The sequence below is a fragment of the Homalodisca vitripennis genome, chromosome X, assembly GCF_021130785.1.
Source record: "Homalodisca vitripennis isolate AUS2020 chromosome X, UT_GWSS_2.1, whole genome shotgun sequence".
NCBI lineage: Eukaryota > Metazoa > Arthropoda > Insecta > Hemiptera > Cicadellidae > Homalodisca > Homalodisca vitripennis.
The window spans coordinates 154,732,501-155,008,747 of NC_060215.1; the positions used below are offsets into that span (position 1 = coordinate 154,732,501).

At 35.3% G+C, this 276,247-nt stretch overlaps 3 protein-coding genes across 7 annotated transcripts; 1 reads left to right on the forward strand and 2 right to left on the reverse strand.

Moving 5' to 3' along the window:
- Nucleotides 1-106,125: 106,125 nt before the first annotated feature.
- Nucleotides 106,126-176,407, reverse strand: LOC124370042 (ubiquitin carboxyl-terminal hydrolase 1). Of its 2 annotated transcripts, none has more exons than XM_046828357.1 (10): nucleotides 176,278-176,407; nucleotides 156,518-156,643; nucleotides 155,018-155,250; nucleotides 149,942-150,153; nucleotides 146,394-146,647; nucleotides 133,949-134,149; nucleotides 128,379-128,556; nucleotides 121,945-122,049; nucleotides 112,453-112,656; nucleotides 106,126-106,944 (listed from the first exon to the last, which is right to left on the reverse strand). In XM_046828357.1, the coding sequence occupies exons 2-10, from the start codon at nucleotides 156,630-156,632 to the stop codon at nucleotides 106,686-106,688; spliced, it is 1,761 nt and encodes a 586-aa protein (XP_046684313.1). In that variant the 5' UTR covers nucleotides 156,633-156,643; nucleotides 176,278-176,407; the 3' UTR covers nucleotides 106,126-106,685. The 2 variants fall into 2 exon arrangements, with proteins under 2 accessions (XP_046684313.1, XP_046684315.1); XM_046828359.1 differs by lacking the exon at nucleotides 176,278-176,407 and adding an exon at nucleotides 176,151-176,169.
- Nucleotides 176,408-184,604: 8,197 nt separating this feature from the next.
- LOC124368625 lies at nucleotides 184,605-207,520 on the forward strand. 2 transcript variants are annotated; one of them, XM_046825862.1, is made up of 9 exons: nucleotides 184,605-184,650; nucleotides 186,450-186,526; nucleotides 188,129-188,173; nucleotides 190,243-190,317; nucleotides 191,051-191,089; nucleotides 191,978-192,031; nucleotides 200,472-200,549; nucleotides 202,570-202,627; nucleotides 205,656-207,520. In XM_046825862.1, the coding sequence occupies exons 1-9, from the start codon at nucleotides 184,608-184,610 to the stop codon at nucleotides 205,673-205,675; spliced, it is 489 nt and encodes a 162-aa protein (XP_046681818.1). In that variant the 5' UTR covers nucleotides 184,605-184,607; the 3' UTR covers nucleotides 205,676-207,520. The 2 variants fall into 2 exon arrangements, with proteins under 2 accessions (XP_046681818.1, XP_046681819.1); XM_046825863.1 differs by having other exon boundaries at nucleotides 191,057-191,089.
- Nucleotides 207,521-213,159: 5,639 nt separating this feature from the next.
- Nucleotides 213,160-241,352, reverse strand: LOC124370043 (1,5-anhydro-D-fructose reductase-like). 3 transcript variants are annotated; one of them, XM_046828362.1, is made up of 6 exons: nucleotides 241,075-241,352; nucleotides 230,927-231,094; nucleotides 219,491-219,688; nucleotides 217,907-218,163; nucleotides 217,090-217,249; nucleotides 213,160-213,565 (listed from the first exon to the last, which is right to left on the reverse strand). In XM_046828362.1, exons 1-6 carry the CDS (start codon nucleotides 241,153-241,155, stop codon nucleotides 213,428-213,430), a joined length of 1,002 nt encoding a protein of 333 aa, XP_046684318.1. In that variant the 5' UTR covers nucleotides 241,156-241,352; the 3' UTR covers nucleotides 213,160-213,427. The 3 variants fall into 3 exon arrangements, with proteins under 3 accessions (XP_046684318.1, XP_046684316.1, XP_046684317.1); XM_046828360.1 differs by lacking the exon at nucleotides 241,075-241,352 and adding an exon at nucleotides 231,141-231,231 and having other exon boundaries at nucleotides 230,927-231,013; XM_046828361.1 differs by lacking the exon at nucleotides 230,927-231,094 and having other exon boundaries at nucleotides 241,075-241,350.
- Between the last annotated feature and the right edge of the window lie 34,895 nt (nucleotides 241,353-276,247).

Sequence of the window (276,247 nt, forward strand, 5' to 3'; positions counted from 1 at the left end):
CAATAAGCCAGTCATGCATGACTTTCTTAAATCGTTTTACACTGACATTCTGAGCACTTAAATGTAATTTATTAAAAAGCGATATACCAACAAACTCATAGGAAAACAAGATCTTACTCAATCTTGTGTATGGTCTATTAATTAAATCTCTATTTCTAGTAATATAATTATGTACATGCTTGTTAAGCGTGAAGCTGCTAAAATTTTTCTTAACATGCAACAAAGCAAAAAGTATGTAAAGATTTACCACTATTAATATTTTTAATTTTACAAATATAGGTCTGCAGTGAGCTCTGGGATCACTCCCATCCAAAATTCTCATGGCCCTCTTCTGCGTGATCAAAACACTGTTTATGCCACTGGAGTTGCCCCAAAAAAGCAAACCATAAGCTATCGTGCTATGAAAAGATGCAAAATAAACCATTCTTAAGCTATCATTTGGTATGCATAGTTTAAGGTGTCTTAGAAGGTAAATCACTCTATGCAACTTTTTACACACATAGTCAACATGAGGATTCCAGGATAGCTTTGGATCAAGTATAATTCCCAAAAGCTTCACCGTTTGGCTACTGTCATTATTTCCATGGTTACTAAAAGAGAAATAAATTTTTTTTGTTTTCTCTACATTCATCAGAAACATGTTGGCTCTGTACCAGTTATTCGCCTGTATAAGTAAACTATCCGTCTCTGTCTGCAAGGAAGCGATTGATAAGCGTGATGTGGCAAAAGTTGCATCATCAGCAAACATTACAGATTTCGAGCTTACACAAGAAACCAAGTCGTTTACCATAACTATGAATAGAAAAGGACCCAGCACCGACCCCTGTGGTACCCCGTACTTAACCTCTGAATATTCAGAAAACTTTCCATTTGAACAAACTGTTTGGTACCTTTCACTGAGGTATGACTTGAAAAGAGCTTGTTGACGGTCAATCACACCATACAATTCTAGTTTTTTCAGGAGTATGTCCCGATCGACACAGTCAAAGGCCTTTGATAGGTCACACAAGACGGCACCAGTGGATAATCAAACTCAAACTCAAACTCAAAAATCTTTATTTTTACAGTTTTTCAACCATACAATAGTGTCAACCAAAAATAAACGAAGTAATCCAGTACAACAGTAATTACATATGATTATCACATTGCACATTTCTATGGGTTACAATAAGAAAAGAGCTATCTACAACTAGCTCGTTCCCATACCTATTTACATTCAATTCGTCATCAGGACAAGAAATCCCCGATGCTGTAACAACACCGCTGTAATAGAATTTTCTTTACCCCGTTTCCGAAAGAATTGAAATTATTCTCTGACTTGAGCTCCCCCGGTAGTGCATTGTAAAGCCTGATCCCATTATATTTAAGGTGGTGTTCATAAAACGCAGTTTTATGCCTAGGAACAGAGATTTTTTCCCGATTCCCGGAGATCGTAGATGTGTGGAAGAGTGTCAGACTTGAACAAAGGTAAGTTTCTATGGACATACTTGACAACATGTAGAATGTAAATGGATGGAAAAGTTAATATGTTGTTGTCAGTAAAAAGAGGTTTGCAAGAAGAACGCCATGATTTCCCAAATATTATTCTAATTGCTTTCTTTTGAAGCTTGAATAATACTTTGGTCCTTGTGCACTCAAAGCCCCAAATTTCAATGGCATATGATAAAGAAGGATACACAATGCCATAATAAGCAGCTAGTAAGACATCGGTACCAGCGAAAGCAGACAGGCGCCTCAACACAAAGATTCCCGAGCTAATCCTTTTACAGACCGCATCAACTTGCTGAGCAAAATTAAGACCTCTGTCAACGATGATCCCAAGAAACTTAATGTTAAGACATGGTTCGATTGTATCATCACCAATTTGAAACATTCTGTTATCATCACCGACAGAACTCGCAATCTTAAAGTCAACGACTTTAGTTTTTTCACTGTTTAAGAGTAAGCGGTTCTCCTGAAACCACTGCATTAAAGCACCTGTCTCCTCATAAATAGCAACCTCAAGTTCATTGTGATGCCGAGCTGAAATTGAAAAGGTAGTGTCGTCTGCAAAAAGGCAGACTTTTCCTCTAGTGACCTGTTTGGGTAGCTCATTCACAAAGAGAAGGAAGAGAATGGGACCAAGCACTGACCCCTGGGGAACTCCCCTAGAGACCAATGCCCGTGATGACCGAACCGATGTTAGACAGCCACTGCTATCCACATAAGGTATTTGAACCAATTGACCTCTTCCACCAAGATAGCTAGAAATCCACGAATGAGCGACACCTCTTAGTCCAAGACAAGACAGCCTACGTAACAGGATGTCATGATCAATCATGTCAAATGCTTTTGACAAGTCGAAAAAGATCCCAGTACTTTTCAAGCCAGAATCCAGGGACTGAACCACAGAAGAAACCAAACAATGCATGGCATCAGATGTCGATCTATTCTTCATAAACCCAAACTGATTCAAAGAAAACACCTGGTTAGAATTCATGAATGACAGGAGTCTTGTTAGGAATATGCGCTCAAACACCTTAGACAATGTGGAAGTGAGCGAGATGGGCCTATAGTTGTTACAGTCGTCCTTCTGTCCCCTTTTATGAACTGGTCTTATAATTGCATTTTTTAGTGATGAAGGGAACTGACCCAGGTTGAATGACAGGTTTATAAGATACGTAAGAGGTTTGACTATTGCATCAGCGACATGCTTCAATAGCTTTGGAGAGATTTCATCAGGTCCAGCAGAACTTTTAGGCTTTAGAGATCTAATTTCCCTCATCACCTCTTCTTCTGAGGTAGGAAAAATGAAGAGTGTTTTACTGATCATTTCCGGCTGTACAACTCCGTGCGACGACCCAATACTACTGCCTGTAGACATTGGTTGACCGATACTGGAATAAAATGAACTAAACACTTCAGCCACCAGATTGGGTTCCACCATCCTGGATCCTTTCTCGTCAGACAGATGGATGAAATAAGTTCGCTCACTGTTGGATGATTTAAGGTCGTTGATGATTTCCCACGTTGTCTTTGTTTTGTTGGTAGACTTCTGGATCCTATTTAACACAGCATCAGACTTGTGCTTACGAATCTCCTTTTTGTACATCCTTCTCAGTTGCCGGTATTCAGATCGGAGAGGGTGAGCTGCTTCTAGATGATTCGAGTCAGAATAGAGAGAATGCAGCTGATCCTTCATAGATAACAGTTGTGGAGTAAGTTTAGGTTTCAAAGTTGAGTTTCTACCTTTCATAGACTTCCTGAGTAAAGGGAAAGAAATATCAAAATAATATTTCAACTTATTCATGAAGACATCAAACAATGTATCAAGACCACCCAATTCAAAAACTTCACTCCAAAGCTCCCTTTTGAGATGAAAGTGGAAACTACGAATATTTTGCGGTGTGAATTGACGTGATAACCTGTACAAAGGGCCAGAGTTCAAGTCAGCGACAGAGAGGTTAAAAGTAGCTAACTGACCATGATGATCAGATAATGCGGTTAACACAACCTCACTGTTTACCAGCCGATCATCTATGTTAGTAAAAATGTTATCAATCACAGTCTTAGAGTTTTTTACCTCTCTAGTGTAGGATGTGATTGTATGACGCAGATCAAACGAGGCCATTGTGTGGAGAAATCTTTTACACCATGATGACGCAGATGACAAGTCTATATTAAAATCGCCTACAACAACTAGGTGTTTTTCCTGATAAAAAACACTGTCTAAACAATCACTTATACTGCTCAGGAACTGTTCGCAATTATAGGTAGGAATCCTATAAACAGCTAAGACAAACATAGATTTGCCGCATGCCAGTCTCACCCTGGCACCAGCCATTTGGCAGAAGTCTTCAACGCAAAATCTAGACACATCAACAGCCTCCGACTCAATGTGGCATCCAGTCAATATGCAGACTCCACCTTTTAGCCGGGCCTCACGACAGTATGATGACACAACCTTGAAGTCAGGTAAACTAAAACAATTAAGCTGCTCGCTAGTCAAGTTATGTTCAGTCAAACATACTACGTCATGACTTTCACATTGAAGATGGATCTGAAGTAGATCGGCATTAGATTTAAGGCCACAAATGTTTTGGTGGAAAACAACAATTGGCCTCTCCCGGCCATCCCTGGCATGACCATTCGAAGCAAGGGAAGCGCCCGTTAGGTATTCAGCTCTCGGCCCCAGCTCTTCCATAAAAAATTATTTTGTACTGATGAATGGGTCCAGACTCCACTTCTCACCACCGGATAGCAGCTCGATCTAGGTTTTGATAAATTTGGCTTAAGATCATTACTGCTCGACGACCCGCTATAGAAGGGTTTTGAGGCACCAGACACCCGCAACTTTCCATCTCGTTTTAAGTTGGAATTATACCATGTTCTAGTCATGAATCGTTTGTCCATACTGTTTGAGGACGAATTTAAATGGTTTCTTTTATGAACAACAGGTTTGGTAGATAAAAGAGCTCCGCGACTTACCGCCCCCCGAGGCCCGAGCGCACCCAAAACGAGGTCCACGATTAAGCGTTTCCCTGCCATATTAAAGTGTAGCCCGCGCCCCGCGTAACAGCGCCTCGGAACACCTTCAAGAGATATAAAAGTTGCATGTCTATGTGAGTCCACTAAAGTTTTAAGCTTTCTATTTGTTTCGGAAATGAGGGGATTCACACTTGTATTATTATATCGTTTAGGTATGCCCAATATTACTGCATTTGTATGACTAAGATTATTCATAAGATATTCGAAAGAGTCTAACAGGTTATCACAGCAGTCGGGGATGTTATTAGTTCCAGCCATTACTACAGCATAGTCATTATTCGTCAAGGTTTTAACGACATGGGTGTTGCCATCAATTACATCTTCAAGTTTCCCCCTGGCTTTATCATAGCCGTTACTACGTACTCATCATTAGTGGCAGCGTTTAGACTGTGACCAACGGTGCGTCCATGAGAGTCACTTAAAATGAGCACCTTATGACTAGATTTTACATGCTTATCAAGTTCACTGGTAGACATACACTGTAGGATTGTCGTAGAGTCTTTTTTAGGATTAACAGCATTAACAGATTTCCTGGATGGCAGCACCTTCGTCAAATCCTTGGGGACCATAGTACCGTTTTTGATTTTAGGACAAAACGAATTATTCCGAATAGTCTTAGAAAAATAAGAGTTACTTTTTGACTCATCGGAATTCATGCTATTTGTGTTATGGCACAGTGTTTCCTCGCATTGGAGTGCAGAATAAGAGTTATAAAGTGTCACTCCTCCAGCTAACTCTGTCAAATTTTGAAGCTTGGAGCTCTTTTTTGGACTTCTTTTAGACTTTTTAGGTTTCTGAATTTCCCACCGACCACACTCAGAGCGAAATAGAGTGAGTTTAGGAATCAAACTCTCACTTTTGTTCGATTCTGTTGCTTGACTACAATGTGTAGAAGGAAAGGGTGTCTGAGTGTGCTCAGGGGAAGAGGCAGTGGTTGTTTCTATATCTGTAGATGGCTTGGAACTACTTGTTACAATAATAGGCTTTGATACAAAGCATTGACAGTACCATTCATAGAAACGCATTGCAACTTTAGGTATTACGTAAAAATTAAGGATCCCACTTCAAGGTTAGAATGGATGAAGGATATAAGCTCATCGACTGCATCGATCGTGGACTTCCCCGGCCTGAAACCAAACTGACTAGTGCTAAAAATATTGTTTTGTTCAAAGAAAGTACTCACCTGACTTTTTATAACTACTTCAAAAATTTTGGAGAAGACAGGGACCAGGGAGATCGGTCTATAACTGTCACATTCATTGTTGTTACCCTTCTTAAATATTGGAACAACCTTTGACACTTTAAGTTTGGCTGGAAAATTGCTTTCCACGAGACAATTATTTATACACATGGATAAGGGAACGGCAATTTCATGTATGACACTTTTTATAAGTACAGCGGACATATTGTAGATGTCGCAACTTTTGGTTGACTTGAGCCTGGCCACTACACTCACAATATCACTAGGGCTGACTGTATTCCATCGGAAACTCTCGGTTGGTACAGGAATTTGAGTCTGGATGAGGTCAATAGCAGAAGTGTTTGTCGGCTGGATACTCCTCCTCACCTCTTCGACACCGGCAGTGAAGAACTTATTGAGGTTGTCTGCATCAGGAGCTGCGTGTGTAGCAGATGAGGCACCGGACTCCATTTTGATGACCTGCCACGCTGCTTTACATTTATTGCTAGCAGTTGCAATAAAGTTCTCGTTGAATTTCTTCTTAGCTTGGCACAGGGCAATTTTGTAGTGTTTCTTGGCAATTTTATAGGAGTTTATATCACTCTCCAGGCCAGTTGTTTGGGAACGACGAAACAAGCTCATCACTATGTTTTTAAGATTGTCCAGTTCAGGTGTATACCACTTAGCTCTTTTAGCCGGTTTTTTTGAAGGCTTAATTTTCTTTTCTGGCAAATGAATGTCCAACCAGTAGACAAAAGTTTGATGGAACCTATTATATGAGGTTTCAGAGTCCACATCAGATAGCATGCTTACCCAATCGAGTGTATCCAGGCAGCGTTTGAAATCTGTAAGAGCACCTTGTGGTAATGGGCGGTGTTTAATAGACAAAACCTTTTGATTTTGTACATCATTGGTACACAGATTTGAATGTGAAAGAAGTTCGATACTCATGAACTTATGATCAGAAATAGGCCAATCCAAAACCTCAGTCAGGTAAGATGAGGGAGTCAAATTGGTAGCAATGTTATCAATACATGCTAGGCCTCTAGTAGGTTCATAGTTCGTGCAATACAAACCAGCAGAGCGAAGAATGTTATGCAGCACAGTAGTTTCCTTCGAATTTCCACAGAGCTCGATGTTAAAATCTGCACAAATTACAAGGTCACAATTTAATTTTGTCAGATATTCCAGTAGAGCCTCCAATTGATCAAAGAAAATTTTACTGTTACTTCCACTTGGTCTGTATATAGCTAATACGATTGTTTTAGGGTAAAATAGTCTAATAGCACAGGCTTCAAAGTTCATTTCTATACAGAACCTCTCAACATCAATCACACAGTATTTTATTGCATCACAGACAAACACAGCAGCACCACCATGAATCGAGTGACGCCTGCAATAAATCGAAGCTAATTTAAATCCCTTGAAATTATACAGAGTACAGTTGTCATGATTTAGCCAGTGTTCTGCAAAACAAATGACTGAGAACAGTTCAGTGGTCATCAAAGCTTCAATTTCCGGCACTTTGTTTGTTAGGCATTGTACATTGCCAAATAAGATTTTCCGATTAGCTCTACATCCTGAGTCAGAATTGACTTTAAACTCAGATTTAGGAGACACAGATCTCACACTGTTGTTTATGTTGGATTTAAAGAGGACACAACTTTTTCTAAAAAATCTATATCCGCAGAGTTGGTCTTAGCCTCCTGTTGACTATGAGGGTTACGAGGGGGGCGGAACATTCTTACCAGAGCTCCTTCAGGCCAATGCTCTGGATTTAGAGCATCTTTAACTTTGTGCTCAGGCAACCCAATTTTATAGGATTTGTAGGTGTTATATTTAGACGTCCACCCTTCAATAACCACTTCAGATCCTATGTTACATTTCACGTAATTTGAGAGTGTGTTTTCATCTACTTTAGTTGAAAGCCTAGAAATAAAAAGCCATTTATTTCTACTTACTGTGGGGATGTCAGCAGTCGATTTGGTACCAATAATTGCAGTAGGCCTAGGCCTAGGCTTGTTTTGGTTAAGACCAACTTGTCTTTGGGCTTGGTTACTTTGCATCTTCTTCCTCCTAGATGAGACTAGTTGAAATTCAGCAGATTTGTCTTGACTAATCTGCGAAGGAATTGGTGCAGTTTCCTTGGGAGGTGCAAGTACTTCAGAGTAAGTTTGCTTTTCAACAACAGGGGTTGGTTTAATTACATTTATCATATTAGGCTTGGTAGGCCTGTTGTTTATTGAGGTCTGGATTTGGTTGATAGATGTTAAATTTGTTTCAATTTGGTCACTATCAATAAGTGACGAGTCAGACTGATTTTGATGAGGTAAAGATGCATGTACACGCCTAATATAATCAGAATGAGAGTTTAATACTGTTCTAACCTCAATTTGCTCGTCACGCATATTGATCATATTACAGGACATTTCCTTGTAATTTTCGGATAATACTGAGATTTGATCTGTTAAGATCTTAATATAATCAAAACACTCGCAACAAACTGATTCATCCGCATTGGTAGGTTTTTCATAATCTTTACGGTAAGCAGATTTCATATAGGTTAACCAGGACCGGCATGATGCACATAACCACAAGCTCACTTCACCAATACTTTTCAAATTATTGTAATCCATGTCAGATATGTTTACACAAGACGTGTGATACATTTTCCCACACTTTCCCGAACAAGTAACAGCTTTACTTCGCGCGGTAACTTTTCTTTTACAGGAACCAAAACTGAACTCATCTTCACCGTTCGCCATTTTTTTTTATTACTCATTTTTAATGTGAAATTAAAATGCTATTCTTTATATAATAAATCACTAAAAACTCTAAATCAATAACAATAATAAATAAATATATGTATACATATAAAGTATGGATAGCAAGAAAACAATGAGAGTAAACTACAATCCCAAAACGTTAGACAATAAATCAAGATTAAAAATATTACAGGATTGCATGAGGTGTGTGTGTGTGTGTGTGTGTGTGTGTGTGTGTGTGTGTGTGTGTGTGTGTGTGTGTGTGTGTGTGTGTGTGTGTGTGTGTGTGTGTGTGTGTGTGTGTGTGTGTGTGTGTGTCCTTTAAACATGTTAAGATTTGGTGCAAAAAGTCTAAGTGAGGGGCAGCTTAATTTTTCAAGGCGTTTGATCCTATTCAGAGCACTATAAAATTCATAGTCCATGCTAGTAGATCTCCTACCAAAAACGTTCCCTTGATCTTGTTACAGAAGAACATCGGAAATCAATACGACAAATTGATAATGGGTCCACACTACACGACAATTCTCTAGAATAGGTCTCACATGAGCAGAATATAGAAATTTAAGGACCCTTAAGTTGCTTATAGTACTGGAGTTACGAACTATTAACTCCAGAGACCTTGACACCCTCAAACAAATGCTATTAACATTCTTGATTCCCCAAATAGTGCTCATATATAATCGGGTTCCTAGTGTGATGGAAAGTTATTACAGAACATTTATTCAGGTTGAGCTTCATGGTGTTCAGTCCACACCACTCCTCCATAGTTATCAAATCCTTCCGGAGTGATATACTCCGAGATCCAACCCCCTGAACTAACTCTACGTCGTCTGCCTAACAGAAACTGTTTCTCAGCCTCATTCCAATATCATTAATAAACATTTTGAAGAGCAGTGGACCCGAGTGAGACATCTGGAGAACTCCAGATATTGCCCAGAACTCTTGAGAAAGACATCCCATAAATTTAATAAATAAATAAGGACTTTATTTTGAAGCTGTTTTCAACAATAATTGCTGGTTTATAAAACGACTCATGTCTTATTATAGTTCTTAAAAAATTAAAAGCTTATTTTATAGTTATTAATAAATAAAACATAATATTAGACATACAGTTATATATGGCTATATCACTTTGTATTGTACATTAAATACTTGTATATATTTTCTTTGTATGTCGTTTCAGATACACCCTGGCCTGTTACACTGGAGGACAGTTCATTATATAATTTGAGAGCAAAGTACGCAAATCGCTCTCTTTCAAATTCACGGCGAACGCGAGGCATCTCCAACACTTGATCCTGTCTAGTACTGCGAGATCGGACTTGAGACCTGCTTTTTAGTTTTTCTCTCAGATATCCCGGCCTGCCAGTGGTCAGGATTCTGTAAACCAGGCATGAGGAGCGCAGGGTACAAGTATCAGCTACAGTCAACAAACCCAGTGATCGTCGAGCCTCCGAAACATGGTCAAACCTTCTTAAACCACATACATACCTTACACACATATTTTGGACCCTCTGTAATTTTTCTAAATCTCCTTTAGACACAATTTTGCCATAGACAGGGAGGCAATAATCGATCACAGAGAGCACAAGAGCCCGGACAAGGCGAAGCCTGGTCTCTCTAGGAAACATGTGCCTATGCTTGTATAGAATTCTCAGTCGACCAAGTGTTCTCCGACAAACAGCACTTACATGACCAAATAGTGTGAGGCCACTATCAAGCATGAGGCCCAAGAGCTTTGAGGATTCACACTACTTCAGTCTGACACTGCCAAGCAACACCTCACCCACTATCTCCGAACCCACATTGGAAGGAATCGACAACACACTACACTTTTCCTTGTTCAGTTTAATCCCATGCCTCTCAGACCAATCATGGACAATGCTTAAGTCAGCATTCAAAATGGAAACTGCTGAGTCAGCTCTTCCGGCTTCATATGAAACACACAGTTGAGCATCATCGGCGTATGAATACAAGCGACTATGTTGCAAGTCTTAACCCATAGTGGCGGAAAACAGGGTGAATAGAATGGGCCCAAGGCAACTTCCCTGTGGAACACCAGCAACTCTACTTAAAGATGAGGAGAAATCCATCCCAATTTTAACCTTTTGTCTCCTAGTCACCAAATAGGAATCAAACCAAGAAACCACCTCTGGTCGAAAACCATAAAAATGCATGACAGCCAACAACATCCTGTGGTCTATTGAGTCGAATGCATGTGAAAAGTCCAGCATTGCAAGAAGAGATGTTTCTTATCCGCCCTTGCGTGAAGCAACTCGTCACAAACGAGCAAAAGCGCAGTTGCAGTACTATGGTCCTTCCCGAACCCAGACTGTAAGGTTGGAAGGATATTCTCCGACTCCAGAAATTGTACCATTTGTGAAACAACCAGCTTCTTCATTATCTTCGACAGGGCAGGCAATACCGAAATTGGACGCAGCTCGGATACAGATGAAGATGCTTTGACTTTGGAGAGAGGCAGTACAATTGCCTCCTTCCATGCATCCGGAAAAGTGGAAGTGGCCAATGACTGGTTAGCTAAATGTGTTATAGCATCAATACAATACGGACTTATCATTTTAATCATTTTTATTGATATGCCATCAGCTCCAACTGCCTCTGATGTGATGCTATTCAAAGCCTCTTGCACTTCTCTCCTTGTAACACTCCTGAAATAGAAATCACAAGTGACACTCTCTGATTTGTTTCTTTCATAGAACTGTACGCAATCATCATGTGCCATGATACCTAAGCCCATACTAACGAAGTACTTATTGATTTCTTCCAAATCTTTTACAAAGTTGGGTATGGCTGGATCGAATGGATCAGTGACACCACTTGTCCTTATTTTAGTCCAAAAGTCTCTAGAGCTTTTACATTTCTCCATTTCCGTTCTAAAATAATTTTGTTTTGATCGTCTTATTTCATTGTTGAGCATATTTCTAACCTTACAATATGTTTTTTTACAAGTTTCATTTCCTGTAGATAGCATTTTCTTCTTATAATAATCTTTTTCTATGGTTAGTTGAATGATTTGTTTATTTCTCCATGGAGATTTCTTTCTGGTCACTCTCTTATGTACTAGAGGTGCATTTTCATTAAAAACTTGAATAATAGCAGAATTAATAAAATCTAGAATGTCATCTACATTGCTCATAGACATAGCATCTTCCCACCTAATACTGGACGTACAATGTATCATCTTGTCAATGTCAAATCGGGAGAAGTCACGATAAGTAACAAATCTAGGAGGCCTTCTTTTTTTTTGTTTTTATATCGACATATGTCATCTTGTGATCAGATACTCGAACACCTCTTGAGTCATAGATGGTTGACATATCCACGACGTCACACTGTACGTATTTAACATTGCTATTTACAATAATGTGATCAATCAAAGTTGCACAGGTTTTAGTAACCCTTGTAGCAACTTTAACCAACTGAGTCACCTCAAGGCTCTTAAAGAGTTTATTTGCAAAGCGGGTCTCTGGGGATGATAAATCTAACAAGTTAATATTCAAGTCACCCATTACAACAATATTATCTGCGTACTGGGCCATATCATAAAATACAAAGTGGAGAGCGGGCTCTAGACAAGTGTAAGGCATATCTCCTGGTCTGTAGATAATGCAAATACAGAAAGATTCACTTTTACACTTCAATATTCCACAAATATGCTCTGGAAAATTACAATCTTCAAATTGAAGTGATTTCAGCGAAAATTGTAGGCAGTTCTTCACATATAGTGCCACTCCACCACCTCTGGAGGCAACTGCATTTCCCTTTCTGTCGCTCCTAAACAATGAATATCCACTCATCGCAAACTCATCAGAAGATTTACTTTCATTCAGCCAAGTTTCCGAAACACCAAAAACATCCAGGTTTAAATCCTCTACCACGGCACGCATCTCTTAGAAGCCCGTGGAAAGAGAGTTCATATTTAGATGTGCTATCCTGATAAATTTATCAAGTTTACATATGCCTTTTTTGACTGCACCACATTCCCATCATCCACAAGTCTCGGCAAGCCAGATTTGTCACTGTCAACCGGAAGTTCAACATTCAATACGGCTTCAACACCGTCAAATACAGTTTCCAGCAACCCAACCTCAACATCATCCACCTCAAGCTCACCCCTCGTTACGGCGTCTACACCGTCAGCCACAGGTTTCAACAAGCAACCTCCGACAACATCAACTGGAAGCACACCACTCGTCACAGCGCTTTCAGCGCTAGACAAAAACCCCATCCGAGGCCACCTCACAGGATGTAAGCTGCTCGTAGACATTCAAAAGTGCTGCTCCAAACACAGACACCCCCTTTCTGTTAAGGTGTCTGCCATCCCGAGCAAGATGGTACCTTTGCACCAGCTGATTCCAGTTCAAGAAAACGACACCAAAGTTTCCAGGCATCAGCTCCAACTGCTCATTAAATTGTGCTAATGCAGTTCCACTTATGTCAGACCTTGGCAAAATGCTGTCAACTAAAACAACACTGTTTGGAAAACAGATTCGTGTTGTGTATAACAGGTCCGCCATACAGTGCAATGCCTCGCGCTTGCCGCATCCCCCATTGTACCCAGCACCACCGTTATATTTCAAAGGCAAGTTATTGGTTCCTACATGAAAATGGATTATTTTAGGTTGGTGCTGCAAGAAACCCATCAACTTATTTTTTGATCACCCATCCCATAAATTTGATCACAAGTTTTCGATTGTATAAATAGCTAGCAAACCAGATGAACAAAGGCCCAACTATACCATAGGCTTCAAGTTTAGTCAATAATTGTGACTCACTCTGTAAAATGCCTTAGAAAAATCCAAATATATAACGTCATGTTGTTTCTCACTACTATTTATACCTTCTTATTGAAGGATACAAGGTTGCTGACTGTAGATCTTTCACAAGTAAACCGATGTTGAGCAGGGCTCAGTTAAGTTCCTAAAGAGAGGGACTGATCTTGATTAGAATGAGTTTTTCAAATAACTTTGCCAATGCTGCTTGGATTATCACTAGTCTGAAGGTAACGTCCTTTTTATCCAGACTTGCGTATAGTAACCACATACCCAGTCTTCAGTACATCTGGAAAAATAAATGTTCTAAGGGATTCGTTGAAAAGAAAAGTCAAAGGACTAAATATCCTGAGGATCTGATTAGGAGTTTCCATCGTAAGTCATCATAGTTGGATTTTTTCCTGTCTATCGGCATTCCTAACATAGCTCTGGAATATTTTTGGATTACCTACTACACTCTCCTGCACATACTCAAAATATTTAGTTATTATAGCAGGCTTTAGACAGTAGGCGACAACGTCTTCTTATCCTATAAAACTGCAGATAAGTACAGTGATCAAGTGACTTGTGCAATCTCTTCTTCTCAATGACAATATTTATTAATTCGGTAGAAAACCAACAGGTAAATCTAGAACATCCGACTCTCTTACTAGGAATGTGAGAAAGAATTAACGATTTGAGAGATTTGCAAAATATTCCAAATAATGCATTAGTGTCTGAAACTGGTAGCTGCGATTCCATCTTAAAAATGTATGAGGGAAGAAGACTCGTAAATATACTTGCAAGATTGCATCGAGAAATATTGGAAAACTTTTTGTATCTGTGCAATGTTGAGTAATAGTTGTGAAGAGAGTAATATCTAATGCAGGATGATGTACATCTATCGGGACCAGTGGGAAAGTATCCTCATTGACTTTTGTTTTGGAAGAAGCAAATACGAGATCAAGAAGTACTCCTCTGGTGTTATAAATGGTGTTATACTGCTTTAAATCGAGAAGACCAGCAACTCCTGATAGCACTTGTGACTGAGGAGTGTTCATGGCCCAGTTTGCCTGAGGAATATTGTAGTCCCCAGCAAGTATGATTCCGTGATACTGATCCGTACTAAATATCTCTTCGATTACTTGACAATAAGCAGTATAGACTTGAACATGTCTATTAAGTGGAATATAAACACAATAATTAACCAGAAGACTTACATTGTGATACAATTTTATAGAAATTAAGATCGTTTCTAAGGTAGGATAATTGATGGTTGTTGCTAGTTTATAATTGAGTCTTTTGTTTACAGTGTCAATCACTCCACCACCACTCTCCTTTGTGCAAATGAGGCAATATCGATCGCACCTATACATTTTATGATGTATAAACCCCAAATCTGCATCACTATTTCGGAAAATATTAGTTTCAGTGAGCATTAAATATGTTGTACACAATTGTAGCTAAGGAAAATGTAAGTTCATTAAGCTTGGTCCTGAGACCATTCACATTTTGATAGTATACGTTTGACATTGATTTACCGTTGGCAATAATTAGTGCTTTTCCATTTGTTACTATTTTGGGAACTTCATTGAAAAACTGTATAGTTAAATCATTGTCTCCCCTGCCTGAACGTTCCTCCAGCTCATGTTTAAGATTTATAAGATATTTGCGCTCATGTTGGGTTTTATCACCTGAAAACTTTACGTTCAACAAAATAGTCTTTAGCAACAATCACCTTAGGATCAAACCCTTTCAGGAGTTTAATTGCAAGTTCCTTATGTTTTAAGATCAATTTGATGGGTGGAGAAGAGTTGTAACTTTTGACTAAGCGGAGGAAAGTAATAACATCGTCTGAAGTAAGGCCAGTTACAGACAGCATTAATTTAATCTTTGAAACATCACACAATTTTTGTGTGTGTAAAACTGCTTCCATCCGCTTCAGGAATCCCATACACAATAACATTCCTAGCTCGATGAGACCTTTCAATTATCTCAGATATGATCGTTTCTTGAGTAGTTTCACTCCAATTTGACAGCTTCTCACTAATCATACATAATGATTCCTCTAAAGTTGCAACATTAGCCTCAACTTGCTCAAGTCGTGGTTCAAACATATCAATTTGACTGGTTAGCTTTCCAATGTAGGTATTAATAGAACTCATTTCATGTTTAAATTCCTCCTTAGTTGTAAGCAAAGCCATTTTTGTAAGAAGTAATGCTGCATTTGATGATGGCTCTACAAGAGGATCCTTGGATGAAATCCGACAATCAGCTCTGCTGCAACTCCACAATCAACTCTGCTGCAACTCCACAATCAGCTCTGCTGCAAATCCATTTCTTGTTGTTATGTCTTGCGTAGGATTTATAATCTGCATTAGTGTTTTGAATACATACTGGGTGAAACCAGCGAGAACTCTCACTGTCGCATTGAATACCTTTATCAATCACAAACTTCATACAACCTCTGCAGACATCATTCTTATTGTCAGACATTTGTGGGTTGGTGATCAAACAGAATTTGAAGTAGGTGTATAAGTGCAGATGTACTGCTGCTCAAATGACCTTTTGCTTAACGAGAAAAAACTCTGCAGATGACTTATAGTATTCGTGAAAAGGAAAAATACACTGGACTACCTGAATTAAAGAAAGAAGATAGATGAGAATCTGACCTAGAGAACTGATATTGACCAACTTTGTAAAGAACCTCAGCTCAGGAACATATGTCATTAGGCGGACCAAACAAAGCAGTGAAATTAAAACAGCCAAATTGCATATTTGGAACTTCTTGAATCCCATCTAAGGTATGGTCTGGCAATATGGGGTGGAATAATGAGCTTAAATCTGGAAAGAGTGTTCGTACAGCAGAAAAGACCAGTTCGGTGCCTTGCAGAGTTAAATTACTAAGATAGGTGTCGAGAATCAATACAACAACAAATACTAACAGTAGTGGCTCTGTACTTCGGAGAAACCGTCTTGCATGCAGTAAGAGACAACCACGACAGGCATATAGGTCTACATGAACATAACACTGGAAACGCAATATATTTTTCACTGCCAATTCACCACTTATGTTTGTACGAAAAGAAGCCCAGCTACAAAGGAGCCTTGCTTTACAACAACGTGCCTGGACACCTCAAGAAGGAGACTGGACGACTGAGTAGACAGCTAACAGCATAGCTGGAAGCAGAGTCTTCTACTCAGAGAAAGAATTCTAGAAGAAAACTCTGAACTAATGAAGATAACATAACGCGAAGAATTTACAAATACTGACTATAACACCTTTTTGTAACATACATATTTTCCCTAGACATTTGTACTGTTCTCTAAGGATGTCTACAATAAAGAATCTGAATTTGAACCACCTTCAGACGAGCCGACCACCCAGTTCACCTCATACCCTCCACATGACTCCTAAGCAGTGACTACAACACTCACCAATACGTGGACTCCAAAGAACCTTCGACTTCATTTTAGATCTGGATCCTCCGGCTACCACACCAAAACATAACTGTTGATCATCCCTCCCCCTGATAAACCAACAAAATTTCAACAACTTAACAATTATATGACTAATTCACCAAAATGCTCAAATATCCAACAACATAAAAGACGAACACACTCTCCTTTATGTCGAATTGGCTCCGGAGGTTTTCATTATGAGCGAAAATGGCCACTGTAAAACCCCAGTCAATCATTTCCAAATTCCAAAATAGGTGAGCTCTCTCTTTAGCCAACACCTGAGGGTTGGAGGTTTACAAAACATTATCTGAATTCAGAACCTTTATAACTACTATTAGCAGTTAAAGGTGATTTTGAAATTTACACCATTAAATTAAAAAAACCTCTAATTCACTTACTGTTGTTATGAGAGAAAGGTTCAATTCAATTCAATTCAATGTTTTATTGCATAAAAACAATACAAATTGCATCGCAATCGTCATAACATTTTAAAAGCTAATATTTTGCACTCATCACTACAGTGGCTCTCATTCAGACTTACAGTTTTTCATTCACCCAAATTCTCATTCATTACACAATTTTCCCACTCTAATCACATGGCTAGCCAATTAGGTGGTCCCCCCAATCGTTTGCCATAAACTCGTCTGTACTATAAAAAGCTTTAGAGATTAGCGCGGTTTTCAGACGAGTTTTTAAATGCCTTAGGCATTGTGGCATTTTTTTATCGAATTTGGTAATTTGTTGACGAACTGAACTCCTGCCTGCGAAGGCAATCGTTCATAAGCCACCGTCCTGTGTCTTCCAGTACGGTAGTTAGTTATTCCTGCCTCTAGTGTCATAAGAGTGTACGTCACTACCTCTTATGACCTCGCATTTTGATTTGAAAAAAAGAGTTGTTTCCAGAATATAGAGGCAGGGAAGCGTCAACAGTTTTGAGATTTTTGAATACTGGTCTGCACGACTCTCTCTGTTGAAGTTTTGCAATTATTCTAACTGCTTTTTTCTGCAGGGTGAAAATTCTTTGAAAATGTGTGTTTGCTCAACCTCCCCACACAAGATCACTCCGTACGAGAGATGTGGGTAGATTATTCCATAATATGCAGTCATCAGTACCTGAATTGGGCAGTATTTGGAGAGCTGCCTCAGAACATTAAATGCCTGAAGACAGCTTTGAACAGACACTGTCAACGTGAGAATTCCATGTCAGCCCTCTATCTAGGTACATCCCCAAGGAATTTAGTCGAGAGTACGTGTTCGACTTCAGTTTCATCCAACATGACTGTTTGGATTCCAATTTGAGTCTGTATTTCGCAAACAAAATTTGATGAAAGTTGACTTTGATGGGTTTGTTTTGAGATTGAGCTCGTTGAAGTGCTGGATTGTATTGTTGAGCTCTGTGAATGTCTCAATTTCCAGTTCTGATATTGATTTTTGAGCTGAAACAGAGAGTCGTGTCATCTGCGTACTGGACAATTTGCCCCTTTATTAAGCGATGAGCCAGTGTCATTGACATACAATAAGAAGAGAAGCGGACCGAGTATGGAACCTTGAGGGAACTCCACAACTCAGGCACTCCTCCCCCGACTGCACGTTTGAAATTTTGACGAATTGTTTTCTATCACTAAGATACGATTTGAGCCAATCGAGAGGCACTCCCCGTATCCCGTAATATTCCAATTTGTTAGTCAATGGTGTAATGATCAACGCAGTCAAAAGCTTTCGATAAGTCTAGAAACACACTAAGTGTGTCTCTTTGACCTTCAAGTCCATCTACTATCAAGTCAAACTAGACGCACGACTGCGTCTAATGTTGACTTTCTACTTCGGAATCCGAACTGATTTATTGATAGCAGTTTGTGACTCTCCAAAAAATTCACGATCCGAATTAAAAAGACCTTTTCAAAAACTTTGCTGAAAGACGGCAAGATCGAAATCGTGGGGCGGTAATTTTGTACGGAATATGGGTCGCCTTTTTTGAATACTGGGGTGACTTTTGCCGTTTTGAGAGAGGAGGGAAAAAGTTCCAGAGCGAAAAGAGATATTAATTAGGTGTTCAAGTGGCTTCAACAAATGACTTGAGCACTGTTTTAGAAGCCACGTTGACACGTAATTCAAATCATTAGACTTTTTGGATGGAAAATTTCCCATCACTGTGGCAATTTTCCTCCTCTGTAACCGGAGACAAAACCATGGAGGCTAGTGGGCTCCGTACTAATGGGGGGGGAACGACTGGGTTTGACGCGGACTGAGTCCTTGGTCACCTCCAACCCGAAGCAAAATATTTGTTGAACTCATCAGCGACCCTAGTGGAATCACTGACTCGTTCATTTCCAATCTGTATTTCAATTCGTTTGTCGGAATGTGCATTTTTATTGTTAATTATGGCCCAAGTGGTTTTTGAAACATTTTTGGACGTGAGCAATGCTTTGGTGGTGTCATTGCTTTAGCAGCTCTGATCACCTTTCTGTAAATTCGTTTGTAATTTTGAAAAAATATTTTAAATTCTAGGTTTGCTGGAGTGCTTGGAGATTTCTGAGAGAAACAATAATTTCTCTCGTGAAATTAATATACCTTTGGTAATCCATAAGCACTTTCGTGTTCTCGGCCTTTGTTGTGTTATTTTTAAGGGACAGCTCACATTCAGGTAAAAGTTAAACGTTTCTTCGAAAAGATTCAAATTGCTGTTCTACGGGATCATAAAAATTTAGAAATTTCCAACTCTCTCGCGATAGCAGAGAGTTTAGAAGCGCGATGTTTGTGGGCCTCGTGTTTCTGATTGTCTTTTTGTTGATTGGATCCCGTGGTTAACTCGTGACCTTTGATTATGGCCTGTTGGCCGTAATGGTCCGAGATGGCTGTGTTGATCACTAACACCTTACAGTCAGTTATGTTGGTGACGATGTTATCAATAGCTGTCGCCGAAGTGGCGGTTACTCTTGTCGGTTCCTCTATTGACCAGGACGAGACCGAAAGACCCCAGCAAGTCAGCGAAGCGTTTTGTCATAGGGGCTTCCACATCTAAAATGTCGATATTGAAGTCGCCCATGACAATGAAATTTTGTTCTTTCCTTGTTACGTCTGTCAGTATATCTTCAAATTTTGAAAAAAAAATGTTCTTCGATTCCGTTTGGGGACCTGTATACTCCAATTATGAGCAATGGAGTGTTGTTTTGTTTGTACGTTTACCCCCAGTAATTTTCTAAGTGTTTGTCTGTTGTCTCGTGAAAGTTGTGAGGGGGTAAACGAAAAGTTATTCCGCACAAAAACTGCAACCCCTCCTCCTTTGGCTGAGGTTCGGCAGTAAAAATTTGCCAATTGATAATTTTGAATTTTGAAAATGGCAATATTGCTAGTGTTAAAACCATGTTCGGTAATAACTAGCATGTCAGGATTGAGTTCCTCGCACAAGAGAGTTAGTTCATCCACTTTGTTTGTAGCCATTTGTTGCATTCTGATGAAATAATGTCACTTTATTCTCAATTGTGTAATTCAATTTTGATTTTTTTAATTCTTCCGATTTTGTCAGTCAATTTTGATTTGTGGTTGAGAGTGGGTTCCCTAAAAAAACTGGTTTTATTGTCAGTGTTTGTAGAGTTCGTCTGTTGCACAGATGAGATCCGCTGCTGTCCAGAGTCCCTTACAGCATCGGCGTAGCTTTCATGAGGCAGTGTTTTTGGGGTTTTTGTACCGGGATCGCTGGGTTTGAGGCAGGAAGCATCGTGGTGTCTTCCGATGATCTGGTCACTGTGACAGGCCTGCGAGAGATTGAGTTGGACGTAGTGGAATACTCATCAAGCCTTTGACAATTTGACAGGAAAGCAGTCTCTTTCCGCTGTCAGTTAAGTGAAGGCCATGGGGTGTGAAGTGGTGTCGGTGTATGTCCGCTGATGTCAATCATGCTCGTTCCCTCGTGCCGGTCGCAGAGTTCTTGGATAAAGTTATTAACCAAGGCGACGGTGTCGTGAATGGGGCTGCTGGAGGGCAGGTCATGCCTTGGGAAGAAGTGGTGAGATCAGCACCTTGGAGTGTTTGCTGCAGTTTTTCTAGGACAGTTTCCATATGCTTGAAAATGATATGCTGACTCCCAGTTGCCACATCATTCGTCCCCCGCGAGAAGGACGTAGCAATGCCCGGCAGGAGGGACCGAGGTGGGCGCGACTTCTAGAAGACCAGCACCAGGTTTTACACAACCCCGTGACATTAGTCTTGTAGGAGATGGCTTTCTGCACATATGCTGTGCGAGTCCACGGGCATGACTATCACCTATTACAGCAATATTCTTGAACGGGAGAACGATGGTAGGCTGATCCAGGTTTCCTCTTTAGGTATTTTCCTGTTCTGATTTAATTTATTCGAAGACTTTTTTAATTGTTTCGTTTTACATGATCTTTTTCGCTTTTTATTTAGTACGGTCTTATAGTCGCCATAGTCATTTTCAGGATCTGAAAGAGGTTCAAAGCGATTATTCAGTAGAAACGTCGACACCATTTGTTGGGTGGATTTAATTTCGGAGTTACTGTTTTTGAGGGATTTAATTTCTTCTTCTAAACAGCGAATTGATAAAACCATTTTTTGTGTTTCTTCTTGTCAACAATTTACAATTATTACAGGTACTTGTAAGTGCATGTGTGGTTTTTAATTCATTTAATTCATCGTCACGTTCTGGTTTAGAAGTTTGAATACTTTTAGATGATGTTTCAATCATGGTTTGAGTTCCTTGATGGGTGAGAATTTTATTCGGGTTTATTCGCTGGTTTAATGTGATTTGTAGGAAACATTTTTTCGGTTGTATATTTAAGTAGACGCTGATCAGACTCTATGGAATGGTCTAGAATGATTTTTTTAACTGTTCTTGCAGTGACTTTATTTCTTCTTTTAATACTTCATTCTCCTTCATGATATTAGATCTGGACGGTGTTGTAGGCAGCGATGGTGTAGGTGTCGTCGGCAAGGGTGTCGGTGTCGAGTGAGGCCGAAGTGCGAAGTGCAGTGTGAAGGTGCGGTATCGGGGAAGAAGACAGCAATAATGCGGCAACCGGTGTGATAGGGTCGGGCGGCAGTGCAGTCTGGAGGTGCGGTGCTGGGGCAGCAGCCGGAGATGAGGAGGCGGACTCCGATCGCCGCGTATTTGTTGTCATAGGGCTAGAGTAGTGGGTTTTATGCTTGTGGTCGTGTTTCTCTTTTAAAATAACTGATATATTGCTGTCTGTTCTGACCAAACTATTGCAATCTTTTGCGCAGCACCGCCAGGATATATCTCCTTTGGCGAGAGTTCTGTACTCTCGAAATAATTTATATGATTTTATTCTAAGATATTGTTTACCTGAATTTTTTATTAATTCAAAAGTCATTTTGTGTGTTTTTTGTCAATATAAAAAATAAATTATTTATTTAAAATTTAATAAAGGATGTAATTTTATCTCTTCCAGATATTATAATGATAAAACAAAATTTACACAAATTAAATACCCAAGCAAAAAGTATTGAGCGTGGGCTGGGATCGAACTCAGGATCTTGTGATAGTAATTTCTTCCACTATGCCTTCTGAGCCACAAAGCGGCTATAATTGATAACGTGGCCGGCTGACTGATAAGCCTCGTCAAGATAACGCAAGAACGAATGGCCACCTGTGTGCTCTACAAGAATTATGTTGTAGGTTAATTGGCCCAGCCCAGTTAGTGAATGTTGTTGTGTTCTTACCACGTTAATGATCCTGACACTTATAGTTAATTTAAAGTCAAGAGTACTTATAAAACATCTTTATAATATTCTAAGAAATATATTATCGCATTAAATAATATAATAAATAACAATTACGGACACGATGTAAAAGCACGATTGTCTCTTGGCGCATGCGCACGCACGCCACCCCCAGGTGTATACTATTATGTTGATAAGTATATGACGTTTTACTATGTATCTGATAAGTACACGTAACCAATAGAACAATATTCTAACAAGATCCTCACTCTCGGTCCTTATCCTTAAGATCCCTTATTCTAACAATAATACACTCTCTTCGGCTCCTCACTAAATAAAGTCTGCAGTTTTAAGGACCTTGGGGTCGTTATGTCTCATGATCTCAGTCCGTGGAATCATATCTCACGCATATGCAGCAAGGCCAATTCACTAATGGGATTCCTATGCAGAACATCGAAAGACTTTCAATCCCCAACTACATTGACAACACTGTTCAAAACCTTAGTGCGTCCGAACCTAGAATTTTCATCTGTTGTTTGGTGTCCCTACCTGACAGGGCACATTGATACTCTAGAGCGGGTGCAGATCAGATTCTTGAGGCTCATCGGACTGCGTCTTGGCTATAAGTTCCTGGAGACACCTGTTGACTGTTTGAGGATCTCCCTTGGCCTTCCACATTTGGCGACTAGAAGAAGGATGGCGGACATCTTGATTCTTCATAAGATGGTTAACGGTGCTCTAGACTGCCCTCGTCTTCTCTCTCTTCTCGAGTTTCGAATTCCGACATCCACTCGTTCCGGGGACATCTTTTTCAAGAGGGCACTTCCTTCTCTTTACAGCTACCACAGCTGTATTCTCAGACTTATGAGAGAAGGTAATGAGGTTTCAGGTGGTGTGGAATTTTTTGGATCCTCTTATCAGTCATTTCGATCGTGCTTGGGGAAGCTACTATGACGGGCAACTGTGTTAGTTCTTAATTTGTTGTTGTTTAGCTGTTTACTGTTATTATTATTGTGTTCATATTATATACGTGTTATTATTGTTGTCCAGATTCTTATATACGTAACATAATACGTAATAGTGTTATGATATATATATCATAACACTATTGACCCTAAAGTAACCCACCATTATTATTTTTATTATATAATTTTTGTTGTTTAGCTGTTTCTGTTGTTATTATTATTGTGTTCAGATTTATGCGTGTTATTCCTGTTATTCAGATTATATAAATATCATCTCACTATCGACCATAATGTAACTCGCCATTATTATTATATAACTTTTGTTGTTAGCTGTTTCCGTTGTTATTATTATTGTGTTCAGATTCTATACGTGTATTATTGTTATATAATTTTTGTTATTTAGCTGCTACTTTTATTATTATATCGCCCAGACTCTTTACGTATTATTATTGTTGTTAACTTGCAATAATTATTGTTGTTCAGATTCCATGGATATCATTACACTCATTATAAACCTTATTTCAACTCACCATAATCCTTTATGTTATTATTGTTATTTTTCTCTGATTGTGTTTTGATTTTGTTGTTTTGATTAATATTAAGTAAAATGCTTGGTTATGGATAGCTGCCACCTTTGTTATAAGTTATGTTGTACAAAATGGTTTACCGTTGAAATAAATAAATAAATAAGATCCTAGTTAAACCTTACTATCTAGATTGTGTAGAAATTGTGTCTTAATTACATACTCTGCAAAACAACTAAAATACCTGCTAAAATGTGTAAGTATAAAGTAATTCCGCATCTCTGCTCGTTTAATTGTACATAACCGTTTCGAACAGGTTATAATTCAAACTTCTGAAAATTTACACAGTTACAACAAGTGTTTTAACTGTTAGATGTTCCTTTAAAATGTTATTGGACGTTATAAAATGAATATAGGAATAAAGTATATGAACCAACGGAAGGAGTAATTTATTCTTGTGAATGTTATTGAAATTCATCGTTGGCTCTCCAAGAATGAAACAAAATAGTGTATTGTAGCCATATTATTTCAAAAAAATTTATAATCCTGCTTAAGTCATACCGAACATGCAAATGTCCATTTCAATAGAACAAATTAAAAGTTATTTACATGACCACTCAAAAGAGCTGGGGTTTGTTTCAAAACGATATTTACAACAAGTTTGGTCTACTGTCAACATAGTATCTAATTGAAACAGGACAGGGATTTTGGAGGCTCGTTGTCAATATACGCTTCATTAACTACAACAATGCTCAGTCACCTTAATGTACACATTGCGGTATTATATGACAAGAGTGTTAATTTAGCTGGCTACAACATCTTCAGGAACGACCGTCTACACAAACGTGGTGGTGGAGTCGCAGTTTATGTCAAGTCTCAGTTTCCTACTTCCATCTTATTCTTATCTGATACATCTAGAGAGGGACGGCCTGAATTTATGTTTTTGGACGTCAGTGTTAATGGGACGCATGTTTTAGTCGGTGCATGTTACAGGTCCCCCAATACCGGCCATCTTGCCGAATTTGAACACACACTCATCGATCTTATGGCTCGTTACAGTCATGTCATTGTCATGGGCGATCTTAACTCCGATTTGTTACGGCCTACCACGTATGAAAAAACCTTTTTGACCACAATGTTTCAGTCATGTAACATGTCTCTGCTACCACTTCAGGCCACTCATCACACTGCTACAACCGACAAGTGGCTTGACATCATGGCTGTTTCTGACCCGACCCACGTTGCACACCACGGACAATTTCCCGCCCCTGGACTTTCAAAGCATGATCTCATTTTTTGTGCCTATAAACTCCATATCCCCAAAAATAAGCCCAATATAATCAAATATCGCAAATACAGAGACATAGATCATGCTTCACTTCTCACAGATGCTGCTGCTTTACCCTGGCATGAAGTAACTACTGCCAATAATGTAGACGAAATGGTTACCAAATTTAATGCTTTTCTTACTAATTTATTTGATAAACATGCCCCAATCATAACTAAAATAGTAACCAAAGCCCCCTCTCCATGGATGAATGATTTCATAAGAAATTTGCAAAAGCAAAGGGATTCCGCCTTCAGAAAAGCTAAACGTTCTAAATCCACTCAAGATTGGGAGGCCTATAAACGTCTTAGGAATCACACGCAGCAGCAAATCCGTAACGCCAAAGTTAGATTTTACCACACAGCACTTTCAGAACCTCAGTCCACTAAATCACTGTAGAGTAAAATTAAAGACCTTGTTGTGGGAAAATCCAATATCAGTCCACCTGCTCCATTTGACCTCAATATTATAAATGGTTACTTTATTAATATCCCTGTTAATATATCTGCAGCTAGCGATTAATTTGCTGAGCTGGAGGCTGCTCCTCATGAAGCTGCTGGCCGCCAGTTTTCTTTCACACCTGTGAGTGAGGCTGATGTGCTTGCTGCTTTTACGAGGATGACCAGTAACGCAGTTGGGGCTGACAACATACCTTTGCGCTTTCTAAAAGATACATTGCCAATCACCCTTCCTGTTTTAGTATTCATTTTCAATTATTCTTTAAATTCGTCTGTCTTTCCCTTAACCTGGAAGCATGCTTTAGTTCGTCCGTTGAGAAAAGTGTCTAATCCGCAATCCCCTTCTGACCTACGTCCAATCAGTATTCTCTCTTGTCTCTCCAAATGCCTTGAAAGAGTGGTACATCAAAAAATTTCATCTTATCTGAATACCTATAACATCTTATCTAAATGGCAGTCTGGATTCAGGCCTAATCACAGCACCACCACAACCCTATTTAAAATTACTGATGATATCAGATTGGCAATGGACAAGAGATTAATCACCATTTTACTGCTTTTTGACTTTTCCAAAGCCTTCGACTGTGTTTATTACCCCCTTCTCCTCATCAAATTGAAGAAGTATGGTTTCTCCGATGGGTGTGTTAACTGGGTCAAATCGTATCTTACTGGGCGACAGCAATGTGTCAAAGAAGGGGAAACAATATCGGAATGGAAAACCGTAACACGGAGTGTTCCACAGGGCTCTGTTCTTGGGCCCATATTGTTCTCACTTTACATTAATGAAGTCACATCTATTATAAGGCACTCTAAGTTTCATCTTTATGCCGATGATTTACAAATTTACGTACACTGTTCGCCTTATGAACTGAACACGTTTATGGTTCTACTCAATCACGACATTGAATCAATTTCTTGTTGGGCAAATAAACATAGGCTGAAATTAAATGAAGACAAAACACAGGCAATGGTATTGGGAAACCCAAGACTGATCGACCGTTTGGACTTCAACGTTGCACCAAAACTTAAACTCAATAACCACGTACTAAATTTTCAAAACAAACTGAAAAACCTTGGTCTTACTACGAGCTCAAGTCTTAAGTGGAATGACCAGGTTACGGTAACGTGTAATAGAATATTTGCTTGCATTCACAGTTTAAAGCCTTTTGCTTATATCTACCGTTCAGTGTCAAGGTTATGCTGGTTAAAACTCTCATACTGCCACACTTCAACTACTGTGACGCTGTGATCAGTGACATGACTGTTGAGCTTTCGGACAGGCTTCAACGTGCTCAAAACTATTGTATCAGATTTATTTTCAATCTCAGACGTTATGAGCATGTGACTCCATTTTTCAAACAGCTATCGCTTCTGAAACTTCAACAACTTCGCCAACTTCACATTCTTTCAACTATACATTCTGCTATCAAAAACAAGTCACCTGTTTACCTGTCCGAACATTTCAAATTTATTTCCGATATAAGTGAGCGACCTACGAGAAGGGGATCAACCTTACTGTCAATTTCCGTTTCATCGATCGAACTTCTTCAGTAGGTCGTTCACTGTTCAGGCATGTCGCCTCTGGAACTCTCTTCCTGATGATATCCGTATTATAGAAGGTGGAGCTCGTTTTGGGGCAAAGGTCAAGGACTTGTTGCTGGCCGGTCTGTAGGGGTGACGGGTGGCGGTGCTCGTGGCGTGCTTGTGGTCAGGCTGTGTGTTTGAGAGAATTAATGTAGTAATAACGAGAAATTCTTTAAAAAGTAATCTGTTAATTTAAGTTTTAATTTAACTTTGTTTGAATTTTTCTACATATTAAGCTGATAAATTTTGTTTTTAATTATTAAATAGTATGTATTTGGTTAATATTTAAGCAATAATTTTAATTTAAAATTTGTTATTAGTTAAGATCATTCACTGTACATATATCTGTATATTATGTGAGGTTGAATGGTAGAGAGGGCAAAATAGCCCTAACTCCGCCTCTTAAATAAAGGCATATTTCATTTCATATGGATAATAATCTGTTGAATATTTGTTTTACACAATATCAAATATAACGTTCCAGTTTATTAAATAAATCGATTAAAAATACAATATATTGTGTATGTTTCGTAGTTACAACATTTTTATAGTTGAAAATCTAAATTTTCAGGCATCGTTTCTATCTTAGAATCACCAGTGCACTTTGAAAATGTGTCCATGCACCAAAGTATACACACGTAATAACATAGCACAAAAATATAACATTTTGATTTCAGATAAAACGCTTTTGTACAACCACGATGCTGCACATATAAATCCCTGACAGTGCCGAAAAGGCGTAAAACAATCTAAAATAATTTGTACAACATTTTGTACCATAATTATATAATAAATAGTAACATATTAACCTCACTAACGCTGTTGCAATCCGTTCTGGGTTGTGTACATTTTTAACAACCTTAATAATCACAATCCTTTAAGGTACCTTCCCTGAGGACCGAAAGAAACAAAAATTATGATTTCATGAAGTAAACACCTGAAGTATCATTTTTGGCCACTTTAAAGTCAGGTCCAATGGAAAAAAGCTGAAGATAACGATGTGAAATTTAGTAGGCGTTTGAAATATGACCAGAAGGATTAAAATATTTCTTATGTAAAAACACGATTTAATTGTTTACACCAGTAATAAAATATTACAGAAAAAAGTAATTATTACATATTTTAAAATTAAAATATATAAATTCCACTTGGAGAATGATAACTAAAAATCCTTATTCGAAGATATTTTATATTATTTTTTGAAAAAACATCTCGTTCATTCGTCATATAATACTCATAATTGCAACATAAAAATAAACAAGTCATACTATCTAACGAATGATTGTAGAGAGAATGTTTTCAAGAGAGTAAAGAACACGTCCCTGCACTAAAAAGGCACCCTCTTCAGTATCTCTATAATTAGGTCTCTTGTAGGTGAATACTATGTCAAGTGTTGGATTATATTTCTTATGGGCTAATTGTTTTAAGAGTATTAATTAGAAGTTTAATTATTTTTAGTATAGCAGTTCTCCTAGTAGCATAAATGCTTAGTTCTGTTATACGTATTATTTAATGCCTTTACAACATAGTTAATTACCTAACGAATATCCTAAAAGATGAATGGGTTATAGAGATACAGACTTCCCTCACTGATCTCAGGCATATCCCTGAACATCTTAGCGTCCAGAAGAGAGTTTCTGAAGATACAGCTTTTGGAAGCCACCGCGTCCATCAATGGGCTCTTATATCTAGCCAATTATATCCAGAACGTAGGCAGATAACACAACTGCAGGTATTGGCAGCCAGTTGTATCCATAGAAGAGGAATCTCTCATTCACCCCTAATTCTCCACCGTCCATTATATTTATTTAACCGAGTAGAGCCTATTCATTGCTATTAGATGCTATTCAGTCCACCAATAATTGTGTTCAACCATTTGAAAACCATGCGTTCTCATTGAAGAAAAATCATCAATCGTACAAAGAATTGTGGGTTCATAGGACCACACTCTTATATCACAAAGTCGTACTGAGATCATGAGAACAATATATAAGTATATACATGTCTCATTAATACATTTTTATATAGTGCTGTCAACCTACCCTTGAGGTATTATTTGTATAATTGTGTTAATTAATATTTATTTTTATACTGCATTTATCAAAGTAAATTATTACTTATAACTGGGTTTAATTGTAGTGAAGGGCTTAATTTATTACAAATATGTTGCAATAAATTAACAAAGTAGCAATCACCTTAAGAAAACATAAAGATTTTTTTTTAGATAAATTTAGATCTAAATTAACTCCTCTCACCACTCCAAAATCCCCCATATGTATGGCCTTCCCAAAATCCACAAACCTACCATCCCTCTCCGGCCCATCATTAGTTCTCGTGATTCACCTTGCAGGGAATTGTCTAAAGTCCTCTTGGACATCTTAACGCCATTGGTAGGAAAAAACTGACTCTTTCATCAAAAATTCCAGGGATTTCGTAGAGAAGTCAAAATCCCTAAAGTTGACTGAAACTGACAAACTGGTAAGTTTTGATGTCGAAAGTCTATTTACAAATGTACCAGTTCCAGAAACTCTCGGAATTATTAAGTCACGTCTCAAAGAAGACCAAACATTAAAGGATAGAACTAAACTTCCCGTGCCAATAATTATGGAACTGTTAGAACTATGCACTCAATGCAATTATTTTGAGTTAGAGGGTAAAATTTACCGTCAAGATAAGGGGATGGCAATGGGTTCTCCACTGTCTCCTATTTTCGCCAATATCTTTATGGAGGAATTCGAGCGAAAAGCTTTGGCTTCAGCTCAGTTCAAACCGAAGATTTGGTGGAGGTATGTGGATGATACCTTTGTTATTTTTTCTCATGGAGACATTGAATTAAATAATTTTTTGAATCACATTAATAGTATTTCTCCTTCCATCTGCCTCACAATGGAAGTGGAAGTCCAAAACAAGCTTCCCTTTTTGGATGTGTGTGTATTAAGAGATAGGGATGTCCTTAAGACAACTGTTTTTCGAAAGATAACACACACAGGAAAATATTTAAATTATCAATCCAACCATCAAAAATCTGTCAAAGAAGGAGTAGCCTACTCGTTGTTTGATAGAGCAAAGAGCTTGTGCTCAGATAAAGATGGACTAAAAGAAGAATTTAAGAAAATTGAATCGGATCTCAGAAGCAATGGATACCCTCAATTAGTAATTAATAAGTGCAAACGAACCAGAAGAATCATTCCTGAGTCAGAAAAACAGAATTGTGATAAATTTGCGTTTATGTCAATCCCTTATGTGCCGGGATTATCGGAGAAAATTAGAAGAGTAGGTAGAAAGTACAACATTAGAACCGCGTTTAAAACACACAACACTCTTGGACAAAGTCTCGTAAAAACAAAACCAAAAAATGGCACACAGGATTCCAAAAACTGTGTTTACAGTATAAAATGTAGCTGCAATAGGGAATACATAGGCGAGACAAAAAGACCACTAAACGTAAGGATAAAAGAACACAAAGAAAACACGAGAAAGGGTTTCACAGAAAAGTCAAAAATTGCACACCATTGTTGGTCCGAAGACCATCATATGAATTGGGATGAAGCCCACATAATACATCGGGAACCACATTTCTTCAAAAGGAAATTAATTGAGGCAACATACATTAAATTTGCAGACCAACCAATCAGTCAACCATCAGTCGAGATTAGGCCGCTTTGGTTGCCAATTCTAAAAAATGAACTAAAGAGAAAACCAAAAGTATCAAACGGATCGGATATTTGTAATAAACCAATGCGGAGTCACAATATGGTTTTAAGAAGTTCATCTCGCATGAACCAATAATAACGAAAGGGCCCATTCCTGTTCCCCTTCCCTTGTATTTCCGCCATCTTGTTTTAGCCAGCCGTCACGATTACGAAAAGTGGTCATTTGTCAATGACCTACTAGACAAATTAACTGTAAAGGCCTTACAATTTGCTGACGACCTGAAGATTTTCATCGCTGTGTCTACACCAGAAGACTCTCAAGAAATTCAAAATAGCCTTTCCGGAATTGAGGATTGGTGTGTCAGGAATAACATGTCTGTAAATCCCAGTAAGTGCTCTTGTATAACTTATCACCGCATCAAATCTCCAGTCATATACGTATACTCCATTTCTGGTACATCCATTCCACGGTCCCAGTGTATAAAAGACCTAGGCGTTATATTTGCCAGCGACATGGGATTTTCTGGACATATAGACCACATCAGTAGCAAAGCAAACAAGATGCTTGGTTTCATAGCAAGATTCTCCAGAGGCATCGACAACCCATTCTGCTCTTCGCTCTCTGTATTGTTCCCTTGTGAGACAGCTTGTGGAATATGCAAGTCCCGTGTGGTCGCCTTACACTGTTGGCAATAGGACGAGACTGGAGGCTCTACAAAGGCGTTTTCTTCGCTTGATTGGTGTCCGGCTGGGTTTTGCCTATCTTGATGTGCCTGTGGAGGAACTGTCCAGCAATCTGAACTTGTCACCTCTTGCCCTGCGACGTGACGTGGCTGATGTTGTCCTTCTCTGGAAGATAGTGAATGGTCGCATGAACTGTCCAGATCTCCTAGCTGAAATCGACCTCAGAGTTCCGGCAAACACAAGATCTCGAGATCTGCTGGGTCGAAGATACCACTCAACCAACTTCGACTTCAACAGTCCTTTCGCAAGGTTTATTCGCCTGGGAAATCGGGTTGCGTCTGGGTGTGACCTGTTCTTCGATGGACTTCACCAGGTTCGCCGGCAGGCCTTCTCTCTTCTTTCTGCTGGGGTTGTACAGGCGCGGACCATCGCGCGGGGAGTGGAAGTTCTCACCAATTAAGCTACTGATTATACAGCAGTGGCCAGCTGTTCAGGAGGAAGGACACCTCACTTATCGCAGCTCAAGAGTGATTGGAAGCGCCTCTACGGAGTGTCGTGTACTGCAATTTTATATAATAATTTATTTCCTAGCTACTTATTAACTACTCATTTTTAATACTAATATATGGTATTCTTGTTATTGCTAAATTACATAGTTTATTAGCTGTTAATATTAGTTCTCATTGCTTTTATATATTTATTATATTTTGTTTATTCCTGTTATTGCACTTTTATATAGTTTATTATTGTTGGTATTTATTATTATATATATTGTATTGTTGTTAGTATCTGATTTTTGTTAATTAATTGCTGTATTTGCAGAACACATCTTGCAGTTTCATTGTTTATGTTTCAATAGTTTATATTTTTGTTTACATCTTTTTGTTTATAAGCTTCATAATGTTATTGTATCGCATTCTCTCGATTTATACACTTATTCTTTTTTTGTATTTTTATTGCCTTATCGCTTGTATCAGCTATTGTGTAATTTATTGTAAAATGGTTTGTCCGTTAATAAATAAATAATAAATAATAAATAAATTACCATTGGCTAGTCCTTCTGGTCAGTCGTAGGTGGTTAGTAGACGAGTGAAGACGTATTGTGACCTGTATTCCGTAGTTTAGTTAATGATTAGTGTTTTGTATAGTTTTGTATTAAGTGCATGTCTTTAGTGTTAGTGAAGTTGACAAACAACATGTAGGTTGTGTTTCCTGACTTAGGCGTGCCACAACGCTTTAGTAAGATTTGTTTATTTTAACCTAGTTTGTAATTATGTATTAGGTTAGTTCTTTACCTGAAGAAGAGATCAGATTGCAGATCTCGAAACGTAGTGTTACTGTTTTCTTGTTTCACTGAACGATGGCAAATGTCCGGAAAAATCCTGTTTCCTTCATTTATCATTACTTTCTTATCAATAAGTGTTACTTTTAATACTCGCTAGCATTTTTATAATCTTAAATCCTTTTTATAGAACAAAATATTAATAAGTTTCAAGAAGCCCTACTTTCCCAAGTTATTTATGTGTGATGTAATGAAGAGTGCCAAATGTTACTATTAAAATTAGCTAACCAAAGTTATCAAATGAAAGGAGCACTATTTAATACTGTATTAAGAATGAAATCGAGGCAATTAGTAGCTCCAGACCAGATCTTCTACGCCAACACAATCCTATAAGACATATTGTTAGCTAAAAACGTTTGAAGTCCAAACTTATTACTTTGCATATGCAACATACATTTATGGGTTTAATCTTAACAGTTGGGTGGCAGGAAAAGGTTTTTCAACCGATCCACTCCAATAACAGCACATAGACAGTTGTTCATCCATAAAGCTCTATTGCAACTAACCCACTCTAATAACAGCACACAGACAGTCGTTCAGCCATAAAGCTCTATTGCAACTAACCCACTCTAATAACAGCACACAGACAGTCGTTCAGCCATAAAGCTCTTTTGCAACTAACCCACTCTAATAACAGCACACAGACAGTCGTTCAGCCATAAAGCTCTATTGCAACTAACCCACTCCAATAACAGCACATATACAGTCGTTAAGCCATAAAACTTAGTGCAACTGAATTATTCCAATAACAGTACAAAGGCAGTCGTTCATCCATAAAGCTCTATTGTAACTAACTCACTCTAATAACAGCACATAGACAGTCGTTCATCCATAAAGCTCTGTTGCAACTAACCCACTCCAATAACAGCACATAGACAGTCGTTCATCCATAAAGCTCTATTGCAACTAACCCACTCTAATAACAGCACACAGTCAGTCGTTCAGCCATAAAGCTCAATTGCAACTAACCCACTCTAATAACAGCACACAGACAGTCGTTCAGCCATAAAGCTCTTTTGCAACTAACCCACTCCAATAACAGCACATATACAGTCGTTAAGCCATAAAGCTTAGTGCAACTGAATTATTCCAATAACAGTACAAAGGCAGTCGTTAAGCCATAAAGCTTAGTGCAACTGAATTATTCCAATAACAGTACAAAGGCAGTCGTTCATCCATAAAGCTCTAGTGTAACTAACCCACTCTAATAACAGCACATAGGCAGTCGTTCATCCATAAAGCTCTAGTGCAACTAACCCACTCTAATAACAGCACACAGACAGTCGTTCAGCCATAAAGCTATATAGCAACTAACCCACTCTAATAACAGCACATATACAGTCGTTCAGCCATAAAGCTCTTTTGCAACTAGCCCACTCTAATAACAGCACATATACAGTCGTTCAGCCATAAAGCTCTATTGCAACTAATTCACTCCAATAACAGCACATATACAGTCGTTCAGCCATAAAGCTCTATTGCAACTAACCCACTCCAATAACAGCACATATACAGTCGTTAAGCCATAAAACTTAGTGCAACTGAATTATTCCAATAACAGTACAAAGGCAGTCGTTAAGCCATAAAGCTTAGTGCAACTGAATTATTCCAATAACAGTACAAAAGGCAGTCGTTAAGCCATAAAGCTTAGTGTAACTGACATATTCCAATAACAGTACAAAGGCAGTCGTTAAGCCATAAAGCTTAGTGCAACTGAATTATTCCAATAACAGTACATAGGCAGTCGTTAAGCCATAAAGCTTACTGCAACTGAATTATTCCAATAACAGTACAAAGGCAGTCGTACAGCCATAAAGCTTAGTGCAACTGACTTATTCCAACGACAGGACAAAGGCAGTCGTTAAGCCATAAAGCTTAGTGCAACTGACTTATTCCAATAACAGTACAAAGGCAGTCGTTAAGCCATAAAGCTTAGTGCAACTGACTTATTCGAATAACAGCACAAAGGCAGTCGTACAGCCATAAAGCTTAGTGCAACTGACTTATTCCAATAACAGCACAAAGGCAGTCGTACAGCCATAAAGCTTAGTGCAACTTACCTATTCCAATAACAGTACAAAGGCAGTCGTTAAGCCATAAAGCTTAGTGCAACTGACTTATTCCAATAACAGGACAAAGGCAGTCGTACAGCCATAAAGCTTTATTGGAACTGACTCATTCCAATAACAACACAAAGACAACCCCAAATAAATGGAGAACCTTATACTTAGCAATAAATCTTTGATTCATGCCACTATTGTGTTCTTCCTATTCTCTTTTTTTATAATAAAATAAAAATACGTCACACGCGTGTTAACAGACAAATGCAAAATTCAAAATTTACATACGACACCGATCGAGAAATATGGTACACTTAGATTTCTGGGGTTCTTTATTCTACACGCATTAAATTGGGCTACGTGTATAATAAGTTTGCACACGTTTGTTTGGGCAGTTAGGTTATATACGTATTAATATGTGATATTTTGGACCTAGGGTTGTATTGAGTTTGTTTATAAATTCCTGTATTCATTTATTATTTATTTTTATATTCTCATTGTCATCATGGTTTCGATCTATTTTACTCCAATTTTTTTCACTCGAAATTTCAACTCAAAATTTCAAGACTAATTTGAACACTTAATCAACAAAACTGACATTAACTAGAAGCATTTTGTTTACATATTTATCTAAAACTCTTTCACTCAACAACTAAAATCATTCAAACTGCTGTAATACTGCTTATATTTCCCAATAACAAATCGGTATTGATGATGGAGAATAATATCAGTAAGTAATACCTTTATTAACTAAATAAAAATCGTTAAACCTTGCTTGAAAGAGGTCTGGCGGTACGATTGTAATTATACCTTGCAAAAGATTGTATCAAAATAGAATCAGGACTTCCAGAAGCTTATAAGAATTATTTATCAATTAAAAGGAAGGTTCTGCGTATCAAGAAAGGTTTCAGTTAGGAAGGAAACCGATTAAATATACAATTAAAGAGAATCAAGGGATTTGTTCGTTATTGTACAGGTAAATTTAAGTGGTAATACAGGATTATTCTACCTGTAGGATTATAAATATTCCAACCTTTATTATTAAACACAGGCTGTTATTTATCTCACGCAGTTTTGGATAAAACTCACTTAAATTCTGTTTTTATTCTCAACTATGAAATATTTTTACTCTAATGAGATAAGGGTGGGATGTTACATTGATTGCATATGTGTTTTAACTATAAAATTATAATTTTTAAGACTGAGGTAATCTCAATGTGGCTGGATTCTAGTATCAATCAATATCTCAAGAAAACGTCAATCCTAAAATAGGTCAAGCTATGAGTTTCAATATATTATATAGCAAATAGCACATGTAGTATAGTATTTTAGAGGGTATTTCCCGAACGAAGCTAAGAAAGAGAGACAAATTTGAACCAAAACAGAGAATCGAAAATAGTCATGTCATGTTCAAATCAAGTGCAATCAACTCGCAATCACATTAATTTATAGTAATTACGCACCCAATCCTTCATACTTATTCTCCCCTTAGGTAAGTCTAAAAGAGTAAAAGTGGTAGTCAATATACTGGCCCGTGTAATACGTCTGGTCGATTGACAACATATATATAGATTACAAGACTTGTTTCTAGATTCAGATTAATACAAAATAAGAGTATCGCGATATTACAAGAACTAATATATATACCTAGTTCTATTAACATGTTAATAGGACTAGGTATATGCAGTGTCATCCACTTCACTTACGTCCTTTTACGACATTGGCCCTCAGTTTAGTGTAACATGTCACACTCCAACATTATTACTGTTGGAATAAACAATCCATTAAACAATCGATGGAAAAACCTGTAACCTTGTTTAAAACACTATATAGTGTAATAAAGTAACGTTAACTATGCTGACCACAGTGTGGACGGGAAGGGATGACACTGAAAGCCCCAAATGAGCAAATGAGGTAGAAGATGTTGTCCAGCTCCGTTCGGTTCTTCTGATACGAGTGATTTATACCGAGCATACGTAGATATTTTAATTGAATGAAGGATGGATCCCAATAAGATTTTACCTCAGAAACTTGCCATCAACAATTGCCTTAACTCGCTATTAAGCGTAACTCTTCTGGAATCTAAACTTACTCAGGTCCTTGTGATCGCGAATCACCGCATTCATCTTTTATCGATGAGAGCTCCAACTGAAAAAGTCCAGTCTCAGTTTACATTTTTCTCGGGTATTTTATATATCAAAACTCGCTATGAAAGTTTAGGATATGATTGAGAGTAGATAGAGTTTAATTTGGGATGGAATCAGTAAGTGGAGGGATCGGAATCTTCTGAAAGGTCAAATTACAATTATTAATATTGTTTTTACTCTCCAGCTTATATTTCAACATTTCTATATGTGCTCTTATAATTAGGAAAATATTATCAACATTCAAAAGTTAAAGAATGTTATGATACAATAAAGGAAGCGTTCTCTTGGGAAAAGTAAAGTTGTGATTATATTCATGACTCGACACTGTAATACCGAAATTACAAAACACACGCATATTGCATTGGTTATTACAGCTCTTACAAACTTATCTCTTAAACTGTTTAGATATCTTTAGACCAGTATCTCTTTTACCAGCCTTTTCTTAAGTATTGGAGAGTGCAGTGTGCTCTAGCTAGATACACCATTGGTGTTTTTGCGACTTGTCTCAGGCGTTCGATTGTGTCAACCTTGATATTCTGGTCGGGAAGCTTAAGTGCTACGGTATTGGGAGAGTGGCCTTGAGGTGGTTTAAATCCTATCTTTTGATCGCGAGAAGTAAGTAGTATTGAATTCTGAGACGAGAAGTGGGTTCGGAAAGTGACTGTTGGTGTGTCACAATCAATCAATCAAATAAATTTATTTTCAAAAACAAATTTCCAACACTTGTACATGTTAATGCATGAAAATTGACAGCACATAGAACAAAGTCTGTGCGTGCTGTCCAGTTCAAATCTAGAATGTACAAAGTATAAATAATAAAATAATAAATGCTATATATTAATGAAAAATAAATAAATAAAAACAGAAATGAACTAAAGGAAACTTTAAATAAAAAATAAAAACTTGACAGTCTATACATAATTTAAAGTATAACATTTAATCAAAATCACACAAAAAATTCTAGAATATGCTGTCTTAGCACGCATTTAAATAAAACACGGTAAAAACAAATTAAGATGGACAAACAAAAAATACATTATCTCAGAGACGATGACGCACGGATGACAGTAATGAGTGGAAGTTAATGACTGTATCGGTAAAGTTAGTAATAGCAATGATTTCGTTGTTTTCATTGGTAACGGTAAGTGGGGATGAGGAGGGCCTCAGCACCGTCCGGACCGATCATACGAAGCCAGGCAGTGACCAGCCGCTTGAAGCCACTAACAGGCTCGTCCTGCAGGTCCCTTATCACAGAGGGCAAGTGTCTGTACAGTGTGTTGGCGATATAGTATGCGTTAGTGAGGTTAATAGACAGTTTAATTAAAGGGACCTGCAAGCCCACACTCACAGCGTTTCTTGTAGGGTAACTGTGAACAATAGGGGTGAGGACGGCATCTTTATGAGAGTAGGTGTAGACCAGTACAGTCCTAATAAATAACTGCCTAATTGTAAAAATATCAGTCTCCATAAATAACAGAGTAGATGAATATTGTCTTTGTTTATTAAAAGCTGCTTTTATTATTGATTTTTGAATAACATTTAATGGTTCTAATGTAGTTTTGTAGGCCCCTCCCCATGCGATGATACCGTATTGTAAAATGGACTGTACATACGCAAAGTAAACTGTTTTTAACTCATTATAATATATAGTTTGGCCTAATTGACGAAATATATAGATTAATTTCCTTAATTTGGACTTTATACAATTAACGTGAGGTGCCCACTTGAGTTTTGCATCAATAATTACACCGAGATACTTGTACTGGTCCACCCTCTCTATCAGCTGGCAATCACATGCAGTATTGAGAGTCACCGCACGAGTGCAGCAGCAGCCGCAGGTCCGCAGGTGGCCCGCTCGCAGCGCGTAGTGCGATCGGTAAACACTTTGTTTTACTGACATTCATAGTTAACATATTGTCAGAAAACCATTTATGTATTAAATTTAATTCTTGGGAAGCAGTTTCATATACTTCATGCCAAGTTTTTTCGCTATGAATTACCACTGTATCATCTGCAAACAGGAGTAGTTTTCCTGTGAGATTCAGTTTATCTAGGTTATTTATATACACTAAAAATAATAAAGGACCCAACGTGCTTCCCTGAACCACTCCATAATTTACTTCCTGAGGTTCACTGCTAATATTATTTATACACACAACTTGGTTTCGACCGCTTAAATAACTTATGAACCAATTAAGGCCATCCCTTGGACTCCAATACATTCAAGTTTACTAAATAACAAATTTCTATCTATAGAATCGAAAGCTTTGGCTAGATCAATAAAAAGAAGTAATGATTTATAATTTTCTTTTAAAGCGTCTATTATAAGTTTATTGATTTCAAAAAGGGCGTCAGAAGTATTTTTACCTGGCCTAAATCCAAATTGAGATTTTGATAAAATATTATTTATTTCAAGATAATTTTGAAACTGAGATTTTACGCACTTCTCCAGTACTTTACCGACCGCACTTAGCAGTGAAATCGGTCTGTAATTGTTCATATCGGATTTATCATTAGACTTATACAAAGGTATTACTTTGGCTAATTTTAATTTGTTTGGGAAAACTCCTGAGGTAAAACTGAGATTAATTAAATGTTTGATCGGTGGTAAAAGATTCTTAATATTATTTTTTTAAACAAATGTAGGAATTTCATCGACCCCGGGAGCAGAGCCACCGCGTAATCCGGCAACGCATCTCTCCACCTGGCTGTCTGTGATCGGTTCTATAGGCGGCATCATCCACGAGGGGCGGGTCGGCGGACTGCGGCAACTTCTTTGCTAAATGTGAACCTACATTAGAAAAGAAAATATTAAAAGAGTTTGCCACAGCCTTAACTTCAGCGCCCCCATGATCTGAAGCCTGCAGGAAGTTGTGAATGGGGAATGGGGTTTTGGATCGTGCCCCACCGCTAATTTCATTGATAACTTTCCAAAACATTTTTGGACAGTTCGATGAATTTGTAATTTTTTCTCTATAATAAGCTGCCTTTGTCTTTTTTATCTCTTTCGCCAAGTTATTCCTATAAGTTTTAAAATAATTTTTGAGCGTATCATTAAATGGTTGCCTTTTTAAAATTTTACTAAGTTTGCCTCGTTTTCTGATAGATTGAATTAGATTTACTGTTATCCACGGTTTAAGCTTTTTGTTGCGCGTACTGTTTCTTTTCGGTTTAAGAGATAAATTTTTTAGATCTTCAAGAGATTGTATAAATATGTCACAGCAGACGTTAACGTCTTCCTGCTGCAGCACGTGGTCCCATGACTGCTCCCCCAACAGTTTCTGTAGTAGCTCATGGTCCAGGTAAGTGTCAATGTCACTATTAAGACGGGTGCGGGGAGCTCTGCGCTCCACCCCGGCCAGCACCGCGTAGTGGTCAGTCAAGTCAGTAGTTAGAACTCCGGCAGTTACAGCATTACAGTCAGAGTGTTTTATAGAAATATGATCAATGCAAGTTGTAGACTGTTCTGTTACTCTTGTGGGTTTGTTAATGCATTCTATAAATCCTACTCCGCATAGGATATTTAAATATAAGTCTTTCTCATTTACATTTTTACTAGATGTTAAAGTGTCTATGTTTGTGTCGCCTGTAAAAATATAAGTCGTATTTTCGTTGATTTTAGAATAATACTGTTGTAAGTCGTCCAAAAACAAGTTGCAGTTCATCGACGGGCTGCGGTACACCGCCAGTACACTGTAAGGTCGACCGTCAGTTTCAAAGTTCAGTTGCAGTCCTGTCGCCTCCCCCAAAGTAATCTGTTGTACAACCCCGCGCAATTCAGTATTCAAGTAAATAACCACTCCATCATTTCTGTTCCAATTGTTTGTAGTGCTATAAATATCATAATTTTCTAGAGAAACTAAACTTTTATAATTGTCAATCCATGCTTCAGTAAGAATAATAATGTCAAATTTAATATTTAATACTTTCAATACAAATTAGTAAACTGTCTATATTTTTAAAGTAGCTGCGAATATTAAAATGGATCAGTTTTAAAACGTTAGTGTCAGTACTGAATTTATTAAAGTATTGCTTAACGTCATTGTGTGAGTCAAATTGTTCACAGTAAACACGTCGGTAACTGTCAAGTAAGTCAAGTGGCAGTACGTCACCGTTCATCCGCTACAACGTCCGCCGCCGCATCGCCAACCACGCTGATTATTTTAATGGTTTTGTTTCAGAAAAAAAAACAAATAAATTTAAAAAAAAATATTAAAAACAAAAGTTAGTTTACTGAGTGCAGTATTTAAACACGTGCCATTACAAACAGTACAAAATAAAATAAAATACAACTCAACACACAAAGTCATACTCAAAGTTACAAATTTAACATTTTTCTAGAAATTCAACCAGTATTAGATATAATACTTAGTATTAATATAAAACGAATTGCTTATGAGATAAAAAATCAATACAGTAATACTAAAATAGATAAAATTTAAAAAATTTAAGCGATTGCCTACATGTAGAAAAATTTCAACACAACTATGAAATATGAGCTTAAAATACTTCCTTTAGTGATAACAAGGGGGTTTCTCTTTTAAATTGTAACTAACTCAAATAACATTGAAGTACTAAATAAAACAACAGTTCAATTTGTGTAAGTTTAACTAATTAAAGTATACTATTATGTTTAATGTAATCAGGTTGAAAGTTAAAATTGCGAATGTGAGGAAATATAGAAAAAAACGTAAATTTTAAACATAGATACGTATATAAACTCATTTAAATCACTTTATTGTAAAAATAATATATTCAGCTACTTTCAAATTAATTAAAGTATACTGTTTACAAGCAATCTGTTACTAGTAATAACTAATGCTTAAATAAATGTAATATAAATAAAATGTCACTGTTATGGAATAATGTCTTTTAAATTGGAGTTAGCGTAAGATAAAATTGTTATAGAACAAAACTTAAATCCTCAAAACATAGCTACAATATAAAATAAAATTATAACTCTTCATATGATCAGAAACTGTTCTAAAATTATTTTAAAGAAATAAAATCTGCATAATATTTTAAACAGTCTCCTACGACTAACAAAATAATAAAATAACAATAAAACGTTAAATAAATATTGGCTGTATATTTTAAGGTACTGTATACTGTATTAAAAGAAAATAAATCATATCTTTGAATTATGAAGGGATGAAATATTACTATATGATTGTATTGGAATAATATGAATTGATAATTGTCTTGTTTTAATATTATAAATGATCAAGTAATAAAAATTACGAAAAATGCAGAGTATAAACTAAAAAATGTACTATTTCATTGATAAGCAAGAAAAAACCAAATTGTAAAGTTATTATTTATAATAAAACAGGTTTACCGTACCTTAATTTACCTCCTTACAATAAAAGTTGGTCTAGGTCCTCTGGGGTCCTGAGTAAGGTAGGAGGACAGTCCGGGTGTGCAGTCTTCCTGGCGAACACTCTGCAGTCACGGGTCCAGGCGAAGGCTAACCTTTTCTCCCTTACATATCTCTTGGCTCGGCCGAGTAACATCTTGAAGTGAGGTGTGAGATGGTCGTTAATGTAGATGGGTGTCGCAGGCCAAGAGTCGACAAGCGCCGCAGCATGAGGGAACCGTGTAACCAAAAAATCGAAAAATTGTCAATTTTCAGGTTATAATTTAAAATAATTCTACTCTTTTTCCTGTTTTAAAATGATGTATAAATTGTAAAAAATATTATAAGTATAAATGCTTGAAAAAATTATTTGAAGTTTGCTATACACGATAAACCAAGCCATGGGCTGTGTCCTAAAGGAGAATCATCATGGTGTAAATATCAGCAAAATAAAGAAAAATATGACCATACTTCACATTTTCATCTGCCTGATGCTATCATGGAGGTTGTAAAGCCTATATACAAGGATCTAGCTGCACCTGATTTACTAAAAAAATGCTTGCATGGAAAAAGCTAGAACCCCAATGAATCCTTCAACAATGTAGTATGGAACCGAATTCCGAAGAATACATTTGTTCAACTAAAAACACTTCAACTGGGAGCTTATGATGCAGTTAGTGCCTTCAACAAAGAAAAACATCAGTAAGTGCTTGGTTCTGAATAATTTGGGCCTTCAAGTTGGAAAAAAAACTCTGCAAAAGTATTTAAAACCTTTGATGACCAGCGCATATGGAGAGCGGATCAACTAAATGCAGAAATTAAAAAAAAAAGCCAGACAGTCAAAACAACTATCTAAAAAGAAACTGGAGGAGTTGTATGCTGAGGAAGAGGGGCCAGACCAACCATCATCTGCATCTGGATCGTATTAAATAAATAGGCAATGCCAAAAATTCTCTTTGTTTTCTTTATTTTGCGTTTTCCGAAAGTTTACTTTTTTATTATGCATGTACCTTTTTCTCAGCAACCATACAAGATATCAAGATACAGTTTTTGTTGTTGTGTTTGTCTTATAGCCTTCTACATTGTTATAACTTTTGGTTGTTGTAAATTTATACCTAAGCATTTTTTACAAAATTAAAACCTATTTTTTTTAAATAATTTTATTAACACTTACAAAAAAAATTAACAAAACTCCTACTATGAACCAATTATTACAAAAAGTTATAAATGTGTACAAAAAGGTGTATAGTACATAGGGTAAACATTTCAAGCACACATTTTTTTTTAGTTTTTGAGAAAAAGGTACATAAAGTTGGCAAAATTAACATGGGAAGGATAGAGGTTACGTGGTCCCCTTGAGTCTGTCACGGCCTTCCCTCGCTGCACGCATCCAGTCCATTTTGTCGTCTCGGGATATGAATTTTACGATTATAATCGAGGGATGAGTTTGCCCGTCCCTCGTAGGCAGTCTGTGGGCTACTGACACATCCCGTCTGTTAAAGTCCAGTTTTAAGACCTTTGCGAGCTCACTGAGGACACTATGAACATTCTCTCCTCGAGTTAGCGGAATTCCAACGATCTCGACATTTTCTCCTCTGGAATACTGTTCCATTTCCCGCACTTGCTTATGAAGTTCGGCCATCCCCTTGCTGAGCTCCTTATTTTCCTGTTCCAACTTGGCATACTCGGATTTTCTTACTTCGTTTTCGGATACAAGAGAAGTCAGGGTTGTCTGCATTGCTCCAATGGTGTTGTTAACCCCCTCCGACTCTCTCTGAACTCCGACAATGCAGGTCTTCAGTTCAGTGATTTGCGACCCTAGGTTTTTACCCAGACACTGAAAAGCATCCAGCAGCGTGGAGAGAGAAGGCTCCGGATCCCCGCGGCTGTCGTGGCTCACCGAAGATGCTGTCTCGGATCCGCACGCATCACACTTCCAAGCGGCCTTTTTACGCACAGATAACTTTTTAAAAGAATCCATAGAATCTATACGTGTACAACCCGGATGGAACAGTCCTTTGCACTCTGCACACGTCAAAGCTTGTGCAGCATCAATAATGTCGTTAGAGCACTTTGTACACACCGGCATAATTGTAAATTTAGAAATTGTAACTTAATGCTACTCGAAAAGAAAAATAATAAAAAATAGTAATAACACACGGTGACTGCACGCAAGACAGGCGGCGACACGGCGGAACAGGACTGGCCGTACTAGATAAGAGCGGGCAAAGAGCGATCCGCACTGGCTGACATCTAGATAAGAACTGGCTCGATACTTGGTCCCCTCCTCTTTTTAATCTATTGCAATGATCTGCCTGATGGTGTCAATAACATAAAAATGGCCCTCTACGCTGATGACCCATCAGTAGTTGCCTCAGATAAAAACAAAGATCAATTGATCGAGACATTCGTAGAGAACTTGAATTTAATGAAGGAATGAATGGTTTTCGGCAAATGGGATAAAGCTTAATCCAGAAAAATTCAAGTTCTTCATTTCCATATGAATTATTACCAAAATTCTCTCCATAGTGATTCCTCTTTTTTCCCAACTGATTTCAACTTAGTACCAGCAACAAAATTTCTATGAATCAAAATAGGCCCATGTCACCTTGGGTGGTAGTGTGTTACCATTCAAATGATTGTGTAATCGTTCAAATTACCGTTAGTAATGATAATTTGGAGAATCTAAAGTGGAGAATCGTATTCCACGAAGTAAATAATTAGATGACCAAATTGAGCAATTGAGCAATATAATCTAAGAAATACATTAAGCATTACAAAAAATACTAATAAGTGTTCTTTAAAACTATTAAACTGCATTATTTTGTATATTTAATACTTTAAAAAACTGAAACTTATTATGACTGCAAGTACTGTAACAAAGAATATAAGATTATCATGTTTTTTCCATTTTTAGAAGGAGAGGCCGGTTCTCGTTTAATCATTACTCTGTCTGTCCTCATGGGATGGTGGCCTGTGCGAGGATCTCATTAAACATAATAGGGGGGAGTCGATACAGTACATGGCTGATGGTAGATGGAACGTGGTAGATGGTAGAAGTCTACAACTGGATGGTAGATGACTGTCACCGACAGGATTTAAACCTGCGCTATGTCAAATTCAGACCCAATGTCCGGCGTCTTAGACCGCTCTGAAATCGGCTCTCTCCGTATATTTTCAAAATACAATCTGATAAAACTACTAAAATGTAAGTACTACACTTTTATATCATTACAAGACAATATTCATTTGTTATACAGTAACAAATCATTATTTAATAACTTTGACTAAAACATTATAAAATGCATTGCACCTAATACATAATTAATTGTTATGAAACAAATACGTTGAAATAAAAACCATGAATGCTGTGATAAACCTATTTCGAAACAATATATGTTTATAATATAAGTTGTGCTGACTTGCAATAATGACATGATTGTCTGTTGACAAATCACATGTATGTGTTACCAGTGTCTTCACTGATGGTCACATTGATGAGCTAAATGCTACAATAATAGTTCAGATGTGAAGAAGTTACCAAATCGACACGTATTATAATTTTGGACAAATCAAGTCGATTACCTTTTTACATCAGTTTGAACAGCTCATTTTACTCGTGCACAACAAACGTCATATTGTCTTTATTATGGTGAGATTGACATTTATAAAACTCAGTTTGTGTACAGAGAATTCCATGCTTCTGACAAGAAACGGATTTAATAGTACGTAAAGTAAATAACAATTAAGGCAATGAGCAATTCTGGAAAAAAAACAACTAGAGAAACGTATATTAGAGTCAGTATGAAAACACTTGGATGAAAAGGTTGTGATGATTCCTGGGAAAGGCGATATTACCAAATCCGTACCAGTTGATAAAGGGAATTCTGCTATTGCAACTGACTCAGAAGAGAATAAAGAAAAGGCCACGAACCTTTAAATACTGGTATAAATAAACAGTTTTAAATAAAAACACTATTGATGCCTTTGAGCGGAAAATAGCACTCGAACACTCTAATGAAATAAAAAGAAAATTACTTAGATAAATTAAATCTGAATTAACTTCGAAATTTAAAAATAATCCACATGTATGTCCTTCAAACATACACAACTCCAGCATTAGCTGGGGAGAGTATCTATCGTGATAATCTTATAGGGAACTGCCTACGTTCTTACTGGACATGTCAACACCACTGCTAGGAAACATTCGTTGCTTCCTTGAAAATTTTAAAGATTTTTAGAAAAGTATCCTCAGTTATCCGTGAGGATAACAGAAACCTATAGCCTAAGCTATTCCCTAATGTGCTGTTTCCAGAAACTCTCGGAACCATTTAATTACGTCTCAAAGAAGATAAACATAGAATAAAAGGGCTAAATTCCCCTTTACAGTAATTACTCTAGAGCTCAATTTAGTTATTTTGAATCAGAGGGAATTTATCGTCAGGATGAAAAAATGGTTATATATCTATTGCTGCCTATTTTCGCCACCATTTTCACGGAGGAAATATCTTAGATTTAACCTGGATTAAGGAACCTTCTAGTTAGGTTCGGTGTGATCTAGGAACCGCAGAATATAATATCCTCTGGATCAACATTATATGTTTAACTTATTCGTTTAACTTACTCATTGGTTAAGCAATAACTTTAATGCATTTTGTTTTGATGTAATAAAATTCCTAGCCGGTCATGGAACTGACAAATTTAAAAGGACATTAACTGTAATAAACATATCTAAAATACACACGTATACGTAACGAATAAGGCTTGCCAAACTGGTAAAACCGAGTATCGTTCTACAGTAACAATGTTATTATCTTCTACACTACATCTCGTGGTTTACATTTCTCTTACAAATGTATCATGTTTGAGACGAAATTACACAATACATTTACTATATCCGTACAGAGCAATTGATAGCTACTTCACTATAGAGAAATAGTTCATTAGAAGCCTACGCTTAGTTGGGATAAGTGGTTTCGAGTAACTGAAACGGTATAAATTGGCACTTAAACCACTTAATTATGATTTCAAAGCATTCAATAGTTTATAGCGTTGTATTAAAGTGCTCCTAGCGGTGAAGTATGTTATGTGATTCAGCAAACGAATGAGTGGAGTTAAGTTATCCGAGAGTGTAATTAAAATGTTTAACTACATGTAAATGTAATTTATAGTAATAATAATATTAATATGTCTATGTATACTTTTTACAGTGATAACTTTAGGTTATAAAACAACTCAAAAGTACATAATGTTTAAGGTATGCACTATCCCGACTGTCTAACTTATGATTTTTTCAAAGTAAAAATCATAAAAACTAAATAAAACGTTCTATTGAATATAAGATCATGAATCAAACTGTATATAATTAATAGTGTATAAGGAGAAAATAATAAGGTCTCTAGGGTGTATAGCCTGGTTGTGGTAACCATACAATAAACTACTATACAGAATAAAATACTCAGAAAGAACTTAATAAAACATTTTATTGAATATAGCTTAACGTCTCTCAAATTAAAATTCTTATCTTTGAAACTGGAATACATTGGTTGAGATTTAGGCTAAGAGATGTTTTAAAGGAATTATGACCTAAGCAAATTACATTTTTTAATTAAATAACATTTAAGAAAATACCTTATTTTTTCGAAAATATTCTATCCGGGTTTTCAGAATACAAACATACATGCCAACTTCGCCAGTCCTCTCTCACACACGTACTGTAAAAGATTTATATCCCTCACATAGTTGTTGTTGACGGTTACATGTACTGCTGTGGTCAGTGGACTAGGCTTACAAAACTGTAATTAATTATAATTTCTTTTTATAGTTTATCAACTGTTATACATTTTTTAATATACTAACACAGTTATAGGCCTTAAACGTTTTTCTTTTTTATTTGCAGTTTTGTTTAAACTGTTCGTAGTTATCACCTTTCTGGTGTTAAATATATATATAGCTCTGTTATTTAGTTTTAAGAGATTGTTTTATATTTATAGAGGCGTTTTTGATAATAACTCAAATTAAACATGGATACAGATTGGATGTTTGCTATTAAATATTTATTAAATACAACACATGATGTTTGGTTGGTGTATGACAAGCATATCATAGTTGAAATGGATCTAACAGGGTTAAAATATAACTAAAAACAGTAATACAAGCAGTGTATAGATCCCCCACCCACCTCATCTAGTGGTTTCTCTCTCCAGCAGGCCACACAAGAGATAAACATTGTTTTGACTGCACTTAAGAGATCCAAACATGTAGTATTGATAATTTATACAAGTATTAATATAACGACAACCAACGACTTAAACACTTTAGATTACGAGACAGTCTTAGAAGGTTTGGGCTTCGATAGAGGTATATGAGACTGCATGAGGGTAGAATTTAAATTAGGAAGTTTGGTAAATGCGTAGCATTGATCATAAATGTATTTTTTTTTTAAGACCATTGGAAGGAATGTATACCGGTGTAATAAGAATAATAGAATTGATCTTTGCCCTATAGTGGCTAGGATGGAACTGGCTGGAGGAAGAGAGGGGGAGGGGTGGAATAACTGAGTATATCAGAAGGCTAGATGAAAAACAATTCATTTACAAACTAAAAAAATAGCAATGGATATTGGAAAATTATAAAAATTTAAATTAGGGCTTTTGCACACGTGTTATAAATAATCAAATATGTACGAAAAAGTACAATAACAATACACAGCAAAGTTGGGAGGGGTAGAGGACACTGCCAAGCTTATACCAAATGACATGTAAACAAGTGGGTAAATCTAGAACTCCTAAATTTAATAAAGGAGAGAGATACAATATTCTGATTATTAAAGGGGGTTCATCAAACCATAGGCACTGGCATTTATATAAACTAATAAGAATTACATAGAACCTAGTTTAAAGGATAAATATGAGATTTTTAACGACTTTGCTAATACTTCGTTGTAGCTGCACCAGAAAATATATACAATATAGTAAATAAACTTAATTCAGATAAATCCCCAGGTACAGACATTTTAAGCATGAAGGATTTGAAATATAACTGCAGATAAAATAGCTGGATCCATAGCAACGCTTTCAATTTCTAGAGGTGGCTTTCCGAACTGCCTGAAAATTGTATAATCCGTCCAATTGGTAAGGCGAATCTAAGAAAAATGCAGTAATTATCGCCCTAACGATACACGTTATCAAAATATATATTGGATAACCTGAATAAATACTTATTAAAATAATATATTAGGTGACAGGAAATTTGGTTTCAGAAAACAGCGCAGTATTGTTAAAGCGCTGGATGAATTTGCTGATTTGATATAAATCATAGTACGGATAGATGTTATAGTTTGTGTTTTTATTCATAAATTGTCTCAAGCCATCTGAAAAACATAATTCAGTGAGATGTGAGAATATGACATGTGTGGTGAAAGCAGAGGGCGAACTCAGTGAAGAAAAACTACCAAATATAGTGTGCCTCATGGAAGTCAGTTTGGGCCGGCTCTGTTTGACATTTACATGAACGAAATTCTGAAAAAGTTAGTATTTGAGAAGTTTTTGTTGTTTTATAACTGCCTTGGTGTCGCAGCACAAATAGATAGACTTTAGTATAAGTATTATGTACCACGGCTATGAATGTTTGTATGGCAATGGTCCGTGTAAATTTGATGACATCGCTCTAGCTCGGACTACAATATACTTAAGTTTAATAGCGGTAGTAGGCATACAACACGAAACTTAATTTTCCTGTACTGCAGTGATGTACAAACTACGTAATATTCTTTGCGAGAGAGTCAAATCAACAATATACTTGGGAGATTGAGCTCGTAACAATTTACCTCGTGGTTAGCATGAACAAGAATTCCATCGTCAATAAATCACATTATTTTGAATTAAATCGACCCACGTAATTCTAATCTATTTCAAAATAATTTGAATGAAGTATTTCTAAAACCGTTGATCCCTTATGGATATATTAATCTTTATTGTCTTTATTTAATTAATAATTGTATTAAATTTGTGTGTTTATATTGTGAGCTATTTCTAAATTAACATATTGTCATTTCATTGATACGTAACATACACAAATCCATTTAAACAACAACTGTTTATTGGATAATGATTATTGGTAAAATGGTAAATTATAATGGATTATGGTATTATAAATGGATTATTGGTAAATGATAATGATTGGATGGTAAAATAATTATATTTTCGTTTAGAAATAGCCAACAATATAAACTCAACAAGTAACTACAATTGTGAATTAGTATGATATTATTATTACTCATTAATAAGTAACGAGTTGTACAGTGTTGCTAGTGAATCCAACGTTCCATGAAACAGGCAGCGTTAAAAACCGCCCCCCCCAAACCTTGTCGACTAAAATCGGCTACAAATAACAAATTGTCACTTAACGTTTTACAGTCTGTTGTAAAATATCCTGATGCCTCAACAAGAAATGTTTCGCAAATATTAAGTATATCTCAAATATCAGTTTTTACATTTCTACATTACAGTGGTTATAAAGCGTACACAATTCGTTTAGGTCATGAGCTAAGTGAGAACGATTTTGATAGTCGAGTATAATTTTGTGAAATAGTGATGCGGAACATTGATAATAATACAATTAGATTAACAAACATTGCTTTCTCAGATGAAGAAACTTTCATGTTAAACAGTAAGGTTAACAGACACAATGCTCGTTTTTATGCTGATATTAAACCTCAGTGGATGTGAGAGCAACATACCAAGTATCCTGATAAACAAAATGTTTGGCTTGGCATATTGAAGGATCAGTTTGTTGAGCTTAATGCATTGGTATTCCAGGAAATATTACAAAGTCAGGTTTATCCAGATATCCAAGTAGCAGCCAATAACTGCAATGAAGTTTGGGTTCAGCAGCATGGAGCACCTCCACACTATGGCCTGCATGTTCACCAGTATTTAAACAATATTTTCCAAATCGCTGGATAGGTAAAAGAGGAAGTTTATCGAGTGGCCACCAAGATCGCCAGATAATACAACGAATATTATATTAAATACAACGAAACCCCAGTGCATTAATGACCTTAGGGACAGAATAGAAGCGGAAATTCAAAAAACCCGTGTGAATCCATACAGCTTGCTGTTTCAAATTTCTATAATAGGATTGGACACGCAAACACGCATGGACACTGCAAACTGTCATTGGAGAGCAGTTTGAATATCTCATATAAAACACAGGTTAGTACGTTTTATTATTTAACGTAATTGTAATTACTAGTGCTGCTGTAATTACAATTAAACATTAAAACGGTTTAAACTGCCCCCCAAAAAGACCAATTTGGGTAAAGGTTCGCTTTTGTTTCTAAGAAGGGTGTCCTCAGTTTCATTTTTCTATCTTTGTCCTTTGAAATTTGAGCAGGATCCATTCGTGCTTTTAACTTAATTTCAATGAGCTGCCATTTTGTACTGGGTTTGGGATAGAACGCTCTGGTTTCCAGTGTTCTTCTTCTTTTATCAAAAAAGTTCACTTCTATTTCCTGGAAAGGTGTCCCAAATTCTACCCCTCCATCTTTATCCATCAAAAAATAAAAAAGTTTATCCATATTTTTAACTCACACTGTTTAAGAAAACTAACTTATGTATTTTTACTCAAAAACCCACCGACAAGTTTTGTCAAACTTTGTAAAACTATTGTTCAGTTAATGAATGAACAAATTAACCGTTATCATCCTTTGGGTCTAATTATAATATGTCCTAAAATAGTTTTAATCCTTAAAACTTCTCGTGGAATGAGTATATGAGATTCTTAAGGAATTATTACTGATAAAACACTATTTTTACAAACTGAACGTGGCTTTACAATTGAAGGGCCACGAGAAAGGACGATCAAAGATATTTAATCTACCAAATTTATGATTCCGGAATCTGGTAGATTACTACTGATAGTATTTAACTACCATATCATTCAGGCAAGAGAGGTCGTAGTCACTCAGTTACTACAGCTGAGAAAAGATTGGGGTTAACGGTCAAAAACAACCAAAGTTCACGTTCCAATGGGCAAGAGAGATCAATGTCTATTTTATTCCCTCCTCTCACATCACTGATTTATGTCAGCTGTTCTCTTTTTTGTACTGTTGTGTTGGACAGCCTGCCTACAACGCATAATCCTAACCTAACTTCTTTTAACTTTACACGAGTTATTGTTGAGTAATTTGGTGAAAAAGATTGCTCCATGTGATAAAAAGTAAGAGAACAGGTAGAATGAAGGACGTGATGAGAAAACTGCGAGCGTTAAGTAATGAGATAGGTGAGAATTTTAGCTGTTTTCGAAACAAATGTTTCAAGTAATTTCACCTGGGGAACAGCCACGTATAACGTCGAACTTTAATAAACTGGGTGATTGCAACAAACAGAATCAGTATTTGAGTGGATTGATCACCGCTGTTCCAGTTCAGGGATGACGCAACAGAAATGACGATGCAGAGACAAGTAATCATACGTCCTCTTATTGTTATCGTGTACGTGTACATGCTGATGGTAGCGATACATTGCAGGGTGTAAATGTTAGCCATAAGGCCTTTTTAGTCTTACATGGTTTTACTATTCGCCGTATGCGAACCTTAAAAAACAGCTGACTGAATTCGGTGAACCTTAGATAGATGGTAGAGATAAACGTAAAAGTAGACCAAATCAAATATCCAAGGAAACTAAATCGAAAGTTTTAGACGTCTTTAAATCTCTTAGAGGAAGGAAATCACATATTCACTAAAAGATATATCAAGGGTGTATTTGCCTGAAAAGTTAAATAAATCAAAATTACACAGAATGTACAATTAATCTAACATAGAGCACACTGGTGGTTTGACAACTTTTAGTGAAATATTTGTTGGAAACTTTAATGTTACATTTGGATACCCACGAAAGGATAAGTGCAGCTGATGTGATATTTTGATTTCAGTATTACAAGACAAAACTACTAAGGCTACTGACGAAGAAACTAAAGTATATTCCTAGTATAAGAACTACTTAAAAAGGAAAAGGAAAAAAGTACATTTGGCCAGAAGTGATAAGTTATATCCGATCAAAAGTAACTGTCGAAAATCCAAAATAAATGAAGAAGTTCAGGCAATTACTGTTGATTTTCAAAACAAACTACCAACACCAAACATAAAGATATATGATGATTATAATGGCCGTAAACTGGATTTCATTTCTTTTAACTTTCGCGTCAGGTGTTTAAAATTCATGTCAGGCTCAACCTTAGTATTTTATATGTATGATCAGAGTGTAGCTGTAAAAAGAAAGGGGCTGATAATTTTTGCTCGATACATCAGCAATAATTCGATTGAGAATATTCTGAGCCCAACGTTCGATTCTTTTCTACGACTCATACGCAGGCCAGAAAAAGAATTTCTACAGTTATGCGTTTTCTGTACTTAATCTTTAATAAACTGAAACTGTTTAAAACGGTAAAAGTAGTCTTCCATATAAGATATAACTCTTATATGATGAGGGTGATAAGGATATGAGCCTTACTTCCACCGAGACACCTGATGACTGAAAGGATGCCATTAAAAATAGCAGAACAAAACTTCACCTTTTACCGCCATTGGTTGTGCCGCCATTAAAAGTCAAATTTGAAAATTGGACAGACTATTTATATGGCATTTATGTTAAAAAGTGTATTTTTCCCACACGACCAATCAGAGTTTTAAAAGTTGACCAAAAGGAGTCAAGGTTTCTGCTACACAAAGCAAACTACTTTGGAGGCTATTTGAAAACTGTTTTTGGTGTGAATCAAGGCATAAATGAAAAGAACTCAAGAAGGACTATGAACCACAATGACTTAAAATAACTTAACAATGGAAAACTGCCTATATTAAACCACCAAAAATGAAAGATTTTAATTTAAAAACGTTCTGACACTGGCAAACTCTCAAGCATTTTATGATTCCCTGGTGGATCCTTGAAGTGGATGAAGAACAAGAAGATGCCGTTGAGTAAGCAAACGACCCACCAATTGATGAAGCTCAGTAACCGGCAAAAATGATCAAGATCCTTACATTATTTTGTTATGGAATTAATTTTTATTAAATGTATATTTTTATTTATGAATTTCTAAATTTATTTACAACAACAAAAAAGGTTTAAACAACTTTTTATTCCTATTTTTATATTACTCAATCGACTTCATACTTAGAAAACGTTGTGACACCTCGGTGTTAACGCCCCAAAGCTTCAACAAATAAATTAATTTAAACTAATATTAAACTGAGAATTCTGCGAAAATTTACATAACATTAATTTAGTGACTACTTCTAATCACTATTTAGAATGGAAGTCAAGACCTCCACAAGGTGTAATAATGCCACCGTACACATTAAGTGCCATCCGGAATAATATAGCGAAATATAGGCGCTGAGCCGACTCATAAGAAGGGGACAGGGAATTTTCCACAGCCTGCAGGTGCATTAAACTAAAGCTAACGACCTGGTGTTGCCGCAGACACGTGTAAGGAATCCGCTGACATCAGCGAAGAGCTGTGTTCAATGCAGGCCTCGAGCCGTCCAAAGTACCATGTAGTTTTGTTAATTACTGGGTGAATCGTTGGCGGCAGCACCTGATGGACAACCACCAGGGAAGAACTGGCGCTCTGATTGGTCGGGGGCCAAGAGAGAAGGGAAGGGGCATCACTGGAGGCGATCTTAGAGCAGAGAGTCGTAAAATTGTTTCGGGATGCGGTAGATCATAATTCGGCACCTCTCTCTACAATTCTCTAATTCTATTGTTCTAGAGCCAAATTCTAAATTTTCAATCATGTGTCAATTTTTAATTCAATTAGTTTTAATCTTTTGTTATCTTAATCTAAATCTCTAATCACAAACGTTCGAAATTAAACAAGTAAGATTTTATTCCGACTTCGCTGTTTTATTTCTAAAGTTCGACCTTTCCTCGCCGCGAACTCAAGAACGAAGATCCCTTCTTTTGTCTCCCACTGGGCAAACTACAGGTCGGCGGCAGATCACAACGTAATACTGTAAATGTTTGTCTGTTGGATTATGATCGTTCTTCCCCGATGACCTTCAAGTGCTCTTCATGCTCTTTACGGTCTGCAAATACACAAAATGTGTAGACGAGTTCACTGTTTCTCTGAGGTACCCGGTGGATTCATCGCATGCGCTATAGATATATAGACAATTTTAGATTATTCTTATATGATGAATTTTCGACTAACTGAAACATTTTAATATTTAGCTTGATAACGCTTATTTATTCTGTCACAATTAGTTATTGTTTAGAAAAAAACTTATTCTATAATATTGGTCATTAATTTGTGTTTCTACTATTAGTAAAATTTTGTATAAAATTGAATAAAAATCGCTATATCTATTCAACAATCTGCATCTGTAATAATTCGATTACATGTATGATATTAAAAAAGACGTCGGTTTTAAAAACGTATGTCTCTAATTTTCTACATGATTTCATTTTCAGAGAAAGTGTTTGGTTCAACGCAAAATGTTTTCTTTTCATTTGGACTCATCACAACTGTGGCTGGAATATATCTGAGATTCTGTAACCTTCCAATGTGTTCCTCTTATTCACAGTTCAACTAAAAGCTCACAGTTATCTCTAGAAATTTTCATTAACGTTAAATTTATAGGGATTCTACAATTATATATTTCGATCCGTGCAAATAAATAACATAAATTATTACAGTTATTAAACATTAGTAGAGTAAAGTATGTTCTTAGGTAGGCTTTGTTATTCAAATAAGGTATTTTTGACGTGTTATATAATATTCAATTTTCTTTTCAAAAGATCACCAGAAAATGTGTGGTCTAATTTCAAATAATGAACTCTATAGTTAGAAAGTTAAACAAATTGTTTTATTCATTTTTACTCAATCAATACTTTAAAGGCAGATTTTAGGGATTTCATCATTTATTAATGAGGTTAAGGGTCATGCAGGTGTTCATGAACATTATGTGATGTAGTGAGAGAACATATCGTAGTATCAGTTGTGAGAGGGGTGCCGAAAGTAGCCAGACTAACATGAGCTCGAGGCATGTTCCATGCGTCCTTTGTGTAACATGTTCTAAAGTGCATAGTATGTGCAGAAACTGTGATAACAGTGCCAATAGTACGGTAAACATGAGAGAAGGCATGGATTCCTTTACTTGAACGTTCCTCTCTAATGTGTCTAACTTTCAGGTCTCTAAAACACAATATGGACGAGTTTGCTTGTTTATGCGGAAATTTTTTTCAACTCTACCTCCATCTCCAGTATGTGTGTCTGTGCTTTAGTGTGGATTTTAAATGTCCTCAATTGATGTTATTATGATCAATCTATAATTATTTATGAGTACACGAAGAAGGCTTAAATTGACTATTACTGATACTTAAAAAAACTTATTAATATTATGAAATATATTTCATTTTGAACTTATGTAAAATCTCTATTAAAATAGACAACCGTGCCTTAGTACACTCTCTAAAATCTTCACTCTAATTTTGTAAGTGGTGGTAAATGCCCAAAACCACGAAGCTTTATCTCGTCCATCCTCAGAACTGTACTCTTAAAACTCTTAAATTAGCAGCCGCATGGAGTAATATTTATAATGTTCCCAGGACTGCCCTGGGAATTTCCGCATTATGATTCCCATCCATTTTCTTTCTCTCTTAGGACAAGAAGCTTAGAATTTGCACCTAGTCCTAAAAAGAGTTTTGCCCTGCTTCCGGAGTGACAGGACGCCTTTTTCTGAAGTTAGTGGGCAATCACAACAAAACAGACGATCCGCAACGCGATCCATGTATAAATCAAAGGCCTCTAGATCAAACTACCTTCATCTACATAAAGGCAAGGGCAACACTGATTACGTCATTACTAGTGACCAACTCACCGAAACTCAGAGCACCGATTCAGATGTGACGACACTAAATTGTGAGATGGAAGAGACCGAAACTGAAGTTAACAAGAATACAGGCGAGTTTGACTTGGATGATCTGAGTAGTGTTGCCCATCACTCTGCACCAAGTTAAATAAATGATGAATGGAAAGTAGTCAATCATGCAAAGAACTAGAGAAAAGATCGTACAGTGATTCTGCAGTCAAACGAAGACCTAGTTGGCAGTTGTGCAAGTTATCGTAAAACCATTGGACTTCAGCAGACGTGTTTTCATGTGTCAAATATGAGTTTGAAAACAAACATACATGACCTAAATCAAAGTGCCCAGAATAATAAATCTAAGAAAGTGAAATCATCCGAGATTAATCATGTTAATTTGGGTAGTGGTGACATTAATAAATTATTAATGGGTGAGAAACGTGAATGGTTTCACTTGGGGGAAGTGGATAGAAGAACGAGCGAGGATTGGCGAGGAATCGGTAAGATCTTTTCTTACTCGGGTTAATGTGTTTGGGGAAATGTTCCTCCTTTTATAATGTTATGCAAAATTTTATTACTGCCTAATTATGTAACGGTTAAATTTTACGCTTTTAAATTAGTGTTCAAATATTTCAAAATATTTAATATTATAAGTATAAGTAGTAAACTGTCCTTATTTAAAAAACAAGACTGCACGTGCGACTGACTAGTGAACCCTTGGCTGCAAATTTTGAAAGGGCTGCACATATACTGTTTAGTAACTTGCAGGATTAGCAAATATTGGAGTTACAGATTGTGTTACTGAAGATGTGCCCTAAAGCACGTTTTACTGCCTTGGTTCTTATTCATATCGCATCTCGAACAGCTGTCTTGGGCCGGTCCTTTTATGACGTGGCTTTGGGTAAAAGTTGTAGCCCATATTTTAAGGAATAGTTGTACAGTCAAAGTCTGTAAGAGATTCGGTTAATACATGTATTCAATATATAGAAGGAATTTAACTCTACACATTGCAATATACTAGTATACTGACGTTTACAAATAAAATGAAACATTTAAAAACAAACATTAACTACATTTATTGATTGATTTAATCAGTATGAAGAAAATAAAATGTTTGATTTGTAAAGTTGTTCATAAACTACTTCAACAACTGGATACAACTATTTTAATATAAACTATGTTACTGTGTTTACAGGTGTTTAATTTTGAAATTCATACATTGCACGTTACTTAGCCTAAGAATTGCGCCTGAAAAGTTCTACAATTATCAGATGATTGGCTTACACGTGTATTCTTATATCAAATTCCAGTGAATTAAATGTTTGCCATTAAAAATTATATTGAAATACAAATATGTCTATTTCAAACTTGCATATATTTTCAAGCCATTTATGAATCTGTATCCCTAACATTGAAGAAAGACATTCACTTCCGCTGGGTTTTTTTACATCGGAGTTGCTGATTTAAAATAAATAAAAATTATGGCACTTCAAGATTCCAATAGTTAAAAAGAGAATGCAAAGTTCAATATCAATTATGTTTAACTCAACAGAAATTACAAAAAAATATGAACCATTTATTTACTAGTAAACTATGTAAGGAATTTTTGCTATCAATGTTCATGAAAATGTTATAAATATTAGGTTGTAAGACTGTAAACAATTTTAATACTAAGTAAAATGAGGCTAAATTGATAAACCCTTGAGTAAATTCCCAGCATCTGCGGAACTTTTAGTGAAAAAAAGATTTATTTTAAATCTGAAAGGGGAGGCCTTATGTTCGTCTGAATAGATTCCAAAAAGTCCCAAAAATATAGGGTCTCTTCAGACGAAAATGATTCCAGATTCCAGGAGTCAAGTTGCTACTGATAACCCCGCATATTTTTAAATGTGGTTAGCGTAGTTCTGTAGTTATTCAATAATGTTTTAATTGTAGTTTAGTTTGGAAGTAAGTCATAATGACGCTAACCGCCAGGGGAGAATTCCTTACTTAAAAATAGCTGAAACAATTCTGTAACTGTCTGTATTAGGGTTCTTTATTTCCCTTATATCTGTTGGTCTGTGTTTTATTTAAAAATATAAAACTCATTCAATTTTGAGTTACAGTAATTTTATTTTGTATACTTATATGTGTTTATAAGATTTAACTAAAAATGGAGGAAATATTCCAATTAGTTATAAAATGGCTACTGATTTTTCGTTCAGTATAAAATCTTTTACGTTCGCACAAACAATTGCATAAAACTTGAAATATCGTTAATAAACTTATAAGACATAAAAATTATAATATAAAAAAGTGTGGTTTCTTATTTATAAAAATCGGATGGAAGATAATTGATAAAGTAAATGTTTACTGACATTGTACAAGTCCAATATGTGTGTTTGCTTAGGTTTATTTAAATATCAATTATTAATTTGTTTAGCATACTCATCTACGTTTAACTAGTGAGGATGATAAAGTTCTAAATTGTAGTTTCTTATATTCTCCGGTGGCTATTAACACTTAATAGTCACACCTAATCACACAAAATATTCTTCTCCGAGGAAGCTCCAGTAACTAAAACTAGTGAAGCCTTTCAAATTATTGGTACGTAGTTTAAGTACAATTGTGAACAGTTCGTTTCAGTTCCCTGTAATGCGGTAACACTTCCTTCAAATGAAGTAACTTTAAACGCCTTGTGCTCTCTGTGAGACTGCGAAATTAACCATTTAAACAGGACATAAAAACGAGTGTTACATATACGGACGTCCATAAATTACACTATCAAACTTTACCATTCGATATTTCAGAAATAACACAATAATTAAGAAATTCCAAATAAAGTAAAGTTCTATCTTTCTTAGTTTGCCACCTGTCTGTTCGAGTTCATTACGAAAAACATTATATATTTAAATTAAATTTAGGTACAAACTCTAAATCTTTCAAAATGTTTAGTCTACCCAGGACCTGTGTCTAGAAAATCTGTTTAGACATTATACAGGGTGATTCATGAAGTTCTCCCCCCACTTCTACAGCACATTGTACTAGTAAAAATAATGAAAAAATGTTATATAAACATAGGTCCGAAAACGCTTCGTTAGCGAGTTACAGCTAGCGAAAGATTTCGCCTGAATTCCTGGGTAAAGAGTAAAAATAAAGCCATACTGAACTTTTGGAAAGGTTAATTAAGTAAGAAATATCGTGGATTCTTATGTATTTTTACCTGATAAAGCTAATAAAATAGGTTTCAGAAACTGTACCGGTAGTAGTTTTTTGAGGGATTCAGGGTTAAATGCAAAAAATTGGGGGCACGAAACAATGTGTTTTTTTAAGTTTGATGTACAATAACTTTGTTTAAATTGGTAATAAATACATAAAATCAACAAACATTAATTGTAGAGAATTTAATTCTAAGAAAAATTGATATAATCAAAAGTCTAAAATAAAAACAGAAAATAAGTACCAAAAAATCGATTTTATTCAGTATAATACATTATAGTTTTAAGCAAAATTAATCAGGTTGGGCCAACCGTACGCACCTTTTTATAATAGATGTTCGAAAAATGAGGCCATCATTATCAATAAATTTTGCAGCACGTTTGTGTATTGCTTTTGTTGCTTTTCTTAATTTTTCATGACTTCCCTGTATCTGCACAGCCGAATCCATAATACGGGGCAATTAATTCATCACGAGAATTCACTTTTGTCTTGTATACAATGTCTTTCATCCATCCCCAGATGCAATAAATCCAATGGAGATAGATTGGTGATCTTGGTGGCCAAGGGTGAGGCCCTCCACGACCAATCCAGTGTCCAGGAAATTGATGATTTAAGTAAGCAGAAACGGCACGTGAAAAGTTTTGTCTGAGATGTAAAGAAACATTCTCCAACAGCTGCGGCAACTCTTCTTGAAGGAAATGCAAATAGAACTCAGGCATTTAGGCGTCCAGATAATATGAAAGGTCCAATCAGCCGATTGTGCAAAAGGCCACACCAGACATTGACGCTAAAATCGATGTTGAAAGTTCTGTTCCACTACCTCATGTGGATTTTCTTCTGCCATGAGTGTTCATTGTGCAAGTTATTGACACCATCCCGAGTGAATTGTGCCTCATCCGTAAACAAAATACGCTTGTAGAGTTGATTATTAATATTCAAAAAGTTGCAAAACTCCAAGCGAAGCGGACCATCCCCTACCCGTAGATGTTGAACCTTTTGTTTATGAAACGGATAAAATTTGTTTCGATTAAAGTGACCTCCACACCGTTGACTGCGAAACTCCTATCCGCCTAGAAATACGTCGTGTACTTACACCTGGACTGCGATGAACAGCATTAATAACAATATCATCATCAAGTTGGACAGCTCGTTCATAATTGGTTCTAGTACTTGGTAGTGATCCTGTTTCCCGAAGAGTACGAAAAGTTCCTGAAATTGTTTTGGTATCTGGAATCCTCCTATTAGGGTAACGTAGTTCATATTCTTCTACAGCAGCTCTAGCATTACCATTACAGTAACCCAAAAATAAAAAACCATATCAGCGTATTCCTCTGATGTAAATAAGTAAGGCATTTTTTCGCTGAATAAACAATCGAATTATAACTCACAGAAAAATTGCATTTAATAACACGATTCACAGAACCCGATCTCCTACTGTAGCTTGCAAAACACCACTAATACACAGTTCTAACGTAAACAGTACAGAATACCATTGTTGATCAGCTGTTATTCGTGCGTTACCAACTTAGAAATAAATTAATAAAAAACAAAAAACTGCATTTCGATGATTAGTAAACAATAATGGGAAAATGTTTGCTTCATTTATTTTCGAACACTTGATGTAAATTTTTATATAAAAAAAAAAAAATACAACGTAATAAAACATGATATTTTTATTTACAAAACAAATTTATTTAACAGTTAATCTTTGTTTTCTCAATTTATCTCATCGTTAAGGAACAAACATTTTGTTTTTGTTTTATTTTAACTAAATACCGTACGGTATTTCTTTACAGCTAGTAATGTATTATACTGAATAAAATCGATTTTTTGGTACTTATTTCTGTTTTATTTTAGACTTTGATTATATCAATTTTCTTAGAATTAAATTCTCTACAATTAATGTTTGTTGATTTTATGTATTTATTACCAATTTAACAAAGTTATTGTACATCAAAAACTTAAAAAAAACATTGTTTCGTGCCCCAATTTTTTGCATTTAACCCTGAATCCCTCAAAAAACTACTACCGGTACAGTTCTGAAACCTATTTTATTAGCTTTATCAGGTAAAAATACATAAGAATCCACGATATTTCTTACTTAATTAACCTTTCCAAAAGTTCAGTATGGCTTTATTTTACTCTTACCCAGGAATTCAGGCGAAATCTTTCGCTAGCTGTAGCTCGCTAACGAAGCGTTTTCGGACCTATGTTTATATAACATTTTTTCATTATTTTTACTAGTACAATGTGCTGTAGAAGTGGGGGGAGAACTTCATGAATCACCCTGTATATTTAAATTCAATTTAGGTACAAACTCTAAATCTTTCAAAAATGTTTAGTCCACCCAGGACCTGTGTCTAGAAAATCTGTTTTAGACATTATATATTTAAATTCAATTTAGGTACAAACTCTAAATCTTTCAAAATGTTTAGTCTACCCAGGACCTGTGTCTAGAAAATCTGTTTAGACATTATATATTTAAATTCAATTAAAATACAAATTCTAAATCTTTCAAAATGTTTAGTCTACCTAAGACCTGTTTCTAGAACATCTTTTTAGAAAATATCAAATTATGTTTCGAAATGACAGCCTTTCCGAAATTTCCAAACTGTAATTAGTAAAAGGACGGGAGAATTTATTAAACATGTACAAGGATAGTGAAAAGGGGTTTTTTTATGGACACTTTGGTGTTAAGTTTATTTCTCTAACAAATGATAACGGAATAGTAGTCATAACTACATTTTAACCATCCCTCACTTAAATACTCTAATTGAGATATTAATATTATTTAACTGCTGATTAATAATCAGCTGACAGTTTCAATTAACAACTGAAATTATTTGCTTATCGTTGTCATTTTTACACTTGGTATAATATTTGCTTGGATGCATTACGTGTTCTTTGTTAAAAGTGGGTTATGGACGACGGGTGGTTTGAAAAAAATAATAAGATTTCGATCATTTGCCATTTTTATATGTTCCAAAGTGTAAAACACTACGTTTTGAGGATTGAGATCTACCTTCTTCATCAGGTGTAACAATACTTTAAACATAAACACGCACTTAACCTAAAAAAATGCGGCTTGACTGTTGCTCAAAAAGTATATATCACGCCTGACAGATACCTCAACAGCTTGAAGTCCGGACCGCAGAGAATGGACCCAGGCGTTGTCATTGCACAGAAGTCAGGAGCACAAACAACACCTGAAACACTCGACAGTGATAGTGGATCACCGGACATTGCCGCTCTGTTTAAGTTAGATCCATATTCATGTATTAAGTAATTTTACATCTGAGGAATAAGAGGACAGATCTCAATCCTTAAAACGTTCTGTTATACATTTTGTTACATATAACGATGGCAAATGACCGAAATCTGTTTATCCTTTCATTATATGTTATTTTGGCTACCGTACCTTATCTGTGATCGTTGTTATATGGCTATACATAAATATTATCATACCGTTAAAGAACATTTCGATCTTTAAGTTTTTGTTTATGTTACAAGAGAAACGTAGCGGAATGATGATAAAGAAACATTAAGACCAATCGATGACTCAATAAAAACAATACAACTGTTTTTAGTGCATTTTCTTCATCTCTTTATCCTACAGATCTCCCCTGAAAGCTTTTAGTGAGACCCATTTGCACTTACTTTAATGCACTCGTGAAAGCAAAGGCCAAGTTTTCGCGTTATCTGTATTTTAGTGTCAATGAAACGTTTTGTTCTTTAATACTGTGACTACACAGTATGGCTATAAAGTAAGAATAGAAGCAGAATGTCACCTCGATACTTCAATTTGAAAAAAAGATACAAACATTTGTGAAATATTTCCTCACCTCTCTGTATTATACAGGTGTTCGGACTCTTTCTAGAAAGCTTTCAGTGAACCATCCATTGCACTTTACTGTAATGTTCACGTAAAAACGTAAGCTAAGCTGACTTTTCACGTAGTCCTTTTTAACAATAACTGAGGAAATGTTCGCTCAAACTATACAAGGTATATAAGTGTAATAAGTTCGAAAGATACATCCGAAACCTGAGTAACATTTTAACTTGTTTATATAATTAAGAAAAATAATTGGGACGAACAATTATGTAAAATACAGAAAGGTAAATGTGTAAATAGTGCAACTTGTTACTCTAGTTTAGAACTTTTATCAAATTACAAACCATGTAATGAATTAGTGTTTAAATGGGGACTTGGTGACATTTACGACAAAACCTCGGTTTTAATGAGTGTAAACAATTGGCTGGTGTATTTTTACACCTTAAGAAGTAACATAATTAAAATTATACAATCAGAGTCATACAGTGTTCATAATAGGAAACACGGTATATTGTAGAATTCTAGGACACAGACTTAAATTGCAGAATAAATATGAAAGACAATTTAAAATTATAGTGGTGGTGATATCTTATGGTAGGTATACTGTATAGTGCAGCTTACCAACGATTTAAGCAAAATAAAACGTTGCCATATCCAGGACTAAAAAGGAGTTTAATATAATGGAATTTCTACAGTTTACTCATAGGAAGATGGACAATTATTTTATCTTCCAGGAAATATTTTCCAGGATCGAATAACAATTTTTAAATGAAATCAATTATAAATTAATCCATAAATATCAAGTTATAAAACCAAGCCCCGAGTATTTGGTATTATTCTATTTTTATTACAAGAAATAATTTAAAAGAAATAAAATGAGATGGATGTCATGAATGAAGAGGAATATGGGGCTCAGGAAAATAGTTTAATATTATAATAGGCCTGATAATGGTGTGTTCCAATGAGATCAATATTTGTTTAGAGATAAAACTCCTACTGTGTTACAGATCCCAGTATATAATTCTTACAGTGTTGGTCATGTCGTGAATACCAATTGAATGCAAGTTATTGTTCATAATTAATATGAGGCAACTAAACCGTTGATTCCATGTATTTGTTTTTTAATTAATGTGAATGAAAGAAATGCCTATGTTGTCCTGTTTCATGTAAATAACAAATGTTAAGATTTTACATTTAGTGACCGATTGGAAACCACGATAAAGTATAATAGATTATTTGAAATATTTTGACTTGATTTAGAAATGTCGAATAAATTTTAAATTATTTTTATGAGAAACAAAATTATTTCAAAATCTTTGAGCCCTGGTCAGGCAATGAGTTACAAGAACTGTACGTTCCAGAACTCAGTCCCTTGGGTTAACTGTTTCATGTACGACGTACGAGATGTACGATGAACACACTTCACAACGCGATCACGACACGAGAAGGCGAGACGCGGTACAATATACAGCAGGACACAGAACACTGTCGGAGCACTCCCGACCGACGTCTGTAGACAGTACCTGCACCTTGGACAAATCAGCTGTACCAATAATCAGTGGACTAAGGTCAAGTGACATCGCTGCGAACAATTTAGTGGTTGAGATAGAATTGTTATATCGTAGGGATGTGGACAGTAAACCTCAGATTGCAAATCAGCTGTACCAATAATCAGTGGACTAAGGTCAAGTGACATCGCTGCGAACAATTTAGTGGTTGAGATAGAATTGTTATATCGTAGGGATGTGGACAGTAAACCTCAGATTGCAAATCAGCTGTACCAATAATCAGTGGACTAAGGTCAAGTGACATCGCTGCGAACAATTTAGTGGTTGAGATAGAATTGTTATATCGTAGGGATGTGGACAGTAAACCTCAGATTGCAAATCAGCTGTACCAATAATCAGTGGACTAAGGTCAAGTGACATCGCTGCGAACAATTTAGTGGTTGAGATAGAATTGTTATATCGTAGGGATGTGGACAGTAAACCTCAGATTGCAAATCAGCTGTACCAATAATCAGTGGACTAAGGTCAAGTGACATCGCTGCGAACAATTTAGTGGTTGAGATAGAATTGTTATATCGTAGGGATGTGGACAGTAAACCTCAGATTGCAAATCAGCTGTACCAATAATCAGTGGACTAAGGTCAAGTGACATCGCTGCGAACAATTTAGTGGTTGAGATAGAATTGTTATATCGTAGGGATGTGGACAGTAAACCTCAGATTGCAAATCAGCTGTACCAATAATCAGTGGACTAAGGTCAAGTGACATCGCTGCGAACAATTTAGTGGTTGAGATAGAATTGTTATATCGTAGGGATGTGGACAGTAAACCTCAGATTGCAAAGAAGAAACAAACACGATTACTCCCATTTTATTTTCTTAGTATTTGGATAAGGATTTGTTAAGGATAGGTTAGTAAATTGAGGTTTCTTTTCTAAATTATGTTATTAAATATCTAACTTAAAAAACAAAAGGGGGGAATGTGACATTTGCTACGTAGGCAATGTAAAATTTATTTATTAAATATTGATGGGAGAAATCATATGGGAAAATATTTTAGAAGTTTATTAGTGATCCCACTAACATTATAAATGCGAAAGTTTGAATGTTTGGATATTTGGATGTTTGGATGTTTGGAGGTTTGTCATCGAATCACGCTGAAACTGCTATACGGATTGTGCTGAAATTTGGAACAGGTATAGCCTTTGGTCTGAATATATATATATATATATATATATATATATATATATATATATATATTTCTTTTTCTTCGTCAGAACAACAAGGTAAACTCTACTATGGTACTGGAAATATATTAGACCTGAAATATATGACAAGGACAGGAAGTATACGCTTTTTGGCCAAAGTGAGTTTCCGAGACCTGTGTGATCCGAGATTTGTGTTTTCTTGATCGGGATTACAAGGCAGATTCAGCTGTGACGTTATGTATATAATTAATTAGAACCAGAAATGCTCCTACACGTGCCAAACATGATATAATAATTATGTTAAACTCTGGTACTATTTACAACGAACTTAAATAATATCTACCTGATGTATGCCTACTTACCTTTTAAAATCTTTATAGGACTACCATCATATTACATCATAATTGCTTTTACTAAGTAATATAAGGACTTTGGTTCTAAAATTGCGTGCGAAGCCGCGGGTAACAGCTAGTGTTAAAATATAGGTAAATTGAATTATGTAATTTCTCAAGAAAGGGTCTCCAGATGTATGTTGGATACAATTAGACAACAGGTTTTCTGGTAGTCTGCTTTGTTAACGGGTTCGCAATAACAGTTTACTTGTTCCCGCAGATCTGATTGGTTAGTGACAGGCTAATCACAGGGGTCGCTTAAAGTTAGCTGGTTTATTGGAAGGGGAGGTATAAATAGCTACGATACGCGCTTCTCGGGGTCTTTTGAGTGTTCTTTTGTGGTAATTAATATTTTCGGATTTATAGTTTTCCTGTACCCATCTGCGAGGGATTTTACGTAAGTAGCTCTTTTATAGTCGAATTACGATTTTCAGATGGAAGTTTTGCTGTTTACTAATGGTAACTTTCTTTTACAGGGATATTGTGTGAATATTTATACAAAAATGAATTAAGAAGATTTGAATTCATTAATAATTAACCCAAGTTAACAAGAGACTGAATGTCGATACCAGTATAGCCCAGAGTAAAGTTTTCCATTTTAATATTTTTTTAAAAGGTACTAGTAATTACCATTTAGTATTCAACAGTCAGAATAATTTTTATACATCAAGATATAAAGTTTTTAACAAAGATTTTTGAGTGAAACATAGTTAAATAACAGTTTGAACTTTGAGACTGTACCAACAGCAACAGGATGTGACACAAGTGGTAAATATAATTAATTCATTAATTATTGAACTGGATTAGTGCAGTTAAATATTAATCATTGAGTTATTAATTATTAGTGCAGTTGAACTAATCAAAAGATTATGTAAAGAGATTTTTTGGAACTTGCGGATCTCTCTACAATGATCGTACAGATATTCAAATAATTGGTAAGAAAAGATACACAGTTAATAAAGGCTACCGAAGCTAAGAGCTTGTTATTTAAAACTAATGTGTAATATCGCTATATTTTCATTATTAATACTGTCATTCGATATCTCTTTGATATTACAAGGTCGTTTTTCATTTATATCTATTGAGATCTGATTGAAATAGTATATTGACATATTTTATAAACCGCATTTTGCCTTTACCACAACACATCAGGCATTTCAAACACATCAAGACAGGTTTTTAAACATCTCAAGACACGTACCTAAATGAAATATGATAAGCATCCCTTACCGACATGAAGTCTCGCTTGGGCCAAAAACATTATGTCGGTTTGTTCATATCATTTACTCCATAGTAAATGTAAAGATAATAGTGTGATAGGGAGACAAATAATCACATTTTCTCAAGTAAAATCATGAGTTATGTATTTTTTTATTTAATCACAATCTGGACATCCAGTTTGTTTATATCGATTTACTATCGATTGTTTCCAAAATTTCAATAATATTTGTGCTAAAATATTATTCCAACTGTCAATTATATTTGCATTGTACTATAAATCCGACAGTCGGTTCCCGATAACAATAGAGCACTCCACTTCCACACTGTTGTACATAGCAATTGCGAAATGGTTTTACTTCTTTCTGTGCATTTTGAGATAAAACTCACTTAAGTATTTAAAATTATTTAATCAATATTATTATATATTATTAAAATAATTAAAAGTACAGTGTACACGAAATATTTAGGCAGAATGTTCAGTTATTAAATTTAAAGTTAATTAACCTGTGCTGTATTTGCTGTCCTCCATGTCACTCACGTAAATTTGATTAAATATATTTATCTTAATCACGGTGGACCTCCACTACACTTGAACAATATTGTTTTGTATTTCTGTAACACATACTTCACGAAGTTGTTTTAATTATGGGGTGTTAATTGATGTCAGTTGATATAGCCTAGTTGGTAAACTTTCTAATTAAATTAGATGTTCTGTTAGTCTATTAATCCAATTGTTCTTACTGTCTGTTCTTTATGAAGCATTTATCATCAGTATAATAAATTATATATCCTGTATCGCGGAGCCTTTTAAACTTCAACAGGAACGCAGATCTCAATTCCCTAACGACAACTGTATAGAATAATTCTATCAATCAAATCAATCAAATATTTTTTATTGCGAAGACAATATTTACATTGTATGGCAAACGTCATGGGGTTTTTTAAAATTTCTAACATTCATACAACAATACACACTCACACATACAATTTTGCAGTTACGCCTCTTTCATCCATCGCCAATGCTACCCACTTAGTACAGCAGAGTCAGTCTTCTAATTGGGCGGTCTCCCAGTCGAATGCCAAAAACTCACCTGCATTATAGAATGCTTGTGACACCAATAGGCGTTTAAGGCGAGTCTTTAACGCCTTAGGCGTTGGGGCATCTTTAATTGAATTGGGCAGTCTGTTGAGGAAATGAACACCCGCCTGCGAGGGCAGGCGCTCATAAACCACCGTTCTGTGTCTCCCAGTTCGGTAGTTAGCACTCCCACGTGTCTCATACATGTGTATGTCTCGGCCTCTGGTTAAGGCACATTTACTCATACAAAAAAAAGTTGTTTCCAAAATGTAGAGGCACGGCAGAGTCAACAGCTGCAATTTCTTGAAAGCTTCCCTGCACGACTCTCTAAATTTGATTTTGGCGATTATTCGAATTGCTTTTTTTTGAAGTCTGAATACTCTTTGAAACTGTGTGTTTGCGCAAGCTCCCCAAAGGACCACACCGTAAGACAGATGGGGGTAAATCAGTCCATAATACGCCGTAATCAGTACCTGACTCGGGCAGTATTTGGCTAAAGATCTCAGAACAAAAATTCCAGAGCAGACTTTGGCGCAAACATAGTCAATATGCTCATTCCAAGTCAGCCCTCGATCAAGGTGCATTCCTAGGAATTTTGAAGAGCTGACTTCTTCCAGTGTGGAGTCATCTAACAAAATGGCAGGCCCACACTGGTTGCCTGCGGTGCGCAAGGCAAAATTCAAAACGTTGGTTTTTGAAGAGTTTGTTGTAAGATTGAGGCTGTGAAAGTATTGAACACAGTTGTTGATATCAACATAAGCCTGTTGTTCCAACACTTCACTTGATGTTGCATTGAAAAAGAGAGTCGTATCATCGGCAAACTGCACTAATTTTCCATGCAGAAGCGATGATTTAAGATCATTGACGTAAAGCAGGAAAAGCACAGGACTGAGGATGGATCCCTGTGGGACTCCGTAACTCAGTTCTATTTGTTTTGGACGACTTGCTAGATATCTTTAACAGCAAATTTAATTAAATGAGTTTTGATCCACGTAATTGTCAAATTGTTAAGAATTCAGGAGGGAGTAAACTACCATTGATGTGTTAGATGCGGTCAACAAGACGGAATACAAAAATACCAACTAATTTTGGTCGTGATCATGAAGATAACTACACACATCGTATATCCTAGGCGCGATTTATTACGATAGAACATTAGTTACTTTACGATGGACAACATGAACGTCAATAAGGTGGCACAGCGAAAATACTTGCGTTTGCTCTGGAAATTATGTTTACGAAGTAGCATAGTCTTCTCATCTAGCATGATCGTTTTTCATGTTGGATCTCATTTCTGGACGTACGGAAATCTTCAACACAGGTCTCTGAAGAAACGATACGAACTTCACAAGGTGTAAAAGTTGACGACTATCTTTCCCCTCGTTATCATAACTACAATATCACCATGTTAACCCTGTTTTGACATTTACTTTTCTTTCAATGTATAAAACAGGCAAATATTGATATATTCGCTGCTTCTACTCGAGGAACAGAAGTACGCACTAATTTTGAACTTTCTATGGCTCGTTGGCGTGGTTTCAACAGGATTAAAAAACTGTATACAAGCCTTCCCATTATTCTAAGATTTAAAATACTATATAACCAGAGAATTAAAGTGTTGCAATATTGTTAATACTAATTACCTGCCCCTAATTGGGAATATTCAAAATTAGATAAAAGATTATTCCCAATTTCCCGTAAACGTTAAAATTACATATAATCATAGGTATAATCGTATGTAGAAACTACCTGTTGAACCCAATTGGATAGTGATATTTGAGCTTTAAAGCAGTTTATTTGATATATCCAAGATCGATGAAGATGGTATATCGAAATTGTATATTTTCATGGATTATAATGGTTAGAGATGTTTCTTCAAATAAAGTCCAAATGGAGTACACATGTGCCACCCTGTAACCTACGTCGATAACGGTCAACTGTAGCAAAACAGACCAACATCCACAATTACGGTATCGGAAAGTAAGGTACAACCTTTTGATTATTTTAAAAAGAATATATATGCCCTTAGCATTTTCAGCTTTAACTTTTATATTTACCTTTATTTTTTAAGATATGAAAGATATACAGTATAACATATAATAAGTCCAGCAGCAAAATATTTTGTAACCACCTCAGTAGAATAGAACGCCAATTCTAATTCAATCCAAATAAATTGAGGAGCATTATCAGTAGGCAATATTGAATGTTTCTTACTCAAAGTCATTTATATGGTTTAGCTCACATAAAATGTGTTTCAACAACCATATTTAAAACGGTTAAGACCTTTAGAAAGGTACCATTTGAACACAAAATATAACACCTAAGGAAACAATAGTCTAGTTTCAATAGCCTATATACATTTATATTGTACCACAATAGTAATTATAAAAATCAATTAATATGTAAGCACACTTTATAGCCAAAACTAAACTTAGTTAGTTAATACAGCTAAATTTATTCCAGAATGTCGATTCTGACTTACCTCTTCTCAAACATAGCGAAATGCTGAACATTCTCGGCAAGAAGAAGATGGATCCATTCCAAGACTTGTCGGTACTCGAGTGACCATAATCAGCACGTCCACACAATACGCTCCTATCCAGTTGAAGCATTCCACGATCCAGTTCAAACAGCCAACTTTTATCAGCCGGTACAGGTGAAAGAATTTCCGCAGCGCCCACGCAGGAAGATAGGCAATTTTGTAACCCCGATACCGTTAAGGAGCATCGAGCCACACCAGGCGCGCTCCTGAAGTATAAAAATCCTATTTTTCGTTGATCAGGCCAAAATCTCGATCGGTAGCCAAACAGATTACTTAAACGCTACACTCCTAACATAAAGAAGGACGTGACGAGTAGCGTGGATGACACTGAAGATACGAAGAATTCAGCACAGGAGGTTGCAGTGGTCCAACTAGTAGATCGATGTTATTTTTTCATTGTCCTATGGTATTAAATGTAATGAAAAATGTCTTTATTATAGATGTGAAGTTAGTACTTAAAGTGACCTCTTCCGTTTAACGTTATAGTAGCAGGATGAAATCGAATATTCAAAAATTAATTACGCTATAATTTATTCTGTTAGCCATCAGAAAGTAGAAGAATCTGTCTTTAGTAAGTAAGGATTTAATGTATATAAGTGTGGATTGTAGTTGTTATTCACTTTAAGTATTATAATATATTTTTATTGTTTTATCTATGTATATAAAAATATATGTTTGTCTGCCTTTATAGACTCAGAAACTATTTTACCGATCATTATGAAAGTTTGTTTTTTTATTTATTTTCCCACGTAGATTAACAAAAAGTTTATATGCTTGCCCATTGATGTAACTCACCACCAGGCGGCGCTGCAAAATATAAAAGTTTTCAAAGTGCCTGCACATTATAAACTGCAATTAGTAGACAGGTACTAAATAGCCAAGCACTATTTGAAGGCGCCTTTATTTTACATATATTTTTCTTTAAAATACATTTTTGGTTGAACTTCAGTGTTATAATAAAGTACATGTACGTGTACAATGGTTATAAACATACATTTTGACAGATTTTTTTGATCATAGCAACAAGGTAAACTCTATATCGGCGTTGGAAATATAATTCACTTGAACTAAAAGTGATCATACACGGGCAAAGCTTACGAAAAGAGCGCAAAGTCGCGGGAAACAGCTAGTTAAGATATATAAGATATTTTTCATAATAATTTGTTCGAAATGTTTGATGCTTGACATTTGCTTCACATTCTTGCTTCGTGAATTCTTACATCCTCACATTCTTAAAAATTCACATTAGCTATCAACTGCGGAATCTCTGAGATCTAAACTTACAAATGGCACATTATATGCGAATTGACAAACAACAACAATAAATATAACAGGTACGTACTTGGGTTGTCTCTCTCGTCCTTATAACTGTAAGCTTTACAAAGTGTCATTATAAGATGAGACACGAAAGTATCGTCTAATGTCAAAATGTAAAGTTTTTAAAAACAGATTTTACAAAACTATTGTGTTTCATAATATTGTCTGATGGTGACATTCCTATTATATTGACCTACAGACAACACGAGTACTCAACCTATTTTTTTATGAAATTTTATTCCTGAGGTATTACACAAAGAAAACGATTACATTTCACATAATACATACGTCTGTAGTTTCCTCAGAACTTCAATAGCTGTTTAAATCTTCAAAATACAAGAACAACGTACATTTAAAGAATAACACGTACATTTAAAGAATAACATGTACATTTAAAGAATAACACGTACATTTAAAGAATAACACGTACATTTAAAGAATAACACGTACATTTAAAGAATAACACGTACATTTAAAGAATAACACGTACATTTAAAGAATAACACGTACATTTAAAGAATAACACGTACATTTAAAGAATAACACGTACATTTAAAGAATAACACGTACATTTAAAGAATAACACGTACATTTAAAGAATAACACGTACATTTAAAGAAAAAGCGCTTTTGCTCGTAGCTCTAATTACGGATACCATAAGTGCTTAACTCGAGTAATCTTGTGTTTCCTCTCAGATTTACCTGTAATATTATGAACAAATCCCCGGTTCTCAGTAGAGGCATTTTTAATCGGTTTCCTTCCTAATTGAAGCTTTTCTTGATGCGTGGAGCCTTCCTTGTAATTGATAAATAATTCTCGTAAGCCGTTGGATTTCCTGATTTCATTTACGAAGATCTTTTCATGGGATGATTACAGTTCTCCTACCGTTATATTTCTTTACGGCGAGTCTTAACAATTTTCGATCTCATTAAACTTACAATCTTTCTAATGTTGAAAACTCGAAAACTCGTGCAGATTCCTTATATTTTATCATTTACATCGTTTTTAAAGATATTACTTAAATACTTACGGACATCCAAAAACTTGAATTATGTACCAGAATATATAAGTTACAATACATTTTAATTACTACCATTTAAGGACAAGGGATAAAATATAATTCTGTGTCAATATGCTTTCTCTTAATTTGATTATTTTTATTTTAACATACACAACATATAAATGGTTAAAATAATTTATTTTGAAATGAAAATATACTTGAATAATATTTCTTTTCATCAAATTTGTTTTTTTAATCAAAAACATTACAATTATACATTTAAAGGATAATAGGATTTCGGACATTTGCCATTGTTATATGTGAGAAAAAAAACCATTACGTTTCGAGGATTGAAATCTAAACTCTTCTCCAGGTGTGAAAAAGACCCTAAGACATTAAAAAAACTAAAAACATGGCAATGAACCTCCACTGAATCTTAAAATACTTAAGTGATAGCTGACAAACTGCATGAAGATTAGAAAGAATGACCCCAAGTGATGTCAGTACAAGGGAGATAAGAGCACAAACACGCCACTCCCCGACTAAATATGTTCCACTGCCACATTTTTAGTTTTGTTAATGTCTTAGGGTCTTTTTACACCTGAATAAGAACTTATATTTCAGTCATCGATACGTAGTGTTTTACTGTTTTGTAACATATAACGATGGGAAATGGCCTAAATCTTATTATCCTTTCAAACCTTCCATCGGCAATAACAAACTCTCGTAACATATATTGCTATATTGAGTAATTTCTCCTATCTTAGACTACAAAATAAGTAGATGCCCACAACCAGATTCCTAAACTATTTAGATATCTTAAAATTTTAGTAATAATTTAAGTCTTCACCTGTATATTAACCCCATCTATGGTATATGTCACAAAATATTTCTAATTGGCTCAACCTTGTTCCCATATACAAGTGAACAAGGGTATAGAATACAAATTTTCTAAAAGGAATTAAACATTAATTTTAATAGTCTCAAACAAAAATCAAATTTTCAATCCGTTTACAGCAATGAAAACACAATTTCATTGGCCATATCAGTCCTAAAATACTTTAACTATATAGAGAGAGAAACCTTATTTATAAATTCGAAATGCATATTGTTCATCAAATATACTATGCTCTCAAATTATGCTAGGTTAGCTGTGGTACAATACCAAATTATGCTAGGTTAGCTGTGGTACAATACCACATTATGTTAGATTAGCTGTGGTACAATGCCAAATTATGCTAGATTAGCTGTGGTACCGTCCCTAATTATGCTAGGATATCTGTGGTACAATACCTCATTATGCTAGGTTAGCTGTGGTACAATACCAAATTATGCTAGGATAGCTGTTGTACAATACCACATTATGCTAGATTAGCTGTAGTACTGTCCCTAATTATACTAGTTTAGCTGTGGTACCGTCCCAAATTATGCTAGTTCAGCTGTGGTACAATACCAAATTATGCTTGGTTAGCTGTGGTACAATACCAAATTATGCTAGGTTAGCTGTGGTACCGTCCCTAATTATTCTAGGATAGCTGTGGTACAATATCACATTATGCCATGTTAGCTGTTGTACCGTTCCAAATTATGCTTGGTTAGCTGTTGTACAATACCACAGTATGCTAGATTAGCTGTAGTACTGTCCCTAATTATACTAGTTTAGCTGTGGTACCGTCCCAAATTATGCTAGGTTAGCTGTGGTACAATTTCTCATTATGCTAGATTAGCTGTGGTACAATATCAAATTATGCTAGTTTAACTTTGGTACCGTTCGAAATTATGCTAGGATAGTAATTTTTGGCTTAGACTGTATATTTCTCGCTTATGTGAATCGTAGTGTCAAGACTATAAAAACATTACATCAGAAACCAAACCTCTTGACATTTTCTATTTTATTTCTTCAGTAAGTTACCTTATGTATATTAACTTGGTGAAGGTAATGAATAATACTCGTGAAGGACTTTTTTTATGGAAGCACTAGCTCTTACATATAGAATTATATTGTAAATTTGACTTAGCTTTAAAATCTCTGTTCATAAAAAGTGTAGCAAATTACACAGTTTGGCTATATAGGCAGAAGCTAGATTGAGTTTTTCTTGAGAATCCAGAAACAGATTGACTTTGCCACAAGCTACCGAGCTGCTTTATACCTGTGGTATTAGACAAAAAGAGGATTATCGAAAAATCGTACAAAGGGACTGTCAAGGGTTCGATTGGTTTTCTATTCGGGTGTAAATCTGACTCATATACAAGACAAATATCTTGTGCGCAGAAGATTAACAATAAGGTATTTTTAATGAATTGAGGGTGTTTAATTATAAAAAATGTCGAATTAATTTTCTTCCGTATAACAGTGTGTAAAATTAAATTACTGTGTTATTGTCATCTTAGTATGTTCTATAGCGGATACCAGAACTGATGTATTTAAAGTAAACTCTAGTTTTTATTATAATTACTACGTATCTTGTCAATAATACTTTTATCACGACAAAATATGTATTATAACCATAGTTTCGTTACTTAGGATTATTATGAAAACGTTGGTTATTTGGCTGGAGATTAACTAATTTCTAATCGAAATCATGAAGCTTGGTGTGGATTAAAGTCAAGACTTTCCAGGCTTGAAGATGAGAACTTGACGGTTCTTTATAATTTGTTTAACGACGTATTGTATTAAAAGTAAGTTACAAGAAATAATTCAAATAGGAATGCAATTCTCTGCAAACAGACAAATCGCGAAAGTACATAATAGATAACAAATTTAACCTTGAACTTTAACGTATGTGGAGTTTCCATCTTCGTTCACCAATATGTACTATTTTTTTAAATATTTGTCACCCACTATATAAGGACATAAAATTTATAGAGCCATAGAACGATTATAGAAACACTTTTTAAGCAGGTTTGTCTCAACTTTAACGTAATAGCAAATAAACTAATTTTAAAAAGGCGCAACCCAACCATAGGTAAAATATGCCATGAGTTGCTGGGCTCGAGTCATTTATTCTTACAGTTGAGAGATGGGGAGGGAACTTCTCACAGTGACCGTCAATGACTCTGGATACTTTAGGATGATCTCACCATCAATGACTCTGGATACTTTGGGATGATCTCACCATCAATGTAGGGTTGCATGATGATCCTGCTGTTGAAGCCGCAAGAAAATACTATAATGTTAGGTCCTGCTTGTATGTTACATAAATTCTCAATAATGCTACACAGACAAAGTTACAAACATCAATTAAAACACTTCCATTTGAAACTTCATAGATTGTACAGCATAACATCTAAACCAGGGGTTCTCAACCGGTGGGTCGCGACCCCCAGGGGGGGTCGCGGGACTGGTTTGGGGGGGTCGCGAGATAGGTGATAAATGAAAAAAAAAAACTAATAAAACTCAGGCCATATATACCATATGAGCGGCGAATATCAAATGAAGCGACCATGTACTTATTTAGAAAAACTGAGTTGAGTCCGCTTGTTAAATACAATACGTATATTTAATCAATTTACAAATAATTTAATCAATACTATTTAAAATACAACCATAATTAACAAAAAGGAACAAATGGAGCTCTAAATGGACTCAACATCGCTGCTAAAAATGATGGTGCCTTGCCGCGCCGCTTGTATCGTAACGTAGGCCTTATTGTTGTGAGACAAAAATTTGTTTATTCTAAAAAAAGGCACACTACACAAAAATACATTGCAAAAAATACATTTTTTTTTAAAAAGTCCAGCAGAATGACTTAATGAGAAACTTGAACTTGCTTTGAATTAACTAACTGTAGAATGTGGGGGTTTGATTTTTGTCAAACACAAAATAATATCATTTTCCAGTGCCAAACGATTTCTTGAGTTGTTTTTAAATTCACCATTGTGTAAAATCCTTTTTCACAATTGTAAGAAGTAGAAAAAGGTATCAAAATCTTCAATGCTACTTTGGTCAATTCTGGGTGTTCCTTCTTTATACTTAGCCAAAACTTGTCGGGACAAACATCGTCAAAAGTTAGTTTCATATGACTGATCACTTGATATATCTATCAGTTCATCGTGGAGGCCAGCATTCAATTCTGCTTTTTGAACAGCTTTTTCGGAAAATGGTGTTTTGTTATCCACACAGATCCACTTGTATCTTTAACAGGAATATAATCATTCAAACTGCTTTATCAAGGCTTCAAGGTGTGATGATATGAGTAATGAATAGAGATGATGTGTCAATGGATGTGTCACCAATACTTGAGGCATACTCCTTGAATTCTTGTGTAAGTTGGACATTTTCAAAAGTCTTCATCTTTTAATTCTTGTATTCCAAAGAGTAAGTTTTCTTACAAATGCATTTACTCGGTCTTGAGCATACAAAATAGCTGTTTCTGGTTCTTGTAGGGATGAGTTCAAAATGTTGAGATGAGAAAAAATATCAGCTAAGTAAGCAAGCTTTATTAACCATTTTTCATCGCTGAAAAAATGGGGAAAGTTCATGTTTAGTGTCCATTAAAAAAAGCAACATTTCTGATCTCAATGAAAACAGCGCTACTCAACACGTTGCCCCGGACAGCCATCTCACTTCGGTGTGGAATAGCAAATGTTTGTGAAGGGCTCCTACCTCTTCACACAAGTTTTCAAGTAATATACTCTGCAATGGTCGACTCTTGACGTAGTTAAAACAACTTTGATAGCCTCAGCCAAAACTTGACGCAAGTCATCCTTTAGCTGCTAAAGCTTGTCTATGTAAAAAACAATGCACCCAGTTTGCATTTGGCATTGACGTTTTCAACATGGCAATCAATCCGCTGTTTTTACCCGAAAGGGCTCTTGCACCATCACTACAAATTGAAACACATTTGTTCCAATCAATTTCAAATGGTTCAGTTGCCTCAATGAACACTTTAAAAAGACTTTCACCTGTGGCATGGTCTGGCAAAGATTTGCAAAAAAAAATACATTTTCCTTAATAGAGTGACCGCAATCATACCTAAATAAAACACAAAAGCTGAGCACAGTTAGCAATGTCAGTTGATTCGTCGCATTGAATCGAAAAAAACGTGCTTTCTTTTATTTGCATCTTTAGCTGGTTCTGAACATCTTTTTCACCATGTCTGATAGTCGTCGTGACACAGAGTCATTTGATTAGTGGATTTTTTTTAGCTTGTCAGCTTCTTGAAGATTAAACATATTTGAAACCATAGCGATTGTGGCAGGAAGAATTAATTCCTCAGCAATTGGTATGTGGCTTCCCCACTTTAGCAATCTTTAGCGCTACCTCGTACGAAGCTTTGAGGGCATTTTTTCTATCATCAGTATGACTTTTAATATTTACCTGTTGCTGCGAAGGGACAGCAGCAGTTTTCTCTGGGAAAAACTCGACTGGTTTGTTTTTTTTAGCGCAGAATGCTTAGTTTCAAGATGACGCTTCATTTTTGAAGGTTTCATGCTTTCAACTGATAAAACTTCACTACAAATAACACACTGAGGTTTGTTTTCAAGTTCAGTAAAACCAAACTGTAGATATGTATTATTATACTTTCGGCATTTTGGGTTTTGAGACTTCGGAACTACTTTTTGCTACATGAAGCTTTTCTTTTTAAAAAACTTATCCATTATTAATACTAAAACTTGAGTGTTCAATTTGAAGATCAAAGTACGCACTATTTCTCAAGACGACAGGCAGTCGACTGGCACACTGGCACAGTGGCTTGTCGGAGGACGAATTGCGCCGTGCGATGGCTGCGCGCGCAGCTCCATGTCAGGCTGTCATTCTGTAAATACACTGCGCACAGTCTTTGCCTGCTTTGATATTGAAGAATTGAAAATGATTAAAATTTACTTTCGTTACATTTATTACCGGATCGTTTATTAATTATTAAGAAATTAGTGCTCACTAACGTTTTTACATAGTTTTGAATAGTGTTTTTTTATGTTTTTTAAAACTAATTATTGCTGTCTTTTTGCATACAAAGGCTTACTTTACGATGTTACAAGAAGTGGGTCGCCAAAATTCTCAACCTAAAAAGGGGGTCGCAGCGTTGAAAAGGTTGAGAACCACTGATCTAAACTATATTATATCGCATAATATCAGCTTTGTACTAACATAGTACACAAGACCCGGCAGGGATCACTTCTGGCTGGTTTATACCTTACAGTTGAACCTACCACTGGACACACCAAAAACCGATGTGTCACTTAAATCTGGGCAACCTTATGGATGTCCAGCAGCGGCACATCACTAACCGCAAATGTCGAGATTCTGGGGTTCTGGGGCAATTCGATAGGTCTAGTCTACTGTGGGAGATGACTGTTGGAGTTGGTGGGGTTCGTTCCCTAACCTCAGAGGTTCTTGCTAGTCAACAAGGGTGTGCCACCTCCTGCCTGCTTTAACTGGAGAGGCTGGTTCAGAGCTGGCCTCTCCTTCTTTCGGGGAGACATGACTTTGAGACGTAGTGCCCTAAGTCTTCCTCATGAATCTCGATAGGAGGCGGCCCCTACCCCCTAACCTTACCCATCCTGAATATCCTGTCACTCCGGAAGCAGCGCTAAGGTTCTTATAGGACTAAGTGCAATTTATAAGCTTCTTGTCCTAAGAGAACAAAAAAACGTATTACACAGAAACTGACATGTCAAGTTTTTACATTGATCTTTTATATAAAATTCATGGATAAGGGATCAATAATATTTATTATTGTAGAAACAAAGAGAGTCTTTGTTTAAAATTTGTTATTGACGATGGAGTATTTTGAAAGACAAAAGGATTTCGATACTTACCATCGTTCATCGTTATTTTAAAAATTCAACACTTCGTTGCAAGGATTGAAATCTCCCCACTTCCTCAGGTGTCAAATAACCCTAAGGCACCCCCTGATGCCCCCCCCCTGATGTTTTTAACCTTCCCTGATGCGTGGTGAGTAATTCACCTAATTCTGCGCATTGATATCGCTTCGTTCATTCTCACCCGTCTGAAGTTTATGTTATGCGCCAATCAGGTATATTCTTTATTTTTTGACGTACAGCATACTGTTGCCCAACTTAATTTAGCGTGTGGCAGTCCAATACCACACTTTTTAGTTTTATGTTTTAAGATATTTTTGTCTTTATGACATCTCAAGAATATAGTGGATTTCCTCGAAACGTACTGTTATATTTTAAAAATATAATTATTGCAAATGTATGCTATCCTTCCAATAATACAATATTTTCAATACGCTTTGAAATTTTATATTGTCCTCAAATTGTTACTATCGATTACAGTTTCCGATATACGACCTTACAATTTCCACCGATAGCGAAGCATCCTCACCTTGCTGCCCAGCTTTGTCGCGTAACAATAAAACAGTTAGCTCTTATATTAGTAACACACACACTTTGCACGGCAGAAAACTAAAACTGTATAGAATTGTGAGCCGATTATCACGAATCATTTTAAAAACTATCTCTGAATTTTGTACTTTTTTACCTTTTTGTACCACAAAAATAAAACTTTGTACCAATCACTAAAACAAGTTGTTAACCATTTAGAAGTCGGTTCACAGGTAACAAAAAACTTTGTCGTAAATAAAAAAGACACTACACTATATTTTTGTACCAAATTTGTACCACCAATTTTTATTTTCGTATGAGTCAAACAACAGCTCAGGAAAAATATATAAGTTTTGCTTATCATGATGGAAGAGAACTGGACATGACGTTGCCGTGCACTGCTGGGTTGTAACTCATTAGTTGCAGGCGCGTCATGACTTACCTACCGCACTGACATTTGGTAGCCATAGCGAATGTTCATGTTTATTGTTACTGGTGATATTTTTTGCAGCTTAAGGTACTTTAGTTTAATTTTTGTACACGTGAATAATACTCTACCATGCTGCTTTGTGTAACATGAGGAAGTATTTAATTGGACCATTATAATTAAAAATGTTATACGATTTATTTTGAAAATTTTACAGAATACTGCTTTGTATTTTCCAGAGATGTTTCCAGGCAACCAACGTATTCAAGCAATGAAGTCTATAGATGAACTTAGAATACAAAAGAAAGAGACTCAAGAACTACAAAAAAGTGCCGTAAGCACCTTTCCATAGAAAAAAAAGACTGAAAGACACTTATGAAGAGATGGAACGCCCGGAAAATCCAACACATGGAGCTGGAATGCATTGAAGGTTAGCTATGTGATTTTGTTATTTATTCGCATTATTAAATCTGTTTTCCCGTAGAGTGGTATTTTTGTTTTTAGGTACATTTTTCTAAAAACTATAATAGGTATCAGGTAAATTTCCTTTTTATTTTGCTCATATATTTGAACTCTACATTTTAAGCAGAGGGATTTTCAATATAAGCTTATCAATTTTGTAACTGTTTTTAAACATTAAGGTTTTGACACGTATTTTTTACATTCTTCAAAAATTGTAATGATGACATTTTTTAAAACCCTTTGCTTAAAATATTGAAGATGGTGTGTGCTTTAAATACATATAAGAATATGATTCTATGTGCAATAGTTTACGAAATAAATGTTCCCAAATATGCATAAAATAACATGGACAGGATATGGCAGTCCAACCCCCTTTACCACAAAGCAGTCTTCTATTAGTTTGAATATAAATCTCAGGAACTTTCCAATAAAGATAGTCTAACCTCTTACACTAACTAGCCACTGTAGTATTTCACAATTTTCTAGAAACCTATAGTAATTTATATTACACAACTCGGCATGGTAGAGTATTGTTCACGAACAAAAAAATAAAATAAATCGCCTTAAACTGCAAGAGACACAACGGCTAGCAAAAGACAGTGCGGTAAGTCCGTCACGCGCCTGCAACTAATCAGCTGCAACCCAGCAGTACACGGCAACGGCACGGCACGTCTGTACCGATTTCCTGTATTTCTTGAGTTGCGATTCCTCCCAGCAATAATCACATCTCTCAGAAATACCTGGTATTCCATTTTAAAAATCTATAACACAGCGTACAACATCAGTCAACAGCGGTGTGTACGCAGTGAGGAGGATTATTATTTTTCAAACGGGGTTTATTTCAAAAATTTGCTTATCTGCTTATCTTGCTTATTTACTTATCTGTGTATTATTGCTTTTAGTTCTTGGGCTTACGCGGGCCGTGTAATAACTAACATCAAAGTCACACCGCGTCGAAACATTGCTTACATAAGTATCTTCTTGATATATTTATGCCCGCTGCTGTGGAGAATCATCTTCAATCTACATATATTGAACCGAAACTGCCAATAATAATCAGTCGTCTGTACAGTTGAGTTGAAGGGCTTTCTCGTAATTGGTTGAAGAAGCTTAACCAACCCAGTGGACCAGTTATGATTAATATGGCATCTTTATCGCCGGTTCTCCACTTTTAGGCAATTTCATGCAGTCTTCTTTGTTGAAGTCATTATCGTTCTCGAAGTTTCTCTTATTACTCTTGGATAATAGTAGGGGAGTTTTATGCAAATACTTTTGATTTGTGGGATTCTTTTGCATGTTTGGTCCTGAAACTGTGTTCTGCTATGGCTTATTTTCCGTATCTTTACGTTTCGTGTATCTAAAGTGTTCACTCACTCTTGTGTATGTTAAACTCTTTATCTCCCCAATGTGGACTGAGCCAGGCCTACATGGGATATCGTAGACTCTCGGCGTACACAGTGGAATCGTACCCTTCACTGGTCTGAAACAGTCATTCAACTTTTAGGTTGGCCTGATATAGTTCCAATATTGAGCCTCTTTAATGTCCTCCATATTTTATCGACCGTTCCTTGAATGTAAGTAATGTAGGGTTTTGGACGTTCTTTATTTTGTTTCGTAAATTGTTTTTTTAATGCCTTAGTTTGTCTTTTCAGTACTATACTCATTCTCGTGTAAGAGATTTTTATGATGTCTTCTTCTCTTTTTTCTAACTGTTTCAATCTGATCTGTTATCGGCAGTTATAGTGTAATATGGCTCTCTCAGGGGGGCCAAAACATATCAGGAAGATAATTGTGTAAGCAATGTTTCTGTGCTATGTGACCCGGAATACTTCCGTGTTATCTGTCATTCCTTTGCTGAAAGGTTTTATATAAATATATGCATACATGTATATTTCTTCATAGTATAGTGAAATAAAATTTCGAGTAGTAGAATCGAAAGTAAGATTTATATTAAATATTACATTAATCACTTTCCGAATAAAATTCTTCAAATACTAACACCATCGTCCCAAAGTTAAAAATTTCACAAAATATAAAAGCCCCGTAAATGATAAAAACGTTTAAACTAATAAAAATAAGTGCCTTATTATATGCAAGTAAAATATATTTTAGTACATTTTTATAGATAACTATTGATTACCTTTTGCCTGATTACATCTAAATTAATTCATTTAAACATAAAAATTAAGCAGATCTTGATAAAGCAAGGGATAATGAAAGTGATTATTAAAATACGTAATGTTTTCCTGTTCACGAACATAGCACTTCTTACTACAGATATAAATCTAAAAACATCCAACAAATAACAAGTTCAGTTTCAACGGAGGAACAATCTCGTTATACTACAGCAACTGATCTTGAAGAAAGTTGTGTAACGATGTTACTTGTTCTGGGACATTTCTCGCGCGCTGGACTGAAGGACATAGCTTCTTTCTTAACATATAAGAGAAATAATGTCTAAAAATGACAAATCATACAACATTTTGTTTTTATTAACTAAGAATTCATAGGTCAAGTTTATTGGTCTATATTTATTGTGCATAGAGCAGTAAACACAGATGATATTTAAATCAGTTATGAAAAATAATGAGAGCAGTAACCCAGAGAAAACCATTATACGGCATTGACAGTAATTGTTACGTCAAAACTATGCGCAATTTAAAGAAATAATTTTAGCCCAATTTAAAATGTTATTGCTATGTGAAATTCGGTAACTAAAACTGCTCGAGAAGTACACATTTTAACACAGCTTTTCCCATTTAAATTCACTTTTTATGATTTTATAGCCTAATAAAAGTTTTTGTAAAGGGGTTTGAGACCCTGCAACAGACTCGAGAATCTGTAATAATACACCCGTAAACGTATGGAAGTAGCTTTATGCAGATAACTGCTATTCTATGAAGTTTTAAAAACTAAACTGGATGTTACGTTCTCATGTTCACGCATTTAAACAGCGTACGACATGAGAAAATAAATACTCCCGTAGTAAGTAAAACCTTCCGGAGAGCAAAAGTGAACTTCTTTAACACCAGAACTCAACATCTTGAAAATCACATTATTGTGGAGATCATAGTGTAATTAATCCTCGCCGACATGCACTCTTAGAATCTTTACAACGTTATACGGAAATATTTCATAGCCACCAAGGAGAGAAACCTATTGGATCAAAGTTTGTCCTGTTGTTTATGTGGAAATCAATCATCTACATCTTGCTTTCGTTGGTAATCAGTCAGACCTCTAAAAGCTACTATAATAATAATTAATATTTATTGCAAAAAACATGTTGACATGTTATGGTAATCGTCATGTTTGTTGTAGCTAAAATTTTTCATTCATTCTGACATCGAAGTCCCCTTCACACTTAGGTTTATCCATTTATTCAGTTCTTATAAAGTCGAATAAATTTCACTTAAGCCTCAATGTCAGTCGGTATGTAATGCAATCTCCATTGACTTTAAATCATTCTCCCAGTGAGAACTATAAAATCGTCAATACTATAGTTATAGCATAGCATACACACTGAAGACGAGAACTCAATTCCTCATAGATCCTCCTTTCCATCAGCCGCAAATACCGTAAGTGATTTGTCATCCCTAAATAAACATACTTTTAATTATTTTATGCATACGGTAAATCGTTTATGAAGATCGAGAAGAGAGTAGGCCCGAGAACCGAACCATGAGGAACACCTCTCTCAATCCGTTTTGCCCTCGAACACGCACATCAATTACATTTCCAGCCATACATAAACGGCATATGAACAGTTTATGTTCTACTCTCCAATTATGATGCACTTCACAATTAGGAGATGCCACTCATTCCTATGGTCGAAGGCTCTATCATGTAAAAGGCTCTATCATACCAAAAAAGATACCCACAGCCGGCTTCACATAATCTAGAATCCTAACTATCACAGACACCAGATAATTTGATCACATCTACCGTTGATTTGCCCCTGGTAAATCCGAAGAGGCATGCTAATAACTCTTTCTATCAAAGAAGTCGATCAGCTTGCAGAGAAATGGTCTCTGTATCCTTGAAGGTCGGTAGTTGCTACAGTCATTACTACGTATATTTTTATGCATTGTTCTGTATCTGAACATACATAACAACTTACTCGTACTTTCAATATCACACTTCAGTCCACCACAAAGTTCCAAACTCAAATTAAAGGTTGATGGGTAAGTTAATAGCCACATGGGTTTAATTCCAACCTCTTCAGCAGGCGCCGTGATATACCGTCCGGTTCAAATGATGATTTAGACTTTTATTACCTCAGATACTATCTTCTGCTTAGTGCAGCGTCCGCAATCTGACTATTGGCTTGAATCAACCCTTCCCATCCTATGGAAGGGTTCTACATTATTTGCAGAAGGTTCGGTTACTCTGCCATGCTTTGAGATCATGTTGTAGTGCACTCAGTAGTACAACTGATAAGACAATGAGAATGCACCTTCATTTAGATTACATTGGGTAGCTGCTGGGTAACCAGACTGGGTTCCTGTATACCCTAGATATCTCTGATAGACCATGAGAATACATCTTCATTTAGATTACATTGGGTAGCTGCTGGGTAACCAGACTGAGTTCCTGTATACCCTAGATATCTCTGATAGACAATGAGATACATCTTCATTTAGATTACATTGGGTAGCTGCTGGGTAACCAGACTGAGTTCCTGTATAGCCTAGATGTCTCTGATAGACAATGAGAATACACCTTCATTTAGATTACACTGGGTAGCTGCTGGGTAACCAGACTAAGTTCCTGTATAGCCTAGATGTCTCTGATAGACAATGAGAATACACCTTCATTTAGATTACACTAGGTAGCTGCTGGGTAACCAGACTGAGTTCCTGTATAGCCTAGATGTCTCTGATAGATAATGAGAATACACCTTCATTTAGATTACACTATATAGCCGCTGGATATCCAGACTGAGCTTCTTTGTGCCAATGATGCAAATATTTCATAATCATTAAATATATTTCTGACTTTAACCGGATCATCAATAGTTTTACTCGCCCTGTCATGCAGGATGATTTGATTCTTTGTTTTTTGGAAATCTCCAATCACAGACCACTCGGTTGTTTTTATTTGTTTGACACCCTCTCCAAACTTTCCAATACAATATCTACATTGGATTTGTTGATTGCTTCCTTACAATGACGTTTGATTCGTATGATTTCCAAATGAAAAAGATGCATCAAATCTAAATTTAATGTTTTGTTTCCACGTAACGGTCACTGGCCCTTTCCTTGAGTATGAAGATTTCTGGGCTCGTTTTTTTATAAGGAACACAAACTTAAAGTCTCATCGAAATTGCTGAATTTGCACTTGGTCAGTTGGTTGAAATACATCCATACATGATTCATTCCGCAAACAACACCTGAAGGTTTCTATATTTGATGTGTTAGTTTGGCCACTTATCCGATGTTATCCCTGCGATGCATATTATAGAGTCGTCTATGGTCGCTTCCTTGCCGTGGTGATAGAATAATGAAATGTGAAATGTGGAGTGTGGTGGTTCTGACTCAATCAGAGAAAAATCTACAGTATATATAATTACAATATATTTGTAAAAATATTGTTTGATATATCTTTGAAGACTTTACTTCCACTGGTGTGGCACTGTCCCTTACCTCCAGCCGAGTCATGTCATCGCTGACACTGTGAAGTCCTCCGGATGTACGTCACCATTACAACAGACTGACTATCAGTAAACTAAGAAAGAATTTGCTCTCTTTTAGAAGGCCCACTTTCCAGCAAAGAGCCAAGTTTGCCAATTCAAATTAGGGTAAACTAACAAATTCAAAATTATACATTCATGATTCATTACGACTGCTTCATCAAAGTTCCCAATTTGCAACAAATAAAAAATGGAAGAAATTCAGCTCATGTATGAACATAGGATCTTATTGTTGAAGAGGAAATGAAGATATATTTTTCTCTAAATTTGAATCCTTACTAACAGACCCGTCCAAAAATAAAAAATAATGTACTGGTGGGAGATTTCAATGTGAACACATTGAACAGCAACCATCCACCTAGTAAACAATTAGTTGATTTCTTAAAGTCATTTCACCTTGAATTGTTTTAAAATCTCCAACACAGGTAACTGTTACAGAGATACACCACAATCTCTAGATGTCTCTGTTGTAGTATTGAGTAATCTACTATTGATCACACAATATTATTACCAACTTTTGAAATGTCACAGTATATGTGGTTAACACAGGAATCTCAGATCACTATGGCCAACAGGCTATTATCAGTGAAAAACAAATTGAAAGAAAACCAAAAATTACTAAAACAAAAAAAACAAGGTTCTCCTTGATGATTACCAAAGAAAAGTAATTTCTAAATTTGTTACAACCCATAGAGCAACAATTCAAATTGCATACATTATCACTTTAATTTTTACTGTCCTACTAAAACATTTAAAGCTGGCACCAAAATGACAAGCAAAATTTGGATCACAAATGAAATTCTATTTTCAAGAGAGAAACTTTCTCTCCTAAATTAAAAAAGAATTGTCTCTACAGACAATGAAGAATTCAAATCATTTTCTGTGTTTATATAAAACTTACAGAAAAATGATTCAGGCTGCAAAAGTGTACAATATATCAACTATCTGCAAAAAAATATTTCTAAACCCATTTAGGACATCATAAACAAAAAAAAACTCATTATAGTAAATCAACCAGTAGTATGTATGCTCCACTCTTCTGTATTTTCAACCTCGGGCATAGATCTGAAACTATTTTATGATCCGCAATGTGGAAGACGTGATATTGTTTACAACTCAGTTTGAGTTCGAATAATCAAATAAATATGGACCTCCAAGTTGAGCATGTATTTGTGGTGCAATTGTTTATAAGTCAGGTTGTGTTCTGATAATCAAATAATGTGTGGAACCTCCAAGTTGAGCATGTATTTGTGGTGCAATTGTTTATAAGTCAGGTTGTGTTCTGATAATCTAATAATGTATGGACCTCCAAGTTGAGCATGTATTTGTGGTGCAATTGTTTATAAGTCAGGTTGTGTTCTGATAATCAAATAATGTGTGGACCTCCAAGTTGAGCATGTATTTGTGGTGCAATTGTTTATAAGTCAGGTTGTGTTCTGATAATCAAATAATGTGTGGAACCTCCAAGTTGAGCATGTATTTGTGGTGCAATTGTTTATAAGTCAGGTTGTGTTCTGATAATCAAATAATGTGTGGAACCTCCAAGTTGAGCATGTATTTGTGGTGCAATTGTTTATAAGTCAGGTTGTGTTCTGATAATCAAATAATGTGTGGACCTCCAAGTTGAGCATGTATTTGTGGTGCAATTGTTTATAAGTCAGGTTGTGTTCTGATAATCAAATAATGTATGGAACCTCCAAGTTGAGCATGTATTTGTGGTGCTATTGTTTATAAGTCAGGTTGTGTTCTGATAATCAAATAATGTGTGGAACCTCCAAGTTGAGCATGAATTTGTGGTGCAATTGTTTATAAGTCAGGTTGTGTTCTGATAATCAAATAATGTATGGAACCTCCAAGTTGAGCATGTATTTGTGGTGCTATTGTTTATAAGTCAGGTTGTGTTCTGATAATCTAATAATGTGTGGAACCTCCAAGTTGAGCATGTATTTGTGGTGCAATTGTTTATAAGTCAGGTTGTGTTCTGATAATCAAATAATGTGTGGAACCTCCAAGTTGATCATGTATTTGTGGTGCAATTGTTTATAAGTCAGGTTGTGTTCTGATAATCAAATAATGTGTGGAATCTCCAAGTTGAGCATGTATTTGTGGTGCAATTGTTTATAAGTCAGGTTGTGTTCTGATAATCTAATAATGTGTGGAACCTCCAAGTTGAGCATGTATTTGTGGTGCTATTGTTTATAAGTCAGGTTGTGTTCTGATAATCAAATAATGTGTGGAACCTCCAAGTTGAGCATGTATTTGTGGTGCAATTGTTTATAAGTCAGGTTGTGTTCTGATAATCTAATAATGTGTGGAACCTCCAAGTTGAGCATGTACTTGTGGTGCTATTGTTTATAAGTCAGGTTGTGTTCTGATAATCAAATAATGTATGGACCTCCAAGTTGAGCATGTATTTGTGGTGCAATTGATTATAAGTCAGGTTGTGTTCTGATAATCAAATAATGTGTGGAACCTCCAAGTTGAGCATGTATTTGTGGTGCAATTGTTTATAAGTCAGGTTGTGTTCTGATAATCTAATAATGTATGGACCTCCAAGTTGAGCATGTATTTTGTGGTGCAATTGTTTATAAGTCAGGTTGTGTTCTGATAATCAAATAATGTGTGGAACCTCCAAATTGAGCATGTATTTGTGGTGCAATTGTTTATAAGTCAGGTTGTGTTCTGATAATCAAATAATGTGTGGAACCTCCAAGTTGAGCATGTATTTGTGGTGCAATTGTTTATAAGTCAGGTTGTGTTCTGATAATCAAATAATGTCTGGACTTTCAAGTTGAACATGGATTTGAAGAGAGATATTTCACTTTTTCATACTTAATTTTAGAACATTACACATAACATAACATTGTATTTTAATAGCTGATTGAATGTGTAGTGAACAATATTTTAAAAAGTATGTAAGAAAAATTACATAAGGATTTGACATATAAGTTTTGGTAATTATTACGAATTAAGGTTAAGGTATTAAATGCCCTTTACATTGCCTATTTGTTTTAGAATTACAATTTAGCTCTTAATTTTATCTTCATCTTGGGTGCTTCCATTTTTATAAGCTTTTTCTTTTTCTTTCTGATATATGTATTCCAAAATAATTGTTTTTTTTTTTCTTCCAAATATATTTAATATCTCCTCCTTGCATCTATAATATAACTGAATGTTATCTCCAACAAATGGAGACTTTAGGAGATCATAAAAGTCTGATAGCACTGCCACCACTCCTTCGGACAATAAGGCAAAATAGAATAAGGCTTTTCTGCTTTGTTTATGGAAAACCTGCTCTCTACACTTGTACTTCCATTTTAAAAAACAAGGTTTAGCTTGATTACTTTCTATAGTTCAGAAAATTTGTTTTTTCCAAATAATAGTGAAGAATTATACTATCCGATATTTCTGTATACAATGAGTTTTTGTCTAGAACTCACTAAAAGATGTATTGTGATGTTTGATATAATGCATGCATATTGCAAATATTGTTTCTTCTTCAATACTGTCTAAAATTCTATTGTTTACTTTGTTTACTTATTGTCTATTGTTTACTTATTTTCATTGTTGTTAAGCACAAATTACAGATCATGAGACAAAGTCAACAAATTATATACCGTAGTATATTATTTTTATAACATATAAGTCATTCCTTTAATAGAAGAGAAAAGATTAATAATCCAAATAAACACTAGTAGGAAAATGTTACAAAACAATAAAATGGACACGTTAAATTAAAAAATTATCTAAAAATAAATTAAAACTGGATTAAAAACTTAAAAGTAATAATGTCACAGGCCATGTAGTCATGTATGGAGTAAAAAGATTGGATTTTCAGCCACGTTTATAGGGCAACTTTAAATTTTCTTTATATAACATTCCATCATTTTTCTTGTAATTTATTGAAAAGTTTTACTTTTAAAAACACATGTCTGTTTTTAATTACATCTAATCTAATTGGTAGATCTAGCTAATAGTTCTTTCTTGTATAGTGCAAGACGTTTATGTTTTGTCTATTTGTAAAGTTGCCCAAATTTTTTTTTAAACTGGAGTAATAATAAATACAATAAATATATAAACTAAGCAAAGTCAAAATTTTAGTTTTATTTTTGATTTTGATGAGCAAGATTCTCACTTAGACACATTTTTATAACTCTCAAAGCCTTCTTCCACCAAATAAAGACTTTTTTTGGACTTGCACTAATCCTGCAGAGAGTAATACCATACTGTAAATGAGAAAAGAAAAACGTGTAACATGCTGTAATCAAAATTTCTTGACTGACTCAGTTTCTTAATTTACTTAAGAGATAAACAACTCTAGATAACTTTGTGCATAGGTAACTAATGTGATAGTCCAAGGTTAATTTATTTTATATATTTTCTCCTAATAATTTGTTGCTGAACTATTAATTAAACTTAGTTCCAAAGCTGACAACCCTTGAACAGCCTTTATTTTAGAGGCCTTTTTCAATGATCTTTTAATTCATTTTGTCCAGTATCTTGCCTGAATGTACATCTGCTTCTGTTGCTTTCGCAACTTTGAGAATTTATTTTGTTTGAAATCCAATGCCAAGATTTTTTAATTCACAAGTTTCTTGGTAATTAAGTGTTAGTGATCAAGTCTGCTTAGTGTGGGAGGCATTTTGGTCTGACATATCTTTCGATTAAGTTTCTCATGAGAATCTCTAGATCTTAGTGTATAAATAGAACTAGAGATTTTGGAGATTAAAATTTTTCAAGAAATGTGAACTGTTGAAATTAATTTGAAAAATGCAACTGTGAATATATTGTTTGGACATTTTTGGTTTGATCTGCAAAATGTTTTAATGATATTTCTGGCTCAATGAACTTTTATACATCATTAAAAACATTCAAGCTCTATTAATTGATATTACACTCTCCATTGATTGTATTGGTCTCCGTTGTACTGCCACACCCAGTTCTGCCTCATCTTTATGTTGAATTTCATGGACAGAGTTCTTGCATGTTAACACAACAGAATAGGTTATATGCATGACAACACTTTTCATACACGATTTAAGACTAGATAAATATGTTTATGTATTTTATTTGTTTTTTTTTTTGGAACCACCCAGATATAACTATTTATGGTAAAAGCATACATTGTGTGAGGTAAAGAAAACCGGCACTTGTTAAGTCTAGGGAAATTTTAAGATAGTCCTTGGTTTTGAATGAATAAAAAGAAAGCATTTGGTAGGGGCTATGTTTTTCCGGAAACCTATCAGTTGCTTACAAAACAGAGTGAATGAATGTCTTAATTCTAAAGCTAGAAACTGCTAGGTTTTGTTATCAGCTCCTGAGCAAGCTACGTTTCTGCTAGTAATTTTTTTAACATCAGACATGGCGGATTTTATGCAAACCCAAAACAACAAGAACGGTATGGTGCTCGGTGAGATGCACAACTGTCAAGATTTTAATCCGAAGGTGTTAATTTTTTGCCGCAGTTTTTAAATAAAACTGATACTCGTGGTGGAGGACTTTCTCCAAGAAAACAAAGTGCACTACTTTGCATGCCACTAAATCGTTCCTGATCAATGAGGTGTGCAAAACAACTTTTAGTGGATAGCAATACAGTGCATTGCGGATCATAGACGAGAATACAAGCGTGGACAAAGCTTGACAATATCATTATAGCTATATACGCCACAATCACTTACACTAGCCTCAATTGCCACTCTCTAATACTTAGCAGTGAACATCAGATGAATGTAAATGCCACTCTCTAATACTTAGCAGTGAACATCAGATGAATGTAAATGCCACTCTCTAATACTTAGCAGTGAACATCAGATGAATGTAAATGCCACTCTCTAATACTTAGCAGTGAACATCAGATGAATGTAAATGCCACTCTCTAATACTTAGCAGTGAACATCAGATGAATGTAAATGCCACTCTCTAATACTTAGCAGTGAACATCAGATGAATGTAAATGCCACTCTCTAATACTTAGCAGTGAACATCAGATGAATGTAAATGCCACTCTCTAATACTTAGCAGTGAACATCAGATGAATGTAAATGCCACTCTCTAATACTTAGCAGTGAACATCAGATGAATGTAAATGCCACTCTCTAATACTTAGCAGTGAACATCAGATGAATGTAAATGCCACTCTCTAATACTTAGCAGTGAACATCAGATGAATGTAAATGCCACTCTCTAATACTTAGCAGTGAACATCAGATGAATGTAAATGCCACTCTCTAATACTTAGCAGTGAACATCAGATGAATGTAAATGCCACTCTCTAATACTTAGCAGTGAACATCAGATGAATGTAAATGCCACTCTCTAATACTTAGCAGTGAACATCAGATGAATGTAAATGCCACTCTCTAATACTTAGCAGTGAACATCAGATGAATGTAAATGCCACTCTCTAATACTTAGCAGTAAGCATCAGATGAATGTAAATGACACTCCACAACTTTGAAACACCAGAAAAGTACCTAAACTGAATATCAAGCTGAATTACATCACTTCATATAATGTATTTATAGAAGGAAGGGTTAATTCAATGTGAATGTTGAGTTCAGCTCTCTTTCTATGTTATGTTTAAAAACTCGGTTTCTCTACTATGCTTTGGGATCTTATCTAAAACATCGTAGTAAACTCAATTGTGCATCTGATGAGACAATGAGAACACCTCCATCTGGATTATACTGGACAGCTGCTGAATAGCCCAGACAAACCTCTCTTGTACTCTGAGTGTCTCTGATGTTGAAAAGATGCAGCTTTGTGTTTTGAGCTTTTTTCGTTACTGACTTGTTTTGCTTTTCCAACGGATGCAGGTATTTTTACCTAAACGGATGCCAGGGACTAAAAGATTTTTTTTTAAGTGGATAAAAGACTAACATTTCAAGGTTACGTGACAAAATACGAGAAGAGATGAAATGAGCTCCTAAATGCTAATAATAAAAAATATTATTAAATTACAACAAATTGGCAAATTACTGCCAGTGTGATCTCACACGTAGCAATGAACCGACACGTATTTGAAGTATTGTTTGTTGTGGGAGAAGAGCATGTTGATTTATATGTTAATTAAGGAGATTCTTTTGCATCTTAATATCTTCCTAGGGATTATCTTTTTCTGGTGTGTTTTTTTGCATATACTTTCTGATTTCTCAGAAAGTAATAGCTACATCCCGTTAAAAGCTATGCAGGAAATGCAGATGAATATAAATTTGACAACTTTGCAAAAGTCTGACAACAGGGATCAAATAGGCCCATCACAACAAAACGCTACAAAAACTCACCCAAGGAATGGTAACAGTAGTGAACTCTAACTCAGCTCACAGCCACTCCAACAACAAACACACAATCTTATCCCTTTGTACGTGTTGTACATAGTGACAGAGACAGTTGTAATCTAGAATTCCAAAATAAACTAAATTTGAAGTGACATTAGATTGTTCAATAAACTTCAACTTTAGCTTCAATAAGCCTCAGTAAATGCCTGACTATGCAGTAATGCTGCGAAATATATAGTGTATTTCAATAAACAGACTAGAAGACTTACTGTTAAAGACCAGTAAACAGATAGTTATATGTCTTAAAACTGGAAATTACAAAGTCATTTTCAATTATACTTTAATAGTTTGATAAATTCCGCTTCAAAGTAAGCTTGACATTTCAGATTTATTGAATCTTTATTGAATCAAGGTGGCTTCATTTGTGAGTCTCTTTGGACGCCAGCATCCAGGAGGCCAGTACTACCTAACCCCGCCAAGGCCTACTTGTACACTTTTAAATGCTTTACGTTTCGCTGTACTTGTCTTAGTTTTTATGTAAATTGAATCATTTCTTTTTCATTTTGTAGCTTTTTAGATTGGCTAATGATCAGCGTAAATTAAACGTGCATTATTTAAATAACTAATTTTGAAATTACGTGGTAATTACTATTAAAAAATAAATTTACATAAAATAACCACTTTAAACCTAGAAGTTTGTACAAAAAATGTCTACCCCTCAAAAATATTTTTGATAGAATCATTTATTAGCCATATAAATATTTGGACTATATACTCAATCAAGACATTGAATCAATTGCTTGTTGGGCAAATAAACATGGGCTGAAATTAAATGAAGACAAAACGCAGGCAATGGTATTGGGAAACCCAAGATTGATCGACCGTTTGGACTTCAACGTTGCACCAAAACTTGAACTCAATAACCACGTACTAAATTTTCAAAACAAATTAAAAAAATCTTGGTCTTACTATGAGCTCAAGTCTTAAGTGGAATGACCAGGTTACGATAACGTGTAATAGAGTATTTGCTGGCATTAACAGTTTAAAGCGTTTTGCGTTTTGCTTTATATCTACCATTCAGTGTCAAGGTTATGCTGGTTTTTAAAACTCTCATACTGCCACACTTCAACTACTGTGACGCTGTGATCAGTGACATGACTGTTGAGCTTTCGGACAGGCTTCAACGTGCTCAAAACTATTGTATCAGATTTATTTTCAATCTCAGACGTTATGAGCATGTGACTCCATTTTTCAAACAGCTATCGCTTCTGAAACTTCAACAACTTCGCCAACTTCACATTCTTTCAACTCTACATTCAGTTATCAGAAACAAGTCACCTGTTTACCTGTCCGAAAATTTCAAATTTATTTCCGATATAAGTGAGCGACCTACGAGAAGGGGATCCACGTTACTCTCAATTCCTGTTCATCGATCGAACTTCTTCAGTAGGTCGTTCACTGTTCAGGCATGTCGCCTCTGGAACTCTCTTCCTGATGATATTCGTATTATAGAAGGTCGGGCTCGTTTTGGGGCGGGGGTCAGGGACTTGTTGCTGGGCGGTCTGTAGGGGTGGCGGATGGCGGTGCTCGTGGCGTGCTTGTGGTCAGGCTGTGTGTTTGAGAGAATGAATGTAGCAATAACAAGAAACTATTTAAAAAGTAAATTGTTAATTTAAGTTTTAATTTATCTTTGTTTGAAAATTTTTCTACATATTCAGCTGATAAATTTGATTTTTAATTATTACATAGTAGTATATATTTTGGTTAAATTTAAATTTAAAATGGAATTTGTTATAGTTTTAAGGTCATTAAATGTAAATATGTATATATATATATATATCTGTATATTATGTGAGGTTGAGTGGTAGAGAGGGCTAAATAGCCCTAACTCCGCCTCTTGAATAAAGGCATATTTCATTTCATTTCATTTCATTTCATATTTTATTCAAAAATACATACTCAAATCTTACATTTTGACACAACTTTAAATTCTTAGATATATCTTAAAAGTCTAAGAGTGTCCACTTTCTATTTATGAACTAGGTCGTTTCATGTCTAACCAACAAGGCACTCAACCCTACAATTTCAGATTTTGTTGAAACTTGTGTATTTATACTCTCTGTAATCCTGAGCTAAAGTATAACTTTAAAAAAATTCTATTCCTAATAGTTTGTTAGTAACAAATTTTCAAATATCACAAAATGCAGTGTTTTTTAAGTGCAGTTAAATCAAAATGCAGTGTTTTTTTATGAGCAGTTGAATCAAAGTGCAGTGTTTTTAAAATGTGCAGCTAAATCTTAAATCTACTACTATAACTACAGTTCTATTAGTGGTAGAAAGCTGAATACCTCATTATAAAGAGGGTTGTATAGGCTTTAATCTGATCAGGATCTCAGAGAGTATAAATAAACCAAGTTTCAGCCAAATCTGAAATGGTCAAGTTGAAAACTATTTTTTATTGATTGATTCAACGAGGAATGACTCAACTCCTGAGTAAAATGCATTTTTTAAACAGAAATTCCTCAACTCTTATCTTAAAACTAGTGTTGTTAAGCTGCCTTATAGAGATTTCCTCTAGAGAGAGGAATTTTATTAAGGCATTTACTAGACATAATCATCACTCTTGTGGAGTCTAGTTTGAGGCATGTCAACAAAATGCTTAATCTAGTTTCACATGTATGGATCTCACCTCTTTGTTGTTGAATCCTGTTTCCATTTTTTCCCTACATAAACAAACATTGGAGAATATACAACGAAAACAAGGTTAGAAGTCCAAGATCTTTAAATTTTAGTGTCCAAACCTAACAACTCCAGCTATAGTACGAATAGCTTTTTTCTGAACAAGAAATACATCCTGTGCATGGACAGAACCACCCCATCCATGCTAACAACCCATACATCATATGAGACTGGAACAGGCCACAGTAAGCTTGGAGGAGACCATCCTGGTCCAACTCGCCACACAGACACTTCAGACCATAAATATTGCTGCTGCTCAACTTCTTTTTGAGTCCAATTATATGTGTTGACCAGTTAAGCGTGGAATCTAAGGTGAATCCTAAAAATTTTGGAAGATCAACCAAGCCAGATTTCTCTTTAATTCCAAATAGAACTGTGAAATTAGCAGTCAACCAACCAACAAAATTTCTTGACTTGACTGCTTGACTGTTAATCTTCTGTGTGTTGATGGTGGTGGTATCATCTTCATACAGGATAACCTCAATTGTAACACATGCGCTAAGATCATTAACCATTACTAAAAAAAGGAAAGGCCCAAGTAGACTCCTGTGGCACTCCACAATTTACAGGCAAAAGACATGAACCCTTATTATTTAAGGAGATATATTGAACTTTCCTATGTAGGATTCAAAAAGCTTAAGTGATACATTTTTAACATTTAAATGTTTTAACTTATGAAGAAGAAGCTAATGTGAGACACAATCAAAGGCCTTGCTGAAATCACAGAACGTTACTGCAGCATAGGCCTTGTTTTCAAAGGACTCCAAAACTTTATCAACTAAAATATTTGAGGCGTGAGTGGTAGAGAGCCCTTTCCTAAAACCAAATTGAGAATTGATTCTAGCTGGTTTGATCAGCTGATTTGATTCTAGATCATTAGTTAGTTGCTTACCTATTATTATTTCCACTACATTAGATAGAACAGGAACAGTGCAATTGGTCTAAAGTTGCTTAATTGATCTGATTTCCTGTTTTAAAGATAGAAAGGATATTTATTTTTAAAACATTAGGAAAAGTACCTTGAGAGAAACATCTATTGATTAAAACTGTGAAAGGAGCTATAAAGTAAGCAATGGTTCCTTTAAACAGGGTGTTAGATAAGCCAAAGTGGTCTCTACTTTTTTCCACTTTAAGCTAAATCTAAAACACATTTTCAGTTACACATTTAAAACTAAAATCCTGTACATTGTCTGGAATCTTAAAATTAGTAAACAATTGGTTAAAACTTAATCCTCTATTTACATTACTTGATTTTTATTTGGCTTCATTTGCCACATTAAAAAAAAATATTTACGTCATCAGGAGTAACAACAATTAGGCACACATTACTAATACCTTTAGATTTATTATTATTTATAATATTCCACAAGGCTCGAAACCGATTACTAGATTCCTCAATATAGCTTCTGTTTGCTTTCTTTATAGCTTCTTTGATCAAGTAACGATACAGTGCTTTTTGCCTACTGTATATAAGTTTTGTAATTGTTAGTTCAATTTTGCTCTGATTTGGATAACGCATATAACATGTCTAGCCTATTTTAATATACTTCAGTTCATCAGTGTACCACTTTGTAATGTTACTTTGATATCTACATTTATAACTATCTACATGACCATTGATACAGGGGTTACATTTCATATTCGTAATGAATTACAGAACATTGTTTTGAAAAATAGATTGACAAAAGTTCCTATAATAAACGTGAACATAGACAAAAATGCAATATTTTGCATTATATAAGTTATGAAATATTTACATTTTACATTTACATTTAGTTTCATAATAATAGCAGTTTTACACTACCAAACGCTTCTAAATAAAGTTAAAAATAATTTTTACTAAGCAATTGATCAATCGGACATTGGCACCCAAAAGAGTTAAACAATTTTGAGAAATTCCAAATTTTAAAATATTGATATGTGATTGTTGAATTTAGTCTTGAATTAACATGAGAAGATGACTCGATTACTAATGTTGTAACCAGATTTTGGTTTTTGTTTTGTTTTTTATTGCAGTAAGGTCTTTTTTGACATTCATACGCCTGTCTGGTCATTAGATAGCAACATTGGGATCAAATGTATTTACATTTAAATTTGTTTCCACACTGTTACAAAAAACATTGCAACTGTTGGAAAAATAGTTTACCTTAATTTTTAATGCTTTTTTTCATAGAGAGCAGTATATTACCATCAAAATTAATATACTAAACATAATAGTTATAAAATTTATATTCCAAACTAAGTTTTAAAATCAAGTGTTATAAAAAGTTTGAGATAGACATTTTCAGTAGATTTCCACATTGTCTATAGACAGTACAAGAGGAAACTACAAACCAAATTGGTTAATTCAGACCTTTGTAAAGCTGTTTCAATGGTTTCATCCAATATTACAGTTGTTTAAAACATTTAGAAAATATTACTTCCTATCTCGTTACGTGACACAAGTGCAGGGGGTCGTGTTAAGAGACCTACTAATCTCTAAAACAAAGTAAATCCAGCAATGTGACTGAAAAGACTGCTACAAATAACAACCAGGTGCCAGCTGATTCTCACCAGCTGTTGTTGCTACTATTGTTCTGTGTAATTTTATTGTAATTAATACAAAGTACTATGCGAATTACATATGTTCCTATTGTAGGATAGTTAAAAAACATCATATCTTTAAAAACAATATGGGATGTAGAAAGAATTTGTGAAATTTACGATAACAATCGGCGACAGAGGGCACTTTCACACAGTTTAACATTGGCTTTTGTAATAAAAATTAATAAAGAAATGAACTCAAAGTGAAATCAACTTCAATATAAGAAACAAATGTATTACACAAAACAAAATAAAATTGATTAAATGTGAATGAGAAGCGGTCACAAATAAGTCCACAGTTAAAACAAAGCACAATCATTTATTGACATTAACAACACCATCAACAGAAACTTTACATTAGTGACAATAAAAATATTATATTATTTACACAACAGTAGATGACCTTATCACAATGTATTCCCTTAACTAACATTAATTTTGATTTACAATTAAAATAATTTATTTATTTATCAAGCGATTTCTACAGATAAGAAGCTTGTGCACATGCCAAATCTAAGCCCTAATGAGTGAACTAAGCCTAGGGAAGAGCTTCACTAGTGTCGTATCACAAGGTGGAATGTAACTTAGGTATAGATTACAAGTAATGGAAGATCTAGCTACTGGTAGGCTATTACTCTCGACCACTTTACGTCACTGTAGTCTTTGTTTTTGTTTATTTTCTAATGCCGAGGAGTTTCTACGTTATTATCAGTTCTATAAACATGTTCCATTTCGGTTGAAGTTCTGAAATAGAGTGGTTTTGTTTAACTTTTATTTTACTAACAATAAATAACGTACCACTTCTTGGACTGGCCATAACGGAACATCGGGCAAAACTATTCTGTACACTTTGTACAACCACCTAATATTCTAAAATTATAATTACAGTTATATTACTGACTAAACGCCAACTGCCAAAAGTCGTTTGGAAGTTCTTTGCGTAAATTAAAGTGACATTATCGTATTAATATTTGTTTGAATTTAGTATAAACCATAAATATTTTCTACAGAAAAGGTATACACTGTAAACCAATAATTCTGTAACATCTCGAAAGTTTGTAAACTCCAGAAAATAATAAAATAAAATAATCAAAATAGAATTAATTATGAAATCTCAAAAATTTTAATAATCAAGATAACTAAAGATTTAAAATTAAAAACTACACAAATAAGTATAACAAGTTTTTCAATAGTCACTAAAAAACTAGACTTTTTAATCAACAAATAAATCACAAAACAAACAATTTTAATCAACATGCATTATTTAGTGTTCAAAGGTAAAAATTAAGAATTCCTATAAAATTAACAATTAACCACCTGTACCTATGTTTCCTGAATCCTATTTTTAAGTGTGAAACAATAGAGCAATCATCTGACTACTGGCAAGACAGAAGTAAAAGGGCAAATAAAAATACAATAAATCATAACAAAATAATTCTTTGTTTTTTGAAATGAAAGGATTGTGAAGAAAACAGGATTTTTCTGGACATTTGCCATCATTCAGTGATACAAAAAAATCAGTTATACTACGTTTCGAGATCAGCAATCTGATCTCTTCTTCAGGTGGATAACTAACCTAACACATAACTACTAACTAGGTTAAAATAAACAAATCATACCAGAGTATTGTGACACACATAAATTAGGAAACACAATAAACATATTGTTCTGTCAACTACATGCACTCTATCTATAAAACATGGGCCACAATAGGTTTGCACTGAACGACCAACCACACAGAACTGATCAGAAGCCAATAGTAGTAAATGACGACCGTCACTGTAGAAACAATATGGTGGTAATAAAGGAAACAGGAGTGGGCCTTTTGGTTTATTCTAGATTGTGACTCCGCAGTGATTTATTAATCTCTAATCTGTTTGTTACTTTAGGTATCTTTGTTAATTCTTTTTTTAAGAATTAGCAACAAAAGCGGCCTAATTTCGACTGACAGTTGACTTGACTGACTGTGCTTGTAAGGCCTACTTTATATTCTTCTAATTTTTTCCGATAATCCCGGCACCTAAGGGATTTGCATAAACGCACATTTATCTCTATTTTGATTTACTGTCTCTGATTGATTCTTCTGGTTCGTTTGCACTTGTTTATAACTGATTGAGAGTATCCATTGTGTCCTAGACTCAATTCTTAAATTCTCTTTTGATCTATCTATATCTGAGCAAAGACTTCTTGCTCTATCAAATAATAAGTAATCATTCTTTTTTTGACAGATTTCTGACTGTTTGATTGATAATTTAAATATTTCCCTGTGTGTTTTCATTAGAAAAACCATTATTTTTTCCTTCCTGAGGGAAAAGGACAGTTTGTCCCCGCACTTAGTCCTAAAAGGACCTTTGCGCCTCCCTTACTTTAATTTTGTTCCCTCAAAGGCAGAGCGAGGCTTTTGCAAAAACCAATCAGATTTAAGGGCTCCTGTTCTCTAATGTCCTTGAGGCTGAGGAGATATGCTCCCAGGTATCTTTTCCGAGTCTCTACGATGGCAGGACAATCTAACCAAATGTGCTCCGCTAACTCCTCCTCCTCTCCACAGAGTCTACATTCTTTACTCTGACTAAGGCCTACCTTCATAAGGTGCTTCCTTAGAGGGCCATGTCCTGTCAACATGCCTAATATCAGTCTTATATCCTCCTTATTCTGGTCTATGAGAGCTGTCCACCCCTTAACGTAAGGAGAGATAAACAATTTGGATAGTCTTAATCCTGAGGCTCTACTCCAATTATTGTGTCTTGTCCTCTTTTCCCAATCTTTGGCCAGAGCTTTAATGTTGGAGAAGACTATCCCACAACCTGGCTCAGGCCCCACCAATGTGGATTCCGCTCCCTTTTTGGCGAGGATGTCTGCTTTTTTATTCCCATGAATAACTTCATGACCCGGTACCCAACCGAGTGTTACTCTGTTATTCATTGCCAGCTCTGCTAGAGCATTCCTGCATTCCCAGACCGCTTTTGAATCAAACGAACAGGTATCAAGTGGCTTCAGTGCAGCCTGACTATCAGAAAGTATTAGGTATGATAATCCTTTTGTCCTCATTTGTATGAGTCTTCTGGAACATGAGTCTACATGACCGCCTGAAAAACCGTGGCATGTCTTCCTAGGGGCACAGCCATGTCAACTCCAGGTCCGTGTATTCCGTATCCTGCCCTAGAGTCAAGGCGTGAACCATCAGAGAAAAACTTCAGGACTCCTTTTGTAGGGTAGGCCTCCTTTTTAATCCATTTCTCCCTACTTCCGATAGAGACCGTATATGATTTGCTTCGAAAAAAAAAACCATACTCTTATACACATACCTATCTCTTAATACACACACACATCCAAGAGAGAAGCTTGGTTTGGACTTTCACTTCCATTGAGAGTCATATGGAAGGAGTTATAATGTTTATGTTATCCCATAACTCACACTCAGCATGAGGAAAGTCAACGAAGGTATCACCCAGATATCTCTAACATGTTGGATACTTGTTTCATTGAAACAAAAGTATCCAATAAAATTAAGTGGAAAACAAAAAAACAGCCTAACCTTTACTAGGCAAAACAGTTTTATTCTTATAAAAAAGTAAAACTTAAATTCAAAATTAGTCTAATACTTTGGCAAGAAAAATAATGGTTTTCAGTCTACAAGATTAGATACAATTCTTGAACAAGTAATTTTCAATCTTCTTTCTACAAATATATACACTATCTACAAAAGTTTTTGAGTTGTTATGGTATTTCTCAAAACATCTTTCGAGGCATAGAGTTGGTGTTTCTGGACAAGCCTCACAGAAAAAATTTGAGTCTTTCCTCTCGCCATTTCTGTCACAAACTTGACATTGATTTTTACCTCTCTTTCCATTTGGTTGTAAATCTAGTTTTGTAGGTAAATGTCTTACATGATTTTCATGACTTCCTCACCATTATTTGCATCGCTGGATTCAGGGTAAGGTTGACGGGGTCAGATCTTTACCAGCTTTTCCAGTCAAAGAGGCAGGGGTGGAACACCCTTATGTCTAGGCTAGCAACAGTCCTTAACACTTAGGGAGCACAGTCATCTCCAGCAGTAGACTAGACAATCAATCTACCCTTGCACCCCAATATCTCGACAATTACGGTTAGTGTTGTGTCGCTTTTGGACATCGATATGGTTGCCCAGATTTAAGTGGCACATCGGTTTTTCTATACCCAGTGTAGGTTCAACTGGAAGGTATAAACCACCTAGAAGTGAACCCTCCAAGAGGTTTCTGTTATCTTTTCATTATTTGCTACTGAGTCAAGTATAAGAGTAGCTTTACCTTTATCGGCTGGAAAGATTTTGACTGTGTCGTCTTTGACATGGATCCACATGGCCTTTTTCTCCTCATTTGTCAAATCGGGCTATGTGGGAGGAATTTGCCTGAGTAAAAGACTGGCCTCGCAATGAAACCCGTCACTATGTTCCTCAGATAACTGTGCAACAGCCAACTCTATTCCAGGTACGAAATCCAGTCCCTTTACCGATTTTTGTGCCACAGAAAAGTTTAAACTCTTAGATAAAACTGATGATTCCCTTCATTGAGGAACTTTTTAGGAAAGGTTGATTACATTTTTATTATTGTCATCCCATATTCAAGTTGCAAACTTTAGGCCAATCAAATTCTTTAGACCTAATTTTCTCAAGGATAGAGATTTTCTTTTTCTTGTTTATTTTAGAAACTGTCTTACATATATTACGGATACTTTTGAGAAAGTTAATTACCTTTTCTTGCATTCAATACTATTTTTGAGGAGGCTTTTTTCATGATGATTATACACATTTTCTTCTTTAAGTAATGATTAAGATGGAAGACACAATTTTAAGGCTTTCCTACTTTGAAAAGGAATTTTTAGAGTTAACCACACAGACACAAGGTTTTCAACCTCATATTATGAAAACAAATTAAATGATTAGTGTGTTTAGTTAATAGAATGGTGAGTTCAGCTCCATTTCACTTTCCACTCTGAAATCTAACGCTGCCACAAACTTGACTCCTGGAATCTGGAGTTAAATATCCATATAAAGAGATCCAAAAATTTTGGTGACGAAGAAACTCAAAATGGAGCTGAATTCAACATCGTATTAAATCAACCCTATCCATCATAACTACGTTATGTGTGTTTAGTTAAATTAAGAGGCAAGTTCTTAAGATCTTTCATTTGTTAACTGGTTCCAGGTCCAAATCGTGAATCAACTCTTTGTTTGTTTTAGACGTTGGAAGGATTGTGAAGGAAACAAGATTTTTCAGGACATTTGCCATAGTTTAGTGATACAAAAAAATCACTATAATTCTTTACTAACTGTTTAACGAGGTTGTCGTTGATATTTGCTATTACCATTCTAAAGAGGAACACATAAAATTTATTGATAATTTAAAATAATTTAAAACATCGAATTTTAATTCCGGAGTCAAAAGACATTATTAATAGGCCATGTTAATATATACGCAGTTACTTTAACCTTATAATACAAAACTTAATAAAAACAACTGTGTCGGCACAACAACAGAGAGATATCATTATGTTAAGTATTCACTGGGACCTAAGGGATCCTACAGTAGAACAAGAGATAAGGGGTGAGAGCAGAATTCTTGACAGATTTAGGAGCCAGAATCTCCTCGAGTTGTTTGCGAGTGAGCGTCCGCACCGTCTCGTCATCGCACTCGAGCCACGTGGGTTCGTGAGCTGGGTCCAACTTGACGCCACAACAGTCTGCACTACGACAGGGTGAGAAGTACGGTCCACGCCCGTCCACGCCACTCAGCGTGTGTTGATACGACTGCTTTGAACTCTTGAAGAACCTGTATTGTAGGCAAATATTATAAACCTGATATATATAAAGCGTAATGATTTATATATACTAAATATGTTAATATAATGTTAAATATACTAAAGAAGTTACAATATATACTTCAAAACAATTGTTCAAACATTTCAATTTCAACATGCTACCTAAAAATATCCATATGGCAAGCGTTGTGCCAAATTTGGTCTGTAGAACCTTTCGGAAGTACTTCCTACAGTTGTTTGTAGATGGTGAATAAAAACATAAATGAATGATACACTGAATAAGCTATTATACTGATACAGAACTGTAAATCACTTTTCATAACGTGTGTGTTTGCATGCACACTTATATCTCTAACAAACAATGAATTTCCTTCTAAGGTGAAAATCCTGAATCGATTTCACAAAATATTAGTTTATGTACTTGTACCATTTACATTAGCTCTTCCTCCCAAACTGTACGAAGGCATTAAAGCTGCAGCTGTTGAAAAGGACTGTTGAAAAGATTGTTGAGCTGCATCAATAAGTAAAAATCACACATAGCAACAATGAGTCCATTTTGTAAATACCCTAAGAGAGGAATGTACAGACAGAGACTCCTGAAGAGTCAGTATAATGGGCAGGGACTCCTGGAGATCAGTATAATGAGCAGAGACTCCCGGGATTAGCATAACAGGCAGGGACTGCTGGGGAATCAGTATAACGGGCAGGGGTTCCTGGGAGTCAATATAATGGGCAGGGACCCATGGGGATCTGTATAATGAGCAGAGACTCCCGGGATTAACATAACAGGCAGGGACTGCTGGGGAATCAGTATAACGGGCAGGGACCCATGGGATCTGTATAATGAGCAGAGACTCCCGGGATTAGCATAACAGGCAGGGACTGCTGGGGAATCAGTATAACGGGCAGGGACCCATGGGATCTGTATAATGAGCAGAGACTCCCGGGATTAGCATAACAGGCAGGGACTGCTGGGGAATCAGTATAACGGGCAGGGGTTCCTGGGAGTCAATATAATGGGCAGGGACCCATGGGGATCTGTATAATGAGCAGAGACTCCCGGGATTAGCATAACAGGCAGGGACTGCTGGGGAATCAGTATAACGGGCAGGGGTTCCTGGGAGTCAATATAATGGGCAGGGACCCATGGGGATCTGTATAATGAGCAGTGACTCCCGGGATTAGCATAACAGGCAGGGACTGCTGGGGAATCAGTATAACGGGCAGGGGTTCCTGGGAGTCAATATAATGGGCAGGGACCCATGGGGATCTGTATAATGAGCAGAGACTCCCGGGATTAGCATAACAGGCAGGGACTGCTGGGGAATCAGTATAAACGGGCAGGGACCCATGGGATCTGTATAATGAGCAGAGACTCCCAGGATTAGCATAACAGGCAGGGACTGCTGGGGAATCAGTATAACGGGCAGGGACCCATGGGATCTGTATAATGAGCAGAGACTCCCGGGATTAGCATAACAGGCAGGGACTGCTGGGGAATCAGTATAACGGGCAGGGGTTCCTGGGAGTCAATATAATGGGCAGGGACCCATGGGGATCTGTATAATGGACAGGGATTCCTATGGATCAGTATAACAGACAGGCTCCTGGAGATGAGTGCGAAGAGCTCGTTCCTCATAAGATGCAGACAATATGAAAGTTCACAATCCTACTCCCATCAAATTGTTTGAGGCTCATGTTCTAGGAGTCCCTTGACAACAGAAAATGTCCAGGATGTGACAATGTTCCAGAAAGTCTTAGAGGTAACTAACTCCCAGATGTTGTCCCAATCAAAATTTTAAACTGTTTCCTACGGGGATCGTATATGTAGCTATCAGGAATATAACTTGCACTGATCAGTATGGGGTAGGGTAGTTGTTCTGGACTCCACTGTCATACTAGGCACAAATATTGCAGTTGGCCACCTCTTCAGCTAGGGACTTGTTGGTTAGTCACTATGGTTTCTACAATAGTCATTCCTACATGAGTCTTTCTCAAGAATCAAGAATGATTTATTGTTGTTCCACATGTCAATATATACGCTAGGCACATTTTAAATTTCCGTATAAAAAAAAAAAAGGAAGACCATCCCAATTGCAAGACATTTCCCGACTAAATGGGAAACTTCATCTACCATATCCTCTTGAAGGTAGAAAAGTGAAGAATTACGTCGTGTGTAGCAGCAGAGCACAAGGCGGCACCAGGAAAAGAGTGAAGTTTCATTGCAAAACTTGTGAAAATGAGCCCGGTCTTCACATCGGTGTTTGTTTTGAATAGTACCATTCAGCTCAGATATTTCAACAACAAGATGACAACTAGCCTGCAGTAAAATTTGTATTCGGAACAATAATAAGCAGTTAAATTTTATTTTTTATCATGTTACAATTATTTACTGTCACATTATTAATACTCATTGTAACTCATGTTAGTTTATAGAAATATAACATTTCCATTGTAATACTTTTCGACTACATTATTATTTACCTTTGGACCTTTAAATCCATTTAACTTTTTAAAAGGCACAGTATCAAGGACGCAGCGAAATAAGTCCGAGCTGGTGGGGACGCAACAATGAAATGGCTGCTGTGTGCACGAAGGTGCCATAGTGGACAGCACCGCTGCCCATCCGATCTGAGTGGACAGTACGCGCTAAAATAATACGAGCCTACGAGAAGCCATATTTGGTCAGCACTGCTGCCCATCCGAGCGGAAAGGGTTAATACAAATTGTTCCAATATTGTAGGGTAACTTATTAAACTTAATAAACCTAAGGCTGCTTGCCTGTATATTTTATTCTGCCATTTAAAGTTTTCAGACACACTTCTAGGAATGATATAGTTTAATAATTCACCAATCTTATGTCATTAAATTAATCTTTATCTTTATCGTGATATACTTTGGGTTGTGTAGACACTTTGGAAATATAAGTAGATTTTGCCTAGCAATTTTATTTAGACTCTCTGATCACCAGGTTGTCATGGTGAGGAATTCTTGTAAGAAGAATGCTGCTGTATGAGCTAATGGTGGATCATGTATACTGAGGTGGATGCCCCAACCTATGCGGCTATACGAGTGTATCACCACAGGTGATGTATTGAGTGAGTAGCAACAAGGCTTGACACTGACCTGTAAAAGTCATTGATGCCTGCAGATGCCGATAGATGGATATTCTTGGTTGGGCATGTTGGTGAAGTTATCACAGACCAGAATATTGAACTTGTACATTGAGGATGGTTCACTTGAGTTTAAAATTATTCTCTGCAAGTGAAATTCAAAGTAGTTCAGAGAAAGCAAGGGGCCTTGAAGTTGGGGTTATGATGAACTATTAGGCACTTATTTTGGAAGCAAATTAGTGAGGTAAGTGACAAAGGTGTCGAAATTATTGTTAAAGATACAATTATTTATGTCTAAGATCATCAAACTGAAAGTGTAAACTCACTGTCCTTATGCAACTGAAATCTGTGATCCACCAGAACAGTAAAATTTGGCTCATGTTATTTCTGTTGATATACTTGTGAATAACTTGGAATCACTCATTTGGGAAGAATAGAAGCTACATCACAGGCTTGTGGTTGTGGTAGTAGTGTTGGTAACAAGTCATCTAAGGCTCTTTTATAGCTAGACCAGTTTCAAAATTCATCCTTTTAAATATTACAATTTGGAAGCCCTTTTGAAACCTTAATGTGATGAAGGTTACCAAACTGTATTAGCAATATTTTTATTTTCTTCTACCTTGAATTTTTTAAGTTGCTACACATTTTAAACCCATTCTCTGTCCAATCAGTGGCTGAACACTCTGCGTTATTTTGTTTTTCTAGTTTCTAATGAAAAAAACATTGCCTTTTCTTGTAAAAGTGGTCCAGTTATCGAAGTTCCTCTTCGCCGCTCCTGCATAAACCAAAGCCATAACGCATCGTCAACCATCTCATTTGTTAGTTTTTTTATGTTCGTCGATTCGTCAAGACCTTTTCTGTTTCGATACTAGTGCAAAAATCCTGTAAGGATTTACGATTACGTCGCCAATCGTTGACAGTACTTTTCCCTACATTAAGTTCGTCACATATATTTTTCACTGATTCGCCTTTGTCAATTCGCTCGATCCCTTCGAGCTTTTCTTTTACATTTAAAACATTTCTTTTACGTTTTCTTTCACTCATTTTTTAAACTAAATAAAAGTATATAATCATTCAAACTGTTAGTTCATTTAACCCTCCATCAGGCGCTTAAAATTAGAAACACCATCACGGAGGCTCACGGAGGTTTCCTCCAGGTTAGCGAATAATGGATATCATAGTCGTTTTAAACTGTTTTTATTTGTTTAAATATTCATACTGATTTAATTACAATGTAATATATTCATTTTTAAAAATTAAATAAAAATTACTCTCTTATGTAATGAATTTTCCAAATAAGAAATTCAAAATCTTAAAAAATGTTATTGTATAGTAACATGATTTATTTTAAGGAATAATGCAATTAATTGTAAAAATGTTTAACCTACTGTAATAATATACGGAAATTAACTTAGTTTTTAACTTCTTACAAAAGCAACTTACTTCAATTCTTGAGATATTATACAATTGTAATGTCAATTATTACTCTAAAATAAAAATTTATTCTTTACTAAAAATTTTTTTAAACACTGCACAAAGTTTCAAAAACATTTTCCTTCTGGTTCTTATAACGACAATGTTCACTCCATAAACAGTACTGAAATGTTCTGGTACCTAGCACACGGATACTGTACTGACAAGTCTCTCGTCTTCATTCTTCATTTCACAAAATTCAAATAAAATATATTGTAAAACTTAAAAAGAAACCATCACAGGTCACACATTTAGGCGCACACGGATTATTACTCCATAAAAACTAAACACTATAAGGCTCTCACGGAGATTTCGTCCAAGCACTACAAACACAACATCGGGCGCTCACGGAGGAATCGTCCAGTCTCGCACAGAAGTAGACCTCATACTGACAGATTTTGACAAAGATAAGCGGGAGGCTATTGTTTCGCTTCCCCGAAAGATGCTCGTGAAGTACACTGCGGGAAACGACTGCCAACATCAGAAAAGTAGTACTATTTTTAATAATAAAAAATACACGGAGGAAAACTCCGTTTAGCGCCCGATGTAGGGTTAATAAAAACTGCACTCCTAAACACACTACAACACAACACTAAACTGCACAACTTAAAACTGTCAACTAACTCTATGTATGTACTGTATGTATCACGTTTGGAACCACCTGCTCAACTGAACAGGCATTGTCTAAACCGTTCCAAAAATAGCCGTTCGAGTTGTAACCGAAGTGTCCATGACTCATCGTTTGCTTTGTAGCCGGTTAAAGCGGCGGTCCGTTGAACCGAGGAAATGATCCACGGATTTGAAGTGTTGCATACAATCCCAACGAAGCCTGTTACGGACACACGGTGTGGTGTACAGCTACCTCAAAAAATACTTTGAAAATATCGGTATCGGATGATGCTACGGTCTCCCTAGTTTGAACTCATCAATCACCTGAGCAGCCCTCCTCCAGAATGTTTCTCAGATACGTTGTTGCTGGCTTGTTTCCCTGCGCCACCCGACAGTGATGCAGTTTTCCGCTTGTCTCGAGTGCAAGTGGCACAGTCGATGGCAGTGTCACGGCCGCAAACGTAAGCTACGTAGTGCCCGCTGGCCATGGTGGCACCCAGATGCATTATGACTCCGTACAGTTGGTACCTGCACACAAAACAGCTGTACATGGAACGTTCTACACCAGGAAATTTAATACAAACTGAAAGGAAACCAATGACCTTGATAGTTTGAATTTTACAAACCTGAATTATTTTACATTTCTCTAGATCCTAATAAGTAACATATTTAAAGTTAATATTAACTGTAAAAAATATTTTTTCCAAAATGTTATGATTTCAGTGAAAGAGAATTTTATTACATGTGCATTTACAGTTTTTAAGTTAAGCCTAATACAAGTAATGGTGACAATGTGCATAGTTATCAAATAGATTTTGATAGATCTTTAAGGTTCAGTATTACAGGATGTACCTGTATCATTTTAGGTAAATTAAGCATGATCAAATTCGTTAATTGGTCTAATAATGTGAGGGATGGAATGTGATTTATCTGTTATTTTCAATTCAATAATACATTGATTTATAATAACTTGTTTGTTTTTGTTTTGTGAAAACTCACAATTACTTAGGTAAATTCAAATATTAAAAGAGTATTTTTAATTTGATCCTAAAATTGTTTGTTAGTTTTACTAGTCAATTTCTGTAAAAATTATATGTCTACTTGTAACCACTCTCCAAAAGAAAAAATATAGAAAACAACAATAAGTCAAAATATTCCACTGGTGTTCTGCAATATATGCTAAGAATGAGAACAAACTTCATAAGCAAAATAAGATTAACGTCACAAATGAAATGACTGATGATAAATATCAGTCATGAACTGATTCCATTATTAAAATTGTGGTCTCAAATCAAATTTCTAATTTATTTGTTACTAAAAAATAAGAATATTATTATGTATCTATTACTTAAATATACAAAGAACCCTAATCTTACAAAAGAAGTGCACAAGTCTACTGGCTGGGTTACAGCCTAGAGACAGTTGTAGAGCTGCTTTTGTTTAACACTCAATTCTAACTGTAGTGTCACTGCAGACTTCTGTGCTGCAGACTTCACTCTTCCTCAACACCATTCTCCTCAGTAGAAAAGCCATCTTATATGGGAGCAAAGCTGTTCAACTGCCTGCCCGCTGATATAAAGTCTCAAGAAAATATTAAGACAACAATGAAGAACTTGCTTTTAAACACCCATTTTATTCAACAAATGAATTTTTATCTTGGAGAACTGTTGACATAAACCTAATGTGATAACTGAAACAACTAATTTGATTTTTTCTAATTATTTAATATTGTATCTTTGACGCTAATGTTATTCTCTATAAATTGTGCAAATAAAGTGTATTGTCTATTGCCAATCAGCTGTCATGTGAAAATAGAATTATTTGAAGATTCAGTGGATTTTAAATTCATCTTCAACATACCACTACTCGTTATATTGTGACTTTCCAAGCATATTGTTAGCACTTCTGTTGGTTTTAGTCATTATTTTGTAGTAAAACTACAACTATATCGGATTAGAATAAAAGGACCCGCAGTATTGAGAATCTTCGATACCTTAATACCACTAAACATTGAGGTAATGAGGCATTGATTGTGTATCGGAACTAACCCATCCTTAGTAAGTATCCACAACCTGAAATCTAGATCATCTATTTTTATATTTGCATAGTAAGAATAAGAATCAAACCCAAATTAAAAGACCTTACAATTTTCCCAGTTGTATGTGCTAGGCTTGTTTCTTTAACAAAAAAGCATTTAATAGTTGGATTCCTGATGCACATTGATTGAAATGACATGGTATTAAACTCACTCATTAGCCAACACATAAGAGATATACATATTGGCTACGTAGTTTCTAGCAGTATAATAAATGTCTATTGAAATTGCAAACTGAGTGAATACCGTTTCCAGTATCGTGATAAATACAACTACTTTATAAAAATTACAAAAACTGCTTTCAACACCTAATAAAATTATTTCTAAAAATTTAAGACACAATTGAAACTATAATTTCAGATTACAGAAAATATTATATCATATAAATGTGGTATTTTCCCACTTATAACGTTAAGCAATAATAATAATAAGTAATGATATCATGAATAACAACAGTTAATGAAAACAGGTAAAATGTCATGTATTTGAATTTTTAAAAAGAAAAGAAAACATTTGTGTTTGAAATAGTTACAATGATTAAACTGCGGCTTTATTACAACATTGCTTTCAAATTTATATTTGTAATGTTAAGGACTGTTTGTATGTGATATAATGGTGATTGTGTCATTAATGTAATCGGGATTGATTGACAACTTAGGGTTTTGTTAACAAAAACAGATACCACTAAAAACATATATAGGTTTTGTTAGGTCAGATAACATAAGCATGACGTTGAACATTCACGAGTTGAATAGCTTTAATTGTTTTTTTGTCTCTTGGTGTTTTTAATTCAAACCTTACACTGCCAATGAGCCAGAATAGGATAACAATGGGAATTGTTTACTCGATGGATATCAACTGTAGATAGTTGGTTTAAACAATAAACACAAGCAGGAGGATTTACTACCCGGGTAATTGTAACTGGAATTTTTAAGAACAGTATTGTTCTGTTGGAAACATTTTAATGTACTAATGTTTTTGTCAATTACACTTTATAGATATTAAGTATATAAGATGTATAGTATATAGATATACAGCGTGAGTTAAAAGTATGGATACACTTTGTTTAGTTTTTGATGGATTAAGATGGAGGGATGGAACTCGGGACACTTTTCTAGGAAATAGAAATGAACTTTTTAGTCACTGTTACAAATTTACCCATTTCCCCAAAATGAGATTTTGGTGAGGTGGCTCAAAATTTTTACATATAAAGACCCATTAAGTGACACCTCATTTGAAATGTCTTGATAAAACAGCAGTAGAAACTAGAGCTTCCAATCTCAACCCAGTAAAAAATTGCAGCTCATTGAAATTAATTAAAAATTAATGGAGGCAAAACATGAACATCCAGGTTGGTAGAATCTGATTGGTAGAATAAAAAAAACAGGTGATTTATTGTAGCTTGCACAGCTGGTGCAGTACACAAGAATGTAAGACATAGTTGAGTGGAGAGAGCCAGTAACATACTAAAGTAGGGACTGGGAATATATTATATACAGTATACATTTTATTGTAGCTTGCACAGCTGGTGCAATACACAAGAATGTAAGACATAGTTGAGTGGAGAGAGCCAGTAACATACTAAAGTAGGGACTGGGAATATATTATATACAGTATACATTTTATTGTAGCTTGCACAGCTGGTGCAGTACACAAGAATGTAAGACATAGCTGAGTGGAGAGAGCCAGTAACATACTAAAGTAGGGACTGGGAATATATTATATACAGTATACATTTTATTGTAGCTTGCACAGCTGGTGCAGTACACAAGAATGTAAGACATAGTTGAGTGGAGAGAGCCAGTAACATACTAAAGTAGGGACTGGGAATATATTATATACAGTATACATTTTATTGTAGCTTGCACAGCTGGTGCAGTACACAAGAATGTAAGACATAGTTGAGTGGAGAGAGCCAGTAACATACTAAAGTAGGGACTGGGAATATATTATATACAGTATACATTTTATTGTAGCTTGCACAGCTGGTGCAGTACACAAGAATATAAGACATAGTTGAGTGGAGAGAGCCAGTAACATACTAAAGTAGGGACTGGGAATATATTATATACAGTATACATTTTATTGTAGCTTGCACAGCTGGTGCAGTACACAAGAATGTAAGACATAGTTGAGTGGAGAGAGCCAGTAACATACTAAAGTAGGGACTGGGAATATATTATATACAGTATACATTTTATTGTAGCTTGCACAGCTGGTGCAGTACACAAGAATGTAAGACATAGTTGAGTGGAGAGAGCCAGTAACATACTAAAGTAGGGACTGGGAATATATTATATACAGTATACATTTTATTGTAGCTTGCACAGCTGGTGCAGTACACAAGAATGTAAGACATAGTTGAGTGGAGAGAGCCAGTAACATACTAAAGTAGGGACTGGGAATATATTATATACAGTATACATTTTATTGTAGCTTGCACAGCTGGTGCAGTACACAAGAATGTAAGACATAGTTGAGTGGAGAGAGCCAGTAACATACTAAAGTAGGGACTGGGAATATATTATATACAGTATACATTTTATTGTAGCTTGCACAGCTGGTGCAATACACAAGAATGTAAGACATAGTTGAGTGGAGAGAGCCAGTAACATACTAAAGTAGGGACTGGGAATATATTATATACAGTATACATTTTATTGTAGCTTGCACAGCTGGTGCAGTACACAAGAATGTAAGACATAGTTGAGTGGAGAGAGCCAGTAACATACTAAAGTAGGGACTGGGAATATATTATATACAGTATACATTTTATTGTAGCTTGCACAGCTGGTGCAGTACACAAGAATGTAAGACATAGTTGAGTGGAGAGAGCCAGTAACATACTAAAGTAGGGACTGGGAATATATTATATACAGTATACATTTTATTGTAGCTTGCACAGCTGGTGCAGTACACAAGAATGTAAGACATAGTTGAGTGGAGAGAGCCAGTAACATACTAAAGTAGGGACTGGGAATATATTATATACAGTATACATTTTATTGTAGCTTGCACAGCTGGTGCAGTACACAAGAATGTAAGACATAGTTGAGTGGAGAGAGCCAGTAACATACTAAAGTAGGGACTGGGAATATATTATATACAGTATACATTTTATTGTAGCTTGCACAGCTGGTGCAAGTACACAAGAATGTAAGACATAGTTGAGTGGAGAGAGCCAGTAACATACTAAAGTAGGGACTGGGAATATATTATATACAGTATACATTTTATTGTAGCTTGCACAGCTGGTGCAGTACACAAGAATGTAAGACATAGTTGAGTGGAGAGAGCCAGTAACATACTAAAGTAGGGACTGGGAATATATTATATACAGTATACATTTTATTGTAGCTTGCACAGCTGGTGCAATACACAAGAATGTAAGACATAGTTGAGTGGAGAGAGCCAGTAACATACTAAAGTAGGGACTGGGAATATATTATATACAGTATACATTTTATTGTAGCTTGCACAGCTGGTGCAGTACACAAGAATGTAAGACATAGTTGAGTGGAGAGAGCCAGTAACATACTAAAGTAGGGACTGGGAATATATTATATACAGTATACATTTTATTGTAGCTTGCACAGCTGGTGCAGTACACAAGAATGTAAGACATAGTTGAGTGGAGAGAGCCAGTAACATACTAAAGTAGGGACTGGGAATATATTATATACAGTATACATTTTATTGTAGCTTGCACAGCTGGTGCAGTACACAAGAATGTAAGACATAGTTGAGTGGAGAGAGCCAGTAACATACTAAAGTAGGGACTGGGAATATATTATATACAGTATACATTTTATTGTAGCTTGCACAGCTGGTGCAGTACACAAGAATGTAAGACATAGTTGAGTGGAGAGAGCCAGTAACATACTAAAGTAGGGACTGGGAATATATTATATACAGTATACATTTTATTGTAGCTTGCACAGCTGGTGCAGTACACAAGAATGTAAGACATAGTTGAGTGGAGAGAGCCAGTAACATACTAAAGTAGGGACTGGGAATATATTATATACAGTATACATTTTATTGTAGCTTGCACAGCTGGTGCAGTACACAAGAATGTAAGACATAGTTGAGTGGAGAGAGCCAGTAACATACTAAAGTAGGGACTGGGAATATATTATATACAGTATACATTTTATTGTAGCTTGCACAGCTGGTGCAGTACACAAGAATGTAAGACATAGTTGAGTGGAGAGAGCCAGTAACATACTAAAGTAGGGACTGGGAATATATTATATACAGTATACATTTTATTGTAGCTTGCACAGCTGGTGCAGTACACAAGAATGTAAGACATAGTTGAGTGGAGAGAGCCAGTAACATACTAAAGTAGGGACTGGGAATATATTATATACAGTATACATTTTATTGTAGCTTGCACAGCTGGTGCAATACACAAGAATGTAAGACATAGTTGAGTGGAGAGAGCCAGTAACATACTAAAGTAGGGACTGGGAATATATTATATACAGTATACATTTTATTGTAGCTTGCACAGCTGGTGCAGTACACAAGAATGTAAGACATAGTTGAGTGGAGAGAGCCAGTAACATACTAAAGTAGGGACTGGGAATATATTATATACAGTATACATTTTATTGTAGCTTGCACAGCTGGTGCAGTACACAAGAATGTAAGACATAGTTGAGTGGAGAGAGCCAGTAACATACTAAAGTAGGGACTGGGAATATATTATATACAGTATACATTTTATTGTAGCTTGCACAGCTGGTGCAGTACACAAGAATGTAAGACATAGTTGAGTGGAGAGAGCCAGTAACATACTAAAGTAGGGACTGGGAATATATTATATACAGTATACATTTTATTGTAGCTTGCACAGCTGGTGCAGTACACAAGAATGTAAGACATAGTTGAGTGGAGAGAGCCAGTAACATACTAAAGTAGGGACTGGGAATATATTATATACAGTATACATTTTATTGTAGCTTGCACAGCTGGTGCAGTACACAAGAATGTAAGACATAGTTGAGTGGAGAGAGCCAGTAACATACTAAAGTAGGGACTGGGAATATATTATATACAGTATACATTTTATTGTAGCTTGCACAGCTGGTGCAGTACACAAGAATGTAAGACATAGTTGAGTGGAGAGAGCCAGTAACATACTAAAGTAGGGACTGGGAATATATTATATACAGTATACATTTTATTGTAGCTTGCACAGCTGGTGCAGTACACAAGAATGTAAGACATAGTTGAGTGGAGAGAGCCAGTAACATACTAAAGTAGGGACTGGGAATATATTATATACAGTATACATTTTATTGTAGCTTGCACAGCTGGTGCAGTACACAAGAATGTAAGACATAGTTGAGTGGAGAGAGCCAGTAACATACTAAAGTAGGGACTGGGAATATATTATATACAGTATACATTTTATTGTAGCTTGCACAGCTGGTGCAGTACACAAGAATGTAAGACATAGTTGAGTGGAGAGAGCCAGTAACATACTAAAGTAGGGACTGGGAATATATTATATACAGTATACATTTTATTGTAGCTTGCACAGCTGGTGCAGTACACAAGAATGTAAGACATAGTTGAGTGGAGAGAGCCAGTAACATACTAAAGTAGGGACTGGGAATATATTATATACAGTATACATTTTATTGTAGCTTGCACAGCTGGTGCAGTACACAAGAATGTAAGACATAGTTGAGTGGAGAGAGCCAGTAACATACTAAAGTAGGGACTGGGAATATATTATATACAGTATACATTTTATTGTAGCTTGCACAGCTGGTGCAGTACACAAGAATGTAAGACATAGTTGAGTGGAGAGAGCCAGTAACATACTAAAGTAGGGACTGGGAATATATTATATACAGTATACATTTTATTGTAGCTTGCACAGCTGGTGCAGTACACAAGAATGTAAGACATAGTTGAGTGGAGAGAGCCAGTAACATACTAAAGTAGGGACTGGGAATATATTATATACAGTATACATTTTATTGTAGCTTGCACAGCTGGTGCAGTACACAAGAATGTAAGACATAGTTGAGTGGAGAGAGCCAGTAACATACTAAAGTAGGGACTGGGAATATATTATATACAGTATACATTTTATTGTAGCTTGCACAGCTGGTGCAGTACACAAGAATGTAAGACATAGTTGAGTGGAGAGAGCCAGTAACATACTAAAGTAGGGACTGGGAATATATTATATACAGTATACATTTTATTGTAGCTTGCACAGCTGGTGCAGTACACAAGAATGTAAGACATAGTTGAGTGGAGAGAGCCAGTAACATACTAAAGTAGGGACTGGGAATATATTATATACAGTATACATTTTATTGTAGCTTGCACAGCTGGTGCAGTACACAAGAATGTAAGACATAGTTGAGTGGAGAGAGCCAGTAACATACTAAAGTAGGGACTGGGAATATATTATATACAGTATACATTTTATTGTAGCTTGCACAGCTGGTGCAGTACACAAGAATGTAAGACATAGTTGAGTGGAGAGAGCCAGTAACATACTAAAGTAGGGACTGGGAAATATATTATATACAGTATACATTTTATTGTAGCTTGCACAGCTGGTGCAGTACACAAGAATGTAAGACATAGTTGAGTGGAGAGAGCCAGTAACATACTAAAGTAGGGACTGGGAATATATTATATACAGTATACATTTTATTGTAGCTTGCACAGCTGGTGCAGTACACAAGAATGTAAGACATAGTTGAGTGGAGAGAGCCAGTAACATACTAAAGTAGGGACTGGGAATATATTGTATACAGTATACATTTTAGAAACTGGCTGTTTTACATAAAATACCTACCTTTGGAGATAGTTCAACAATACAACACAGGAATCTAAAACTTTTTAAAAACCGAGATAAGAACTTATTAAACAGAAATCTACTTATATGCGTACAATATTTTTTAACAAAAATTCCACAGGGAATAAAACTTATTAAAAGACCAAATAAAATTTAAAAAGCACTAAAGCAAAAATTACCTGACAAAACCTTTATTCTGTAAAGGAGTTTTTTTTAATACAATGGTAAGATATTTATTTAAATCATATGTGTAGTGTAACACTGTAGCAAGTGGTATTCAAAATGGTGTTCAGAGTTAACATATTTATATTTTGTACTGCTATTTAATTATTTGATATTTACTAAATGTGACAATATTCTGGATATTGCACAATATGAATAAAGGATTCTTTAATTTGATTTGATTAGTTCAGAAATTACAAGACATACAGATATGTAACGGAACACGACAATGATCAGAAAGTTTATTATTTCAGTACTTGTACATTCCTCTTTCTATTAGTATCAATACTGATACATTTTGAACACATTATAAGGATGTAATAACAAAAATGGTAGGCCAAATCTAAAAATCATCTAAAAAGCCTGATATTGGGTTTTTTCCAGTTGCAGGTTACAAAATAGAACAGTTGCTGTTAACAAACAATACTACTCCAAAATTAATTGAGAACTAAAATTCAGAAAACAGAGCTAGTAAAAGGTTGACAAAATTTTGCAAACCAGCAGTACTCATCAATAAGTAGTTCTGTGATGCAGACTTTTGGATTGTCCAATCCGCCAGATAGCACCAATGGATCGAATCTAACTTTTTATAAATTTAAGGTATATGAAAGAAAAACTTTGTTTTCCCAAAGCTAATAACTCAGTGAGGATAGAATATCCAACTTACGCATGATGCACTTTCTTGTTCTCCTCCACATCTTTACACTTGAGGCAGAAACAGCTGAGAGTCAGGGGAGTGGGCATGTACTCGTTCACTTTGGACACCACTGATCTGAAAACACAGTATTACACTGAATATACACTCACTTACATGTTCTGTAGCACTTATAATAATGTTCCATGCTGACCCTTATAATATATTGTTAGAGAATAGATTTATCACGGCATCAGATATTTTACAAAACACACTACTTTAACTTCAGAATGAAAAGTTTTATTTTAACCCTTTTGCATGGTTGTTTTGACGTGTGCAGTGAGCGCTAGTGGGACTTGCCAGTACGAATACGCAGAGGCTTAGTAAAGTCTCAACGTATTACTTACATCATTTTGCCAGTCCATGACGATTTTTTCACTCATAAAACTTACGATGAATCTCATATGATAATTCGATTATGTAATTATTTTTGTAGGCTTCAATCTTATTTATCACCGTCAGACAAAAAAAAATCCACTACAGTGATCAATTTCACGATCCTGAATTGTCATCTTAATAACTTTTCATAGCTGAGATACAAAACATCACAAGATAATCACTTCAATAAAAAAATCAACTTTACTGACAAAGAATCCATAAATACGGTAGGAAAGAATCACCGCCATAGTAACTACAATCAGCTGACAGAGGCTTGTTAAACATTGTTGATATTCAGTCAAATAAAACAACCAGAATAAAAAACAATATGAACATATTTTCCACCATTTTGCCTACAATGTTCTCTTATAGTCACATAGAATATTTCAAGAATTGTCTAAAATATAATACCACACGATGGGCTCATCGCTGTGCGTTATATGGACATCAAACCACATAATGGGGTTCTTAGTTAGTGCGTGTATATAACATCAAACCACACTCAAGTGTTGAGGTTCCCTATTGCAAAGTTCAGACCCTGAAAATATAAAATTTACTTCAGTCAATATAAATATTGCAAAAATGAAATTCTCATCCCACTAGCAAATTTAATTAACAAATCTCTTTCCCAAGGAATATTTCCAAATTGTTTAAAAACTTCAAAAATATATCCTAAATATAAAGACAGTCATGCGAATGAAACAAGCAACTACCGCCCCATTTCACTACTATCCACCTTCTCAAAGGTTCTAGAACATGTCATCCTGAAAAGACTTCTAGGCCACCTGAATAAAAATGAACTTCTTACTCCAAGACAGCATGGCTTCAAGAAGAATAAATCAACAACCACAGCAATAACTCAGCTAGTTGAATCTATCATCGACAAACTAGAAGAATGTTGTATAGCCATAAGTATCTTCCTAGACTTCAGTAAGGCCTTTGACTGCCTAGAGCATGGCTTAGTAATTAAAAAACTCAGATCATTAGGAATTGAAGACAAAGAGACAGACTGGTTCAAAAGCTACTTGAGCAACAGGAAACAGCTCGTAGAGCTTACATCATCAAGCAACGGAATAATTCACAAAATAAAGTCGGAACTGTTACCAGTAACAAGAGGCGTACCTCAGGGATCTGTGCTTGGTCCAGTGCTTTACACTCTTTTGACAAATGACTTCCCACAATATTAATCGACCATATTATCGTGGACAAGTCGACTGAAGTCAAGAGAACCGGTTGTAGTAGACACTGCAAGCATTAAAGATCATCGTGGGCAGGTTATGACAGATCACAAAACTTGTTTTTTGGTGAGATTTTTGTGCCTAAAGTAAGGCCAAGCTCAAAACTGATCACATACCGAGATTACTCCAAAATTTGACCCCGAAAAAGGCAGTAGAAACTACTTCAAATGTTAATTGGAATATTGCTCTAGGCATGGAAGGAGTGAATGAAATTGAGCAGTTTTATTACTAGTAATATTAAGAAAATATTTGATGAACATGCACCAGTTGTCTGCAAACGGGTAACAAAGAAGAAGAAAGCCCCTTGGAGAAGTGATCAACTCAAAGAACTCACTAAGACTAAGAATAAACTTAGAAATCAATATTGGAGAACCAGACAGAGAAGTGACTGGAATCAATACAGAATTGTTAGAAAACAGGTTAAACCAGTTAATTTGGAAAGCTAAAAAAGACTATTTCTCTGATAACCTTACTTGTACTAAGTCTTCTAAGGAATTCTGGAGATGCTTCGAAAGTGTGATATTGTTCCTGATAAAACGAATAAAACTCTTCAAAACAGCTTAGAGGTTAATGAAATGAATAAATATTTTGTTGAGATGGGCTCAGGGTTGGAGGTAGGATAAGGATTTAGTTAGATTCTTGGAAGCTAATAGAAGGGGTAATGGGAGAAACATTTTAAATTCAAGACTATTACCGATGATAACGTCAGATGGGCTATTGACGCAATAAAAATCTCACGCTACTGGAAACGGACGAGATCTCCATCCAAATGATAAAAGCTGTTAGCCCATATGCAATTAAAGCAATCACCCATCTTTTGAATGAAAGCTTTAGATCAGGTACTTTTCCCAATGCTTGGAAATTTAGTGTTATTCAACCATTGCCCAAAAATACCAACCCTACATCTGTACAACACTTGAGGCCAATTTCTATCTTGCCAGCAATGTCAAAGGTGTTAGAAAAAATAGTTATCGCTCAAATGAATGAATACATTGCAGATAATAAGTTGCTTCCTAAATTGCAGTCAGGGTTTCGCAAAAACTACAGTACCTGTTCAGCGCTGACAAATTTGTTCAGTGACATGTTTCAAGCCAAAGATCGTGGACTGCAAAACTCACTTGTAACTTCTAGACTACTCCCAGGCCTTTGACTCGATCAACCATGAGATGATGGCTGGCCAAAATGTGCTATATGGCGCTTCGACGATAATACTGTGAGATGGGTCAAATCATACTTGGGTAGTAGGCAACAAGTCACTAAGCTGGGAAGTGACACTTCTTCGCCACTCTTCAAGCAGCGAGGTGTCCCTCAAGGATCCTGTCTGGGTCCACTTCTCTTCAATCTGTACACTTCCGATATGACAGACAGTATACAAAGCTGCTGCACGGCTCATTTATATGCAGATGACTGTCAACTGCACTTGGCTTACGAACCCAGCAGGATATATTTAGCTGTCAAACAACATAAACACTGACCTTCAGCAAATCTCCGTATGGTCAGCGAAAAATGGGTTGAAGCTGAACGTAGGCAAGTGTAATGTTCTGCATGTGGCACCACAAACTGTTACTGACTTGATGGGAATGACCAAGGTTTAGTTGTCAGGCTTAACGGAGAAAGCCTGGCTGTATGTAACACTGTAAAGACCCTGGGTGTTGTGCTAGACAGTGAGCTCACCTTTACCCATCATGTCACTTACGCCATTCAAACGAGCGCTTGGTCGTTTAAGAGGTTTATATAGGTTTCAGAGATCTTTTACCTGACCTACAAAACTTCGTCTCATGCAGTCGTTGGTTTTGTCAGTATTTCAGTACTGCTATCCTGCATACGGTAATAGTATTTCAAGGGAAAAATGTCACTAGAATACAAAAGATGCAAAACACTGCAATCCGCTTCATTTTCCAACTGAAGCGTCGTGATCACGTGACCCCTTTCAGAACTGCTATTAACATGCTCCCATGGAGGACGTGTGCGGGATACTCACCGGCTGCATGATACACAAAACTCTGAAGCTCAAAGAACCGGAGTACCTCTGCGAAAAGCTCGTTTACCGGGATGAGGTCTCTCAGCGTGCAACTCGACAAAACAGGACCCTCCACCTTGCCTAGGGTGAGGCTTGAAGTAAGTAGGGAGGAGAGGATTTTCGTACTTCGGTCCGAAGTTGTACAATGGTTCTCCCCGGTAACGTCAAAGTTTTAAACTCAGTTACCAGTTTTAAAAAAACGACTAAAGAGCTCTTTCTGTGGATTTGTAAATTCATGTTTTTTTTTTTGTAATTATGTTCTATGTGCATGTAAGTTATTGTCAGTATAAGTTATCTATTTAATTAGCTTAGGGACATATTTATTGTACTTGACTTGAGTTGTACTGAAAAACAGTGTAAACTGAGTATCGCTTGTAAATAAAGGCATTTTTTATTTATTTATTTATTTATATTGGAGAAATACTGCAAGGTTGTGATGTATGTTGATGACACTGCCCTTATTATTACTGAGAAAGACAAAGAACAACTTGACATCAATTCATATATAGCTTTTGATATGGCAAAGCAATACTGCCATATCAATGATCTGGTACTAAATGAGAAGAAAACACAGCAGCTAATTTTCATTGCCTCCCAAAACCATCACAGGGGTCTCCCAGAGCTAGAGGTAACAACATCAACAAAATACCTAGGTCTGACTCTAGACAACAAACTATCCTGGGAGCCTCATGTGGATAAACTCTGCAAAAAACTTAGCTCCTGTCTTTATGTAGTACGACGAATTAAACAAATTAGCAATATAGATATGGGTAAATCAGCCTACCATTCTCTGAGTCCCATCTTAGATATGGATTAATTGTATGCAGGGAAGCCTTCAGAGGACTGAGGATTTTAACAGTAGTAGCTCTTTATATAATTGATACTATTTTGCACTCCGTAACAACTGGACAGACTAGAACTGGAGACCATTACTGCTACAACACAAGAAATAGACACCACTTTGCTCTTGAAACACACCACCTAAGTTTATATGAGAGGAAACCATCATACAAAGGAGCAATCTATTTCAACATTCTACCAGACTCTCTGAAGAAAACACCAGTCAAACACCTGAAGAACTCACTCAAAAGTTGGTTTCTCCAGCGACCCTTCTACACTATTCAAGAGTTCATAAACTGGAAATCAATTGCATCATGAACTGATATTTTAAATTTTCTGTTCTGTATGTCCTTTATTGAATTGACAAAAATTCTAAACTCAACGTTTATGAATAAAGAATATTGTCTATTGTCTATAGTTAAAGAAAACTGGTTTTACTATATAAGCGAAAATACCGACAATTAATGCTGAGTTTCTAACATCTACTGTCAGGACTGTGATGAGGTTTTCAAGCTAATCCGCACAGTTAACTGAATATATATATATGTAATGTATTACACTTTGTTAATTGTGATGTACTGATTATTTATTTTCAACATATGTTTGCAAGACTACCAAAAACGTGTAGCACATGAGTGAAAACACAGCGCAGTTGGAGGGTTAATGTTAGTAAACCAAACAATTAGCCAAATACTGGTGTTGTGACAACTGTTTCCTTTCTACAGTGAAGAGATGGCATTTTACTAATTAACACTACTTGATTGAGACCGGTTTTTATCCAATGAATTGTTCACATCAATACACCCACTGTACTGTACTGGGTAATTGGTTTTGGTTGTTATTCAAGTATACAATAGTCTGAGTACTGTATACTGTATACTCCCTTGCACTGCCGTGCTATAGGGAGATCGTAAGTACTCCTAATTGAGACATTTTCCAATAAGGGGGGAGGGGAAGAACTGACTTGTAGCTGGTTGTTATTCAGACATATCACTGAGAAATGGCACAATCAAAATCTGATACATGTAGAAATCAGAGGATCAAGATTGAGAGAAAAACATTTGAGACACATCACATTGTAATTACAACTCAGTAACAAGCAACTCCAGTGACCTACTGGAGGAACTCATGCTTCAGCACTCACTCACACCTTACCCGTAGCTACACAGTACATTGTAATTACAACTCAGGAACAAGCAACTCCAGTGACCTACTGGAGGAACTCATGCTTCAGCACTCACTCACACCTTACCCGTAGCTACACAGCACATTGTAATTACAACTCAGTAACAAGCAACTCCAGTGACCTACTGGAGGAACTCATGCTTCAGCACTCACTCACACCTTACCCGTAGCTACACAGTACATTGTAATTACAACTCAGGAACAAGCAACTCCAGTGACCTACTGGAGGAACTCATGCTTCAGCACTCACTCACACCTTACCCGTAGCTACACAGCACATTGTAATTACAACTCAGTAACAAGCAACTCCAGTGACCTACTGGAGGAACTCATGCTTCAGCACTCACTCACACCTTACCCGTAGCTACACAGCACATTGTAATTACAACTCAGTAACAAGCAACTCCAGTGACCTACTGGAGGAACTCATGCTTCAGCACTCACTCACACCTTACCCGTAGCTACACAGCACATTGTAATTACAACTCAGTAACAAGCAACTCCAGTGACCTACTGGAGGAACTCATGCTTCAGCACTCACTCACACCTTACCCGTAGTTACACAGCACATTGTAATTACAACTCAGGAACAAGCAACTCCAGTGACCTACTGGAGGAACTCATGCTTCAGCACTCACTCACACCTTACCCGTAGCTACACAGCACATTGTAATTACAACTCAGTAACAAGCAACTCCAGTGACCTACTGGAGGAACTCATGCTTCAGCACTCACTCACACCTTACCCGTAGCTGGAACTGAACCTCTTCAGCTGCAGTACCAGCAGCCGAGGCAGGCTCTCGAATCGTACGCAGCGCCGAGCCTCGTTGTATCGCAAACACTGCTCGCACCAGTACTTGTTAGTGTCTTGGAGCAGCTCCTCTGTCACCATGGCCGAGTGGTACAGCGAGCTGTTGTTCTCCTCTGTGCCAACATGTCAGTTATACATACGGAAAGTTCACTTTAACTTTTAAACAAAATTTTTCACATGACTTTTATTCCCTGTTTTATGTCCACTAGACTGTTTTTCTAATGGCAAGCGCACAGGGTGTCCAGTTAGCTTTAATCTTGAAATTCCTGTACAATTCCCGCATTTTTCAAGTACCTATCTTTAAAAATCAAGGACGATAGAACCGAAAAAACCGCAAGTCTATTCCAAGGCTAGATAATGTTTAGTTACTGCCTTTAAAATATATCTGGTACATTAATATGTATTCTTTTTTTCAATTTGTGTGAATTTAAATTTATTTTAAATAAGAGAGGGATTTGAAGAAGTTAATTGACTGTCCTGTAACACTTTTTAAAAGCAAAAAACCAAAATAGCAAATGTATTACACTTCATAAATTAAAATAGAAGAGCTATCTATAGTACTAAAAAAAACACATGAGTATAATGTTTCTTTCAAGGCTAGTAACAAAGTATGCCAACCATTGACAGCCATACACCACCGTATACTAGACTAAACAAGTTGTTGTATTGAAGAAATTCCTTTACTAAAGTTAGTTTTAATTATAAATAATATGAGTGTCAAAAGTATGGTCACAAATACTGATCAAAATACAACAGTAAATTTAAAAGTTAGTGAAAAGCTAATATTTATTTGGACAAAGTTACAAGCAGATCAGTCAAAGTTAATATAATGATAGGCTGTATATGCAGTATATTTCGGTGTTTGGAATAATTTACAATCCGACCCCAGAAAGTTTCAGAAGGTCTATAAAACTTGTCTTTCATCTTCTGAATCCTCAAAGAAATATAAAATGTTGACAATTACAAGTGGGTGTCTACTGCTGAAGAGTGACTTTTGGTGACCTTCGGCGACATTTGAGGCAAACAATCGGTGACCTGTTTTTACAACCATTACAAAAGTAATGTAAAAAAGCAACATCTTTACAAAGTAATATTTTAGGGCATATTCCGCTTATTAAATGCATAGATAAAAAAACCCTTTAAAAACAATACTATTACCTTACTTTGTGTTTTTTTGTAGTATTCTGTAACCCAAGCAATTTTAATACATAGCATTTTAGTACTTAAAAAAAAATCAAGACAATTTTACCTGGCAAAATCAAGAAAAACACGAACTGAAAAAAAATATTATTGACAAATATTAAAATTTGGTAATCTATCTACGCTTTTTTATACACAAAGTACGACAACATGTTTTATCGATTGGTATACTGCCCGTCGGCTGCAGTACACGAATATGCGCAGCATACTTGAAGATACATATCATATAAACAGGAACTGCAAGGATAACTTGTTGATTAGAATATCTATGTACGGATTTTCATACACAAGGTACAACAATAAGCAAGTTTTAGTGATAGGTAACTCGTGTACTGCCGATTGCTGTTGCCCGCGAATATACAAGCAGACTTGCGGCAATATATATACATAAATACAGATCTACAAGCACAATATGGTTTACAAAACTAGGATAATTTGTTAATTAGTTTATCTATCTATTGTTATCCATGCATAAAGTACAACAAAATCATGTTTTTCACGAGCGGTAATTTACGTAATGCCGATCGCTGTCGCCCGCGAATATACAAGCAGACTCGCGGCAATATATATACATAAATACAGATCTACAAGCACAATATGGTTTACAAAACTAGGATAATTTGTTAATTAGTTTATCTATCTATTGTTATCCATGCATAAAGTACAACAAAATCATGTTTTCACGAGCGGTAATTTACGTAATGCCGATCGCTGTCGCCCGCGAATATACAAGCAGACTAGCGGCAATATATATACATAAATACAGATCTACAAGCACAATATGGTTTACAAAACTAGGATAATTTGTTAATTAGTTTATCTATCTATTGTTATCCATGCATAAAGTACAACAAAATCATGTTTTCACGAGCGGTAATTTACGTAATGCCGATCAGCTGTCGTCCGGTAAGATACAGAGCAGACTCGCGGCAATATATATACATAAATACAGATCTACAAGCACAATATGGTTTACAAAACTAGGATAATTTGTTAATTAGTTTATCTAGCTATTGTTATCCATGCATAAAGTACAACAAAATCATGTTTTCACGAGCGGTAATTTACGTAATGCCGATCGCTGTCGCCCGCGAATATACAAGCAGACTCGCAGCAATATATATACATAAATACAGATCTACAAGCACAATATGGTTTACAAAACTAGGATAATTTGTTAATTAGTTTATCTATCTATTGTTATCCATGCATAAAGTACAACAAAATCATGTTTTCACGAGCGGTAATTTACGTAATGCCGATCGCTGTCGCCCGCGAATATACAAGCAGACTTGCGGCAATATATATACATAAATACAGATCTACAAGCACAATATGGTTTACAAAACTAGGATAATTTGTTAATTAGTTTATCTATCTATTGTTATCCATGCATAAAGTACAACAAAATCATGTTTTCACGAGCGGTAATTTACGTACTGCCGATCGCTGTCGCCCGCGAATATACAAGCAGACTCGCGGCAATATATATACATAAATACAGATCTACAAGCACAATATGGTTTACAAAACTAGGATAATTTGTTAATTAGTTTATCTATCTATTGTTATCCATGCATAAAGTACAACAAAATCATGTTTTCACGAGCGGTAATTTACGTAATGCCGATCGCTGTCGCCCGCGTAATATACGGAGCAGACTCGCGGCAATATATATACATAAATACAGATCTACAAGCACAATATGGTTTACAAAACTAGGATAATTTGTTAATTAGTTTATCTATCTATTGTTATCCATGCATAAAGTACAACAAAATCATGTTTTCACGAGCGGTAATTTACGTACTGCCGATCGCTGTCGCCCGCGAATATACGGAGCAGACTCGCGGCAATATATATACATAAATACAGATCTACAAGCACAATATGGTTTACAAAACTAGGATAATTTGTTAATTAGTTTATCTAGCTATTGTTATCCATGCATAAAGTACAACAAAATCATGTTTTCACGAGCGGTAATTTACGTAATGCCGATCAGCTGTCGTCCGCGAATATACGGAGCAGACTCGCAGCAATATATATACATAAATACAGATCTACAAGCACAATATGGTTTACAAAACTAGGATAATTTGTTAATTAGTTTATCTATCTATTGTTATCCATGCATAAAGTACAACAAAATCATGTTTTCACGAGCGGTAATTTACGTAATGCCGATCGCTGTCGCCCGCGAATATACAAGCAGACTCGCGGCAATATATATACATAAATACAGATCTACAAGCACAATATGGTTTACAAAACTAGGATAATTTGTTAATTAGTTTATCTATCTATTGTTATCCATGCATAAAGTACAACAAAATCATGTTTTCACGAGCGGTAATTTACGTAATGCCGATCAGCTGTCGTCCGGTAAGCTACGGAGCAGACTCGCGGCAATATATATACATAAATACAGATCTACAAGCACAATATGGTTTACAAAACTAGGATAATTTGTTAATTAGTTTATCTATCTATTGTTATCCATGCATAAAGTACAACAAAATCATGTTTTCACGAGCGGTAATTTACGTAATGCCGATCAGCTGTCGTCCGGTAAGATACGGAGCAGACTTGCGGCGTCTTACATACATAAATCTAATACTAACTGCAAGCAAAATACTATTTTAAAAACTCAGATTACTCATTTAGACTACGATTTTTCAAACACAAAATATGACAAAAACGTACTTGTAATAGGTAATTTGTATACTGACAATAATGACACAGCGAATCTCCCTAGAATCTAATTTCGACTCCTATCAATCAATTTTCAAACCTGATCTTTCTTAAAGATTCTATATTTGATTTCGACACATCACTGGTTATTACCACAATGCCATGAAACATATTTTAAACAGAAAATTTCTGTCATAGTACATGATTTTTGGCGATTTTCGTGAAAATCACTCACAATCTTTAAAATTCATAACGTCCATCGTGAAATTCCCTGACTTTACCATGACTTCTCAATTTTGTTAAAACTTCCTGAATATTTTTTTTTTTTTTTTTTTTTTAACTGATCGGTCGGCGAATGGCCTTAAACTGTCAACTCACCTCACTCACCCTCTCTTTCACAAAGAAGATGCTGTCCAATATCCTTGAACTTGATCACAAAAAATTAGACGTGTTTCGTTTATTGTTAACTTTTTACGCATTTTGCTCAAAATTCCTGTACATATCCCGCATTTTTCTCGTACACAGTAAATTTAAGTACGATTCCCACACATCCTGCACATTCAATTCAATTCAATTCGTTTATTGCCGTTAAATAACATATGTTACAATAGGCTTTGTCACATTAGTCAATTAAATGGTAGCACAATGATATAAATAAAATAGTAGACATTTGACTTCAGTGCAAATTTGATGTAAGAAAGCTTGTTGTTTATCAATGTGTCTTAATCTAAATATAACAATTAACAATATATAACAATGAAAAAATATAACAATTAACAAACATAACAATTAATAAAATTAACAATCAATAAATACAACAAATAATAAAAAGATTACAAAATATGAGAATAAATTATTATATATAAATATTACACCTAAAATATTATGTCATCTAATGAAACATTGTAGAATTTGTCTAAACTATAAAAAGCTTTTTTTAAAAACCATTTCTTAAGAACTAATTTAAAACTATTTACAGACAAAGACTTTACATTTAGAGGTAATTTGTTAAAAAGCTTTATGCCAATATGTATGTAATTACTTTTCGTCTTACTTAGACGTACAAATTTTTCATCAATAAGGTTTTTATTTCTGGTGTTATATACATGTTTACTGCTTCGTAAATTAAATTCTGCATAATGGTCTTTAACATACATAATTGATTGAAACATGAACACACAGGGTAACGTTAGAATACTCAGATCAATAAAATGCGGTCTACATGATTCAGACATTGGACACCCTGCCGCACCACCCTACTTCGATGAATTCATTAACATATAATTTACAATCACACCACAAGATAGGAAGACAGTTTTCTCTTCTATAACCTTCTAAAAGCCTTAACTAAAAGCAGATGACTTTTCTTATGAAGATATAACAAAAACACAGATATAGTCAGAAAATATAAAAGTTAGAGTGAACAGAAAACATGGAATAAAAACTGCCGTGACTGAGCAACATCTTAAGTTACTGTGCTGGTAAACTTGTAGACCAAATTTGATTATTGTTATGATGAGAGAAAAATTAAAACCACATCAATATCAGCAATGATATATTCTGATAGAGTGCAAGTTTAGCAACCTGGAAAATGCTTCGAGGTTTACTTACCATAGTTGCCCGAAGGAGAAGTGATGGGGACACAAATGTCACAGAAAGTCTCTTTGCGCTCTGTGACCTGCTCACACTCTAGGCAGGTGGTACGCAGCAGCGTCACGCCCTGGAAGTCCTCAGAGATAAAGTTGTGACCGACTCTTGGAGCTTCCTCCTCATTCATTATCAGGTTTGTCTCACCGTTTATTAGCGGCCCATCTGAAAGTTTATTGTAAAACAAATTAATATTATTTTAACTCAAATAAGTAATGAAATGACTTTCAATCTATTATTGCAGCTGGTGTTGAATTTATTATACCAATTAACTCTTTTGGATGAACATAGTTAATTAGTTGAAGTACTCTATTCTGGGGGTGATAAAAACAGAGTTGGCTTTTTTTTTAATACATCATCACAAGAGTACCACTCTCTGCCACCAGAATAACACCTACATCCCAATCTTCAATAGATTGCATATGTTCTAACCTGGAGGACGGTCGAGAGCTAATGGTTGAAGTGTTGCATGCTGGTATATCCGATCATTCTGCTCAGCTCTGTAGCCTCAAGAGTTTACTAAATGAATCATCCCCATCTTATGTGAAGAAACACCATTTTACTGATAGAAATATACTGGATATTAAAGCCAGATTGACACAAGAAACATGGTAAGAATTGCAAGACACTACATCCACGGACTGCGCTTATAACTTTTTCAGCAGAACAGTTAGTGTGGTAATTGATCTTTCTTGTCCCTGTAAAAGAACAAGACTGAAAGGAAAAAAAAGGAACAGAGTATCAGATGCTGAAGCAGATAGTTTGAGGAAAGATTTTTTGAGACCACAGACACAATACACACTTACAGGTCTGCTGGAACATAAGCAAGACGCTGCTCTCAAAAAGAAAAACTATGACATCAAATTAAAGGCATTAATATGCCAGGCAACTGCCAATCAAATTGCTTGCTCTGATAATAAAACAAAAGATGTAGTAAACAAGGAGAGGAAACATCGAATTTCGAAAGGTTCTCAACTACTGATTGGCCCAAGAGGTGAAAAATTGGCTGATCCCAAAAAAATTGCTAACTTCCTCAATAACACTTTCACACTAGCTGACAATGCTAATCAGCCAATCTAAAACAAATCTAGTGTTAGCAACTCCAAACTTCACAGGCCCTAACTTGTTCCTATTCCCTGCTACAGTCCAAGAAGTAAAGAAAATTATATCCTCTCTCAAAAGCAAAACATCAGCTGGAATGGACCAAGTATCATCTAAGCTTCTAAAAGCGTGCTGTAATTAGCTTGCTTATCCACTGACCCTTCTAATCAATATATCTTTCAAAGAAGGAAAGTTTCCATCTCGGCTCAAGTGGGCCAAAGTCATACCCATTCTTAAGCAGGGTAATGCAGTCGAAGTGGGTAACTACTGTCCAATATTATTGATATCGACGTTCTCCAAAGTAATTGAGAAAGTAGCATTGTCCCGGCTCATGAACCATCTCTCTGAGCATGATATAATCACCAAGCATCAGCATGGCTTTATAAAAGGACGATCTACAACTACTGCTGTGATTAGCCTAGTGGAGTTTGTAATCGATCAGTTGGAGGCGGGCAACACAACTACTTCCATCCTTCTAGATTTCAGCAAAGCATTCGATTGCCTTGACCATACTCAGCTGTTGAAGAAGTTAGAAGGCATTGGTATCATAGATGTTGCAGGAAGATGGTTTGAGAGTTATCTGTCAGACAGACATCAGGTGGTTGAACTAACACACACAGAGAAGAGATGTACTCAATCAGTGAGATCCAAACCGCTTCCAGTTTTAAGAGGTGTACCACAGGGATCTGTCTGGGGCCAGTTCTTTTTATTTTATTTACAAATGACCTCCCCAGTTATTTGGAAGAATACACAACAACCATAATGTATGCAGATGATACAGTTCTCCTCCTCAATGATAGCACACCTCAAACCCTGTAAGTCTCAGCTCACATTGCTACAGAGATGGCTGTTCAGTGCTGTTATAACAACAATCTCATTGTGAATGAGACTAAATCCAAGCAGCTAGTCATGGGACGAAAGGAAGATGAGGTGGGATTGCTGCCAAACATCGAAGCTGTGGATGAAGCCAGATACCTAGGTGTTACAATTAATAACGGTCTAAAATGGACCACACATGTTGACAACCTCTGTAAGAAGCTGGCTTCAGGAATCTATGTAGTCAAGAGGATTAAGGCCATTAGTGATAAACAAACTGCAATTGTGGCTTACTATGCAGTCTTTGACTCTCATCTTAGATATTGTCTTCCAGTTTGGGGGTATTCCAGTATAATAAATATACAAAGACCTCTTATTCTACAAAAAGAGTGTATCCGAATTCTTGCAGGTTTACAGCCCAGAGATACTTGTCGAATACTTGTTTCATTGAGCTTAATATATTAACTGTAGTATCTCTGTACATACTACAAGTAATAATGTATGCAAACAATAACAACCGCATTTGCTGATGATGTTGCATTTTTATTTTGGAATAGGGACAGCCAGGGACTATGTAGCAGTGTAGATGAAGCACTTTCGTTCTTAAATAAATGGTGCTTGGAAAATAAGATGTGTGTTAATGTCTCCAAAACAAAAGTTTTACATTTTAGAATGAACAGGCCCCCATATGAAGAGAACCAATTTTAGGTATCATTCATCAGGCTGCCAAGGTATGCGTGATTGTAATTGTCAGGTCATAGAAAATGTGAATTCGTTTAAATATCTGGGGGTTATAATAGACAGAGATTTATCATGAAAGGATCACATTGAAGAGCTAACAAAGGGTTTAAAAGGGAGTATTCGGAAATTTTATTTTTTGAGAAATATATGTGATCAAGCGCTTTTAAAGACACTTTATTTTGCTCTAATAAATTCTAAATTACAATATGGTATTCATTGTTGGGGAGGAACTTTCAAAAATTTGATCGCTAAAATAAGAACAGTACAGAATCATTATATTAGAATTATATTGTTTAGGAAGAAAAGGGAATCATCTTTTAATCTATTTAGACAACTCAATATATTACCTTTACAGCATTTATATATTTTTAAAGTTCTACAGATTTTCTTTATTCATAGTGGTAATAATGAAACCGAGTATATAATGCACGATCATGACACACGCAGTAAAGTAGCCAATTTATTGAGAAAGCCGAAAGTTTCAAAATCATTAATGACAAGATCTTTTATTTTTTTAGGTGCAAAAATATTTAATGAAATACCAGCCAATTTTAAATTGTGTAGATTAATATTTAAGTTAAAAAATAAAGTAAAACAATGGCTTTTTAATTATGAGGACACATCACAGTTAATAAAAATTATGAAGTAGGCTGACTAGTATGTTTTGGAAATTCCATATTGAATGTTAAAGTAGTAATTTTAAGTAATATTGGAAGTATACAGTTTGCAGTTAGAATAAGGATAGAGATATATGCTATATATAATTTAGATGATATAATTATGTTACTTTTTGGTTTTCAGATGTTTGGTGAAGTTTAATTGTTGGTTATTGCTGTTATATTGTTTGTCACAATTTTGTCAAAATGTTACTAAGATGGAAATTTTTGCTGTTCATGCAAACTTTCTTACGACTTTTGTGTATTGTCAGTTTATTAGCATTTTTTATGAATAAAATTTAGCCTTCTTTTGTTTAATAATATAATATATATTCTTTAGTATTTTATATTAACTTAAGAAATGTATACAATGTTTTGTACAAGACTGTACAAGATGTTTTGTACAAGATGCTGCACAGGCTCGCACGCACTATTTACTATATTATTAAGGTAGACTCTAAGATCTGTACTTTTTATGTATTGCTAAACCATCGCAACTGGATAAAGATGGATTAGTATTTTCAAATAAGTAGTTTATAATTTCAGTGTAATTATTTATTGAAAATAAATCATTATTTCATTATTTCACTTGACAAGAGGAAGAGACCTGCACACATACAACACCCACCGGGCTGCAAATTTCACTTTCCCAGCACATAGAACCGCATTGTATTCGGAGAAACCATCATACATGGGTGCCAAGATCTTCAACATCCTACCCGAATTCATCAAGCCACAAGAAGAGAGCAATGCCATCAAGAGGGAGCTGAGAAGATGGTTACTGAATCACCCCTCTTATACAATTGACGAATTCTTAAACTGGAGGACCCAGAGGAACTTTGAAGCTTAAAAGCCACATTTGCAAGATTGACTCACACAAAATAAATAAATTTAAACCATACTCACTATATATTTTGTAAAATTATGACGCTATTGTAATTATTGAAGAATGTACAAATAAAGGTTATTGTCTATTGTCTATCATACTTCAACAATACAACAGTTTAATAAAAACAATTATACAGACAATACAAAATTAGGAAAATCTTTAAGATCACATCTTGATTTTTATTACCTACAAGATCAACCTTTTTTTTTGTAACACATACTGTAGAACATTTCCAAAACCATACACTCCTTTCCAACTACAAGATTCGCGCACTCCTCTTATTATTCTCCTGAAGTAAAATGTTCACTGACTGGTATTTATAAGAGCTTGTATCAAACAATGTATCCAGACTGTATACTTACTGAACAACAAGGTTTTTACTACACCCAAAGAGTCTATTAACACATTCACTGCGGGTGACGAGCATGCTCGTCATGCGAAAATGGCGCACTGGGCGGTGGACAGCGAGCTCGGCATACGGCAGCTACTTTCATATTGCCTCAGTGTGAGCTGAGCAGTTGCCCGGGAAGGCTGTAACACTCATAGCGAGGTGTGCTTGTTTCGTTGAGTCAGTTGGTGCGATTCGTCGCCGGGTCACCATTTTCATTTGTTGTGTATGCTTTGCGATATTGTGTGAGTGGATTATAGTGTCTGTTGACTGTGTAAGTGTATGTATTCATAATGGAGGAAGACGATGTTATTGACAATAATTTTTCATCTGATGAAGATAATGAGTCGCAATGAAATGCACTTTTTCCAGGTTGTTGTAGTAAATTCTTTTTACCTGTACAACATGTACAACTCAGATAGACTGTCCCTGTATGACTTCCGAGTTCGTGTTCTTGAAGACCTGCTCCCTCCAAAGGAAGCCCCACTGCTCATCACATCGCAGCACAACAGCATGCATCGTCTCTCCAAACTAACGAAGCGTAAAGGACACGGCAAATCAGTTACCTGGAGGTGCCGCGTTTGCTACCAAGAAGGCAAGTGTAAGGAAACAGTGTACTATTGTGCAGTGTGCCCTGACAAACCAGGTCTGTGTGAACTCAGTTGCTTTGATAAGTATCAAGAGGACAAATAAGTAGTTTTTAGTCTTTGGCGGTGGGTGGGGATGTATATAGTTTTTTTTCTAATTTTTACTCGGGGAGGGGGGAGTATTAACTGTTTTTGATGTTGTATATTTTTCAAACTAATATGTAATATATACGTGTAATTGATGTACTACGTGTCATTCATGTACTATATACGTGTCATTCGCGAGTGTTTATGCCGAAACCTAGTACGCTGCGAGCACATACAACACGGGGACCGGCACCCAGTGCGGATGACAAGCAGACTCGACACGGACATGACGTCACCCGTTCCGGCCAACGAAGTTTCCGGGATACCTTGGACAACCCTTTCGGCTATCCTGACTTCGGTTTGGGTAAGTAAAAAGCAAAAAATTGTCCCGCATTTTCTGTCGCCAGTAATTTTGTCATCCGCAGTGAATGTGTTAAGAGGTTTTAGTGATATTTCATCAAAATTTGTGCTCTAAAGAGAAAAAAACAAGTGCTAAGTTTATTCACAGAATTTTTACTACTTTTAATCATGTTGACTTACTTTACTTTAGAAGTAAAATTCATACAATAATATGATAATCAACCCTTTGGGTCTCGTGACATGGCCACATCAGACACAGTAACAACCTTAGAAATTGCCATTGTCACTTGCAGCGCCAATCCGTATTTAAGCGATATTTAGTATTAATACGAAGTTGAAATATACGAGTAACCATATAGCTGCATTTGATATGTTTTCATGTATCAATTAACGCCATTTTTTTTCTTCCTCATCTTTGGAATGATAAATTAACTATGTTTTTATGGTCTGCAAAAACAATAAAAACCATCTCTTACAGCTTTTAGACAAGAGCTCAACATTTTTCAGAAACGTAGCCATGATGGGAGAGGTTGATGCAATGTGATGAATGTTCAGTTTAGCTCCAGTTCACCTTCCTCTTAATGCAGAGTCTGGAATCTGACGCTGTCACACACTTGACTCCTGGAAGAATCTGGAGTCATGTCCGTCAAAAGCCAGCAACGAAGAAACTCAAAATGAACTCTACATTGTTTTGACGTAATATTAAATTAGTAGATTAAAATTGTTTGTAGTCTGGGTGAAGAGGTATACTCATTGTCTCATCATCATCAATTGTGCACCTGATGAGACAATGGGAATACCTCTTCACTTAGATTACACTATTATTTTTAGTCTAAGTGTCTCTAATGTCCAAAACATGTAGAGTTCATTTTGAGCTTCTTCGTCACAGACTTTTTTGGATTCAGACGAACATGACTTCAGACTCCAGGAGACTGTGACAGCATCAGATTTAAGATGCTGCACTAAAAGGAAGGTGAACTGAAGCTAAACTCAACATTCACATTTCCCAGTGGTAGAATGGGTAGTGCTGGTGATCTAGCAGTAGTGTTTTTATAAATTGCTTATCATGTTTGTTTTTATTGGTAAAAATATAATAATATACATGAATTTTGTTCATAATTTCAAGGCCTTTCATGTGGTATAGTTAAAATAATCTAAACATATAATACATATAACAATTTTTTTAATAAAACTCAAAATATTATATTTTTTTGCAATTACACTCATAGTAAAAATACATCGTATTTTATTTTTGCCAGAAAAATATATATTAAATTCATTTTATTGCAAAAAGACAAAAAAAATATGAAAATCTGTCAGGTGGTTATTGAAAGATTTTTTTCCAAAAAGCTTGTAAATATACAAACATCAGGCCATTCATTTAAGGGGGTAAATGAATATCAAAATAGCTACAGCGCTACAGCACTCAAAGGGTTAAAGAAATCATAAATAAGACCCTTGTACACAAAATTATTTAATACACAGTTCAGTCTATTGTGACAAATGTATAGAAAACTTTCTGACTGTTTTTAATTTAGTAAGAAACCATTGCAGTATGTACTAATAATAATAATATTTATTGTCATATTAAGTTTTGCACTCATCGACAAAGTCACTTTACAGCCAGTAGCCAAGTCAATAAATAAATACATGTTTACATACTAAAATATAAACAATTATCCTTAGTTAGCTTTAGATATAATTATAAATCAATATGGGATACAGCAAAAAATTCATCTACAGAATAAAAAGGATTGTTTTGAAGCCAATTATAACATTTATTGCAAAACACTTTTTTAGGGTATATATTTATTAAATTACGTAATTTGTTGTAAATTTTTAGTGAAACAACCTGGTGACTATTAATGGTTTTATTTAGTCTGCAGAAATTGATTGTAGTAAGCCTACTTGCCTTACTCCTAGTATTGTAGCTATGATCAGCATACTTAATATTGTTAGGGTATTGAAAAGAATACAAAACTAAGTCATATATGTATAAGTTGAAAATAATTTGAATTTTTAAGTTTATAAATAAAGGTTTACAATGTTCTAAAAAACTAACACCACACATGATCCTGATTGCTCTTTTTTGTAAAATTAATATTTCATCTATCCTGCTGCAGTTTCCATAAAATATTAAACCATATCTAAAAATTGATTGGAAATAAGAAAAATAAGCGGATCTAATATAATTTGTTTCAATACAATTAGTAAGCTTTTTAATTAGAAAAATAACCCTAGATAATTTTGAGCTAATGTAATCAATATGAGAACCCCATGTTAAATTTTTATCAAAACAAACTCCTAGAAATTTTACTTGATTTGAATATTTATCTAAATTATTATCAATACCAATAGCTCTTAAAGTAAAAATTATGTTTTAGGTTTTATCTTCATTTAAAAGAAAACCGTTTGCTTTAAACCAATCCGATACCTTATCCAGAGCACTTTGTGCCAAGATATTAAGCTCATCAATGTTTGAATTAATGTTGAGGAAAGTGGTATCATCTACATACAATATTGATTTACAGTCAATAAAAGCAGGAAAGTCATTTATACTAATTAAAAAGAGAAGAGGACCTAAAACCGATCCCTGGGGGACACCATATTTAATTGTAACTACCTGTGACCAATCACTATTCACTAGAACCTTCTGCTTCCGCTCAAAAAGATAAGATTTAAAAAATTCAAGTTGCAAATTTTGAATACCATAGTATTTAAGTTTTAACAATAATTCCGAGTGATTTACACAATCAAAGGCTTTGCTCAGGTCACAAAAGGTAGCCTGAGCAAAAACCTTATTTTCAAATGCTAGTAGCACTTCGTGCACCAGCTTATCTATTGCATCTACTGTGGATTTACCTTTTCTAAATCCAAATTGAGAAATACTTAAAAGATTATTTTTCTCAAAATAGGCACTTAGCTGATCAAAAACTAAAAGCTCAAATATTTTTGATATTACAGGAATAACTGAAATGGGTCTGTAACTTTCAGGTTTGTCTTTAGATCCCTTTTTAAAAATTGGACTAATTCTTGCAATTTTGAATTCATCAGGAAAGATTCCTTCTAACAGGCAAAGATTAAAGCAGCAGGATAGTGGCAAAGATATGTTATCAATGATTTGTTTTAGAAGATTATTGGACATTTGATAAACATCATTACAATTAGAGTTTTTTAAACGCTTAGTTGCATTGATTACATCCAGTGGTGTTATTATATTCCAGGTAAAATGTACATTTGGAACAGGTTTCTCAGCAGACGCAAGCAGCTGCTCTGATTTAGAAGGGGCAGTGCCTATTTTGTTCTTAATAGTCTCCACTGAATCCAAAAAGTAATTATTAAAAGTGTCTGGGGATATTACTGAATTTTTTAAACTTACGGTACTAACATTATTATTACTTTTAATGATATTCCATGCCGCTCTGCATTTGTTACTACTATTTTCTATTATATTTGTATTAAATTTGATTTTAGCTTCTTTAATACTTTTTCTGTAATGATTCTTCAAGTAATTGTATGTTTGTTTAATTTCATGGAAATTTCTCATATTATTCTTAACTAAGACGTCTAAGAAAATTAATCTACTTTTCATAGCAGCTAACTCATTGTTGAACCAGGCATTATTCCTTTTTTTACCACTGTTGGAATTAACTCTTACTGGTTTACAGAAATGGTTAATATTGTTTGTCAATATATAAAGAATGACAGAACAGACATTCCGAGCACCGACAACATCAGAGCTAAAAATATTATTCCAATCATAGAATCCCAATCTATCTGTTAACGTGGAGACTTTTTGTTTAGGTAAAATAACTTTAAGAAAATGCATACTATTGGGTATGTTTGTGTGGTTTTGTGAAGTAAAATCATTGATATTCAAATTCAGTGTGAGACCACAATGGTCCGAATATGGAAAATTAAAAATACTACAATTTAGTACATTATTTCTATGGCAATTTACAAAAATATTGTCAAGACAGTTATTTTTTCGAGTAGGTTTAGTATTCAAATGATAAAAGTTATACTGTCGCAAGAGATTAAGGAATTGGTTTGAGAATCTACTACCTTTAGTTACATCAAAGTTATAATTAAAGTCCCCTCCAATCACAGATGTATAATTTGACCATTTTGTCAAAAACCGCAGCAATTTGTCAAAAGAGTCAAGAAAAGTATTTGGGTTACCTGATGGAGAGTGATATATAGTTAAAACAATCAATTTTAAATTATCCACAAAAACAGCTGCCGCCTCTAAATCCAACTCAGAACAAAACTGACCAACATCACATATTCTTACGTTCAAACTCTTATGTGTAAGTACTAAGGAACCCCCTCTAATATGTTCAGTTCTACAATATGCACTTTTACAAAAATAACCATCAGGCAAAGCTGAGAAAATTTCTACTTCTTTAAGCCAATGCTCAGATAAACCAATTACGTCCAAATTATTAGATGTTAAAAAAGTTTCTAGGGTTAATGTTTTGTTGAATAGGCCTTGAAAATTTAAAAATAATAAATTTAAAGTTAAGTTCTCAGATTTATAGGCCAATGGTGACTTTTGATTTTTTTGTTTTGTAGGCTTACTACTTTTGATAGTGCTAAATATCCTGCTTACTTATGTTTAAGGGTGAAGTTGTATACAAACTATTTAGTTGGTGTGTAGTATTGTTTGCACTGCACTCTTCTACCTCAATTACACACTCATTAAAACTAGACTGACTTTCAGGGCTACACAAAACACTCTGACCCTGGGACCTGGGGGATGTTGATTCACGAACGGTAGTCTCTGTAAAAGTCACAGCCACTCCGGCTGACATATGAAAATCTGATGACACAGAATGTGCTAATGCAATTGATGAAGTATTCTTGACTTCTTCGAAAACTTCCCTCATGTCGGCTTCCACAACAGAAATTCCGCCCTCTATGGGTAATAAAGATGGACAAGGGTTGTTCAGCGTAGAGTGAGTGTTATTTAGATTATTATTTTTGTTGATGATTTTTACTACCATTTCAGCTACTCTTGATTTACCTCTCTTGTTCATATGTAATCCATGATTTGTATAAAGATGGCGAGGTAGATGGTGGAGTGGTAGCACAGGACAATTTCTGTTAGCAGCAATACTTTCAATTTCTCTATTAATTATAGAAATGTTCAAATCTAAATTAGGCTGGTCATGCCTCATTGGTAATGTGGCTAGGATCAGATTCAAATCATTGGACTTATTGAGCAATTCTTGAACCTCATTCAGGAAATGTTTTATACCCATGGTTTCCATATTGTTTGTTCCAGCTATGATAAGGACACTGTCATCTTTAGTAAAGTTCTTGCTTAAGGCTGTAATGTCTTCCACCACCCCACTAAACTTTGCTCCAGGCCGAACACGTGAAAATACGTTAATTGAAGATCTTTGCTGAACCAGTGAACTTAAATTTTTTCCATGACTATCAGCCATGATGATCAACCACATTGCACCATCCTATTCACTTTCTATAGAGCTAAGGATATAAATACACAAACAATAACGTGACGTGATCTGTGTTTTGTGTATACTATACGTTCACTGTATTTGATATTTGGGTCACAACACATTGCTGTCTGTGTACTCATACTCTAATAATTTATAGAAATAAACATTTCACTATTTTGAATCTTAATAATCTAAAGGAAAGATCTGATTGTTATTTTCATTTCACAAGAAAGTGTAATGTGTTACGTGTTCCCTTGTTTGGATATTAAGAGATACAAATCCAATCTCATCATTTTTTGCCTGAACTTTTTACAATAAGTTACAACAACATACTAAATAGCTTCTGCTTATAAATATCAACCATAAACTCTGCTTGTGACTACTACTAATGATATTAAGGAATATTTATCAGTCCCTTGTACCTCAATTTTGAAATTTATAATTTCTGTAAGATTAGTTTTAACTTAATTAACATCTTCATCTTGTCTCTTATCCGTGTTCATGTACTTTTATTAAATGTTTCATAAACTAGCTGATTGTAACTTTATTATTGTGTAACTTATTAATTTCACAGTTTGTATATTGTTTATATTTACTTATATTTACTAAGTTTATATTTACTTATATTTACTAAGTTTATATTTACTTATCTTGTTACTTATTTATTAAGATTTAAATGAGTACAGAGTTTCAAATTGAGTGCAAATTAACTTAATGGCCTGACATATTTTGATATATGGCAATAAGTAATAACTGATGATAGTAATCAAACATCATCAACCACACACTGAGTAAATCAAAATATTAGCACTTCTCCATGCATGGTAGGATCATATCTTTTAACAGCAAAAGTTTGTATGGAAACAATTTCTAAAAAGGAGTAGTACGAAAACATATTTATTTTAAAATTAATTTCCATATTAAACCAATTTACTTTGATGGCAGGTTTTTAAGTTGTTAATTTTTTAACATCAACATTAAAGTTTGGATTTTAAATCAACATTAGGTCTTTATTACTTGTATGTTTTACAAAACACAGCGATTGTAGCTCCAAGCAGCAAAAACTCTCTCTCTCCAAGATTTTGTACAGAAGTTTATTCTTAATATTTTATAAATCATAACTGAATTTAGAAGCTAAAACCGCCATTTAAAAATGTGTATTTAAAAATATTTCCAAACTCCTTCTTTCATGTACGACACTTCTCATAGTCCCATTGGACTCTGTTAAATGACTTTCTACTTCATGGCTGGAACTGATTTATAAGTGTTCTCATTAAAGGAAAGAAATATTAAGAAAAAAAGTTAAGGGCAAAACTTACCTAAGGTGTGTTTTTTATCGTAGACGCAGTTATGCTTGGCCCTCCCCAACTTGAGACTCTTGCGCACATTAGATGTGAAGGAAGAGCTCTTGGCAGGGGGGAGGGGGCAAGGGGGTGCGGGCGGTATGATGCAGCGTTGCCGTTCACTCAGTTCACTCAGCTGACGACATGTCTCCCTGATGTTGTCCAACAGGCAGACCAACAACTCGTGGGCATCGTGCTGCTGGTTGCCCTCAAATATGGAGTTCACCTCCCTGAAACGAGCACACCTTTCTCAATTGAAGTTAATTTTTGTAATAAATAGTAATTCAATTTCTTTACCTTCATACAGATAAAACAATAGATAAACAACAACAAAGAAATTCTCTCCTACAACACAGTCTCCCTACAACCCTCAGAACAAGAGTTGTTTGTCTTCTTTTGTTTCTGTTTATTTAACTTGACACTATTATGTATCTTGAAGATACTGTAAATAAAAGTGTTCGTATTGATTGATAGATAAAGAATGAATCCTGAAGCCATCCGGTTTATACATTTATTTGAACATTTACAATATTATAAGAGAACCTGAGACATATCCATTGTTAATCTGTCAGTGATCATGCAGATAACATAACCAGGGCAGCATCCATGAAACCGGGAAAACCGGGAATAGTTAGGGAATTGTAACAGTATGGAGAAAGTCATGGAATTTCATGATAGGCTGCAACTCACTATCTGGTTTGGCAACAGAATCTTGTAATTTTTCTGGTTTTGTGACAAAGCTATCCTAGTTTTCTATCAGTATTTTCATAACGCCAAATTCATTTCACTTTCAAATTTATTGTGCTATTATAAGTTTGAAAAGAAGTTTTTTTTCAAAACCTGTGTCAGATAAAATAGTATAGTAATGAGCTAGTTAGATTTTACTAGGAATTAAATCTAATAAGGTAAAAAGTATATTTCTCAAGTAAATTATATTGTTTATTGTAATAAGAATTGAAACAAATTATACCATTCATTCAAATTACCGTTAATTGTACTTACAAGAGATTACATAATAGAGGTTTCATTATCAAAATAGCATGTTTTGATCAATAAAACTGTACTTTCAGAAAGCAAATCAAATCACATTTATTTCCACAAAATATTGAAAAACAGAAGTAAATATTTTATATTGAAAAAGAAAACAAATGTAGCATTTGGTAATAGAATATACAAAAATATTCAAATAATACAATTCAAAATAGTTAAGATTAAATAATTTAACGCTAAATAATATTAAAAAGACTTAAGTCACAAAAAAATAAATTCATATATTAAAATAAGGAGAGAAATTAAAATTTTAAAAAAATATCTATATATACACATACATACATACATATGCACACGCGCACACACACATATACACACATACCAATGAAAACAGCATTTAAGATTCTGTTAATTTGCTACATAATTTATGTATAATTAAAAATAATATGGGAAAAGAGGCAACATGAGCCTTAATGGTCTGTGGGTAGACTCGGCTTGAAATTTTTAGGATTAGAATTTTATCTTGAGCAGTGTGTAGATTAATTTTATAAATTTTTAATTGAAAGAAGTTATCTGAAGCAGAATAACTTATGAATATGACTTAATAATTGTGATAATTAGCAATATTGTAGTGAAAGTAAACAAAACAAATAGAAATATAGAGTGAACAAAAATTAATAGAAATAAGATATTTACTTATGTAAACAGATTTTTCTATCTTAGTTTGGAGAGGAGGGACTCCATTCCAATTGTAGTTCCTTCCTGATAATGAAATTATGGTTACAAGTGCATTACATGAACGTACTACTGCCCAATCAACCACCTTGTGTCAGAAACACTATATACACAACCTGTCTGCTTTTGAAACTGATTTCTAGACCTATCTGTGTTTGCAACCAACCCCTACTTTTTACACAATTTAAATCAAGGAAATATAAAAAGTTTTAGTTTTTAAACATGAAGATGTTGTTGGCAAAATGCAGAAAATATCATAACCTTAAAAAAAATTATAATCTGGTTTTGTTGAACTCATACTTTTTACTACATACCCAATATTTTAAACAGTTACTGTGATGAATGCGAGGAGGTATAGTCAATTAATTCTTTATATTGTTGTGTTGTAGGAGTCTTTGATACATTTTGTCAAATATATACCACCAATAACAATATAGTCTATATATAGTTTTAAATTTATAAAAACCTGTGCTATAAAGTAACACTGAAACTTGTTATAGTGGTGTAATACATAATATTATTGTTTTATAAAAACAATGTTAATATATAGCTTAAAATGTGAATTGAGACTCATTGCTCAAATTCTTCAGTCACTGTAGATTTTTATCTACAATATTTACTCATATTTGACTGACATAAACAAAAGATAACAGGATAAACAGCAGACTTCATCAATGATAAACTAAACAGTTTATCGACAGTCAACAATGAGTCATACTGACGCCAGGTGATGGTTGAGACTAACAACTGCACTCCTCTCACAGAAGATAAAGTGCAAATGCAAGATTTTGGGTTTTTACACTTAATTGTCAACAAATTTAAATAAAGAACTTAAGTTTCTCATGAAAAGTAATAACATTATATGAATTTTTCTCAACTCTAGACTATTACCATTTTCACCCTGGGCTTTTTATCAAGACCATGAAAAAAGGCTGGGTTTCAAATAAAATAAAAATACTCATTAATATATATATATATATATATATATATATATATACATTAGACCTGTAATATACCACTTACTTTTGTTTTTAAAGTATCTGTATTATTTTCTATGTAAATATTGTCTGGTAAAAATGGAAAAATTTACCATTGTAACTTAGTTGTTCTTTTGTAGATCTGTAAACGGTGCAATTCAAATACTGTGAGAAAAATGTTTCCTCCTTGAATCATAACACTGTGTACGTAAAGGCAAAGGCCTTCATTGTGGGGTTTAAAGAATTTTTGTTTTCAAGTTAAATCGTTTTAAGAACACACATAACATATTTCAATTAAAATCTAGTAGCCAAAGAAGATTTGTATAGAAACATTAATTTTTACATTCAATATTATTCCATATTCAATATTACGTCTTTTTTGTAACTTCAATGATTTATCTGTTCATTTTTCTGTTTAAGCCTACTCGAAATTAATGTGTGATTGAATATGGGCATGGTATACAGATGAAGATACAAAGAAATGCTATTTGCTGAAATGTACAAACAGTGAAATGTATTACAGTGTTACATTTCTTTATGTACACTTCTTGTTTGAAAATCTGACAGAGTTTGGACATTCTAGTCTTTCATTTTCTGAAGCTATTGTATTTTTAAATCATGTAGAAAAAGGGACATAAACATCAGCAATCTGAAAATTTAAAAATGGTGTATCCGTGCATATCAGCTTTATTTGAAAAACTAGAACATTTGTTGGAGTATAGTGGATAAAGTACATCCATAAATCTCTAAGTAAGCATAACAGTCTGTCCGTCATGTAATAACAGCTTATTTAATTGCTGGCATTACTTAAGTTGTTCTGACCTAAGTGCAGTGAGAAATATTTCAGGCTGGTAGGGCTCCATATGGTCCTTCATTTCGGCGCTATGCAGACCCTCGTAGAGCTCGTGGAGCCGCAGGGTCGCCAGAGCGATCCTGTCCTCTTGGGGACTCAGCTGGCCGACAGACGGTAGATCCTTGTTGCTCCAGCTCTTGCTTCCACCCCCGATCCCACGGCCCAGGGACGATGATTTGCTCTGTTCACACAATCACGATATCAGTTTCTGCTCATATTTATCAAACAAACCGCAATAAAACAAAACATTTCTAATCTCTTGCACTTGTTTTCAAATTGTTATCACCTGTGTACTAAACACTTTCTTCACTGGACTCAGATTATTTTACTTCTGTTACCTGAATTTCTTCTACAAAAACTCATATAGCAGAAACTTACCCTATATTTCGGTAACCACAATTGTATTAATACTAATACAGTAAACTTAATTTATTACTTTTAAAACTATAGTTGGCCAACATAAAAAAGCTACATAGAGTGAAAATAAAATCAGAAGTTTTAAGAAATTGTCATTAGACTATTTTTAACTTGTGTTAAAATAGGATTATTTGTTTTGCCTCGTCTCCCAAAATGTAAAGTGTAAGACAATTTAAGATTGTCTAATAGAAAATAAGATAAGGACAATGTTATATAAATAACATAAGATCACAAAGATCATAATTCTTTAACTGACGAAGACTAACTTGAAGAACTATATGAAACTTTTAAACAGAGCTTTGATTTGAATCACGTAAGAGATGTTTCAAAACATCAAATATTTTTAAAATTCTTTATGTTATCTAAAAAACTACTGGTGCTTGAAATTTCAACATTCTTCATTTTAAAAAGTAAAATACTCATACTTATTGAAATAATGTTTTACAAGAATAATGTATTAAAGTAAATTATTACACCAAGCAATCAACAGTAATAAGGATTGTCTAAACAATTTGGGAAATCTAACAAATACACACAGGATGGATGGATACTTGAAATATAGTACAGAAATAAAATATCCATCTAAAGAATAATTGCCTTCTAGAGATAAAGCATTAATTTATCTTACTTAACACGGCAGTAAGCACTTTATACAATTTTATCACAAGCTTTTATGACTAGGAAGTGTCTTGCAATTTATAAAAGGCATACTTAAGTAATTACAATATCTACATTTCTTGAAGAATAAATGAACCAAGGTTTAGTTTAAAAATGTCTTGAATAATACAGGTTTACATGTCTCTTTTAGTCACAAATATTTGAGCTAGCATAATTTCCCTAAACCATGATAACACAGGTGCTATAGGTTTAGAAGTGTAATAAGTCTTTTGGAACATGTACACTAAAACTAAATACAAGTTTAAACAAAAAATATGTCTCTTGAGAGCTAAGAAATGACATAATTTGTATGAGCTTTCTGTTGAGTTTCTTGTGATGCCTAATAGTTTTATAGAATTCTCTTACTTACTATTTTCCTAAGAGTAAACATTATACATCACTACTACAATTTATATATTTTAACATAAACCAAGCACCTGTTTTCTATATTTTTGTTTCACTCTGAAGAATATAAAGTGACGGGCAATCACCAAACAATGATGTATCCTCGTCATACATTACTATCTGCTCAAACAAATTTAAAGAAAAGTAATTTATTATGACAATCATCAGACCACAGTTCAGAGTCCTCTATTTTAACTTACCTCAGATCAGACACTTGGCTCAGAGTGATACTCTAGGTTTGCCAGTTATGGCTGAGTGGTTTATACTAATTTCCATCACATATAGAATTTAAAAATAAAATGCTCAATTCGGAGTCCTCTATTTTAACTTACCTCAGATCAGACACTTGGCAACTCGCTAAGACCACTTGGCTCAGAGTGATACTCTAGGTTTGCCAGTTATGGCTGAGTGGTTTATACTAATTTCCATCACATATTGAATTTAAAAATAAAATGCTCAATTCGGAGTCCTCTATTTTAACTTACCTCAGATCAGACACTTGGCAACTCGCTAAGACCACTTGGCTCAGAGTGATACTCTAGGTTTGCCAGTTATGGCTGAGTGGTTTATACTAATTTCCATCACATATAGAATTTAAAAATAAAATGCTCAATTCGGAGTCCTCTATTTTAACTTACCTCAGATCAGACACTTGGCAACTCGCTAAGACCACTTGGCTCAGAGTGATACTCTAGGTTTGCCAGTTATGGCTGAGTGGTTTATACTAATTTCCATCACATATTGAATTTAAAAATAAAATGCTCAATTCGGAGTCCTCTATTTTAACTTACCTCAGATCAGACACTTGGCAACTCGCTAAGACCACTTGGCTCAGAGTGATACTCTAGGTTTGCCAGTTATGGCTGAGTGGTTTATACTAATTTCCATCACATATTGAATTTAAAAATAAAATGCTCAATTCGGAGTCCTCTATTTTAACTTACCTCAGATCAGACACTTGGCAACTCGCTAAGACCACTTGGCTCAGAGTAATACTCTAGGTTTGCCAGTTATGGCTGAGTGGTTTATACTAATTTCCATCACATGTTGAATTTAAAAATAAAATGTTCAATTCGGAGTCCTCTATTTTAACTTACCTCAGATCAGACACTTGGCAACTCGCTAAGACCACTTGGCTCAGAGTAATACTCTAGGTTTGCCAGTTATGGCTGAGTAGTTTATACTAATTTCCATCACATGTTGAATTTAAAAATAAAATGTTCAATTCGGCATTCTCAATTAATTGATATGTTTTACTTATAGCAAGTATTTTAACAAAGGTGATGAAGTTGTGTTAGTGAAAGACGGTAGAAGTTAAAGAGTCTTTATTAACCCCTGATCATTAACAATACGGTGAATTTTGTCCATAAAGGTGAAAATTAATATATATAAAACTACATTAGTTGATAATTAAAATCAGCAGTATTCTTACAACCAAAGAATTCTTTGAGTTTTAAGCAACCTGCTGTACATTCTAGTCCTAAACATACTTATAGGTGCAGTTCTATGGTAATTTACAGACAATGGTAATTTACTGAAAAAGTTTATACCATACAGTTTGTATAATTTCACAGCCTTTGTCAATCTAAGTGTTTGAATATCAATTTTGCTTTTTCCATACATATTATTACTTAAGTATATTTTCTCTGATCACAAATTAATCTAAGTTGGTTTTATGTACATCAAGTGCATCAATGAAAAAGTTTGGAAATGAATGTTTAACCCATTGACCTTCTATAACTTAACATTTCCATGACAGCTAGTTTAAGCTCGAAAGGTTTTATCAAGAAACCATTCCATGTCAAGTACAGTGCCATGGAAATGTTTTTCTAACTCATTTTTCATCAAAATATTTTTAAATATGGATAAAATTAATAAGAAAACTCTGAAATATATTTGGAAACATATTTTAAGCCGTTAAAGTAAACATATTATAAGCTACCGATATTACATATATTTCGGTCTAATTTTTTATTTGTAATATTTCTCATTGTTGCTAGGTTGAATTTTGTAACTTGTGAAGCGTAATATTATTATTTTATATCACCTTGTTTTATAGTGCAATGTCTGGCCAGCCAAATGATGTGACATTATTGCTTCCACAGCTGATTGTATTCTGCTTAGTGTTTGTAAACAAACAGTGCCGATTATAAACATTTAGTATTCAAGTGGGATTTGTTTACAGTGGTTAGAAAGATATTGTGGTCGCCTTTGATTCTTATGGCCTCCCAATAACTTTCTTCCATTACATACTTTATATGTGGTCTTACCTTTTACTCAGCTGTTTGACCAAATAATCAACCTGTGACTTTTTCTATTTCTATATTCACTTCAAGGGTGAAACATTTTTTATGAAAAGAACTAGATTATCAACGACAATATGAACAAAAATATTGTGTGATGTACATTGGAGTAAAAATAGTTTTATAGTACTGACAATGTCAGTTTCGTTGAAGTAAAAATAACTTTATGGTACTGACAATGTCAGTTTCGTTGGAGTAAAAATAACTTTATGGTACTGACAATGTCAGTTTCATTGGAGTAAAAATAGCTTTATGGTACTGACAATATCAGTTTCAAGTGTGTTTTCAAGACAGGTCCGCAATGAATGCAACATATTCCTCGACCCACCTCTTGGGTTCCCTGTATCTCCTACCCTGGCACCATTCTTGGCATACTTTCACATCACAAACCTGTATAGAGACAAGAACTGAAGTAAACTGTGATGAATGTGTTATAGAATTTTTAAACATAAGTCTCCATAAAGATAAATTTATTGATTAATGTCGAAAGTATAAAAGAGCAAAAAGAGTATTTTTTATGTGAGAAAATCAATACTGACTGAATATTTCTTATCGTAAGTACATAGAAAATACATCAATATCCAACTATTTACTGTTTTAATTTGGATATCATGGTAAAGACTCAAACTTATCGTGTGGGTAGATATGCTGAATTCATCCTCCTAGCATTGCTATAATGAAATTACAACAAAAACTGTGGTGGAAAATAATAACTTACAGAACAACTAGTGTGGAATAAACTAAATCTTTAAAATACAGTTTTAAAGATTTTCATAGGGAAATAGATATGAGTGCACATTTGTTACAGATAATTCACATAAATATTAGGTACACATATATCAGTTTGCAGCATGGAGTTTATTTCCAAACCTTAATTCTAATTCCAGTTGACTAGACACTAACAATTTGTCCGCATGACTGAAATGGATTGGTTCTCAGATATGCTTAACTTAATAAACCTCACAGTATATTTATAACTGTTCCACTATGAGTTTACAAGTCTCTGGGTTATTTCCTGCAAACTCTTGTTTAAACATGAATTAACTCATTTCAATTTCTTTAACAATTAATATTTGTTCTAATAAATAAAAAAAACTATCTGTAAATCCAGATAAAGCAACTATTTTAGCATCTTAACTTCATAAAATGTTGACTGAACGTGTTCTACACTTACTTAGATAATATCAATATACAAGACAGCAACATTTAACACAATAGTCACAATAGATTATGTCAGTTATAGAATTGTTGCTCTTCACTCACCTTGAGGTGTGAATATCGACCACTGTACTCCACCAGGTCCAGGGCGAGGTGGTGCAGGTTGTGGAGGAATGCAGGGGCAAACCGCAGTGTGTAGAGAACACTATTGAGGAAACATGTGTTCCCCAAGTTGCACAGTGTGGCGACAGGAGAGACACCTTCACTGTTGGCACTGCTGTCGTCGGGTGAGTGGTTCTTGTGGGAATCTACCAGCCCGTATCCATTTAACATCACACCTTCAAAAAACCAGTCATTGAAGACAGCACGATTACAGAGAGGTAAGGATTGAAATGATCCCGTATAAGAAATACAAAACACCACAGTTAACAGGTAAGGTGTTATATTAGTGTTCAAATTTAGCCTTATTTAACCAACTCCTACATATTGGACAGAAGTAAAAACTAGTCTTATCAATTAATTGACAACCTCAGTCGTGTTTATTAATAATTTCAGTACTAAAAAATTTGTAATGTATAACATGCTAGATGCTCATAAGAATACTCTTATTACACTATATACAAAAAAACAGTAAACATATATATTAATACTGCCACAATGTAAGAAAACAATTCTGGACTCAAACATTTGATGTAGACATGTTCCTTCATCAAATTTCCACACTCTGGATACCTTTCCAATAGGCCTTGTACACCTGAATTTGTATTACTGGACATCAACAATATGACAATACTCTTAATGTAACTGTAGATTTGTAGGTAGACTAATATCTTGATAAATTAAAAAATGAACTTTTTCTAATAATTTAGTATCTTGATCTTATTGAGCTTAATAATTTTTATTTTTATTGGAAACCTCACTCTAAATAATAAAAATATTTTTTTAAAACTTCCCTGACTTTTGACTTTCTGTAACTTTCCGAGAGAACTGTGTTTTAATAAAATCAATGTATTACACAAAGAATCGACCACTAAAATAATGGCCCTGCACTTTAATAGATAAACATTTAGAACTGATTTGTTTAAGGAATATATATTGCTTGAGTAATTTTCCACATCCGCAATATGCAATAAGATTTACAACCAAATTGAGTGTAGTGATCCTAGGAATAAGAAAGTGTGTGTGTGTGTGTGTGTGTGTGTGTGTGTGTGTGTGTGTGTGTGTGTGTGTGCGCGCGTGCGCGCGCACACATTATACAGATTACGTACTTAAAATGATTTACTATTAAGGACACATAATATTAACAAGTCTAAATTGGCCAAACATATTACAATTAAAATGTATTGTCCAAAATTCTAACTTTGGGAAAAAACAACTCCATAAGTAGTGGTATCAAAACAACCTGTTCGCAAATGTTTATAATTCTAGTTGATTAAATGTATGTGTAAAGTGCTTGAGATCCCTATCAGGTAAATGTGCTAAATATACTACACCTAAGTGTACTATATCTGAAAACGACTTAACACCTCAATAGTGGTAAATTACACATATAGATGAAATCAAAATGAATAGCCAGTAGTGTTTTTGACAGTGCGAGTTACTTACCGGCATCTAAGGGTGTTGCCATCTGGTACGGTTCTACGACAGGACAGTGGTATGACAAACAAGGTCGCTTGTGAGGGGGCGCGTAAAAGTCACCACCCTCTCCTAGAACTGTCATTTTCTTGTAGCCTGTAACATACATAAAAAATGCCAATGAGTTTCATGATATTCAGTATCCTTTTTCTGTTTGATTAAGTTACACAATCAACTCAGCAGGTCTGATACCCTGCCTCCACTATTTTTATAAATAATTACCTTAGTAAACTGTGATGTGTGAGCTTTTGAATGTGTGTTGTGATGTATTGCAGAGGTGGGGTATATTACTTTGGACTTTTTCAATAAGTCAAGATTTAAATTTTAAATATTGTACTGTACATTATGAAATGTTAACAATTTTCTAAAATACATTTGTATATATTCCCTTTTGAATTTGATTTTCATTATACATACGTAACATTTTAAGGTTTCTAATAGAATAAATTTATTTTGTATCAAGAATTTATAAAATTTAACGGGAAACAGTTCCAGTGCAGTATTCAATGTTTTCATCATTATGTAATGCCTTCAAAAAGTAAACCATAACATTGATCCTTATGAATATTCTTCATAACACAATTCCATATCCGGCATTAAGGATATCCGTCTCTACATTAGGCTAGATATGACAAGTTTTACTGTATATTACTAGTTTTACTGTATAGTTTTACTTGTATATTAAATCAATTTCCCTAAATATTTATGCTTAGATAAATAAATATTTCAGACAAAAAATTGTCAGTCAAATAGAAGTTTAGTACCACTTAACATTGTACAAAGAACTAAGTCTTGCTGCTTCAAACTTGGTTCTCATCTGATACATGAACGGAACATTTATGAGCAAAGCTCTAGAAGATGTAACAGCCAGGTACAACGTCAACAGGTAAAAACCTTTCTAGCAAAACATGAACTTGACATTTCCATTAAAGAAATAAATTTTTGGTAATATAACCAAAATTAAGCTATTGGTAATTTACTCAGTCTGAATATTGACCTGTAATGACCGTATAGACCATTGTGTAGTAGGAGCAACATAGGTAATTAGGCTTCTGAGGCATTGTATTCCCATGAAGTATCTAAAAATGATAGTGTTATGACCTATGTTGTAATTGTTTAGGACAATGCGCATAAAATAAACAGAATTTTATTATTACAGAAAAAAAATCATTCACATAGAACATCATGATCTCCAAACACACCCAAACACTGTGATGATAGTACACAGAACCTCAAACTTGGGTGGTGGTAAACCCATTTTATAGTCTTGACGAGTACAGTATTTACAGGCTAATGTACAGATCATAAAATTGCAATATATATTTTTTTACTTAGATACTATTTTAAGTATCATTTTAATTAAAACTTTGTACAATGGCTACTTATACTTGTTAAGTTTTATTTGGTGAAGTCAATTTCCTATGTATTGGTTTAAAGACATATAAATCTATTTGTAACCAGCTGACGTTTGTTTCGGTTTTGTACAATAATTAAGTGATCTTTGTTTTGTTGCAATCCAAAAACGATGGCACAGATTTGTTTTGGCTTTGTTATCAGGTTATCTCAGTTATCTGTATATTTATAGTTCGAGATTTGTGATTTTGGTTTACCTAGAAAGCGGACCATTGATGCGCATACTAGTACTTCTCTTTACTAATTTGATCCTCTAGAGTACTTTTTTACGACACTTCCAGTTTCTAACAAAAGATTTGTTGGATTGCTAGGTGGTTCAACTCCTGGGTAGGCGACTTGAAATTGTCTAATTTCTTCTGTAATGTTGCCAAAAGCAATAACGCACAACAATTCAAACACTTCACTTTTTGTTCAACATTAAAAGCCATTTATCAAACTTCAATACTAGTAAAACTGTAATGGAGGTTAGGTTTATGTTTTTAAAGCACAAGCAATATTCTTCAATCAAACAGATGTTTTCAACAATGAGCGTTGTTAAACAGCTGTTCTTTAAAACTCCAACACAGTAATCGAATCAGGTAATTCAAGAAATGAATTTTTATAGGAAGCAAAATGGTAAAATTTTTTTTATATGTCACCATTTTGTTTCTACAATTGTTAGGGAGCTTTATTTTCACAGAATATTTTTAAAACCTGTTTAATTAATAAATTGTGTTGAGTTTCAAAATTTGGTGCATAAATGGGCAAGTAATATAAATTCAAACGTTTTAACCTATTCGTGGGACACTGTATAATACAATTCATGTGTGTAATAAATTATTAATTTTTTTTAATAGAATGCAAAAATGTACCTGTCTTTATAAAACCATGTTATTACTAGTTTTAGGAATAACGAGTGTGAGAAAATTACATGAAATGAAAGGACAATAGGATTTCGGACATTTGCCATTGGTGTGTGTTACAAAACGTACAACACTGCATTTCAAGGATTGAATTCTACCCTCTTCTTCGGGTGAAAAACACCTAAAGCATTAAAAACTAAAAAATGCAGTTTTCAGTTTATATTGAGTTAGTCCATTATCACATTATTTCACCTGAAGAAGAGTAGATTTCAATCCTTGAAACGCAGTGCTGTACGTTTTGTAACACTCACCAATGGCAAATGTCCGAAATCCTATAATCCTTTCTAACTTTCTATCACCAATAACAAACTTTAATAGTTTAACGTACAACAATAAAAAAATTCCAATTAAGTAATGTCTTTTAAATATTTCATAATTTCATTTAAATATTTTTGAATAAACAAAAGACTAATAAATTAACTTTAATTAAGTAAATTGGCATGTCACACTGAACACTTACGTAAAAAAATTATATAGAATAATATTTCTCTTGCATAAATTGGCGAACAATGTGACTTTTAAAATGTTTGGAACAGCTTACTTTGCACTTTTCATTCACATGCAAGGTATGGGATCACTCTATTGGTTAATAGTACAGGTTCAAAGAAAGTCTTGGTTTGCCAAATAGCACCGAGTCATACAAAATATACCATAAAGAGTTTCATGTAGACATATTTTTAAGGAATTAAAAATATTGTCTTTGAAAGGCTTATATATTTATTGTTGTCTAACTGATATGAAGATAATGCTTAGTGACTTGATAAGTTAGAAAAGATATATACCAATAATGCACTAGACAAACTACCTGTTAGATTTAATACCAGCTAGGCTAGAAAAAACCAAGAAAGCCACATTTAAATGAAAATTAAACTTTTCACCAACTCCCAGAGAAAGCATGGTCTGTACCCACAAACAAATTTCGAGTAATCTTCGGGAAGTGGTTAAAAGAAAATATTTTTATTCAGTACAAGAGTTCATGGTCTGTAATATGAGTAATCTGAAACTTTAATGCTAACGTAATTCTTTTTTTCTTATGTTTTTTATCTTATGTGTTTATCTTATTAACTAGTTTTAGATGGTTGTTCAATGTTATACCACTTTTAAGTTATTGTTAATTATTTATATTTTTACTTCACACTTTATATTTGCTTTGTTAATTGCATTATTGTAAATGTTTAACAATAATAAAATTTCTTAATTCTTGACTATAGACACTTAGGTACACTTTACTTAAGAGATTCATTGGAGCCTCTCCATCGACATCATAGAATTTGATATACTGTGATTTCCCTTTTCAGTAATTGCTTACATGTAATTGTTACCCAATTTTTAGTGCAAAAACTTTCAGCCACCTGAACTTAATCGTCAGATAGCCTGCAAGAGTTTTACAGCAAAAACAGTCATTCAAAACTGGTGTATGTGTTTTTAAAAGGGAGCAGAATGGTCAGTGAAGAAATCTAGTTGCTCTACCTCAATGTTCGGCATCAGCTGCTGGCTACACTCACAGTTGTTCAGTTGGTAGTGGTCAAACTACTCACTGTCTCACTACCTAGGTGTTCAACACTGCTATCACCAATAGGTTTTACAGGATATTCCTGTGGTGGAAAATTGAATAAATGTTTCACCTATTTCAGCGCCTAAACATTGGTAAAATAAAGTTTAGTAATATTGATATTAGTATGTTTTCAAATTATCCAGTCACATTTCAACTCTCTCTCTCTCTCTCTCTCTCTCTCTCTCTCTCTATATATATATATATATATATATATATATATATATATATATATATATATATATCATAAAAAATTATTAAAGGCCTCATGAAAAATAATTCTGCTATATATTCTGTAAGGGGAATTCTCCTTAAAATGGTAAAATTTCATGTAAAAATTATGCATTATAAAAATGAGAATTTATTAGTTCTCCTTAGATATTTTATCTTATTTGACTTGTCTAAAATCCATTGAATTCAAGATATGCTTTTTAAATTGAAGTTATAAAATATATTTGGAAACGCATTGTTTGTTACAGTTTGTGCTATTCAGATTTCACTGTAATTGATCATTTCAATCTCAAATTCTATAAAAAGTGTGTTTAAAAAATTGTTCTGCATTGATTCAACTGTAACTAGAAACATTAAGGATTGAAATGCTTTTTCCTTCTTTCAGCAACATCTGACATACAGGTGGTCTGTTCCTCTTCTTAGAAATATTACTCATACAGAAAAATTTTATCAGCAGAAATACTGCGTATGCATTTTGCTGAGCACGCCAGCTAGGGCTGATAACAGCTCGCCCCACTCCGTCCTGGTAAGGTAAGAGAAGAGGTGGGGACTGGTGAACAACTTGTTCTCCAGCTGAAGAGTGAATCAGTGAGTACAGAATTGTGGTGTGACAACAAACCAACAATGTAAGTTTATTTACATTTTTAAGTATTTATGTAGTTCATTATAGGTATTATAGGTAAAGTTTTATTATTTAAAATGTTCAAAAGTTTTAAAACTTATAACTATAATTTTCCAACTGCCATTCTTAGTTGATCAACTTTAACAATAATTTCCTTAGAAAACATTCTACCAGCTTCTTATTGGAATCAAATACTTAATTTATAAACAATCAATCCAATCTTTTTGTACAATTTTGTTTATAAGTTTTAATATTGTCTATTTTTATAAAGTAAATTGCTACTGATAATCTGTCATTTGAGAATGTAAAAATTATAATTATAGGAGATAATTGTGTGGGTATAGGGTTTTACATCAGGTTCAACTTCTATAGCAATGACTTACACTACTAATAATTTTAAAAAAGGTTTTCCACTATCCTATAGAATTTAATTTTAAAAAATGTTTAAAACTTTGGTCACCAAGTAGCACGATGTTTAATATTAGGATTCACTTCATACTAAAATAGAGTAACCTATTGTAGCGGACGTGTTATATTATTCTAGTTATGGCATATACGATTAACACTTTGCTTACCAAAAGACACGATGTTGAATATTAGAATTCACTTCATACTAAAATAGAGTAACCTATTGTAGCGGACGTGTTATATTATTCTAGTTATGGCATATACGATTAACACTTTGCTTACCAAAAGACACGATTTTGAATATTAGAATTCACTTCATACTGAAATAGAGCAACCTATTGTAGCGGACGCGTTATATTATTCTAGATATGGTATACACGATTAACTTTCTGCTTACCAAAAAACATGATTATGAATATTAGAAGTAACTTCATACTAAAATAGAGTAACCTATTGTAGCGGAAGCGTTATATGATTCTAGATATGGTATACACGATTAACTTTCTGCATACCGAAAGACACAATTATGAATATTAGAAGTAACTTCATACTAAAATAGAGTAACCTATTGTAGCGGAAGCGTTATATTATTCTATAGGGTTTTTCATTTTGGCCAGGTAATGTTGGCAGCCTGTGGTGGCCATGTTGTTTTGGTGTCATCTGTTTCATTAGTGTATTGTTGTTCAGTAAGTTCTGCCATTTCATTACAATTTATTTCATCATGACAAGTTACACGATTGAGCAGCACGTTCAGATGATTAAACTTTATTATCAAAATGAGTGTTCACCAGTTAAAACGTTACGTGCGTTGTGACCATTTTACGGCAGACGCGGAGGCCCTTTAATTTCAACTCTTCAACGTTTGGTAGCAAAATTCGAGAAGGCCAGTTCGGTAAACAACCAGCCTACACCCAGACGTCAAAGGAACAGCAGATCTATTGAGAATTTCGCCACTGTCCGTGAAAGTGTATATAAAGGAGCTTGAAATTTATGACCATAGACAATGCCGTTTGTTCACCGAGTGGGCTTTGAAGCGATTGGGCGATTGGAAGAGGACCCTAATTTCGGCCGAAACATTATCTTCAGCGACGAAGCACATTTCTGGATGAATGGCTATGTTAACAAGCATAATTGCTGTATATGGGACAACGCAAACCCACATGAGGTTCACCAGGTATCGGTGTATCCACAAAAAGTTACTGTTTGGTGCGGATTTTGGGCTGGCGGTGTGATTGGTCCGTATTTTTGTTGAAAACAACGTTGGTGAGGCCATCACTGTCAATGGCGAATGCTACAGAACGATAACGGATTTCTTTTGGCCCAAATTGAACGATATGGATGTAAACGACATGTGGTTTCAGCAGGACGGCTCTACGTGCCACACAGCAAACGAAACCATGAACATTTTGCATGAACGATTTGAGGGTATGGTTATCTCTCGCAGAGGTGACGTGAATTGGCCATTGAGATTGTGCGATTTGATGCCCCTAGAATTTTTTATGGGGTTTTCTGAAGTCGCAGGTCTATGCCAATAGGCCTCAATCAACCAATGAGCTTAAGATCAACATAACCCAGACCATTGCTCAAATTCAACCGGATTTATGCAGCAGAGTAATTGAAAATTGGACCACTCAAATCCGTACTATTGTTAGTAACCGCGGTGGACATTTGAACAATGTTATATTCCACACATAGTGGAAGCGTTATATTATTCTAATTGTGGTATACTATTTTAAATCTTTTGTTACCAATTGGCAGGGGGTCTTTTAGTGAAAACAAAATTATCTTTTTTTCTAAAATTGTCTATTTAGAAAAAAAAATCTTTTATCTGTATTTAAAAATTGTAACTTGTTAATATAACGCACCATGCATATCATCATTTTATGCATCTTTGTGAACAGAACAACCCTGCATTTGAATTTTTTTCTAAGTTGAATAGTATTGACAATGAAATGCGAAGTTTTACAGTATGGTTTCACTGAATTTGGATGACACTGGGCCCCAAAACAATACATGAAGAGGTACATGGACCTTTTAGGAAGGCAAGGAAACGATACTTAAAACCACTGCATTGTGCCAGGAGTTAAGGGAACGGGACAGTCAGTTTTTACGACCTCTGTCCACTACATTCCACAGCACTTGTTCACCCTATGAAAGCTTGGAGCAAAATAGAGAGAGTTAACCTAATCCTGTATAATATAAAATACGAACATACCTAATAATAGGAACAAATAATGACAGATAGAAGCAATAGAAGCATCCAGAAACGAGGTTAGACACTTAGAATTGGCAGACAACACGACCAGCTGTGGCTAAGGTTAAGAAGAAGGCTCGGCACAGCGACCGGCCCAACCACTGATCAACAAAATAGAAGTGGCAGATGCCACAGAAATATAGAGATGTGTTTGTCGCTATTATTTGAATCTGTTTTTAATTTCATAATAAAATATTTTTAAAATAAATTTTTGTAGATAAAGCCAAATTTTCAAATTTAATTCAAACACATAATACATTATTATATAGATGGTATTAGTATTCATCAGTAATGCTGATTCGAATGATAACGTCTTTATAGAATGTGTAACTTGATACAATTTTTTGAACAGCTAATTTTAATGAAACAGATTATTTTTACATCCAAGACAGATATGTATAACATATGAACAAGGTTAGGGTAAAATTCTGTTTATTTATAGTGATAAAAGACATACAATTACTTTTTTGTATTGAAACTAAAAACACCCATATAAAAAGTAACATTCGTTTAAATTAAAGTTTATCTTGATTTTGATCAATTTCTGAGTGACTTACAAGACACTAAATCTCTTTAAGAGTTTGATATCAATCAATCATTTATTGTCAGAACACAAAGTGTATAACAACGTCATCAGTTAAAGGATAACAACAATCCACACTAGCCTATAATTATTAGGTACAAATACATTTCAAAAATTCATCAATCCTTTAAATACATGTTTTCTTTACTATACTCAAGGGTAAAGTTTGTTGTCATTTTGCAAGACATTGTCAAAACAGTGAATATTTTGTTTAATAGGCCTAGGCCTGATTTAAAATTACAATTTAGTGGTTCTAGGTGTAAAATTAACTAGTAAAAATTATAATATAGTGATGCCAAAGGACTAAAACCAGGTTTAAAGTTACCCTATACATCAAAGTACTCACTTACACTATACAAGCATTTTTCAGTTAACCATAACTTAATACAGTAGTGGTTTTAAACCTGTTTAGGGACATGCCTTTGACATCACTAGGTAATGCATTGAATAACTTAATACCCTGATATACAAAGCTGTTTTGAGTGCTAGAGTAATTATATCAAAAGTAGATATAAAAGTAGAGTCAGTTTGCAGAAAAACCTTCTTTGAAAAAAAAACAGTAATATGTTGGAATAAAACTATTCAGGAAGGATTTATGAGCTCTGAAGTTTCAGAAGAAACTTAACTCCAGAAACATAAAGAGAATCATTCTGTGTTAGATGCACGATAACACTTTTTACACATTGGATAAATTTTAATCATGTAAATATGAGTTATGATTTTACTTGACATCTACACACTTATCATATCCGTTTACTGTTTCATGCTGTAAAATATCTCGAAGATATTGTTTATAAGCCTTATTGCCTATTGTCAAGCAGTCTCCGATGACGTTACCATGACACAAAGTGACTCTCGTCGTTCCACTGTTAGTTCATGAGAAAGTTGTGGCAGTAAACTACGTTGTCTAGTGCTGGTCAGTGTGGCTTCGTGGTCTGGACGGAAAAATAGAGCTGTGAGTTGGTGAGGTGTGTCACGTAGTGGCAGTCTCAGCAGATACAATACTTGCTAAACCCTGCAGCCAAATGAATAAGGGACAAAATGTTTCAACACTATACAATATTTAAGCTGGCTCGTAATGGTGAAATTTCATGTAATATAAGATAACTAAGTCAAACAACGTTGGGTGTGGCTGCTGCTTGAATGGGTGACCGCTGAGCGATCCTGTTCTTGCAAGCGGTCCGCCTTCCCGCCCATTGGTGGTTTGAAAGTCACCTTCAAGGGTTCCCAGGTTAAGGGTCAGAGAGGGGGCTAGACAGTCCTAACTTCACCTAGTGAAATACATTCTCTTTACCTTTTTATAAAACATCAATTTGATCAATCTAAGAAATAAAATTCAATACGAGTTATTTTGATATTTAGATAGTGACTAACCATATCATGTAATTTTTTTGCTCTCCTCAGGTAATGTATCATGTTGCAGGGTACAGTAATTTGTTCAGATGTTCACAAATTACCCTATACAGTTAAATTTTTTTGTAAGAGACTTTCACGTTTTTTTAATGTTCTTATTATGTCTTCCATTTTACAAAGTTCGGGAGATGATATACACGTAAATTGTTATATAATAGTAAATTGTTAATTTTAAAACAAGATCATAGTTATTGACAAAATATCACTTTTTAAAGATTTCCCTGTGAGTTTTGTTTCATACATGCCTAGAAAATGTTGTCCATTACTAAGAAAGTTAGGCAACTCTTCTCTAAGTTGTAAATTAGACTATTTAGTAGATCAGAAATGATTTTCATTGGAGATAAAATTTGTTACTGTCTGAGGTTGGGTGTGGCATTTGTTGCAGATCTGAAATAAATCTTGAATATTATTATTTGTCTGTGTTGAACGGCTTATATTGTAGTACCATATTATATGGCAATCCAGATATTCCAATCAATTAATTTTGTTGAATAGAGGCACACTTGAAGCTGTTTAACAAATTTTTAATTCAAATGTAATATTTAACAATTAAAAAAATTATAATTCTCCTATGTTATTTTCTTCTTATACTCAATAATTTAATTTTCAATTTTATTAATTTATTCACTGTTCAAATTCACTAAACTTGTAATGAATCAATGTGGCAAATAACAAATTTTACAAGTAAATTAATACAGTTACTTTAGTTTATTTGATTTATAATTGGAATATATTACTTATAAATCATACTTCATAAAAACAACTGATAGTTTTTTATTAAATAAATAAATAAATAAATAAAAAATGCCATTATTCAAGCGTCTCTCAGTGTACAACTGTTTTTAACAGAGTAACATCAGTCAAACTTAAAATTAAACCTACAACCTTATTTTCATGGTGCAAGCATAAATGGTAACAAAAATATAATTAAGACGTATTCATAAAATGAGATTTTACTCTAGACTTAAATGCTGAGGATGCCCATTTGTTTGAGGTCCCAAGGAGGAGGTCATTATAAAAGAGTAGGGCCAAAATAAGAAAACCCATTTCTACCCACCTCTAGTCTGACCTTTGGAAAATGTAGTAAGTGCATCCTGCCGGGTGCTTCGACAGAGGCCACCCCCCCACGAGCAACAAGTCTTTCCACCAGGTACTGAGGCTCCTGCTGTACAAGACCCCGGTGGATGAGGTTTGCAGTCTGCATCCTACACACGGCAATCAGTTGGCAAAAGACCGGCAGCCCACGATAGGCAGATATAACGCTCCGTCTACGAATGTTTAAACGAATCGTCACAGCGTGTTGTCTGCAGCGCTCTGGCAATCGGGACATTTCCTCCCTGGTAATGCTGTTGCCACTGTATGCAGGAAAACAGAATAGTAGCACTGACTAAACTAAATGACTGGACCAGCTGCGCTTAGGCAGATTCTGGCATATTGAATCGTTACCTGTACAGACCCACGCAGCCTTCCTAAAGCCAACTGGGAAACATGAGTGATGTTATCGTGAGAAAATGTGGAGGCCCTCCTGTCAATGCAACCACTCCCAAAGGTCTTGACAGTATCACTCCCACCATCAACATTTTGTCACCAATTTAACAGTGCATATCTCCAAGGCGGATTTTTTGACATGACAGTTGGTCGGGGCAATATGAAGAAGATCATGCATAGTTTTTCAGGTTTCAAACTTGAGACCATGCTTCGAGCCAATCATCTAATTCTCTTCCAGATCAGAGTTTTAACCCCTTGAGAAAACACAATGTTAATGGAATCTGACTCATAAAGAAAAATGCAATTGGACAGTCATCAGCATAGGCTGCACCTTGCATGTGACTTACACAGTTGGACAGATCTGCAGTGTAAAGGGTGAACAAAATGGGCCGCCATGACAGCTCCCCTGCGGCACTCCCCTTAATTTCTCAAGGGGAGGAGTGAATATCGGTACCCATCTTCGTCACCTGCAGGTCTATTTTCAAGTAAACCCTTGAACCAGACAATTGGCACTCTCCATAGTGAATGCCGAAGTGCTTCAATGTTTCGCAAGGACGCAAACTATGGCATATGGAATCAAATGCCTGCGAATAATCAAGCTATGATTATAGAGAGCTACACCTGCCGGCGTTCCCTCGACCCAAAAACATCTGCAAACATATTCAGCAAATGCAGGCAAGTGCTGTTGGTTCTTTCTGATCCCTGATTGCAATTTTTGGAAGCAAATTTTCATAAATTAAGGTATAACAACAATCTTGCGAATTGCAAATTTTTCGAGTACCTTGGACATTGCTGGCAAGACTGAAATTGGTCCTTAGTTCACTGACATTTGAGGGATTATGTTTTTTAGACAATGGATCAACTATTACTATTTTTTTCCATGACTGTGGGAACTCACCCTTTTTTTCAATGACAGTATTCATAAGTGAGTTATAGCTTCGATGGAATATGGACTGGACGCTTTAATCATTGCAATGCTTAAACTTTGTCCACCCAACGCTCTAGAGGTTAATTCTCATTTATTACCGATCTTACTTCATCTCTATAACTTTTTGAATTCAAAACTCTTTTTTTCGCCATTGTATATCTCTTGTTGTAGTGAACTTAATCAGATCTTCGTCACTTGATAGAATGTATCCCCAATTTACAAAGTACTCTTACATTTCACTGACCTTAAATGGCTTTTGGGGGGGAGATTTATTATCTTTTTACCACAATATCGCTTTGCTTCAGACACCGTCACAAAAAGCCTATGGATCCTTACCAGTCTTGCCAGTTAATCTGCCGAAGAAGTTCTTTTTTTTTTTTTGCGTTTCTTATAGCCCCAGTCAATCGTATTTCTCGCTTTTTATACTCCGTCCACTCAAACACCTGCCTACTCTTTGCAAATTTGCTCCTTAGTTTATTCTTCAATTTTGTTAACATGATCACTTACCTCATTTCTGTTCTCCAGGGGGGGCCTTTTTTCTTTTCTACTCTTTTTTGTAACAAGAGGTGGCCTGTGCTTCAAAATATCTATATCTTGGAGGTTACAAAAGCGTTTATGGTCCTCGCGTATTATTCATATCTTTGGCTGCTTCCCATTTAACATTCTGTAGCATTGCAATGCTTCAGTTATATTAAACTTTGAAAAATCCTCTGTAATGTCACCAATCTGGCGATACATTTCTCCTCTCTTCTTCAGTTTCAATGTACAGGTAAATGAGTTTATGATCAGTGATGTTCATTTCTGTAATCCGTTATAGTTGTGTAGAGCATCAATAACGTCACACCTCTCAAACGTGCATTGGCTTTATAGTTATTATGTGATTCAATCAAGGGGGTAGCAATCTGCAGTTACTCGTTGTCGGTTCTGTTTATGTTTGCAACGCTGTTATAGAGTTTTAGGAGGCCGACGAGAATTTGGTTTCAATGGCAGAAATTGGACAACAAATCTATAATTGAGGTCCTCCTAAGCATACAACTGAGTCAACCTCAATTTGCAAAGTCTACAAAAAGTGTCTGAAACAAAGAGCCGAGACAAGTGTAGCTCACAAGCGGTGGTCTGTACACACGGCTACACAGAGTTTAACCCCTCTATCTTGAGTATCAAGGAAATCAGTTCTATGCCGGATCAACACTCGTTAATTGGATCCGCTCCAAGACCATCCCTGTTTAATGTAGAGAGCGACGCCACCCGTTCCAGTGCCAATGCTCGCTCCAGCTCTCAGGAGAGTGTAACGCTAGGTATCCTCGTAAATGGACAGAGGGGGTACTTGGACTAAGCCAAGACTCTGTGACGCCGAAAATATCAAAAACCGAAATCAGTTGTCAGTGCAGACATCTCATCACAACCCGTATAAGTTGAGCGCATATTCAATGCGGCAACACACAGGGTTCTCACCAGTTGTTTTTTGGGCAGGAGAGAGCGTAATATAGTGTTTGGGGGGGGTGGAGTGCAGTGTGGATGCAGGGGGTCGTTACATTGTGCCTCAAGTAGGAGGGCGGTGAGGGCAGTGTAACAGGGGGTTGCCAGCAGGAGTTTTCTCAGTTTCTGATTGTTCAGGCATATTGCTGCTAAGTGTTATATGCAGCTCAGGGGCGCGGGGTCGGCGGCTGATCGTCAATAATGCGGTTGATTGGGTGGTCGTATGTATCAGGGGGGGGGACCAGTTTGGGCAGTTGAGCGTATCCGGGAGAGGAGCACGAAGCACGGAGTCGAGCGTGGATGAGTATGGACGGTTTGGGGTAATTAACCCAGGTCTCACCTTATCTCAGAGTATTTGTACGTGAGCCACAGTTCAGGGTATGTGACGGTCCTACCTTGTTCATTACCAGAGCTTCTTCCACAGATTTTATTGCGTCTGACCCGCCCAGCGATCATCGCGCGTATAGCAGGTCAATGGACGTCAGCGCGGTGCTGTAGAGCAGGGGAGGTTTTTACCTAGGATAGGACCGGTGATGGTTTTCGGCCACAGGGAATAGCGCAGAGTTCCGAGAATGCCCGGCTTGATTTGACGAACTCACCAGGTCGTTCTTATAGATCTTCAAATGTGTACCTTGCAGTTGGAGCAGGGGTCAGTGGGTGCAGGAGACTGGTCTACTGCAGTGGTACTGCTGTACCGTTGTCTGTTTGTGGGTGTGTGGAGTTGGTAAAAAGTTTCGACTGTCACTGGAAGGTAAAGGAATTTACGGCACTGCATTTCTGGGCCTGAAAGAATAGGGGTCCAGGTTTATCGTACGAGACACCCCCGTCGTAGCCGTAGATTTAGATTCATTTTTACAGTGTCGCGTAAGCGATGTGGCAGAGATAGTGTATCTTAGTGTTTATTCCCGCCCGTTCCCCTCCGTATAAGGTAATGTTGTTCCCCTCCCGAGCTTCCGGAAATTGCAACCCATGTAAGAGTATGATATTTATCCCATGAGGGAGTTGGTAGGAGTACCTTGACTTCTACTAGACACGAATAACGTCACTAAGAATACAAAATCCCTAGACCTAAAAAGAAAAAGACTTTTCACTATGAACCATTCCCGACACCCCTAGGGGAACCGTGTCGGCGCCTTTTAACCACTCCATTAACCTTTAACATTACTCTTTTAAAAATAGCACATAACATGTATTATGACGATTGTGAAAATAATTTAGCTCAAAAAGAACATTGTTGTATCCATATTTCCTCTATTAATTTTACATTCAATAAGTTTATGAAACATTTTACTATTGTTAGTGTGATTTCACTGACAAAACTTACAGCCACATGGTTAATTTATGAAAGAAAACTTTACAGAATTTCACTTGTAAGAAATGGTTTACAGAGAGAGTAAAGAACTGTAGAAAGGAATTTACATATAGCTGCCCCTATTAACACAACCAACCCTCAGTAGTTTTCACATGTGCACTATAAGAAACTATTGCTGCAGAAGTCAGGTTGTTTTCAAAATCAGATGTTAAAGGTACTTTCAGAAAAATATTGCTGCGCTAAGTGTATCGACCAATGGTGAGAGTTTTAGAACTCTGAGGAAAGGCATTGCTGACTAGACTACCCATGGCAGCTGGTTCCATTACATCTGCACCCAAGTGTGTTTTACCACATCCCCTATTTCCGCTGCGTGTTACACTGGCTGATGCAATCCGAATTTTTATAAGTTTTACACAAGGTTGAGCAATCTAAAAAATTTGATAAAATAAATTTCATTTATTAATTCTGGTCTTCTATTATCAGTGTGAACAGCATTTTTATTTAGTTGTGTATACGTAAAGTGTAGCAGTTTTTAGAAAGCAGTACGTTAATCCTACTTGAACTTATAAGTATTTAGCTACACTTCACTATATTAAGTAGTAGCATTCTTAATATACTACACCAGAGACATGATTATGCAGAATGCGTTTATCTGATATTCCAGGATATTCAGAGTACATTATAAGAACTAGATTTAGTGCGCTAGGTACTATTAGCTTGCTTTCCCTCCAGCACGACCCCGTCAGTAATTGTGTAGTTCAACGGACTATCTGTTAAACATTAAACATCCTCAGGAGGTATGCAGGAACATGATAGGCAGGGCGGTCAGCATGTTAGTTCACCTGGCTGAATTACAAGCGTTTCACACATCCAGTGTCGCCAACAAAACCATACGATGATCCTCCCCGAAGACGTTTAAAATCTGTGCCACCTTGTGGAGATCGTGGAGCAGCCTGCCCAAAAACTGTTATTAAAATCTTGTTTGTAAGATCTTTTACTACTTCGTAGTCCAATCTGACATGTTGTTATAGATGGCTTCCAATAATTTAAGTGTGCAAACAATTGCTACAGAAAACTACTGTTAAATAAGCATATTACCAAACAACAAGATTGAAATATTGTGTTGTGAATATTTGAAATAGAATAGAATAGAATTGAATTGAATAGAAAATATTGTGAAATATTTCTAATGTTCAAACAATGTAAAAACTAAATTTTAAATTTTTTACATATACATAAATACAAATATTCAAAAAACATAGATGGGCTATGTAATATAAAATAGATCAGAAAAAACTAAAATGTTTTTTTAATTTTCTCAAAAGGTATTAGTTGGACCAGATAATCCTTTTGTTCCCTTTTAAATATGTTTATAGCTTTTCATACAAGAACTCTTTTGTGTGGTCATATCAATATTTCTTCCAATAAATTCTGTTTTCTCTTAATAAAATGTAAAATTGTAGCTGTCAATGCTAGTGAGTGTTATATTGATACCTCTTTCTAGCAATTCTAAATTTATACATTGTTTAACATATATTACACTTTCCAAAATAAAGACCGTATTTCTGTTTAAACTTACAACTTTATTTCTACAAATTGAAATATATAAATACAAAATTTCCAGCAAACATCCACTTCTGGGGGAGGAAACTGTTTACATTAAAGCCCCTTCTTCCCCTGACCATAAACTTTAAAACATCAAATAGCAAAATACCCAATGTGACATAACAAATTAAAGCAGATTAGAACAAAAAATTTGTTTAAAACAAAAATTTAATCAGTTAAAACCCATTTTTAAGATATTGGGATCTTTGCAATTTGATATTTCACATTGGGTACTATTCTATTTTTAAAAAAGTAAAGAATGTCTTATTTTACTACGTGAAGTTAGGGCTAAGAAGCCCTCTCTAACACTTAACCTAAGCTATTAAGCTTAAAGCCAAGCTTCTATTTAAGCTTTTAAGTATAGGGTTGATGGGAATAGGGGTAGTTGACTTAATTTAAACAAATTCCTCAATACATTTATGCCCTACACTCTGTGTATATCTCTTTTATTTTTTTATAAATGTACATAAAACAAGCACGCTATATAAAAATAATAAACTGTAAATATAAGAACATAAGCAACAAAAAAGCACTATGGATTTATTTCTTTAATTGTACGTAAACCTAACCGCTTGGTTTTGTTGTAGTAATATCCTACCTAAATCTCCTGTTATTGCTGCTCTATATTAAACCAATTCGATATGTGAACTAAAGAATATACTGCTAGGCTACCAGTGTTTCTAATATGTTTCTAACAGTGCAGTGTTTTATAAAAATCAATCAATAAAATTAATTTGTTTGGTCAATTCAAACACAAAAATAATTTTTAAGCAATGTACCTTTGGATGCTAAAAATATTAATCTTAACAAGTTGAAATTTGTAAAACATGTCTGAATGATAGTAACTTACCTTTACTAAGAAATATTAACCAGAGATCTTAACTTGTTATCAAAGTTGTATTAACAAATAAGTAGTATGTTCGTTGTAAAAGTAATGCTAATTATAAATGAGAATAAAAAGAGTATTTATAAAAACCACATCTTACATATTTTCAAAAACAGTAAATTGTCTTTATTTAATGTCCTCATTCTCTTCATAAGTATTAAAGATCTTAAAATCAAAAGTATATAACATTGTAAAAAATTTTAAGCAGTATTTAAGCAGCATTTACACACTTCTTAAACTGTAGAACCAGAAAATAATAGTTTGTATTTCTTATGTCATCTTCTTTCATTAACCTCATGAAAACTAATTTACGCATTACGTTTCAAAAAGTAAATTTGATCAATTTCCTTCTTAAAACACAAATCATTTATCCCTGAGCACTTTCATACTAAACGCATTTTTTAAATACTGTGAAGTATATTGGCTGTTTAATCTATCCTGGATTGTAGTGTTTTTAACTTTTAAAACCAGAAATATTTTCACATATATTAAAGTCAAAGTAATTCTTTCTAAATCCATCCAAAGTCATAATTAAAGAATGTTTTTACCAATATTTTGTCTTTCATTCAATTATTGGATGTTTCATGTAGTATCCCAAAAAATTAATTCAAACTAACACTGAAAAGTAAAAATTAGCTTTTTGAAAACCTAAATCTACAAGTAATTCAAAACTTAATTTTTCATGACATCACTGATTGTATCCACTTATTTTATTTGATCTGTAATGAAACTCAGCAGAAATTCAGTTTTAAGCTCATTGGTTACTAGAATGTTGAATTATTTCCTTGTTACTATGTTTATTTACTCGTTACTACTTGTCAAGGTCCAGTCTTTTGACCAGTGTGGAAAACTAGAAACTGGCACAGGAAGCTTTAACATTCTTTCGTTGGGGCCATTGGGTAGGATGTTAAAACTCTGGTAGGGTAGGTCAGTCAGGTAGTTGGGTTAGCAAAGTTCTTCTTAGTTTCCTCCCATAGGCTACAATAATATTTATTAATTTTATGGTTTTATATATATAGGTAGATCTTTGCTTAAAACTATATTATTGTACATCTATGGTAGAATGAATTACAACCATAGATGTACCTTAAGAGATTTACTTCTTTATGTGGGGTGTTTCAATATTTTAAGCCTTTTCTTGATCTTATTTATTTAATATTACAATCCTAATCACTTATTAAGCAAATTATACTTAATAAAATCAATAAACCATGCAAAGTGGGACTTGTAAACATTCACACTATTTACCTGTTGTCTTCTCTTCAAAACAGCGGCTAACAAACACAGTAAAGGGCAAGTATTTCCATAATTTTACATAAACACACACGGTTTTTTCCAAAATAAAGTGCTACAACTGAAATCAGCATAATATTTTGAATAACTATTCTGGATTTATTGCTATATATACTCTTGTAAAAATAATAATTTTTGCAAATATAATTTATAATGAGTTAGATTCTCTATTTTGCTACAACATATTCTTTTTTTAAATTATGTATGTTACTCTTACAGAATTGGTTGAGGTTGAAATAATTATTTAATCATAAAACAGTATTTAAATATATAACACTTAGGCCTATTATACAGATTTCACATATTTTTCTTTTTGCAACTAAACTACGTAATTACATAACTGTCACACTTTACCAGGGGGCCACCTCTCTTCCCGAGGACTAACTAGCCTATCAGAGAATATTAATTATATTTTAATTGTTGCAATACGGATAAACTAGTCAAAATTCACCTAACTTACCTATGTATAAGACCAACCACCTTATCTGAGGTCCAACCAGGGTTGACCAGTCTATTCGAGGGCTGACTTTCCTACCCGAGAGCCAACCACCATAACTTCATTATTTCATGTTTTCTAACCCTAAATGTTTCCTTTCTACCCTAGTAGCCTTCACATTTCAGGAGTCCTGAATAATTCAAAGTGCAAAAAATTGGATATCCGTAAACTGAATAAATACAACAATGCTATAAACACTCCTAAATATGGGACGAATGGGTAATAATATTCAGTAAACAGTGTATAGTACACGGTGAAGTGAAGAAAATATGGGTCTTGTACATGAACTATCTGGATAGGTCTGCCAACCCAAAAGCAGCTTAATTACAAAAAAATAGTGTGTGTTGTAATATTTACAAATGTTTACCACTCCAGGGTTTAAAAAATACTACCAGCCTAAGCCTGAAACAGTGTACAACTAGAGAAACTTGCAATTTCTAAGGTTAAAATTCTAGCACTTCAATGAATATTCCTATACCTGTACATCAAAAGTGCCCATACCTTGGATTTGTGCCAGAAAATTACTAATTTTCAATACAGAGAACACAGCAATACAAAATCATGTAGGCCAACAGAATCAGTTGGCTTATCAACAGGCCCAGACATAGGGGAAATCTGACAATCATGTATTCAAAGTACATGTTTAAGCATACAACTGTTTTTACATTATAGCTATGACTAACAGTAAATAAAACAGAATTTTAATTATGTATAGCTGGTAATTTCATTATGTCTTACTTAACAAGATAGGTCAGGGTAGTCTCCTTAGGAAAATTCCTAGGGAGTTGCCTTCTTCACTCACGAGATTGAGGTCTACAAACAAAACCATTTTTTAAGAGTGACAATTAAGTAAGTAGAAACTTACAGGCAAATGATGAAAGAATTCATGGATCCTTTTAAAATGTTAAAAATTAAAGAATTTTGACCGGGTACACCACTTTCTTAAGCCGCCATGTTACTCATCCAATAATCCAAATCTATTCACGGCCTTCTAAAGCTTGAAATCTATAACGATTTCTAACGCTCATCCAAATTATTTTGAAGGAATAAATAAAAGTAACCGAATCCCGAATCTCATTCTAACGAAAAGAGATTTTAACTGCCTGTGAATGTTGAAAAATTATAAACTGTCAGAACACTGTTATATATTAACATAAAGATCTGTATTAAGCTGTGTTCCAATATCAGCACCATGGACTTTAAGTTCATAGAACACAATATAAAGCACTTAGGATTACATTTAGCCAACCTAAACAGTTCCGAGCATTCTCAAAATGTTTATTAACCAATTGTTACAGCCTGTGAATTTTAATTCCTATAAAGTCTTAATGTACTTTATCTCTTGCTATTTAACTAAACATAGGGCAGACCAACTTTGATATTACACGGATGCCACTCTCTCCCTTTCTACTACTTGTTATTACGTGATATAAGTAGGTTTAGATTAGGTTATCATACATAATTTAAGTAGTGCCAAAGTTTAAGTTAACCTTTACGAGCACTCGCGTGAGCTGAGTGTAAATTTGGGACCTATCTCGAGAAACGATTTTCTTCTTTTGCCTGAAGTACGGAGCCACCTAAGCCCGAACTGATGGCCAAGTACATTTCTAATCGGTAATTGTTCAACGTAATCTGACGTCGTAAAAGTACCGACAGGAAATGCTCCTGACCATCATAGCGGGCTATGGTGGTCCGCTCTTCTGGCAAAAGAAGAAAAACATTCCTCTAGATAGTACCTTAATCCAAGATCAGATCATATGAGCGCTCGCTTTAACTTTAACTTTTTTATTCATAATATGTACGTATGCATTTCCCTACTTATATCGTGTAATAACAAGTAGTAGATATGGACAGCGTGGTCTAAGTATAATAACGAAGTATCAACGATTCAAATATTTTAAAATAATTCTGTGTATAATGTTTATATACATATCCTGAATTCCTCTAGCATTGCTATCAAACCGTTAGAAAAATAACATCTTAGGCAACGTTTTTTTCTTGCATCTAATTGCAAAAGACCGGACACATACTGATTGATGTCTTGTGAAATTAGTAGAACCAAGGCTTTCTGATAAACTAAGAAAGCAGTTTTCGTGAAAGTTTGTTGTTCTGAAAATGCGACTTCTTAAAAATAAATAATAAAGTCTAACAAAACGACCCCATATAACGCACAATAGGGTTTTTAATATTTAGCGTATAACAATTATTGAACGAAAAACAAAAGTCATAAATAAAAAGAGCAAAATAAAATACACATATTCGGCCTAGGTCGGCTCTTGGACTGGAGACGAGTCCGCCCGGGCCGGTCGCAGTAGGCGGGTGTCCATTTGATCGTATGCATTTTGACAGAATATGAAAAGCCGGTCCGGGCTGGGCTGGACCGGGACAGTCGTAGTAGGTGGGTGTCCATTTAATTGCATGGGTTTCGACTTCACAAAAAGGCCGGGCCGGGCCGGGCTGGACCGGTCGCAGTGGGCGCCTTGGTTTAGACAACGTAATATTAACAGCTTGGTAGTCTGCCTCTACATTCATAAAATTATACACATTACTCACTATTTGGTGGGCCTGACTATGAATTATTTTACCTTTGACTTTTGAGTTTAACTCATTAGATATTATCAGTAAAAATGAAGCACAAGCTACCATCACACTCAGCACTGTTGCAAAACAAACCGATTTTAGCAAGTATTATAAGTTCTTTGTATCAATACGATTCCGATTCCGAGAAAGGAGGCTGAGGCCGATGAGTCATAGGAAATGTTTTCGGGACGGAGCGTATAACCCTACCCCGCAACTCTCAAGGCCAAGCGTGCCGCTAGAGTCCTCTATCTGTATGTGTGTTAAGTCGAGTTTAAATGTACGATCCTGCTCTCCAGTTTCAACGAACGGCAGTCCAACACTGGTCGTGATACCGCTCACGAGAGCTCTTACACCCTTTAGACTAGTAATCATTATTGTTGGACACCTAACTTGCGTAGTTTCTTATCAGTGTAAACGTTGCGTAAGGATGGTACCTGTTAAAACCGTTAATGTGGTATAGCGAATCACAGTTTTAACTGTGATTTTTTATAACTTTGAAAAATAGCATTTATGTTATTTAGTTCCTGTTCATATCACTAGTACTTCAAATTCAAAGAGAGAACTGTCAGTGAGTGATCGAGTTGTAAATGGTAAGAGATGATGTTGAGTGTCCACAGTGCAGAGCAATGGAACACAAGTTAGTTTTACGTATGAAAATATATATACATTTACAAATAGTTCTAGTCTTAATAACCACTAGAGTAAATAACGTCGTACTCTTTCTGAATGCCCACCTTCAACTATCTATGTTTATAGTAAATATCTCCATATATACCAAATCTTATAAAGGTAAAAGTGTCCCCAATTTACAGACTTGAAAATGTAAAAGCATGTGCACTCTAGATAACTTAAATGCACACTGATACGGTTTGCAGGTGCTTATAACAATGAGAGTAGTAAAATTCTATTTTACTTATTTTGGGGACAAAGTACCCTAAATTTACCTTAAGAAATAGTTTCAAAATGTGCCATGCCTATCTATTAAGGCGTTAATGTTCTGAAACATATTTATAAATCCCCAAAATCTTACCTTAGATCTTTTTAGAGGTGGAGGTGGGAGGAATTATGTTTGATGCGATTAGCTAGAAATTATTACCAGAATAACTCAAAAATTGTTAACCTTTTAACAGCCGTGTTTTATATCTACTGGTGATACCCACAGGCCGGGTTTTTTTTTAGCAAAATGACATAAAAATCTTATTATTGTCTTATGGTTTCATAAAATTATATATTTACCTTGTATGCTTTTAAGGTGTTCACTAAGACTAAAAATAATAAAAAATGAATTTTTTATTTTATTTATTTATTTTTACATTGTAATACATTTTATTTTACATGGAAATTGTAACCTAACATTGATCAAAGTAAGCAAATTTAGGCAAACCTAAAAATCTTTGTAATCTAAAATAGAAAAGACAAATTAAACCTATTGATGAATTAGGTCAAATAGAAATATGTTCGGAGAAAAATTGTTAACATGTTCCCATGGAAACACAATCTTTTGTTTAGGCCTAGTTCTGTTAGTTTGTTCCGTTGTAGGCCTAGGTAATTGGCGAGTTTGAGTTAGGTTATGTTCAGCAGGTCTAACTGTTTCAAGGGCCGGATAGATGTTTTCATCAATACATATGTTATTTTCAATTAAATTGACATTATTACTTTCATATAACCTAGGTTCATTTGTAATGGATCTGTCGCCGCTTGGTCCTGGAATGATGTCAAAGTCGCTCACCTCACTTACAACATTTAGTAAACTATCTGACTCTATTTCACCATCACTGTCACTCTCTCCATCATCTTCTGACAATTCACTTACGTTATCACGACTAAAGTATTCATTTATGTCGTCTTCTTTCAGTTTTCGTGAAGACATTTTACTTTGTTTACAAACAAATTCATCAATACACAGCAAACTATACAACAGCAGTTGTGACAGCTGGTGGACCACAAGAAAATTGATACTTACAGTGTTGCAACCATATTGAGACAAAAAGAAAATATTTCACGAGAATAGCCGAAATCTCCCGAAGATTTCCGTACCAAACACGAAGTATTTCCGATCGTCTATGAAGGAGTAAGGCGCGAAATTCAAAACTCTTACACTCGCTCGCATATATGCTGGTGTGCCCCCGCGGGAAGGACACGCTGTTAAAAGGTTAAGAAATAAAAAAGTAAAATTTAAAGTTGATGCAGACTTTCAAAATATAAACAAGGAAAAGTACTAAAACTACAAAATAAACATTATGTAAGTAAAACTTGTACCGTATGACGATAACACATGGGGGTGGTGACTTCTGAGGTTGTAGTAATAAATACTAGAAATGTAAAGTTTACTTATAAGTTCAGTTTAATTACGAAAACTTACAAGCACCTCTTTTAGATGGTAAAGGAAATGTATGTAATGCCACGTTGCTGCCATTTAGAATATAAGAACTAAAAATGTATATCTTCTAGGTGGGTCTAAAATATCCAATGTTCTCTGAAATTATGCCTACGATGTTTTACTTTATAAGACATTAAGATTTTACTTCCCTTCGCAATGTGTAGACTCACAACCCGGGTGTCGGCGTCTTGGCACGAGACAATGGCGCTGTAGTCTAAGAAGGGTTATTTCTAGTCGGTGTTTACTAGAAGATGAGTAGAAGTTAAGAAACTGGTAGCCATCTACTCAAATAATATGTGCCCTGTGAGCCGTGAGACACGTGGGACACGTAAACTCGCCTAAAACAACGGTATTAGCCATTTAATGATACAAATTACTATTTATAACAACGTGCTAGGACGACGCCACAACTTTTATCTATCTCAATCAGGCAAATAAAAGATCTTCAAGGGTACGTTACTTTACTATTTACAACATTACTTTACGTTACATTCATTTTTATACATTTGGCATCAAAAGCTAATTTAATAATACGAAAAGATAAATTTTACTTACGGACGAAGCGCGCGAGGTCTGCTCGGTCACATAGTTGGGCTGCTACAAAGGGTTAGAAGAAAATATTCATCCGCGTGCCAATTAGGTAGTTACTCCGCCCAATAATTTAGTTCCGGAACATTGGATAAAAATAATATTAAATTATACTGGCTGACTAGGTTGTGAAATTTACATTATACGAAATATAATTAACTAATTAACGGTACAAACTAACCACTTTCATTCTACTTTTTATATATTCCAAACTATAAGTACATTACAGAAATTCACCAGTATGATGAGAAATTAAGAATGGACACCCATTTCTGCGATTGGGTACCATCATTACAAAAGTTTATGGGCCAGGGAACAAAAATTGATATTTTAAAAATATTATTTTTTTGAAAAATTTATCAAATATATACTATATAGGCATGTAAGTGATTTTCTCACAGATGTGTTTAATGCTTTCACTCTTAGATTTCCTTATCTCCTTATTATATAAAGTTAATTTGTCTTTATTTGTACACCAGTACAGATACTTGACACCTGTTATTAATGACAGAAGTATGCCTTCATCACTGCCTCACTGAAGGGACTGGATATCCATCCTGAATATCCTGTCACTCAGGAAGCAGTGCAAAGGTCCTTGTAGGAATAAGGGAAATGAGGAATTCCCTCACCTTCTTGTCCTAAGTTAAAATAAAAGAACAAACAGATGTAGGTTCACCCAATATTCAGCACATCCAGATTAAACCTTAAGAAGAATTCTGTAATTTGTCATTTCTCATTGGTGTCGTTACTATTCCATATAGTGTTATGGGTATTCACATCACAGTCCATCAGTTTTAGTAAGGCATTCCAATAAAGCTATAGTACTCAATCATCCTTCATATGGTGGTGTTATTTCTTCTTTAAGGAAATACTCTCTGGGTACTATGACTTCTCTTTTAGTACCTTCGGTGGGTAAGTTGGCCTGATTGGCATCGACTCTTGTGTTAAAAATTCTTTTAAAGAAATAAAATTTATACAGTTTATAATCAGGATGTAGCACTTTTGTATCCCAAATTATTTTGGTATTCTTATAGGAAAGTTCCATGATCCTTTTGACGCTCACCCATTGTTTCTCAATTAGTACAATTTCTTGCTCTTCACAAGCAAACAAACCAATATCCTCATCACAGCAGCAGATTCCCACACAGTGTGGTAGATGTTCACCATTGGTAGGCAGGTGAAGTTTGCACTATTTAGTGTCATTTGGATGCTTAAGATGCCTCCCTCCTACCTTCTAGTAATGGATGAAGACAATGATCATCATTGCAGAGTGACTACTACACTAATTGTCACTCTGCAATGATGATCATTGTCATACTCTTTAACAATAAACATATAAATTTGAAATTGTCATTATTTTTAGTTTCTTAAAAATTGGTACACGTGTTTCTCTTTCAGGTACATTTTTAGTAGCTGTCAGTGCCTTTTTCTGCCATTTAAAAGCTTTTTGTACACCACTACTGCCCCACAATGTTATTCCATAACTTAAATGTGAGTGGAAAAAAGCACAATAAGTTAAAACTAACACGTCTATGGTAATACATTTTCTTAATTTACGTAATAGATAGACAACTCTTCACAATTTCTTATATAATTGTTCGATGTGATGGTCCCAACCCAGTCTACTATCCAGATGTATTTCTTACAACTTAACAGATTTAACATCTTTATAAATTGTATAATTTAAAGAAAATATTATTTTTTCAGTTCTTTTATCAGTAACAAGTAATAAGTTGGCTTTGAACCATTCCAGAGTCTTTCTCAAAGGCAGGTCCTCCTCCCTTATCAGTACATCTGGGCTTGTACTACTCGTATAATTCAGGAGAGTTGTATCATGGGCATACAACACTGATGTACAAGGAAAATTGGCAGAAAAATCATTTATAGCAATAAAAAATAAAAAAGAGCTCAGAACAGAACCTTGTGGTACTCCAACTTCAATAACTCTAAAATCAGACTTATCTTTGTCCTGAACAACCATTTGTTTTCTATTAGTTAAATAATTCTAGTTCATTACCAACTAAAAAAAAAACACTGGATGCCATAAATAAACAATTTTTTAATAAGCAAATCGTGACATATGGAATCAAAACATCTTGGAATTGAGAGGTGCCCATCACACCAGATCCACTTTATTCTGCTAAATCAGGCCATCTCTTAGTATTTTAATATTTTCCTCAGTATTTAGTTTTGTGTCTTTTGTTAGTGCCTTAAGCTGACCATTCTGAGATCAGGGTAGTTTATACAGTTAATGTATTTATTTATATAGTCTAGTTAACTTTACCACCCACTCATTCCACAAGTCTGAGATACATGGTGAATGTTCCAGTGTTTGCCATCCTAATGCAACCAAGTTTTTCCTTATGGCATTGCCCCTGAAAATGGCCTGATGTTATAGTGCCGTATACTTCTGACCGATTGCTGCTTCTTTTTCCTTCGGATTTATAACTTTGCAGCATCCAGTACTTCACTATAATATTGTATATTAACTGTGCATTGATTGTGGAAAAAATCAACATGAAAAGCACCTTGCAAAAAAAGATTTGTTACCATTACCTTTCCTGCCGACAACTGCGTATTTGCCTTCCAAGTTTCATTGCAGGCAACAATGCAACTCAAATAGGTCACACCTTCTTGTTAGAATTAACTGAAGAGCCGCAGCGAAACCTCCAATTGATACCACTTGTGATCCTCCAATAATAGATGTGAGACTTTTGTCCTATTGGACACTTTTTGATGTCTGAAGTCTTCTGTCATGATCAGATGGACACTCCTGTAATGTTCTTACATCGAGTTCTTCAACGATTTCAAAGATAGTTTTGCACTGGATTTCCTTACTGAGATTTTGGACTCACCATTTTCTTGGCTAAAAACTTGGTTATAATGTTCTGCTCCACAGAGACATGCACTTCATGTTCACTCATGAGTTGCGGTCAGCTCTTCCCTCTCCCTAAAAGTACAGGCTTCCTGCACACCAACTGTCTGTAGGACAATGACTCTAGTCCTTTTCATACTTGACACACCCTGTATTATAGCTGACATTTCACTGCATATGACAGTGTCATCAATATGGAATAACATGGTTTATTGTATTTATTTATACAGTTTAAGTTTACATAGTGTGCATGTTTAGTGTTTGTTTGAAATCTTATTAATAATGAGTTATTTATAGTATTGTAATTTTTTTTTATTTCAGGCATTTATAATGATTAATATAAGTGATCACAATATTCTGTACTTTTATAATGTGCCTTGTAAGTCCTAAGCCAAATCCAGTATGTGGATTTATTTAAAATGCTTTTTTTGGATTGCCATAAAATAGAAGACTAAAGTGTTCAAGTAAGGTTTCTCACACACATCCTATACATACTTAGTAAGCAATTGTTCTTCACTGTTGAAGGAAGACAAGACTTTGATATAAACATGCTTGATAGCTTATTATCTCTTGCAGCATGTCTAACATGAAGTGTTATCTATTCTACCATCAGTTCATAAAGATGTGAACAGAATCGTATGTATTATAAGACCTCTTGAATATGGTTTTATCAACATTTACTAATAAAATTATAGTTATAGCATTTAAAGAGGAACCATAAGGGAGTTGAGGATTATTTGATTTTTACCTTTGTTCCAGAAGGCAAAAAACCATGCGTGAGAGAATAGCTGAAGGAAGCCCTGCTATCAATCCAGGTGTGAATAGTTTTTAATTAGGAAAACTTATCATTGCTTACACTATCAAAAATTAACTTATCTCAGTTTGGAGGTGTTATTCAAAACTCACATTGTTAGTGTACTTTGGGTTATTTCCAATCTAAAAATTTTAGTGTGAGTTGCATTTTAATGTTATTAACACAACATTACTCAAAAATCTACATATGATCTTCATTAGTGGACAGTAACATTAGAATTAATAAAAGCATCTTAAATGAAAGTTAAAATGTGAATATCTCAGTGGTAAGATGGTACAACTCAGTCAATACTAGAAGTTCAACAGAAAAAGGTGTTTAAAATATAATATTCACTTCAAATAACCTTCTAACCAATGAACACATAACTGACTTTGCCTTAGTTTTATTATTAACATTTTCCATTATTAATCTTTCTGTAACTGAAATGCTGAAAACCTAAATTACAAACGTATGGGTTTACCTGGGTCTATTTAAAACAAAGCAGTTTTTGGCTGTTGAATTGTGAAAACCAGTGTACACATGTATATTTTTAAGGTCTGATCAAAGAGAACTAGGACCGGTATTTTTACAGATGTATATTTTTGACTTATAGGTTTGAGACATACTCTTTTACAGTAATTTCTTTCCAATTTTCCAAATGCCATTTTTATTATTTGAAACAGGTCTGAAGATATATGTTTGGAGCCACAAAGAGTTTCCCCATAACATTTAAAAATCTTCAAACCTGCATATTATCAATTGAGGAGATTATGGGCACTGTTGGACTAATAGAATTTTATGTTTAGCCTTAAGTTATTGGAGAAGCTGCATTCTGTCTGCTGGGGCGTTATCATTGTAGAATGCCTCTTGACACATTTATGGCCTTCTTGATGAAGTGAATTTCAAGAACAATGTTATTTTTAACTGTATACTAGTCTGGATTAACTGATTATCTGGGTCAACCGAACCAACTGTAAGCAAAATAGGAATGTTGTGTTTCAGTTATGTAAATAAATAACGACTGAATGATAAAACGCAGCATAAAGCAAAGCTCAATTTATGTTTAATGTAGTATGGTGGATCTATAGGTGCATTCCACATTTAATATGCATTTTCACTACAAAAAGGGTGATTTTATGTATTACTCTTCATCCTACCTAATTACCTCGATCCCTAAAAATTTTGTTAAATGAGATTCTAGTGTAGTATTTTTATGCACTGTTTGACGCCTAGACATATCAAGTTCAATAGCATCTTTATAACCACGATAGCTGAAGTGGAACTGACATTTATTCAGGATCTCAGGCCAACATGTAATTTCCACGTAAACTTGTGTATCACTCGTACGTTCACCACCAAAAACTTGTATCAACTCTTCTGACAAAAAATATTTCCCACTGTTCCCTTTGGACCGCAGGTCCTTGATTACCGGCCTTTTTTGCTTCTCTTTCTGCTAAACCTGAGGAACCATTATTCCAAATACGCAGAAAGAGAACGATTGACAGATGAGCTTGAATTGGACTGAGCTCCAGGTAAAACTGAAATATTCCGTAATGAATGATGAATAGTTTATTGTTACCAACGTTTTACAGATTATAAACATCATATAAATTACAATTCAATCATAGATTTTACACGTATCTTTTACTGTTACCAACTAAACTTTATCAAAAAAGTTTTCACTTCATGAGCAGTAAATAATTGCCTTGTCACATTTTTAGCTTTGAAAAGTCTTGAATCATTTTGTTACTGTGTACTGTTTTTAACCTTGGTATTTGTGCTATTTATTGAATTTTGTTTCTGAACCTGCCAAAGTTTCAGAGCCTGAACCATCACCTGGTGCAGTGGCACCACCTATGGAGATAGATACTGCTATAGCTTCTTCATCTACCGGATCTGTGAGTAATTTTTTTTTTCATCACAACATCGTTATAATTGAATAAACACAAGAAAGTATTATATCCTAACAATAACATTTCGGTATTCAAAAGCGGGTTTATTTAAAATACACATCTATAAAAATGTGTATATATGAAGAATTGCAATTGCTGAATATTGGCAAATTGCACACAAATAAGAGTGTTCTTGAAACACAGGAGATAATATGCTCATTGAGATCGGACGTTTATTTGGATGGAATTTGGCTGAACATGCTTTTGCGAGCCAACTCCTGAAAATAAAGTATTGAATTTATTACCTATAAATAGAGGGTTTATTTACTTTGTGTTTCACAAGTTACTGAAAATATTTGTGAGCAAGTTACTTTACACAGCTTTAACATGTTATTCACTTTTTATGTCTTTTTGCTGCTTTAACAAAATTTCTGTAGTTAAAATTTTGAATATGTTATTGTTATATTGTTTAACTGGTTCTTAATTTTTTTTTCATATTTCTCCTACAGTTAGAATTCCTACTCTGTTGCCAAAATGAATAAAATTTTGGTGTTGACAATGTAAAAAATTTTTAATTAATGTAACATTGAACGAAATTGATGTTTTGAATTTTGTAATATAATTATAATTGAATAAGTTATATTACTGATGCATGCAATACAATTGTAAAACATTGTTTACTTCAATAAAGCAAATTTGAATTTGAAAATTTGAATTTGGTTTAGTAAGTTTTTGGAGCTTTCAATTGGTTTTGTGTTTCTAAAAAGAAGGAAACAATAAACATGTGACAGAGAAGATTATTATTATTATATGGATTCAATATTTATGTAGGTTTACTAAAATTTGTTACAAAAATTGCAATTCTTCGGCTGAGGCATGTTTTTAGCATGTTTTAAGGTATTGAAAGAAGAATAATGGTGCAAATCAATGTCTTTAAGGTCACCCTATAACTTGTATGGTTAATTAATTGGGAATTCCCTCCCCCCCTCGGGTCTCTTTTAAATAACTTTTGTATGATATTAATTAGATACAACAAAAAGTTGCCCCCATAAAATTTTGTACTTTCAACCACCATGTTTTATTAATTTCTATTTTTTACTTGGAATGCCTATTATTCAAAATCTCAGTTTCCCATAAAGAAATTGGTTTCATGTTATTCCTTGGCTAGACAATTTCAATGTTTAAAATGCACATCTACATAAATTTTACATTTTAATTTTAACTACATTTGACTGAACTGTTTATTGTAATAAATAATTACAATGAAGCGTAACACATTAACTTCAATGTTTCCAACCACCATGAATCATTGCTTTTGTCAAATGTTATTGACTCTACATTATCTGAAATATCAAAACATGTCTGTACGTATAAGGTTTTTATATTAATTTTCAAATACAAATTAAATGTTTTCAGATATATATATCTTTTTGCGTTTCAATGTTTATTGAAATTAAATAAGGCTATTGCCATTCATACAAATTTAATGTATGTATATTTGGTATATATATATATATATATATTATTGTCAAAACATTAAGTTCCATTTTTAACCTTGGAATTTCTGTTATTTGTTAATCTTGCTTTCTAAACCTGCCTGTGTTTCAGTTGGAAGAAAGAAGCCAAGGCTGTTGGGATACTGACTTGGATTTAGTGAGTAATGTCTCAAATATGGCACTCTTTAAAGCTAAAAAATCTTATTTATAGAGATTTGAAGTGAAGTTTTAAAAAGCATGAAAAGGGGTACCCTCATTCTTCCCCAGCACTGGCTACAAGCTGATTCTCCTTACCCCTCCGACCAGTTTATTCCCTCTCTACTGTGTCAAATATGAAATCATCCTTCTCTGCTAATTATAAAAGAACAAATAACATTAACTTCTGTATACGTGGGTTGAATATTTATGAAACCCCAACAGTAATGGAGGATAACATTGTTCTGAAGGAATACAGGTACACCTAGATAAAGGGTTGATCTGGAAAGATCACACTGATAGTGTATCTTCTAAACTCGCATTTGGAATTTTTGTCCTTCAAAATTTATCAAAGTTTTGTACGTCTGATGTTTTAATGATGGCTTACTACGGATTAATACTTCCTTACCTGTCCTACAGAATTTCTCTGTGGGGGCAGTTGTACCATATTAAACTTGGAAAGGGTATTCAGACAGCAAAAAAAGCTGTTTGAATCATCGTAAAATTGAACAACAGAGAGTCATGTTGAAGTGCCTTCAGGGAGCTCAACTTGCTAACTCTACCCAGCTTGTATATTTTAGAGACTTCATTTTACTGTTGATTTCAGTGTATATTGACGCAGGGCAGTGATATACATATATACGAGACAAGAGCTTGGGGGCGCTTTCCAGCCCGACAGCATAGAACAGCAGCATTTGAACACCTCCATTCTCAAGCTGGGATCAAATTCATTAACAGCCTCCTTGAAACACTAAAGTTAGAAACTAATCCAAAAAAATTAAAACACTACGTGTGTCTTGTGCTTTTTACTCGTTAGGTGAGTTCATGGAGCACTCTTGGGATTGATATTCACGGCAGTGTTGCAATCCTGGGGGTATATCCCACGAATTTTGTTTGTTTGTATGTGTATGAATGTGTGCCTGCGTGCAACTGTATGTAAAAATGAGAGAATGGATTTAGCTTTTGAGATAAATACTGTGAAAAATTGGTATTATCATTATTATTGACTATTGCTATAGAATATAATATATATTGTCAATGCAATAAAACTATTCTATTCTGTGTCTATGCCTATGCTCGGCCCTATTATAATGAGTTTTTTTACAACACAGATAATTTCATTGAGTCTATGTTAGTATATTTCGAGCATACCTTTGTAATTTCAAAGGAAAATATATGCCTAGAATTTTGTACTAATAAGTTCCAAAAAATGGAAGCATAAAAAACTCGTTTAGATGAGAACATATTTGAAATTACTACAAAGTTCATGCCTCACATAACGTGGGCTATGCTTTACAATTTTATATCCTCTTTTGATAACATAAAAGAATAATATAGAACACACTACTCTAATTAGAATAATGATTTAATGTTGTGCAATCGGATTTAGGTTGGAATAAATTGTCTAACTAATTATCTACCTATAAATGTTGTATTTTTACAGAAAACAAAACAAAAACTGAAAAATACAGTTTCTTAGAGTAAATTTAGTTATTTTTGGTTCTTACAGTACATTAAAAAAAAATTTTACACCCAATAAAATTATTGTTAAATATTTTCATATTGTAGACAATTTGATTGTGAATACTAGGATAATATGTGTATATCTTTTTAAATGGTATAGTTATAATGTTTTTATAAAATGTCTGCATTATCACGTATTTTCACATTTGTCTTTTTCAAAACACCCTAATGAAAAAAAGTTAGTTACTACAAAAGTATAAACCAAAAAACATTACAAAAACTGTTGTCGCCCTATAAGGGTTAATCACCCTAACCTGCTTTTTATTTTGATGAGACTAATTAATGTCACTGGTACAAATTAAATGGTAATCATCTAACATATCTGAAACAATGTTTTCCAATGCTTGTATCAGGTTTTTATATTATTTTTAAAGTACTAAAAAAGTGGCCCTGTCACATATTCCACTTTCAAATTATCTTGAAATATATCTTATTAAGTTAAATTTTAACTTAATTAGTGCTTCTGTAATTTTTTAATCTTGGTTTCTAATTCAGTCTGTGTTTTAGGTGATGGAAATTATAGAGAATGACCTTTCAGATCAACGTCAACACATTCAGTGGGAAAATGATCTCCTCCAACCAGTGAGTAGTTTTCATTTCAACACATCATCTTTGTGATAGAATAAATTTACTGTCTCGATAAGTATTTTTTTCTTTTACTTAATACAAAAGAAAGTATTATTATAATACAAAAGTATAATTTTTATTTTCAATGAAAACATTGGTTTGGTGGTAGGTAATTCCTTGATCGAGTAAGTGAGTTTCTTTAATATAACATCAGACACTAAGACGCACAATTGATGTAACTAGAGAATGCAAATTTACCTGCATTACACTATATTTTATAATTTGTAATCAAGGTGTCTCTGATGTTGAAACAATATTAATTGTTCGCTTTGAGCTCCTTCGTCACCAACTTTTTTTATCTCTTCAGATAAACATGGCTCCAGTTTCCAAGAGTTAAGTCTGTAACAGCATCAGACTCCAGAGGCTGAATTAAGAGGAAAGTGAGCTGGAGCTAACCTCAACATTCATATTAAATTAATCCTTCCCACCATAACTACGTTGTGTCATAGTATCTTGGATTTGCAAAATTTGCTTATAAAATCAAATGTCTACTGCTCTGTCCCAAAGATATTACTCATGTTTATTTTTCAGTTTTATTCATTGGCTAAAACTTTAAACGTAAGGAAAATACAAATCATGATTTGTTTATAACATACTTTTAAACTTTGGAGAAATAAATACAAAAATAATGAATACATATAAATTTTATAATTTTATTTGAATAACAAGAATTTTTTTGTCTTATGAGTTTCAGATGAAAGATATTCCAGATCTTTGTCATCATCAGGTGAGTAATATCTATGTTATTAAATATGGTTAATATTTACTGTAGAATAAAACATGTTACTGTTTCTGTAAAGATGAAGGAAAATACAGTCGGTGTTTCAGACCACACTTCTAAAATGACAATCTGCAGAGGTTTTATTTTCCCCACTAAATCAACCCCCGAAGAATTTGTTTAGTATAATTTCAAGTCTGTCATGTTATACATCATTTTAAAAAGTACAAACTGTAAAAAGTTATGAAAAAGTCACATGTTACAATTTCTTTCTTAAACAATGTATATAAATTTCAGAACAATATTTACTTTATGCAAAATGGTAAACAGTGTGAGTTAAAAGTATGGATACACTCTGTTTAGTTTTTGATGGGTACATGTGATGGGATGGAACTCGGGACACATTTCTAGGAAATAGAAGTGAACTTTTTAGTCACTGTTACAACTTTGCCCATTTCCCTAAAATGTGATTTGGGGGGAAGACTAAAATTTTAAAATGTAAAGATCCATTAAGTGACACCTCATTTGAAAGGTCTTGATAAAAGAAGAACAGTGGGAACTATAGCTTGTAATTACTAGTGCTGCTGTAACTTGACACTTACAAATTTTAAACTTCCCTCCAAAAAAGCCCATTTTGGGGAAGTGGTTCGCTTTTGTTTACTAGAGGGGTTTCCTAAGTTTAATTTTTCTATCTTTGTCCATTGAAGGTTGAACAGGATCCATCCATGCTTTTAACTTAATTAGTTTCAATGGGGTGCTATTTTGTACTGGGAAATTGAGATAGAAAGCTTTAGTTTTAACTGTAAATGAATAAACTTGAACAAACTAAACACAAGAATAAGGAACACATATTTGTTACTTGATTGAAATAACAAAAATTGTTTTGCCTGTTTTCAGGTGAATGCACTTATTCAAGACATGTTTGAAGATCCAACTGAGATTGACGTCAGAGTGAGTAATTAAACTAAAAATATGTTTTATAAACACACTTTTAAAAAGTTGATTTGTAGCCCATGCAAATGTGATGAATTATCTTATACAACAGCCTCTGTTAATGTATAACAGAACTGATTTTTCATCGGACCCTGAGAGTTCTACTTGTTTCCTGTGTTCTAGAGATAGGGCTAAACTGGCTACCAGAGGATCTGGGATACAAATTATTCCTTCCAAAAATTTAATTTTTAAGTATAATTGACATGTTTCAAGCTGTTTCAGATGCTAGAATCGTTAATTTTTGTACCTTAATAAGTAGGAACCACCACAGTTTCAGTGTTCAAACACTTTGAGAATCTGACTCGGATGGCTGAACTAATTTAGACTTTAAAGTAAGAGTTATGAAAGCGAACTGATGGTATTATTGTTGTTCTAAGAAATTAAGCACTAAATTAACACAGAGCATGAACATTGTTTATGTATTTTATAAAATTACAACCTAACAATTATTGTTGACTTTTAATAATGAATATGAAAGTATAATAAAATACAACCTGAAACGCCTGTTCCCTTGCTTTATCAAAATCAGTTACTACAAATTGTTTAGAAATAGTAAACCAATGTTTTAAGTTTTTAGATTTTTGTTTCAAGATTTTTTAATCTTGTAAATTAATTTCTTCAGTTGAGTCCTCCGCCATGCACACCACCAAGAGACAATGGTAGATTGGTAGATAGTAGATAGTAGATGGTAGACAATGGTACTTGAGCCTTGAGCACTGTCCAAATTTAAAGCTTGCATAAACATTTTTAATGAATCCAGTAGCTCATGGTTTGATTGAGCAAATGATTTTAAAAACTTAATTTTAGAGGCAAAAATATCAACTTTACAAATAAATGGTCCATCCTTATTCTTCTTCCTTACATTTAAGCTCACAATTCAAAATATAACCAAACTTTAAAATATATTTGGCCATAACTAAAACTTAAAAAATTATAGTAGATAATGACCTCTAAATTTATAACTAATATTTTTATTGGCTAAATTTTTTTAAACGTCATTATTAAAAACCCTTAATTAAATTTTTGTTCCATTTTAATTTTTTTTTCATTTCTAAATTGCAAATAAGGAAATATTGACATGTTTTATAGAAATGCATACAACAAAAATTACTTGGATTTCCTTGCACAAACATATAAGGACCCACATGTACACAGATCACCGCAGATCACAATTGCCGACCTCATCATGGCCATCCGTTCGTAAAAGCCTTTTCAGTGCTACCTCAAAATCTGAATGGCCGTCTATTGCACAAATGGAGTCAGAAAGGGAATTCTAGGTTTGACAAGCATTAACGGCAAAAGTTTTGTTGAAGACTGTTGTTTTGTGGTGAGGAATTCATAGAGTAGAAGAGCCAGAACAAGTATTTCCTGAGCTTTCCACAGTTACATAGAAACTCGTGTGCAATGTGTAGAGGTAAATCAGTGTCTAGTATCCTATGTAACAGCTGAGCAATTTGTATCTGTCTTTGATATGGTAGTTTAAGTATCTTCAGCTCTTTATTTCCAAGGAAACTGATAGACGTTAGTAAGAAAATTTACCTCATTCATGTTTTCTGAAATTTTTATTCCAAGATTTCTGAAAGTTTCTTGTTTATTTAAAATTCCAGATCTTTATATTTCATCAAGGATATTCCTTATTGAATAACCATCTTTAAACTTGATGTAGAAAAGGTTCTATCGTGACAAATGTTTTGAATTCGGAATAAAAAGTTGTTTTAAAAACAACATTCTGAGTATGCCTTTTAATTATTGTGATTGTAATGTTGGAGTTCATTTTACCCATTAACACCAACAGTGCTAATGTTGGTATAAAATAATATATGATTGATATGTATGTATTAAATTTATCCTGAAAAAACGTTATAGATTGATTGAATAAAGTATATTGTTTGCACACAAAACATTAAGGCCAAATTTTAATGTAAGGCATGTACAAGGTTTTAAATAATATTAAACTTTGACGTGTTTCTAGAAGGAAAGAAGGGCACAACATAACATTATTTACAAGCTTAAAGTATTCTAGGGTTTTAAAGTAGCACAAAACAAATAACTTATAAAAAAAATTACATAGGACCAATGTTTTTTGTTATTAGAGCAATTAAATATAATTTATTGTTTAGTACATCAATAGACATATCCTACAACAATTTTCTTGTGTGCATAACAATAATAATGTGTATTCCTGAGTAGCAAAATATACAGTAGCAGTTAAATTATTGTTTATTGACATTCTTTTGTACATTATCATAGAGATAAGAACAAGGGTCATAGAAATACATGTTAAAATTCAGTGGTTAGGCAGTGTCAATCCATTGATAAAATTCATCAAGCTGGTAGAAAGGATATTCTTGTAGCCAGCACTTCAGGAGTTGTCCAAACTGCAGCCTGCTAGTCTTCTTCAGGTCCTCTGGAAGGGCATTCCATAACTTGGCTCCAGCGTAGGTCGGTTTACTTTCTGTGGCTGTCAGTCTGTGTACAGGGAGTTGGTAGCTAGAGGAATGTCTGGTGTTGTAGCTGTGAATTTGGGCACCGGTTTTTGCTGCTTCTGGTGACTTGAGGTGGAGAAAAGAGACTGCTTCCAGAATGTAAAGATTCACTACAGTGAGTATTTTCAACTCTGCAAAGGCTTAACGACAGGATTCTTTAGGCTGGAGACCCTTTAGAACCCTGATTGCTCTTTTTTGGTGGACAAGGAGCCGCTGCAAGTTGCTTGTTGTAGTGCCCCCCCCATGCCGCAACCCCGTACTGGAGGTTAGATTCATAGAGGGCGTAGTAAGCTATCTTTGCTGTTGCTGTGTCACTAATATTTTTTATTCTGCGTATTACATACAGTGCTGTGCTGAGCTTCTTGCAAAGGGAATCTACGTGGTCAGTCCAAGCAAGACGGTCATCAATTAATATACCCAGGTACTTTGAAGTAGTAGTTTCCTCCAGATTTGGTAGCCTTCCTGTTGTTTCTTTGTGTCTTCCTAGGACCAGCTGCTTCGTTTTATTCTCATTTATAACAAGATCATTTCCTTGGCTGTATTGTATTGCCATGTTTAGTGCGGTGTATGCTGCTATTTCAAGTTGTTCAGGTTCTTTTTGACTAAGGAGGAGGACCGTATCGTCAGCATACATCAGTGTATGGCTATAGTCTTGCATGTAGCTAGGGAAGTCATTTGTGTATAAAATAAACAAAATAGGCCCTAGTACAGATCCTTGTGGTACACCGTGATTAATGATCTGTGGAGGTGATTTTATCTGTTGTGTTAATCCGTTGCTGGTGTGGTTTATTTCGACAATTTGTCTTCGTTCTGTTAGGTAGCTTTTTATCCAGTTGTATGATTGTCCTTTCACTCCAAGATTTGTCAGTTTGTCTAAAAGATGTGTATGGCTAAGGCAGTCGAAGGCCTTAGAGTAGTCGAGCAGGATAGTAGTAACTGTGTTGCCTTCTTCCAGTTGATCTGTTAGGAATTAGAAAAGGCTAATAAGTGCTGTTGTTGTTGATCTTCCAGTCTGAAAACTGTGTTGTTGTGATGTAAGCAGTTGGTTGATTGACAAGTGTTGTAGGAATCTGCTCAAAAATAATTTTTCCATAACTTTAGAAAAAGTTGGTATCAGTGATATCGGCCGATAGTTAGCAAGTTGTTTGGTGTTTCCTTGTTTGAGCTTTGGATAAACTTATATTTTTAAAGCAGAGGGAAATGTTCCAGAAGTGAAAGATTTGTTAATGACATTCACTAGAGGACCAACTATTTCTTCTTTACATATTTTCAACAATTTTGTAGAGACACTGTAATATCCAGCTGAGGTTTTGGTTTTGAGTGATCGTATTAGTTTGTCTACCTCTTCTAGGGATGTCGGTTGTAGTATTAAATTTGGAATATCTGGATTTGCGTCTGATAGTATTCTTTGAACACTGTCTTGGTTTTAATGTATTGTGTCTTCGGCTATGCTTATGAAAAAATTGTTGAAATGTTCTGCAATTTTGACTGGGTCACTTATCAGTTCTCTCTGTATGTCTAATGCTAAGGGCAGGGGCTTATCCTCTTTTGACTTCCTCTCTAAATTTATGATTTGCCATATTGCCTTTGATTTGTTATCTGCCACTGTTATCACATCAATGTTTTCTTGTCGTCTCAGATGTTTCAGCCTAAGGTCATATACTTTTTTTAATTGAACTGCATTATTTTTGCCAATCTCACTTCCAGTTATATTGTGTAAGTCTTGAGCTTCAATGTAATGTCTCCTCAACTGCGTTGCTATGGGGTCAGTCAGAATTTGCTTACTTCATTTTGTTTTTATTCTCATTTTTGTTATAGGGCATGTCATATCTATAAATTAAGAATAGTTTCAACATTTACTTGTTTAGATGGCACTTTGAAACAAAAACTGGGTGACAGTGTTTATTGAAACAAGGTTAAATACAATGTTATCATTGATGTACTTGGGTTAAATTGAAGAAAATACGAGTATATCATGCTTTAAATAGGCACAATGTAAAAAGTAGTAGTGAGTAATAATTGTATGATCAAATTCTATTTTCAGCTGATTCCTTAAATTCTTTGGTCTCTATGTAACATTAACAGGAAGTTTCCATTTGTTTTTGTCATATCCTATAATTAAGAAATATCTCATATATATATATATATAATAAATTTGTTTATTTGTCGTAAAACACGGTACATGCATTGACAAGTAGCAGACTAAATAGCATTGTCTCTAAATAATATGTAATAAGTATAGTACAAAAATATTATATATATATATATATATATATATATATATATATATATATATATATATATAATATAAGACATTAATTGTATAGTTGAGAATAATACTGATTACATCATGATTTTATCTGAGTTTTTTACCAGCCATTCATAAAGTTTGTTTTTATAAATGTAAATTTAGAGGGTATTTTTCAATCAGATGTTTCAATTTGTTATGCACTTTTAAGCCAATTACAACATGACTATTGAAAGATTTGCTCAGTCGACAATATTCAATTAAAGTGTTATTTCTGTTTCTTGTGTTGTAATTATGTGTTGGAGTATGGTTTATTAAGTCCTTATTATTTAAAATGTAAACAGATAAGTAAAAAAAATATAAATTAACTATTGTAAGAATTCCTTGGTTAATGAAAACAGGTTTACAATGATCAAGATATTCAGCTATACCAACGATTCTAACAACTTTCTTTTTGAAGCACCAGTATTTCCTGAACTCTAGCACCCATATACAGTCCGAACATAATATTCACTTATGCAGCAAGATAGAGTCTCAATAAAATAATAATTCTAAATAATTTAGTAGACAGAAAATCAATGTGAGGTCCCCTTGAAAGATTATTATTAATATGAATTCCTAAAATTTTGATTACTCACCTTCATTCAAGATTAAAAATATTTTCAGAAATTGATTTTAAAATAAACAGAATGTTTTAAGTTTTAGTTTCATTAATTAAAAAACAGTTTTCTTTAAACCATATTGACGCTTTGTTTATTGTGGTGTCAGTTAATTTCTTTAGTTCATTCAGGTTATTATTACTATAAAAAAAAGTTGTGTCATCAGCATAGAGAAGCGTATTAGCATCAACAGCCAATGTTATGTCATTGATATATGTGATAAAAAGTAAGGGTCCAAGTACTGATCCCTGAGGGACACCGTACTCTATTTTGACTTCCTGTGACCAATATATACTTTTTGTGTTCTATTGATGAGGTATGATTTTATAAAATTAAGGGCACATCCATGAATTCCATATTGCTTTAATTTGACTAAAAGAGTACTGTGTTCTACACAATCAAAAGCCTTATACACACTTGTTGGTGTAATGTAGCTTACAAACAACAGTGTCGAACCGGTACAGTTTTTTTTTAAGGAGAGGCCGATCCCCTTTTATGCCTTATTATTCTCATACTCATGGGCCACTGGCCTGTGTGAAACAGGATAAGGGTGAGAGTCAATACAGAACAAAGTCGATGATAAAAAGTACTACCATCACAGACGGGGTTTGAACCTGCACTATCTATAGTTCAGGTCCTGGAGTGTTCACTTCTGGCTGGTTTATACCTAAAAACAAACCGCAAATATCAAGATATTGGGATGCAAAGATAAATAGATAGATCTAGTCTACTATAAGGGATGACTGTTGGAGTTGGTAGGGCTCCCTAAGTATTAAAGGCAGTTGGAAGTCTAGACATAACGGCATACCATCCCCTGCCTACTTTGACTGCAGAGGTTGGCATAGAGCTGACCTTCTCTTAAGGAGACAAGGTTGAGATCAATGCCCAAAATACTTCCTCAAGGATCTAGACAGGAGGCAGCCCCTACCCCCAACCTAACCCATCCAGGGTATCCTGTCACTCCGGAAGCAGCACAAAGGTTCTTTTAGGACTAAGTGTAATTTCTCAGCTTCTTGTGATAGTAGAACAGAAAAAAAGAAAATCTCTAGACCGAATGTCCTACGTCTTAAGCCGCGTTTACACCTGATGTTGCAAACAATTTGTGTGCAATTTTCTGTTTTCTGTTTATGACATTTTGTAGACGACTTTATGTTGCAAACAAAATACAGGGTTCCTTCTGTGTCTTAAAACTGTGTGGAAAACAAACACGAAACACTCAGTCAAGATGCCAGAAAGTTTCCCTTCCTAATTTCCCTGTAAAATTGTGTGGTTATGTTCCTTAATTTGTTTTGTACCAATGCCTTGTTAATATTTAATTCCTCACCAATTTCACTCCATGCATTGTTCCTTTTGTTCTTCTCTTTATTCTTGGATAAGGTTTGATTCTCACACCGGTCTTTCTTGGTATTGTTTTATTAACACTTTGATTTGTTCTTTCGACCACTCCATATCAATTGCAAACACGGATCACTCACTGACAAGTGCCACTGGCACACAGGGTAGTTGTTTTGTGAAAAGTCGTCAACAGCTGTCGTAAACACATGTCTGCAACTCCAGTGTAAACGGAGCTTTAGACCACCCAGCCATCTGCACTTCCAAATGTGAATGTGAATGTTGAACCATTAAATAGATCCAGTCAATTATAACATTATGTAGTTTAAATTAGAATTGTTTATTCACACCAGATAATATTAGTATTATTTATGCATTCCAAAGATTTTATATAAATCTACAGAGTGGGGCATAATAAAGAGTGATTTTTAAAAGGCTATTAATTAAAAACCTTTGTCAAAACACGTTTTTATATAAAAATTGTAAAATACTTGAAAAGCATTTTCTGCAATAGTAAAATATTGGTTATTTCTTAAAGATAGCTTCGGTAAGATTGCATTTGTTTAGACGCATACATTCCTCCAGCCGGACCTTAAAGTCATCATACTTCGCAGCATTACCAGTAGGACTTAGTCAACTTCTTGTTGGATCCGCGCTTTCAAGGCAATTGTTTGAAGAGTGTTATCTTGGTAAACTTTGCTTTTCAGACACCCCTACAAGAAAAAGTCATGTGTTGTGAGGTCCGGTGAATGAGATGATCATGGGATATTCCTATTTCGAGAGATCACATGATTTGGAAACAAACAATTGACAATAATCATGCTTACTCAAGCAGTGTAGGAGGTTGATCTGTTTTGCTGAAGAAATGTCTCATCATTCACTCGTAGTGTTGAAGTTGTAGAGTAAGTTTTCCAACACGTCTTTGTATGAGTATGAGTGTTACAGCATTGCCAAGGCCATCTTCAAAAAAAGTATGGTCCCTATGGTAGGAACCCAGGGCGATACTTTTTTGTAGATTTTTTTGATTGGGAAATAAAGACATGGCGCAGTACAGTGCAACACAGTAATTTTTGATTGATGTTACTCCAAAATCAAAAGTTCTGCTTGTTCACATAACCGAAGACATGTAAGTGAGCTTCATCACTCATCCACAAAAGGTTTACAGTATCCTCATGTTGACTGATTAAGTTCAAAAATTCTAAATAGAAACAGCTCATACAATTTGTTTCCTTATATGTCTGAACCATTTGGATTTTGTGGGGATTAAGTACAAATCTTGGTATGAAATTCTTCTTATCGTTCTGTTTGAAATTCCAAGTAGCACTGTATCGGCGAACTGAGGATAGGGGTTTATGTCAATGGCAACTCTTACATATTCAATGTTTTCAGGTGTGCTCACAGTTTTTGGTCTCCCAGTTTTCTTTTTTGTCATTGACGCTGTCTCTTCAAAGTTCTCAACCCACTGAAATTCATGAGTAGACCTCTACTGTAAGAATGATACTTTGGTAATGAATCACTACCCTTACTTTCATTACAGTTACTTTTTAATTGTCTGATTGTTCAAATAAAAAACGTTACCATCCAATTACACAATGTTTAGTGTCTAGTTACTATGGGTGACTGATTTTAGTTGAGCTTGATTTCTGAACCTATTTGTGTTTTTGTGTTTCAAGAGTCATGCCATTGGGATTCCAACTAATCAAGTTGTAACAAACACAACAACTACAATCACCTGTGTGCGAAGCCCAAGGGTGAGTATTCTGTGATCTAGTTCCTCTTAGTGCAGGGTCTGAAATCTGGTGATGTCACAGACTTGACTGGAAATATTTTCGTCTGAAGAGATCCAAAAATATTCTGGCAACGAAGAATCTCAAAATGAACTCTTAACATCATTTCAACATCAGAAACACTTAGACTACAAATTATATGTAATCTAGGTGAAGAGATATTCTCATTGTCTCATCATGTGCACAATTGAGGTTTCAGACACTGCACTAAGAGTAAGGTGAACTGGTAAGGTTAACTCAAAATTCACATTGAATCAACCCTTCCTACCACAGCTACGTTACGTGACCTATTACATTTATCTTGTTTTCTTACATGTAACATTCCCATTTTTATATTTTATCTAAAAATGTGTTCTAGTTAGCAACCAATTCATTTAACTTTGTGATTATTACAGTGATGTCAATGAATATAAAATTAACAACTATAGTAACAATATATCAGAATGAGTAGTTATTGGAAGATGTAATATCTTATATATTACAAAATTTATTGCAACTAAAGAAAATAAAATTATTTTGTATAAAAATACTTTTATGAAAATACAATACTGCTGGTTTTAAGCTTCACTGATTTAATACTATAAATTAATATTTTCTAAGAATATATACATATTGTGCAATGTTTCTAATTCATCATGTTAAATGATCTAACTTCTAAATACATTTCTAATGCATGTTAGATAGATAAATGTGCACATTCATACAGAACGTTATAGAATTAAGGCAGGAGAGAGGCACCTGAGGGGGTGTAATGACAGCAGATGTAATTACAGTGTTATCACATTGTCAACGCTGCCTGGACATGGCCAGGCCTTGCATTACAGCCCCTCATGTGTGTCAGATGCAATGGGGGATGTAATGACAGCAGATGTAATTACAGTGTTATCACATTGTCAACGCTGCCTGGACATGGCCAGGCCTTGCATTACAGCCCCTCATGTGTGTCAGATGCAATGGGGGATGTAATGACAGCAGATGTAATTACAGTGTTATCACATTGTCAACGCTGCCTGGACATGGCCAGGCCTTGCATTACAGCCCCTCATGTGTGTCAGATGCAATGGGGGGTGTAATGACAGCAGATGTAATTACAGTGTTATCACATTGTCAACGCTGCCTGGACATGGCCAGGCCTTGCATTATAGCCCCTCATGTGTGTCAGATGCAATGGGGGGTGTAATGACAGCAGATGTAATTACAGTGTTATCACATTGTCAACACTGCCTTGACATGGCCAGGCCTTGCATTATAGCCCCTCATGTGTGTCAGATGCAATGGGGGGTGTAATGACTTTTAGTCAAAAATTGATTTTTAGTTTGTTTAGTGACAACTTGTTACTTGTTTCATTGAACACATTTTATTTACATGTACATTGATGAAGGAACCTGATAAACAGTCTATTGATCAATTGAGGTGTAACTCTGGGGAAGTTCTTTTCTGATTTTAGATATTTACATGAACCGATGCAGTAATTCATTTGTCGTGTGATAAATTCTATAGTAATGTTCAGCATACCAGTAAGTGTGTTTTTCAGTGAACATCTAAAAGTTAAAGTGGATTTGGAATGGAAAATTTGCTATCCACAAAACATTGTTGCAAGAATATGTATCATTTTATTTTTCATTAAAACCTTCACAGCAGCTCTATACTGAACGATTCTAATTCTATGTAACAGTGTATGCTTAATCAAGTTATGTATAACTAAGTGTATTCAACATACACTTAACAACCACTTAATCAATTTGTACAATTTAGCAAATGCAGAGGGCTAAATTATGATACGCTGAACAAGGAGTGATTTTGGACTCTAGTAGTGTAGGGCAAAGAGGTTATAATCTACAGCAGCTTTGTATCTGTCACTATCACCCTAAATACACTAAGTGTTGGGTAGTTAGGATAAATAAAGTAATACATGACTAGATCTGTATCTTTTAATTTTAATGCACAAGCCATTACATAATATATTGTATTCTTGTGTTACTAGAGAAACATACGTGTGTACCGGCGGAACCGGCCAAAGTACTACCTTCTGTACAAAATAGGTATGTTTGGCTTTTGTATCAATAAATTTAATCAAATAAGTTGTTTATTTATAAATGATATTATTTATAAATAATATTCCCGTATGACTTACGGGAATCGGATGGTTTTGTAATGAGCTCTTTAAAGTAATTTTATTTTTTTTTTCCAGCAAAATCTAAGGTTTAAAAACTTTAGCAGTCCAGTGGTAGTCATTCTCAAATACAATGCATTAAGTCTCTTCCAGGAGTCATTCGTAAATGGGAAAATTAGGTCTTAGGAAGCACCTAATAAGTGATAAGTGCCATGCAGTCTTGTTATGTGAGTGTAGTTACATGCTGTGTGGTGCGATTACAGTGCACAATGCAATCAGTAATCAAATCCTTTATTTAAAATTATTTTACAGTCATATAAAAAATAGCTGGTGGGCAGGATCCTCGGCCATCTGAACCTCAAGTACGCCCCTCGCGAAGACAGAGCCCCATACCGACAATGGCGTTGGCTCCTGTAATTGAGGATGAGCTTCACAGAATTATTCAGCAGCTCCCAACCAAAAAATCGAATGACCTCAATCTAATGTCCCCATGGCTTGTAAAAAAATGCTGCAAGCATTTAGTGAGACCTTTAACTCAATTGGTAAACTATTCATTCCAAACAGGAGTGTTCCCCTCTCTCCTGAAAATTGCTGCTAAAGTTGTCCCAATTTTCAAGAAGGACGACCCAACTTCAATCACTAATTATCGGCCTGTCTCAATTTTGCCAGTTCTGAGCAAAATTTTTTAAAAGCTTTTTCTTATAAGAATGCTTCAGTTTTTGGACAAATGCAATCAGCTCTCCAGTAAACAATTTGGATTCAGGAATAGCAAATCGACAACAGACGCAATCGTGAGTCTTGTTGATATGATTGTAGAGGGGATTGAATGTTGTAACCACACAATGGGTGTGTTCTTAGACCTGTCCAAAGCATTCGACTGCGTTGACCACGGTACACTGCTTGACAAACTTGAGTCTCACGGTATTCGAGGCTTGACTCTTAAATGGCTTAGCTTGTTTCTAACTCACAGATCTCAAGTTGTCCAGATATCTTGTAAGTCGTCCAAACAAATAGAACTGAGTTACGGTGTCCCTCAGGGATCCATCCTCAGTCCTGTGCTTTACCTGCTTTACGTTAACGATGTAAAATCATCGCTTCTGCATGCAAAATTAGTGCAGTTTGCCAATGATACAACTCTCTTTTTCAATGCAATATCAAGTGAAGTTTTGGAACAACAGGCTTTTGTTGATGTCATACTTCCATAGCCTCAATTTTAAAACAAACTCTTCAAAAACCAACGTTTTGAATATTGCTTTGCGCACTGTGGGCAACCAGTGTGGGCCTGCCATTTTGTTAGATGACTCCACACTGAAAGAAGTCAGCTTGTCAAAATTCCTAGGAATGCACCTTGATCAAGGGCTGACTTGGAATGAGCATATTGACTATGCTTGCGCCAAAGTCTGCTCAGGTATTTTTGTTCTGAGATCTTTAGCCAAATACTGCCCGAGTCAGGTACTGATTACCGCGGATTATGGGTTGATATACCCCCATCTATAGCCTATGAAGTGATCCTTTGGAGAGCTTTTACAAACATTCAGTTCCAAAGAGCTTTCAGACTCCAAGCGATTCTAATCGTCGCAAAAATCAAATTCAGATAGTCGTGCAGGCAAGTTGTCAAGAAATTGGAGTGGTCCTTTGGGGAGCTTGCGCAAACACACAGTTTGAAAGCGTATTCAGACTCCAAAAAAAGCAATTTGAATAATTGCCAAAATCAAATTTAGAGAGTTGTGCAGGAAAGCTTTTAAGAAATTGCAGCTGTTGACTCTGTCGTTCCTCTACATTTTGGAAACAACTTTGGTTTGTATGAATATATGTGCCTTAACCAGAGGCCGAGACATACACATGTATGAGACACGTTGTAGAGCAAACTACCGAACTGGGGGACACAGAACGGTGGTTTATGAATGCCTGCCCTTGCAGGCGGGTGTTCATTTCCTCAACAGACTGCCCAATTCAATTAAAGATGCTCCAACGCCCAAAGTGTTAAAGACTTGCCTTAAACGCTTCTTGGTGTCACAAGCATTCTATAATGCAGGTGAGTTTTTGGCATTCGACTGAGAGACCGCCCAATTAGAAAACTGACTCCGCTGTACTAAGTGGGTTGCATTGGCGATGTATGAAAGAGGCGTAACTGTGAAACTGTATGTGTGAGTGTGTATTGTTGTATGAATGTCAGAAATCTAAAAAACTCATGACGTTTGCCATACAATGTAAGAATTGTCGATGCAATAAAAAAGATTTGATTTGATATAACACAGTATCCAAGCGCCATAAAGGAGCATGTGAATCTTGTCATATTACAAGATATTTATGGGAAACAGATGTTTTTAGTTTGGCTAGAGAACATATCACCTTCAGAAGTCAGAAGGAGAACCTTTGTGTACTCATTTATGACATACTTTATTGTCGATCTTGAAAAATCTTTTTGTGCATGTGAGTATGCAAAGATTCCTCCAACACTATGTATCTGTTGTTTAAAAACATCAGATATTCTACACATAAAGTAGCTAAGTTAATCTTGGTATTATAATACGGTTAGTTTAAAAATGCTAATCATCTGTTTAATTTACTACTCTTTCAACAATTTCATGAGCTAAAAACACAACTCGTGTTTTCATTGCAACAATCATATTAACTTGAATATACATGATTTAAGATTTTATACACGTTTTAAATAAAATAATTTATAGGTGATGATTGGTGTTCCCAAACGTTATTCAGATATTATTAAATTCTTTCTCTATTAGGTTGACTAAGTTTTCAAGGGAATACTTTTCTTTGATTCATTATAGTCATTGTTCATACTGTTTACCCGACTATAGTCTAGACTTTCTTAAATTTGATGCTGGATTTTGAAACTATTTAATTATTTTTAAAGTATGAAATGATCAAAATTATCATGTGTATTTAGATAACTATCAATTTAAGCAAAAACTAATTCGTATTAATTTTTCCAGTCAATAAAACACCAAAGTAAGAGAGTCCATCAAGAGACTTCTAGATAGTATCATTCACAAAACATCCACAACAGTAACATCACGAGACTTCTAGATAGTATCATCCACAACAGTAACATCAAGTGACTTCTAGATAGTATCATCCACAACAGTAACATCAAGTGACTTCTAGATAGTATCATCCACAACAGTAACATCAAGTGACTTCTAGATAGTATCATCCACAACAGTAACATCAAGTGACTTCTAGATAGTATCATCTACAACAGTAACATCAAGTGACTTCTAGTTAATATCATCCAATAAATTCAACTTCTAATCTGCTAAATTAAATAAATAAATAAATTTATTTTTTTTCTCCTGAAAAATCATGGTTATTTTCTGTTAATAGTCCAATAAAAATAGCCAAGATTAGAAGAAACATACCAGAAGTGACAGGTGGGGGGTGAGCTACAAATATGTTCAAAGGTTTTTTTTAATATATTTGGGAAATATTGTAAAACTGTACCTTTGAACCCCCTCCTTAGCTCACCCCCCACCACTGAGGACTTTAAATATATTTATTAGGACCCTTTACTTAAAATTGTACCCATAGACGTACCAATTTTCAACACTATCAGAATTTTTTCTCCTAACTGCTGTTTCAATTACTTATTTGTTGGACTAAATAAACACTTTCTGTATGTAAATAAATACTGTGTGAGTGGTTTAATATAATTTTTTTATACATTCTATGTTTTTAAAGAAAATAATTAGTTTTTAAATAATTAAAGGTAATTCTTGTTTCTCCTTAGAGTCTGATAAAAAAGTTCATTGATGATACAATTTAGTAAGCCAAAATTGTAATTACATTTACAATTTCAATCTGGTAGATTACTAACCCCTTCACGGTTTTTTTACGTAATATTACCTTCTAGTGATTGTGTAATAGTGTGCTACTGAGGTAATATTATGTACCATCATATTGTTCCTGATTCATTCTATTGTCTGCCATAATATTGTGTAAGAAGCATTTCTATGAAAACTACAGATCAAGCAAGTATTTCTGGCATTTTATAGTAGATGTCAGCACTTCCTTGCGTCCTCTGTCATGAGTGCCTGCACCTTGAGCAGACACATCCTGGAGTATTTTATGGTTTTATTTCTGGTGCCTATTGTACCATACATACAAATAGACGATTGGTTTTGTTTCAGTGATGATGACACAAACACATATAGTGAAAATGACCAAGCAGACAATATATAAAAAATAACAACAATTTAAAAAGACACTAAAAATAACCTTATGTATATGTATATGTCTAAAAACCTATCTCTGTAAAAAAATCAAAACATTCAGTAAAACAACATAGTTTAAGGTATAAAAAGAAAACCGTTAAGGGGTTAAACTTTCTCTACAATATCTGTTGAAGAAGTCTCTGTAAGTTTCTTCCATTTAAATGTTTTGGCTGTAATTTGTAGACTGTTATTTTATTAAAAGAAGTTTTATATATAGTGTATTATATGTTTCTTTATATGAATTCATTACAATTTTATTATTATATGTTTCTTTATAAACTAGTATTCCATACCTTGTATAACCTTTTATATGAATTCATTACAATGTTATTATTATAATATTGTTTCTTTATACGTGTTTATATGAATTCATTACAATTTTATTATTATATGTTTCTTTATAAACTATTATTCCATACCTTGTATAACCTTTTATATGAATTCATTACAATGTTATTATTATATGTTTCTTTATACGCGTTTATATGAGTTCATTACAATTTTATTATTATATGTTTCTTTATAAACTATTATTCCTTACTTTGTATACGATTTTTTATCAGTTCATTAAAATGTTTTATATTGCTTCCAGAGTTAAATATTATTGACCCACTATCCTAATGCCTTTACATCTCTTCCCAAAGAGCAGAAAAATTGATCTAAAATTCATTACTGCACATCAAATAAAAGTTTTAATAGAAAAATCAGTTGATATCAAATGAAAATGTAGACAATAGACAAATTCTTCATTCATATGGCATAGAGTAACAAAAGTGGTGTCAGGGGAGAAATCTGATTAAACTACAATACACTTTGATCAACAAAGAAAAGAGAGTGGTTAAACCATTGGTAATACAAGATTCATGATTTCTCCCGTTAGTAAATTCTTCAAGCAAATGAAACAAAACACAGCTTGGAATATTTATGTATCATTCTATGCATAATTAGAAATAAAATGTTGTAATGTTTGTTTGTTAGTATAGTAATTGCTTAGAACTCCAGACGGAACCTAGAACCATATTCTGAGTTTTCGTTCTTTACAGTTGTGATTTTTTTGAGTTTGCTTAAGCCCAACACAGACCAATGCCTCAAGCCTCACAACATGGAACAATGCCTCGAGTCCCACAACATGGAACAATGCCTAGTCTCACAACAAAAACCAATTCTCAATAACGCATAAGACTGCACATTGGCATTTGTGTACATGTTAAGCTGTGGCCTTCTTGACAAGTACAATTTAAACCGTTTTAATGAGTTGAAAATGTAACAGACTTGGACATTTGGCATCGTTATATGTTGCAAAAGTAGAAAAATTGAATTATGCTCTTAATACATCTATTTTGAAGTAGAGGGTACAATTTACCACCGACATGAGAAAATGACTATGGGGTCTCCTCTATCGTCTATTTTCCATTATATTTATGGAAGAATTTGAGCAAAAAGCCCTGGCTATATCCAGTTCATACTGAGGATATAGTGGAGAATATGTGGATGACGTTTAAAAAGTCTTTCAAACATAAACTAACAGTGCCCTTGGGTGTAAGCCACTGGTAGTTGTAGCGTCAGAATACTAGAAGGTATTAGAGATCTTGATTTGATTGTTTTAGAAAGGATTGTACTCTATTACAACAATAGCTTGGCCAACATGATTTTATGTAAGAAATAAATTATTAGTATTGAGAAAATCAAATTATCTATGTAAGATGTCCTCAGAGACCCATTTACCCTATGGAAGTTCATTAATAACGTGTACATTATAGCTGTAGGTCTATAGTGAATTTCAATATGTGACATTACATAGCCAAACAGATTTTACTTTTGCATAGCCTCACATAGGCTGCTAATGCTTCTATTGACATTGGTATCAACATTAGGACATGATAAGGTACTGTTTGACAAGTTATTTATGTTATTCCGTTAAATTTAACTGGATTCATTAATCTATGTTGAAATATCGATTTTTCACATTATGGATTGAATTTAATTGTTATTAGGTACATTTAATAACTCGGAATTTCGTAAATTGCATTCCAGGTAATCGGCCCTAGTGCATTTTAAAATGAGTGACACGCGTCTGAGAAACTGCCAACCCAAAACAGATGGTTTTACAAAATTATTTACGTACAAGAATTTGTGAACGATATATTCATAGTATAAAAGAAACAAAGCACCTCCCTTCTCATTTCTTTCTTCCTAATAAGTTCACTGTGTTTTTAAATTTCATAATCTCTGTCATATTGCAACGTGATTCACCAGTGACTCATAAAGATGTACTCTTAATTGTGAAAGTAATAGCCATAGCGGCAAAATACGAGTTTCATGTTATTAACTTTTTGGAATCGTCCTACTGAACAAAACAATATAAAGTTTCATGGGGTGGAAATGAGAAATAACAAAGTCGTAGAACATACAAAATGGAAATAATTTTCACACGGGGAGCAATATTTCTATGTTGTACAGCCGCGTTGGGTGTCACGTGACCTTTTGTGTAATCGTGATTCAATCTAGTGATGATGTCATCAGATGCGCCGCCATCTTTTGAAATGTAAATGAAAAGTAATAATGAAATGAGCAAAATGTAAACCCAAATGAACAATGTTTTTTCTTAATTTCAAGCTAGTTGTTAATTAGTGTTAATGTGTTAATTAGTTGTTATCGGGTTGAGACGAGTGCCTCCGGCCATCAGCGCGGGCTGCGGCACCGCCCGGTGCTGATGTCAACAAAAGAAAAACATCCCTCGAGATAGTACCTATCAGTAAAATATCAAATTCTAGAGCGGCTAATCAGAAATATAAATTGGAAAGTAATGCAAAGAAATTTATGTAATGTGTAAAAAACTGAATAAATCATAAACCCAATTTTAATGTATAAATTGACAGTAATAGAGAGCACTTACCAGTAAAAGGAAATAATCTTGTTTCGGTCAAAACGTAAACTCCTAATATGCCCAACAAAACACTCCGACACACACAATTCACTACGATTCGTCGAACTAGTGGATGGTTGATCCATGATTGACATGCAACTTACTCGATCCGAACTATAGTACACGATATCTTGTGAAGCACTGTACCACAGCCCGGAGCGCTCAGATAACATATGCTATCAGTCCCGGCGGGAAGTACTCAGATATTGAGACATACAGCACACAAACATAACATTAAAATATTAAATATTTATGAATATACCCCCTAAAACCATGTTAGTTGTCATATGCACCCCCTTAAAACCATATATGTTTTTGTTCAGGAGGATGAGCAGAATATGTTAATAACGTCAAATTTGTGATTTGCTGGGTCAGCCTTTAACGTCTTAGATATCAATGTATTATATGTGAACAGTGACTCATGCCGAAAACCATTAGACCAATACTGAATTATTGAATAAAGCTTCAAAACATCACAAACTATAAGATCCAACCTCACCTTGGTGGCTGATGCGATAGCGTAGTAATGATAGCAACTGAAATCAGCGCAAGGAAAAGAAACAACTACGCATTTCTGAGTCACAGGTGACTCATGCATCACACAAGAAATAACTGTGTAAGCAATACAGCTCATGAGCTACTCGTGACTCAAAAGTAATACTTTTATTATAATAAATATAAAGTATAATTTTCTCAACTTCGATCCCAAATTAAATTGGTAAAATATTATTAAAAATAGCAAAGAGAGTAGGTTTTGAGGAAATACAGTAGGGTTCTCAACTAGAAGTGTCACTGGAGACTCCTACCACAGTGAACGTGTTAAGTGAAGAGTCACTAACAGATTTAGACTTTTGGTATGAAATATGTGTGGTGGACAAAGACGACTGTGCTATGATTTCCAATTCTTTCTCAAATAGTAGTAAACTAAAAGGTATTTGTTTTCTTCTGCTTCCACCATTGGTACTCCACATTATACAGGGTGTCCCACAAGTAACCCAACAAACTTCTCAGGTGGTTTCCTCTTATCAAAATAACGAAAAAAGTTTACGCAAACTTATGCCCTGCAACACTTTGTTAGCCAACTACGGTTAGTGAAAGATTTCGCCCGATTTTCTAAGAAAAGATGGAAATTAAGCGAAACCAATGTTTTTATGGCATAAAGATAGTTGTTAAATTTATTGGATTTTATGCAACATGAAATGAAAAATTGAATAAAATATGCCCCAGACCTGTAAGACCACCCATTTCTGTGATATCAGACAAAATATGCTAAATTTGTTCTCGAAAAACATGATTTTTTTATATTTGAAGTACGTTAACTTCATTAAACGGGTAATAAACACACAAACTTTTTAACCAAAACTCAAGTGAAATAATTTTAAACACCATTCATAAGGTATGGAAATTGGAATCAAAGATCAGCAATTAGAATCTTTTGTTTTATGTACAGTTTTAAACCTTCTAAATAATTATTTCACTAATACTTTCAGCAGTGATGGACACCATAGTGGGGTCACGTACATGTCTTTGTTAATGAGGTCTAATTTTTTACTATTTAATACTATGAATTCAGACTTGATAAGAAATGCAAACTTGGTTTAAATGAATTAGACCAAAAATATTGCATTTTCATATTTTCTGACTTAGTACCTGCTGATATAAATCAGCTTTTCTAATCAAATGACTGATTTCTACAAGTTTTCTCAAACCATTTACTCAGTGTTGAGCAAAAGATTAATGGTTCGGTCTATTTATTTATCCTGATGATAGAGTACAGTAAAGCCAACTCGACGAACTGTGGTGTGAACTGATCGTGATTGTCACTGTTAGTACCACTGGCACTAAACTGGCTTGACTACATTTAACGTAATCTATGTGAAGAGGGTTTCTCTTTGTCTTATCAGATGCACAATTGAGTGCACTACGATCCCAAGTCACGGTGGAGCAACCAAGGTAGACAAACCTGCAATTTGTGTTTTTGTAGTCTAGGTGTCTCTGATGCTGATTCCTCCAGATTCCAGGAGTCAAGTCTGTGGAAGCATCGATGTCAGACGCCTCGGTAAGAGGAACGTAAAATGGAGGTGAACTGAATATTTGTATTGAATCAACCCTTCCTACCATAGCTATGTACATACAATACGGTTCTTAAACAATAATACATGCTGTATTATTCTGTTCTTCTATATTTTAATCATCAGTATACAGTCAGCATGAAGCATGATAATCACTGAAAACACCATTACTACTGATGACACAGTGGTGTTAAAGTACTTTTTATGCAAATAAATAAACTTTATTCATAAAATTTATTATATTCCGTAACTTCAAGGCTAAATAAATAAAATGTATGGATGAAAAGTTGGGTCCCAGGGGTGAGACCTCAACATTAGAATATGCACTATAATGTCAAGTATTCATAGCAATCTGACAACTCTTTCACACGAACCAAGTATAATGATGATGACAAAATTCGTTAATTAGGAATTTCTATTAACCCTTAGCCAGCCAAGAATTAAAGCGTTAACACGTCGTTACACGCCCTCTCCAGCAAAATACCACAAAATTTGTTCATATTTTCTTTGTTTAACAAATGCAGCTTTTCGTGTATATCATACTTATTTTATGTCAAGGATGGGTTATGTAATTCTTTCCTGGGATAGTTCTCTAATAAAACATATTTTTACTCTTCAAAAGAAAGCTCCAAGGGTCTTGGCAAATGGGCCTCACCATTCGTGTAAACCTTTATTTGTACAATTTAAATAATCTTTAACAATACATGCTATGTGAATCTTGAACTTCGTATGTAAATATTTTAATAAATTTTAAACAGATAATATTGTACAGAAATATGACGGACGGCATAAGCATGATTGTCAGTACCCCGTCCACAGAATGACTTTATTTGAAAAAAGGATTGATGTATATGGGAAGAAAAGTATGTAACAACATTTCTGAAGTCATGAAAACTGAGTATGATAAGCAAAAATGTAAGATTAAGCTAAGGAATTTACCTTATTCATAAATGTCCTTATTCTGTACTCAAATTTTTGACTAGTAAGTTTTAAGAATATTGTTTTAAAATTAGTATGCAAGGAGTATTCATAAATTTATGAAATTTTATATTTTGACGTTTCATGTTGCAATATTTTTGTGACTATTCAAACTTATGTGAAGAACAAAATTTGTTTGGCTCTGTGTGAAAGTTACATACATTTTAGTATCGCTCACTAAGAGTTAGATGATGCAAGGGTACATTAATAATGTGGTTAATAGTGAAGTCGCTTTTAATAAAGAAAACACTTTTAAAAATATAAATGTTTATTCGTAGTAATCAAAAAGATCTTAATAGATTTACAATATTTAAAATTAAAATAGATTTTTCAAAAAGTAACAATACATTCATTACCAATAACAGCTTTAAACAAAAGACATTTATATTGCAACAGTATAAAAATATTAAAGCTAATTCAATTCCCCAACCTTAGATAATGTAACACATTACACTGTAGAGCCTACATAAGCCGAACAAACGATATTGAGCGATTGCAAGCCATAGTGTTCCAACTTGTTACTTATTTCCAAAAGGATATTCAGGATGGTGTTCGATTCCTTTGAATATTCCTCCGACAAATTTCCTTCCCTCTTCCCCTTTGTCCAGGCCATTCAGTTCGTCCATCTCTGTTTCACTTAGTTCAAAGTCAAACACCTGAAAACAATCATAATACAATTATAAAAATGATGTTATTATTGCTTGGACTGTTAAATACATTTCCAGACCCAATATTTGGAGTCCCAAATAATTGATATTATTAAATCAATGTGAATAGTGAATAAGTTTCAAAACTTGGCTAGTTGTTCATAACTTGGTTAATTGAAGTGCTTAACCCTTTGGCTGACATGAGTCACTATAGTGGCTCTGTGAACTATTGCCATGAGTCACTAAAGTGCATCGTTGTCCTTTTGCTCTTTATTTTTATTGTCATATATATGCATATAACTATTGTAATATGAACGGATGCCCACTGTTATATATATTTGTAGTGCTTTCAATCACATCCTGTGGATCAGTTGTTATTAACGGTTGCACATTGTGTTAAACGCATTTTTATAAGCTGTGCATATAGTAAAGTTTTATGTTTTTATTATAGTGTGTAGAAATATTAATAACAAAACTGGCCAGAACATGTTTTCAATCACCAATGAAATATTCTCAGTCAACGTAAATGACCATCTAATTCTAAGATGTACATATTTTGTATCCTAAATATTACACATTTTTAAATGTACAGATCAAACTGATAGCATCTAGGAATTTCATTAATATTATTTCAACAATAAAATATTAAATATTTACATGTTTCCATACAATAATTTGTGTATTTTCATCGTACAATGGTATTTTTAAATTTTTGTTTTACTAAATTTTACTTTTTCATGCTTGTTCTGTGTGTAGAATATATTTATAACTTTTGTTATATGCTGAAAATAATATGTACATTTAGGTTATAGTGTGCTACTTGGGTCAAACTTATTTCTTAAGAGTTTTTATACACCTCAAACTTAGTTTTTTATAATTTTAAACAATTTGGTATATCAATTGAAAGTACATTTTATCCTCTACAAAACAAAATGCAAACTAAGGTTCTAGCTCAGTGTCGTTATTGTAATAACACTGACAACACATTGTACAGTATATATTACAAAATGCAAACTAAGGTTCTAGCTCAGTGTCGTTATTGTAATAACACTGACAACACATTGTACAGTATATATTACAAAATGCAAACTAAGGTTCTAGCTCAGTGTCGTTATTGTAATAACACTGACAACACATTGTACAGTATATATTACAAAATGCAAACTAAGGTTCTAGCTCAGTGTCGTTATTGTAATAACACTGACAACACATTGTACAGTATATATTAGAAGTATTATTACTGTAACTAAAGAAATGTGTTTGTAAAGAAATTTTTTATCCCTGAGTGTACTTTTATGTATACTAAGCTTGCACCTTTTGTTATAAAAGTACTGTCGACTTCATAATGTACAAACTCTCACATTAATCTGCTTGTAGCACAGCAGGTTTATAGGATTTGGAGAGTAGGCAGCGTACAGCTAAAACGTTAATCAAATCTTTCCTGTTTGTACAAAACAGATATTGGTTCTTTCATATACAGGGTGTACATAAAGTGCTGCACAAGTATAATATTTTCTGAACGATAACAGATAAATCAACAAGATTTGGTACATCAACACTACATCTAAAAATCTACTTTTTGAAGGAACTATCAGTTTTCTGTAATATCATGGGGACATCCCGCAAAGAGTCAGAAGGAAATCTTAAATAGGAGCATAGGTCAATATGCATATCATTTTAAAGGGCTTATCTAGCAGAGTTTAATGCCGCAAACCGCACTCAAATTGATCCAGTACAAAATGGCGGCTGCTCAAAGGTTTTACTTGGTTACATTTTATTAGTAGCCATAACCCCAGTAAAGCAAAACTGCAACCAAACGAATACTGCAGCTAAATACTACATTATGCTTGTCAGTTGTACAGAAGTGAATTATGATGTTAGTTATCCTCAAGGGTTACAAATTTGGTCCTAATTATTGATAACAGGGAAAACTTGATAACAGTAACAATTAGAAAGCTCTTATCTTTGGGTCGCAGTTTGGACTTTCCTATTAGCAAGTCTATTCATAGTAGGCTATTGTAGTTTTCTTGTTTTAGTAGTGCTGTCCAACCTTTCTATCAGTGCGCTTTAGTACAAAAGAGTTTGTCGTATTGCTTGTAGTTCTTCAACTATACTATGTCGCTTGACGAACGTGAACGTATAACACTTCTTATGATGGTTGGTTGGGAAAACAACAGACAATTACACGAGGAAGCAGGCCATTTATTTAATGACTACTTTCACGAGAGGCAATCAATTTCTAGAACAACCGTAGGGAGAACTGTTCAACGCTTTATGGAAACAGGAAGTGTTTCCAATCGTCATAGGTCAGGAAGGCCCGCTACTGCGACAACCGAAGACAACTCTTTAGATGTATTGCAGTAATTTATTGAGAACCTGCAAGAGTCCCTACGCTCAGCAGCACAAACTCATGACATCTCTGTTACGTCTGTTAAAAAATTCTAATTAAAAAGTGTCTAATTTTAAGTCTTATGCAAGAACTCAACGAAGATGATTTTGATCGATGTATAGAATTTTTTGAAACTATGATGGCCACAATAGATCGCAACGAAATTGATGTAAACAATATTGTGTTTTCAGACGAGTGTTCAATTATGCTGAATGGAAGCGTAAACAGGCACTATTGCCGCTACTGGAGTAGCGAAAATCCTCACTGGATGCAGGAGGCACATACTCAGTATCCACTTAAGGTGAATGTCTAGCTTGGTTATAGGTACCCAGTTGGTAGGTCCTTTCTTTATTGAAGGAAATTTAAATGCAATATCATACCAACGTTTGCTGGAAAATGAAATTACACCAGCACTTCAAAACATGTTTGGAGAACATTTCCAGAATATCTGGTTTCAACAGGACGGAGCACCCCCACACTACGGCATCGACGTAAGAGCCTATTTAAACACTGTTTTTTGGTAACGGTGGATCGGAAGGCGAAGGGACTGTAGAATGGCCAGCGCGTTCACCAGATCTGTCTCCATTAGACTATTTTGTTTGGGGTTACCTTAAGGACAACGTCTACAAAACAAAGCACCAAAATTTAAATGAACTGAGACAAAGAATACTTCAAGAATGTCAGACGATTCCTCAAGTTGCCCTGCAAAATTCTGTTAATAGTTTTTATGTGCGTCTTTCCAACTGTCAAATAACTGGAGGTGAACAATTCGAACATTTACTCTGAAAACATTTGGTAAGTAAACATCTTTTTTAAATAAAACCTTTGAACAGCCGCCATTTTGTACTGGATCAATCATAAATAACCAATGCATAATCAATGCGGTTTGCAGCATTAAACTCTGCTAGATAAGCCCTTTAAAATGATGTGCATATTGACCTATGCTCCTATTTAAGATTTCCTTCTGACTCCTTGCGGGACGTCCCCATGATATTACAGAAAACTGATAGTTCCTTCAAAAAGTAGACTTTTAGGTGTAGTGTTGATGTACCAAATCTTGTTGATTTATCTGTTATCGTTCAGAAAATATTATACCTGTGCAGGACTTTATGTACACCCTGTATATATTTATATAAGTGTTTACCTCAAAATTCTGACGGATACGGTCAGGATTGGTACTCTTGGGGATGACCGCGATGCCGAGCTGCATCAGATGTCTCAGCAACACTTGTGCTGCAGTCTTGTTATGGGTCTGAGCAATGTGGAGCACTACTGGGTCTGACAAGGGGTCTAGTCCGCTTCCACTGAAATTGTACATCTACTGTCAGGTGAGATGATCATACAGTCCAAATTCTACATAGTGTATAGTACAATTTTTCATTCTCAAGGACACTTTCTCACATAGCATAAATTTTGTAACAATGTAAGTATAAATTACTTTACAATATAAAGAAGACAAGTGAAACAAACTATGTATTACATATGACTTCTGTATAACATTTTCTGAAAAAGATGAGAATCTCTTCAACATATTTATGTACATATTGCAATGAATTAAACAATACAAATACAATGAATATGAAAATGTTAACAAGCAGAGAGATACTCCAAGACAAATCAAAGTTGAACAAATTCTGTTCAATCTCAATTTTACCCAGTTTTGGTTTCCCTTTTGTTCTAAAATATTGCTTCTAAGTTTCTTATAGTTAGCTATACTACACACCCCATTTGTTGTAAATATTTGTCATCACTGTTTAGTGAAAGTGAAAGTGTTAATAATTCTTGTTCAAATAAATCTGAATAAGATTTGGAAGATTCTCTGAACGAAAAACTCCAATAAAACTAAGGCATAAAACAAATATTTCATTAGAGGATGTCCATCAATCATTTACTACACATGTTATAATTATTTGTGATTGTAAAAACCATTTTGTAATGAAATAAAGTGAAAACTAATTTACCTCTCCGCAGTTGCTCCAAATTTTTTGATGTAGTTGCTCATGTTTCGGGATCCGAGTGGAGCATAGGCACAGAGAGTGACTCCAGTCTTCTTGCTCCATTCTTGCAACTTTTTCTGCTGCAGATAAACATGCAATTCTACTTGGTTATTGGCAGGAGGTATCCGGGCAGCTTTCAGTATCCGGTCGATCTGACTGCTATTGAAGTTGGACACTCCGATAGCTTTGATTCGACCAGCATCTACTTGTTTTTCCAATGCCTGTAACAACACCAATACTTTAATGCTTTGACCTCATTTTTATTTTTAAACCAATTTTGTTATATTTTAATTAACCACAAAGTGAGACTTTCCCTATAACACTTCTCGTTTGTGAGGATGAATTTACAAATTGTAGACAGAGAAAGCATCATAGTCCAGAGCCATATTGTCCCCTCTCACAAGCCGGCTCTAGAGAAATGACATCGAGTTTTATCCCTAAACATCATTGTTATACTGTAAATACTTTTACGCAATAATTTTTGTTCATGGGAGATGTATCATTTTAAAAGTACGACGGAAGCGTACTCAAATTCTTTTTAGTTTTTCTTATAAAATTTTGACTTTTTGAGTATGTAAAAAATTAAATGCAAAACGAGTTTGAGATTTTTTACTAAATAACAAGAAAATTCACATAACTCACTAAATTTAATTACACTACAGTAATATCAATGAAAATTTCAATCTGTGTACAATATGAAACACAACATTTTAAATGCAGTAACGCGCTAAGGACAACATGAAATAAACATTTTTGGCATAGTATTTTTTGAAAATGTTAGTAATCATAACCTGTTTGGTTCAATGCACATGCTTCTTGCAGATGTTCAACGTAATTCATACATTACTCAATAGCGTTGGCCGCCTCCCCATGTGTCATTATAAATGCCTCTAAGCCGTCCTTATCAGATTTTGAAAGTATAGTTTATGGGTTATATTTATAAAGTCCATATCAGTAATTTCTATTTCTTTATCACCACTTAACCAATCATCAGTCTGTTCATATCCATTTGTTGCACTTCTGGAATGTTTTTCAAATGACCAGTAAAAGTTTTATTGTATTTGTTCTTACTTCCTCTTCATTTGAGGTATACACGCCTTCATATGAAAGATCTAGAGAACTACAAAATGGTAAAAGCCACTGTGAAGCATGTGTAGTCATTTATAAAACTTAAGAACTTTTACAATCAGTATTAAAATCATTGTTTCTGAATTTAATATTATTTACCCAAGTCTGATAGTTCATCTGGTACATTCTAAAACACTCAACCAATTTTGTTTTAAAACTGCTATTACAGATCGCACTAGAATAAACACAAACACTGCAAGCTATGTTGACAATATTATGACTAGCAAATACTTGAACCACAGTAAAATATACAGCATACCCTTCATTGTTTATTCCAAGTATAAAAATAAAAAAGATGTTTTATCGAAAAAATTCCTTTACCGGAAAACAAATGATGGTCATGAAACTATGCAAGCATAAGAATTAAGATTATTATGTATTTCATTTATGATCAGAAACAATATTTATTTTGTACCATACCTTCCAAATGGCTACATGATCCGTATTCAAGTCTACTTTAATGTTTCCATCTCCGTCGCGAGGAAGTAAATCCTCTCCTGGAGCAAGCCCAACTGGATGGTGAATCAAATACAGGTCGACGTAGGAGAGTTGCAGATCACTGAGAGACTGATCAAGATACTTTCCAACATACTTCTCATTCATGCCAACGTTGGGGAGCTGAAAACCAACAAAGTGATATAGGTACACAATGATGATAGAACACGGTACTGATATCTACAATAACGATAGAAATATAAATGTCCAAATGAAAAATCAATATTTTGATGGATCAATGACAGATCACTACAATTTTTCTTATTCAACCTGTTGTCAAGTGTACCAAAGGAGAGCTGTGCAAATGCTTACAGCATTTGCTGTTTGGTGTCCAAGTAGCACAGCATTTGTTTTGTACACATGCAAACATGCTAATACTACACAAATCCATAGTATATATATAGAGCTAGAAAGTACTTTGTTTAACTGTACTACTAACATTTTTCCATTTTAGAAAATAAACACTTTTAAAAGAATTAATAATATAACAAATTACATCCTTCAAAGGTATAATAAACCTTAATTTTTAAATTAAAATCTCCTGATTGTAGCCTTTTAGTACTAAAAGGAAGTTTATTTTTTCCAAAACATTTATGTGGCTTTCAGACTTACTTAACAAATTAAATTCTTCACACTTGGTTGATCAAAGATGGTTTTAAACTATATCAAGGTTTTTTTTTTAAATCAATTGTGAGAGAATGCATTATCATAGAATAGTGAACTAAACAGTTTAAAACATTTTCATACATTTTTTACAGGGTACAGGTTATGTCAAAATCCATAGGAGTGGGTCTTATTTCTAGATTTTTCTAAATATAAACATGTTTATTGCTATGCATAATTTTAAATATATTTATAAACAAAAAATTTAGTGGAAAACAAAATTTAACCACCCTTTCCCTTTTTATGATGGCTTGGAAATGTAAATCTTTGTGTATTAAACTATGATGAGTGCATATGTGTAGATTGTGTTTGTATGCAACATGATAAATTTGTTCAGTGATTCTTCTTGTGATCTGAGCCAAAATTTCAAGAAATTAAAAATTATAATGTTTTACTGTAAAATACAAACATGACACATTATGCATAATTATGTTTGTCCTATGAACCACAAATTTTGTATTTTGAGTTTTTTTCTAGCTCTAACCCGTATTTAGTAGAGAAAAATGTTTAGCATAATTTCAAAGTGATTTTTAATTTATAATACAAGACAATGTAAAGGAGCACACCTTTTTAGTAAATTGAGCCAAATTATGTCTGTTTAACCATGTATTGTATTTTTTGAATTTTGGGTAATTCTAAGCAATATATGGGTCAACCTCGATTTTTCTCATATTACAATATAATGTTCCAATAGTCAATTAGAAAAGGAAATGACTAGAATTTCTTGCCGGAAAGCAGTTATAGGGAGCAGGCAACCGCCAGACGGTCATAACATCCGAACGGCTGCACATCACGATAGCAACTGATTAGGACCGGCCGCCAGTGACTGATAACGCCGAGATAACGCCGCGCGGACTGAAATTAATTCAGTATACACCCAGATCACGCACGATGCCTGCCCGCTGCGCAGCGCTTCGTGCTGCTTGCTCTTTTGGAAAAAAAATTAACTTGAGTAGTTCCAAATTTGAAGCCCTGATCACGTCAGTGCCCCTGATCACTAATAGGTAATTCTAAGCAATATATGACCGTCTGGCGGTAGCCTGTTCCCTATAACTGCTTTCCGGCAAGAAATTCTAGTCATTTCCTTTTCTAATTGATTATTGGAACATTATATTGTAATATAAGAATTACCAAATTTTGTTAAACTTTCTTATAGTTTGACGCTGGCAATTCTTGCACATTTCATCAATGTTGTTATAGTCAGATGTTGACATAGAAAGGGTTAAACAGAGTGAGATAGGACATATTTTCACATGAGTGTTTTTCCATGTTTTGTGTCTAACATTCCCTGGAGTTATGCGAATCTCTATATATGAGTGTATGTAATTTTTCATTTGATGCAATTTTTTTTATGTATACAAGTAAAATTATTAATCCTCCAACTATGTATATATCCTATATATTCCCTAAAATATGTGTACTTACCCATACAGGATATAAATACTCACATTGTAGGACATAAATTGAATTAATAACAAAGTGTGGCTTTGCATACACACAACTGATTTTTATTCATGATCATATAATACAAATCCTAACTAGATAAAAAAATCATTAAACCATGTAGGACACAATCAAATTTTAAGTTTTCTTTATAGAAAGGAAACTAATGCCACAGAAAACATGTAAAAGTCAACAAGAACTCCAAACTAACAATTTACACTGCAGGACACAGGCAATGACGTAGCCAGCAAGGGGGTCCGAACTCCCCTCCCCCCAAAGTTTAAATTGCTTTTTGAGTAAACAATTATTATTATTTACATAATTCAGTATTACTGACATGTACTGCTCGTTCTGAAAGATCGTTCTCAACAAAGAAACGGGTTTAGAACGTTTTAAGGAACAAAATGGGGCCTTACTTTCTGTCCACTTTGAGAAAATATCAGTTCTCTGGACCCCCCAAAATTCTTTCCTGGCTACGTTATTGTACACAGGGTGTTTGAATGTTAAAGAATAGCAAACACATTACTTACTACACACTTGATATTGTTCACCCAAGCAAACAACTCCAGTACATTTCCCAAAAATCTATGAAACACAAAAACATCCCCTAAAAGTCTTTAAATGCTCATGCAAGTGAAAAATGTTTGAATAAGGAATACATTTAGCGGTTTTTATAGTACAACTGTGATAACGGAAGCTACTGTAACTGAAAGTAGGATACTTGAATAAGTTGTGTTAATACGATTTTCTAATAAGTAGGAATCTTTATTAGGCAACTGATCAAATCTTGTGAAGGACAGATCGATGGATCAATGTGTTGTGCAGGCATGAGAGGTGATGCTATAAATACCTGTTCTGTCTGCCTACAAAAATAGATCAACATGTAACTAATTCTTCCTCATGGATCTCGATAGAAGGTGGCCCCTACCCATAACCTTACTCATCCTGAATATCCTGTCACTCCGGAAGCAGTGCTAAGGTTCTTATAGGACTAAGTGCAATTTATAAGCTTATTGTGCTAAGCAAAAGAACACCTGCTCATTCCTTTAGTATGATATATCTTATCCTCCTTTTCTTAATTTCCTGTTCAAGATTTGACCAGTTGCTAAATCTCAATGTTTTAATGGATGATTTGTGTACTAGTTCAGTCAGAATTTCCTCCCTTGCTTTAGTTTTCCAATTGGATTTCACGCCCCCAAGTCCCTTCGATAAGAGTATTTTCTTTTAAAACTAATATCTGGTTGTTAGTATTTCTATTTCAGATTCAGAGTAATTTTTATGGTACATACAAGTTTTAAACTATCGAAAGATATTGAAGATTTAAAACATTAAAGAAATTTATATTGAAGTTTATACTGAAATCCTTTCAAAAAAATTACAAAATTCCTCCTTAAAAAAGAGTAGGCTCATGAAGGACAATATAAATTGAGTCAGTTCCTTAAAGCCAATTAGCTATAGAAAATCAATACCCAATTACATATTCTATCCCAAATCATCCGAACCCGATTAAGATAAAAAAAATCAGTTTTGGCCCCTAAACCTACAAGTGTAAGTCATGTTCATGTGAAACTTCATAACTTTAAATACATTCACATTTGACATTCAAGAGAGTGTTCAGTGAATTGAACAGGTTTATAGGGATGTTATTGTAGTCTAATATTATCAATAACACAGTGTGAGGTTTTTTTCGGGATAGTCGTTTTTATTTTGTTTGCCCTGATAGGTGCAGTCATGCGGAGTTCTATTGCAGAGTTCAAAGTAAACTGATGTATATTTGCCGTAACTGTGCACTCACTATACGCTGATAGAAAAACGAGATGAGTTTAAATGATAAAAGAAAATGAGCAGAAAACTCAGACTGTTGTTCCTGAGTGAACTCAACTAATTACTCTCTTCAATGGCACAATGATATCATTGTTTTCTGTTCTTTATTTCACATTTATATGTAAATAGTTATTGACTAGAACCAAAAAGATTCTCATAATGAAATTTAATGTTTAAAACTGAATTAAACATCAACAAGTGCTGGCAGAGAAAAACAAACGTTGATATCAGTGGCCTGTACTGCTGTTGACTGGAACTGGTACTTCTATCGTCTGCCAGATTCTCTAGTGTATGTTATTGTGTTATGATAAACTAAGGTTATGTTTTCACTTTAATACAGAAAAGGAATATATTAAACCAAGCAAATTCCTTTTTTATACTCATATTACTAACGTTACTGAGTTAAGTTTAACATGGGAGCAAATTGTCTATGGTGAGTTTCGAATTATGTTCTCTTTCCAGGAAACAGCTAGGTTCTTCTAAATCAACTTTAGTTAAGTATTCTATCTCTCCTGTACTCTTCGTAGGCTTATTGTATTATATCTATTGCTTTCACCCAGCATGAAAAACTTGTTGTAGCTTATAACCTAATGTTCACTAAAAAGTATAGTTTTGAGGATAGCAAAGAAAGCTTATACGGCTTGTAGAGTGCAAAATATGTTTGCAAACTAGGGTGAGTAGTGAGAGGTTTGTCCAACCTATACCTAATAGATTTGTCACTATTACTACAATGATAGCCTATTTGTGTTCCTGATCTCTCCCAAGCATCAAAAAGTACTTTTAAGTTTACACTGAAAAGCCTATACGGCTTATAGGATACAACATATATGTTTGCAAACTAGGAAAAGAAGTGAAAGGTACGTAGGTCCTATATCTGATAGATTTGTCACTGTTACTAACCGAGATAACCTATTTGCCGCTCCTAACCTATCCTACGTACAGAATAATTAATTTAGGAATAGAATATAAAGCTTTATACGGATAAGCCTCATAAGATAAGGGTACGTGGATACTACTTCTGATAGATTTTCCTTAATACGTGTAATTTATAAATAGGATGAAAGGATTATATTAGAGCACAAGCAAATTTTCACACCATGCAAAAGTATTTCTACACTGGAATTATACTATAAAGTGCACCTCCTGAAGTTCTAATTCAAAATTAATAGGTTAGCGAGACATCCTAGGCATACAGCTTATGACAGCTAAAACGTATCTAAATGTAGCAAATTCTGAAAATTTCAAAATAAATGAGCCAATTAGATATTTAATCTTATAAATTCCAGTGAGAAGCCCATCAAATTGCACTGATAATTATAAATCGTACGTAACTCACCAAGGGATTATTACTGACAGCGTACTTCTCAAAGAATAGTCTGCATAAAACTCCAATAATCGTCAGTGATGAAATTGTTGGTCATGTGGAGAAACATGTTTTTGTCAGTCTGCGGACACTGCAACAGCTACATCGGAGCTCCGGTTAATTGCACTGCCCCAAGCAGAGAGGTTCCCTAACCTCAAACTAAACTTGTGGAATACCTATGATCTTTAATACAACTGCCATATTCCCTCTTCACCTTTTTTAGGGAAGATGGAGAGGCCACACTTCCGCACATTGACCCTCTTCCATTTGTTTGTACCCAAGATTGGGGTCTTCATCGTCCAGCTTTTTTCACATGTCCTCTTCGGTGTCCCAACACGGAGGTTGTCTTGGATAGTTGTCGTCTCTTCCTAGGGTAAACTGTCCTCTGCCTGAGAGGAACTTGAATCCATTCCTCTTCCTCTGAAGCTGGGATGACCCCGATAGACTTGGCCATGCTCAACCCGAGGGGCAAAGAAAGTACGTCGCCGTCGTCCACAGGTGACATCCTGGCCAGCTCCAATGCATAAACTTTGTAGAGGCTTTTCCTTCGACCCCATACCCTCTGCGAATGTTCCTGTGGCTCCTTCTGGTGGTTTTGCAGTCATCTTCTTCCTGCAGGACATCAAACTATTCTGCCTCTCTCCCGCGGCTGGGAGACTAACCAACAACTTAGTTTGGTAGAGCTGTCTCATAGTTCTTTCGCCATCTGTTGCCTGAACTCTGTATCATTTACTTGGAGTTTCCTTGTAGCTCGTCCTCCGCAGACTGCTCTGGCGATGGTGCAGAGGACGACTCCACAGTCCATGAGGTTGTCTTGTGAAGAACATGTCCGACCATCGTAAAGGCACAAAGGCCTGGTGTCTGTCTTTGTCCTAGTATCCTCCTTTTTTAGATACTCATATTTGAGTTCTATGGCAGATTTGTAGTCTCCTTTGAAAAACCGTAGGGACTTATTATGGCTTTCTCCGGCTCCACCTTGAGAAGTCACCAATGCCTGACTTCCGCCAACTCCTCATGCACCAGGATGATGAGCACGTTATAAACTAGCAGGTCCTGGTCGCGGTGGTGCCTCTGTGCTCTCTCAAGGTTGGATCTTTTCAGGACTGAAAAGAAGTACGATCTAGGGTGTACACATGGGACGGACTGTAGTTTCTGGCGTTCATTCTCTCCAGACGCCAAAGGTAAAAGGACATAACCTCACTGTTAAGAAGTTCCCTGGAACAAGCAAACGTGTTTCTTAACGACATGCACAGCTCGAGAGGCTATTTACCATTAGTGTTTTAGGAAGTATTAGAAAGGTAGCTTTTAAATTTAAATAAAATTTGGTAAATAATCAATCCTGATACTAGCTTTTCCACATAAAAATAAGTCACTGTTGAAATGAGTCAAATTGGTTACACTCTATTTTTAGTAACCATAGGCGGATTTAGGGATGTCCAATGAGAGTTGAACTTTTGAGTGTAGACCAGAGCATAGCATTGAAGCTATTGGCAAGAGAACTGACATAATCCATATATCTGAATATAATGAAACAATTTCTATAGTTGGGGTGTTATGTACAAGCGAGACGAAACTTATAATATTGTAGCACTAGTTTATCTAAGCAAATGAAATTTTAATCGAATCCATGCCATAAAGTTAGCTGCCATATAGTTAACAAAAAAAATATTGACTGATTAAAATTGTTTCTATTACTAATAATAAAGGAGCAGAGAGCCAATTTCATTATATAAACACACAAACTGGTGTTTCTTGAAATCCTAACAAAACAATTATTGTCAGCTAGTTTTAGTAGAGGTTGATATGGGAGGGCCTTGAGTGAGTAAAGGCTATAAAACAATATTTTTTTTCAGATTATATTTTTCCAAATTTGCAGTTAAAAGCTTGTCTCAGACATTCAGAGTAGTTATGTCAGAAAACCATAAAAAGAAGCTGAAAGTCGCTTGGTTCCAAATATGTTAAGTTTTTTTTTTCCTTCCTGAGGGAAAAGGACAGTTTGTCCCCGTGCTTAGTCCTAAAAGGACCTTTGCACCTCCCTTACTTTAATTTTGTGTCCTCAAAGTCCGAGGCTTTTGCAAAAACCGATCAGATTTTTTGAGGGCTCCTGTTCTCTGATGTCCTTGAGGCTGAGGAGATATGCTCCCAGGAATTTTTTCCGAGTTTCTAAAACGGCAAGACAATCTAACCAGATATGCTCTGCTGATTCCTGATCTTCTCCACAGAGTCTACATTCGTCAGTCTGGCTAAGGTTCACTCTCATAAGATGTTTCCTTAGGGGGCCATGTCCTGTCAACATTCCTAATATTAGTCTTATATCCTCCTTATTCTGATCTAAGAGAGCAGTCCACCCTTTAACGTAAGGAGAGATAAACATTTTGGATAGTCTTAAACCTGAGGCTCTACTTCAATTATTGTTTCTTATCTTCTTTTCCCAATCTTTGACCAGAGCTTTACTGTTGGAGAAGGCTATCCCGCAACCTGGCTCAGGCCCCACCATTATGGACTCCGCTCCCTTTTAGGCATGGATGTCTGCTTTTTCATTTCCATGAATGCCTTCATGACCCGGCACCCAACTGAGTGTTACTCTATTATTCGTTGCCAGCTCAGCTAGAGCATTCTTACATTCCCAGACTGCTTTCGAATCAAACGAACAAGTATCGAGTGCCTTTAGTGCAGCATGACTATCAGAAAGTATTAAGTATTTGAATCCTTTTGTCTTTATTTGTATGAGTCTTCTGGAACATGAGTCTACTGCCATGACCTCCGCCTGAAAAACCGTGGCATGTCTTCCCAGGGGAACGGTCATGTCAACTGCTGGTCCATATATTCCGTATCTTGCACTAGAGTCAAGGCGTGAACCACCTGTGTAGAACTTCCAACTCCTTTTGTAGGGTAGGCCTCCTTTTAAATCCATTTCTCCCTACTTTCAATAGAGACCGTATATGGGTTATCGAAGGAGTATTTTTAACCATTGCATCTGACACATTGGTTAGTATTTCAGCTTCAGGAAATACCTGCAATATCTTCATGTGGCTTTTTAAGAAGGTAGTATTTATTACCTTTGTTCCTAGAAGCTTCATTGCACTTAGAGCGGCTGTTCTCATCACTTCTTGCCCTAGAGGAGTGTATCCCAGGACCGCTTCAATTGTTAGTGTTGGGCAGGAGCTCATCACTCCCGTGATGCTTAAGCAAGTTAGCCTTTGAAGACTCTGTAGCCTTTAGCAGCTGTTTTTGTTCTACTTTCGGCCACCACACTAAGGTAGCATATGTGACCATTGGTTTTATTATGGTTTCATAGATCCAATATATCATTCTGGGTTTCAATCCCCATTTAAATCCAAAAAGCATGTTGAGTGGGACTAAGTGGGTGGTCTGGTAATATTACGTCCCTTATGTGTCTGTTTATTATTTTTTTCCATAGTTTTCACCATGAAGGAGGTTAAGTTTATGGGTCTGTACAAGTTGGTTGAGTTGGATCCCTGTCTTTTTTCCGCACCAACACCACCAGTACTGTCCTCCAGTTTTTTTGTATACATCCTAAGGCGTAACTGTTTCTAAACAGAATGATGAGAGTATTTAATAAGATGTCAAGCCCCTCTTGAAGAAGGGCTGGAAAAACTCCATCTGTCCCAGGAGCTTTAAATGGCTTGAATGATCTTATTGCCCATTTATTTCTTTCATGTGTGATTAGTCTGTTAGACCGCTGTCTCGCTTTTGCAATCTCTCGGCTGGATCTCTCCTCGACTAGAGAATAAATATCCTCATTTCGAGTCAGGTGATCCCCCAGAAAGTACGTCTCCAGAAGCAGTTCTAAGGTCTCCTTCCTGTTCACTGTAAGGTCACCGTTGGCCTTTACTAAGGTTCCCATTGGGTTAATGTGATCAGTTTGGAGAGTTTTTTAAGCCTAGCAGTCTCTGGTAGGCTGTTAATATTTTTACAAAAGTTTCTCCAGATTCTTCTTTTGTTCTTCCTTAGTTCCCTTTTATATTCGTTTCGGGCGTGTAGATAAGGGAGCCAATCGTCTATCCTTTTTGCCCATTTTAGTAATTTTCTAGTTTTATTTCTTAGTGTTACTAACCGGAAGTCCACCAAGGCACGTCTTTCTTCAGCCTGTTTTGTCTGAGAGGGCAGTTTTTCTCATAGGCCTTTGTTATAGCTTGTTCTACTAATTGTGCAGACCTTTCTAAGCCAAATTCATTTTTCTGGAAAGGTTCTATTTCTTCCAACTCTTCGGCAATAGACACTCGATATCCCCTCCAGTTGGTAGATTTAGGAACCCTGTGGGTCACGTTTTTTTCCCCTTATCTCCTCTATGTCAAACCTAATAGGGCAGTGGTCTGATAGTGAGGCCTCCTCTGAGACATGCCACCTTACAATATTTATGTTTTTGAGTCCTGTGGATAGGGTTATGTCTAGGACTTCTTGTCTAGTTCTGGTAATAAATGTGGGGACTGGACCCTGTGTTTTCTAAAACTAAATCATTACAGAACATAAACTGTAGAAGTTCCTCTCCTCTTGGGTTTCTGTTTGTGCTTCCCCAGTAGGTATGGTGAGCATTGTAGTCACAGCCGAGAATGAGGGCTGAACCTCTATCTCTGCAATAGTCTTTCTATTTATATGTCAAGCTTAGGAACTGTTATCCAGTCTCACATGAGCTCGATGTATAGTCTGGTGCCAAGTACGGAGACTGTAGATATTCAATCCGACCCTTTCCATAATTTTATAAGGCCCGTCGTGTTTCGTCGCTATCTTCGAGGCGAAAGAATCAATCGCTGATGAGAGATGGTGTTGTTTCAGCCACACCAGTTCGCCAACCTGAAAGTTTTCCTCTTTCCGCCCTACGTTGTAATATTTCGCCTGAGATCGACTCACCCTTTTAAAATTTGATTGGCATTGTTTATATAGCTTTAGGAACGCGTCGTCTTTTCCGGTTCACATCTGCTACGTGAGACTTGGAATCATTTTACCCATTCTATACTTCTAGGGGACTCTGGTGGAGCTGGAGTAAATCAAGGCAATTCAGGTGTATGTGTCCCAAAGGCGTTTATTATCTTTGATGCACTGAGCAATCATTACTTTTAAGACTCGATTCGCCCGCTCTAATAGATCTTCATGAGGCATGTAGGGTGCTATCAGTTGATGCTCGATTATATTAGAGAACAAGTCAAATTAAACACTATGCAAAAGCAAAAGTATTTCTACACTGACGTTATACAAAGTTCAGCTCCTGAAATTCGAATTCAAAATTGCTATGTTAGTGAGACAACTTATACATACTGCTTATGATGGCCTAAATATGATGTTATCTAAATTTTGCAAATTCTGAAAATTTCAAAATAAATTAGCCAAAAAGAATTTCGATATTTAAACCTATAAGATTCCATTGATAATTATAAATTATAGGTCACTCACCAGCGTACTTCTCCAAGAATCGTCATCGATTAAATGGTAAAGCACATTTGGCATCTTGTGTTGGGTTGGCATCTGTAGTATAAGTATACCGCATGTCGGTCATGCACATCCCGGCACGCACAGCCACAACGGAGCTCCGGCTAATTGCACTGCCCCAAGCAGAGAAGTCCCTAACCTCAACTAAGCTCCTATGAATGGAATAATGACGACAACTGATGAAAATAATCTAAAGCATTCACTTGAAAAATTACGATAACTAAATAAACAAACTCAGAATAATACATCTCACAAAATAAAACAATTCTTCATGTACCAAAAAAATATTGGGGATTATATTTAAGCATTGCAACATTGACTTTTATTCAATTAATTACACTGGATCTCAAAGCACAAGAGAAGATAAAATCCAGGCTGCCCACCTATTGGCTAAAGACAAACAAAAAACTCACACACTAATGTATTTCTAATGGTTTAAATCTTATTAAACTGACCACAGCAACCATAAAAAGTTACAAGAGTCTTAGTACATTTCTATGGTTACACTGAAAACATTATTATTATTTAGTACTTTGGGCTTCTACTACAAGAAATATTATTATTAGTTATGAACAAAACTTAGATTTCAAGTTTTTCATTGAATAATAGGCTTAACTTACCTTTGTGACGATAAATAAATCTTCTCTTTTAATTTTTCCACTATCAAACCACTTTTTTAGAGCTTTTCCAATGGCTTTTTCATTCATGTACACAAAAGCAGTGTCAATGTGTCTATATCCAGCCTCTAGTGCAGCATCAATGGATGTTTCTACTTCTTCTTCTGATGCCTGTCAGGATAAAATATTTATAAGTTTACATATCAAAATCATTCATGTACACAAAAGCAGTGTCAATGTGTCTATATCCAGCCTCTAGTGCAGCATCAATGGATGTTTCTACTTCTTCTTCTGATGCCTGTCAGGATAAAATATTTATAAGTTTACATATCAAAATCATTCATGTACACAAAAGCAGTGTCAATGTGTCTATATCCAGCCTCTAGTGCAGCATCAATGGATGTTTCTACTTCTTCTTCTGATGCCTGTCAGGATAAAATATTTATAAGTTTACATATCAAAATCATTCATGTACACAAAAGCAGTGTCAATGTGTCTATATCCAGCCTCTAGTGCAGCATCAATGGACGTTTCTACTTCTTCTTCTGATGCCTGTCAGGATAAAATATTTATAAGTTTACATATCAAAATCATTCATGTACACAAAAGCAGTGTCAATGTGTCTATATCCAGCCTCTAGTGCAGCATCAATGGACGTTTCTACTTCTTCTTCTGATGCCTGTCAGGATAAAATATTTATAAGTTTACATATCAAAATCATTCATGTACACAAAAGCAGTGTCAATGTGTCTATATCCAGCCCCTAGTGCAGCATCAATGGATGTTTCTACTTCTTCTTCTGATGCCTGTCAGGATAAAATATTTATAAGTTTACATATCAAAATCATTCATGTACACAAAAGCAGTGTCAATGTGTCTATATCCAGCCTCTAGTGCAGCATCAATGGATGTTTCTACTTCTTCTTCTGATGCCTGTCAGGATAAAATATTTATAAGTTTACATATCAAAATCATTCATGTACACAAAAGCAGTGTCAATGTGTCTATATCCAGCCTCTAGTGCAGCATCAATGGACGTTTCTACTTCTTCTTCTGATGCCTGTCAGGATAAAATATTTATAAGTTTACATATCAAAATCATTCATGTACACAAAAGCAGTGTCAATGTGTCTATATCCAGCCTCTAGTGCAGCATCAATGGATGTTTTCTACTTCTTCTTCTGATGCCTGTCAGGATAAAATATTTATAAGTTTACATATCAAAATCATTCATGTACACAAAAGCAGTGTCAATGTGTCTATATCCAGCCTCTAGTGCAGCATCAATGTACGTTTCTACTTCTTCTTCTGATGCCTGTCAGGATAAAATATTTATAAGTTTACATATCAAAATCATTCATGTACACAAAAGCAGTGTCAATGTGTCTATATCCAGCCTCTAGTGCAGCATCAATGGATGTTTCTACTTCTTCTTCTGATGCCTGTCAGGATAAAATATTTATAAGTTTACATATCAAAATCATTCATGTACACAAAAGCAGTGTCAATGTGTCTATATCCAGCCTCTAGTGCAGCATCAATGGATGTGTCTACTTCTTCTTCTGATGCCTGTCAGGATAAAATATTTATAAGTTTATATATCAAAATCATTCATGTATATTTTGAGTACTTAATAATAGTTACTCTTGTGTTCCATCAACTACTACTATGTAGACAAGGGTTTGTCTAAACATGCCCCACCCTACCCCTCTTAATTCCCCCCCACCCACCCTTAAACGCCACTCGTGTGTGCAAACTTTTGGTTTACAGTTGTATACCATATCTTTGTACATATGTACTGCAAAAGTATGTTCTTTCAAGATTACTTTTCTAGTTAAACTCCTTACAAATAAAGCAAAGTTACTCATTTTGCTAAACTTGACAGTTTAAGAGATAATTACCAAAACATTCACATTTTTGTGTTTTTAATTGACTTTTCTCATGTATTTTGCACTATGAGTTGTGTATATTTATGTATTTAATATGTATTTTTTGTACAATTTGAGAAAACTCATTAATAGTAATTTAGGCTCAATTTAGTTTTCCGTACCTAACTATAAACATTTCTATAGTTTGATGAAGTACTGAGTTTGAAAAGCGGTTAGAGAGTATATGAAATATATGAGAGCATGAACAAGTTTTAGAGTTTTGATCGATATTCAAATTAATACTTTAAATGAATATTGTATGACATCTCACATCATATACTAAAGTAAGCATAGTTTTGGAGTCCTTTGTGGCTTCTCACCAAGTAGCTAATGTTGTCATATCATTGATCAAGGAGTTACAGTACTCAATGAGTTGGCACAAGATAGTCTTAGTGAGTAAACAGTAAACAAACTAAAATTGAAAAACTTAAAAGTATAAACTTCTTAGGACTCAATGTGGACAATAACCTTAGTTGGGTCTGCCACATAAAATACTTAGTGAGCAAAAAGTCATCAGGCCTCTACATCTTAAGGTAAATGTGTTTACTGTGTAGCATTGAAACATTAAAGTCGATTTACTATACACATATACATTCTCATTTATCTTACGGATTGGCCATTTATAGTGGAATATCTAAAAAAAATGTAAACACAATTTTGATAGTTAAAAAAATTCACAAAGAATCATTTTAAATTTATAACAGCGAGTACCAGTAAAAGAAAAATTGGTACTTTCTGAGTAAACGGAGGCCACCCGTTTAACGACTAAAAAAGTAGGTAGAGGACGTGAGTAACGAGCTGAGCCCTGAGTAGGGGAAGAGGCGGGTAATGGTGGGATAGCTCGCCAGTGGAGGGGAAGTGTATGATAGCGGCCCAGTGATGTACTACTCTAGGAAGAAAAGTTAGCCCAGTAGGAGCCGTTGTATTGATACGCTAGGGGTTTTTCTTCGAAATCATAATATTCGATAACGGCTTGATAGATATTAACGTTTGAGGTGTCAAATTAAAGGTATCTTTACCTAGATTTGCTAATACTTCTTAGAACTTTAACAACAGTACGGGTATCACAGTATCACTTTAATACAGTAAAGGTCTACAGTGACGCTATCCTTCGACATTGGATCAAACTAAATTCAATTTTTTATATCGATGTCTACTAACTACAATTTAACAGCTGTTTACTAAATGTTTGGTTTTTAGTATTTAACTACACATTTCACTTTTGTTTCGATTTTGAGCAACACGTTAGCTAGTAGCATAAATATATAATATTGTCTGTCTGACTGTATGTTATTAGTTTATATTGTCATGAAAAGTTAATGTACATTATTTTTATATCATAAAAATATGAAAGAGACTTGCTGTATTTTTCTATATATTTATTATTATCAATACTTACTATTGACGTTTCATTATCTTAGAATTGCAAAATAAAATATTCTTTATTAAACCTAATAAGCAAATAAATTAATTGCGTCACTTACTTGTCATTTATGTTATTCAAGCACTTCCACTCCACTCATTTCACCGCCACTGTCTTCTCTATGGCTAGAGTGTTCACTGTCACTTCCACTGTCGTCATCACTACTGCCGGCTTCTAGATTTATGATGAAAGATTCTGTGATGTCATCAATAGATACTTCATGTTCCATATACTTTTTTTCAATATTTATAACGTGCTGGCATCTCTTCGCCCATTCCTCTTTTGTAATATCTTGGACTTTTTCTCTCACTAGCTTGATGCAGTCATTTAATTTGAAGGTCGTGTTTTTCAGGGCAACGTGGTTTTTTATCAGTGACCATATCATTTCTATCGGGTTAAGATCGGGATGATAAGGAGGGAGGCGCAAAGCGGAGTGACCGTGTTCTGCAAGTATGGAATCAATCTCAAACATTTTGTGCGGGTTCTTATTAAGCTTCACAATCTGATAGAGTTCTGTTTTAAGCATTTTGTCATGGAACGGGATGTTATGGTTAACTAGCCACTGAATTATCTCTGCTTTCTTGGAATTGCTGGTAGGTGCGGGGTTTAGTTGTTTATTGTGGTATGATGCGTTGTCTATCACAAGGACGGTTTTTGGTGGTAAATTTGGAATAAGTTTTTTCTTGCAGATATTTTTTTTGTAATTTTTTAAAATTCATACAATCATGATAGTCACCTGACTTTTGGCCTGATTTGAACACCAACAATGCATTGTCGATAAATCCGTTCTCATTACCTGCGTGAACAATTATTCCATATTCGCCCTTAGAAATAGGTGTTAAGAGGCCCTTTGTTGCTGCCATCCTGACCATGAGTGGGGCTTTTGTGTGCGAAGCGTGGACATAAGTCTCATCCGTAATAAACAATTGGTCGACCCTCTTCTCTGTAACGTTTTATAGCTCTAATAAAACGAACTCTGTGTTCTCTTATTTCGTGGTTTTTCTATTAAAAAAGTGTGTTCTGTTATCTGTAGATTTTCTCCATTTAAACTGAAGTTCCTTGAGAACTTGTCTCAGAGTCCATATTCCTCCTCTAAACCCGATTTTTTTTTTTCTTTTAATACCGGAAGAAGAGTTTTTAGGGTAGGTCGCTGACCGTCTATTCTGTGGAATTCATGAACAGTCCGCCGTATAACAGTCTTGTCAAAGTCGTCAACAGCTGTTTTTTTTTAATTTTTTTCGACCATGTTTTTCTGGGAGTTGAGAAACGTGAACCATTTTCTCGGCGCGGTTCTTTCTTCACTCACAATTCTTTTTTACACTAGTTTTAGAAATTCCTGTGGCCTCTGCTACACGCTGTTGAACTTGTTTTAATAATATTGGCCCTTGTTCTGCTTCCCTTTTCATAAAAGTGTACAAGTTAAAAATTATTTCTCTAGCTTGGCTGTGTAGAATTTTTACCACCGACCTTGCTTTTTTCTGTTGTCACCCATCTCGACACTATTCACAAATTTATAACAAAAATATTTACTAAGTATATATAAATTGTAAAATACACACTGTTATAACGGTACGTAACACGTTTTACTAAACTTACGGTACTTAAATACTATGAAATTGGCACTTCACGTATATATCACGAGAAATAATGTTTTTTAGTAAGGCCGCGTATGGCACGATGTTTACTGCGAAAGAGATAGCAGCGAACTAAGCGTCTGCCGTCCCCACCACTGAAAATCCGGTTCTAACTGCTTTCTCTGCTCAAGGTCAGGGACCGCCTCGTTTCTCCACGGCCTCTATATAAGTAAAATTCGATTATAAACACAAAAACCATAACTTCATTAAGTATTCCAAAACTCATTGTCAGTGACAAGCGTGACAAAAGAGCTTTTGTTCCCACCAAGATATGGATGTCAATCGTTCGCATCAACAATATATAAAATCTGACCATTGTGACAAATGGCAGCCTACTGTGAGAAAACCATGTATCCAACAAAGTCCGATTTTTTTCGGTACGGTATAGTGTTACCGTATTATGGCAAACCCAACCTCAAATTTAAAGTCATACAAAACTTTTAATAATAATCAATCTATAGCGTTGTTCCACCAGAATATAAGAGGACTTGAGTCATCAATTGAATCTCTCAAAATTACTCTTGATGAATTAAATCTAGAAATTGTTGTACTTTCAGAACATAAAATGCTTAAAACAACTTTAGAGAGAATAAACATATTACATTATAATGTAAACCAGCAGTTTTGGTAGAGAGACATCACGTGGAGGAGGTGTGGTTATTTTGGCTAAGCCGCACTTAATTTTCAAAAAGACTGTTTTAAAAGAAATTGAACAACCGCTTAGCAAAACAATATTTGAATGCTGCTTGGTTGAATTTAAAAATATCCTCCCTCTCAAAAATTCAAATTTACTGGTTGCAGGTTTCTACAGAAATCCAATTAAATTAAATTAAAAAGAATCAGTTGATAGATTAGGTAAAATGTTTGAAACTCTAACCAATAAATTTGCAAATTTAACAGTCCTGGGAGATATAAATATTGAATTGATGGAACAAGGTGTTGCATCCAAAAATCTTAATAACCTTTTAGTAGCTAATGGACTAAGATACTTAGTTAATTTTCCAACCAGGGTTACAGAAACATCAGAAAGCACAATTGACAACATATTCACAAGTATTGACAAAAAGTGTATCAATATAATAGGAATAAACACAAAACTCTCCGATCATGATGCCCAATTATTGAGTATTAATTTTTTAGCTGAGAAAAATTAAAACACCTTTAGTAACATTAGAGTTTTTAAGAAAATTTTCTGATGCAAATAGCATATTTTCCATGGCATTACGATCCGAATCTTGGCTTGATATAGATATAGCAGACCCATACCGTAAATATGATATATTCCATGATATATTAATGTTTTACTTTAATTTGTGTTTTCCAAAAAAATTAAACAGATTATCAAAATAAAAAGCCTTGGATCTCTGAAGACATTAAGTCGGATAAAAAAGAAATAATAGAGCTCAGTAAAGAAGCTAGAGATATACAAAACAGTTCTAGTTTCTGAAAGTTAGACAAATGAATATAAATCATACAGAAAAAAGGTTTACGTGAACAAAAAAGAATATTTCTCCAAAACCCGTAATGTATCTTCCAATATTAATAAAACTGCATAGAAAATAATAAATAATGAGGTTGGGAAGAAAACTTTAAAAGAGAATATTATAATTATTAAGCTGTACGATAAACTTGTTCATGATCCAGTTACTATATGTGAAAGTTTCAATAATCATTTTATAAATTTTTTGAGGGCAATATTTGACCTTATGTAGATGATAGTAGGACAAATGGCAATAATTATATGTAAATTGTAACTTATCTACCATGAGTTGTAAAATCTTTAGATGTAACCCAATCAATGAGAAGGAAACTTTAAAAATCATTAGTAGTCTAAAAAACAAAACAAGTTCAGGCTTTGATGAAATACCCATAAATTTGTTTAAAAATGTCAAATTTCAGTTAGTAAAACCTATAGCACATTTAATCAACTCATCCTTCATAACAGGGGTATTCCCAAGCAAACTTCTATCTAAATCTCTAAAGTCTTGCCGTTCTTTAAAAATGGAGAAAAAACTGATATTAAAAATTACAGACCAGTGTCATTGCTTCCTGCAATATCAAAAATATTTGAGAGAGTGTTATGTAACCAATTAGTTGATTTCTTAGAAATCAACAATTTAATCCAAGGCTGCCTGCATGGTTTTCAAAAGGGAAAATCAGTAACCACCGCAGCAACAGAATTTATTGAATCGGTAATCAATTTATTAGATGAAAATAGCGTAGCTGTAAGATAAAAGGCCGGGGCGGCAAATCACGAATTTGACGTTACCAACGTATTCTGCTCACCCTCCTGAACAAAAATATATATAGTACTAGGGGGTGCAAATGACAAATAACATGATTTTAGGGGGTATATTCATAAGTGGTTAATTAAGTTTCTAATGTTTTAATGTTCAGTTTGTGTGCTGTGTCTGGATAATCTGTTTACTTGAATATTATCTGCGGCCGGGACTGATAGCAGCCTGATAACGTATCTGTTATCTGAGTTCTCCGGGGCAGAGTTAGTGCTTCACAAGATATCGTGTTCAGTAGGTGAATCAACCATCCACTAGTTCGACCAACCCTAGTGAATTGTGTGAGTCGGAGTGTTTAGTAGGGCACGTAAAGAATTTACGTTTTAACCGAAACGAAATTATTTCATTTTTAATTGAACATGGAATTTTTAATAATGAGTGTATTTGTTCGTCGTGCAGTCGCGTGTTGTTTTTAAACCGGGAGACTTTGTTGTTTCGTTGCGATAGGAAAATTAGAAAAATTAGTAAAAGAAGTTTTAAATGTTGCAATTTTTAAAAATCCACTTTTTTGTTGCTGCTGCTCAGCTATATCCGCCAACACACTAATAGTAAGTGTTCTCTGTTAATATCCATCTATATATTTATATTTGAGTTTTTCATGATTTATTAAGTTTTTAACTTTACATAATTGCCTTTGCATTACATTTCAATTTATATTTCTGATCAGCCCTTCTAGAATTTTATATTTTACTGATAGGTACTATCTCGAGGGATGTTTTTCTTTAATTGACATCAGCGCGGGCTTCGGCAGCACGTGCTGCCGAAGCCCGCGCTGATGGCCGGAGGCACTCGTCTCATTTCGATAACAAGTAATTAATTTGTTGCTCGAAATTAAGAAAAAAATAACTGTTCATTTTGATCAAAATTCTGCTCATTTCAGTATTATTTTTCATTTACGTTTGCAAAGATGGCGGCGCAACGGATGACGTCATCACGAGGTTGAATCATGGTCACAAAAGGTCACGTGACGCTAGACGTGGATGTAGAACATGGAGATATTACTGAATAGTTATTTAATTTTTTATGTTCTAGAACTTCGTTATTTCTCATTTCCACCCCATCAAACATTATACTTTTTTTGTTCTATAGAACGATTCCAATTAGTTACGCTAATAACGCAAAACTCGTATTTTTCCGCTCCGGCCGTTAATATGATAATTACCAAAAAAAGAAAGTAATGGGAGTTTTTATGGACCTAAGCAAAGCGTTTGGCTCTATATCTCACCCATCCCTGCTTAAAAAGTTACACAATTTAGGCATAAGGGGCAAGGCATAAAGTTTTTTTTAGCTAAATCATTAAACATAATGTTAATCTAGAAAAGTACTAATCATAAACCCCCAAGAAATTGGGTGCCTTTAGCCCACAGAAAAAAACATCCTTTGAGGTAGTATCTAAATTTCAAATCCAGATCAAGTAATCATCTGTTCAGTCTGGTATTATTTAGGTAGTAGGTTATTGACAGAAAACAGTATTTCCCATTGCTACAAAAATGATTTAATTTTGTTTGAATTAATTTGGAGCAATAGTGAACCAAATTACGTTACAGGCTTTTAGGATTGGGTAATTCTAAGCAATATATGGGTCAACCTCGATTTTTCTCATATTACAATATAATGTTCCAATAGTCAATTAGAAAAGGAAATGACTAGAATTTCTTGCCGGAAAGCAGTTATAGGGAGCAGGCAACTCACATTACAATATAATGTTCCAATAGTCAATTAGAAAAGGAAATGACTAGAATTTCTTGCTGGAAAGCAGTTATAGGGAGCAGGCAACCGCGAGAATTACCTATTAGTGATCAGGGGCACTGACGTGATCTGGGCTTCAAATTTGGAACTACTCGAGTTAATTTTTTTTCTAGAAGAGCAAGCAGCGCGAAGCGCTGCGCAGCGGGCAAGCATCGTGCGTGATCTTCGTATATACTGAATTGATTCAGGCCAAAGGAATGACACAGATTCCTTTACCAGATTTTTACGGAGATTTTGTATTGGGCGGATTATATTGGTTTACTTTGCTTTCCAGCATGTAATTATGTGTTTAAAATTGTTTTACATACATTACCTGCATTATATTGTAATATGTAATAACAATTTATCAGAAATTTTTAATAAAAAAAAGGATCACGAACGATGCCTGCCCGCTGCGCAGCGCTTCGCGCTGCTTGCTCTTTTAGAAAAAAAATTAACTCGAGTAGTTCCAAATTTGAAGCCCAGATCACGTCAGTGCCCCTGATCACTAATAGGTAACTCTAAGCAATATATGACCGTCTGGCGGTTGCCTGCTCCCTATAACTGCTTTCCGGCAAGAAATTCTAGTCATTTCCTTTTCTAATTGACTATTGTAACATTATATTGTAATATGAGAAAAATCGAGGTTGACCCATATATTGCTTAGAATTAACTAGGATTGTATTAAACAATATTGTTATTCTATAATATAAAAACAGCTAACAATTATTAACTAAGAAAATCTATAGGTCATGTTTTTATATTTGACTGTTTAGATATTTCTAATTGATAGTTGATTTGTTTGTTGTGGTGACCGATTATTATACTGCAGCCATGTGCGAGTTGTCTTTAGGCCTAAATTGCCATCAAATTGTTAGTTGACAAATTTGTTGATGTTAAGTTGAGGTGAGGTTGAATTCAGGATATTATTATTAATGTTATGGTACTTTTTAATACTTTCCTTGCAAAATTAATGGTAATAATAAGTTATGGTCAGGAGCCTACATTAAAGATGGTTTTGTATAATTTTAGTGGTGTCCCTAAACCCAATACTTAATAACTTAGGTCATACTGTGCGAGCAAGATAAAAAACCAAAACGGCAATATTCTAACTAACCGGTAAAATATGAGACAGTTTACTCACTTGCCATGTTCCTAGACCAATAATAGGCATTTTCATGCCATGTGCTGATATGAAAGAATTCTTTTCAACTTTGGAAGACATTATCCAAGTGATTTATATTATTTTAAAACTGCACTTATAAGCAAACACAAAGTGAAGTTGATATAATAATCTATCGAGTACCGAGTACTAACTAAGCTTAATTTTATTATGAACTCCTCGTGGACCGTCTAGAATAAAGAATTTTAGATACGGACGGGCCCCGCTACGATCACCATTCACCACCGTTAAGTTAACGTCACTTTATCGTCCAGACCGTGAAGTTATCTCCATTTGTAGTCTGTGCGACAATATTGCAGTACTCAGGATGAAGGCGCTGCTGAAAATTCAAATACTGAAATAAATTGTAAAAAACTAATTATTAAAAGGCGATCTTTCACAAAATCTACACAGTTTTCCGTATTAAAAATTTTCAAAAAAGGTTTCCTGATTGATGTATACTAAATAAAAATCCCAAATATGAAAACTAGACCGCAGAAAATGTTTCGTTAAACGAGCGTTCCCGATTAAAAATCGCTCTCAAAAATAAACCAAACAAAATAATGCTAGCAATAAAAATTTGTACACATATGCTCTGTAAGCTGAATTTTAATATACAAACGTCAAAAAGGTGGTGTCGGCCGTCAGAGGTCCTATCGTCTAAATTAAATGCACTGTTAGACGGGCGTTCTCGACTAAAAGCCATTCCTGTGACTAAACCAAACAAGTGCCCGCAATGAAACTTTGTACACAGGTGCTCAATAACCTGAATTTTAATATAAAAGCGTCAAAAAGGTGGGTGTCGGCCGGTGGTTGTTGCAAGTTCTATTTGGATGTCTTCAATTCGTTGAATTCTGTCTATCAATATACTGTGCTTAACAATATTGGCAGTTACTCAATTCACAACCAAAACGTTAAGAACATTTTCTTTGCGTTGTGCGGGACCTAATATTTTCTTTAAACAGTGGTTGTTGCAAGTTCTATTTTGATGTCTTCAATTCGTTGGCTTCTGTCTATCAATATACAGATATACAATATGTCTAGATTCTGTTTATCTAGCTCCTTAGCGCCTTACCCTAGACACTTGAAAGCCGCACATATTAATGCTCAGTCGCTGAGGGGGCATATTGATGAGATCAGAGAAATATTTCGGCCTCAAAATTTTTATCTGATTGACATTTCGGAAACGTGGCTCAAGCCGAGTATTCGCATAAGTGAGGTGGCCCTTCCCGGATATACTCTGCAGTGGAACGACAGACTGGGAAAGACAGGTGGAGGTGTTGCGGTTTATGTCCGGGAGGGCTTGAGATGTAAACAGCTTGCGTTATCTCCATCTGAGTACTCGGCCAGGCCCGAATTAATTTTCATTGAAATTGGCTTGTCTGGTTCGGATGTACAGTTCGAGGACTTTAGCTGTGCGCTTGACCCTGAGTGTGTGGTGATAGGCGGGAGGGGTGGCGGGGTACCGTTATGCGCTGCGTCCCGAAAAACATTTCCTATGGCTCATGGGTACAACCCTCCTTTCAGGAATCGTATTGGCCCAAATAACTCATCACACTCGCTAAAATCAGTGTGTTCCATATTGAAGAACATCGAATACCAACTGCAAAACTATTGAGGGAGGTGCTAAGGGACAAAATAAATTTCCAGGGTTGTGAGAAAAGTTTGAGGTGGGTATTAAAGGACCTGGGATTTACTTGAAGGAGGACGGAAAACAATAGGAAATTATGAATTGAAAAGCCAGAAATCCGAGAGAAAAGGATAACGTACTTGAGAGAGTTAAAAAATTGCAGGGATCAAGGAAGCCCCATAATTTATTTAGACGAATATTTTATACAATCGTCTCACGTATCTAACCCAACTTAGCCGGATAGCTCAAATGAAGGGTTACACGAGCCAATTTTCAAGGGCGAGGGACTAATAATTATCCTTGCGGGTGGAGAGAAAGGGTTCATGCCCAATGCTTTTACCTGTTGGAAAACAAACAAACATAGTGGAGACTACCACGACAACGTGAATGGGGACATATTTATGAAGTGGATAAAGGAAAAGTGTTACCGAATTTGGAACCAAACTCAGTACTGGTAGTCGATAACGCGCCCTACCATAACATACAAATTGATAAAGCCCCTACTTCAAAAAGTAGGAAGCAAGATATGAAGGTGTGGCTTTCAAAAAACGGAATACCATTCTGCGACTATATGCGTTTACCTGAACTCTACAAACTTGCGCAGCTATATAAACCAAGGTATGTCCGGTACGCCTTGGACGAAACTGTTCAACTAGAGGGTTATGACACCTTACGACTTCCGCCCTACCACCCAGACCTCAATCCCATTGAGTTAATTTGGGCCGAAGTCAAAATTTATGTGGTTATGAGAAATACATATTTCACTATGTCTCAAACCCGCAGAACCCTAGATTTACAATATTATAGAATCCCTTATTATATCAGTTGGTTCGGATACATATAGCAATGACAGTGACCCAGAAGAGGAGGACAATTTGAGTCGGATTGAAGAACTCCAATGGAAAAACAATCATTGTAAGTAACATTTGTTATTAGAAAATTATATTCTAGCATTTTAATTAACTAAATATTATTGAAGTGATTGTAAATTAAATAATAAGAGAATACCAAATAATAGCAATAATAGGACATCCTTGTTTTTCAGTTGTTATATTGTTGTTTAAAGTGTTTTTGAAAATAACGTATGTGTCAATAATAGGCAAATCGAAATCGTCAGTTTAAAGTCGTTAAAGAGATTGTTGCGCCTTCATCTCAGCGGCTAGCACGTAAACGCAACCCGCCTTACAGATAGCGTTTGTTTGTTGAAAGGGTAGTATTAGGGCTGCACGAGCACAGCTAAATTCCTCCAACTGTACTATTACTGGGAGTGTGTTATCGCCCGCCCAGGACTGGTCATCTGGCAGACTTTGAAAATGCTCTCTTGCAACTTATGCATGGATATAGTCGAATATTGATCATGGGCGACTTCAATACTGATTTACTGAAAAACAATCACGGCTATGACTATTTTTTTGTCGTTAATCAACGCTATGACTAAGCGTTGTCGTTTCCACCCTGCCTCACAGACACGACTTGCCACCGTGTCATCAAATTAATCAAGAGGTCGAACTATTAAACGCATATATTGAGGAACTATGCGCAAGATACCGTGGGGTGGTGGTGTTGAACTTCAACCAAATCAGCAGAAGTGCCTTCACGTCTCATGGGATGCACTTGAAGCAGAGCAGCAAGCACCTTCTGGCGGACCTGCTGATTGATTGTGTGCAGAAGTTGAATAGCTCCAATCCTAGAACTTCGTCCCGGATTCCTGTTACCGCTGTCAAGCCACTACCGACACGGCCACAGAGGTCTTCCACTACCCCACTGCCAACTACCTTGGAACTGGAACAGTCGCTGCTCATCCCCACGTGCTTCCTTGTGACTCATTCGCAGAGGCAGTAAAAAGCGGATCATCGGTAAAAAGACCTGATTCACTACCCTTTATTAATGCCATGAATCAGCAAAAAAACTGTCCGCCTTTCAATTGTGTGAATCTGACATAAAAATATCAGAATCGGGGAATTACGTAACCAAAAAGTCTCAAGAAAACCCAAATCAAATTAACAAAATTCAAAATTCAATTCAAGCATTTTCTATTGTGCACCAGAACGCACAGTCTGCCACAAATAAAGTCGACGAGCTGATGCTCATGGCAGAAGAGCTGCGTCCTGATATATTTGTTGTTTCTGAGCATGGCTTTACGGCTGATACTGTTGCGATGTTCAGAATCAATAACTACGAATTGGCTAGCGTTTATAACCGAACTAACTACAAAGGGGGTGGCGTGGCAATCTTTGTCAAATATCGCCTAAGTTACCAGCCATTAAAAGTGGATTATAGTAGTGATCTAAACTTTGAAGTGGCTGGTGTAAACCTTGATCAAAAATCCATTGGAAAAATCACAGTAATTGGCCTATATAGATCTCCAAATGGGTGCAGCACCACATTTTTTGACAACTTTGAAACACTCCTAAATTTCTTTCATTCAAAATTATTGAAGTTTATCATCATAGGTGACTTCAACATCGACGTTCTGAACTGCGCTAACCACCTGGCCCAGCGGCTTCGCGATATCTTATCTTCTTTCGGTTTAACATGGTCCGTGAACTCACCAACACGAGTTTCTGCCGCGTCGAGTACGGCCATCGACAACGTCATCACAAACATCCCAGACGTTTCGGTCTCTGTTCTGAACGCGGCCATCTCGGATCACTTCGCCCAGGAAGCCATAATTACCCACACCAAACCAAAATTTGAACCTCCCTCCGTGAAAATAAAACGAGATTTAAAGTCTGCAAATGTTGATATTTTCAACAATTGTCTCAGGAAGGAGTCGTGGTCATTCCTGGATTCTTTCGATCAAGTGGAGGAAGCCTTCAATGCATTTTTAAAGCGAGTAATTTTTCATTTAAATGTCACCTGCCCATTCAAAAATTTCAAAGAGCGTTTTCAAAGGAAAAGAGATACCTGGATTACCCAGGATATTCTCAAATCAAGAGAAAGGCTCAAGTTTTATCATTCGATATATGTAGGGACAGAAAACGAACAATTCAAAACTTTTTTTCGAAATTTCAAGCAAAATTATCGAAAAGAAATAAGGATGGCCAAGGCACGAGATGTCGAAACCAAACTGAGACAATCAGACAATTTTTCAAAAAGCGGTTGGAACATTATAAAAAACAGCACAAAACAACAAAGTTTTTCCAAATTTTCAACTCCAACACTTAAAACAACAAATAAAATAATTGATGATCCGTTTGAAGTGGCAAGTGAATTTAACAATTTTTTTTCACTTGTGGCTGAACCAGACGACTCATTTTCGGATAGCCCTCGCGATGATCCATTGACGAGACCGATCTCATCTATGGTTCTTTTTCCTGTGAGTGAGGTGGAGGTGGCCCGTATCGTGCGGGATTTGAGACCGAAAAAATCCAGTGACACTAATGGCATGTCTGTGTGGTTGCTCAGGGGTTGCTTCAAATACCTCTTGACTCCAATCACCCGACTGATCAATCTTTCATTTGCTCAAGGCGTATTCCCGTCAGCATTGAAGATTGCCAAAGTTATACCAATTTTCAAAAAGGACGATGCTTGCATTCCAAGCAACTATCGTCCAATTTCTATACTCCCAGTTTTCAGCAAAATTTTTGAAAAAGCTTTTCTCAAACAATTTGAACAATTTCTTGATCGTTACGAGGTTCTATGTCCCGAACAATTTGGGTTCAGGAAAAACAAGTCGACAATCGATGCTGTAACGAATCTCATTTACAATGTTGTCGAGGGCCTAGAGAGGCGAGAGCACGTGCTAAGCATATTCCTCGACCTCTCTAAAGCTTTTGACTGTGTGCATCATGCAACACTGTTGCACCAGTTGTGGTCAAGTGGTATTCGGGGACTGCCGCACGATTGGATCTCGTCTTATTTAAAAGATAGAGAGCAGTGAGTGCAGATTGCGAGTGTCTTGTCAGGCAAAGTTAAAATGCCCTACGGTGTCCCACAGGGATCAATATTAGGGCCAGTCCTTTTTCTAATTTACGTCAACAGATTGAATTCTGCAATCCAGAATGGAAAATTGATTCAATATGCTGACGACACGACTCTCTGCATCAGATCAAAATAAAAAAACGAACTTGAAATGGAGTCATTCATTGAATTGAATTCATGCATCGAATATTTCTCCAGAATCAATCTGAAAACAAACAGTTCAAAATCAAACGTCATACATTTTTGCCTTCGGCAACAACAAGAGCAAGAGCTTCGACCCGCGGTGATGGTGGACGATTTCCTTCTGGAAGAAACAGACTCCATTAAGTTCCTTGGAATGTACCTTGATCGGGGGCTGACATGGGACGATCACATTGAAAACGTTTGCTCTAAGGTTGCTTCGGGAATTTATGTCCTGCGCAATCTTGCAAAAGTTTGTTCGTTGGATGTATTAAAAATGGCCTATTTCGGTCTGATACATCCACATTTGACATATGGCTTGAGATTGTGGGGAAGCTGTTCCAAATACAGATTTGAAAGAGTTTTCAGATCTCAAAAGAAAAACCGTAAGAATTCTTTCAAAATTAAACCCCAGAGAGTCGTGCAAATATGCCTTTAGGGAGCTTGGATTGCTGACCCTTCCCTGTCTCTATATTCTCGAGGTGGCCTTGTACTGCCGACTTAAATGCGAGTTGGTGCAGGGTAGGGATGTCCACCAATATGAGACTAGAGGCAGGAATAACTTTCGAGTCGAACAGCACAGAACGACAGCTTTCGAACACTTACCATCTCAAGTTGGAGTCGGACTAATCAATAGGCTCCCTGAAGGCATCAAACAACTCAATGAAACAAAAAAATTCAAAACTCGACTAAAACATTTTCTTATGTCAAAGGCATTTTACTCAACTGATGAGTTCATGATGGGCCGCTGGGATGAAAATTTTTGAAATTAACAACCACGAAATCCCCGGTTCTGATACATACAAGAATCGTATTGCATTGTATGTATTTACCTTGACCAATATCATTTATCTGATGTACTTATCTACTTTATATAGTTACGTTGACGCATGCCATGCAATATTGTAATTGTTTCACGCAATAAAGAATATTATTATATAACGTTCAATCGGGTCAGGGATAGTTTATAAAAATTATATAAGACACCGGATAGAGCAGTCGAGAGGGGTAAAATCCAGGGTTCGAAAGGGAGAGGTAGTTTCCAAGTTCAGCTCAGAACCGAATTAATGTAAAACCAAAAGCCGAAGCAAATACAGCACCGATGATCAACGGATCAACATGCTTTCATCATCGCAGACTCGGAAACGAAAGGGAATAAAGGGAAGGCGTCAGCATTTGTTTTAGGATGACTGTTCCACTACCTAAACGTCCCCTAATACGACAGTTGTTAGTTCAACTGAAGCTCGAAAACGAGAAACGCTGGAGCCAACTTACGTCAAGCGACCCAGCGCCAAAAAAGAAAACGATAGCTAAATAAATCTAAATGCGAACACTAGTTCGCTCGGAATCACACATAGCTCGACTCGAGCTCGAAACTAAGGAACGCTGGTGCCAACGTACGTCAAGCGACCCAGCGGCCTCGAAAAGAATCAATGAACTGAATAAAAACTAAATGCGAACACTAGTCCACTCAAATTCGCGCCTAGCTCGACTCGAGCTCGAAACTAAGGAACGCTGGTGCCAACGTACGTCAAGCGACCCAGCGGCCTCGAACAGAAACTATAAACTAAATAAAAGCTAAATGTAAACACTAGCTCGCTAGAAATCGCGCCTAGCTCGCGTAGAGCTCGAAACTAAGGAACGCTGGTGCCAACGTACGTCAAGCGACCCAGCGGCCTCGAAAAGAAACGATAAACTAAATAAAAGCTTAACTAAATCAAAGCTTAACTAAATTACGTCCTGCCCGATGCTAAGGAACGCCGGTGCCAACGTACGTCAAGCGACCCAGCGGCCTCGAAAAGAAACGATAAACTAAGTAAAACTAAATTAAATTACGCCTAGCCCGAAGCTCAGGAACGCTGGTGCCAACGTACGTCAAGCGACCCAGCGGCCTCGAAAAGAAACGATAAACTAAGTAAAACTAAATTAAATTACGCCTAGCCCGAAGCTCAGGAACGCTGGTGCCAACGTACGTCAAGCAACCCAGTGGCCTAGAAAAGAAACGATAAACTAAATTAAATTAAATGTAAACACTAAACTACGTTCAATCCTAGTCCAAAATTCAGGAACGCTGGTGCCAACGTACGTACGTCAAGCGACCCAGCGACCTCGAAAAGAAACGATAATTAAGTAAAACTAAATTAAATTACGCTTAGCCTGAAGCTCAGGAGCGCTGGTGCCAACGTACGTCAAGCGACCCAGCGGCCTCGAAAAGAAACGATAAACTAAATTCAGACTCTTCTTTACTAGTAATAGAATCTAATCCTATTCGTACTGATCTATTTTTCTTGCTACACTTTATATCTATAATTATATTCTGCAGCTTAAGTACGTAATGTCATGTACTTATCCTATCGTTAGTGACTAGGCAAGTTCAGGTAAAAGCGTGTTTTGGCAGGTAAATAAGTACCTACTTACTTGCACCTTATCGTGGCGTGTGTGGGGGCGGCGACTCCGACTGCTAGACCGAGAGACAGCGACCGAGACAGCGACCGAGAGAGCGAGGAAGCCAGGCACAGCGTACTTACGTACTGTAGTACTGGAGTTGTCCGCTGTAAGGCGCTTCAGCCCTTGAAGCGAACTCCGGCGGATGTATCCTGAAACTCCGCGTCTTACCCGGTCGAGCCGAACCCCACCAGCTGACGTCTCCCGCGATGGTGTTGAGCTACTAGAGTATAATAGTAGGTGGAAGAAATAAAAATCATAACATGTCATTAACTAAAAAATATTCTCCTCTCAAAAAAATAAAAATGCCTTATTTAAACCCCCTGTAAAAATGACATGTTACAATTATTATTATTACTATAGACAACTGACTTCTATTCTCGATTCTTGTAATATGACAATACTGCCACTGGAACCGACACACCACACTGCCGGATCTGACGCTCTCCTTGACCTTATGGTTGTTTCAGAACCACAGCATATCGTCCTTCATGGGCAAATTCCAGTCCCTGCCATATCAAAGCATGATCTAATCTATTGTGTTTATTTTGTAAATATACCTAAGGCTCAAGTTGGATTCATAAAATACAGAGACTTTAAAAATATGGATGAGGCTGCAATTATGTCTGATATTTTGATGATTTCATGGCAAAACCTTGAAAACCTTGAATCTGTAGATGATATGGTAGATGATTTTAATAAAACCATCATGGGTGTTTATGACAAACATGCACCTATAGTGACAAAGCGTATTAGTAAAAGGCGTCCAGTACCCTGGATGACAAACGAAATTCTCAGTCTGATGGCACATCGCGACAGTCTGTACAGGAGAGCGAGGCGTTCCCAAGATCTTATACTTATAGACCAGTACCGTGAACTTAGGAATAGGGTTAAGCAGCTTCTACGCAATTCCAGACTAAGATACACGCGAAGTCTTTTTGAGAATAGAAAACAGTCGTCAAGCGACTTATGGCGAAAGGTTAAAAGCCTTGGGGTGGGAAAGCAACGTGAATCACATCAGGTCCATATCCCATTGAATGAATTAAATACCTTTTTCACTTCTTGTAGTCCAACTATCAACCAATGTCAAGTGAATGACTACTTAACCTATCTTCGTAACTTACCTGATCACAGGCGAAATTATCCTGAGTTTACTTTTAGGCCAGTGATACAGGGTGACGTGTTGAGAGCTATACGCCGTATCCGCAGCAATGCTGTGGGGGTATGACAGTATTCCAATACGCCTCATTAAAAATATCCTCTTTCTGTCCTCCCTATTATTACTTTAATCTTCAACACGTCATTAAGAAGCTGTGTTTTCCCTTTTCAATGGAAGAGTGCCCTTGTCCTCCCCCTCTACAAGATCTCAGCTCCAGTGTCATGCTCGGATTACAGGCCGATAAGTATTCTACCTGCACTATCTAAGGGCCTTGAGAGAATTGTGCACTGTCAAATTACTGAATATCTGACTAACTATAACATATTAAGTGACTACCAATCTGGCTTTCGCACAAACCACAGTACTGAAACTGCACTGCTAAAGGTAACTGATGACATACGACTCGCCATGGACCATAGACAGGGCACAATTCTTACTCTCTTTGATTTTTCTGAAGCTTTCGACAGCGTTCATGTTCTTAATTGGTTGAGATCATATTTGTCAGAAAGAAGTCAGTGTGTCAAGGTTGCTGACATGACTTCGGACTGGGGGTGTGTTACTTGTGGGGTGCCTCAGGGTTCTATCCTGGGTCCCCTACTCTTTGTACTGTATGTAAATGACATTCACAGAGTTCTCAAATACTGAAGGTATCACATGTACGCTGATGACTTACAAATCTACTTGCACTTTGACGTTAAACTCCATTAATGACTGCATAAACAGGATCAATGGCGACATTAAAAATATTGTTTTATGGTGTGGAAACCATGGGCTTACACTAAAACCATACAAAAACCAAACCAATACTTATATGCCACACACGTTTACTGAACTTTCTCGACCCGAACACTATTGAATCCTTAATTATTGACGGAACTACTCTACCATACTACGAAACAGTGAAAAATCTTGGTTTGACATTTAACTCGAATTTGACTTGATGAATTTAACTTGGAAAGCGGTGTGAGGGATATATGTAAAAGAGTCTTCGCATCTGTCCACTCACTGAAAAACGCTTACAAAGATTTCTACCTGAACGGATCAAACTACTGTTGACAAAATCACTAGTACTTCCACACTTCAATTACTGCAACTCTGTGATGAATGACATGACATGAGAATGCAAAGGACTGAAAACTACTGTTTACGTTACGTTTATGATGTGAGACGTGCACATACACCGTGCTATATTCAGGGAAATATTTTGAAATTACGATCAATCAAAATGCTAATTTTAGATTCAATTTTACAATCTGGATTTCCAAAATATTTTTCAAACTATTTCCAATTTATATCTCATGATAGTGTAAGAAGCACTCGCTCTGGTTCTCGTACCTTAAGAATGCCCCAACACAGGACTGTAGTATTTGATAGATCTTTACAAGTGATGGGTTGTCGTCTGTGGAACTCCCTCCCCCCCAGAAATCACTTCCATTGAGGGAGATCGGCGGTTTGTGGCGCCACTGAGACGTTTGTACCATGAACGGTCCTAGGGGTCTGTGGGTGTGGTGCTGGCATTGTTCGTGAGGAGTGTGAGTGAGATAAAAAACACCATATATATATTATTTATTTCTAAAATATTCTTATTATATATTTATAAATTATTGTTATTAGGTATTAATTATAGTTTTTTGGTTCTTATTAAAAAATGGAAGTTGTAATATTATTTTGTGTTATGATTGTATAGTTATATTTTTTTTAGAAGTATCATATTTATAATTTTTTTAGTGTTTAGATTAATGTTTAATTTAATGTATTTAGTAAGGTAGATTAGCGTTAATATTAATTTGGTTAATATTTGATCATAATTATTGTTCAGACAGGTTAAGTGTAAGAAAGGGCCATGAGGCCCTAACTTTGCCTGTTTAAATAAACGAATTTTCATTTCATTTCAATATATTGTGCTTAATGATATTGGCAGCTACTCAATCCACCACCAAAACGTTAAGAACATTTTTTGCGTTGGGCGGGACCTAATATATTTCTTCAAACAGCGGTTGTTGTTAATTGTTTCATTCCCATACGTTCACTAGCCTGTCACTAACCATTCTCATGAAATATTTATTCATTATCGGTGTTTTGTAGTTTGTTATTTAATATCTATATTTTATTTCCTGTTATTGTATTTGTTAAAATTTTATTTTATTTATTATATTTATTTCTATACATCTACTAATAAGATGTTTAAAATTGAACAAACAAAGACTGGTAAACCTGTATAGTTTTTAATAATGTCAAATACAGGCAGCGTAGGACTTTGAAAAGTGGAGAGTTATCTTGGCGCTGCCTTGGAAAAAGTTGTGGCGCATCAATTAAAACCGATGCAAATATTACAAGAGTGGACGGTTTGTAAACAGCAAACATAGCGGTGTACACCCTGTTACGATGCGTTATCTCTTATCCACCGCATCGCAACACTCGAGCTGTAGCGACCACTCCGTCGACGGCGCCGCCAGGACCCGACACTCCAAGATCTGGCTTAATCGACTGCATCCGCCTCAACATCGGTGCCTGACACTCCACCTGCACTCGACACACCGTGTACACCTTGCACAGGGCCTGTCTATTCCACCCCTGGCCAGGTATCCGTGCTGACCGTCACACCGAGTGGGGGGCTCCCATCTGGTTCACCTGACGACCTGGTAGAGGAGATCTTTATACTTAGAAAAGAGATAGAGCGCCTCAAAAACGAGTATCAAGGATTGTTGAACCACACAATCGAATCCGACACTCGTTTGCTCCAGTTTACCGACGAGATCTTCACGGTGAACAACTCGCCTCGCGTCAACCAGATCGTCTGCGCTTCCGCGACAGTGGACTGCGGGATACAGTGCGAGCTCCCGCTCGACCCACCGTTGGAGCCCGCATCTCCCGCTGTAGACTTCGGTGCACAGTGTGACCTGTCACAAAACCCTGTTTCTTCTGTGGTGTGCAGGTGTGCAGACAGCACTGAGCTTCTAAGTGAATTTAAAACCACAATAGAAGTACTGGAAGCTGAAAACCAGTGCATAAAAAAATCAACTACAAACTCGTGAGTGCATGGTATCTAGTTGTTCTCAGATGTGGTCACAAGTTAAAACAAAGAAACCGGCATATCCTGGAAATATTCAAAACAAATCGTCATTGCAATCACCAAACAAAATTAATAGTCTACCGGCCCACAAATATATAGAAACAAATGTCCCTACAATAATAACTACAGAAAGAAGGTATAAAATTAAAAGAAATAGACATTCCCTTAAGACATCCATTCCCAACAGTAAAAGAATAATTATTAATGGCGACAGTCACACCCGGCATATCACGGGACTTGTGCGGGAGTTGACCGACTCTGCGACCTCGATTGGCGGCGTGTGCATGCCTGGTGCCCGACTGCTGGACATCATCAAGCTGAACCAGTCATCCCCTGGACCTGGACCTCGATGTGAGGTACTGATTGCCGGCACAAATGATTTGGCAGTCGGTGCCCAGAGAAATATATACCGCCACCTAGAAGGATTTATTGCTGCCCGACAAGCCGATGCCGAGTTCGTCATTGCCACCCTGCCGCACCGTTATGATCTGCACCCAGACCTTCCTGTCCACGATGAGACCGTCCTCGTCAATGCTTACATCGAGGAACTGGCTGCCCGATATAATGCCAGAGTGCTAAACTTGGGGGGGATCGGCCGAAAGTTCTTCACGAGGCACGGACAACACCTCACAATGAGGGGCAAGCGGCTGCTGGCTAGGATGATTGTGAGGGTCGCATCGGAGAGACCTCTCAAGACTGCGGGTGCACCGGTCTTGGCAATTCCAACTGTCTCCTCCTCTCCCACCATTAGCCAGGTGCCAGCTGCTGTCAACCCTCAGCACCAACACTCCGGAAGACTGCAGCACATTTCGTACGCTGAAGCTCTGAGGAAATACCCTGTGCTGGACAGTGGCGATAAGTCCGGATCTGCTGCGGCCGTGCCACGGGGAGTCAACGGAGCTCAGGCTGCTTCGATGTCGCCCGGAGGTGGGGTTCTTGCTGGTGCCACAGAGTCCTCCAAGTACATATCGCCAACTATACGACAGACTGACTCGCAATCGACTTTTTTAGGGAGCCCACTTTTCGGCAAAGGGCTAAGTTAGCCAACTCAAATCGGTGCAAACAAAAAATACACAATAATGATTCATTACGATTGCTTCATCAAAATGCCCAATTAGCAACTAACAAATTGGAAGAACTTCAACTTATGGCTGAAGAACTGAAAACAGATATTCTCGTTGTAACCGAAAACGGTTTTAACAGTGAAAATATTGGTCTGTGCAAAATTCAAAATTATAAATTGGCAAACTCATACTGCAGACAGGTCTCTAAGGGAGGCGGTGTTGCTATTTTCTTAAAACAAAATTGTATCTTCACAAACTTTACAATCAAAGAAACGTCTGAAAAACATTTTGAAGCAGTTGGGGTCAAACCTGAAACAAACAAATCAAAATTAGTCGTCGTAGGCATATACAGGTCTCCTGGAGGAAACGAAGACGTTTTCTTTTATAGTTTAGAAGCTTTACTTACGGACCTGGGTAAACAAAAAAATTACATTCTGATGGGTGATTTTAATGTTGATGCACTAAACAACAATCACCCATCTACCAAGCGTTTAGTCGATTTGCTAAGATCATTTGATCTTGAACTGTTGGTGAAATCTCCAACGAGAGTAACCACTAATACTCAATCGGCTATAGACAACATTATTACTAATATTTCTGATGTCGCAGTGACTGTGGTCAATACAGCAATCTCTGACCACTATGGCCAAGAGGCTATTATCAGAGGTAAACTATTCAAAAAAGAACCGAAAATTCCCAAAACAATAAGAGACACAAGGCCTGGAAATATTGCTCTCCTCAACGCCTCCCTTTCTAAAGAAAAATGGGATTTTCTAAATTCGATACAACCGGTAGAACAGCAGTTTAAAACTTTTAATGAATATTTAAATTTCCATTTCAACACCTGTTGTCCTACTAAAACAGTTAAAATCGGTACAAAAAAGACGCAAAATACGTGGATTACAAAAGGCATCCTTGTTTCAAGGGAAAAACTTAAGTTTTTTTCAGAAATCAATAGAACCACGACCAACGAACAATTTAAAGCCTTTTTTCGAGTTTACAAAAGAACTTATAGGAAAGTAATCATTGCTGCGAAAGCATATGATGTTTCTAAATTAATTCTTTTTTCCAAAAATATTTCCAGAACTGTCTGGGACATTATAAACAACAAAAGTCGCGAAAATAATCAAATAAAAGTCCAAATAGGGGATAGACTTGTGAGTGATGCCTCAGAGGTCGCTAGCGAGTTTAATAGATTTTTTGCATCTGTTGCTGGTGGGCGAGATCCTCGTTCATCACTTCCACAGGGAAACCCTAGGCGTAGACAGAGCCCAGCAACCTCATTGGTGCTGGCTCCTGTGTTTGAGGAAGAGATTAATCAAATAATTCAGCAACTTCCAAACAAAAAGTCTAATGACATTAATTTTATGTCAATGTGGCTCATAAAAAAATGCTCAAAGCATATAGTGAAGCCACTGACCAAATTAGTTAATCTATCGTTTCTAACAGGAGTCTTTCCCTCTCTCCTAAAATTGGCAAAAGTGCATCCAATTCATAAGAGAGATAACTCCAATTCAGTAAATAACTATCGGCCTGTCTCTATTTTGCCTGTATTGAGCAAAATATTCGAAAAACTTATTTTGTCAAGAATGCTAAATTTTTTAAACAAACACAACCAACTTTCAGACGACCAATTTGGTTTCAGAAAGGGAAAGTCGACAATTGACGCTATAGTGAATCTTGTCGATATGGTTGTAGAGGGAATTGAAGGTCATAATCACACATTAAGTGTATTTATTGACCTTTCAAAAGCATTTGACTGTGTTGACCACAAAACACTGCTTGACAAATTAGAATCCCACGGCATTCGAGGCGTGCCACTTTTATGGATTAGTTCATTCCTAAACCATAGAACACAGGTCGTCCAAATTTCGAATCAAATTTCAAAACCTACTGCACTGAGATATGGAGTTCCCCAGGGATCAATACTCAGTCCAATTCTTTTCCTGATATATGTTAATGACATTGAATCATCACTACTGCATGGAAAGCTTGTGCAGTATGCAGATGACACGACTCTCTGTTTTAGAGGAGGTACAAAACAAAATTTAGAAATACAGACCTTTGTTGACCTTAACAATTGTGTCCAACATTTCAATAGCCTCAATCTTCAAATAAACTCATCAAAATCAAATTTCCTAAACTTTTCAATGCGCTCTATAGATATTGAAAGAGGTCCTGCTGTTATGGTTGCAGATACATTATTGGAAGAAGTCTATTCTTCAAAGTTCCTTGGAATACACCTTGATCGAGGGTTGACATGGAAAAATCACATTGATTATGTTTGTACCAAATTATCCTCAGGAGTTTATGTCTTAAGATCTTTGGCAAAATACTGCCCAAGTCAGGTACTGATTACGGCGTACTACGGGCTAATTTATCCCCACCTTTCGTATGGAATCGTTTTGTGGGGAGCCTGTGCAAACAACCATTTTTTGAGAGTTTTAAAATTACAAAAAAAAGCAATTCGCATTATCGCTAATTTAAACTTCAGAGAGTCGTGCAGGACAGCGTTTAAAAATCTGCAACTGTTAACTTTGCCATGTCTCTACATCTTAGAAACAACCTTATATTGTTTGTCTAAATGTGCCTTAACCAGAGGACGAGACATACACGAATATGAGACAAGAGGCAGAGATAACTACCGTTCGGGAATGCACAGAACGGTGGTTTATGAACATTTACCTTCGCAGGCAAGGTGTTCATTTTATAAACAGATTGCCAAACAAAATTAAAAATGCCTCAACGCCCAAGGTGTTAAAAACTCGTATCAAACTCTGCCTGGCGTCAAACGCTTTCTACAGTGTTGATGAGTTTCTGGCATTCAACTGGGAGACCACGCGATGAGGAAACTGACTCCAGCGCCGAAAGTGGGCGTAATTGGCATGGAATGAATGGGGAGTGAATGTTTGAATGTTGTAAGTTTAAATGTGGCCTTGATGTGGGATGAATGGAAAAAATTTAGACATGAAAATTGATGTTTGCTATGCAATGTATATTGTCAACTGCAATTAAACGATTTGATTTGTGCACAGCATGCGTATATTGTCATTTTAGCTCTATACTGCTGCGGGTCACTCCTGCCCGTTACGATATTGTAGCACATACGGATATAATTGCAACAAATCCATCCAGTTCCAAGATATAACAATTCCTATCATCATAGCCCATCTCCAATCACAAGCAATACGTTTAATAAGTGGCCAATGTTGTTTACTTGATTTTAAGCAGCAATACTTATAAGTTGTAAATAAATCAGCTATGGCGCTTATGTCATGTACCTCAGACAACATTTCTATGACAAGTAAAATTTCACCATTAACATTATCAACTAATGCATAATACAACATAGGTTTGTTATTAGATAAGAGCACTTGTCTTGCAACAGAACCTGTTGCATCAAAATAACCAACTGGCACGTTTTTACTTGCGATTATTTTTTTTGCAGACCTGTAAACATATATACTTGAAAGGGTGAGGCTACTACCTTTCTTATATACTTTTCCTCCTAAGTGGATGACACTGATTCGGTTTTTTCCATTAAAATTAGGTCTAATAAATCGTTTGAGTGCAAGTCATCTTTTTTGAACGCTTCTGATCGACATTTTCTCAGCGTCATTAATTTTCTGACAGACTGCATATTAAGATCAGTAGCAGCATCAATACTTATGTGTTTCATGTCTTCATTCTGTACCGTTTTTGTTTGATCTAGTGACAACTTCTTTTTGTATATTTTACGTTCTTCTCCCTCAGTTGGTAAGACGTTTTTTCCAGTATCAATCGGGACAGATGTACCGCTGCTTGTTATTCTTACATCAACAATATCAGTTATTTCAACTTCAAATTTAATCTGTGTACAAATGTTCATTGCGGACATTTGTTTGGTTTAGTCTCAGGAGTGCCTTTTATTCGAGAACGCCCGTTTAACGGTGCATTTAATTTAAACGATAGGACCTCTGACGGCCGACACCACCTTTTTGACGTTGATATATTAAAATTCAGGTTATTGAAGACCTGTGTACACATTTTTATTGCGGGCACTTGTTTGGTTTTCAGGAGTGCCTTTTATTCGAGAACGCCCGTTTAACGGTGCATTTAATTTAGAAGATAGGACCACTGACGGCCGACACCACCTTTTTGACGTTCGTATATTAAAATTCAGGTTATTGAAGACCTGTGTACAAAGTTTCATTGTGGCCACTTGTTTGGTTTAGTCTCAGGAGTGACTTTTATTCGAGAACGCCCGTTTAACGGTGCATTTAATTTAGAAGATAGGACCTCTGACGGCCAACACCACCTTTTTGACGTTCGTATATTAAAATTCAGCTTACAGAGCATCTGTGTCCAAAGTTTCATTGCGGGCACCTGTTTGGTTTAGTCTCAGGAGTGGCTTTTAGTAGAGAACGGTGGTCTCTGACCCTACTCTTTCTCTACCACCGTGAAGGTAACGTCACTTTATCGTCCAGACCGTGATGTAATCGTCCGTCCGTATTCTGTGCGTTAACGTTGCAGTCATCAATGTGAAGGCGCTGACAAAAATTCAAAAACTGAGATAAATGGTATAAAACTAATTATTAAAAAGCGATCTTTCACAAAATATACACAGTTTTTCGTATCTATTATTTTCCACAAAGGTTTCCCGTTAAATGTATAATACATAAAAATCCCAAATATAATAACTCAACCGTAGAAAAGTATCGTTAATGTCCGTCTGTATTCTAAGTCTCAACGTTGCAGTTCTCAATCTGAAGGCGTTGACAACAATTCAAAAACTGAGATAAAGTTGTATAAAACTAATTATTAATAAGCGATCTTTCACAAAACCTACACAGTGTTTTTGTATTTAATATTTTCCACACAGGTTTCCCCTTATATTTATTTATATTTATTAAAAAATCAGGAACAACGAGGGAGATGGAAGGAGGTCTAGGAGTGGATTCGGAAGGCGACGGTTGGGAGTTCAAGTGCGAGTGTTTGTGTGCGGCAAAAGTCTTTTAGGCGAAATAGTGTCAAGTTCAAACAAAATGTAAGTTAAGAAAATCGTGTATTTAATTTTAGGAACGTAATATTATATATCAGGGTTTCATTAATCATTTTAATATGTTTCATTTACAATTCCTAGGTACCTGTACCTAAAGTGATTAAAAGAAAAAGATTATCATGTGTAGAATCAAATTAATAGTTTGATATTGAAATTCATATTTTCCTATTCCATATATGTTATGTAAATGTTCTTAATTTGGAAAATTCACTCACTTGTTTAAATCATGTAAATTTATGTAAATGTTTAGATACTCAGAAACAGAACTAGATACTAAAGGAAGTTTTCTCACGTTTAGTTCATGAATACAGATTTATTGAAACACTACAAATTTTTATATGATGTTTAACTAATAAAGTTTATTAAAAAATCAATGAAAACATAACTTGTAGTAAATAATTTAATATTAAACATAATACATGATTGGTATTAAAGTTTTTTGTTCAATATGTCTGTTGATGATATCCATTGTTATTTAAGAATTAAATCAATATAATGAGATGCTACTATAAATAAAATATGTGTTGGTTCGTTTGAGTGTGTTGTATTGCCAATCGAACCTACCATTTAAATCCTCTCACAACAGCCCTTGATCATAATACATTTTAATATTTCACAATCTTACTATTTAAATCTTAATCTAACCATAAAACCTTACAGGGTGGAGGCGTCAAAACTGGACTGGCATTCCAATTCCTCACATGGGCGAGCGCATAGTTTCATAGGGTAGCTGTAAATTAGAATTAAATAATACTCATAAGAAAGTATTTAACTATTATAGCCTACTTCAGTGACAAAACCTCTCAATTACCTAAAAGGCTTAGATTAAAATTCCAAATAACTAAAAAATCTTTTCAAACCCGTAGAGTAACGCCAAGGAAACTGACTAGGAACGTCAATGGGACATGTAGAAATAAATGGAAACCACACTACATGAAGATTTAATACCATTAGACACATACAGGACTTCCAAAAATGATATAGTAAAAATATTAAATAAAAATGGAATACAATATAGAGACACAGATACTGTAGCGGACCTATCCTAGCGACACTTCAGAACTTAACACGTATAAGAGCAAGTCATCCTAATATTAAAACCATCTTTAATAATTTAACTACACGAAAAAATCACCTTAGCGAAGAGGACAGGAAAAACTATAAGGATCTAGCTACAATCGAGGATTTTATAGCGCAGAGAACAAGTTTATATGACACAGTACATAACCCTGAGGCGGACATCAAGACATTACGAGCCACTCACACTACCTGACAGAACTAACACAGGAACCATGGGGGAAAACATACCGTTAATATCAGCTGGGACTTACACCGTCAGGTCTCCAGAGTGAAAATCCAAAAGATTTTTTTAGTGTAGGTCCCTTGTAGAAATGCAGATGCGAACACGGTAGCGCAAAAATTATTAAATCTATTCTGCACATTTGGATTTCCTAGAATTATTAATCATGACAGAGGAACACACTTTATGAATTCTGTAATTTCACAGTTACTAAATGCACTCGGGGTTGAACAAAGGCCAGGTGCTGCTTATATGTCACAAGTACAAGGCGCGGTTGAAAAATACAACCACACGCTAATCAAGGCAATATCTCATTACGTTGTGGAAAAAACCCCAAACTTGGTCAAAATATGTACAAATAGTTACATTTGCCTACAACACGTCTGTAAACATTTCAACAGGCTACACACCGCACTATCTCATGTTCGGTTACGAAGCTAACTTACCATCTGATTGTTTATATTTACAGGTTAATCCCGAAAAAATGGTGTTGGAAAATATAGAAATTATGGAACAAATACGAAAAGATATGACGAAGAAAATCATAAAAAAAGCCCAGGAAGCACAAAAGAAATATTTTGACCGTGACAAAACTGATTTGGATTTAAACCCCGGTGATGAAGTCTTGGTCCATTTCCCGAAAGACCACACAAAAAGTGTAGTAAATTCCAAACACCATTTAGAGATCCTTTCGTTGTCAAGAAAAAAATTAACGAAGTGACATATGCAGTAGAAATTTACGACAGGTGAAGGTTAACAGAACAACCAATACATTTTGCTAGAATGAAATTATTCTATAAGAGAATATAAGACAAATAGGAAGGGACTTAAGAAATAATAAAATATTCTAGAATAAAATATACAATATTTCTCATGAACATCACTGTGCACTCACTGCCTTGTAGTAAAATTTGAAGAGAGTGAAAAGGTAAACTGTAAGACACGTATTTGGATACGTGATTTACGCTAAATACAACTACTTAACATAAATAAGCTATACTACTTATAAACTAAGTCAACGTATTAGATACGTGATTCAACATATAGGATATGCGACTTCACCCGTATAAGTTGCACGGGGATTTCTTTCAGCTTGCGAAGACGCGCCCATAAAATATTAATAACAAAGCAAGTTACTTAACGATTATGGTAACCCACAAACATTGATGTATTTTCACAACACTTTCATAATATATGAGGGTAAAAAGCTACTACATAGTCACGCAAGAATCGCTTAAAAGACCAGGTATTATACTCCAAGTGTTGAGAGACCGGTTAACTTGATTACGGTTTGAATGATTCGTTACAACGTTATATAACCTTGAGAGTCACTGAAGTAAGTCTAACAGAAATAAAAATGTACATAAAAATCTCGATGTTGTGTCGGAAAACGATAGAGAATAAAGATATAAAAATTTAGAAAATTAAAACACCTAACTTTGTATTTTAATGTAAAGTTTAGTGTAATTTAGTGATTAAGTGATAGGTTAGACGTACCAAAGATATTGGTATAGATTATCCCAAAACACAGGACACTAACACAGCAGTGCTTCCAAATCATTTTCCATACTGGACTTTATACTGTTCCGATTAGATTCAGCAGAGAGCTGTGTCGTCAGCAAAAGAGGTTATTTTTCCTTGTAAACTACCATTGCATGGCGTTTGTGATATCAACGCCAGTATTCAACTAATATTTATTTTCATTATAATTTCAAAATGACGTACTTTAAAACTGATGAACTTGGAATGTCTTAAAATCTAGAAGATTTACAAGAATACATTTTATAGTGGATTTTATCACAAATTTAAGTACACAAATACTGTTTCAATAGAAAAATAAATAACTCATTTAGAGCATATTCCATATTGGTATTCTCAACGAATAACCAAGAAATAGATTCACGGCAGCTCCACAGTATCTTATCCCAATTGTTGATTTTTGTTTTAATCGAATCAAATCAAATCTGTTTTATTGCTGAGACAATAATTACATCGTATGGCAAACTTCATATAAGGATATTCTACAATTTATATCAATTATACACATACAATCTTTACAGTCACACCTCTCTCATTCATCGCTAATACAACCCACTTCGAACAGCGGGGCCAGTCTTCTAATTGGGCGGCCTTCTAGTTGAAAGCCAAAAACTCACCTGCATTGTAAAATGCTTGAGACACCAAGCGTTTTAGGCGAGTCTTAAACGACGTTGGCATTGGAGCATCTTTGATAGCTCAGCTGTTGATAGGACAGCTGTTGAGGAATTGAACACCCGCTTGTGAGGGCAGGAGTTCATAAACCACCGTTCTGTGTCTACCAGTTCGGTAGTTTGCTCTGCCACGTGTCTCATACATGTGTATGACTAAGCCTCTGGTTAAGGCATATTTATTCATACAAAACAAAGTTGTTTCCAGTATGTAGAGACATAGCAGAATCAACAGCTGCAATTTCTTGAGAACTTGCCTGCACGACTATCTGAATTTGATTTTTGCGACGATTAGAATCGCTTGGAGTCTGAAAGCTCTTTGGAACTGAATGTTTGTAAAAGCTCTCCAAAGGGTCACTTCATAGGCCAGAGATGGGGGTATATCAACCTATAATCCGCGGTTATCAGTACCTGACTCGGGCAGTATTTTGCTAAAGACTTCAGAACAAAGATGCCGGAGCAGATTTTGGCGCAAACATGATCATTGTGCTCATTCCATGTCAGTCCTCGATCAAGTTACATTCCTAGGAATTTCAAAGAGCTGACTTCGTCCAGTGTGGAATCAGCCATCAAGATGGCAGGTCCACATTGGTTGCCCGCAGTGCACAAAGAAAAAATTAAAACGTTGGTTTTTGAAAAGTTATATACATTTTTATTTTATTATTTTGTTCAAAAAAACCTAAATTCTATTATAGGTAAAGGATATTATGATCACAATGCAACAATGTAATGGTATAATCAGCTGACTAGAACAGGTAAAGTTCTAAAACAACCGATTGTTGTGACTTACTAGCAATGCTGACATATTAAATTATGCAACTCAAATATAATAACTCTAATGTTTGTATCTTGTGTTGTTTTTAAGATATTTACGCTTTTTTATTTAGGTTTTTAACGAGCCGCCACTTAAAAATCAAGTTTTAAAAACTCGTTACTTTAAAAGCATGGCGCACACTGCAGACGCGCCGCGCCGCGCCGAACCGCGCCGCCTTTTGGAAAATTCCGCTGACCGTCGCACATACTGGGCGCGCTGGGCGCGCCGAACTCCTTCCCTCACCACAGCTGCAGTGCTATCAATTAGTGTGCAGTCGTATGGTTATGTTGTGTCGTTTTGTTTAATAATTTACACGATGAGCAGCTCTGAAGATGAAGATCTGTTTTTATTTTGTCTTCTTCAATCAGAGGAGGAGAAGAGACAAAAAACAATGTGGGTTCATCCTATAAATGAGAAAAGGAAAAAAAATACGGGGAATTTCACCACCTTTTCCCCGATTTATTAAAGGACAAACGTAAATTTTTCCAATATTTTAGAATGTCCCCCGAAAAGTTTTATGAGCTATTCATTGAGCTAAACATGCTTAGGCCTTTCATTGAAAAACAAGACACATATTTTAGACCAGTACAAACAAGACCAGTTTCACCTGAAGAAAGGCTTGCGGTTTGTTTAAGGTAAGTTATTAACTAAGTCTTTATTAAATACAAAAATATGGATAAACTTACAATAAAGTCGTTTTTATTAAATATATGCAAATAATGTTTTGTAAATTTTAATATTTTCTGAAACCACAATTTACTCATTAATTTTTTTTCTTCTTCGGTTAGAAAAACATAACATCAAATGTGTTTTCAGCAATAAATTATTATTTAACAATGTATCGCTGGTCAGGGCTTTTTTAATAAGGAATAGGCTATTTGTTTCAAAAATGTAATGTATTTTATCTGTAAGAAAGCATAGTTTCAAAAATAACACACAAATTATGCATACAGTACTTCCTACATATTACAATAAGTTTTATCATGTGATGTTGTATCACTTGACCCTGCTGAGTTTGAGGTGTATGGACAGTTACTGGATCCATCAGGTGAAACAGCAAACCGTCCCTCTTGTGCCCCTGGGTATTGTCCCATCTGACCAATAGGAGTTGGTAGTTGCGGCATATATTGGGTAGTCCGAAAAGGAACTAGTGCTGTGGGTGTAGGATCTGAGCGTAGAAATGAATGAGCGGTGTTATATGACCCAGAAATGGCCTCTAGCTTTGCATCATGAATTATTCTGGAAATGTTAGATTTTTACGTCGACTGCTATACCTCACCGACGATGGCCGAGGTAGTACGAAGACACCCGAAGGTAACCGCGGCTAAGAAACGGTTCCGCTGCCTACGCACACTGTAGACGCGCCGCGCCGCGCCGCGCCGCCCCAGCGGAACAAATTCCGCTCGACTTCTCCCAAGAGTTCTGGCAGCGGAATTATTCCGCGGCGGACGCGGCTGCGCGGCGCGCTCTAGTGTGCGCACTCCCATTTGAACACATGCAAACTATTAAGCCGGAATTATTTCCAAAAGGCGGCGCGGTTCGGCGCGGCGCGGCGCGTCTACAGTGTGCGCCATGCTTTACTGTAATTAGGATTTCAAGCAATAAAGCTACTAGTATTAACCAAATTTCAACTTATTACAACGAGCTTTTCTCAAAATATAACTGTACGAGTGAACAATGCAAAATCGTGGCTGCCCGATAAGTATTGAGTTTTTGAAACTTTGAATATGATATTTTGGTTGGTTGTTTCTTTTGTTCAGGAATTATTCTTAAAAAAATTGGTAGAGAGTTCTGGGACGGTAATGTAATTACGTGGTCGGATTATTTTGCAGTTAAAGTGGGGGATTTAAGGGATTTCGGAGCAAGGAATTCCCCAGAGTCGGGTTTGAATTCTCGGAATGCATAGCTATGTCATGTCAACAAACAATTATGACCACCTCATGCATATTTTATCTAGGCTCAATTTACCTATGTATTGAAGTGAGTCAGTGTTAAAAATACGAGTATCCTGTTAATTTCACAAACTATTCATCGCCAACAAATAGTATACTATCCCACTGGAAAATATAATCTGTCTTACATATGTACTACCATTTCTGACCACGAAAATTCTAATATAACTATTATGAGGTAAAGTATTATTAGTTAAAGGTATGCTTATATACGAGTAGGTGTACATATATCTATTTATGTTTATCATGTGATCTTACAATCAAAATAAGCATAAAAATCGGAACAAGTTGTAAATAATTTTAAAACTGGCTCACAATTATACTATACATGTAACTACTTTTCATTGATTTTACAATGTTTAGCACCAGTATTTTTCTATTTCATAAATAACGAGTGTTTCAGACCACCCGTATCAAATAACTAGCGGCCAAACAGGGTTTAGTTTAAACAGATTCTCAACTGAATCGACCCTAAAAGTCTGTTTAAAATAAATTTGACTTCGTAAAAATACAGGGCGTCCCAAAAAAATAGTGTCCCATGTTCGAATATCAAAAGTTTTAAGTGCAAACACATGTCATATTTTAGATCACTTTAAATGGCTTTGCATCACAATCATTTTAGCAAAATTTCTTTATCTCTACTTTTTCAAAATGGCGGTCTAATGTGTACAGAAAACAGTGTGATTTTTGTTTATATTACCACTCCTGTGATACGAACCCAGGCCAAAATAAAAATCTGTTTGTTACTTATAGACACGAGTTTTCAAATGATACCATTTCTGGCTGCTTTTTCAAAATGGCGGTCTAAAGTGTACAGAAAACAGTGTGATTTTTGTTTATATTACCACTCCTGTGATACGAACCCAGGCCAAAATAAAAATCTGTTTGTTACTTATAGACACGAGTTTTCAAATGATACCATTTCTGGCTGCATTTTTCAAAATGGCGGTCTAAAGTGTACAGAAAACAGTGTGATTTTTGTTTATATTACCACTCCTGTGATACGAACCCAGGCCAAAATAAAAATCTGTTTGTTACTTATAGACACGAGTTTTCAAATGATACCATTTCTGGCTGCATTTTTCAAAATTGTTATACGACAGTAAAATATCCAAATTTTAAAAATGCCCATAACCCAAAAAATGTAAATGGTAAGGTTGGGATTTTACCACATCAAATTATAGGCAGTATTGCAAAACCGAGGGATTTTCTGTAGGTTCTCAGTTCTTAGTGAAAAAATCGGATAATTTCGAATCATAAAATAACTGCGAGGTGATTTTGTATCCTTTTTGTTGCAGGCAAAAATATATAAATACATAAATATCCGTCAATGGTCATTCTATAACACCATTAGAAGTTTGATTAAATCGTATGAAGTAGAGCAACAAATACTCACGAAATATTCTTACTTACGTTCTCTGGGTAATAAGGAGATGAACTCCAATAGTAACTCATGTTAACTTTGGTTATGTTCGGCAGTAGCCCAATGATCAGAGTTTTGATACAAAGAAGAAGGACGATTTGCAAGAACTGCACCATTACTCCAGAGCAGACCAAGATTGATGCTAATAGGCACTTACCCCCTACAGTAATACAACAGCCTAAAATGACCACGCCTTTCATAACAGTTTTACTACTTTACATTGAAATAAATCTCAGACCACGCAAACGGTATCTTGGCATAGAAAACATTGCAAATAATTATTATATTGCGACAAAGTCAATTAAGTTTCAACTACGAACTGTTCCACGATTATGAACTGCAGATTAGAAGTATTCGTTTTTACAACATATTTCACATATATTATGTAAAATAAATTAGTATGCATATGGAACCAAATCAAATCTTTTATTGCTTGTAACAATTATAAATTGTATGGCAAATGTCATAATTTTAAACTCTCACACCAAATTACTACCACGTCACAAATTAAATCAATTGTTCATACATTCAAGGTCTCATTCATCCTTCGCCAATCTCAACCACTTCCAGCGCTGGAGTCAGTCATCGAATTGGGCTTTCCCCCAGTTAAACACAAGAAACTCTTCAATGATGTAGAATGCATTTGACACCAGAAAGCGCTTTGACGCGTTTGGGCATTTTTGATAGAATTGGACAATCTGTTGATGAAATGAACACCTGCCTGCGAAGTTCACCACCGTTCTGTGTCTTCCAGTACTTTAGTTATCTCTGCCTCAAGTCTTACACCCGTGTATGCCATGTCGCCTAGTTAGGCCACATTTAGACAGAATAACGTTGTTTCCAAAATGTAGAGACTGCGCAAAGTCAACAGCTGCAAACTTTTGAATGCTGACCTGCACGACTCACTGAAATTCAACTTACGAATCGCTTTTATGCATAATAATACGAACTATGAATTATTGCCTGCACAGGCCCCCCACAACACCACTCCATAGGAAAGGTGGGCGTGAATTAGCCCATAATATGTAGCAAGAAATACCTAACTGAAGCGGTATCGGGCTAAGAATCTCAAAAAATATATTCCTCAGGACAGTTTGGCGTACACATGGTCAATATGATTACTCCATGTCAACCCTTGATCGAGTATCCCAAGAAATTTTGAGGAGTAGATGTCTTCCAATATGGAATGTGCCAACATGACGGTTAACCCATATTGGGAGTTCATTGGGCGCATTGCGAAATTCAGTACGTTGGGTTTCGACGAGTTTGTTTGAATTTTGAGGATGTTGAAGTCTTGAACACAATTGTTGGTATCGATAAAGGTTTGTTGCTCCAAACCTTCTTGGGAATAATCTCTGACACAGAGAGTCGTCTTATCAGCATACTGCACGATTGTATCATGCATCAGTGATGGATGTACGTCGACGTATAACAGGAAAGGTATTGGACTGAGTATTAAGCCCTGAGGAACTCCATAATTAAGTAGAATTTGTTTGAAAAATTGGTTTGAGATCTGAACCACTTGAGCTCTCAGACTTAAAAATGATCGAAGCCATAAGAGCGGCACGCCTCGGATGCCATGAGAATTTAGTCTGTCAGCAGTAGTTCAAGGTCGTCAAGCATGGTAATTTTGCTTCAGGTCGGTAGATAACTAGGATTTCCACGTTATTTGTCATAATGGCTCGGGATATTCAACCCTATTTGTAAAAAAAAACACCCACAAATCCGTCTACCGTCAACACATGTTTCATAGAACGTTTGCGTCAATTTTTATAAATAACTCATGCTAAACAAAATTGATATAGTTGTACGCAAATTGGTTATGATATTGAATAATGTAATTTACGTTTAGAATGTCCATGTTGGCTTTCGGAAGTGCGAGCGCAATCTTGATGATAAATAGACAGATTGTATAGACTGATGCAGTAGGCCTACCTATAATACAAAACCGAAATCCTTGGTTCATAAATGCGGTTAGCTTTAATTAAAGCTTGGAATTTAACTGATAGTAAAATACAAAACCAGCAAATTTCTCAAGACATTTATTACAAATATTCCACTATTAAATCATTTGTGGAAATTGATTTAGGTCCAAATAAATACTTTTACTTTGGAAAAGGTCACCTAAAATTTCAAAACGTATGCGGCAATGGATCATGCGTAGCTTACTTAAAATCATCATGAGGTACTTTTAAATCTCGTAGTTTTTAGTTGGTAAAACCTTACACGTATTAAGCCAATACATTGTCTATCAAACAATATTCTTTGCAATAAAAGATCCATGCTACGGGATGTGTTTTAATATACAAGTTGAATAAAAAGTCAGGACCCCCTCTATTTTTATATAAGTTTGTATAAGGAGATATCCTTTGGGTAGTGGTTCGGTGTAGGAAGGAAGTTTCATTTGATAATTTTGAACATTTTTTGCATCCTCCAAAAATGATTTTGGGGGAAACTAAAAAATCTTAAATATAAACCTATCTTAATTGAACCCTCATTTTGAAGAGCATAAACAAACTTAATGTAAGGTTTTTAAGTTTGGTTTAGTTTAAGATTAAGGTTGTGACATATTATGAGCAAGGGTTGCTGTGAGAGGATTTAATAATAGGTTAGATTGGCAGTACAATACCCTCAAATGAACCAACACATATTTTATTTGTGACAACATCTCATTAAATTGATTAAAAATTTTAATTAACAATTAATTGCGTCAACCGACATATTAAGCACAAATTTTAATACCTTAATACTTTGAAGACATATTTAATATTAAATTATTCATTACAATTTATTTTAATTTAATTCATTATAAAATTTACTAGTAATTTTGTAGTGTTGCAATAATTATGAGTTCATGGACTAACGTGAGAAACTTTCTTTTAAAATAGCTACACATTTTCATGAATTTACATTTTCGAAATTGTGAACATTTAAATAGATATGGAATTGTAAATTATTAATGAACCCTGATATATACTAAGTTCCTAAAATTACTTACATTTTATTCCATTTCACACTTATTACGCCTAGAGATATTTTTCCGCACACGAACACAAGCACTTGCACTCCCGAACCTCGCTTTTCGACTTCCCGTCCTCGACTCCTCCTCTCCTCCTTGTTCTTCAGTTTTGATGTTATTCTCCCGCCAGCTCATGACCACGCCTCTGCCAAATCTCTCCATCATAATTGGTGAGTACCAATTTTTCATATCAGCATGGCTGCCCCTTACATCGTCGCACGGTTTTTTTATACATAAGCATTTCCGCTGCTTAAGCAAGCATTTCCTGTTTGTTCATCATCGGTGTCTGGGCGGATGTGCGTATCCACTTACATCCGGAGGATGTTTTTATCGAATTGTAATATAAGACTTCCTTTCCAGCAACTATCTGTCCATTGATTCTATGAATTTTATTTTACAAATAATTACGTAGCCTATGTCTTACATTAAACAATAGTTAATACCAGAGCACAATCACGATGATGAGATTAAACAATTGCAAGGCAGATGCTCCAGAATAGCAATGCTCACTGACTTCATACGGCGTAAGAATCTTCTTCGCCAGGTACTTAAAACACACACACACACACACACACACACACACACACACACACACATGCATGTTTGAATTTTATAGAATATTTAATGATGTAGAGAAGTCTCCTCTTATCTAAAAAAATTTAATAGTAAAAATAAAAGAAGACGTGAGTGGGTCTCAGATAATCTTGTTTCCTTAATAAATCGAAAAAATTATCTATTTAAAAACTTTCTCTAGAGACAGGAGCAATGCAGAGTTAGGAGCGGAATACAAACGTTTTTCAGTAATCGTATCTAAAAAGATAAGGCAAGCAAAAATAGAATATTTCTCAAGTATGATTGACAGAGCGAATGGTAACTCAAAAAATATTGGGATATTGTAAAAAAGATTGTGAAAAATAAAAAGAACCTGTTGAACAAAATATTGATAGATGGAAATTTATTGGAGGGGTAAAGGGGAATGAACATAAGATTGCAGATATTTTTAATAATTATTTTGCAAACATAGTGTCCACCTTACGATCAAATGAATTTGGCTGTGACTTTATTCTTAGAGGATCAAAATTATTATGACTGTATTTATTTCTCAGTTTGAGTTTAACAAGTGAAGAAGTATTTGATACTATTAAAAAAATGAAAAATAAACGTTAGTTGCGGTATCGATGGTTTGAATATACTGACTATCAAGGAAAATATTGATGTATTTGGTCCCTTACTTTTATAATATATATATATATATATATATATATATATATATATATATATATTTATAGATTATTATATATTTATTTATTATATATAAATTTATATATAAATATATATATTTATTTATACCACAGGGCTCTGTGGTGTAATGGTAGCACATTCACCCGGCAAGTGAGAGATCCGGGTTCGAGTCCCGGCGGAGCAAGTACTTTTTGCGATTCAATGTTTATTGAAATAAATTAAATTCGGCTATTGCCATTTATACAAATTTAATGAATGTAAATAGAAGTCATTTTGACAGGTATTTGGTCTTCCGATCATATGTTAGTTTGGTTATTTAAACACATATGTGAAAAGAAACGGCCAAATACAAAAATAATTGAATCGTAAAAAGTGGGGGCTCTGTGGTGTAATGGTAGCACATTCACCCGGCAAGTGAGAGATCCGGGTTCGAGTCCCGGCGGAGCAAGTACTTTTTGCGATTCAATGTTTATTGAAATAAATTAAATTCGGCTATTTGCCATTTATACAATTTAATGAATGTAAATAGAAGTCATTTGACAGGTATTTGGTCTTCCGATCATATGTTAGTTTGGTTATTTAACACACATATGTGAAAGAAACGGCCAAATACAAAATAATTGAATCGTAAAAAAGTGGGGGCTCTGTGGTGTAATGGTAGCACATTCACCGGCAAGTGAGAGATCCGGGTTCGAGTCCCGGCGGAAGCAAGTACTTTTTGCGATTCAATGTTTATTGAAAATAAATTAAATTCGGCTATTGCCATTTATACAAATTTAATGAATGTAAATAGAAGTCATTTGACAGGTATTTGGTCTTCCGATCATATGTTAGTTTGGTTATTTAAACACATATGTGAAAGAAAGAAACGGCCAAATACAAAATAATTGAATCGTAAAAAAGTGGGGGCTCTGTGGTGTAATGGTAGCACATTCACCCGGCAAGTGAGAGATCCGGGTTCGAGTCCCGGCGGAGCAAGTACTTTTTGCGATTCAATGTTTATTGAAATATATATATATATATATATATATATATATATAATATATATATATATATATATATTAATCATTTTCTCAGGGTTTGGTTCCTGATGATTTCAAAGTAGCTTCTGTGACCCCTGTCTTTAAATCTGGTGATCCGTCCGAGATATCATCATACCGTCCTATCTCAGTCATTAATACCATACTCAAGATATTTGAGACAATAGTTAAAAACAAGTTAATGGATTATTTTAACAGTAATTCATTATTTTCTCAACACCAATATGGGTTTCTTCCAGGGAAGGGGACAGACTTAGCACTTGAAAAACATATCTCAAATATAACTTACTCTAAGGACCAACGTAAATTCACACTAGCAGTGATATTCAAAAGGCCCTTTGATACCTTAGATATCAATATTTTAATTGATAAGCTTAGAAGTTACGGTATAGGCGGGACTGCTCTGGATTGGTTGACATCATTTTTGTACCAAAAGAAAACAAATGGTTAGGATTAACGGACGTATACAGTGAAATTTTAGAGTTATTTCCATGGAACAGCTCAGGGTGGTGTACTTGGTCCATTTTTCTTTGTGATATATATTAATGACATGTTAAAGTTACCTTTATACTCAATCCATATTTTCATTTGTGGACGATACGGCATTAGTGTGCTCGGCATTTAATAAGGACTCACTAATTACTAAGGTAAGACAGGATCTTAAAAATCGTATCTGAGTGGATGATCAACAATATAAACTTTTAATCAATGTTTCTAAATCAAAGTGTCTTCTTTTTTTTCGATCAAAATTGCAATCAAAACCTTTTGAGAAACAGATTAAATTTGGTTTGTCACACGCATCAGTGTAAAGTATTCATGTAGATGCACAACTATAGGAAACCAGTAGAAAGTGTTAAGTACCTAGGCTTGTATGTTGATCATCATCTAAAATGGGATCAGCATATAAATTACCTTTCAAAAAAACTTAGGAAAATAAATTACTCTCTATTTCATCTCAAGCAGCATATAAAAGATAGACATATGAAACAACTTTATTTTTCTTGGTTTGAGAGTTATACTGAGGTTTGGAATAATTCATTATGGAGGAGGAACGTTTCGAACACTACTGCAGCCCAATTATAATGGCACAGAGGCACGCATTGCGTATTGTATATGGGATTTAGAAGAATGGATAGAATGAGTTATATTTTCAAAGAAAAAAAAACATATTAAACTTTAATCACTTGTATAACCTTTGTTCGTTAATGCATATTCATAAATACATAAATCAATTTAAAATTAGAACTGCAAACAGGACTAACCCGCACTGCTCAATTTTTACAATTGGAAACACCTTTTTTTACTACAAGTACTCTAAACCGTTAGTTATGCTACCTGGGTCCAAGTTTATGTAACCGTTTCATTATGGATTGCGGCAATGAAATTAATTTTTGAAAAAAAAAACCTAAGGTCAAAATGAAAGCAATATTGTTTATTGCCGACAACATCCCTGAATAAAAATGTGATCCATTTGTATAGGTTAGGTTACCATATGCTTCATATATAAGTCTATAATTGGTTATTGCGTTAAATATTGTGATAATATATTTGTAGTTTTATTTATTATATATTTGTATACTACATATTTAAGATAATTGTATGGTTATTGATTGCTTGTTAATTTATTGGTTGTGTACATGTGTTGTTGGTTATTATAATTGTTAATTATATTATATTGTTATATATTCTCATAGTTTATATTGTTATACATTTTCATAGTTTATACTGTTATACATTCTCATAGTTTACATTGTTATACATTCTCACAGTTTATATTTCGTTGTAAATTCTCATAGTTTATATGATGGTTATTTGTTGTAGTGCCATATGTATGTGTATGCAAATGCGTATAATGCATGTGTATGTATGCGGTTGTGTTGTGCGAACTAAGGTAAAATATAGTTTTTTTTGTTCTTGTTTCAGTAACCAAATGTAACCTAATTATTGAAAAACTGTTAAAACAGAGAAATGTATTGATTGTAGTGGAAACAGGCCATACTTATATAAATAAAAATATCATAAACAAGAAAATGCAGCAAGTCAGCAGTTAAATGAGGACATATAATAATTTAGTTTTGGTTCCCGCACGCACCTTGCAGGGTTGCATTGGGACAATGTATTGTGACTTATATTAAAATGAATAAAGAGTTTGTGAACTGTGAACACACACACACACACACACACACACACACACACACCACACACACACACACACACACACACACACACACACACACACACACACACACACACACACACACACACACACGCACGCATACACACATTTTATATATATATATATATATATATATATATATATATATATATATATATATATATATATATATATATATATATATATTAAACACTTGTAACTGATGTAACGATGAAGTTAAATGTTAACTTTTGTACTTACCTCACGGTGAATGTGAACCTCAGATAGTGTAAGACTGGTTGTCAGTCAAATCTTAATGCTATCTATACCTTCCAAATCAAATCAAAATGGCGGATCTAGCGAGTCTGTATGCACATAACAATTGATATCATCACTCTTTATATCTGCCCTCTTTCCCATCTCGTTATTCACAATCATTCATTCATATACATTTTCTCCTTATATTATTGGTTTACGTTGCTGAAAAAAAACACTATCGTTGCAGGTAGAAAGGTGTACGTGTGAAGGTTCAACGTACTTACTGTGGTAGTATTTAACATTATTATGCGTTACAAGGATTGAACAATACATTTGAGAATCGGAATCCATATACTCTTCTTCAGACCAAAAAGACGAAAAATTGAACAAAGTTGACAACAGAGCAAGTTGCAGGTCACACAAATGAAGCGGATACCAGAAATTCATAGCTGTGTGGAGAATCACGAACCACGGACTGTACAATACAGACTCATTACGCATAACATGCTATCCACACCACACATGTTACGAGAGTGACAAACACTTACTATTATTGGCTCATTCCGCAGCGGTACATTAGAAACTATAGTCCGAGTGGCAAAGGCTGGAAGAGGGAGGGAAAACACCTTTGGCCGCACATTTTGTTCTACATCTCAATGTCGCAGTGTTTATTCAGTACCTCTTCTCGTGTGTTGCGCGTGTGTTTTGTAGTCTACGGTCTGTTCTTCTTCTCACAGTTATCAAACTCAGGCTAGAATGTTTTGACATGCGATTTACTCTGTTTTCAGTTTTCTTGACCTTTGATGAGTCATCGCTATATATTGATTTGTACTTGTTAACCTCTTGTATTAAGTAGTTTTACCCCCGAAGAAGATAGATTCCAATCCCTGGACGTTCTATCCTTGAAATTCATAACAAAATTACTGAAACTCTGTTTTCTTTTCAAATGAATTATACATGTCATACTGATAGTATTGGGTTAAAATTTTAGGCAAGTATTTGGGGGTTTAATGTTCCTCGAGGTTGAATTGTAAAGGAGTCCATCAATATTTTTTATCTATTGCAAGAACGTTTACAAAGTTTATGAAAACGAGTAGTTCTCATTTTCATGTTTGGAATTTATATTCTTTCAACTCATCTGGTGCTTCAGCTCGGCTAATCAATGCTTTCCGGTACGCTAATCATATTACTACTCGTATACCAATGATTGAACAAATATTTTTTTTTAA

Excerpts from the sequence above, each read along its gene's own strand:
- LOC124370043 (XM_046828362.1), bottom strand. The coding sequence starts at position 241,155 with ATGTCTTCCAAAGTTGAAAAGAATTCTTTCATATCAGCACATGGCATG. Across the intron at positions 219,689-230,926 it reads ATTTATTTATCGTCACAAAG|CTCCCCAACGTTGGCATGAA; the intron begins GTAAGTTAAGCC and ends GTTGGTTTTCAG. Across the intron at positions 217,250-217,906 it reads TTTGGAGCAACTGCGGAGAG|TGGAAGCGGACTAGACCCCT; the intron begins GTAAATTAGTTT and ends GTACAATTTCAG.
- LOC124368625 (XM_046825862.1), top strand. The coding sequence starts at position 184,608 with ATGCGTGAGAGAATAGCTGAAGGAAGCCCTGCTATCAATCCAG. Across the intron at positions 184,651-186,449 it reads AAGCCCTGCTATCAATCCAG|AGCCTGAACCATCACCTGGT; the intron begins GTGTGAATAGTT and ends CCAAAGTTTCAG. Across the intron at positions 202,628-205,655 it reads CTACCTTCTGTACAAAATAG|TCAATAAAACACCAAAGTAA; the intron begins GTATGTTTGGCT and ends TAATTTTTCCAG.
- LOC124370042 (XM_046828357.1), bottom strand. The coding sequence starts at position 156,632 with ATGACAGTTCTAGGAGAGGGTGGTGACTTTTACGCGCCCCCTCACAAG. Across the intron at positions 128,557-133,948 it reads TTCTCCTTCGGGCAACTATG|AGGAGAACAACAGCTCGCTG; the intron begins GTAAGTAAACCT and ends ATGTTGGCACAG. Across the intron at positions 122,050-128,378 it reads AGGTTCAGTTCCAGCTACGG|ATCAGTGGTGTCCAAAGTGA; the intron begins GTAAGGTGTGAG and ends CTGTGTTTTCAG.